This window comes from Anomalospiza imberbis, chromosome 7 (assembly GCF_031753505.1).
Source record: "Anomalospiza imberbis isolate Cuckoo-Finch-1a 21T00152 chromosome 7, ASM3175350v1, whole genome shotgun sequence".
Lineage (NCBI taxonomy): Eukaryota > Metazoa > Chordata > Aves > Passeriformes > Viduidae > Anomalospiza > Anomalospiza imberbis.
In genome coordinates, this window is record NC_089687.1 from 12,422,860 (window position 1) to 12,671,917 (window position 249,058).

A 249,058-nucleotide genomic window follows, 5' to 3' on the forward strand; every position below is an offset into this window, starting at 1 on the left:
TGACAGAACATCAGCTGTCTGTAAGAGCTGCTGGTATCTGAAATTACCTGAAAGTGTAAGTTAATGCTTCCAAATATTTGAAAAGTTCACTTTTCAAAATATTTGGAAGTATTAACTTCCAGAAAGTTGACTTTTCCAAAGTTTCATAGAATAATGACTTTCAAGTAATTTACAGATTTCAAGAATATTTACAGATACTTTCATCATCTCTTCACAAGTAACTGTCACGTGAATTCAACAGGAAAATTATAGATGGATTTGCAAAGCTACTTAAGAGTTATTTGGGCCATCCATGACCCTCACCTGGAAACAGAGAGGATTGTACACTGCCATGTGAATAAAGCCTGCTCCATTTCCTATCACTGTGTGCTCATGTTCACCTTTATGAGTCTAAAATGTGTGTTTGTATTTTTTAACTCAAGAAAGAACTTACTTTTCAGACCAAGGAATGTGATTCTGCAAGCCCCAGTAATTTCCCTGCACTTCAGCTGGCTTCGAAGGCTGCCCATCCTTTAAATTTCTCCAAGAAGAAGAATTTCCCAGTTTGAGGAGGTTTCTTTGGAAAGGACATCAATACAGTGACTGAGCTGAGCATGTACTCAGCACTGCAGTCTTAAATCAGCAGCTTGTTTTCCTTGTGCTGACTGACATGTCTGTTTTGGCTTTATCCTGAGAGCTGCCGTAACATACAGCCTTTTATCTAGGACTGACAAGGGAAGGAAATTTAACTGGAAAGGGCAACAATAAACCAGTGATTTTTCCAAGTCACGCGAAGGCCTCCTGGCAGGTAGTGGTATCCTGGGGATGTGCAAGAGCCCCAGGAAAATGCCATCCAGCCTCTGCCATTCCTTTCTTCCTGCCCCCTCAAACTCTCTTCCCTTTGGCAGCCCCATGAAGGGTTTAACATTTACTCGGAGCCAACGCAGGCGGGACACAAGCCAGCCCAAAGGCAATGGCTTGGCACGGGCAGGAAAAAGCAGCTTGGAGTGAGCCCATCTCCCCTGTTCCCTCCCCTGGGCTCTGCCCGTGTGCCAGGTCAGGTGGGGGCACCAGCACTGGCAGCACCACACCCACTCTGTCACCTAAGAGATGCCAAACCTCTTGAGCTGTCCCTAAGGGTCCCGCTGTCCCCTGCCCCTGTACAGGACACAGGAGCAGGGGCTCGGGAAAGGCCTGGCTGGAGGGATGGGGGCTCAGGGAGGCTGAGCCACAGTTGGGCCCAGCAATGCTGTGCAAGGGGAGAGAGCCCTGATCCTGAAGTGGGGCTCTGTGCTACAGCAGCTTTGCTGAAGCCACTGGAGGCTCTTTCTCCCCTTGTGGCCCATTCCCAGATCTTCAAAAAACAAAAGTGAGCTCAAGCTGGAAGGGAGGGGCGCTGGGAATTGAAGTGACTGCATCCCACAAATGCCCACAGGAGTGCCTGACACCTCAGTCCACTCTGGGCATGCACAACCCATATTTCAGGTACCCTCCAGTGTCCAGACCTAGGGACGCAATCTTTGCTTACACCACTGTGACACTTCCTGGGTCATATCCCCTTTCAAACCTTAGCCAGTGCTATCAGCTACACCAAAAGGGTTCTCAGAGCACCTTACTCCTCTTTTCCCACTGCAGGCACCTTTTCAGAGAGGGAGAAAAGAGCCTTTGTGGATGTGCTTATGATACTTCTCTGTACCTGTAGCAGTTAATAAGAATTCATCCCAGGCCCAAGCGAGTGACTAAAAGCTGCTGCCATCTGAAAGCTCGGTGGTGGCCTGCATGAAATAATGAATGGAATTACTCCAGCTAGAGGCAAATATTTAGAAACAAAACAAAACACACCAATTTTGGCTGGGACTGAAGAGGCTGCCACTGAAGTTGGCTGTTTAGAATCTCTCTGAAAAGCATGGAACCTTGCACGTATCTGATATGCTCAGAAATTCAGTCCATAGAACAAAAGCAAAAGGATGCAGCATTCTTGGCAACGTCATCTGAAACATAAGATGTGCTGTTGTATCACAAATTGTATATCAGGGAACAAACTGATCAGCACTAAACATCTGAACAAACTCATTGTTTTAACTGACATTTGGTTTCTGAACATTAAAATGTATGAATGGCAGAAATATTTTCTTCTAAAATGCAGATATTCAAAGAAGGTTTTTTCAGTTAATAATAGAAAAACCTAAATGTTTAATTGTTTTGAGTTGTAAGTGGATTTGAAGAACAATTTAGTGATTTAGCAGTGGGACCACAGTTTGACCTACACAACAAATTGTACCACAGAGAAATTATCTCCTATGAGCTTAGTCATTAGGATGGAGCAATTTGTCTTCCTTTTGATACTTTCCAGTTTTTGAGAAACTAAGATGTTCAAAGGGTTTAGTTGCCCTTTGCTGCCATCTTTAGCATTTAGTCGATGTCAGGGCTGGGGAGTAAACAGTTCCCTTTGAACAGTCATTAGTGCTGCTGCACTTGAGAACACAGCCCAGTCCCTTGCTGCACACAAGAGTGAGGGTGCTCGGTTAACTGGCCTGCACTGGAACCACACCGGGCAGCTCGGGCTCCCCTTCTGGGCACACACCTCAGGACTGGTTTTCAAAGGCACTGGACACCTGACAGTCCTCCTGGACAATCTCAGCTCTGTTGGAAAAAAGGCATTTAATTCTTTAACATCTACCTGCAAGCTTTGGTGCTGTCCTAAGTTAAGCTTTAACTGACAACAGGCTAACTTTGGAGCAGCAACCTGGCGTCCCAAGCCCGGTGACCCACCTCTGAGTGCTGTGCCGGTGTAATGCAGGGGGTTAAAGACGACTCTGCAAGACTTTTGCACTGACATGGTGTATTTCAGACAAAACTACAGTATCAACATTCCAAGACTGGGTTGAGTGGACTACAGAACTACTTGTTCCCATGTACAGTTTCAATACAGATCTCAGTGCAGTGCCTAAGACAGTTCATACGTCACCAGTGTTGTGAAACAAGCAAGAGGGTGCACTTTGTTTTATAAAAAAACCAACAAATAAATTATACATTGAGAGCTATTGCCAAGCTTTACATATAAAAAGTAAAAATACAGTAGTTAGTGCGGCTTTAACAAAACAAATCTAGCTAAAAAAATATTCTTATGTACTTTAAAAATAAGTTTGTCCAGTTATGTAGGTAGGAGTAGTGTGTGTGTTTATGGAGCAGAGTGCTCAAGCCAAGCAGTCAAAAGGAGGTGAATTCTGCAGGAGAATCGCAGTGCCTGCTGCTCAGGCCAGCAGCAACACGGAGCCACTTGTGACACCAAGCCGAGCCCTGGCTTTAAGGGGCTCTGCCCAGCACCTGCATCCCGGAGCACTGCCCGGAGCCACCGCAGCTCTGCCTCTGCCATGGCACTGTGGGGAGGGCCCTGCACTCCCGTCTGTGGTGCCAACACCTGGAGCAAACACCCCCCAATCACACCTGTGTCACTGAAAGGCCATTAGTATATACTGGTCTATCTTTTAGTTGAAAAGTTATGATTGTCCAGCTGCATTTGAAAGCTGTGACATTACAGTGTCTAACAGCTACATATATAAATGTACGTATATAGATACTACAGCTTCCTAAACTCAGAAACACTATGTGCCCAGATAGAGCTTTAAATGCTAGCTGGCTGCTAGCTACTATCACTTCACCAGTAGATTTGGGTCATACCAGAATATGTTCACAATGTGAAAAATACATCCAGTGCTGCTTGTGAAGGACACACTAATCCCAACAGTATGTCTTTGCTTCCTGAAACGAGAAGGAAGGAGCAGGGTGCAGACAAAGGGAAAGCAGGCAAGGACTGCAAACGGCTTGTACAGAGACCCACACATAGCTGCACTGCTCACCTGAGCTGCTCTAACAGGCCTGCAAATTTCCTTGCCGAAGTTGTGTCCAAAAAATTGTCCAAAATTGTCTTACATAGCTGTCTGTCTTTGACAAAGTATGAGAAAAATTTAAGTTTAAAATCAAATACGTTCAAGCTAATTCATTAACCATGACTGATTAACAGGAAAGTAGGTAATTTATGTCCTATAACTTACCTAATATTAACCTCTACTACCACTGAACTAAAGAAGAGATTCCCTTAATTCTGGTGTAAGAAAGCCTCATCTCCCCCATTTTAATCCCCATTTCCTAAGCCTGTAAATGCACACAGCACATGCAGACTCTGATGGTCTTAAATCGGTGAGACTGAAATGCATGTCTCTCAGGTTAATCAGTTTGAGATAAGGGCAGGGATGCTGTTATTATAAACGCCAAGATTTCTATAAAACCTTTTACTCCAATCACAGAATGTGACTGGAGTAAAATCACTTTTACTTTCAGATCCAATCACTTAGCATTCATTCCTGTCAACTCTTATAGCTTTTCAGTGGTTGGCAGACCTGCCAACATCCTGACACCAGATTCACACAAAAGCTTTATTTATAAATCTCTTTAAATAAATACCAAAAACTAGACTTCAAGAACATGCTTGGACCCTATAGCCAATCAATCAATAGTATAGCCGTGGTAGGACAATCCTTTTATCTCAGTAGCACACAGGCATTCAGTGATACTTTATAACACTAACTGTAGGAACTATTATCCCTATTTGTGTTTGATAAAATGCAGGTCATGAGGAATGCTGTATTACCTGTTAGGCAGTCATATTGTAATACAGTACTTGTAGCTGCAAACCAGAACAGTGATGCCAAACTGCAGGATGCTCAGATCACAAACCTGTGTCACCTTGGCCTTGCCAGGCTCCCTACATAAGCAGTGATTTGGTTAGATAAGTAAGATACATCAAGGTAAATTGAGTGAATAGCTGCTCCAAGTATCAGATTTTGCTGGGAAGAGTTGGGTTTGTAGCCCCAAATCTATAAGATATTGCAGGTTCCCAATTTACCAGTTGAAATGTTTGCATTTTTATGTGAAATTTCAAATATTAGTCCTCTGAAAATTGAGGAAAGCCTCGCCCCTTTGAAGTTTCTCTGTGTGTGCATGTGTGTAATTATATTTCCCTCCAAACACTGCTATCCTGACCACACTGAAGTAACAGTTGGTTATTTGGATCCATTTAGATTTTAGGGGACACACTCACCACACACTATTTACTTGTTATTTGCTGTGATGGCTTGGGAGGAATCTAAGGATGGTATTCAACATGCAGTGCTGGAAAACTGTAAACTTCTGTTATTCCAGTTTTGGGAGGGATTCAAGCTGACAGTTCGCAGAGCTCCTGAACCCAACGGGAAGAGCCAAATATCAAACATGCCTAAGAAAATGCTACTGCATTCTGTCTATTTACAAACCCAACACATGTAGCTGGCGAATGCCAGCTCAGCTGCTGAGCAAACAGATGAATAGCAAGTGCCAAGTTTCCACACACAGTCCTGGCTTTGTGCAGAAAGCAGACTGTTGCAGCCATTGCTTCCCTTTTCCTGCAGGAACTTTGCTGGCAACTGCATTATTAATCCAGACTAAGACATTTGATATTCAAATCAGGAATCTTCTACATTTTAATAAGCAGTAAGGCTGGGATTTAAAAGTATAAAAAAAGCCAATACTCAACTGGAAGTAGCAATGGGAGAGCCCAAGGGCTGGGAGCAGGAATCCTGTGCCTAGCTGGGGCAGTGGCTCTGCTCATCCAGCAGCACGGGAGCAGGACCTGCCTGTGTGCTGCTCTGCTGCTGGCTGGAGAGGCACCTGCAGCACCTGCCACTAATCCTGAAATCCTGGCAAATTCTTGAGGCAATGGCTGCAAATCACTGCCTGCAGAGTCACTGGTAAGTCAGTCCTACAGCTTTCTCTGGTCCCTACATTCCTCTCTTAAGGCCTCAGCGGTTTTGAGATGTGGCAGTGGGCCACATAAAATTCACGTGGCTTGTCCCTTAACATGCATTCAGCATCTTGCAAAGAAGAGCACGAGAGCAACAGCAGCACGGACACCTTGGTCTGAATGCAGCAGCCTCGCTGGGCCCAGCTTACCTGCACAACCCACAGTGGTTTGGTCCAAACCTTTGTTTACTCTAAGACACGTGCACACAGCCAATGGGAAGAAATGAAGTTGTGCATGCAGGATCCAGAACCAGTTTCCACATTTAAGTTTGTTTCAAAGACCCACATGCATGTAAGTATCTACAAACAGCAGCACTATGCAGAAAATGCCCTCCAACCCCAGTCACATGTTCAAACCTCTTCCTCAGAAAGAAAGATCACAGTTGTTTCATCTGTGCTTCCCTGTTAGATGTGGGATTAATCATCTTTGTTTCTCCTCCCTCTGACTCTGCATTACCTTTTCCACAGGTTATTATCACCAGGGTCCATGTGATGATACTTCTGGCCCAGAGCTCAAATGATCTCTGAACTGTATGCACTGTACCCCAAACTTCACCTGAGCACCCAAAAACCTTCACCTCTCTGTGCAGTGTGCGCTCTTACCTTCCTTCTACAGAGAAGTGAATTGCTTACAGGAATTTTTCATCCTTTTTTCCTATTTTCACCTAGTCTTTCTGTAATTTGTTCCACATACAACAATTAGATTACACTTGGAACAGGATTCAAAGTGGTGTTAAAAACTGATCTAGTTGTATCCTCATGCTGCAACAATATCTGGTAAGTATTGCTTAAACACAGCGTCTGGAAAAAACACCCAGAAACAGCATGAAGAGAAACAAGAAAACTGTTTTCCTTTCTAGTCCTAGAAGACAACAATACTAATCAATAAGCAGTTCCTAAATCAAGCTGCACTCACACCTTCACTGCTTTTAAAACATACAGATCTCTAGTCTAAAATGCATGTATTTGAATCATGTAGGAAATTAAATTATCGGTATAATATGTATTCTGCTGTATTCTGCTAATGCTACAAGCTGTTTGGCAGATAATTTGCATTTTCCTGGTTGCAGTGAGCAGCAGCTCAAATCCAGTCTACATAGCTGGTCACTGATGGACTAAATTTCCTTGCTTTCCAGGTACTGTCATAGGATGTGCAAGGATTATTAAGGGGGTTAAGGCCAAAAAGGAGAGTATGTGTTGGTAACACGAAGGAAAACCAGAGAGAATAATCACACAGAAGACAATGTCCTTGGCTGTACGGGAGGGACAGTGACCACCGTGGAGAGCCCTGTGCAGGGCACGGCCACGAGGTGGCCCTGCGAGTTCTCCTCATCCCTGGATGTTCATTATTCCACAGCCTCCAGGGCCCCGAGCTCACAGCCCACAGCTCTGCGGCACCTTCCAGCACCAGAGCCAGCTCAGGGTAAGGAACAATTAACTCAGCACGAGCAGAACACAACTGTTTTCTTCACCTCAGTTCAGAACTAGCTCCAGTGTGACATTTTGCTTCTCCCGCAGGAGAAGATCAAATGGATCTTTTGGTGCATGTGGTTTTATATCCCAGTTCAGGCTGCAGTTCCAGTTAGATTGTGAAAAATGTAGAAGTCTCTTCCTGGATCCTGGCAAACGAGCTGGCTGGCTGACTCCTGTTCAGCACGAGCTTGATCCCAAGCAAGTCTTTGGAAGGATCCCAGGGAGGTATGTTAGAAGATTTGAGTTTTTACAAGGTGACAGTTTCACAGACTCCTCCTTCTAGAGTTCAGTGGTGAGTAAACATTTTGTTCTTATTGTAGCATCCTCAGTAACTGGGCTAAAAGAGGAAAAAAAAAGGCTTTGTAAATACACTCCTCCAAAAAGGTCTGCCATGATGGATTACAAGAGAGAAGTATTGCTTCAAAGAGTATTCATGGCTGTTCCCCTTGTAACTTAATGAGACCAACAGACAAACTTTTCTAATGGACAACTGCAGCAAGAGCAAACGGAATGAAATTTAAACAGTATAGCAGCAGCACCACTGCCGTTCTTTAAAGATGGGCACTGCCATCATTCTGCCTCATCAGCATGGCAGAATGGAATAGCAAGGGAAAAGGCTTCTACCAGTTTGGTTTTCTGACATCCTTACAGCTTGGAAATAATTGGGGGCCATCCCTCTCTACACCCACCAATCCTCTGGCAGGTACTGAAACACTATACAGAGATTTCTCAGAAATTTTTTCTGTACTGTAACATTAGTCTAGCATTACAACATGTGAGCAGATAAGGAAAGAAACTGAAGTAAAATTATAATATACACACATCCATTTATTTGTTATACTTCAAATGCTATAAACTGAGACAGAGCTACAGTTTATTAGCACAGCAAAACAAGGCAATGTGTCTCAATGGCCTCTGTAACTATGTCAGTGGAAGCAATTAGAGTGCCCACACAGACTTGTGGAGTGAGCTGAGAAGACCTCACCTCACTTCGGGTGCCTGCTGGGATGGTGTCAATCCAGCTGAGGACATCAGGGTCTCCGTGCTGCCTTTCACTGCCTTCAAAGACAAAGCAACATTATTTCCCAACGGCCCGTTGGAAATCAGTCCAGTCTGAATGGGGAAGAACGAAACAAGAAAAACACCAGTGTTTTCATCTATCTATAACACCAGCCAGGACAAGACAAGCTAACTTTTCTATATGATTTACCTGTAAATGGCAAAAATAGGATTCATTAAACTCCAGACTGGGCTTTACCAATACAAATTCTTTAAGATATTTTATGGCATTTACCTGCAGTACAATACAGCAAAAATGAAGTTTAACTATTAACAGGATATGTTGACTGATTTACTCCAGATTAATTAGTTTGTTTTATTTTTGGTCTGGTACATTAATTTATAGACCTTCAAACTATTAAAAATTATTGCATTTTATTATTATTGAACCTGAACTCCTGTTTCTTAATCATGACAAATGCTTTCGTTTTTTTGTTTAAGAAAATGGTCAAGTAACTCACTGGCACTATCCACCTCGGTGCTACAATGGGCTGAGAAGACGCCTACAAAAAGCAAACAAAAGCTCAATTAAAAGGTGGAAAGTAGTTGAGAACGTTGTCAAAATAGCATACCTCCCAAAACAACACCTCCCCCAAAACAATCCCAGATATTTGCCCCTCGTTAGCCTTTGAATCACGATAGTGCTTAGGTGGAGATGTGGCACCCACTGAGCACTGAGCCAGACACGCACTGGGAGCAGTTTCAACTCAGTGCTCCCTTCCAAAGGAAAGAATCCATCATCTTTTAGTGCTTTGTGGACAACCTTAATCCAGAGTACACTACTGTGAAGAGTTTAAAGGTCCTCTTTCTTCCCCCTTTCTCTTGGTGCATACAATGTAACTCGTTTTTGCCAGCAGAATTTAGAAGAGATTTCTTTTTATCTATATAAAAGGCTTGATTAGCATTACAAGTTTACTATTCAAGTTTTGTGTGTGTATCTATACATACAGACATACACACATGTACATACATCTTCCCATGTAATTTCTGAACTTTGTATTACTGAACCCTTAGGTATCCCCAAAAGTGTGAGAAGCAGACTGGCACTTGCAGCTCTGCTAAAACAGTACTAGAGGTTCCTGTGGCACACATACAGGTTCACTCTTCAGGTTCCTTCATTTCCCCTGCAAAGCTGTCAAGTCTACACCCCTACACCAGCCACCCTGCAGGTGGGGGCCATGTGAGCAGTGATCCCTGTCCAGCACTTCTTTCCACTGCCGCAGATCCAAGCCTGGCAGACAGACACTAAAGCCAGAGGAGAGTCCATGAGTAAAAATCACTGTTACGTGCAAAGGAAAAAGTTTGGGTTTGAAATACATTTACCCGAGGTGTGGCTTCTGTAAAGTCAATTAGATTCTCTGTCAGTGATGTTAAGGAAACGTCCTGGTCATCTGGAGTGCTCTATGGAATAAATCAGTTTTGAATTGAATTCCCAGTACTAACCACACAGGTCTATTGAATACTCTAGTGGCTTCCTGAGTTATAGACCAGTATCTTTAACGAACATCACTTTTTATCAGGCCTATTTTTCCACATCTTTCCATTTGATCTTTTTTTATAGCCTTTTGATTTCCCTTATTCTCATTAAAGTACTGGAAACAACATTGCTGCCACTGTAAGCAAGCAGTGAAAGTGTCCCTTCCCCTCTGCAAAGGTGGGGTACGGCACCATTCGAAAGGTCGGCAAGGTCTGGAGTGGGGTGTTGGAACTCGGTGAAATTTGTGATTATTCAGTGGGATCAACTATGTAATACCGGTTTAGAGGCCCAATAGCTACAGGGCAGGGTGTTTTGGTCATCCAGAACAACCTGTCAGTCTGCTCAAGTAAAGTCAGCACAGGTCCAATGCACTGGACCCTACTTTTCTTTTAGAGAGGGACAAAAGAAAGTTTAATCCCCGAATTTGTGCTCTTCATGGAATCCAGTTAAAAAATAACCTTACGGTAACTAGAATATGATAAATGAACATCTAAATTTAAACTTTTCCTCCTGTGGTTCTTTTCACGGGAACTGCCTATGTCAGAATTTCATCCCTACCGTCTCCCTACTGCAGCATGAAATCGTTGGGATGTAAGGGGCTTTCTCTAGTGTAAGAAAAACAACCAGTTTAGAAAAATAAGAGTTACACCAAGAACTGGAAAGGACACGCAGAAATGGCCTTTGGAAAGATTTGTGCAGTGTCCTTGCCTGCTTCAGAAAGCACTCTCTGGCATTCCCCAGCGCCTGGCATTCACCGAGTTATGAGAGGCATGCAGCAACGTCTGCTGGGCTTGCCTGGAGGCATCGGGAGCTCAGAATGTGACATAGAAACCTTCCAGGCTGGCAGGTGGTGATACCTTTGAAACAGCAGCCTCCTCAGTTGGAGCCAGGTTAGCTGGAATTAGCCGGTCCTCATGGTTAGAGTCAGCATTGTCCTCATTCAACGAATTACTGAAAGGGGAAGACATCCTCATTAGCACCCTGCCTGGATAGCATGGAACAGTGCTGCTTCCCAGACAGCTCAAAACCTTGACACCAGTTCCACGGAGGCAGACAAAAGACTGGTGTTTGTATGTTAATGTAAATGCCTTCCAACTACCTCCACAGACTACTGCTCTCTCCTATACTTCCAGCTACAGCTCTGTATAGAGCCAACCGTATCAATGTCTTCTATCTCAAAGGAGTTTCTTCAGCCCTTGTGTCTAATTTGCCTGAGGCCTTTCCTGTCATCCTCTTATCTTCCTCTTTAGAGCCAGGGGCAGCAGGATGTCAGGAATCTCAGACCTCTCAGAAGATGAGAGAGATTCACTTACTGCTTGCAAGGATACTCACCCCGAGGCCTGGCCTACTGATTAACTGCTGCAACGGTAATTAAAAATGCATCCGTAAACCTGCTTTAGATGTAGCCTAAATGCTCAGCAACTGATCCTCATCTTTTCAGGCCTTTTCATCATAACCTCCACGTGGCCCCCTTACCCCAGAAACACGTTTCTCCAGAATCACTTACAGAACAAAGGTGTTTGAAGCAGGGATTGCTCTCAGCAGCTCTCTTGGATCTTGAAATACCGGACTGGTTGCTGGGGGACTGCTTTGTGATTTGCCTGACAGGATAAGGTTCCTGGCACAAACCAACAGAAAACAAAAACAGAAAACAGGTATAAGCTTCCATGGAAAGCTCTTTATGAATCATTTGTTACAACCCAGTTTTGGGACTGCTAATGTAGATTTTATTTGTATCACAGTATCACCCTCTGCTCTTTGAGGTCTGCCACACCTGCATCTTCACAAATGGTCAAGAAGTTAGATGTTGTAACCTTTTACATTTTTCAATGCCTGCAATTCCATTGGACCCTGCAATCATTCCATATTTAATAATTCTCAGGAAACTGTCACTGCAGGGGTTTGTACACAATTTTTTTTCATCCACTAGAAAACACCTACTGTGAACATATCCATCCCCTCCCCACACTGAAGACGTCCACATTTCAGAAATAATTAATGACTGAAATTGCTGCTGTAACAATGGTCATCAAGTATGACAGAATAAAAAGCATCTGTATTATCTTGTATATAATAAAACTTAGCAGTTATAATCCTGGTTTTCATCTCACACCCACTTCACACTCATGAGGGTTAAGGTACCCTATGCAAGATAAAATGCAGTGGCGACTGAGCCACTGGCAGACCAAACTAAACTGCAGATTCTCAGTTCTGTAGTGAGGTAACTACAACACATGTTTCTTACAAATCTATTCACTACCTGGCAGCAGCCTCCTGAATATTGGAATTCTTGACACCTGTCATGCTGTCATCTCTTCCAACCTGAGAGGAAGAAATTAACAGAGACATACATTTGTGATACCAGTTTCCATCTTGTGCCAGTTGTGAGATTCACAGTAGAGCTGTGTCTCTATCCTAGCACAAAAACGTGCTGTTCATCTACAGCTCAGGGACTTAGAGCATCAATTCCATAAGACAACTTCAGTGCACAAATAAAAATAATTCACCAACAAAACCAAATAAAATACTGTTATTTGCTAAGAAATTTACTACAACATGCAAAAAGCCCAGTCTTAGTGACAGAATAATTGCTTGATTAGAAGACAACCTTTGGAGATTACCTGTCTGAATGACCTCTCAAACCAGGGCTTGCACAGGGTCTTGTCCTGTTACCTGTTGAGTATCATCAAGGACAGAAATTCCTCCTGGAGCAACCGTTCCAGTACAGAACCATTATCACTGTGAGAAGCCCTCTGACTCTGCCTTGGACAAGGCTCTTGGAACACTCTTATCTGCAAGGCACCTTCTCCAACCTCAGGCAATTGAAGAGAAATAAAACATTTGAGAGCTCTGCTCAGTCGAGTATTTACCTTGTGCCCTGCTTCTGCCTGGGCCTTCAGGATATTGCTTTTGAGATCTGCTGGAAGCCACTTTGCTGCTACGACTGGGCTCTCGATTGCATTGTTAAGACATTTATCTGTCAACTTCACCACTTCATCCTAGACATGAAAACATCTTTATCAGAAGCAGTTTCCACATGGACAAGTCTGGGCAGAAGTTTATCAACATCTCTAAATAACAACAAGGCTCTGAAGCCAGAGGAAAGTCAGCAGACTTATAATGAAATGAAAAAGCAATTTTTCCCTTTATTTTAGCACTCTTCCTTTATTTTGTAATGTCAAGCAACACATAAAGGAAAAAAGCACAATGCTTGAATATGGAAATGCAAACCGCTGTGCTAAAAATACAGTGTGTAAGAAATGAAGTGCATCCTAAAACTGCAGCCTAGTTTACTGAAAGGAGATTAATACAACAGCCATTATATCATGTCAGTGTAGCCTAAGTTGGTAATTTACTCTCAAATGCAAGTTGGGAAGATTTTTAATTTAAAATTCACTTATAAGTTAGACCAAGAGTTTAATTAATGTGCTACTAACTACCTCTCCCACCACTGACTATATCAGAGCAAACTGGCAGCCAGATACACAATGAAGAGAAGAAGTAAGAACGAGATACCTTTCACTACAGTATATTTCATTCATTTCTTAATTATGAAATGTTAATTAAGCATTCAATCTACTAATTGCTATTTCATTAGTGGCAGAAGTTAATTAGCTGAGTGAAAACTAAACCCTCTGACCTTCTTTCTGAGGGTATGACTCAGCAGGGGGAGACAGAGTCCTGCTTTCCTCACCATATGCCAGGTCTAGGGCAGGCTGTTCCCAGGAGTCAAGTGCTGCAGGACTGCCCCGAGCAGGGACAATCCTGCTGCACTCCCACCTGCACCAACTGCAGCGTGCCCAGGAGGAATGAAGCCCATTGCAAAGAGAAGAGCCGAACAGACGAGTTAAAAAGAGGTGAACACCTGTCCCTCCACAGTTCTCCATCCACTCTCAGATTTCTACATTCTCTGGAGACACTGCCAAGAACTTGTAGCTATTTAGACTTTAGAGAGGGGAAAAAACATTTCTTTTCTTTTGTCTCCCTCTAAATCACTTTTTGGGATATCCAAACAGGATCTCAGGAGACTATCTAAAGGAGAATCCATTTTCAAATTTTGACCCAGTCAGCAATGAACTTCACAAAATATCCAAGGGTCACTGACAACATAAAAAGCTATGAGGACCAATAGTACTTTTGAGTACTTTTATTTTAGATAAGCTGCTGGAATTGCCAAAAGGAATAATTACAACTAAATTATCATTATTTGTACAGCTGCAGCACCCACTATGATAATTTTAAAGTCTTTACTGGACCTCACTGCAGTAGATGCCATGTGTGACACTACCTGCACAGCATTTTGAATGCATTATTCCACTAATACAGTAAATCTGATCATTTTAACTGAGCACATCAGTACACTGATGCTTGAAGTACCATTTTATTGTTTTGCTTCCTCTTAGCTTCCTCCACCTGAAAAATCAATTTAATTAGGTCACTCTAGTCTATTAATGATTAGACTCCCTTACTTTTGAAAAAGCTTAGTACTATTACAGAATGTTTTAATTCAGTAGAGCACAGATTTCATACCACTAAGGAAGTATTGCCCTCAGTATTAATAATCTATTTTTCAACCTTATTTTGCACTTGAAAAAAGCATAGGTGTCTTACAGGTTTTTTTAATGAAAAAAAAACATGTACCTAGAGGGAAAAGCATCTGGCACCTGCTAATGCCTCCAGATGTCCAATTTATAAGACATTTCAGGTGCTCACACAAAACAGTAAAGCTGCTGCGGTTTGTCATTATTCCAGCTCATTAGGAATGTTTGTTGTTTCCATGGACTGGACAAACTACACTTGTACTGTGTTCTTTAATCAAAACATGGAGCTAGGCAGTGATGCAAAAAGGCAGGGAAAGATTAAAGGCAGTAACAAGGCATGTGATCCCAACCCTTTGTGCTTTTGAGTTCTGTTCACTTTATGCAGGAAGATGGAGGCTAATGCAGGTACATTTTGAACCAACTTCCATGTATTCAGAGATCAGAACAAATTCAGAAAAAGTAAACCCTCATGTCCTTGTATTTCTGACTTGGGAGCAGACTTTGAAGACAGGCAAAGAGGGTGAACCTTTATTGTTCATTTCCCTTCAGAAGCTGATGAAAGCAGAGTGTTGGTGTGTTTAAAGCTATTTGCTCTCTTTGTCAGATCTGGTCACTGCACTAGTGAAAGCTGGGAAAGGACAAAGTTGCATTCTTCCATCCCAACAGATTTTGGCAGTGAGCAGCAGAGAAGAATGAAGCCATTCATTCCCTCGCTTCCTCTTTTTCTCTGGAAGAACAGGGGTAGCTAGATAAATATTTCCCTATCAAAGAAATAAATCAGGATTGATTGATTGCAAGTATAGAATTACATAAAGATGACTGTCCAGCTATCTCTATCTCCTGATGGAAAACAGTTAAAGATTTTTAATTAACAAAGCTGAAGTGAGTTGGCATATAACAGTGTCATGAAGTTCAGGATGCAGCTCTGCCTTCAGGAGTAGATAGATGACACTTTCTCCCAACGCATTTTACCAAACCTCTTACGTACTGTAACAGTTTCTGCATGTGCTGAAATTTCTAATCACACACGTTCAGAGAGAATGCTGCAATACTGCATTCCCTCTGAAATAATAACAAGCTCCAGGATCTAAACTTATTGCAAGCTTTTAGTGGATATATTGCAGTCCCATACAATTCTGCCAGAAAAGGATAGCACAAACACTTATTTTACTAACAGATTAAGAAGAAAAGTAAGTACAGGAGAAGAGCCCACAGGTACATTTTATAACCAACACCATAAATGAAAGCCTCTATGTTTTCTAAAGCAGCCTTCAAAGGCAGGAAACAAAGTATTTTTAACAGTGACTTTTAGGTCACTCTTTTCAGGACTGGTTTCCAACCCATTAGCCTTCCTCTCTGAAGGGTGTGCTCATTTGGTGCTACTGTAACCTACATGTCTTTGCAATCTGAAGCATTGGGAATTTCAAGTATGCAGAGAGTCTCTAATCTTTGTCTATCTTTTTTAAACAAACACTCTCAAGTGACTTCTTGGTAAGCTACATCATAGGCAGAAAAGTTTTATTCTATCTCTTCTACCCTAAAAAAACCTCCAATGATCTACTCTTACATTTTCCTCATGTAATTTGCACTTCCTTCTTGAAAGCTGAACTGTGTTTTACCCACCTATTGGCATACTGTTGATCCATAATTCTCTGTTATGCAAATGTTCTTGCTCTCTAATCAGATTACTGTCCTCCCAGCATCTATAACCTCTAAAGTTACTCAGCACCTTATGTGACAGCAGCTGGATGACTGTGACTGCTCTGTATTGGCAGCTGTTTGTTGGATTAGCTCATTGCAGGACTCTTAGCTTGCTTCTTATAAATCAGCCACAATTTAAAAACCTCTGAAACAGGTTCGGGCCATTCTCTTCAATGAACCAATTAAATGTTCTTCCCCTCTCTGTCTGAACTAAAGTGGAGCTCAACAGGCTAAAATATTCTTAAATCGACTGCGTTCATTTGCTTTAGTTTATGAAGAGGCAGTGTTTCAGCATAACAGGACCTACAGTCTACTGACTAATCTTCTTAGAAGCCTGGTAATCTTTGTAATGCACTCACCAAGCAGAGAGGTGCACCAGGCAGCCCTTAAAGGGGACAGCAGCCTGCAGCACCACCCACAGCAGCAGCCTTCTCTCACATGGAGGTGGAAAACACATGCTTAGGAGTGGGCTTAGCTCAAACACACACTGCTAAACACCTCTCCTGGCACCTGGTTCCTGTTACTATTGAGGGAGCAAGAAAAATCATAGCTGCTTCACTCAAAGTGAGATAAATCCTCGGGCCTCCCTGCAAGGGAGGGTAGTCTAAACAGAGATAACACTGCCAGGTGTTTCACTCTCTCTGCTTGCTCAAAACACAAAAATCTCCCAAAGCTTTTGCATCAAAGAAAGCAGAGTAATGGAAAAATAATTTCATTTTTAAAGCTCATTAAAAAAAGCCAGAAGAATATCCTGTCAGGGGGCAGTTGTCTGATAACCAGTGAATTTATCAAAGTTCACTGCTGTTCTAAGGGAGGATTCTGGCCTCTCCCTCCCATCTAGCAACACTACTTATTTTCACTATGGCCCTGGCATTTCTTTGACCCCTTCCCTGAACCTATTCAACTCACTATTTACCAACCTACAGAGCAAACTAAAAACCTAAAGAAACCCAGCACCTCAACAAAAAGTTCAAAACAAAGGCAGTTTGTAGATATATTTGTTCACTGAAACCTGCAATGATTCCTGGTGGTGAGAGAGGAGAGAGGGAAGCTGGGGAAGAAAGAGTGAAGAGGAAGGAGGGAGAAGAGAGCCCTCACCCGTTTCAGGGCACTCAGGCTTTTACTTTGGCTCAGCTGCTCGTGAAGTGCAGCCTGACTTGCTCAGAGAGACTTGAGAGCAGTAAATCAAACCACATTGCTCCTCTTTGTGTAAACACAGAGCACTAACACTTACATCAGAGAGCAGGTACAAACTGGCTACTTGACAGGAGGGACGGATCATCAGCAAACTTGACTCAAAACAGAACATCAGAACAACTTTCTTGGAATTGAAAACTGCCAGGAAAGCAGCTCAGCCCTTCCAAAAAGAGGGTGAACTACCCAACACCATGCAGGTAGTAACCTACAGATAAAGACAACTGAGAAACATTTCAAGCATCTATGCCTTTTACTCCCACTGATTTTGGAAAATCTCACCAGGCTGCAAGTCTGCACACATGCACCTCTGCCCCCATCTTTATCTCACTGCTTTGTTACACACAGGTTTATATATCATAAAGCAATTGTATTTCCTTTGCTATCCCCCAGTATTACTCAGAGAGCAAGGCAAGGCTTTTCAGAATGACCTGAACAAAATTCAGGACCGTAGCAGGGGAATGAAGGCCAGTTACCTGCACATTTATGTTTACGTTGGGACGCTCAGTCGGCACGGGGCTGCTGCACTCTGTCTCCAGCTGTTTCAGCTTTAGGAATGTATCTTCAAATGCTGAAAAAGACAAAATATATCATCTTTCTAATGTTACCATGGAGTTATCTGACTTGTAACTTGCATTATTCCTGAATATTAATTACATAATTTTGAAGTTGTGCAAAAATGCACAGGGATGGGGGAATCTACTTGCTCCAGCTTCAGTGCAAATTTCAAGCCTGCAGATTGTGTGCACCAAATGAGAACACTGCACTCCTGGCAGCTCACTTAGCCAGCCATCCTCACAGTGAGCGAGCAAACACAGAGTTAATTGCTTAGATGGTTGCACTTTACTGTATTTGTGGACAAAGTCACATCCAATGAAGAACTGATTTTTCACTTGTATCTCTCTCCTTGCTGTTCCAGTAATGTGAAACTGTCCTTATGTATATAATCTAAGGGAGCTTCCTAAAACAATTCTGCATTTTTCGTAAGGAAACAATCTCATATCAACCAATTATTTAATCTTGATCTCACACATCATAACATGGAAAAATCTGTCAGTTTGCTTACGATCAGAGTCTGCTTTGTCTGCAGCAGTTTCCTTTGTGCCAGGAGGAGGGCAGCTAATAGCCTCTTCTGAATCTCCTGTTGCCAAGCCAACAACCGGACGGCCCACGGCATCATCCACACAAGTTTCTGGCAACTCTGTGCTGTCTAGCAAATCAACAAGAGGTATGCTGCAAAGGCAGAAAGATGGGCAGAGAGATGCACAATTCTGTTACCACTCTTCCTGTAACAAAAAAAAGCTTTAACACATGAAATCTCTTTTTTCAAGATGTCTTCTGCTGACCAGCCACAATCTAGAAAAAATGTTTCAGGTAACTAACAGACACTGGCTTTCAGTGAGCTTAAGAAACATGAAAAAGGGAACAGTTCACATCTGTATAAGAAACTTCCTAACGTTTCCTGCAGGCACAGCACGTTGCCTGCTGTGTCATCGCATAGCAGTGGAAAAAAGTGAAGAGCGAAGAAGGGAAGTTTTTTATCCATGAAAGACACTCTTTGGAACAAACATCTGAAGTTTTTCTAACAAACTTAAGGAACCCCTTAGGATTTTTACAAGAGGAAAAGAAAAGTTAGGGGGAGGGAAGTTGGTATCACCAAAAGCTGTTAGTGCAGCACTTCACCCCACACTGGTAAGCAGAACAGAGGGCAGAAGGGTGCACTGCACAGGACTGCTCTGGCACTTATGGTCAGGCATACCTAGAACCAGTTTCAGTTCTGTTAACTTAGGCAGAGCTGTGAATGAAACCTTAGCAGTCAAAGTGTTTTAGGTGAACCACAGCATGTACTCGGTACCCTGCCAGGATCACTTGTTTCACCTCTCTTGGTTTCTGATGGAAATGTCTCAGTTTAATTTTGCCCTATGAGCTCTATTTTCAATGAACAAGGAAAAACAATTATAAAAACAAAAATGATATTATGATGTTTACGTTGAGCAAGAGTCAGGAATCTCATACATTTCTCTAAAGCTTGGGAACAGCTAAAGCTATTCTAACAGCTAACTAACAAACACAGAAACCACTGCTGCACAATGCAATGGTTAATCAGACAGCCTGTGCACACAACTGCAGCTTTACTGCTCCCCAGTTCAATCAACAATCACTCTCAAGCAACAATCACAGTTTGGCTGTAATATTGATTTAAGAAGAAAAATCTATCAATGCCTTTTGCAAGTCCTGTCCCAAATATGAGAACAGTGATATCAAGCCCATACCCACCACAACAGAACAGAACCTACCCTTAAGCACAGACAAGAGATGTTTTCTACTTGACAGTTTACACCAACTTCTCCCTTACCACTACCAGGTTAGTGCCTCATGTCCCCCTCCAGCCCCTGGAACCTGGAAGCAATGCCCTGTTGTCACTACAGAGGCTGCAGGAACAAACTCCTTCCCCTTCAGCTCAAGCACACAAAGAATTCTTTCACTGTTAAATATATACCTCTGATTCAGATTACAGGATATCACTGTTCTAGTGGTAATAATGGAAGAATCATTTTAAGTCAATTAATTGCTGTGAGGCAAACTGAGGCCACTGGCTCGATTCTCTTAAAGCAGTGGAATAAGAAGCTACTAGCAAAGCAAATAATAGGGAAAATTTTTCAACTTCCTCTGCAGCCTCTCTCTGCACCACTAATGGGAAAAGGCAATCAGCACACAGTCTTGCAGAGAGGGAATAATGGATACAGAGATTTAATTGTTAGAACTAATAGACAGGAAGAGATGCTCTTCCAGTTAAAGCAACAAGGAATGGGAGACTGAATCCCACACCTTACTTTGCTGATACATGAGTCAAAATGTTTTATAATCTTCACGTGGAGACAACAGTTTTCTTCCTATTTTCTGACAATTTTCTGTAAATAGTCTCCAAACTTTAATATGACCACTATTTTAAGAAGTTCAGATTTTACCTACAGCATGCAGTTGCTGACACCATGACAGTTTGAAGGAACTTGGCATAAGCTGCTATGAACTCCACATCAGACAGGTGATGTAGAGCACCAGTAACACTTCTTGTGCTTGAATTTCCCACTCCTTTTCTTAGTATTGTAAGAGAAAATGCATGAAAAATGAAAATTTTCTTCCTTAATTGCTAGGATAATTGCACTACACTTTTCCTCCTCATGACTACTACAGTAACATTTACTAGACAGACAAGGGAGTTGATTCAAAAACTTGCCTACTACAGACAAGGGCAGTCCTCATATCTGGCAACATACTCAAACAGCACACTCAGCGTCTAGTGTGCTCCAAAAGCTGTGCACTATCCAAAAGCTGTGTACTACTTACACTGAGATGGTCAAAGTTTGTAAAAAATCTCACTGCCATTTGTGCCCTGGGATGGAGACCTGGCTTTGATAGAACAACCACGGTGAGTCCCTGCTGCTTCACCCCACATCAGGACAGGGCCTCAGGGAAACAAAATGAATTTTAGATAAACTCAAGGAAGCCTCCTAAGTCAAGATGCAAGTAGGAACTGACCCCATCTTGCCTTCACACCCACTGAAACCCCTCCTGAGCCACCTGAAATAGGCAGTCAATAAGAGGAAAGTCATACTTGGGAGACCCTCAGCCACTGGAATTTGCAGGCATGAGTTCTCCAAAGAGCAGCACAACCTTTGAAGTCTCCCAGACTCTTCACCCTCTTCAGAGCACCAGGAGGAAGACTACCAGGCAGGCTTCATAAATGGCCCGACCACGAAAGCGAAAAGCACAAAACCTTGAATCACTGCACAGAATTTCTGACACCTCTTATAAAGTACTGAAGAACTGGCACACCAACCATAAGGGAAAGTGTCCAAGGCTTCCCAGGAAAAGTAGGGCTTCTACCACAGTCAGCTCTCACTACTCAGGAATGGAACAGGCATTACCCTTCCACATACCTGCATTTACCACATACAAAGGGCTATTTTGAACTTTGCATAGTAATAAATGCTGGGCTTTATGTCTTCAAATCAACTTCTACCATCATATTTTAAGAAATATTCTCTGGGAAATGCTGATAAAAGATACCATGAGTTCAAGCCACATAAATAATTGTGAATATAAGAAAAATGAAAGGTTGCAATGCATGTAAAGGTTTGTCAACCTGTTAAGAAGTCATTACATGCTCAGGAGCTCACAGTTAAGGGAGTAGCTAATGCATTACTGCCTTCTTTTTGCCTGGCCATATATTGATATAAATATGTACCACACAGCATTCAATGTATAACGTGACTGAGAAAGCTCTCAGTTACAAGTGGTGTGAGCAATCTTGGATTTTCTCCTTCAACAACACAGACATTATAGATATTGTAAAGCTAAACATCTTATTTTTGTTTGCATAGTCTCATGCAACTTTATAAATAAGAAAAAAACAAATGGGTTTACTTCACTTCAGAAGTTTACAACATCCACCATTCCAAACCTAAAACTAAAAAGAGCACAAGAGATTGTTCCAATCAGCTTGGTAGGTGTCACAGATCTTTAGTTTACAGCTTGCTCATACTTTTTTTTAAGCAGTGTTGTAAAATAAAGACTCATATTTCATTAGCAAACTCTTTCCCCCCATCAGATGTGGGGGTGAGGAGGCCAAAATATCTCAGGCTGTTATGTCCTGGCTGACACTTATGTCTTGGTTCTTCAGGTCTGGATATCTAAAAACAATGGTTTTTATTTCTGGGCTCTGTGGCAATTTGAAATAAAGTAAAATAATTTGAAAATCATCCAAACAACTCCTTTATCCTAAAAGCTACATATAAATTAACTTTAAAAGCCCTCTGTTACAACTTTTCCACCTTTTTTTTAAATAGGAAAAGAATATTGCAATTTAAAAGCAACGAACTTCAGAAAACACAAGAAAACACAGTGTGTTCAAGGGTAAAGGTTTGTTCTTCATGTTGTTAAAGGTCCCCAGGAATACTGATGACCCATGAAGCTGGAGTCTTAACCTCTGACTTAACAATTAACCTTGTGAATCATGTGGTAGGACTGGTGTTTGTCAGGAAATCTTTCTGTTTCTTTTCAACTGGACCAGAAAAGCAAAATAGAAAGAAAAAATTGTAAAAAGCAAAAAAATGTTTTAAAAAATACTCTTTCCCTTTTTGACAGTTCTGCTAAATTTATTTTTAAAAAATTGAAAATAATTCTACTCCATTTCCAAACAATAGTTCTCAGAAGAGGTCTTACTGAGGAAGAAAAGGTTGGTTTTCAGATCAATGACATCTCTGAGATATCTTTACATGACCATGGTTCAAAAGAAGAGCCAGTTACATCCTCTATTTCTCTCAGATTTTTGAAACCATATTATAACCCACTGGTTGCACATGTAGTTTTATAACAAATGTGACTTCCTGCATGGCTCTCAAACCCAGCTAAAAAAAAAAGAATCTTTCAGTCATTAAGAAAACCTTTAACACAATTATAAAACATATCTATCTATATGCACACACAGATAGATATATGCTGTTTTTAAAGTAAGAGTGATATGTGGCTTCTGATCTATATGTCATTTTTCTTTAAAGACTCAACACCAACAGCACGATCTGCAGAGCCTTTGTAATAAAAGCTTCTGCCCCTCTACAGTGAGCTCCGGGTCCGTTGTCCTTATCCCACAGGGAGCTCAGGAGGCGATTTCCCAGCCTGTGCCGGGAAGCAGTCCCGAGCCCCGGCAGGCCCACGGTCACAGAGCGGTCATGGTGGCTTGCAGAGCGCAGGCAGCGGCAGCGCCGCGCAGCCCCGCGTTCCTGGCGTTGCGCTCGTGGACGAACGCGGGGCACTGTCCGTCCGTGGCGCGGCTCCTCGGCGGGGCCCACGCCTCCCACGCGGCTCCACCACGCTGACAGCGGCCGGCGGCGTCGGGGGGCCTGGAGCGGTGGGGAGCGGGAGGCGCAAAATTAGTCAACGGGCACGGAGGAGGAAAAGGGTGGAAAAGTAAAGCAAAGGTGAGGACAAGAAGATTGATGCGAAAAGACAAGGAAAAGGGGCATTCTTGGAAGGTGAATACTGAAGGGAAGAGGCATGCAAGTACGTGTGCACATGATGACACTGCCAAATAAACCCCTTTCTGCACAGCATCGCGCACGTTTCTGTACAAGTCTGAATCGACAAGTTCAGCTCTCTCATGTATATGTTGCTTACACTTCCCAAATGTAAACCACTTCATATTTCAAAACACTTCACAGAACTAAGCAAGAATCATGTGCATTTTACAGATGGGAGAAAATAATGTGAATGAGGAACAGACCTCAAGCATACAGTACGTTTTATTTGCAGAAAACAAGTTTAAGTGGCAGGTCTAAATGTACACCTGAAGCAAACATCAACAGTAATACCAGTTTTCAAAGTGACTGGAAAGTGTAGATTCTAAAGTAAATTTAGAAAAAAAAGGAGAAGAAAATAGAAGCTCAGAAAAAATTAACATTATTGTGCAGGAGCAAACAGTAGGGCAAATGAATCATCCACAATTTAGGTGACTAAGGGATTAATACTATCGAAGAAGTTGCCTGCAGCTATAACTTGCATTAACATAAAAATTTAGCTGGAAAAGAACCATTTTATAAAAGGTCACAACACAAACTAAGACCTCACTTTCTAATTTTGCATATGAAAGCATAATGGTTTGTAAATTTTAAATTTAGAGCTCCTAAAATCAAACCCACAGAAATGCTGTGCACAGTTATGGCCACTCTCTGCCACAGTTGGTATGAAGTCCTCCAAAAGCCAGAAAGAGGTGCAAGGGAGAACACTCATCACTTTATTCAGTCTTTTGAAAAATATTATTATGCAGGAGCCCCTGGAAGGCTTTAGGCTGATAAAAGGTACAGTCATACATCAAAAAAGTGCTTCATAAAAAAAAGCACTTCATGAACTACTCAAGTAAGGAAATTCCTCAAATAAAGGTATTCCTTCAGTTTAATGTAAAAGATTCGATTTAATGAGCCGAATCTAAACAAAGTGGAAGGATTGTTGCTGTTCACATAGAAGGGTCAGATGGCCTTCAGCTCAAATTCCACCTTCTCATGTTCCAGAACAGCTAAGCAGACAGCTGAGTTGGAAGATCACACATATTAAAGCAGGCAAGCAGAAAAGCATGCAGGATTCACAGTGGTAAATGATTAACATTTGGGGATAGTCCTCCTTTAGAAAAGAAACAGGATTTATACGAAGATCACCCATGTGTAAATTCAGAATTTTGGTTTTTGTGAAATACACTGAGGAAGTGACCCGTGAATACTGAGGGCTCCAATCCCCAACAGTTCATTCCTTTATTTTACCATTTCTGTCATGGATGTGGTTAAGGGAAAGCCACATCCAATACCAAAAAGAAAAAAACCTACTTCCCTACTCATCCCATAATAAGGAAGTAAATATTAAATCTGTCTGCTGTCCTAACTTTGCAAAAAAAGAACTTCTTGGGGAAAGACTAAACTTAGAAAGACACTGATCATGTTTTAGGTTTTCCAGACTCACAACTAATATTCCAGACCATTTTCAAATCCTGCAGACCAGTACAGCTTTCCTGTACTGACAATTTTATAGGAATGAAGTAAAAAAAATCCCAACAAAACCAGAAACCCAGAAATAATAAAATCCTTTGTATCTGGCAAAGTGCTTTCTACAATCTGGCAAAATTGCTGTTGGCAGCTGCAGCATTAACATTTTAAATTAAAGGAAACATTGACATTAGGAAGGGATCTAAGCTGCAAGGTAGCCAATAGAGGCCTCTGCCAAGCAGAGTACAGAAATCCAGGAGGTCGGGACCTTACTTCTAAACCCCTTCAATCTAACTATCCACAAAATCCACAGTCCAGATAATTTTGGTGTTCTCAACAATTTTTGGCAAGCTCTCTCTAAAGGAAGACTATTTTTCTGACAGAAAGCAAAGATAATTCATGCAGAAACAGGCCAATTAAAGACAGTAGCAGTTGAAAGGAGATCTTGTTAGCAGTACCGAGACACCCTTGCAGGAACAATAGCCAAGTCACAGCCCCCAGCAATAAATATGTATGTTCCGGCAATTCCATTAACCTAACCCCAGTTCCCATCTAGGAAAGCAGAATGTAGCTCAATTCCTGACTCAGCTCCAAACTGTTGTCTTTTTCCTACAGCTGGATTTGCCCTGGGTACAGGCAATACTGTTTCCAGTGAATACAGCAAAAGCAGAAGACAACTACTTTCACTAACAATGTCTCAAAGAAATGTAACACAGACACAGTAGAAGCAATGCACTCTCAATTAAAATGCATCAGTTGTCAAGAAGCTTGTTTTCTTTAGGACACACTGTTTTGGGTTAGATGCAGGTGTATTTTGCATTCACTCCCATTCTTCTATACAAACACTACATCCTGCAGCAGCTGGCATGTAAGCTGAGATTCCTGGACAATGTTAAGACAGACAGGCTCAAGTTCTCAATCCTAAAAACAGGCATAACAAACCCAAAACTGAGTGGCTATAGAGCACTCTCTGCTTCAGAACCAAAGCAGCAGGATTTCAGTAAGCAGCAGCAGCCTTGCAAACATGAGCAGGGACATTAGCACAAATCAGGTACCCAAGAAGTACTGGTCTGAAGCCAAGTCAAACATTTCCACCAAAGGAAATACAGGTGACTAGCACTCATCTTGCAGTTAGGCCAAAAGAATAAAAATAAAACCATATTGAGAATGCTGAAGAATAAAGATGCCACCACCTTTCACCCACCACCATGGAAGGAATCGAGCGATCAACAGGATCCCACCATAGACAAGCACAGATTTCAGATACTAGATAAATCAAGGGCAAAAGAAAGAAAAACAGCATTTATCATCATATGTTCTGATTGAAATGTCAATAAAATGCAACTCAAAGCAGAATTACCATCCCCTTTATCATTCAAAATTGATAGTATTAAAAGTCTTTAAATGAATACAATTTACAAAATCAGATTTGTCACAGCGCTGTTAGAAACTGATACCATTTACTTGTAAGAGATATTGAAGCAAAGCAGATTCATATGCCTGACAATGGGAGAAAGATCCTTTTTCTCGAGGGTTGAAACTGCTTAGGATAAGAGCTTTGGTGTCACTCCATTCTGCCATGACTGCTCTTGATGAGTTTGGCAGAAGCCAGAATTTCCCTTCTTGAATAAGCCATAGGCACGAGAAGATATTAAAATGACCTGTGCACAAGTACTGCATTGATATATGCCAGTTTTGGTTTGAAAATAATTTTGCAATATAGAATTAGTTTAAGAAGAGATAAATGACATGTACATTTATCTATCTTCAAACAAATCCTCTTCATTTTGAGATGCATCTAATCCATAAAACAAATACTCTGATTACATGAAATCAAAGCTCTTATCTTCAGCTTGTGCCATTTTCCCCAAGCTCCCATTCTACACAAGTTCATGAGAAAAGTCAGCTTGCCTGTTTCAGAAAGTTCAAAAGACAATTCACAAGGATACCAGTTTACAAATTCTGTATTATCCTAAGGATCAAAGTTAAGTCCTTGGACCCCATGATACCAAGCAAAGGGTTACAAGCTTATAGCAAATGAGAAGGACCCAAGTCTCTCCAAAATTTGAAAATTCTACTCCTCCTTAATTCCTTTAGCCCCGAAGAAATTTTCTTTTGGTTGGCAGTGACTAAGCCTGTTGTCTTCACCTCTCAACACACAACTCATAGGAAGAAATCAGCTGCATCATTCCTAACTTGATTGTCAACTTATATTAGAGATACAAGGATGGCAGCTTATTTAAGTACAGATAAAGGAAAGGCTACTTGAATCATGCATAAGGAATCAGAATTCATTTCCCAGCAAAGCTTAACATACCACTTCTTATCTTGCTGGCTGGCTCCTGGGCTCCGTGGGAGGTTTTCTATTTCCACTAAGACTGGCGCAGAAGGAACCGCTGTTAGGACAGGTACGTTTGGCTTTGTATTCCAGCTCTTTAGAGACAGAATACAAACAAGTTATTATACACACATTAATGAACTGATGACACAGTAAAGTGAACAAAACATATCAACACTTCTTCTTAAGCACAAAGCTAAAGCAAGGCCATTTTCTTCCCTTACTTCCCTAGCACTGCATGTCTATGCCCAGTCTTTTCCAGCACTGTACACAGTTAAGAGTTAACTGTAACATTCAATTGGCCAATCACTGGATTTCAAGAACAAATAACAAAATCTTCAAATCTGTTGAGACACATGAAAATTGCCTTTAGAAAGAATGAAAGAGAGTCCTTACTTGTGATCCATTAGTTTGGCTGATAACAGCATTGTTTGCAGCACTGAAAGACAAGAAGAATTTAAAACTGAATCAGATCAACAAACTGCTTTTGCAGGCTGGTAGAACTGTAAGGACTTTCAGAAAGAAACAGAGTCTAAGATATTTACAAAGTATTAATCTCTTTTCACAAAGGCTATCAAGTTATTTTTTATTTGTTCAAGCTGTAGTTAATCAGCAACTCATCTGTTTTAACTCTTCCTTTCCTCAACCAGTTTGGTTTAAAAAGTCTTCCTGATTCAGCAGTAAGATGTGGCACTTCTAAAGCAAAAATTATATAATTTTAGTTAAAACACCCAGCAAAATGTGACATTGTCAAAAGCTCACCTACATGCTGTAGATATTATGTCTGTTCCATAACTAGAACCCTCCTGATTTGACGTTTCACATCACAAGAATTTATCAGAAAAATTAAAGAGTTTCTTCTGCATACAATCTCTAATGGACTTAAAAGCAGCTATTCAAATTTACATGCACAGCAACTCAGCACGACATTCATAATAATTTTATGTTATTAAATATTTACTATAATTGATGAATTAAATAAGACCTATATCCCTATTCTTGATGATTTCTGAACCTGCAAGAGACATTTCACATTTTTGAGAGACTGAAAAGCAGTAATTATGCATTATAGATTTCATGCAAAGCAAACTTGTCCCCCAGACTTCTAGCCTTTTAAAATGTTCCCATCTCTTACCACCTTTTAATTTTCTGATTTATGGTCTGGACAACAGCTATCCAACCTGGCAAGCTGACAATTCAAAGAGATGTCTGTATTTACTTCAGAGACTCTTTAGAATTATTTTATTTAAAACACCATGATGTCAACACTGAACAAGCTGTTCCTTGCCTGTTTCCCCCTTCACCCTTTCTCTATTGAGCGAATGTGGAGGCTACCCCAGCATTTTCAGAAATATTAAGGAATGCCTTCTGACTAGCACATTCTCCTGTGCTGGGTTAACACAAAAGAAGGGAACAACATACATCTTTCATGATGCATTTCAATTAGCAACACTGGAGTGTAGAGTTTCAGAAATGGCATAGCTTGCTGTGGAGACACAACAGTGCCACACCTAAGTGCAGATCAGGAGACTGCAGTCTTATCAGGAGGAGAAACTGCACAGGAAGTTTCTCTTCCCACTCCCAGAATGACCTAAGCAACCTGAAACTCAGAGAAGGGCATGACAACACAGAGCACTAATCCAACAGTCACATTTTGCATGCAGAGGATCTAAATGACACCCAGTTTTGCAGAGTACTTTCCCACTGTATAGAAAGAAAAAACAATACAGGAAGTCACACTGCAGCCTTGTCCCCACACTTTAAAACCTCTCCCACTCTCATGCAAGAACCAGCCCTGCTCCTACGGACAGAAAATGCTGGGCTGCATTAAGGCTGTTGTTCTGAAATGTTATTTTGGCATTCTGAGGTGCTTATCATTGTGCTTAGTATCTATGAATATCTACTTAAAAAAAATAATTTGGTTGCAACTGATCGTTGAAGTGTTCACAAGTTATTAAGGCGAAGGACAGAAACCAGAACTGAGTGACCTAAGTTTCTTCACTACCAGGCACTTCCTTTTAACCTGTTTTCCTCTCTTCCCTTAAGGAAGGGTATGAAAATTATATGATTCAGATACAGAGCATCTGTATATGAGTAATTTACATTGCAACAGCAACTATGAACCAACACATCCAGGAAAACTTTTGGTAGAGAAATAAAGAACCAAAAGGCTTCCCTTTCAATGTTGATCATGCATAAAAATAAATGTAAGTATAATACAGAATATAAAACCATCAACTTATTTCAAAAATACTCATTTTACTGTCTTTTCCCTGTCTTTGACCTTCACTGAATGAGGTATTTCAGTCACACAGCTGGAGCAGGCAGACTTCAGATGGAAGACCTCCTCACAAACTTTTACCTGATCTCTTTACATGGCAGCACATGAGCTACAGCTCATATCCAGCAAGAATCATAGCTAATAATAAACAAATTTCTTTGCTAGCTAGTAAGCAAATCTGGCAAAATTGTCTGTGCAACGTCAACACAGAAGATTTGCTCTGAACATTAACTTTTATATAAAACAAACAATCCCCACAGCAAAACCACAGTTAAGAGTCCAACACCATATCCTCCTTCTGCAGACATGCGCTCAAGTAAAGGTGCCAAACACCAAAGACAAATTCAAACACTGGAATGCATCTTACCTTGTTTCTTCCAGTTTAGCAGTGTATGCTACAAAAATATAAAGCATTAATTAAAATTTCATTTATAATTAGGTTATCAGTTAAATATTCATTATATGATTAGTAAAAATAGCCTAGGACTGCCTAACAATAGGCAACCAAAGGAGCAAAAGTTGAACCAAAAGAGCAAAAGTTGCACAGATCTCACGTATAATGAGTGATAAACAAAATCTAAATCAGAAACTGAAATAAAAAATTCTGAAGAGCAAACCAAAACCAGATTTAAGAAAGTATCTGAAAGCAAACGTGGCTGTCACACTTGACCTATGCAAGAGTGGGAGTAAGAAACAAGGTATCAGCTGCTGTTAGATCATGACAAGGAAGTGAAGCTCTTAACAACAATGAAAAAAAATCTCAATGACAAAAATTTTGAACTCAATTCATAAATTTAAAATACAGTAATTAATATATCACCGTTTCCTGGGCCCAAGTTTTCCATCTTAATACCAAGACCTACTGTGCAATTTTTATGGGCAAGCTGGTTTGGACATGCTTTGGACACAAGCTTTTCCTGATAAATACACGAGGTCTCTTAACTAAGTCAAAGAAAACCTAATTTTGAAAATTCAAGAGAAGGGCAAACAGCTACAGGAGAATTCCTACCCAGAAATTTTAAAGGAGATGATTACTTGATTCTCACATTGGATTATACTTCTCAGAATGGAAGTTCTTTTACCTTTCATTTGCAGGGTTCGTCTTGAGTATCTCTTGCTGGGCCTTCTTTCAAAAGATGCTGATCTCCTGGCTTTGTTGGTCTTTGTGGTTTGATATTCTGTTTTCCCACTAAGAATGCCATGTAAGAGTGCAAAGCAGTAGAATAAATCACTTATTTTTAATGATAGACTAGAAATAATGTTCATAAAAACATCACACTTCTATTTGAAATTCATCTCTTGTCAGTTCTAAGAAAACATCCCAAACTTCACACCTCAAAAGACCTTTCACAAAAGAGGGTAGGAGTTTTAGAACATACTCTTCTTCACCCCATTTCCCCAAGCCAAATGGCAGAAGCAACCACATTTTAAACAGTAAGTAGCTGATAAAAGCATGTGTGTCCTTTGCATACTTCTGCAATCCCACTGCACGAGTTTTGGGAGAAGCTGAAAATTCTAGAAGAGAATAAAGCTTAAGTAATATTGCCAAAAGTCACAGAGAAAGCTGATAATGGGACTAAAACCCAGCACCCAGGAAGAGCAAGGAGTGACAGGAGTTGTGTGCCAAATGACAGAGCCACTGACCTGTATCGGAAGCGAGACCCCAAGCGAATGAAGCCAGACCGACTGGAGCTTTTCTGGACAGGCCCTCGGAGCCGGAAGAAGGCGTGGTGCTCCACCGCACATTTCCACAAGTGTTTGCAGGCTTTGGGATGATCCAGTCTGAAGACAAAAGTGTGCTCCTGCTCCTTTCCCTTAAAGCACACAAAGCACACTGACAACTTACAAAGGGCTTGAATAAGTCAAAGCTAAAATTCTATGGAAGCCAAATAAAATTTGCTTTTTATGATTCCTAATATATATATTTTAAAAAGTGTTTTAGGCAGGAAAATCAACCTTTTCAGAAGCTATAATGAACAACTGCTATATCGTCTAAAGTTGGAAAAGGCTGGAGTCCATAAATTTAACAAGACAAACCTCTGAATAACTACAAATTAAAGATACTATTACAACGGGAAGGTACTTGTTGACGAGGCTAACACAGTTTCACTTCCAAATCTAATCATCTCAAATTACCAGTGCTCACTTTTTAATTGTCTCAGGGGTATGCAATTTCTTCCCCATAGAAACTAGTCTGAAATCTGCTTAAGTAATTCATTCTACTAAATGTGGTATGTGGGATTTTTTTTAAACTTTCTTGCGCAATGCACGCTGTTTCCAAAGTACCTGCTCTAGTTTCACCAGGAATTCTCTTTTTAAAAAACGGATGACAGAAAAGTTCATCTTTTACTTAAGTCCCTTCATTTCCCTCCTCCCCACCCAAGTCACAATCACAAATCTTTCAGGCATCCACATTAATTCTCAAAACCTTAATATAAGGAAAGATTAGAAGTATGTAAACTAGCACTGTATAATCAAGACTGAGATGTAACTAAACAGATATTTATCTACCTGTTCATCATCTTCAACAACAACCAGAGTGAGTTTGTTCTTCTTGAAGTCAAGCCTTGTTATCTTTGGCCTGCCAGATGAACAGAAAGTGTAGGTTACATCTAATTTTAGTACGGAGAAAGTACCTCATATTCATGGTATTCTCACAATCCAAACAATTTTTTTTTTGCTATCATAAAAGAAACAAAAGAACCAAAATAAAAACAGATTTTAGTGTACAATCAGAGAGCTTACCAGAAAAACAAACCAATCTTTGTGTCTCCTTCAAAGACAAGAACTCCTGTAGGTGTTAGTCCCAGGCTGTAATCATTGCCATCTCTTGCCTAAGTGCCACAAAATAAAAATTATACTCATTTTGGTGTTTGACCCCCTATCCAATTTACTAGAGTGATTCATGTAGTTTGTTTGCCCAGTGTTATAATTACACACATATCTGCTATCTTATACAACAAAACTCTTGTGTTTTGATGATCTTATGCAATGGATTTTTCTTGTTTGCAACCCTTCAATAAGGCTGACTTAAAGAGGAAAATTAAAGTTTCTTGATTTGTCTGTGTAATAAAGACATCCTTATGCATTTGCTGCACTTGCACCTCCACAGGAGATCTATGCTTATTTGTAATTCTTCAGCTGATAGCTGACTACACCCCAGCAAATTTGAATTACTATGATTTTTCCCAAAACTCCTAAGTCTAAATACAAACTGTAGTATATACTTCCACATCAATCGCACATTTAACATAGAGCAGAAATGCTTGGACTCAGGTTTTACCTTCTAGAAACATATACCAAAGAGTGGAATGTTGACACAAAGCCAGATCACTTACTATATAGACTGCATGAGAACAATACTCCTTTTCTTTCCCCCCTCAAAGCAGAACCAGTGTTGAAATGGAACACAAAACTGACACTATCACTTCCAAAGGTCACCATGCTGTGGTTAAACATACCTTGACTATGTGCATGTCTACACCATACATCTCCAGCCACTTAGCTTTGTTTAAGTAGTTAGTTTCAGCCTGTGCTGGTGTTTGGCCCCTGAAATAAAATTTTTGCTGTTAGGCAGATGCCTGAAAAAGCATAGAAAGAAAAAACTGGTAAATGAGGAAAAAGGAAAAGAACTTCCTGAAAGTTTGTGAAAAACGTAAACACTGGTGACATCTGTTCACTTTATTGAAGATGAAGGTCACTTTTTAAAGTTTTGATCTGAAAATGCTGCTGCAACAATCACCGTGTTTTAAGACTTTCTTCCTCATAATTTTACTCAGAACTTTGAAAAGCTTCATTTATCACATTATATTCTTTTACAAAATAGGACAGAACCATATTAAAGTTCTATTTCTGAACAAGGCCACAGAAGAACCATCAGCAGTATCTTTTTAATAGCTTCTCTTCACAGAAAACTCAGTGCAAACAGCTGGATAGCATTCACTGGAAGATCTAGTACCTGCATTCCTTCCACTTCTCAAAAATAGCTAATTCCATCTCTTCAGTCTGAGTAGGAACAAACCTGAACTCAGACACCAGCTCAGGGACATGTTCAGCAGGATCATAGTCTCCAAGTTCAGCTACAAAAGAACAACACTGTTAGGCACTGTTCTCAATAAACACTGTGGATATTTCTGCATACAGAAGAATTTCTGCACACTTTTTGAGTTAGTCTAAAACACTAAATTTCTCTTTGTGTTCCATCTCCTCCTCCAGTTCTCCCTTCACCTTTTTTGACAGGGAAATTATGGACACTGAACAAATGGTTGTGTTGTCTGCACCAAAGTTTTGTGTTAATGTTTACAAAGTATTGTTGACATATTCCTTAAAAAGCTTCCTATAAAGGGAATTTGTCACCATCGATGAAACTCACCTTTTTTCTTTCTTGCAGAGAGTTTTCAACATTTTTATCACTTGAGCATCTACTGAGATGACAGCTGACTAAAGTTACAATGGAATTTTGCCTTAAAGAATTAAAACAGTATCTCTTGAGATTTATAAAAAGCAAAATCAGTTCTGAAACTTTCCATGAAATTATCTGTCCATTCTACAAGTCAGTTTCTGGTTTTATGATTCTGTAGCGCCCTGTCCTCCCTGCTAAAATTACTCTGTGTCAGGGCACAATCATGCAGCTGTGATTTGTTGCTCTCCTTTTCATCTAAGGACATAATAAATGCCCTCCTGGGTCAGTCAAAATGAATCCACTGCTGCATGCTCAGAGGGGCAGTAAGAGATGCTATGCAGAAAACATACAGGAACATACCAGTCAAGGGGTGTGCCACATCAAAAACACAACTCCATCTCCCACAGATGCTAGCAAGTCCAGTTTTAAAGACAGATACATATCTAAAATGCTGAAACTGACAATTAAAAACCTTTACAAAAATGTACTGATTTTCAGAGTCACTAAGCACTGGCTCCTCCCACTAATTTCAAGTTGGTTTGTAACGTCCAGCTCATAGTCAAAAAAATAGGAATAATTCTGTAACTTGGACTTTGGAAGTCTGATGCAGGCAAATAATTGTTCTGTCTGAAAAATGAAACTACAGATGTTTATGTAGAGAAAAATAGAGAAATCACTGGGAAGATGTGGCAAAGTCAAATAAATGCCAGTATTCCACAGGTACAGAAATGCCACATGATATAAAACTCCACTTCTTGGATTCTGAATGCAGCAAGCATAATAACAGTCTTTTCACCCCCTCCTCTTTTCTTTTTTTTTTTAATGCTGACTGAGGAAGTCTGTAGTTCTATAATAATTTACTCCCACTAAAATGCCTGCCTCTATTCAAAGGAATGCTGTCAAAGCCAGCTTAGGTTCCAGCTGATTTAAATAAAAGTACACAGCTGTCAGACAGTAAGATTAAAGCCCTGCTACAGGCCTCATTGTGGAGAGAGGAAAGAAAAGACCATCACAAAAAGCAGTGGATATATGGCTTAATTAGATCACTTTGTTCTTCCAAAATCTTATTTACTGAACCTGTATCTTAAGGCTCTAACAATGCTAATATTTTTAACTGTGGAATGTATTCTAACTGCTTTCCTTCCACACAAAAGAGCAGGTTAAAAAGGCAAGTGTCTTCACAGATTAATCCCAACTCTTATACCTACACATGATTTAGGGGCATTAGCACTTCCTGCATGAAAAGAATAAAGTGTTTTGACAAATACTTGTAAGAGAACAAATTTCAGCGACTTAGTCCTACCTCATGCAGCGTAAGTGCAACGGATTCATAAGATGAACATTGTGTGGAGAATTTGTGTGGCTCAAACACATGGCACAGCAATTGGCTTGAATAAGGCCAAATATCCATATACCTATATCCTTCAAAAAGGACCCAAAAGCCTACTCTAGCAGGCATTTTTAAAACTTCAAGCCTCCCCTCTTTCTTTTGTGAGCTCCTCTGCTTGAAATCATAGGAAACTTCACATTTGTTAACATCACACCCTCATCCAAACAACACATTCTCATCTGGAATCAAAAGTTAAAGACAACTGATTAATAAAATTTCAGATGACTCAAACACAGTGCTGTATAGCTGAGGATAAAAGAATATGTCACATCTTGTGGCTGAAGAAGGATCTGAAATACCAACAAGTGCAGTTCAACCTGGAATGCTAAGTATGAGCATGAGACATAGGGCATTATCATCTACAAATAAGATGAAGTCAAAAGCTGGTATTTTATACACAGCGCGACCAAAACCAATTTTGTATCTGATTTGGACAACAAAGACAACACTTGACAGAACCAATATGATGAAAAAAAGTGAGCTGTGTTACTACATCAAAATGATTCAGGAAGGCTGCAGGCCTCATATCTTCTGTGAAAGTGGACAGATTTGCACATAAGCACCTGAGAAAACAACTTTAGGGCAAAGCTGTTTATGTTCAGAACCTCCTTGTTCTGTTTCCTGAGGAATTGAGTAATTTTCTGTACATACTCTCAAGCACAAGTACAATCTAAAAGATCTGCATTTCACACTGGATCACTAATGTCTGGGCAGAGTCTATTTTATGGACATAACAAGGACAGACTTTTTTAAACAGTTACTAAGAGTCTACACAAAACCGTTTGTGCAACTTTACCCTTCCCTTCTTGCACCTACTCACCTTGCATGTTATAAGCTGCCAACTGGACAGCGGTGTCAAAAGGACATTCCAATCTGCCAAGAGAGAAATGCACTGGTAAAACCTGAACTGACACCATTAGCAGACAACTTATGTAACTGACGTAAGAAACTGCAAATGTCTGGGATAAGAAAATGAAAAAGTATTGGTAGATTTTCAGAAAATTATGAGGAGATAAGCACTATGTTTCTTAAGCATTCCTCTCCTGATATTCATCCATAGAAAAGTAGTATTTTAGAGAGAAAAAAATAACATAACATTACTAAGCAAAACGTATTAATTATCCAAATATAAATGTAATAGGCTCTATGCGAAACACGCTGTAATAGTTTAAAAGGCTGCTTACTTTCCGCTAAGAATATCCAGTTTCAGCTGCAGAACAAATAAATACCTGTAGGATTAAGTAAGAAATAAGTCATTGAGTAATAGTGCTAATGTGTCACTCAGTCAATAAGAGTAAGTTAGAGCTTGTCAAATAAAAATGTTTTCTACTCTTAACATGGACTTTCAAGACAAAAGAAGCTGCACTGTGACCTTTCAAGACTTTATCAGTCAGGTTTGTGCGTTTTGCAGGCATTTCAAATGAAGCAAACCCAAAAGTACAAGTTGTCAAAAGCTGAACTACAGTGTTGCATGGAAAACTAAACAGGATATCCAAGTAAATATATTTTTTATTCTCATCTGATTCTACTTGAGCAAAGAACACATTCCTTCATTATTCCACATTTCCTTCATTATTCATACACATACCAACCTCATAAAAGAATGGTTATTTTTAAGTCTTAAAAAAAAGTTTCTACTATGGATTATTTAGTTAAAATCTAACCTGGAATGCTGACTGCTAAGTGACTAAAAATAAAGAGCAGGCTGCAGCCTTTTCAACTCGTTTACTCTTCAGAGCCAGCTTTCCTTCACTGCCTTGCATATTTTCTACTCTTTTTACTTAAAAATGGGGCAAATATGGAATATAAATCCCTTAGGTGTGCAATACCAATTCTTCTGATCCAATACCTCTGAAGAGCAGACCCCTCACTCCATTATGGTACACAGCTTTCCTTTAACAAGAGAAGAGGTCTCATCAAGTGTAAAACACTGGCATCCACCATGGTACCCAGTCTGAATTCTAGCACAGACTCCCAGATACCTTACACACAACCTCTGCATCAACATGTGCCTGTGTCTCCTCACACTTCCAAACACAGACACAAAACAGGTGCAGGTGTTTTTCCTGCAGGTTCCACAGAAGTCTACAAATACTTTGCCAAACCATTTATTAACCAAAACCTTTTGAACACTAGCTTCTGCATGGGGAATAAATTTGGTTGGTACTGACCCCAGATATGAAAATGAACACAGGCCTCCAGTATGTAGTGGGTGTGACCAGTCTGTGCTCATCAGCCACATGATACTTCCAAACTATTCAAGCACTTCCCATGCTGTGTTACATGACCACTGGCTGAGAACATGAGCAAGCTGCACCTGTGGAAGCTGAAAAGTAGCCCCAGCTGGGTGTCCTGCTGTTTTAAAGGTGGAACCCTGGGAAAGCCCCTGCCAGTGACACCTATAACCCATGGCAAAGCTCTGCTTCCCACTGCTTCTGCTACTTTTAGGTGTCACACTGTCTCAAGAGAGAAGGACAACTTGCTGCTCTCCTGTTCTGGAGGATTAGCTAAACAGACAGTGTTTAAAAGCCCTCAGGTTTCAGATCTGCCCTGCTAAAACCTGTACAGCAAGGTCTGACTACCAGAACTCAAGTCAAAATGGATGAAAAAGTTCCATAGATATAGGTCTCAATTTTGTCTACAGTTGCTGGTTTTAAAGATAGTTAAATGTTTATTTAGGAACATGAACGGGGAGGTAAAACATTCTTCCCAGATCAGCAGGAAAGCATTAAAAAAGCAGCAGTTACCACATTATGTTACCACATGTAAACATGAAGCTGCACAGGGTACATATGGCTGGAAGGGGTAATGCTACTATAATCTTCCTGGTAGCACTCCAAGGGATTTGGCTAAAGTGCAGATTGAAGAGCCACACAGACATAAACCTGAAGAACAAACAAATGCACTTCACACCCTTACAAATGGTTGAGGTATGAGATGTCTACAGCTATCATGAAAATATAACTTTGTTTACTCTCCAAAAGGGATCAGCAGCAGCGGTAACAATGCAAGGAAATGTTGCCTTTTACAACAGATTTATATTCTTAACAGGTTGTGCTCTTTTTTAGAGCACCCCTAGTAGTCTCAGCCCATTTGGAAATGCAGTTCTATGAATGGATTTGTGAAATGCTTTAATCAAGAGGAACTGCTGCTCACCTTATTCTACAAACCTACAACTACAGTAGTGTCAACTCAGCTTAACATGGCAGTAAAATACTACTTTCCCTTTCCATAAGCTCTTTGAAGACCACACATGCAATGAAATGCTAACTGAACATCCTTTTTTCAAAGAGAACCTCTAACTTGCAATTCAATGCTTTTCAGCCTGGAGACAGGATGATTGCATGCAGTTCAAACTAACAGCTTAAGAAAAATAAAGACAGATGAATGATGTCTGCTCTCCTCAGTGAAAACCTCTGTCCATCGTGTATAAGCTACCCAGACCAGTTGCCAAAATTGCCTAAGAAAAATGGTGCATTAAGTAATATATTAATATTTAGATATCTCTGTGTCACTGCACATTTATTTCTATGCACAAAACAGACACTTTACAAAAAGAAAACTACATTTAGAAAAAGACAAGTAAGCAAGCAGTTCAAAGAATCCTTCAAATTGTTTAAATAGATACCACAGAAAACATTTCCCTGGCCTTATCAGGGTCCCCCTCCCACACACAAAATCCCTCTTACCTTGTTAGCTCTTCACGTAGATTGTTGGGCTCTGATGAGTAAAACTTTACACGAAAATGCAGGCAATACGGGGGGCCAACTGCAAAGCAGAATTCATTCAAGACAGCAGTAACAGTTACTGGATGAGACAGGTTATTTATTTATTACACAGAAACACATTTCAAACCTTGACTGAAATTGGTTGGCTGTGTTCTATACAAGGTCTTAAGGCAGGAATTCCTTTATGCCAGGGAAATCCGTGAGGAACATCAGGGTGAACGGCCACTTAAATACGCGCACGGAAGAGTTTTATGTGTTACAAGTCAACCCAACGGTCCTACCGCATTAACATGATTCTTCCTGCTAAGAGCACAGGAATCCAGGTTAATCCCTATATTTAAGGGCTCTATCCATCACCAAGAAAGGTGATCATTTTGGATCTACAGTTGACTAAACCTGCAGGCACGCTGTTGGTCTCTGCAACACCTTCCCAGAGCTCTGGGAAATACCCACTGCTGACAACTCAGACCCTTCTATTCCACAGAAGTTTAGACATACTTTATGGGCATTTAAGAGACCCTTCTATGGAAAAATCATCTCTTCTGGAAACCAAAGAGTTAATTCAGCAAAAGGGTGGATTAATAGCTCTTTAAAAATGTGCATCGCTCTGCTGATTCTTGCATTTGACAGGAGGAATTTTCTCCCTCTCACTGCTTCCAAAACCTCTCTTGTATTAAAACAACACCACAAATCCCTGAAGACTTCCCACAGTGCAGAGAAAGGAAGCTGCTAAACAACATCTTACCCAAGCACACATCACTGCAACAACCAGGCTACACTGAACCCTTGTACAGCAGGTGAGGACTTGGACTGGACACAGATTCAAGCATGCAGGATTGCCCCATCAATGAATGAGGTCCAAGACAAGTTTTCCTATAGCCAGGATAATGCTCTTTAATACTAGAACATCTTCAGCTGCCTTGACTCCACTTCAACTATAATTAATGAGTCCCTAACATATTTAATTAAGAACATTAGAATAAAGTAATATGAGCTCCAGAGGGCTTTTGTCACTTGCCACCCTCACCTCCTCACAGGACACTGCCCCCCACCACTCATTTTAACTGGCTGTGCTTTCCATATGTTAAATACAATGTTCCAAGAGAAAATTGAAAGGACACTTACTTTTAACTTGCTTTTTAATGCTTTTGGTGTTGTCCAGCCAATGCTGAAAAATAAATTAATTTCACTGAATTATCAATAAAGAAATCTCCCAGAAAGAACAAAAAAGGAAGTTAGTGAAGACCATCTTGGAATAAAAAGTACTTTGTTAAAACAATCTAATTAAAATCTTTCACAATTCATAGCTTTCTGTGCTTAAGATCATTTTGCTCAAAGTTTGTAATGCAAAATGTCAGTTTTGAACAACAGAAACATCCTGTAGTACCTTATCTAAACCAAATCTTCAAGACAGCACTGTCTTCTTAAAAGAAAAAAAAAAAAAAAACCATACTATCAAACCATTTCACTGGATTTTCATCCTGTCCAGACAAACACTTAATTCACACATTAGTAGGTCAGCCAGTGACAATGGGCCAGGGAAGCATAAATCATAGCTGAAGACTCTGGCACTCAGCTGTGTGCAATGTTTACTTGGGGCAGGAAGGGGAGAGACAAAATAAATATTGCTGGCTTTCAGGCATTTTCTTTAGATGACTCAAGCGCAGTAACAGCAGAGCTGTCTGTGTCCCAACATCAGTCAGCTCTACCTAATTCTCAAAAATCTATTCACAGGTGACATTTTAGCAACTGTCACATGGGAGGACAAGTTACTGCCTCACCTACTAATGCTAATTATAAGCTATATACTGGACAAGAAGCCAAAATAATGGCTTGGCTTACACTGTGTACAACAGCATGTGATAAAAGCTATACTTGGCAGATTGAAACACCTACACATGTACACTATGGTCCCCAAAGTAACTGCACATCATCACACTGCTGAAGCGTTTATACCAGAAGTTAAAGATGGAAATCCAGCACACGTAGCGGGACAGATCCCCTTCCTAGTGCTGTGTAGGGCCAACAGCTCCCTCCTCCAAAGGAGGTGACTCACCTAAACAGGAAACACAGCACAAAACGTAATTGCATTGACTCAACAGCCAGAGCCAACTACCTGACACACCGTGTCCTGCGTGGTTCACCATGCCCAGGGAACACCAGCTCATCAGATCAATCCCAAATGTCACCTTGCAACTAATACAGATGAATTATAGACTTAGCAAGACTCCTTTAGTTAAACTGTGTGACATGAAGTTCACAGTGAGCTCCAGGGAGGACAGAAAAGCATCAAGGGTATGAAAAAGAACCAGTATTTTCAGGTTGCACTGGCAAGTGTAAACACATTCCTGCCTCCAGAACAGCCCTGCCTTCTGCAGAGAGCTGAAGTCAGCCTGTAACACAGCCAGGCTGTGACTGATTGCTGTATTAGCTGCAGATGAGAATGCTTAAACCATCTGCTGCTGCTGTGCACACAGCTGAGAACGCTCTCATTGCCTATTCAAACTAAGTAGCTACAGAGAGCTATCTGAAATGTATCTGATACATTTTTAAAATAAAGCAGGAAGCTTAAGGAGGAATGAAGCAAATATTTACATAAATTTTGCTTACACTACCAGTGAAATGGGAGGTAAGCAATTTTTTTTTCCTACAAGGAAATCATATAATCTTTTTTCCTATTCCATAAACTCGCTGTAAGAGAGAGTTTACTTACTCCTTCCTCCACCAAAAAATATAGAAACTACCCAGCTGGACGCTTACAGGTGATTTAGACACAGAAATGGCAAGCAGAGCCCTTTCTAGGCTCCAGGGCTGGCTGTGCCCCCCTGTTTCATCTCCCTCCTGTTTTCACTCATCTCCTCCACATTCCATAGGAAGGCAACAGAGAGGCAGGCCCATGACAGGCACCGATAGCATTTCACTCTGCTGGGCTCTGACTGCTGCTGCCCACAGGAGCTCTGCTCAGTGGTGATGATGTGCAAGGGAGAAGGGAAACAGAACTGATTTTAAGTGGGGGTGAGAATGAAACAAAAAAAAAAAAAAAAAAACCAGCCCCAAAACCAACACATGAATGGACAGGCACAGACGTCAAGAAACTTGAGATTTATTCCAAGTGATTATAATGGAATTCAAGTGGACCTGGAGAAGAAGTTTACTTTTTGGTGAGGGTTTGCACAGAACAGTCTACTGCTGAAAATCAGAGATAAAGTTTGCTAAACAGAAGGCAATAAAAACAACAGACTGCACAGAGTACTGGAAGTCCTTACTAAAATAGTTTGCTGCTGCAGAATTTAAAAACAAAACACATACAAAAACCCCTCAAATCCTGACCCAGCAACATTTCAAGAGTTTGGGCAAATGAGGTTTGTTAGACAAGATGTTGAGGCTAAAACTGATCTCTTCCTGAACAGCAGACAAGAGTGAACACGGAAATCACTTGAAAACAACTTTTTTTTCACTTCACTAATGGTTTCAGGAACATTTTTAAAGAAGCTATTATTTGAGTGCTAAGATCCAAAATATCAGAAGTTTCCATTATCTGAGTTTCCCCCACACCCCAGGAAATCTTTAACACCCAACTAGTGATCACTTCAGCAGCAGAAAAAAATGAAAAAAAGCAATCCTTCAGTTGTTCACAACAGATCTACTGAAAACTTATTTGTAGTTAAAACAAGTGTGGGATTTCTAAAACTTTTATATAATTACATGTTGCCAGTTTGTATCAGTAAAAGTAACTAGCAAGTGAGGCAATATTATTGGATTTAAACTGAGTAGCAGAAAGATTATATCCTTCAGAGCCAGGGGACAATTCTGCCTCCAGTAAGGGACTGGATTCTTACACTTTTTATTTAACAGGTCTCCTGAATAATCTTGGACAAGTCACTTGATTGGTCTCTGTTCTTTGTTTCCAGCTGCAGATTGGGTTTCTGCTAGAACTTGCCAGCTCCTTTTGCAGGAATGGCTGCTATTGCAACAGTTCTTCATTTCTTAAAGCAATTAATTATCTCTGGCTGTTGCATTAAGCTCTTCTGGCAAAATGCAATCTTTTCTTCCTCATTATACGCAGCTCATCATTAAGGTCCAGTTTAAACAGATTGTTACCTCTACTCTGCTGCTTTTCAGTCACATAGTTAAGAAAAGGAAGCAAAGTTTGAAATCCCCTGTACCTGGAAGATTGTGCAGTATCAAATTTTCAATCACACGCTCTCTGGACTGGCAGTAATAATTTGCCAGACAAAAGAAAGGCATGAGCCACTGCTGTCGCAGAAAAGATTAACTCTTAACAACACATTTCAAGATGAGCTAACTTTATTTGCTAGCAGATCAGGGAGAGAAAAAAAAATTATCATATAGATAATTCTACCAGTTAGAACTAACCCACTGTGACCTCTTATGAGATCTTAGAGACAGGTAAATACATTAGAAGCCACATGGCAGAAACTGAGTTAGGATACCTTAACCAGACAATATTGCTTTTCTGAAGCAAAAAGACAAATGCAATAGAGTCCTTCACTATCAATACCCAGCATCTTGGACTGCACATGCTGACCACAGCTAACATGATTTTGAGAACTATAAAACAGTATGCAATAGGCTGTTTTCTCATTTCTGTTGGTATGCATGGCTCTGAATGCCGTCCATCTGTTAGTGTAATGGTCTTTTTCTCCTTAATGTTAAATGTTTCTGTTCTGCAAGGGGGTCAAAACCACTTTCACTACTGGGAACTACAGACCAGCAGCAGCTAATCCCACTGGCCATGAAGTTTGCTTCAGATGCTGAACACCAACAATTTTCTCTGAGGAGCACGTTCTCTACAATTACATGCTAAGCATAAAATTTGATCACAATAATTTTGGAAAGAAGCCATCAGGTTATAAGTGCTCTGGGGTGGAGCAATGTCTCCAAAGCTGTTAGTTTCTTTCAAAGGTTCAAGATTATGGATTTTATTTTTGCCATTGTTCAAAGCTGCAACAAATAAGAGATAACCTTCAAACTGTTATGGACACAGACCTTCACAGAAATAACAGAATATAAGTCACTACCACCATTTTTGTATGCGGACCTTGAACAATTCAGATATTTAGTTCAACTGTCTGTGCTCCCCCTCTGCCATCCTAAGCTTGAAATAATTCTGAAGTGGCCTTGAAACACAAAAACAATTAGGTTACACATCTAACAAATAAGATTGACATATGCAGCAGGAAAACACAGATCTCATTCTACCTAGGGATGCTGGGCTAAGTGAATACAAGTTTACATTACAGGGATGCAGGACAAATAAAAAACCACTCCTTGCCTAAAGGCTCACTTAACTTGCAGCTACCCTAGGTGGCAGGATTAAATCCTTGACTATAAGTATCTATATAAAACTGCATAGCCCACGAGTGAAAGAACTGTAGTTGCTACTGACAATGCTCTGCTTCTGACTTCAAAACATGTTACATTTTTAGAAACACACAATAAAACACGAACAAACTTGGGCTTGGAAGAACCCTCAACTCAAAATGATACATATAAACACACCCATAGCCTCCTAAAAACTTAAGAGTTGCAGGTCTGAGTCACACTGATTTGAACAAATCAAAGGTACACCCCTCCTGCAACCAGCCATTAACAAGGTGACTTTTGCTGACAAGAAAGCTGAAGGCATTTGCAAAGGAAAACCTTCTCCTCTCTGTATAGCACACAACAAAAGGGCCAAGCACACACTCTAGTTTTGCTCCTTCCTCTCTGTATCATCAGCACCAAAAGTTTCTACATGACACACCAGGCTCTGGGGTCCAACTGGACCAGCCTGCCGAGTGACAACAGGAGGTGTGACAGGAACATATGGAAACAAGGAAGAGACAACAGCATGATCATGTGTTACAGTGCTGGAGGTGGAATTAAACAAGGGGACACGGAAAACCGCACACCTCACAGCTTCTGCACAAAACTTAATTCACAAAAGGCAGCTTCCTTATAGCATTTTTGTCAGGATTAGGATTTAACTTTTACACTGTTGCTTAAAAAAGAGCATAACTACTTACTGCCACCTGTGCTGAATCCATGAACCTTAATCCAAAGTAGTCGCTTTCGATAAGGTCCAGATGATACATGATTTGCTCAAACAGGAGCTGGCCTTTGGCTTTTTTCTGAAAAGACAACAAGACTTAGTACACAGCAAGTAGATTTATTGTAGCATCTTAGCATCTTCCTTTTTCTCTGCACACGTTATATTCCAATTTCAAAAATTTAGCTTCTGAAAATATAATGTGGACACCTTTTTTCACCCCCTTGTATTTTCTGATGGCTTCTTTTCTCAAAGGCAAATGTACACCCCACAAGAAACACACAGAATATCCATAAAGAACTTGCATAATCTCCTTTCTTGGAAAATGTCAACACTGACTTGCCAGCAGTGTTAAAATGTCATTTTATCATTTTTCCTTTTAGGCTTTCCTTACTCACTGACACTCAATAGAACTGGAAACACAGGCAGTACAACTGCAATAACCAATGTACTGGAAAACTTTAGGAGCCAAGTACAGCAAATTGCTTATGAATTCACTACTGTTTGGTATCTAGGCATTTCACCAGTTTAGAAGCAGGTAGCAAAACCTATTGAATTAGGAGATAGCATTCCATTAGCAAGTGCTTTTAACAACTACTAGGAAACAGTCTGGGGCAAGCAACTTGAATAAATAGCACTTAGAGATCACATGTACAAAACTAAGTTCATAAAACTAACTTCTAGGTGCAAAAAGCCAGCTCATATGCTCATACATAATTTATGAAAAAAACAGCTCTGGCCCCATGGAAACATCGCTTTTACAGTGACGATCTAAAAAATTAAACAGTTGTTTTTAAAGAGAAAGCACATAAATAGCACTGAGCAGTTTCTACACAGCATATATTCTTCACGCCACGAGCTCCATTATAACAATAAATGGAAAAAATATCTTAAGAGTTATCATATCTAAGATGCTTAAGTGTAGAAAAATACATTAATAAATTATTAGATCAGAGTAAAGGTTAAAAAAATTAAATGCAAACAAATGCAGGCATTATTTATGCTTACTCTGCCAGCAGCTAAAGGGTTTCTATTTCTGTAAAGCCACCATCTTGCAATCTTTTACCTCAATATTTACACATTCAGAACATGAGAACTGGGATAACTTTCTAAGCACATATTTAGTAAGCTAGTAATCAGCAAATCTAGTACACCTCTCAAAATTATGGGCCAGACAAATTTTTCTTCTCAGAAATAATCTAGTTTAATCAGAAAGTAATACCTAAGTAAGTAAAGTTACATGCTGTAATGCTTGTCATCTTCCTCTACCCTGATCTTCAAATATTTTATATTCAACTTTGCAATCAATATCGCTGCTTTACTTGATGTATCAGTTAAATCCAACACAACATATCATAGCCCAAAACAAAAGCTCGAAAAAAGTTTGTAAACAGAGCTTGTCAAAGCAAATTCTCACACAGTTATTTCTTTCCAGGTACTGGGGAGAATGGCAGGAACAGAAAGCATTTGGGCCAGGCAGGCAACTTCCCAAACACACAGCATCTACAAAACGTTATATAATGCAAGTACTAAATGTCAACCTCATCAAATTCATTCAGACAAAGTGTTTTCTGTTGGTCTCAGGAAAAAATTATTTCTCAGGCAATAACAGATTTATTAAACACCAGCTCAAACAGAAACCTTAAGGCAAACCATCTATAAATACAAACTCATACTTTTCTTTCATTGAGTCCATAGCCTCAGTCTTGAAAGACCAAGGCATTGAACTGTTGATATTTTTTCTCAACACGTGATATCTTCTATTTAAAGATTAATATAATAATACAGGTGAAATCAATTCAGCACCTGCAACAGCAAAACTAGAAAAACACTCTATGTGTGGAAAATCTCCCCTTATTGAGCAGAACATTTGAGATCCTTCTCAATTCCTCTGTAGGTCATCTTTAAAATCTGCAAATTAACCAGTTATCTCAGGCTAATTCCCTGCCAGTGACAGAAGCACTTTGACTCCAACATGAAACACTACACACACTACCTCAGACTACCCACAAGCAAAACTTCAATTTCTGAAGTGTCAAATTAGTTCAGAATGTGTTTGCCATTTCAGAAATCTCAGCAGAGGACTCAAAGATTAACTGGACCCTGAATGACTAATGTGGGATAAAGTCCCTGAAGAAGCAGTGGAGTGGCTCTGGAAAGATCTACAGGACTTCTGGTTGTTCTCTGACTTAAATCACCAGGGCTGTCAACATGGAATTCATTATGCTCCACTTTGCATATGACTTAAATCACCAGCAGCTGCATTTGGCGCAAGTCAGCAGAAGTGTCACACATGCTTTACTTTAGTAAAGTCTTTCCTCCTTAAACAAATAGCAACCAAAAATATTAATGCTTTGTAACCAGTCAACTTTCATGAATCAAAATTAACTTCTTTGTATTCAATAAAACTGAGTTCTCAAGAGTTTTCAAAGAGCAAAGATACACTCTTATTACATTTTCTTGTAAAAAATTGCCCTTTCTCATGGCAACATTGGTGCCAATAACATCACTGTTGTGGGTTCAATCCCCGTATAGGCCATTAAGAGTCAGACTCGACGATCCTTGTGGGCTCCTTCCAACTCAGAGTATTCTGTGATTCTGTGGAAGTCACATTTTTATCCTGCTGCTGTCCTATGCTTCCCCCCCCAACTTTCCTTCCCTGACAGCAGAGCTCAGGTTACACTCAAAGGACAAATATTTTCAAACTGTTTAATGGTTACCTACGAACTATTAACAACTCCACTCACAAGCAGTCCAGTCAGTGGCTGGTCCTCCCTTCAGGGCACAAATTAAACTTCTCATGGCTTTGCAATTCAGTAAAACCTGAATACTTGATTTACAGAGTTTGCTAGTCTCTCTAGGAAGCAACAGCAAACATCTCACAGCAGGAGAATGAACAACAGGAAAATGTAAATAAAATAAGCCATATATACAGGGCAGGACCTCTCCTGGTTTTGCCACACTGGATAAAAGCATCTTCTGATCACTTGGGAATGAATCACATGGCCCCCTCCGCCCCTTTCCCCAATGAAAGGGATGCTCCCAACTAATGACATCTCCTGCTGCTCTTAATAGCTGCAATTGCTGGCTGAGTAGGAGTTACAGAGGCTGGGCTTAGCCCGGCAGCTCAGCAGCGAGGCTGGGTGTTCCCCTCGGCCGGCTGGTTTGTCCCTTCACTGCCGCTAAGGCATCCCGAGACATTCTCCTCGGCTCAGGCACTGCCTAAAACCTGAAAGGCAGCATTTATGCCCTCTTCTCATGGTCTCAGAGTATCGGCCACTTCACGGACACGCATCCACGAGGATAAGGCAGCCAGGTGCTCCAACCCTGCCTGATGTCAAAGCCACCTCCAGTACGAGAGCAGCACAGAATCAACACCAGCTCACAGGAACTGGAGAGGAGCTTGTGCTGGGTGAGCACCAGCTGAATGGCTCACTTAAAGGCTTTAATCGCAGCAAAGTAGATCTTTTTTTCTCCAAAACGTGAAAAAAAAAAAACCCAAGAACAAAATACCCACCTAAATAAATCTACTAATTAAAATACTTATCAGAAAATAATCTTTCCTATTTATTTCTTTCTTTGTGAAGAAATGGAGGGCCCTATACAAGATGAACTTTGAAAAAAATAGATGAATAAGCATCACCTTCATGGGACTTACTATCCCCTGCATCTTTGCAGCTGTACTTTTTGTTTTGATTCCTTCAAATGATCATGTTAATATTTTTATTAACAATAACTAACAGAAGCTATTGTCTTCAATAGCTACCAAGTGGCAAAAATTTCCCTTCCTGATTTTTGTCAATTTATCAGCAGGGTTACCATTCACATGCATACATGCTTCCTTAGAAACATGCCATTTACACACACACACACACACAGAGGAGGTATGGGCCCCTATTCAGGATTTACAGCTACCCAGTTGCTAGGATGACACCTATGCATGTTTGCAGACCACAGCAGCACAGAAGCAGCAGATGAGCCTGTCCATTTTTTAAATGAAGTAAATCCTCTTCTCCAAAACCACAGGTTTCAAATAACTAAGGCATGAGAAAGCTTCAACAGTGAGCTTTAAAGGAAGATTTCATATCAATATCATGCAAAAGGTGTCTGTAGTTAACACCAATAAAGTCTGCTGCAGAACTGGAGGGTTAAAATCCCTTATTGTTACAAAGGCAGTGTTAGAAGTACACATTATTTGTATCACCCTGATCTTCTTATGGCTTTAAGTACTGACCTACAAATGGAGCTGCTCCTCTCCTCAGACACCAAGCACCACTCCTACCAATAACTTTTCCAAACTCTCCAGTCAATTTTCTCGTTCATCTGAAGATGCCACTGGCAGCAAAACACTAGTGCTTCTCTCTCTGGTTTATCCTCAGTTTTTGACAACACTGCCATATACACTTGTTAATATAAAACCCTGCAGGCTGGAAGGCTGGGGAGAATTTCTACCTCCAGATACACAGCTTGTCAATTCTTCTATTTACTCAGTGTTGCACAAGTACAGGAAGGCAAGCATTTGGGATTAAATATTTTGTTCTTTTATTCTCTGGAGAAAGAAGGCATTTCCCAAAAATCTTCATAACAAAGAAAATATTTCAATACCCATCCTAACTGTACATTCATTCGAGTGCTATGTAGAAGGATTTGAATGTACTGTGCTCAGGTTTATTGACCCTATTACATAAGAAGACAGACTCAAAACATTCATACCTGACAGTTTGTTTTGTGGAAGTCTCTGTTTCAACTTCCTGAAAGTTTTTATCTTCTAACTACCATTTTTATTTAACCAATTTTTTAATTCTAATACACAATATATCCAATGTTCAGCATTAAGGTTTACAGATTAAATGCCTCCCCCCATTATACTGTCAAACTTTTCGTTTTTATTTGGTGTTCCACCTGCAGGTTTCTCATGAGCACTCTGATTAAGAGCACCAGAGTCCCAAGGCTCTGAGCTCTTTGCAGTGGCAGTTCAGCAGGAAAGCAGGACTTCAGATAAAATTCACTGTGAGTTACGAACGTGAAACTTTCAGGCAACTAAACCAGCCTGCAGCACAAGCCCCAGAAACACTCTGGCAGCACACTGCAGGCCAAACAATTTAGTCTTCAAGCAGCACAGATTGCTGCCAGCTGCTCCCTTCCTTCCTCCCTCCTTTCCAACAGTGCCAGGGCATGGAACATTGCACCAAGGCTGAAATGCTTTTCTGCCATGGCCCCAAAGCAGCTGGGCTGCGAGCAGGACTCGTGCAGGACTCTGTGCTGCTCACAGGAGCACAGCCACTAAGCATCCCCTGCCTTAGGCTCCATCTCACCACGAATTTCAGTCTGGCAGCCCAGGAAGCACTGGCTCACCCTGCACTATGGCTGGGCCCCCTCCCACCACACAGCAGCAGCATCTCTGCTGCAGAACACACGCCTCGCCACTGATTTTGTCCACTTTCAGTCCCCTAAAGTCTTCTGGAAGTTTAAGCAAACACTCAAAAGCACGTCAATACTTTCAGACAGAAGATCACATGGGAAATAGAGTTTTAATCCAAAATTTTATAGCCTTAGTACACACAAAAAGGGGCACGTTCAAATATTTATTACTACTTTTGTCAGCTGAGCTTTATTTTGAAACTTTAGAGGTCAGCCTTGAGCACTCGGAGTACTCGTTTTATTTGATGACTGATTTTCCAGCATTTTTAGCAGTATTGGATTTTCTTGTTAATCAGCATCCATGCCAGGAACAGCATTATGTATTTCATATTTACATCCACAAATATTTAGCAAGTGGCCATAAATATTCCACAAGTTTTTAATAAACCAGAACGGATTATTAAGTAAAATCAACTATCACAATGCATCTCTGATCTTGCAGTCAGATCAACACAAATCATTTCTCTCCACAAAAAAGCCACTGGCACTCCTTAATGATTTTTGCATTCCAGATAGATTTCTTAATTTTTATTTAAAATAGGCACTACAGATACAGTCCTTTTTAAATCTTGTTTTTTACTCCAAAAGTCTAAACAGCTTAGTTCAATCCCACTATTACACACAGCCCTTGGACTGGTTTATACAAGACCTTGTTTTAATGATACTTCATTATAATAAGGACAAAACCATCTCCTTTTGCAACCTCCATATCAAATTTCATATATGTGTAAGTAAGGAATATTCCAAGATAAAAAACTACTCAGAGAGAGCATCCATTCTCGTAATTTCAGTCTTTCATCTTACACTACCAGGAAGCTTTTACCTAAACCTCTGCACGTACAGAAACTGGAATACAATTAACACTCCATTATCCATGAGAAGATTATGTAAATTGTGGGTTAGGCAGGGTCAGGTTTTTTTACTGAAACACTGCTGGCTTCCACAAAGTACAGTTCTGCTTCCATAAGACCCTACACTTACTATCTGTCTCTCTTGTAAGGCTGACCTTGCTCCCCCATAAAAAGCAATCAAAAAATTTTCTATTCCATTATTTATATTATAATTTTTCCCCCATCTACATTATCTTTTCCCTCCCCCAGTTAGTACTATGGATAGCATAGAATTGAGTAAACAAGAACTTAATTTTAAAATATTTTGATTTTTAAATCCTCTGGAGCTCTCTATTACTTAAAACAGCACTTGATTTCAAACTCTTGACAAACATTTTTGTTCCTAATTATTTAATAAGTTGTTGGTGACCCCAGATGAAAACTTTTTGTACTTCCACCTCACCAACTTGTCTTTCCTCACAAACCACGAGCACCAAGAGAGCTGGTATTCCAGCTGTTGAGGGGTTCCCTTGACAGACCAGACTGGTATGACTAAGCTGATGGAATCTTCAGGTTATAAACCAGGGCTATTCATGGCTTTTGAGCTTTGGGAATACCAGAGGTGCAGTGGGGGAAGATGTAGTTTAGTTTTGCATGGGAACAGGATGAAAAGTAAGATAAGGGATGTCAGCAAAACAGAGTTCTTGTCCTCTCACCACCCACACTACTCAGCAAACATTCCATCCAGGGATCTTAAACAATTGGAAGAAAAAGCATAACCTGACATTTGTCCAAATTTAACTCAAGTCAACAGAAAAGCAGAATGCATAACAAACAACATCCACAGCAGCATTTACAGACAACATCAATTTTACAAAAACTTGTTCAAGATCAACAAAGTAACAAGCTTCTTAGTGTTTCACTAAGCATGTAAGTCTGTAAAAATGGCCGAATGCATTTGGAGAAATCTAAAGCTTCAAAAGAGAGGTAAGAGATGAGGGAAACTACCAGGTCAAAATACAACTTTAAATTGGATATTAAGCTGTGGGGAAAAAACCTGACACCTTTCAATCTGCCCCAAAAAACCACTGATAACTCGCATTAAGTTCATGCCTCCCATTTTGAACATACCAAGGTGTCAGTAAATACTATACATGACACTGACATTCTTCAGTCATTGACATGCTACAAAAGCAGTAGATTCTTGCAAAGAATCCCGTCTATGTACTGTGTATGACTGCAGCTTTGGTGAAAAGTTCAAGTCAGGCATTTTTCTAATTAAAAACAACAGAAGACACAGAAAAGCAGAAAGATTAAGTGGCTTGACACACACCAAAGATAACATCAGTGGACAAAAAGCAGAGTTACTGCTCAAATCCTGGCTCTGTGTCCAATAAGTTAAATTTCAACTGCATCATTTACAACCTGTCCCTTCTTTCTCATTGTAAATATTCGGAAAATATCAGTCTTTGCTATTTAATAACTCTCAAATGCATTTGGCTTGCATGGCAGCGTCCCTTGTAGTTGCTTCTTGCTGCTGATTTTGCCTTTCCTTTTTTTTTTTTTTAATTAAGGAGAAATTCGGCAATCTCAGATTCAATTATATCAATGATTGTAAATGCAGAATACTCTTCTCAGTAAAAAAAATCACTGTAAGGATAGAGCTCAATGGCATTTTGAGCAAACTTAAGCCTGGTTATCACCTCTAAATACTTCTTCACCACATTTGGGGAGGCACATGGGGAACCAGATTGGAGAATCACTCCAGCTGGAAACTACATAACGAAATTATACTGATTATTTTCAGCCACAGCATTTTCTTGACTTAGCTTACTGCCTGGCTGCTAAAAAACTGTTTCTCCTGCCAAGGGGTATGAGAAAACAAGGACAAACGCAATAACGAAAGCAACATCTTTTCTTCCTGTGGCAGCAACAGCTTATGCCACTGTAAAGTATTTGTGTAGCCATGGATTTAAAAAGGTATGGCATTCATTCCTGCCTAGACAACTCTTTCTCTGGCTGTGAACTAACCTGTTTGCTAAATGATTCATTCTCAAGAAAAGCTTTGTTATTTATTTTTTTTAATAAAACAATTTCACAGCGCTTAGGTAGACAATGTGACTGTGCACAAACTGGCAGAGCAGGGGGCACATCTTTGAGAGAAAGAGTTCATTTTAAAGCAAATTTACTGCCAACAAAATAACCAGTCACTGAAAAGATCTTATCTCAAAGAGGACAAAGATTCTCAAATAAAGGTTTTGTAAAAGAAAAAAAAATACATGTGTATATTTTTAATTTAAGCTTTACATTTTAGAAAGTGATGTTGTTTTGCCAGGATTTTGTACCCCACCACTTCATCCCCTGTCTTCCCTACCCTTTTTTCTTACCTTTCAGAGTCATCTCCAAAATACGAATGATGCAAATGGAGAAATAAGAATAAACACTCTAGGAAGTTTGAAATTAATCATTTAATTTACTTTTAATTTATTGTATTTTAATCACTGAAGAAACTGGTACATGTCAGCCACTGACGATGCACTGTAATTAACACATCAAGCGATGTCAATTTGGTTACTGTTACTCAGATGTTCACAATTAAGGATCTATGTTGGCTTTTAAAGAAAAATTCCGCAGTGAAAAGTTTCTTGTAGAAGTAAATAGGTACTACTGCACCCTGGTCTGAGATTTATAGGCCAGGTGGCAGGCTGTGACACCTCTTCAGGTTCAATTTATGCTCCTCAAAGCCTTAGAAATGTTGTTGGAGCCACCAGGAATTTGCCTACAGAGCCAACTCCAGCTCCAAAGATTACTGCTCTGGTTATGCAGAGACACCAATTTAAACTTGAGTACTTTTTAAGTATTAATTCTTGCTATAAAGTGTTTGTGGGCATTCCTGGCCTCAAATCAAACATCCTAGGCACTAAGCAGTACTGGATATATTTACTACATTGCTTCAGAGTTACAAATTGATGTTACCACCCTCTATAAACGCCTATCTGTACAGTTATTTTGCAAATAAAGATGCCAAAGGGTTTCTCTAACTCTAGATTATTAGGAGTTCAGGATATCACAAGAGTTATTTCTGCTATGTCAACAACACTGCTCAATCAAGCTGACTTCCTTGCACTACCGAAACACTCCACGATTAAAAAAGAAAGGGAAGAAAGCTGTGTGGAGCAGCCAGTCTTGAAATGGCTTTTCTTTCTAGTCAGCAGTTCCAACACCAGCACAGCTGTGATTGCAGCCAAAATCCTCTGCAACTAGTCAGGTCTCGCAGGTCCACACCTTTTTAACTTCCTAATGCTCAGCTGTGTGAGCTTAAAACAAGTCACTAACAACTATAACACATGGTAATGGAAAAACAGAGCACATCACTTCTGGTGCCACTGCTCATCCTGTTGGCCAAAACCAGGTATATAATTAGGCAGGCAGAACAGGCACGTGCATATTAAGGAAGCCTTAGAAATGTAAAACAGTGGCTAACACCTCACTCTGAATAAAGCACCATGCCAGGAGACAATCCCTGCTATATAATCTGCCCTGAGGAGGGGAAGGAAGCAGATTTTTCCTCTTCCCCTCCCCTGTCAAGTTAGTGTCAAAAACTGTGTTCATCTCTGACACAAAACCAGATCAAACCCAACCCACACAGAAATTCCTGCTAGTACTTCTGCTCATCCCTCCACTTCAACAAGTTACACCAAGAGAGTCACCTTCTTTGTATAGACAGATAGCTCACCAAAAAGAAAACCCAATTCACCAAACAGGTTATCCCCTCTAAGTTATGCCTTGGCACAACAATTGCATTAAAACACCAGAAAGTGGTCAGTGTGTAAGGCATGACGACATCTAGCAAAACAATCTCGAATTTCAGTGAATGCCAAAGTTAACTATTTCTTCAAAACCTTTTTATGAGCAGCAACTTAGTGGACATCAAGGCACAGGGTCGACTGCCAACAGCAAAGAGCAATACCTCTACCTAACTCGCAAACACCAATCCACATCAAAATAACACAAACCAAGCGTATTTCAAAAACACACTTGGATCGCTCGTACCGGCAAGTCCACGCTGACATCCGTCCCGTCCAGCAGCGCCACTCGGCAGGTGATGATGGATTTGGCGTCCCCAGCTGCAGGGATGTGGGTTGCAGCCCTTTGGGCCTCTCTCAGCCTCTCCTTCTCCGCATGCTTACGCATGGACCGGCGTCCGAGCGTGCGGCGGAAAAAGCTCAGCATCTCTGCTACAAAATCCAACGGGGAAAATGAACAGGGTGAAGTTTTTCTACAGAAGAAAAACCCTAAAAACAAAACAAACAAACCAACCAATCTCAAACACCACCATGAAGAAAAAAAAAAAAAAGCCTGCAATAAAGTTCTCAGAAAATCCTACACTTTGATAAAGAAACGCCAAGAATCAAACAGATTAAACAGATTTTCACTTTTATTTAAACACCCACAGTCTTCGGCTGTGAAAGCATTTGAAAAAAAACCCAGCTTAGAACTTTGAAGACTGCTGGGTGACTTTTTGGGAATACACGAAACTACGTTTAGGGAATAAAACAGCGATCGCGCAGATCACCTACTGTTCTCTGCAATCTTTCAATAATACAAACGCCACCGCGCGCTTCGCCGAGACGGCGATCCTCCGCAGCTGGGAGGCAACTCAGCACTGCATACCACCGGCTCCTCCGCTGGCTCACACGCTCCACCTCTCCCATGGAAAACAAGCGATAAGAGACCCTTCCCGCCTGAGCCGCGCTCCCAGCTTTCCGCGCACGAATGCCTCTGGCAGGAGCGGCGAGCGCCCCTCGGGCACGGCGCTGCCCGGCACACACCCGGAGCAGTGCGGGGAGTCAGCTCCGAGCCCGAGGAGCGCCCGCAGACGAGCCCCGGCCCCGCCGGCCGCCTTGCCCGGCCGCTCCGACCCCCGCCCGCGGCGCCCCTGCCCTTACATAACGCCCCGGCCCCGCGGCCCCGCTCCGGCCCCGCTCCGGGCTCACCTGCGGGGCGGCGGGAGCGTCCCCGCGGCGGCTCCTCCAGGCCCCGGGGGCGGGCGGGGGGCGGCGAGGGAGCCCCGCGAGGGGCCGGGCCGCCGGACATGGCGGAGCGACGTGGGAGGCCCTTAAACGGGCAGCGACGCGCCGGCCATTTCCTCCTCCCGCTCGCACTCACCTGGCGGCTCCGCTGGCCGCGCTCTCCTGCTCGGTGGCGGCGCGGAGATGGAGGCGGAGGGCGGCGGGAAGGGGAGGCGGCAGCCGGACGGGAGAAGGAACGCTCTGCTGCCCGCCGCGCTGGGAGCCCATCGCCCCTTTAACGGGGCGGGGCCCGGCGGAGAAGGGGCGCCCCCCCTCCCGTGCCAGGTGGTTTCGCCCGGCGGAGGGGCCGCCGCGGGGGGTGGGGGGGCGCGGCGCCGACCACGCGCTGCCCGGGGGGGCGGCAGCGCGGAGCCTGGAGCGGCCCGAGGGGCCGCGGCGGGGAGCGGGGGCGGTGGGGCGGCCCCGGGCTTGGGGCACCCCTGCGGACTGAGCCTTCGGGACGCGTTTCAGGTTATTTCCCAAAAGTTCTGGAGTTTTTGCTAATGCGGCGTGGAGGTTTCCCCTCGGTGGTTTGGTCAGGACTGTGACCAGCGCTCGGCTGCCCAGCGGTAACCTTTAGGCAAATGTGCGCTAGAACCATAAAATTTGTAAGAAAATCTTATCTTTAAACAGTGCCTGAAAGAGCAGCGGTAGCAGTGTATGAAATCAAGCAGAGCCGTCTACAAACGAGCACTGTTAATATTTATACACTGAACTAAGGCTGCGACTACGAAATGCAGTTTGTATTTGAAGTTTCAATCCAGACGCGCAGCCTGTGCCGGTGCCCCGCGCTTCCATGGCTTTTCTCGCGTGTCACTGCAGCCCGGGGCACAAGCCCCGCTCCTCGGCAGCAGTTGCAGAGGGCTGCACTTCACTGCGCTTTTTTCATTTCATCAATATTTGTGTCCAGGTCAGTATTTGAGGAAAAGCGATATTAAACTTTCCGTGCATAATGCCAGCTCAAAGTGACAAGCTCGGAGTAAAGGAGCTCCCGGCACCTTCAAAATCCCAGGATAACTGGGAATCCAGCCTACCCAATAGCCTGGGAAAGCAGATACTTGGGCTAAAGATAACACAGCGTTTTTTATGCTCCGCTCTGAATCGCGGGCTGACACCCGCTCAGTCCCTGCCAGGCAGTGGAACTGGCAAAATGAAACCCACATTAATACCTCAGCTCCGCTCCTGGACATACATCGAGTTCCCTTGTTTACTGAAATGGGGGGAAAATGAAAAAGGCTGACAGGTAAGTGCCCATACTTGCCGATGAAGTAACAGGTTGACAACCACTCTCCTGCCGCTGGGAGGAGCAGGGCGAGCTTTGAGGAAAGGCGAGATCCACATTCATGTGCCTGTTTATTTATTCAGAAAGGTGAATTACGAAATGGGGGCAAATTTAGATATTTACTTTTTATCAGAGGAACAGGGACTATGCTTGCTCTCAGTAGCCTGTCATGAAATACCTGTGGGAGCTTGCAATAAAGTTCCCAAAGAAACTGTACAAAATCTTACTATATTTAATGTGGAAAAATAATTTACCTTGAGGGTTTGCAGATATCTGATGAATTTTCAGATCAACTAGCCAATGGCTTGCATATCAAAGATGCTTAGTTTGTAGTGGAGATCTGCTAAGTAAATGGGAGTCTCCTGACTATTAGTCTACACTAATTCACATTCTCCTATACAACAAAGAATTGTGGAGAATTCCCTGATTCTTGGACGTTGTCCCTAAATGTTCTAACCATCTTCAACTATTCCTCAAATTGAGCTTCTTTCCACTCAGTCATTCACAAGCTCCCATGTTGGCACCAAGATTATGTTCTTCCTGTAGCAACAGTGACAAAAAAGCTTAGTTGCTCATTTTTGCAATTTCTACTTCACACCACCCTCTTGCTACTCTTCCTGTAATTGCAGTCTACTCCTTCCTCGCTATTTGCTACTCAGATACAGTCCAAGTATGTACAGTACACATTCGACTGTGTAACCTGTCACTTGTCTTATATCCAGCCTTCCTATTCCAGTTTAAACAGATCTCCTATTGAAAAGCCTCTTCTTACATCTGTTTATCTCTTTAAAGTGTTTTCCCACTAGTTTATATTTTTGTACTTCAAATCCAAACACCCTGTCCTCACTTTAAAGTCCTGTATTTTTCAGTGGAATTAAGAACATATGGGGGTCTCAGACACTCATTCCTCCTGAGAATTTTGTCTTGCCTCCTAAGCCCTTTCATTATCTTTACCCACTTTTGTTTTGAACATCCCGTCACTTTTTGGCAGCAAATACTTCATCACAAGCTTCCATCTGGAATTTTTGTTCTTCAAATCAGTGTTCATCATACCCCCAGCTTTTTGATCACATTATCTCTACTGAACACCATCTCCAATACACTCACTGTATAAAAGTTAATTTAAAAGTTATTATTCCATTAGAGCAAATCTTGCAGTATTTATATATTTTCAGGCAAAAACTTGGGCTGATGCTTTAACCAAGCAACTTAATTCCTGATAATTTGCAACCTCTTCTAATGCACAATCCATAGGGGTGTATTTATGTCATACAATGGCAAGAAGGAAAATACAAGGTGAACATTATCTGGCACCAGACACATATAAATGTGGCACAGCAAAACCATGTGTACAGTAGCAAGAAAATCGGAAAAAAAAAATTAAACTTTAAATTACTAAAGCACATCTTTATTTTGCAATTAAACAATTAAGATCCACAAGTAAACTATATATATTTTTTCAAGTCTGTACCTAGACAACTATTTGTCAACTGAAATTAAATATATCCACAAAATATGCATAACAGCATTTTTTCCACATAATAGAATGAAATTTTACTTAAGACTAAAACAAGACTTGTTAAGTGTTAATTAGCATATTTATCCTGGGAACTGCTGGTTTTCGGTAGAAGTTAGTGTATAATTTTAATGGCAAGAATTTTATCAAAATGAGGACAAATACATAAGGCCCTTTAAAGCATACAGTAGCTGCAGTGACAAAAGCTGAATTTATTTTCACATTGTCCAGTGTTGACCAACTTCAAGTTTCCATCGTTTTCCATCGACCGCCCTGGCTGCTTAGCCAAGATGGTGCATTTAGGTTGTTGGTTTGTTTTTTCCCTCCCCCTCATGTGCTTTTAAACAAATTTATAGGCAGAAGTCTACTTATGGGAAGAGCCTTTGCATCCCCCCAGTATTAATAAAGATACACAAGAGTTAGTCTAAACAATGCAAGAGCTGTTCAACTCTGAGATGATTTACTCCACACTTGCAGTCCATCATTCAGCAGTATGAAACTGAGATGAAATTTGACAACTGAAATCCACAGATGGAGATGCAAATTAATTACCAGATGTAACTGGCAAAAATATTGCCACCATCTGATTGTTAATAATGATCTAAATAATACTCTTCCCTTTGTATTTACACATTGTATAGCACCTGTTACAGAAAAAAACCCAAACCTTACACAAACAGCCCTGCCAAATTGACTGGTTAGAATGGGATCACTGGTAAATGAAGCAAACCAAATGGAAAACAAATCTGGATACACTGGATAAGATAAAACCTTCACTCTCTTACCTTAATTTTGCTGTAAGATTATTATGGGTTATTACTATGGTGCCCCAATGTACTGAGATAATTGCACTGGATCATTTATAGTCCTTGTGGATATATTCTAGTTAAAGAACAAAACAGCTTAACGTAAACTGTTTAACCCTTTCACTCATGTCTCAGGCCCCTGGCCTAGGTGCAAAAGGGTGACAACTTCCTTAAACTTTGTTGTGCATTATCTTTAGTTATCAAAATTCAAATAAGTTAAAAAAAAAAAAGAATACTGTTTTCCAGGTAATTGATCTAATATTAAAAATAATGCTTAGCAGAAACATTTACAGTAAACATAGCTAATTTGCAGCTAGCTGAGAGAGATCACATAAATTTACAAGTACCCTGTAAGTTTCTATTTGAACCTTTTTTTTTTCCTTTTTTGTTCTTTTCCCAAATGCAGGCTTCATATTCATATTAAGACAGGAAAATTGAGATGATAGAGTTATCTTATTAATATCTATTTTCTGAAAATTCCTCAGAAACACATGAACAATCAACAAGAAATGGTTGGCAATAGAAAGCATTTGTACCAGGGTGTAATCCAAATCATCTCTGTACAGAAACCCATTAAGCATCTCTCTCCAAACCCAATTTATTTTGTCCAATAGTTCAGTCAGTAGTAAGCATGAGATAAAGTGCTACTATTCAAACATCAAAACACTTTGAAAAAAATGATCCTTTAAAACATGTAAGCTTGCTAAATATGAAACACCACAACCAACAAGCTGCCAGCCAGTCCGTGAACCACCGTTCTTGTTACAGCAGACTAGAATCAGATATTTTAGTTGCTTTTTAAAATGACACTACTAATCAAAATGTCTAAATTTTAAAAGTTGAATATTTCAGCTTTTTTTTTAAAAGAAAGTCGTTAATCTCCCCTTTTCACCATTGAGATCTCAATGAGCAAACATGCCAAAGCCAATAGCCAGAACTTACAGCTTATGCACCAGATCAAAACGTGTAGCAGGAGAAGCTCTATGAAAAGGGGCTTCCCACACCTGTGGGAGTAACAAGCACAGAGGTAAAATTCAGTGAAAAGGAACTGGCCTTCTTTGCAGACTTCTAAACAAACGAGTGACTAAGTGCAGTGGGTAACAGAGACTGGACAGAACAGTTACACTGAAACAAACCAACCATTTCCTCCTTCTAACAGCTTCCCAATCACCACTAATTATAAATCCCTGCATATTCATGCAAGATCCACACGTAATCAATGAGTATGTTTTTACCAGATCTTAATACTGGATCCTAGCACTAGAAGTAGCAATGGGAAAGAACTTTTTCAGTCTCAAGACAAAAGATGGGTACACTGAAATTGGCAAATACACCCAACCCAGCCAACTGGGGACCTGAGATGTGAGCTACTAAAAGAGTGCAACTGATATTAGAGGACACTATTCTTCAACTTGGTGGAAGTCCAAATATGCAACATTTTCATGTGGACCATAACCAAATCACTCCTTTTATCCTCAGGGCTGAGGGGCTTGCTGATTGCCTGCATAGTGGCTCTACAAACAAAACAACAGCATATGTACTGGACAACCTTCTTTTGCTTGGAAACTGGTGGATCCGTAGAGCTTTTCATGCTCATGCTAATTCCCTGAGCCACCAAACATCACCCACGTACCTGCACACACACTGCATAAGCATAAAAATATCACCTAATTCAGCTCCACAGCATACCTGGAGCTCCAACATCTCCATGCCAGACCTTCCCTTCGTCCCATTTCCCTGGGCAGTGCAACTGCAGCACATCTGCTGCATTTTGGCCCTTCCACAGGTACCATGAAGCTTTTTGGAAGGTCTCCACAGAAAGTTGCCAGCTACACAAGTTCCATAACAACCTCCTCATGTTCCTTTAATGTCCCAACTGCTTTCTCACCCTTTCTTTACTAGATGGTGTGCCAGACTGTAATCAGATATTCTAGAAGTGTTATTGCTTTATCTATATGGCATATAAGCTTTTGAGATTTAACAGAGAAACGTGGAAGAAATGTCAGCTAGCATTAAATTTAGTGAGAAAAACCCCCAGGTGTTCTCTTTTTCCTAACTGGGAGAGAATAGATAAAAATCAAATGCATGCAGTATTTTACTGTGTAATACCTACAAGTGACTGAAAATACCAAATGCTTCCAAATTCAGGATAAATGAAATTTTCAGCCTTCAATTACCTGGGATATCTAATGCAGTATTTCTCAAAGTGGACTGGCTGACAGTCTGTAGGTGGTTTATTAAACAATACCTGCATCTTATTTCATATTTAGCAAAAATAAAAAATGCTCCCAAAAAACACTCAAAGCCCCCACTAGAGCCCCATGTCTTCCTACTAAAAAACCCTTCCAATCAATTTTAAACAAGAGATGGTAGTGGTAGTTTTCAATCTGAACCTAAAAGTAAAAACAAAAATCTTAACATTTTACATTGGCACAAAATTGTCATAATATTGCTCTTATTTACAATGAAAACTACTTTTTTTTTTTCTTTAACTGGATTTGTATCATGGAAGTGTTAGAAACATACTCTTTCCCACACCCACCCAACATTTTTCCTAATCAAATGGTATGAAAATAATTATTCATAAAATCCAACAGTCATAACACCAATCACATATAGGTCTATAAGTCATTATGTCTGAAAGATACATTCATGTTTTGTACAGCATGAAACATACAAAAACTTCTTTAAAAAACTCTTAAGGATGATACAGATCTTCATAACCCAAAGTAAAATATTAAGCAGTTTTGCTTTTTTTGGCCATATAAAAATATTTTAAAGGCCATTTATACCACAACAGGTAGAAAAATTTAAATGACTGATTTATGGTGCAGAAAGGCTTCAGTGCTATTCTTTTTCCCAAGCAGTTTTTGGTTACCTTTATCCTGGCTTTGGAGAAGCCAAAAGCCACTGAGATGCTGATGGTCAGTTAATTAAGAATAGATACTTTGTTTCTTTTTTTTTTCCCCAATGCAGCTAGTTAATAAACTATAAGTCAGTGCAGAGAAAAATTCTGAAGAGACCTATTATTCTTGTCTGTGTTTGTAATCAAAACAGTGATGACAGATGACCAATACATATCCCACACTAAATTGTGGTATAAATGGGACTTTTGAACTCAAACTGCTATGGCAATTTTACATAAGAATATTTAAATATGTGACATGCCAATATTATATAATGCTGCTATAACTGCCATTTCTGATTTCCCTCAAAATAACAGGGCAAATGCTATTTTTGTTTACAACTTAACTATGAAGAAAATTTCTTTCAGTATAATGGATGAATTATTTTACTTTTTGGACGTTAAGTGCTGAGTTCAATATAACCGTCTAACTAGCCAGCAACTCAGCTAATAACCTGATCATGTGGAAGTTAAAGAATTATAAAAAAGAATGTTTATTTCTTGCAAATGGCTTAAAATATAACTGAGATTAAAGCTACCGTATTACTCTTTTTCAGTTCAGTTCAGATCCAAAGATTCTTGTAAAATTTATTTTTCACTGAGGGATAACACTGACTTAAGCATCAAATCTAGAAATATAAGTAACAGGGCCACAGCCCTCCTAATATTATTTTGTTTTCTAAAAATATTTAAAACTCTATCTTCCATTTGGCATTGTAGTTCTTGTTCATTACTAAGTCATAAGCCAGGATTTCATGTTTCCTGAATCCCTTTTCATTTAATAGTTCATAGCTGATCTGTTTCAAATGTCCATAGAACAAAGTATATTATACAATATAATTCTTCAATAGTTAAAAATTATTTAGCGTAGAACTTTGCATTTTAATTCTATGCTATATATATAGCTTACAACAAAATTTAATGGATAAACATTTTCAGGAAACCAATACAATAAATTAAAACTTTTAAATAGAGGGCACAAAGTTATGCTGTCACAGGGCAGTCAAATAAATGACTTTTAATGTTTTTTTCTTACAGTATATTACACTGGGTACCTTGCTTCTGACTTGGTTTCTCCTATACTAGAAAAATATTAAAAAATGGGGACACTTATGCATCTTTAGAATGAGCTCAGATACTGTATCAGACAGACATTTCTTACAAATCTTCTACCTACTTAAATAAGAAGCAACCCATACCAACTGGAACAATTTTGCACAAGCATAACAGAAGGCGACCGGGGTCATTATGAAATTAAAATTAAGTTCTGGGATAACTTCATAGTGTTCTCCTCCCTTCTCTCCTCCAAACAAATAAAAGAAAATAAAAGGCAGACCTGTACGAACATGGCTTGAAATCAACTATGAGGACTTAACAAGTTAGTTAGAAGGTAATGGAATTAAATCACATCTGATTGTAAGTTCAACTTAATTATCAGTGCTATTAAAGAGTTATGTCTAATCGAGTAAAACGGCTATTCTCAAAAAAAGGATAAAACCAGGTATCAGCTTCTAATGACCTACCAGCATTTCGTAGTAAGATGCTAGTAAGTTACTAGTTGGAAGAATGAAGGAATGTGTCAGATTTTTGATATAATTACAGCACAGCAGCATAAAATGCTCATTCATTAAGTTGGCAGAGGTGCTTTTGCTACAGAGAGTAGCACACAGGTACTTGTATAACGAAAGAGGGAATGGTATTTCCATGACCCCTTGTGGTAACGTATTCCAAGCACCAAGGGCCAGTTTAAAAATCTGAATCCATTAAGATAAATATGACAGGACAACACCACCCCCATGGAATCATGAGTGCCTTTCACTGGATGTACGCTGTAAGTCTCAAGGCACTTAAGGGGTTAAGACATAACGCATGCACTAGTTCCCATCACATAATCTGAAGTCACACAAATCAGAATACACCAGTGTATGACACACAAGCTGTGCCAAAGAAATGATGTTTATTTATATGTTGTTTTTTTTTAAATTTTATTGTTATTATTTTGTACAAGATGCTGGTAAGTGGGCATTATGCAGCTACTGCTGGGTTAACAGACACCAGCTCTCCTCTAACAACCAGCTGGTCTCTAGTAAGGGTGTAGGACAAAGTGTGCTGCATCAGTAGGCAGTGTGTATCTATCTAGTATTGGCAATATTGCTAATGTTGTAAAAAACAAAACTGTGAGAATCTGTACATAGTAAATAAACCTAGCACTGGAAAAAGACCATGGCTTAGTGTATTTTTTCATTTGTTTTTCATTTTAAGAGACATGGGTGTAAAACAGAGTGAAATAATTCCAAGCCTTGTTTGTAGCAATTCAACCAGAAGCGCAGTATATGGCACTACAATGAAATATCGTAGATTACCCTGAACACAATTAGTTCTTTCAGTTTATGGTTTGTTCGGAGCAAATCACGAAAATAAAGTCTTCAAACAGATGAAGGTTAGAAGAGTTTCAGAGACTGATTTTGTTTCAACGTAAAGTGCAACAGTGCTGAAGTTTTCAAAGTCCTTTGTCAATTCTTTGCTGTACTTCACTACCATTTCCTGCAAGCAGTATTATGGCACAAAGAATGTTGCCAGTTCATTATAGAGGACAGGATTCCTCAATTGATATCATAGGTTTTTTGCTCTTTACTTATGCAGTGATGCTTGTAAAGGTTTAATAAATCCTTCTTCATACACCTTCAAAATAGCTTCACATACAAATCTGTACTGACTCTGAAAAGGAAAGTAGATTCAGTAAATTGAAAAGAAATGTAATTGAAAAATGTCATTTGGAAACAGAAAAGGCCTCTAAGATTTCCCCACCCCATTCTCTTGACAGACCAAGAACTGTGTTTCAAAGTTAGTTTAGGAAACATAATACAAAATGAACTTTAGATGAGAGCATTTTGTTTCTCAAGAGAAGAATAGGATGAATGGCACTTTGAAATATATTCCAAAAGTCATACCCAAACCCCCAGTATTATTATTATTATTACAACATCACCTATTTAGTAATTTTCTGTTCTTCATTTCCTTGCTGAAATTTCACTGACCTCAGGTTTCCATGCCCTTGGATTTAGAAGCCATAGTTTCAATGCACTTTTTCATACTTACATTAACTTGGGCATGTTACTGGCACCTCCCTGACAGAATCTGATTTTAAAGAAATCAGAAAACCCAGACCTCCTGTTTCTTAACATTATATAATGTCTAACTGTTCAAGGCATCGAAGTCTAGCACCTGCATACAAAGAGGTGACTAACAGTTTGTTTTATTCAAATAACAGTTTAAAAACCTGACAGTAATCAAATTACAATATAATGAAAACAAACTGAAATAAATGCAAAGCTCCACAACTCACACTGCATCCTGCACAATGTGTCTATGCTGGTTAGACGTGCAGCACACCTGCACTGTCAGTGTTGTGGAACAGCCCTCTCTATGCAGCAGTTAGTGATGTCAGATCTTAAGAGATTAACACATGAACATATCTAGCACTAGAGCCATTATTTGCTGTCCTGTCCCGTGTCTATGAAATAGTTCATTTCTCTCATTGCTGTAAAATATCTAGCACTAGAGCCATTATTTGCTGTCCTGTCCCGTGTCTATGAAACAGTTCATTTCTCTCATTGCTGTAAGATCCACCTCTGTACCCAGCGCGCCCCCAGGGCAGCGGAGCTGGCCGTGCCCCCACGGGCAGCGAGCGAACCCCTCGGCACACAGCAACCCAGCTCCTTCGGCAGAGGAGGAACGGGAACGGCTGATGGTCATGAAACCTTAAAAAAACACCCAACACCCCTATTAGACCTTCTCCCTCTGATGCACTAAACACCTGCTTTGCACTGAATCTTGAAATTTTTTGTTTTCTAAGAAAAATGAGGAGACCAGATTATATTGAGCACATACTGTGAAAAAATGCAGTTAGAACCCTCACCACTGCAACTCCTACCTTTACTAATAACACTTTCTCCCCCTCTGCATATGTTAGAGAGACAGCTATCCATCCTGAAGAACTGTCACAAACAGCAAGAGCCATCCTTTGCTATTTTTCATGTATCATCACCTTTCTCATCCTTTCTGTGCTACCTGAATACAACAACTTTTTAGTGAAACATGAGTACTGGAACATGAATTCAGCAGCACTGAATGACTGATGAGCTAGAAATGGAGACCCATACTTTTTGTCAGCCTTAATACTCTCTGAAGAGCAAAAAAGTTTTATTCAAGTTTTATTAGAGGAACAGCAGCAGGGACATGAAAATTACAGCAGTAACTACCTTCAAGTAATTGTGATGAGATACTGTAGAGCCTTTTCTCTTTCAAGATGCTTTCTCTCTAAATGCTGTGTACTGTGAGTAAAACTACAGCCTTTACTCATTATTACTCTTTCAAAAAAATAAAAAAAAATGGAACTATCCAAAGTGTGGAACAACCAAAAATCCAAGTTGGTTTTTTTTTCTTTCTGAAAAACAACACAACTCAACCTTTTCACCCTTTTTAGGTACTTTCTAAAAATGTAAAAACGAACTGCGCTTTGAGATAAGGAATACCTGACTGATACAATAACAAGTTTCTAAATCTGTTCTAAAACTCGTACAAGTCTGAAATATAATACACGAATTATCTCACAAAACCCAAACATTACAGGTGCACGAAAAATTCTGGTATCTTAAGGTATATCAAATGCCAGGAAAGCCCCAAAAGAATCCTTTAGTAAGCTACTATGCTTAGACTAAGTGTACTTAAGATTGCTTTGATGCATCTCAAATGAGATTTAATTGAACTGATTTTTACAAATATTATTTCTTTGATAATTTCACTTTCAGTCATTAACAGAGCATAATTGAGGCTTGTTTCCATTACAACTAAGGCAACATAAAATCACTGAACTTCATCACTGAAGTTTTTTCTTGCACGTCTTGGTTCTTTTCTGAGTTTATCTTCTATACTACTCCCATTCTTAACATCTGGAATTAGGCTCCTGCTTTCTTGTCTGAGCGATTTTTACACTGCTGAAACTTGATCCTTTTTGTCATTATTTGCCAGATATCCCTGAAACAGCTGATGCTTTTTTTTCACGTTTTCTCTGTAGAAATGTAAATAATTGCTCCTTTCCAATATCCTTAAGAATTTATTTTTGCCTGGAGCCAAGGCTACAGCTACACTGGGTAAAGGTGATTTCCACAATATGATCAACAAGTACATTAAAAACCCATCCAATATGACTGGATCATAGGAAATTATTTTTCTGCAACCCAGAACGGCAGGGATGATACTCACAGGTGTTTGGATCATCATGGCTCTTTGATCTCTCATGGTTCTTACAATATCTAGAGGATAAACAGGCTGATTGCACTCAATGAGACACATCGCTGTCTCCATCGTGATCAGAACCCCTGTGCGTCCAATCCCAGCACTGGAACAGCAACAAAAACACAAAGTGGAAAATGAAATCAGGTGTCTGGAGTTCACACTCAAAGACCTTCCTTCTCCTGGATTCTCAGGGTTGATCATTATGGCTTCCAAACTGCTGGGGCAGGGATTGGACTGGTTGTGTCTGCCTGGAAGCAGCCTCTGTCCTGCCTGAACAGAGCAAAACCCATCAGTACAGAACTGCCACTCCTTGGAAGAGGAACTGCCCCACCTAGCCATTCCCCTGAGCAGAACTGACAGAGATGTTTGTTAAGATCCCATTGCAAACCACACTAACATCTACAGGATAACAAAACATGAGCGTATGCTGGACACATTGCGCCAGTTTGACCACTGCTGAAATGATGATTTCTGAAATGTTGGGCCAGTAAAATCATATTCATGCCCTTCAAGTGATACATCCTTTCCTATTTCCAAGTAAAAGAACAATTACTAGAAACCTCTGTAGGGTGACAGTAAGGATTGTTTTCTTGTTATTAAAAGGAATACATAGTATTCCCTTACCAATCCCTTTCAAGACAAGGAAGTACCACAACATACACATCTCAGAATGACAAAATTATCAAGAGAGCTTACAGACAAACATTTTTTCCTTAAAAGTAAAACAAAACTAAAGATTCATCTACTTTGTTTTATATACATATTTGATTTTACAGAAATAGCAAGCCTTAAAGACTGAATATTTAACCTTGAATTCAATTAACAGTTTCAAATTTTTCAGTTAATGTTGCACTTTTTAAATAGACAACAAATGTTTCCTCATACTGGAATATAGGGCCAAATACATATTTTGAGATGCCAGCATTATCCTAACTCATATAATAAATAAAAATATTTGGATCTAAAGTGATTAATATAAACATTTCAAACTTTGAAAGCTACTTGTTCTGATTTTAAAGAGTTACTTCAAATTAAGTCTGGCTAAACTACTATTTAAATCTTTGTCCAGGAGGTGGCATTAAAGCTATTCTATATTTCAGTGATGTCATAAGGATTTTAAGACAAGATGTACATGTGCTGGTTATATAAAATTATTCAGTAGTATTTATATTTCTAGAATTTATATGTATAGAACTTAAATGCAGAATGCTTTATCAAATCCAAGCAAAAACAAACAGTAACTGTCAAAGAACCTAATGACTCATTTTACAATTTCAAAAGATTCAGAGGGCAACCACAATGGAAAATGTGATAATTTCCCTATGACAAACATAAGGTAGGACAGGACTCTTCAGCTTAGCAAAAGAATTCACTGAGTGATGGAGTAGAATACTGAGACAGGGCATGAAAATGATGACGGGCAGGGACAGGATGGGTGGTTCCCATCTCACCTAGAACAAGAATTAGAAACTGTTCAACGAAACTAGTACGACCTTGTAAAGATAAAAATAACCACATGATACAACATCAGAAACTAGTGCTTTGGGCAGCTCAATATAACAAAAACCTTTCCAACTCCTTAAGGTCTTGCTTGCCTTATAATCTCTGTGGGTTTGGACCATTTAATTTTTTAATTATTATTATTGTAGAAAATAAAATAATTTTCTATTAGCTACTTGGATTCTTCACACTAAAGCTGGTGACTTAGTCCTGAAAACAAATTTTGTTGCACTAATGCCCTGTACTATTACACTGAAGAGATGTTAAAAATAGAGTGAATGCACCATATGGAGAAACACCTGGGCTCCTTCTGCTTGACTCCCTGCTGGAATTTGGTTATACTTCCCAACAGCCACCAAGTTGGGCCAATTAAGTAAATTATGTTCAACTGTGATAATCCATCTCTTTTCTTCTGTGAAACATAAATTTTTCATAAAGCTTCAATTACACATTGAAATTATCAGTTTGGAGCTGAACTGGTGCCTCCTTGAGATGAAAGAAACTGTTCCTACTCTCCAAAGTTGTTGTTCCAGTGTTTCTGCACGGTTTATCTCATAGAGGGTGTATTTGGCTGCCATTTTCACCATCTTTTCACAACCATATTAACCAAAAATATATCATTAATGGAAGCTGAGAAGCAGTATCAGTTAAGACATTGGCATTCTGGTACTAGTTTCCCTAGTCAGTAAGATTCACCCTGACCAGCATAAAACAGAACTTGAGAGCAGAACTAATGAAATACAATTTCTGATACACAAGGTGTATTTTTCTTTTTCTTTCATCTCCTTCAATAAATGTCTAGTTTATTTGTAGTCTTTAAATTTATTTTATCCCTTACACTTCTCAGCTTCTCTCTGAAAAGAATGCTACGTGCCTGACTCAGGAACACTAACTCAGAGTATTCAGAATTAAGAGGTCAAATATTATTCACAGAACTGGTCCCCAAGAATTGTGATAGCACATGTTCATTTGAAAACAACTGGTATTATTATAGTTTGCTAATCAGGTATTTTTAAATTATTAAGATCTTGAAATTCACTACAGGAATGGAGATGCTATTACAAAGTATTGCACAAGGAAAAGAAAAATCACATTTCATGTGTATGGAAAGATCTAAACAACAGTTATTTTAACTTAAGACAAAGGTAAATTGTTGAGAAAAATGTCTCATCTTAATGTAAGTATCAAAATACCACATAGCCAAAGACTGCAGACTCGAGAGAAAATGTCTTTTAATTGATCTTTTAATAAACCACCTGCATTTTCCACTATAGATCATTTACACAGCTATTCTATTTGTAGAATAGGAACCTATTCCTCATGGTTATCTTTTGCCATTTCCCTTAATTATTATGTAGATTGTTACCACAAGCATTTAAATTGCAAACAAAACAAAACATCCCAGCAAAATGCCTAAACAGAACAACACATGTTGCTATTCAAAATCTTGCTTATTGAAATGTGATTACCACATTAAATATTTATTTTAATTCAAGGTTGAGTTTTCCTGTCATCCCCAAAGCAGATAATATTAAATATTTATTTCAAGAACAAAGCACAGAACAGCTATTTGATGATGAAAATTTCACTTTGATGATTTAATAAAATTGGAAAGAAATTTCATACCTGCAGTGAACAACAACAGGTTCTTCTCTGCCAGCCCTCTTCTTTCGCACAAGACACACGAAATCGAGGAAGTCGCTGGAATCATCAGGAACCCCATGATCAGGCCATGCTATGTACTGGATTTGGGTTAGCTGGCGGCTTTCTTCTTTCTAATCAGACACATGAAATTCAATCAAGGGTAATTCAAGTCCCATTTTAAAAAAGCAACAAAAATAGTAATAAAAAAGTCAATAGTACATTCATAGCTGCTTGCACCCATAATCAAAGTGGCTTCAGGCAACTAAGCAGTGCTTTATTAGTGTTAACCATCAGTCATCCTGGATTTTACAATTACTTTTTTTTTTTTTTTTTGCTTAAAAGTAAAAAAGGGAATCCACAAATGCTTACATCTTCAACAGGTGAAAAAAAATTACAGAGCACATAACAGCAAAGCAGTTCAAGGAAACCAGCAATCTAACTGTACACTAGATGTACAAGAAGGTGGTCATAATCTTAGCAAACCAAATTTAACAGAACGAGATATCATCCTACAAGATCAAATGACAGAAGTGGGGTAGGGAGGGGAGATCAGACATAAAAGCTTTCCTTCAGACCCTTTGTGAACAGCAGCAGTGTTTTGGCTTGATCTGACCCTCCTACACCTACAAGGCACAATGACTTTTTTTCCACTCCCTCCTGGCCCTCGCTCTGGTATCACAAATATAATCAATCGGCCTCTGGTTAGGGGAGGGGACAGCCTGGGCAACCAGAGTCGAATTTCAAAAGAAGAGGAGCTACTGCACTTCAAATAGCCTTTAGGCACTGCATCATTTACAGAGATTCCACGGCTGATAGCAGATGAGCAATTGTCTCAAGAGGACACAGGGCAGGAATTTGAACTGAAACTGACTAAAAGGTAGCTCTATAAAACTGGCTTCCCAGCCGGTTAACTCAAGCAGCGAGAAATAACGGTGAACTAAATTCCAGATACTAATTTCCAAACATTTCTGACATTGAAATGCTGTCGGGGGAGGCTCTGAAAACTACACATGCCCTGAAAATCATGCAATGCATTTTCAAAAAGGTCCTTGTATACATGTAGTCACCACTCCAGATTCATCTTTCAGCATGATTTATCTTCCATCTTCTTGCACATATTGTTCAAGATGGAATTATTAAGAACTATGTGGCTCTACAAAGACGTTTCATCAGCAGCGTGATGAAACACCTCTAATGTTCCGAAAACATCAAGGGAATAACAAGTTTCTCTACTACTTTTATTACTCTTTTTCTTTGACAAGGTTATGAAAGACACCAATAAAAACTTTAGGATAAATAATATATCCTTCATGTGATCCAATTAATATGATTATGAAAAATGAATCTCTAATATTTTTGCTTATGAAAAGTTTGTTACCATTCTATAGACAGAATTTCTCCTAAGAAAGTACATGACAATGAGTAGATTTCTAGAGGGTTCTAGAAATAAACAGTGCCATTTACATGGATATGCCACCAAGTTGAAAAGAAAATCTACATATGTTATAAGTAGTTTCCAAGGATTCTGCAGATTAATACATGAAAATATATTAAGGTTTTACCTCCAGATTAGTCAATGTCATTTCTCGAAAGACATAAGCAGGATTTCCTTCTTCTGAATGGCAGGTAATCTGAAAATTCCCATATGATGAGCTTCCTGATGGCTCTGGCCAGTACTGATGGCATTTAACCTAAGGTCAACACATTTTTAAAGATGCCTGTGTTTAAATTCAGAGTATAATTTTCATTTTCTCTAGTTTTTATACCTTTATTTGTTACAGATTATTTTGATCATTTTGTAATCACTATTTAATTACTTACCAAATAGACTTTGTTACCTAATTGCTGTTTATAAAATAAGGTATCACAGAGATTTCCTGTTTCTGTTTCCAAGAGGACACATGCACCAGGCTCTTGCAGTTAGTTTAACTGAAGATGGATGCCTTTAACTTCCATTATAATTTTTTAAAGACATTATCTATAAATATTCCATTTGAACACTTGACTGACAAAGATGCTGCTTTATAAATATTTCTGACCTCCAAAAGCCTAATCTGATTTTCTCAAAGTACATTTATATGGGAAAAGAACAAACCAAAAAAGGGGAAATATGCAACAAAAAAGTTGCTAAGCAAATGCAGAAAATAGGGGGATGAAGATGGTGGACTTCAAGGACTCCCAAACAAGTCCTCAAATGTGAATGAAAACTTCAAACACTATGATTTTCTGATATATGGTTTGAATGCCTAATTACAGAGGTCATTTCAGCTCAAGTGTACTTTTGCATTTCCAACCCACCTGGCGAATCTTTAAGAGCAGCCAGATTTGCAGACTTCCTGCTCCACTGAGACATCCCGGCATGCAGTGGGATAGTGATGTCAGAAGCCTCATGATCAGCTTTAGAGCAGGGAGTCTGCCTATGGGTATAAGACAGATAAGTCCTTTTATTTCAGTATTAAGCAGCTCTCCAAAGAACTCCACAAATATCATTATTGAAGGGGTGCGGGAACCTCAGAGAACTGCTATTGCAAGTCTGTTCTTAGCAGATCTGCAAAGAAAACTTAAAGTAAAAGGGCACTTGTACTGAAATTCCCTCTAATCATGTTTATTTGGGAGCAGGCAGCATCATGCAAACATTGTGTCACTGAAAAATGGTTTCAAACCACTGCAACTTCCCTTCAATTATTTTAATTCTATTGTGAGACCTGACCTCAGAGCAAGTATATGGTTGTTAAAAAGTCAGAATATATACAGACAGCAGAACTACAGTCCAAGTTGATCAGAACAGCCACAACCCACTATAAATCCATCTTCTAAAGAAATCCTGATATGGAGGAATTCCACTACACTATTAGTGCAGACAGTAATTTCTGTCCACACACTTAAGCAGCCAGTGCTACTGTGAATGCTCCAGACTAAACCAAGTAATTCTGGAATTACACTGTGTGTATGACCACACTCGATTGTTTTGCCTATCTCCAAAGGACAGAACTGCATGAAATCCAAAGCTATTAAGGAGAAACTACAGCTTAAACCAAAACCAAACAAGCCACAAAATACACCTGAGGCCTTTTACAGCACCATGCACAATTATTTTTACTAATTTTAACTGTAATTACTCTATTACTAGTATTATATTTTAACACATTTGATATACAAATTAAAGGGCAATGATTATTTCAAGTGATTAAGCAAATCTTTGTAACAGAATAAAATTTTATGGAAAATTTTAGAGTTCAAGTTTTAAGAAAATCCTAGCCATCCAGGCATGGGATATTAACACTACAAAGCTGTGTTGGGCTGCCTTAAAAATTAATCTCACTACATATCAAAGAAGTACTCTATGAAAACTGATGCAACTTCTTGGAGTTCCTTCATTTGAAGTTTAAAGAAAAAAGTTCTATGAAGCTAAAATCTAGATGCTTTTTACTTTAAAATAAAGAATCAAACAAAGCAGACTGAAAGTATTTGAGGAAATACACAGAGTTTAGTGCATTTCAGGACTGAACAAAGTTTAACTATTAGCTGCATTAACAACACCAGAGCATTTAAAATCTACGACTCATCATTGCAAAAGAACTAGGAATGCACTGCTCTTATGAAAAACAGCTACAGCATGATAGAACAGTTCTGGTTGGAAGGGACCTTTAAAGACCATCCAGTCCAGCCCCCTGCAATGAGCAGGGACATCTCCAACTAGATAGAGTTGCTCTGAGCGCCATCCAACATGACCTTCAATGTTTCCAGAGTTGGACATTCACCACCTCTCTGGGCAACTTGTGCCAGTATTTCACAACCCACATTGTAAAAATTTCTTCCTTACATCTACTCTACCTACTTTTTTCTAGTTTAAAATCACTTCCTCCTATCCCCTTGACATATTATATGTCATCACAATATATTCCTCTAATCTTATAAAAGCTAATCACTAACAGTTCCTTAGAAGATTATGGAAGTGGTATTTAAGGAAATGTTTTACTTACTCTGCCCCGTTCTACTTGAGTTGTTAACATCACAACCATAGAAGAGCCTTGCTCCCAAGTCATCTGCCAAAAATCAGGACAAGTGTTCGGTAATGGACCTTGGCAAGCAATGTACTGGTTTATTATTGTGGAAGAAGGGATTTCCATCTAAGAGAAGACAAAGTCATTATTTCAATTCCTACAGCAAATGAAAGTCAGGCATCAGACATTTACAGTTTAGTAACCAATTTTTAAAATAGCATCCATGGCATTAATTCTATTTCTTAAAGGCTAGCAAATATGAATTGGCACAGATAAAAATTCTTTAAGTGTTTCACATGCAAAATTACTACAAGGATTCAAATACACTTTACATATGAACTGACAGTCATGTAGTTGCCATAATGAAGATTAATGGGTGAAAAAAGAAACGACAGAGCAATTGGAAAATAATTCGGGTACAAGTATTTCTTGCGTGAGTTTTTGACACCAGCTTTTAAAACACAGATCTCGGAATTTAATATCTGGGGTTTTTTTGCATTAAAGTAAGTAGCTATAATTTATTTTTTGCTACTAACAATGAAAAAAACAAGAGGCAAAAGAAACTGATGCCAAATTAAACTTTACTCTTGTTGAACACAACTGTTGGAAAAGTAATCAGAAAAGAAGAATTAATTGCTCTGGAGAGGGCTGGCTTCAGATTGCATTTTTTCACATTAAATGCAGGGCTAGACTTTAACATATATGAAAAGATGTGCCAAAAACATTAGGAAGCAAATATATCTACAGGAAATTTCAAATCACCTGAATAGAGGCTTAGTAGCCATTGTAGCCTGAACTAGATTTATACAAAAAAAGATTTTTTTAATCAATTTTTTCATTGAAAAACTGTAGAATTACTTAATGTCAGAAACACTTCTGAAAAGTACTACTCACATTTATATAATTTGCATTGATGTAATCTTCATTACTTTTTAAAATAACCCGTGTAGCATCATCTGAAAAAAAATTTAGAAAGATGTTACTTATTTAGTAACCACAGTGAAATATTTTCAGAGCACATATAGACATAGCAATACTTACAAGGCGAAATGTCTCTGTATCTATTTTTGGAAATGTTTTGAGGTAATCTGGCACAAGACATTGTCATTCCAGGCTTTTTCCTATACAATTGCTAAAAGACAAAGCTGATGGTCAGAACATAATAGATGCAATAGTCTCATTATTATATTATCTGTCTAAATAGAATTTGCTCTAAAAAGAGGGGTTTTTAGAACCTAACCTATGTAGCAACAGTAGCTTCAACAAACATGAAAATACTTTTAAAAATAAAGCACTATAAATTTAGTTATGCTCTGGAATCACTGAAAATGACCAAGATGTAGCCAAAATTTGTTTAAAGACAAAGTGAACATTAAATTTCAAGCTTCCACTAAAACATTGATCCAGAGAAAAAGTGATATTGCATAGTGGTAAGTGAATCCACTGATATTGACATCCCACTCGGTCATTTGGGGCAAGCAGATTATGTTCTGTATGGGCATCTACCTACATTGCACTTCTTTCAGTTAGAATTTTTGGTTTTTTTCCCCAGACGTCCTCTTATAGTCCAATAACTGTAGAGCAAATCCTGGTTACCTTGCACTTTTCCTGCACAAAACTGCCTTTGAGAAGTTCCTGCCCTTTCATGCCTTAGTCATGCATTGCCACAATCTTTGTGCTACAAAAAATATCAGTGAAATGATCCAGGTTCAAAAAAAGCAGTTTAAAAAACTTTTCACATTGAACCTGCTAGGGAGAATAAAACTTCCATTAAAGCAGAATTTTAAGTAACTTAGAAAAGAATCTGCTCTTTCTAAATATAAAAGGAAATTTTACCAAAGTTCTTAAAGAATAGTATAGAAAATATATTTTATAAATATATGTTGTAAAATATATGCTAGGTCTCCATTTGGTGAGGAATTCATAGAATTTGCAGTGCTATGTTTTACAAACCTACTGTTTTCTGCTTTAAGTCACTTGATCTCATTCATTTAAGATGGATATTACCAAGACACAAGTCAATGCTGAACAAAGACCATGGCTATCAGCAGCTTAATGCCCCACGTAAAATGCACTACTGTTCTGAAATATGTCAATAAAAATCAACTATTTATAAAATATACAGTTACATTAGCCTTTAACATTAGGGCAGTATTTTCCATTGGTTATTTTACCTTCCCTCATTGAGAATGCCCATAGAATGTCAACAGCTCAGTGTCATTCAGTTTCTACACCAACTTAGGTATGGAATGAAGGCCTAAGAACAGAACATGTATTTTGGTAGACATTCTTCAGCCTTCATCTTTCTGAAAGTATTTTATTAGCATGTCCCTGATAACCATAAAAAGTGTAAGCAATCAATGAACCTATTTATAAAACTAAAATGTAGGATTAGGTATTCTTAATTTGCACATACAATACAGGATTGATTTTTTTCCTTGGTTATTTTTCTTTTGAGAGTGTAAGGTAATTGTTTTGCTAAAGGATGCTGACTGTACTGAGGTTTAACTGTAATCTGCTTTGTTAAAAATAACTGCTATCCCAAGAGACTTGGAACTTGCACCCAGCTCCAGGCACTACGGTACTTACATCAAACTGAGCCAGGACAGTTCCAGTGATAAGCCCCTCTGCCAACTGAATCATGGACTCCCTCAGAGCATTATCATCTTGATGGACACCATCAAGTGGAGACTTCTCAGGGATGTACTGAAAATCAGGCTCACTCTCCAGCTTCTCTTCCACAACATCATAGACAGCTAGAACAAAAAAAGGTATGAATGCTCTGAAGATGCTGTTTGACTAAAGTTAGCATTTATTTAAAGTAGCAAAAAGTCCACATTTCTCCTGTATAAAAATCCACACTTACTTAATTTGATTGATTTTAGTCCCCATCAGCAAGGACAGGGAGCCTTTACTGATCATTATAATTCATGATAAAACTATTTTTCTCTTTGGTGTAATAGTAATTTTAAGTGAAAGCCCATCACTGACAGCTAAAATTTGATCAAAACTCACATTATACCCTGCCTTGTCTCATAGAACTCTCTAATCTCAGATTCTCACATCATGCCTCTGATATCATTACAGCTGCATTTACATTTTACTCACAATACACTTAGAAGTCATTTTAGGCTTCGGTAATTAGGGCAAGATGTGCAGACCACCTGAGAAAACTGCATTTAATACATAGCATTATAAAGCTATCAATGCTCTGTGTGTGCCTTGCCTATAAGCTCAGAAATAATATGCATCCTCTGCTACACGTAACAGACATACGCTGTTCAAAAGCCTGTTTTTAAATTACTTTACATCACTACAAAGAAGGAAACTGGCAACTCCTCACTTCTACGACTCACATGTTTTTATCCAGAATACAAAGATAATCAATATGCAAGGGGAAAGATTGTTTTAGAAAATGTGCCAACAAAGCTCATAATTTTGTCTGAAAAGAGAGTAAGCACACAAAAGCTGCAAGAGAACTTACACACAGAATGACAGCACATGTAAGTGGAGAGTGCAAATTAGTGAATAAGGGAAACATTTTTATGAGGTAGATGAAGTACCCTGCAAAAGTAATTTCAATTATTCCAATTAAGCACCAATATTTTTTGTTTTGCTTTTTCCTCTCTAACTTCACTGTAGTTAGGAGGTGCACTGGAATTAAATCCAGTGCCCATCTGCTGGCTATGGTCCAAAAGTGTATTTTGTGAATACACTGCATGAGCTTTTATTTAGACTGCATTTTAGCACTTCTACTAAGTCTCCTCAAGTGGAAATGTTACCAGTGGTTTTGGATTGTTTGAAAAATGTATGGAAGGATTTTGTATGTATTGACCTCCAATGTCACCCAAACACTGAGTATTTGGTGACAGGTTATTTGTTTGTGTTTGTTTAAATTTTCCTTAAGAGAATAATAATAACCTTATGAAATACATTCAATGTCCATATAGCTTTCTGAACATTTTTATCAATGAGCGAGAACAAAATTTAAATTAGCTCTCTGTTACAAATATTTGACGTCAGACTTTTTTATTATTTTGCAACACTTAATTATACACATTTCCTTAGATTATGGGCTCAATACACTGTGTTGTTGCAATTCCTTTTCAGGGAAGGGAGTTCTTTCTTACAGGTTAAACATTCCATTCCAGGACAAAAAATGGAGGTTAGAAAATGAGAGCAGGGTGTGGATTTTTATTTTTAATTATGATGTACAAGCCACTCACCATTGGGTCGAACTAGGAGCACAAGTTCCCCTGAGTGTCTCTCACAGCTAGCTTTAATAAACATTACAACTTGGTCGTGGGTATGCTCTGCTATGTCCCTGCCATTAATCAGGACAACCTGGTCCCCTTCATTCAAACGAGGGACACACAAATCAGCCTGCAAGGTTGAGGGAAAAAAACAAAACCAGCTATAATACAAGCCATTGCCATTTTTTTACCTTAAAATAACAACTTAAAGTAACTATACTTGGGTTCTGGAATCCTAACAGCCCTGTTGCTATGGTTGCTGCACTGTATTCAAATGATAAATCCAAGAGTTACACAATACACAGGCAGTGCCATTCCCATTTGCAGCTGGGAGATGACTGGCACTGTAACTTGTCTTTCAGCAGCTGTTACTCTACCCCTCAGCTGATGCAGAAAGCTCCTCTCTTTCAATCACCCTTTGTATAGGCAATTAAAAAGCAGGATGTTTTAACTTTGAAGGGAGAAACATGGCAAAACTGTGTCCAAATCAATTTCACAGGCTTAAATGCTTCAGGTCTGAAATACTACAATGGTAATGCAATGGTAATGGCAAAAAACAATGCACAACTCCCAGTAATCCCAGGGAGAGGAATCAGATATTAAAAACTGTCATTATAACCACAGTCTAAACATCATTGGAGAAAAGAAAACACACAAGCCATCACCAACTGTCTTCTCCCTACGGAGTGAATGTTTAAAGCCAAAACTGTTCATGCTATTAAATACTTCAGGGATAATAATTAGCAAGATACATGAAGAATTATTTCAGCAAACATTTCAAAGTTAAAAAAAAAAAAAAAAAAAAAAGGCAGCAAATAAATGGTTAACTCCACTCTAACACCTATCGACAGAGCTGACTCCAGTCAGCTGAATACCAGGTCAGTACTTCTGACAATAAATCGACAAATATTGTGCCTAGTTTGAAGACACTCTTATAGTCACTAAACATCAGTAACAACACACAATCAGACCTGATGAATGATTCATAATGTCTGGTTTTAATCTACATGTTGGCTTTACTCAGCTACATCTGTCACTGAAGTAAGACATTTGCTATTTTAGTTATTTTAAACACTCTTTCAATATGTAATTTATGTGAAATTACTGAATGTCTATATCTAAAAAAAGCAATAAAGTAAAAGTATTTTTAGGATGGCACAGCTCAAGTACCAGTGCATACTGAGCATCTATAATGCCCTGTAATTTTCAGAAATTAAACTTTGCTTCAGCAGGAAAAAAATACTTTTGAGGACTGAAGAACTTTAAAAAATATGTTAGACAGCCCCATCAAATTCTTACGGCATGTAATTTGCTTTGTTCTGATAATGTTATAGCAAAAACTAATTTTCATAAGCAGCTAGGAAATAATTTCTCATTTTCAGTACATCCTTCAAGATACACAGATATTGTTACCAAGTCTGCTTTCTTGATAACTTACAGGTGTTCCTGGAGCTACCCTGGACACTATTACCGGCATCTTCTGATCATATCCGCCCTTTAAAAACAAATTAAATTAGTAAGAAATCCCAAATGTCAGAAGATAACCTTAATAAACGTAAAAGGAATAGATGTACTGTTACCTTTACATTGAAGCCAAACCTTCCATTTTCATCAGGTTTCATTCTGATCATAACAAGATTGTCATGGGGGACACCACCATTGGGCTAATAGACAAAAGTTACATTATATTAGTATATATTTTGTTCACACATTTTGAGGATATTGCATTTAATAATTCTGCAGTTTCCTTATCAAATAACTGCTCCTGGACACTTGAGAAAATATCAAGCAAGAACACAAACATCTTGGGTTTGCAATTAAAAGGGAAAAATTACACATTTAAGAGTCTTGGAGATAACTAAGTTAAAGGCCTGCTCTGTCAAAGCAAGTTCAAAGTAAGAAAGAATATTAGAAAAGACTAACTGGCTTCAAAACTCTGATAAAAACAGCTTACCAAATGGAAATGTCTTAAATTCATTTTAATTATGACCATAATGAAGAGCTGCAATAAGAATGTAATACATTGAAAAGGAAGATAATTGAAGATGGTCTTTTGTTTCATTAACTGCAATATGCCAGTAGTAAGCAAGGAAATCCTGGTTCCCTATCCCTTACTCCATTTCCAGTCTAGTGGAGTATAAGGTGTGACATATGCTCTGCACTGTTTCAACTCTGAAAATTTTAGCTGCTTTCTTCTTGGTTTTATTTGGATGACAACAACACTCTTAAAGGAAATGCCAATGAACTGAGGAATACTAGCTACCTTTTTAATCTGAAAAAAAAAACAACTTAGTGCTGTTGAAGTGATTTTTAGCTGGTTCCCATCTATATTTATTTCACAGACTGAACATTAGCTAGTATTTCTATAGTTCCTATAATGAGAGTGCAAAGTAATAAAGAAATGTGTTTCAAGGAAGTTTTCAATGTTACCAGTTACAGCAAAGCAGAAGACTCATACTCAGAAAAATAAACAAACCTAGAAAATATTTTTATATGTTAGAAAGTTCAGAACCTGGAGTTTCACTATGCTAAAGAAGTCTGCACAACTTGGCTCATTAGCAGTTAACTCAGCTGCAGGTGTCTTCTGTTCTTGGTTAATACAAAACAAAATTTGCCAAATGCATTCAAAGTAATGAAAAAGTGAAAAACTTGGGAAAGTAAGGGCACAAGAAATGTTAATGAAAGGGAAGGGTCTTAGGAAGCCTGATCATATGCCAGTCATTTCAGCCTATGCTCACTGGTGTGGGAGATCAAACAGAATGAACATCAAACAAGTGCTCACCTGCAGCATTTGGCAGCTTTTGTGCCACTGCATTCCCCAGACAGAAAGGAAATGCTAATTTCCTGGTTTAAGATGCTATTTTGAGCAGAGGTTTATAATGCAAGCATGCAGAGAGCACTGTATGCCATCATTAATGTGTTTGAAAGGATTTTGGCCACACCTGTTTTCAAGTACTTTTAAGTACTTCTGACATTCTCAGACTGGACACTTAGGGATTGCATATGGAGTAAAAAGTTGCCATTCCCATATGTGTCCTACTACCTTTCATCACAGATCTGCCATACATGCAAAGGAAATCCAATAGCTTTATGAAGTCAAAATGGTGAGGGGTTTTCTCTAAAATATTTGAGATGGAACAGCAGAAGACTTTAGCAGTGCAGGAACCTGAATTCTGGTCAGAAAAGCAATTCTGAAACAAAACAACATTCCAAATATTTCAGTCATGCTATCTTCCTTTTTCTGCAATCCCCAAAATAAAAAGTCATCAGCAGACCAAATTAGATGTTCAATTACAACAGTGCGCTGCCTTCAGCGAGACTGCATAAATGTGTCCCACTGGAGCAGAGCAAACAATCACACTGACAATGCACAGAGAAAAAACAATCTCATTCATGCAGCTGTGTTGGTTTCGCAGAACTAAAAGGAGTTAAAAAAACAAGTGAAAGTTATTTTTGTCAATTTGGTAAAGATAACGGAATACAGGGCAGAAGAACTTGATGACTAAAGTAGTGTTATCTATCAAAACAGAGCAGTACTTTAATGTGACTCAGGTAAGCACTGCCTGAAGACAAAGCTGTTAAAAATTCTGTTTCGTTATTTAATTATAACAAAAAATTTTACAACATTCCCAAAACACTCAAAAATTCAAAACTTTCACTTTTGAGTCTTTTACTAAAACCCCAGCTATGAAATGAAACAGAGGCTTTATGGGAATCTTAACTTTGTTGTAAGGCCTAACAGAACACCATAGATTTACAGTTCAGGATAAAAAAAAAAAAAAAAAACAAACCAACAAACTAAGGCATTTCTAAATATCAGTTTGGGGAGGTGACTCAGTTTTGAATGTCCGAGGTTGACAAAACTGTTTACACAGTATTTGCTACAGCTGGATGTTTTCCTATCCCACAACACGTTTCTTGTCCTATTTACTGTTCACGTCAGTATAAAATCTAGAACCACTGGAAAGCTTCTGGAAGGACAAAAATCACAAAAGTGATCAGGGAGATCTCTCCTCAGACAATCAACTGACTATCTTACTCATCTCATACATACTTGATTATGGAAAAAGAACTTCTGTTCATATTTTTGTATTTGCTGTCACAGGCCTCTTGACAGTCTCTTTCTTGGAAATTCTGATGAGAAATGCAACCACAGACTCAAGAAGCTTCTCCTGATAAAAACTACTTTAGAAGCTGGTAGGCATTTTCAGGTTTAGCTTTTTAGCTAAAGCTAGATTAAACACCTGCAATGTCTTCTTTAAAATTGTTGGCAAATGACTTCTCAAAGAAGAGGCTAGGCAGAAGTTTCTGCATGTGCTGAAAAGCTAATGCTCAAAAGGTTTGCATAACCATCCCAATGTAGTGATGTGTAGTCAATTGACAAAGCACTACTCCAGCAGCTAGAGTAAAACCAGCAGGAGCCAGTGAAGGGATAGTAATGCTGCAGGGTAATGCACAAACACAGCAGCTCTGAAATGCTTCAGAACCAAGCTCATGTAAAATAGGACCATCATTCTGATAAAAAGCAGAATGGTTCAACTGGATCAAAAAACTTACGGTGGATTTTTCAGGTGATGCAGGAACATCAAATGTTTCATTAATATGGTTATCCAGTTCTTGCTGTGAGTGTGAATGATGAATTTGGTTCCAACTGTTCTTTTTAAATTGTTTGGGTGGTAATGCTGGAGGCTGCCCATCTATAGGAGTTTCTTGAGATCTAAATACAAAAATAGAAGTATGAAGTGGAACAATCATGAGATATTGACAGTTCTTTCAGGGTTGCAAATAAACTGAAAATGTTAGAAGAAACTCAAGAGTTTGAGATGATGATCTGTATGTATTTTTAGAACCCCAAAAAAGTAGTGCAGTGGAGTATATTGGCAGCCTATGTTTGTACCTGTTGCAGCATTTTTCTTGACAAGTAACTACACAAAACCAGCAAGTTCATCTTTTACCTATGACCTTCTTAAAAATGGTTTTAGCATGCTTAACCCACTACTTCTAATCTGCAAGCACTCCATTGTAGATTAATAAAAATGTTCGCCATGTTTTCACATAACATGGAGAAATTCCTTTTGTTAGTCCTCTTGGAATAAAAGCTTAACTGTGTAATTCATATTACATAAATATATGATTCATCTTTCATTATATGGATTTATATTTAAGAATTAAGAAGAACATTTGGAAAGGCTCAAAAGGGCAGCGAGCTCCCAGTTCCCATTAACTTGGTTTGAATGCCAGTTTCTAAATACTAGCAGGATATGTCGTCCTCCACAAGCACCCCATTAAAAGGTGCTATTAAGTCATTTAACGATTTCAGACAACAGCCCACTGATACCAGATCCATAAAGCATCAAAAATGAATTTACAGGTTATAGCCAAATCTAAAGAGAATGCTACCACCAAAATTAGGTGTGTCTGTTCTTTCACCCACATCTCTGGCTGCTTCCTTGAAGAACTAGTCCTCCTCCCTTGGCTAAGGCAGCTTACAACAAGAACCACAACCACTTTTCAGACAAGTCTGGGTCCTTTGGTTTATCTCAGGGCTGGCCATCATGCAGAGAGGGAAGGACACTCCCAGAGGCAAAAGGAGGACACTGCTCCTTTCATTATCAGCAAACTGTAGCGGTAACTCATCACATAACTCCCTCCAAAACACACAGGTAGCCACATGAGCAGCTCTACTGTATTTAGTAGTCTCGCCTCCGTGAACTGTTAGCAGAGCAAGACTCTCAGTATGAGACTGCACAAGGTTTCAGGTTGCTGCAAATCTGAAAACCTAAGGCACACATCAAACTCCATACCATAAAATTTGTCTCTATGCAATTCAAGAAAGGCATATCCCAGATACATGTTCAAAAATAAAAATCTGAGCAAAACAGAGTATACTGATTTCAAAAAAAAAAAAAAAAAAATTAACCTCTTTCAAAAAGCATGAAAACTGGGAAATAGAACACTTCACTTTGAAATGCCAAACATTTTCTGCTTCAGTTTAAAAAAATTAGTCAATATTCTTAGAAAACAAAACTGGTAACATTTTTGTCAGTGTATGAAAGAACACAGCACATTCAAAAAGATCCCGACAATATTTTTCTATATTTTTCTGCTTTATTTCAACTTTCAGAAAATATTTTTTTCATGAAGTGTTACAAGAAAAAAAAAGTACTAATTATTCAGTCTGATGTCTGAAGAACCTTATGTTCAAGCACAGTTGGGAAGAAAAATAGTATTTCTTAACACTTTTCAGTGCAAGCAACAGAAAAAGGAGCACATTTCATTTTTCAAGATAAGCAGCTTTTCTAAATTCATTTTTGTGGAGAGAAAAATATGATGATTGTCAACATTTGCAAAACAAATCTGCAAGGCAGCTATAAACTATTTAGACATCGACTTACAAAGGTCACCCAGAGATTTTTAGCTGCCTATGCATTCATTCATTCAAATCTGGCCAGCACAGATTACACATTCTTTTAAGTTATGTATTTTCCTGAAAACAATTACTCCTGAGAGTTTTAAACCAAAGAAAAAAAGGAACAGAAAACATGAATAGAAACACAAAAGAAGTTATTCTGATAAAAGCAGAAGATGGATCTGATGTTTGACTAGATGTCTATACATACATGTCAACAAACACAAGTAAATTCCTACCAAACACACAAACTTAAAGAAAAGATTTGAAAAGTTACTTAAATGAGCATTTTACAAGCAGCCATGCAAGTTCTGTGATATATTAGCATAATGAATTGTGAGAACTAACAATCAAGCCTCGGGCATAAACTTCACTGCTTTATATTTGCCCAGTCAGCTTTGAATTTCCTTATGAATGCTCAGACAATGGCAGTGAAAGCAGCCTATTTTGCAGGCAAAGCAGCTCTCTGTTACTGAATTCAGTAATTTACATAATAATAAAATAACATACAAACGCTGGCACTAGCAAGCTTTAGGTATTTTTGTTACAGATATCCGGTCTGATCTTTTTAATATATTTAGCAAAAGTTCCATACACACCCCCATAAATTTATTAAACTAAACACTTACCACGTGCTCTTGGAATTTGAGGTTATAATTAGCTAAGGGAACTACAAGCACTATCTCTCCATTTAGTGTTGAATAGGATGTGCAGATGGAGAAAAGATGTGCAATTAAAGGTTATATTAGCTAAACTATAATATCCTTCTGAACTGCATGGAAACTGTTAATTTCTTTTCCTATGTTGACTCCAAACTCAAAAAGATCACTAAACCTATTTGCCAGTCAGGTTAGCCCCTCTTTTTCACATCTATAGATTTGATTAATAAATAAGAGTGTCTGACAAATTAGCACATGGACTACTCGAATATTTTCAGCCAGAAAGGTCAAACTGATTAAGAAATAGCTTTTTGGACTGTAGAACAGTAGAGTTTAAAATTATATAGCTAATATGAACTTCATGTCTACTGTATTCCTTCATAAATGGCAAATCTTGAATCAATAACATCACCTTAAACTTTCAAAAGACCTTAAATGGGATTCATATATTTTTGAAAGTCAATGTCCTCGTTCTTAAAGGTATCTTATACTAGAAATCTATACTGGAATATTAAATTTTAGTTTTAAGCTTCCAATGAGAGGAAAAAAAAAAACAAAAATGGAACCCCTAACACTTAGTGATGGAAGAGCAATACTTTTTCTGCTTGGACATAAAAAGTGCAAAAACACAAAAAAGAACAGCCAGAGTTATACAAAACCACTTCCTCTCTTTCTAAGACTCATTTCTATGGTGACTTACTCAAGAAATCAAGTACTAAATAAACAAATCCTAAGAACACTCAGGAAGAACTTGTACAACTTCAAGTAAAGGCATATGAATCAAATAGAGTATTTAAAAATTGTGCTTTCTTCACTGTATCATCGTGTCATTCAGTAAGGGTTTCTCATAACTGACTTCAGTTGGAAATCTTAGAACAGAAGGAACCTGACCCTACGTGGCCTTTGGACAACAAATCAGTAATATGAGAAAAGATTCACAACTGTTCCGGTTCTGAGAGTCCTTTGGCATGTGAATGTTAAAAAGTCCACCAAAAAAAGGGCAATTTACATGACAAAGTCAAATTAATATTACATAACCCTGAAAGTCAGGTAACTAGCTGAGGGTCAAATTGTAACTATTGTAGCCTATTGTAAAAAGCATCATGTGCTATTCTATAAAACTTTAAAAACTGTGTATTCTATTTTCCTCCTCAAAATTACACATAGTTGTTAAAACTGAAAGTACAGTCAGTCTAAGCAAGGTTTTAAAGCTGTGCTTAAATAGTTTCCCAGAGTATTTTTCCTGAGACATACCATTTGTTTATAAACATGTAGGTAGGTATGTACTGCTTTACACTTCTCAAAACTTTTGAAACTGTTTGTACAATTTCCCTGCTAACGGAGGTTATTATACAAAACTATGAGGGCATATCTGGCATTACATGTACAGCTACACTAAGATGGTCCAGTGGCAGTGATGAAATGGTATATATTGAAATATTTTTCCCAATTAATCTGTACTCTGAACATAATTTATTGAGTATTTCAGTATCTTTGAATAACTCAGTGGGGTTTTTTGTTTGTCTTCCTTCTGAACCCAATACACAATAATAGATTTTATTTTGCCCATTGTATCCTATGGTAAGTAAGCTTACAGTATAGTCAGCATTATTTAAAAAAAAAAAAAAAAAAAAGCCCGACAGTGTCAGCTTAAAAAAAATAAACTCTGTAACAATATACCAAATACACTAGCAATGTCCAAATGCCCGGATGCCCAAAAGGTATTTTGGCTATGTAGTTTGTAAAGCTCAATTCTGTGCCTTGACAAAAAGCAACATTTCCAAACTTGTGGGAATTAAAATTTTCCTTCAATTCTATCAAAAACCCAACTTTTGGTTCCACATTCACACACTGACGGTCACATTACAGCAAACCCACAGCTTGGATTGGTGGGGATGGTATTGTAATCCTGAACCTGGAATATGTCAGAGAGAGGTCTTCAGTTCTGTATCATCTAGCTCTTCCTCACAGCAAGACCTACACCAATACTCCCTAAACAACAACCACCTTTTTATTAGATTGCCTGGATCTCCCTGACCTCACATTTAACAATAAATTCTTCAAGGCCAAGATTTCTGACTTCTCTTCAGCAGCCCTGCATGCTACAGTGACGTGGTAAGAGCAGAACTTACGGGGATGATTCCAGTATGATGCTGTTAGCCTGGGTGGAGGATGGAGATCTGTGATTTACAAACACTTCACTGGGGGAGGTGTGAACCACATGATCCACTAAATGTCCAACTGAAGAGGGTCGTAACCGGGCCCCTTCTTGAGTGAAGGCAGAGTTGCGACTAAGAGGGAAAGCAGAGCAGTGCAGTGTGACAAGAATATTATTGTTAATCTACATTTCTGATACCACCCACTAACATGGGATGCTAAACAAATTATTTCCTCTCAGTGCAAACACATGTTCATACACAAATTTTTATTAAAATTTAAAAAATCACTGAAACAATTACTGTTGTCAGATCAACGTGTATTTCATTTAAGTGTTCAAAAATTATTTTAATAAACACTAAGGGCTATTAAAAAAATTTATTTACTTTTAATTAAAGCCTGAAACCATTATGCTCCAATGAACAAGCTGACAGCCCAGTCAACAAGAAGAAAAATGGATTCCTAAGAAGACAAATCCTAAGTTCATGGCAGAACTTAACCTGAATTCATTAAGATGAACAATATATCCCCTGCATCTTCCCCTAGAAGAATCATAAGCTTTACACTGAGAATCTTATAATTTCTTGAATCCAGTATTTTCCCACTTGAAAACTAGCATGACAATATTAAAATTCTTTTAAACATGCATGATTAAGTTTGTTATGCTTTAAGCATCATTATTACACAATTTTCAGTAATTTTTAAATGCTACAGGTATTTACAACACTGATCTTGTGAATAATATGCTGTAGAATCTTAAAATCTTGTAGTTTATGTAATACAAAATTGAATAATACTGATTCTTTAGCAAGTTTCAGCACACTGAGAAAATTGGTCACCCTCCAAAAGAAATCAGGAATGTTTTTTCACTAACTTAAAACAGAAGGCTTTATCATATGAAGACTGAACATTGAAAAGAAAGGCACAAAAATTGAGAGGAATAAACCTGCAAGGATTTCCAATAAAGTAATTTCCCTCAATGTTTAAAAAAGTGGTATTAAATGAAATAAATTATTTTAAAAATATAACATAGATTTTATCATCAGGGTCTTTTTTTTTAAACCAAGTTAATAACTTAGTTTTAACTGTGCTTGAGAAAACACAAACTCTCAAATTTAGAGTAATATGATACATCCTACACTTTTTACAGGTCAAGTGAGAAGCATCTAAAACTTACCCCTAAAAACATTATTTGAATCTGAAGCTAAGTGTTACAGAGAATCATTTGGCACACATTTTTTGAAGCTATTTGTCTACATAACACATTAATCCCTTTATTACCAAGTAGGTCACTCACATTAGAGGTAGAGAGTCACTTGTAGGGAGAGAAGATTTGATGCTACTCACTGATTTGGGGTTCCAGGTGGAGACCGTGATGGGAGGCTCTGTGTTTCCAACCTATCATCAGACAGTGAGTTCCTACTCACTACTTCCCAATCCATCCCACTCATTACTTTCCGTGCCAAGGGTTTACTGGGGGATCTAGAAGAAGAAAGTAAAATGTCTAACCAAAAATTGTATGATGTAAGAACAAAATTATATAAAGCTCACCACAATGAAACTGATGTTCTATCACAGGAAACCAAATGATAAGTTAGAAAAGAAACATAATAATGGAAAGCTGTATTTACATGGGCAGTTCTGTATTTTCTCCATCTACTGTACTTCATTTAATGTACTTTGAAAAGAATGACATTGAAATACTAATAAACTACTGTTGGCTGTGAGGGAGACAGGCAAGGCAGAATCTGAACTCACTGGACTTTTAATGCCTCAAAGACAATCTGATTCAAACATCATAATCACTGAGAGATCTGAACTTAATAAATGTAGAACAAAACCAAACAAATAAACAAGTGAAAAAATCTCCTCTAAGGAACACAACTGTTTAGCCACCTCAGGAAAAATAAAGCAGTGAAAACACCAGGCTAAAAAACTCCCAGAGACTTTGAAGAACTCGAAGAACTCAAAGTGAGGTAATCAACAACATGGCAACACAGCTACAAAATTTTGTTTAGACATCAGGCATTTCCATCAAGACTACATGCTTTCTCCCAGAACGTGCTTGTCACTTGCCAGGCAGATGCAACAATATTATTTAACTATTTAAACTTCTTTGTGGGTAACGAACTTCATCTGGTTTTGTGCCTTCAGGTTAAAGGTCATTCTCAGATGTGCTTTTATACAAAAGGAATTCTGTTTTCTACTTGTCCTCTCTTGACATTAATAAAACTTATTCTTGCCATTCTCCAATCATTCCAGGATGCCTACAATCTCCTGCTGTTTCTTTCACCTCTTTCTTAAGCATAAATGAAACCATACTTGTAATCTCTCATGAAATACAACATTTCCCTATTATATTGGGAAGCAGCAAATGAATCATCTGTTGCTTTTTTCTTAGCATTGCATTGGATGGTTCAGTAATCCTGCAACTAAACATACCCAGACTTCATAGTTTGTTGTTTTCAACTGAAAATTCTTCAGCTAACAACAAAAATACTTTTAAACAATCCATACATGTCCTGTATATTTTGTGTTACTAGGTTTTTACTTTACTTCTACTGCTTTAATGGTGCTACATAGCTCAGATTTCTCCTCTATCATTAATAAACCCTCTAGTTGCAGTGATACTTCAGTCTTTTGTGACATGATAATTTCATTTCCATTTGCCTCCAAAATCTATCACTAAATTCTCCTTTGCACAACGAGGTGACAACATATTGTATGAGCAGTACAGTTCCATACACCCATATCAAAAAATAATTTCTGCCTTCACTGTCCTTGTGACACATGGCAACTGTTCTTTATCTTTGTCATTATTACTGGTTTCCTGAAAGATCGACTCCAGAAAGAAGGAACTTTGAGAAATTAAGGAACTACCTGCACACAAACTGCACACAATCCTCTGAAAACGGGAAACTTGCTAACAAATGTATTTTTGCTTCTCAGAGAACTTAAAATTCAATGCAAGTCACCACCTTGAGCAGATAATATTGTCCTCAACATTACCAAAAAAAATCTACAACAACAACCAATCAAGCATTATATTGAATAAGATTCATATACAGAAATAAGTAAGACGTCAACACTGTTTGGTACTAATGGAATGGTGGTGTTCTTGTGGAAGGTTTATTTTTATTTTTACCCCACCAAGCAGCTCTAAACATGTATCGCATTCTGCTCTACTGCTCTGAAGTTTTACTGAGTAACAGCTGACAAATTTCAGACAGTTAAGCAAGATGGGCTATTCTAAATAATACTATTTCAGGTGTTATTTCACCTGGGGGAAAAATCACTAGATTTTAGAATATTGATATTTGAAAAGAGGAAAAATAACAATTAATTCCTCAGGAGAAGCACATCCAGTTTCTTAGCGTGCTTCACTATATTTAAGGAATATTAATTTGATTGGAAAAAGAATTAACTTAGTATCAGATCAATTAAACCAAAATTCCAATTTCAGTAATTTGCTTCAAATGTGAGCAAGTCAACCACTTTCTTCACAAACATGTACATGCGAGCAGTTCTGAACAGGTAAAGTAACATGAAACTGAAATAGCAGAACTGAAATGCATGTCTGATTCTAGCCTTTTGTTATTATTTTATTGATCAGGGCTCTGATTAGCTGGGCCCTGCTGACACTCAATCATCTGTCTGCAGCCAGCAGATGAGGACCAAGAGCCAGCTCTGCCAAGAGGTGGATTCTACTACCAACCAAAGAGCAATCTGAGAGGAAAAATGCAGAAGAACGTAATATAACCAGTGCTGAATTAGGTAAATACAGGACTGCAGATACAGTATTTGCTGGCAGACATGTAAAGGCAATTACTGAAGCTCATTTACCTTCAGTGAAAAAGCAACAGACGGAATTGTAGGAAAGTTGGAGGTTGGGCTTTTCTTTATTTAACATGCAACAACAGTGTAAGTGCACCATCCTTGCCTGTGTGAAACTAGACAAATTACAAAGAGGGACATAGGAGCATATAGAGTGGGGGGGAAAAAATCCAAGTTTTTCCAAAAGTTACATTATTGACTGTTAAAAAAAAAAAAACCACTACTTTGTATCTTAAGCCAAAGTCTGTAACTATGTTTATGTAAACTTCCTCAATCAGTACAACAAAGGAACACAACTCCAAAATGAGGAAAGCATCACCCTCTTCCCAAAGAAAACATCCAATGTCAAGAAAACACTCACCTTTAATTGTGGATAGGGTCTGATCGTTCAGAAGATCAGCTTACCACCATGATAAACAGCCGCAGTGTTTATCACCAAAGCTTCGTCTCAATTATTTTATTAACAGCTCTAACCTCAGAGTCCCCACCCACTCGTGTTTGTTGCCCCAATTTCCTGTCTTTGCAGAAATTTCAAAGAAAAAATTACCACACTGCAGAACTGAACTTCTTAGTGCTGTGCTAATTTGAGTTCTCCTGTCAACACTTTTAAATCCAACAATAAGGTTTTATATTTTAATTAACATTTAAGGTTTGTTGTTAAATATACCTACAAATTTGTCCTTTATCTCTGACTTCTAACAATATGAAAATAATTTTCTCATGCCAGAGTGCAAATGAGGAGATGGGAGGAGAACTAAGATGCATAAAACTTTGAAATTTTGGAATTTTAAATTTCACCTCTGTCTCTCAGCCTGGATGCTTCTATTGCACCCAGCACAGGGCACTGATAGCTAACAGAATAAGCCATTTTCAGATTTCATTTTGGTGTACCTGCAGAAACATTCCTAAAAGTTGGAAGCAGTCTCATCTATTTGAGTAGCAAGAAAAACTGAAAACTTTACCTGCCCCCAAGTCTTATGAGCCTCAATGTTACAGCAAATACAAAAAATAAAACCAAACACCCAAAACTGAGTAGCAGGGATGAAATTATATAATGCAACTAAAAAAACCCATGTCATTATATTAGCTCAGCTACAGTACAGAACAGCCTTAAAGACAGAATTTGTTTGGCATCCACAGCTGAAGGGCTAAAATCTTGCAGAAGCTGGGAAAGAACAAAGGTGGTGTTTGGGAATACAGGTGGGAATTTAAAAAATAATTTATGTTCCAAAAAGAAACATAACCTGAAGATACAGCCTTGCTTTGTATTGTGACAAGGAGTACAGGGAACACATTTCTCAGCAAAACTGACAAATACCGCTGCAGACCAAGAGACTATATAGAAATCTGCAAGGGACATCACACAAATGACATATGCAATTTAAAGCATCTGAGAAATTATTTAATAGATCTGAATAAGTGCATAATTGAAGCAAGATTGAATTTTTGGAAACAGAGACTCCAATTTATGATAGGGAGTTTGCAGATACAAATGACTGACACCCTCTCACTCAAACTCCCTGCTCTCAGCCCCCCATGCACACCAGAACTGAGCAGCCCTAGATTATTTTGCAAGCACTCTGAGAGAAAGCAATGCCCTTTAAGAATTCTCCCAATTCACTACTTGATTGAACATTTTTACTCTTATTATCTACTTTTATTAAGTTTCTGTGAATGCTTATGGGGTTTTGTGGATTGTGAATATCCTGCAATAAATTAGGCCAAGAGAACAGCTGTAAAGAAAATGATAAAAAACCCTAAAACCAACAAAAATTCAAAACCAAACAAACAAGCTACCCACAAAAAAACTAAACAACTGCAGCAACAGTGCTCAGAATGCTGAACTTAGTGCTGCATGAAGATTAAGAAAACAGCACCTACATAATGTATGTGCTTTATTACAGAATATATCCTTCACAGTAATAATTCCATGTTTAAAGGTTAAATGTAAATGTTTCTACGATTTGGAAAAAAAATCCTTCAGCTAATTTTAAAGTAAAATCCTGAGAACAAACAGCTAAGCCTTGTTCCTGTAGGTTAAAATTGCTTGTTTTATTTAAATGGCTGTTAAAAAAATTATTTCCCTGTCTCATGCCATGGTTCACTCAGCATGTAAAGGCCAGAGCAGCTAGTCATTACTTGCGGCAATCAACATTTCCCAGCTTAGAACAAACAGATCACTCAAGTAACATCTCAGTGTAACTCCCTATGTTCATTTTCTTACCATGAAATGATTCAAAGATTTGCTTAGACAGCATTAGTTCAAATAAGGCAGTTTCTAATTAGATATTGTTAAGAAATCCAAGTGTAAATCTGGATAACTCCATTAAAAAAACACCGAAAACATTTCTTTGACTGATTTTGAAAAAATCTTCTTATGTAATAATAATAAAAGCAACTGCAATTGTTTCAACTTATAGGCCCACCTAATTCTCAAGAAAGACCTTGAAAAGCAACCAAAAGACCCCCACTGCCTGAGAGCTTAAAAAGCTGTTCAACCCCACCACGACTTTGTCTGATAAAGACACACCACAGAAGAGAAAGGCAGGTTCCAGGAATAAAACCCACACTATAGCTGGAAAATCTTAGAAAACAAAATTTATCCTCTGTATGACTACAAAAGGGTTGGCATCTACTCAGCATATCAACCTGAAATGCAAATGTTTAGAAGACAAAGAACTAATGTTCTTAAATTAAGTTTCTTGAACAATACTGTGTTCTAGAAATGTCTTCTCCTTCAAGCTTTTTCCACTCTTGAAAATATTAAAGGTCTTTAAAATTGAAAATAAATTAATTGCACACCGTCATGAGGAAGACAGAAGAAGAAGCAGCTGATTTGTTAAAAGCCTTTTGAGATGTTTTTGTTACAATACACCACTATTTCATTTCACTGATATAAACATACATGCCTCAGACATCAGTCATCAACACTTCTTAGAAACGCAAAATATGTGGATAAATGCTCTATTTCTTAATAAAAAAGCAACAGTGGAAAAAAAAATTCCTGAGGATGGAAGAGCCAAGCATTTTATTAACTAAAAAGCGCCAAGATTTATGAAAATAAGAGCAGTTCCAGCCATGGCTTTTGATTTTATCAACTTCATTGATTTTATCTAACTATATATTATAAACTACAAGAGACCCCCAGCAGCACTTGCTGGGTTTTGCTACAAAGGGAAGAGTGCCATCTACTACATAAGAGTTTCTGAAATGATAAAAATACTCCTCAAAACAAACTATCAGCTCTCCTCCACCCTCCTGACTTGTGGGGAATTGCCAAGTTCAGAGTGCAACAAGAAAAACAGTTTTTAACTGATTCACAACTGTCATTTAGTGAAGTAAAGCTCACCTGTCACAGAGCTGCATCTCCTCAGTACTAAAAAAAGTTGCTCCAAGTACAAATCTAAATTCACTCACATTCCCAAAGTAAATTAAATGGAGTAAAAAATAATTTTACGCAGAACAAAATGGTTTTGTAAAATCTACTTGTTGAAGCAGCATGTTATAGCATTTCTGCCCCCCTAACCTAGTATGGAGCTATCTATCTATGGTAGGCTGAGCTAAAACCCAAATTAGAGTCTAATGCACAGGGGGAAAGAAGGGGTGGAAACAGGGAAGGAAATCAAGGCAGAATTCACCAATGCTCTTCAAAACAGTGTCTGCAGGCACTTAGAAAGTTTGCTGGATTTACTACTAGAAGTCTGCAAGGAAAAATTTAAATCCAGAGTTCCTTAAGGGGCAAAAAGACATCTCTGATCTCTGTAGAAGTAGAAGCAGAAAAAAAAGGACAGAGCTGCCCCTTCCCTGCAAGGATTCTATTCATGATCAGAACAAATTTCTAGTGGATGCAGCAGCTGTTTTACTTTGAAAAACAGCATCATAATTTCTGAAGAAATATCTAAATTTATGTCTTGAATCTTTTATTGTAATCACTAAACTCCTCAGGAGCCTGGAATAAAATTAAGTAATATATTCCTGATTAGCCAACTACTCTGTGACCAAATACCTTCAGAAGCAGCTCACTTTTCATAGTAAAATGCCTCACAGAGACACAGTGATAAAGCTGTTCTAACAAGTAAGACTCACTGAACTTATTTCTAAAGGAAATACACATGTATAGTTGCAAGATATTATCACAGACAGGAATACCCATTACCTCAGTATTTTAATGGAGTATTTTAACAGCAGGAGGCCATTCTTTGTGATAAAAACAGCACAAAGAGAGCTAATACATGTAACAACAAACTATGTAGACTGAAGGCTATCCTGAATTTTTAAAATATATAAATGGGCAAATATTAAGGAATGTAAACTACTTACCTCGCAAATACCCTGTCTTTATTTGCTCTTTCTTTACCATACTGCACAGATTGGACCTCTGTTCTCCCACTGGAAAGCAAAACAAAATCAAACTGCTAAATCCAACATGATTAAATAACAATTTCTTGTTTAAAATTGAACCATCTCAACAAAATGCCTGAATTCTGTTTTCAGTCATGCTCAAGCAGCTGCCGCCCTAGCTTCAGTACAGCATAACCTTAGAAAGCATTTGGTAGAAATGTAGGTCTTCTTTCCAAATAATTTTAGATGTTACAAAAGCTTTCCCTTCTGTTTGCTTTTTTATCCAAAGCAATAAGAAATCTCTGCTTGGATCTTTGGGTAACACTTAACACTTAATAATAGTTCTTGTTATAGCCACTGTTATAAACTTACAGCATCCCTTCCATGCTCCTCCTAAACTATTCCCTGAATTGCTAGTAACTTAGTTGCTACTTAGTTTAGCAAAGTAACACAAAAAATTACATGACAAGTACATCAGGATTATATTCTTCTATGCAACTTGTCAAAACTAAGTTTAGATTTTGAAACTTGCTGACTTTTCATATAAGACCAGATGTCTTGTGTCAAATCAAAGATTCTTTATAATATTTCATAATTTTTCTTCTAGAAAAAAATACTATTTTTGAGTATTATTAGCACTTAAGAATTGGTGACAAGATACCAGCAACACTGGCTTTTGTAGCCACTTCTCCATTAATAACTTTAGAACAAACACAGAGTCTCCTACAGGGATACTTACACTGTGAAACCAAAGAATCAGCTATTTACACCTTCATATTACAGAACTACTGGGTGTGTGAAGACCTGAGAAACAAGTCAGCTGGAATCTCATGAAATTCAGTGAAGGAAAATGCAAAGACCTGCAGCTGAGGAGGAATAACCCCATGCACAGGCTGAGTGTCAACTGGCTAGAGAGCAGGTTTGCCCAGCACAGGTGAGAGCACATCTGGAACTTGGTGGAGTTCCAGAGCTCCACAAGTCAAGCAAAGGGCCGCAAAGACAACTGAGGGTCTGCAGCATCTGATGCATGGGGAAAGGCTGAGAGAGCTGAGACTGTTCGGTCTCAGGGAGAGAAGGCTCAGGAGGATCAAATGCCAGAAAGGGAAAGTAAAAAATACAGCCAGACACTTTTTAAGGGAGTCCAGAGACAGGACAAGAGGCAATCAGCACAAACAGAAATATCAGGGCAGGCAGCAATGACAGGGCTACAAAACAAGAGCCTCATCACCACCAAGAGAAAAGAAAGTTCTCACTTTAAGGTAGTTTAACAGTGAACCAGGTTTCTCAGAGATGGTGCAGTTTTCCTCCTTGGAGACATTCAAAACCTGGCTGGATACGCTCCTAGGCACCATGCTACAGTGGACCCTGTTAGAACAGGGCATTGGACTCAACGGTGTCCAGAGCTGCCCTCCAACCTCTGCCATGCTGCCAACCCAGGAAATTTCTCTTTCCAAACCTGCAGCCAGCTAAATTGCTGGGGTCACACATTTTAAATTCCAACAAGAAGTAAGTTGGCTGTATTTGCCTCTATTCCTTTCCAATAACTCTATAATTGTATTTGTTCTTCTATAACTGCTATTAATAACTGATTTAAGGTTGTCAGAGAATTGATGCTCCTGCTCTTTTCTCTCTCTTTTCGGGCACTGAACTTGATCTACTATTCTATTGCCTACTCACCCCTCTCTGTGAAATACCACCAACACCTTCTACTGTTGTTTTCAGATTTTACTACAAAACATGGTATCACTTCAGTGGTAACTTCCCTCTGTTGTGAAGAAGGAACCTACTTACATGCTAATGCACAGCAAAACTCTTCACATTTTTTCATGAGTATTTGGTGAGGAATACTGTAAGAACCACTTAGAAAAATCCAATGACAGTGTACAGAAGTCACCTTTGCTCACTAACAGTCTTCTAGATCCCTCTTGGTAGATTTATTTAAAAAAAACAACCTAAATATTCTTTAATATTTGATGCATAGAAGTATTTTAGACCAATGGAAACAGGTTATGTAACAATTCAATAGTTCAACAATTTAATGTCCCCAATTTCTTTCAGAAGAGAAGATAATTCTGTCTAGACCTGTCAGTTTTGTATTTTACTGACTCCTTTTGATCATACAAATGTTGGCTAGAAGTCTCTAGTCCAATCTCCTGCTAGCACTAGGTCACTTCTGAACATGGCTTTGTCTAGCTGACTTTTGAAAGCCTCCACTAACAGAGATCCCCCAGCCAGTCCAGGTGACTTGTTCTGGCAACACAGTTCTAAAAAAACCAAACATTTTGCCTCATGTCCACCCAGAATCTTCATAGTGAAATCTCACCTGCCTGTTACCAGCACCTTTGGGTCCATCAGTAGGAACATTACTCTTGAATTAGCTTTAGGATTGCTGCTGAATTCCCCCTTAGCTTCCTCTTCACCAGATTAAACAAGCCTAGTGCCCTCAACCTCTCTTTGTGGACCATGTTATTCCTGTTATTCTGCCTCTCAACAAGCTCTCAAACTACTTGCAGAAATTCCAGCCTTTTGGCTGTTCCAGCAACATTAATGACCTTCTTAGTTTTTATGCAGTTTCCCTTTTCATCTCATGTTAACTTAAGTTGAATGTCATCATCAAAGAGCTATTCTGTAATAGTAACCACAATGATTCAGATTCAAAATCCTTACAGAAATGGAAAAGCTCCCTGAAATTCTCTACAGCAACATTGAGTCAAGTCTCAAACACTGTTCAGGATCATAGAATTATTCTGTTTCTCAAATGGGTACTGTGAATGCTGGTCAAAAACAGATGCTATAAACAGTTAGCCACTGAATTACTTTCCTCTTTATACATTTATGCAATTCACAAGTGTGACAGAAATAGCCTGTTTTCTAGCTTTTCATCACGTCCCTTTGTACGTCACAGACACTACTGCCATTCTAGATGGATGATTAGTACTAGCTCTGTTATTCTCTGTTTCAGGCACGATTTAAACAACTGACATTCTGCATTACTTGCAGAAACAGTTAATTCAGTCACTGAACAGAATTTTTTTTTTAATAAAATGTACAAACCAGCAAAACTCAAAACCACCCACTCCAGCATTACAGGGATTATAGATATTGCACATTCATTCTGTGCACTTCCAAGCTTTTTGCCTATTAAGTTCATCCTTAAAGGTTATGGATTTAATTTCCTCTTCATTTTCCAAAGTTCTGGGTTTGAAACACAACATATATGTCCTTTGTTTTCACCTAATTCCTATTTGTATATGTGTAGGTAAGTGGGCTTTACTTGTACAAGCTTCTTCCCAGTGAATTGTATTTGGTATTAATTTAGGTCTGTTTTGTTGCTGTTGCTGCATGCAGTATCTGAGACTCAACTGTTTTCAAAAAGACCAGGTCAAAGACTTTGAAGTTTTGAGACAAAACTTTTAAGATAAACATAACCCAGCAGGAGAACAGGCCAAGAAATCCAGCTTGGGAGACAATCTCACAGCACTAGTGTAATAATGACCACTAATAATATAATAATTGTATTTTCAAGCTATCTTAAAAAACTAGTGACACTTGAAACTTAGGCCAACAGGGAAGGGGAACAGTTGCAGGATTCAAAACCTACTTGAATTACGTTTTAATGTAGATTCTAGATAACTCCCTGTGCTTATTGATGAGCTCACTACTCATATTTTTTTCCCATATATTTCAAATCAGCACTTACCAGTACCGGAACTTGGAACCCAAAGTGAAATAATGTGCAAAAAAGTTCTTCTGAGGCGGGAGTGGTCTGTCCAAACGGAAGAACGTGTGATACTCAACACAAGCTTTCCACAAATTCTTACATGCTCGGTAATTCACCATATTGAATCCCAGTAATGTTTCTCTAGATTCATGCTAAAAAATAAGAAAAATGTATTTCACATAAGAATAATTCAAAGTACTTTTTGAAACTAAGATAAATATTGTTGGCTTTGAGGTATTTTTTTAAATAATGCTTTTTGAAGTGGTACTCTTAATTTTCTATTAACTTTATGTACAACAAACCCTTTTGAAATACCTTTAAAATTTCTTTAAAATATTTTTTTTGTTTCCCTGAGTTTTTTTTATATTAAAAACAGCCTGCACAAAGGTTAACAATCGGTTTAGTTATATAGAAACAAGTCTAAAAGGTATGACCCAAACTACATGAAAAGAATGCCATGATTTGGGAGCTCAAAGACAATATGCCTCTCTATTCAAAACTACAGTTAAGATGAGTAATTGTCACGAACATGTGGCAGTTGGAGATTGGGAACAGGTATGGATCTCAAGAGCAACTGACAGTTCCTACTTCTAAATGATTCATTAGATTCCTGGGAAATGCAAGAAGCAAAATGGCAAAGCAAGCTAAGCTACTCTGCCTATTGAGAGAACTTGATAACAACCTCTGTAGGTCCATTTTTCTTTCTCTTCACAGTACAAAATTCTCCCCAACATTCTGCACACCTTAACTGATTTAACTTGGTAGTAAAGTCCTTTTCCAAGTTAAGCTTTTGCTGGTCTGCTCATCTTCAGATCTGCTGAGAAACCAAGGCACAGAGACCTGCAATTCTTCCCCCAGTGTTTTATTTGGGAACAAGAAAAACACTATTTTCAGCCACAGGCCAAATTTAGGACAAAATAAAATGGATTTTAAATTAACAGCAAATTCTAAGTATTTATTGATGAAATTTAAGAAATTATATTCAAGAAATTCAATCTTGATTTTTTAATTCAATTACAAAGATTACTTGTATCTGTTTTTAATTTCCATGTATTGCCAACTGTTCCCCATATTTTTTAGACATATGAACAGAACGATTTAAAAATTAGAAATCAGAAACAAGAGAACAGAAATTAAGCCCATTACCTATGTAGTTATAAAAGGCCTTATCAACAATATAAAAGTCAAACAATATAAACAAGGTAAATTACTATTCTTCAAGACAGCAAGTATGTATAATTATGGACTGCCTTCCTCTGGATCCAGTAAAGGATGAAACAGCTAAGATTTTAGATTCTAACAACAAGTAATCATGATGTAGCAAATGTTCATGTTCTGTCAACCTTTTAAACAGTCGGAAAAGAAAATTTGACAAGTTACATGGGCTGGTGATCATGCATTTTAATGTCATTCAAAGTTTTATAATTATGGGTTGGGGAAAAAAATAACCTGCTGTTTCCCCTAGTTTGTATTCCAGAAAACGAGCTGATCTGAATCTCATTCCACCATCTGATCACTAGATCAGACATGAAGCATGAAGGAGGAGCTGGTATGGCAGGATGAGAAGGAGCTGCAGCAAGAGCAACTTAATTGTAATGCGAGACAGCACTTTCACAGGAACTTGGTGTGCTAGAGCTTTAAAGTTACCTTAACAATAGTTCTATTCATAGCTTTTAAAGCCTTCATTGCAGAACTGATCCTCAAACCCTACCCTTCATCTCAATTACAGCTAGGAAACATTGTTTAAGGTAAAGAATAATATGTGCCATTGGCTCTTAAGTGCACTCCTCCCTCCCCTATTCACCCTTGAAGGTTCTATAATATTCCAATGTAACTTGGGCACTTGAAATTCGTCTTTAGCTGATGGTTCTGGGGTGCAAGATCTGGTTCTACTGCTGCATTTAGAGTAAGGCAGCCCCTGTATTCCTTGGAAACAGCAGACTTGAATCACTGTGGGCTCAGCACAGGGCTCCAAGCTGACATATCCATGGCACTTCAGCTGAAAGCACATAAAGTAACAGGGCAGTTACACTGCAGCCCTGCAGCCCACAGAATGCTTTTACAACACTAGGATCCAGCAAGATGCAGAATGCTCTACGGTCTGATAATGACATGCAGGCATTTCAGGGGGTTATGTCTGTTGAGATCAGTGCTAGACAGTGTCCGAGAGTCACAGCAGGATTCTGCTCCAGAATTATTATCTTACTAATTGTGTCTGTGGCTTTTATTAAAGAGAGGAAAACAGTCTGCTTGCCATGGAGAGGAAGAGTGAAGCAGCTGGGATGCAATACTGGTAATGAAAATCTGGGCCCCAGGACAAAGCTACAGTAAGGCGAAGAGAGGTAGGATACAGTGAAGTCCAAGTCATCTTTGCGATTCCTAATATTAAAAATGCAAACCCAACAAAAAAGCAGACTGGATATTGGTGCTCCTCTCACACAGAACAGCTCAGTACTCGAATAAGCACCTCGAGTGGGGCTTTTCATTCAAACCCACCTTTGCTTGCCTTGAAACAGTGACTCCAGAGCACTGCTCCAATCTCTTGGTGCTCAGGAAAGAAACTGGGTTGAAAAACTTACTCTCTAATGAGACCCTTTTACTTTAGCTAAACAAGGAAAAGTCCCAGAAAAAAAAAAGCAGAAATTCCCTACCCCATCTCAGAGAGACAAAAAAACTTGCGCTTTATAATGACAGATGCTCCCCACACTCAGCATCTTCCAGAAAGAGTGGGCAAAAGTTCTGTGAAAGCGTAAATGCAGTAAATATACTTCTGCCAGCAGTATTTGCTCTTCATTTAAAAAAGGCAATACACGAACTTTGATAGGATTAGGCAGCAATCAAGTAGGCATCTAATGAATGCCAGTGCTACTTAAGATCAAGAATGTATTTGGGCAGATAAGCCCATGCACCACTTTGTGATTTCAGACCAAGTTCTTTCTAAAATTCAGTCAAAAAAAATCAGACAAAATTAAAAGCACAAACTTCAGATACATAACCTGTCATAAAAAAAAAAAAAAAAAAAAAAAAAAAAAGAAAATAAACTATCTTGGCAACTCACTGAAACCAGGTTTCAGTTGTGGCCAGAAACCTATCATATTCTTTCGTTCCAGACTCAAGTAATTTTTCAATGGACATCTGCCTTCTAAAAGAGCAAAAGAAAATGTTGAACAGCTTCTTTGGCTGTCAAGGAATCAAGATCACAAAAACATGCTGCATGGCATTAAGAGCTTGATGCTGGCTATTGATATTACTACAGCCAAGGGTGCAACTAAATAGAACCAGAGAAGTTTAGGGAAACATCTAGAAAAACAAAACTAGTGCATTATTCCTAAGCAGCTTCAAAGCATGCAAGGGAAGCAGCATACAGAGCAGGCAGAACAAAGTAAAATACGAGGGAAAAAGCTACTGAAGTAATGGCTCAGGGGACTTCTAATGCTGGATGAAGAAGTCCTTCATATAACATACTTTTCCCCCATGAAATCATAAAAAAACAATGGGAAAAAAAACCTGCTCCAGTGGATATATGCTCCAGCCATATGATTGTCAGAATACTCCACCAGCTTCCACTCAAGATTGTATTATACTACCACAGGAAAATGAATGTGACATTCAACTGCTTCATCTCACTTCATTTATTTAAACACAGATATAATCTAATAAAAGTAGGCAAATAATTCTTTACTTATGTTGATGCCTTTAAGCTATGCCAAGTCAGCAAATAAATTTAATAGGCGATTACGAGATAAGGCACTTGCACTTTTGAGGACAGTTGCAATTAAAAGCTCTCAACACTAATTAGCAGTATTTGAAAAATATCTTTTTAGAATTATGTAAAAGTGTATGTATCCCAGTTGGGAAAAAATAAAACCAGTGGAAAATTCCTTTCCCAAGTCCACTAACTTAATATTCTACAGGATCTCAGCTTTGCATTCAAATAAATGCAGTTTCTCAGGCGTACAATTTGTTATATATTTACACACCAGTTTGAAACACATCATCAGCATACCATGAATGTATTTCCCCTGCCATATCGTAAATAGGTGATTTAAAATATGCACTCAAAGCACTAGACCAGAGATATTTTACATACCAAATGTGCAATCACTGAGTCACTTCACCTAGTATCTGCTGCCTAAAGAGAGTAATTTAGGCTCCCTTTATTGTTAATGGGAGCAAAAACAAAAGCAAAAGGAAGAATATACCACCAGAGAGCAAGTTAATCCATCCTAAAACATACTTCCTGTTCAGGCAAGATGTTTCAGCCTTTGTATGTGATTATTACAGAAGAAATGTAATGATGAGCTTTGGTGAGCCAAGTATCACGATTCAGAAAATATATTCTTTTAACCTAACTGAAGTTGAATATAGGTGAGATGAATCTTATCCTGTGATCCTAGACAGGGAAAGTAACTCTGAAAATAATAATTTTAATATCAGCAGTGATTAAAAAATTAGTTTAAGTATGACTTCTTTGGAAGCCAAATTTGAACTTTGATCTTAAGATATTCATGACTTGGAATAAATGAAAATTAAGTTCTTGCCACTAGTTTTCATCTGATACACAGAGTTTAAAGAAAAAACACTACAAGCCTTTTTAATTTGTTGGCTTGGATAAGATGTCTCAGAAGAGAAATTACATTAATTTTACAAACTACATTCTCATGCAAGTAACAATACGTAGAGTGTTAGAAAGCAACAGAGAAATAAGATGAGAAAGCTGTCTTAGTAGTACCTTCTATTATAAGCAGATTTCTTTTCTGCAGAAAATAGAGGAAATACTTAATTACACAGTATCCAATCCTATTTTATATCTAGGTATCTTAATCTTCAAGGTCCTCAACTCTGCTACCACAGCATTCTCTTCAAGTTCTAATTTAGGAAACAACTAATTCCATCATTTCTGAATTCCAAAAAAAACCCAAATTCTCATCTCACATGCAAATACAACTTTCCTGCAACTTTAATGGAAGTTACACACACTAGTATCATGAAAAAAATTGACCTCAGCCTGACTTTGAGAAGAAGACTGTAGCTCCAGCAAGGTTTTACAAAAATGCTGTCACCCCAATAAAACATTCTCCCTCCCCCTTTTTTGTATCACCACTTTTCTGGTCATGCTGCATGATGTCTGCTCACATTGGCAGACCTGCTCACTTCATGTTTGCTTTTAAGATACACCTGTTGTATACCTGTATGACTCCTGTTTTCAGCACTAGTACCAGCCACCAGACATTGGCCTGACCTGACAGAACAGGTGTTTCTCTTTAACCACATTGTCCCGAAACCTGGAACAGCCTTGCAGTACTCCAGATACATTTCTGCCTAGAGTCATCTTTTATATCTAGTCTGTAACGCTTCATTTCAGGTCTTCAATCAAAGATTCCTAGAACATTAAGGGTTGGAAGACACCTTAAAGATCATCTAATCCTAACCCACCTGCCATAGGCAGAGACACCTCCCACCAGACCAGGTCGTTCAACCTGGCCTTCAACACTGCCAGGGCTGGGGCATCCACAACCTGTTCCAGTGTCTCACCATCCTCACAGTAAATCCATTCATATGTAAGAATTCTTCACTAATCTGACTGGTTAATCATGTGGTCATGTTTTTAATAAATTCCTCCATCTTTCCCCAGTGCTATGTCTGTAATGGAAGCTCATCTCCCAGGGGCACAGAACAATCCATTTCTTGCTGAATTAAATGCTCAGTGATCCTGTGGTGCTTCATGGGGTAGCAAACACACACGTCAAGCCGTGAAACATGCAGCTCCAAGTAGGCATAAAAATACACCATATGTAATTTAGAACTACAAAGGAATTCTTATCTCTTCTGTTTAAATATAAGTAATAAAGTCATCATGTATTACCAAATCTGAATAATACAAATCAACATATCTATCAAACCTTAATTTACAAGCATATATACAACAGAAGCAGCATTAAGCACTACCTTTAGTTTGAGTCTGGTTTTTCATGAAATTTAAATTTAATATTGATTTACTTTCAACCTTTTCCACATTTATCTTATATAAACAAATTATATTTCCTGCATACAAATGTAAAACTAAAAGTATCTAAAATATAAGGCAAATCAAGTGAAAAAGAAAACTTATAAAGCATTGTAATGGTCTATTTGAAACATGAAACAGCCAGAATTTTGGTGATACTGGACTTTTAGTTGCAGACAAAACCAAGAATCAACATAGTATCAGTCAGTATAATGCAGACATGCAGTAGAAGAAATTTCACTGCTTTCAGATAAAATTTAAGACAGTACTCACCAGTTCTTTCCGAAGTTGAACAAAAAACTGCTTGCACTTGAAAGAAATTTTTACAATCTTCAACCTAAATGAAAAACAAAACCACAATATTAAAACATTTCATATACTGCATCATGGTTAAAGGCTTAAGTACACCTACTGAAAATATACTTTATAGAGAGAACATATTTCCTTTCCATGGACAAAAAATAAGATACCAAAGACTATATAAAATAGTTTGTGTAGTTTGAAATTTATGAGCTGTGTGTTTACGTTATCCATCAAATTCACTTGTTTACATCCCAAACCCAAGGCAGTTGCTAATTTTGATATCTTTTCCCCATTCCAAAGCCCAAAGAGCTTTTCTATCCTCAAGTCATTCCAGGCAGATATTGTCTTTTCTGAGGCTGCTTTCATTATCCCTTAAAATATGAAAAAATCCATTGAACTTCACCTGATCCCTGAAAGACATTCTTCCTCTATGTTCTTACATGTCTTTAAATATAACCAGAACTTGTTTTAGTAAAATAGTTAAGATAAGATGTAAGCACAGAGATAGGACTCACAACCTTAAAAAAAAAATCACACTATTAGGAGGAAAAAAACATTTACACTATCACATGACAGGGAAAAATCTGCCTACAGACATGTTCACCTTTCAGGGTACCTATAAATATATGAAATACTGACACTAATTCCAGACTGTTTTGGGTGGTCACTCTAAAAGCAGTTATACAAAATGGGAAAAGGCAGGCTGTATTTTCTTCACAATCTAATGATACACTTCTTCAAAGAACTATAGTACTAGGATAATCCAAATATTTTATTAAATATACAAGAGTATCACTTTGGTCAAGAAAAAAAGTGAGGTTCAAACTGTAAAAAGAAAAACATAGTAACTTTTGTTACTTGAAAAATGAACAACTGATAAAATACTGCAAACTGACTGGAATTATTACTTGCATATTTATCACTTGCTGACTAAAAAACCCTTTAGACCAGGAAGGATGAGGAGCAAAACATTAACAGACACCTAAGTTGGATATCTAAATATAGAAATTATCTTCTTAACTAAATCAAATAAAGACATTTTTCTCCAGGGGATTATTCAGAGCAGGAACCTAAGTGGGATGTCCTAATTTGTTGGGAGAGTCTTTATCTGCAGTAACATAAAGACACTTTGTGAACATTAGTGTTTAAATTATGGTTATTTGCATCTTTTCCCATTTCTTTTTTCTTTCTCAGTCTTGCCATTATTTTAACAGTTAATTAAAAAAAAAAAAAAGCAGCAGCAATAACTGTCCTATTTGTTTATTGAGTTGTTTTTTTTTTTTTTTTAATTCTTAACAAATTCTTGCCATCAGAGTTTGTTTCTCAAGGATTTGAGACTTAAAGGTGAGTTACATCTTATCTACTGAAATCAAATTATTCCCCTGGCAATGCATCAATCTTCTTAAAACCTCCTGGGACAAAAAAAATGCTTAAGGATAATTTAGGATGAGTCTTATATTTGCTGGACAGGACATACACTAGTGATTACTAACAGTATGACTGTGGGAAAAACAGAAAAAAAAATAGGCTGCAGCTAATTAACAAGTATGTTATTACTAATTTTTTTAACACCTTGGTGTACAGTGCAACTAAAAGAACATTTCAATATATACCTTTTCTAAGAATGGTGCTCCGTACACTTTGCAAGATATCAGATTTACTTAGCAATTATTCAATTTATAAAAACATTTACTATCTCTCACTCTCTGGGGTTTTCCTCTTCTGCTAAAGAAATTACTACCCTTGGTGATTTACAAACTCAAAGAGAATAAGAATACCTATGGGGTTTTAATGTCATCCCATCATTTCAGCTTACAGAGGGAGGTCAGCTGACTTTTAATCCTAAAACCATTTGGAACAGACTCAAAGCTGTAATATTAGCCAGTAAGGTGTAACTCAGCTCAAAAGAGCCACCTCTCAAGTACAAAGGAATGACTCAGCACAGCTGTTTCCCAGCTGTTTCAATAAAATACAGCAGGTAAGAGTTACTATGCACTGCTAATATCCTGCTAGGCACTGAATGAGCATATCTATACTCAGCCCAAGGAAAAGGCATCCTGTCTATACTGCCTGGTATGATTTTCCCATCTACAGTCACGTCAGACATCCTCAATAATAAAATATATCTTTTTAAATGAAGAGATATTTGAAATCCTAGTCGAAAATGCAAATTGCACTCAAACACGTGGAAGCAACCTGATGATACCAAGCACTGGCTCTCACAAGGGCTTTGCCACCCCAACCCTTGGGAGGGTGATAAGGCAGGACATAAGCAATCCAGCAAATTTCTTGAGCAAGACCTTATTGACCCAGGTTCTGGACCAGGCACCCAGGGAAGATGGTCCTGGTGGCCCAACTCACAAACAAGAAAGGATTGTCCAGATTTAGTAGCCAAAGACAAACAGGGCTCCGGCAGCTGTGAGATGGCCAAGCTAAAGATATGAAAGGAAGTGGAGGGATGCAGCAGACTAAACCACAGGTTCAGGAGAGGACACTCCAGTTTGTTCAGAGTTCTGGTGGGCAGAATCCCATAGAAGCTGCCTTTGGATCACAGGAACAGAGGACAGATAGTCAGTCTTGAAGGACAATCTTCTCAATCCAGAACAATCCCGATGTGCTAGAAAACATGCAAGAATGAGAAGAGGCCAGCCAAGATGCACTCAGAACTGCTGACTGGGCTCAAACACAAAAGGAAGTGTCCAAGATGTGTAAGCGGGACAAGATGACCAGGGAGGAACACAGTACCACCTAATCATTCAGGGATAAAACTAGGAGATCCACAGCACAACTGCAGTTGCAACTGGCACTGGATGCAAAAGGCAACAAAGCTTTCCAGAGATACATCAACCACAAACACCAGGCTAAGGAAAACACATTTCCAGCTGCTGAACTGGTGGTCTAGAAACAGAGGAAAGGCTGGTGTACTCCATGATCTTCTCCTTTGGTCTTCAGTCTCCTTGGATTTCCAGGTCTCTGTGCCTGGTAGCAAAGTTTAGGGAAAGGAAGAATTATATACAATACAGGAAGATCAAGATAGGACACATGGATAAAAGGCAGTGTCCTTTGTTTTCCCCTATTCCTCACTTGTCTTCCTCCTGTTTAATTTCTCCTTATGATCAAAAGGTTCACAATAAGCAATTAAGATATAATATCAAATTAAGAGTGAGAGGGCAAAGAAATTTTACTTGAGTCTTCTCTAAGCAATACAGTTAAATCTTTATTTCCTTCCACATACATGCATTTCTATCCTCTCACTTGTCTCAAAATTCAGGAGTACTGAAAAACAGGTATCCAAATATCTACTATACCTATAAAGCATTGGGAAGACACTACACAGCTCCAGTTGCATAGGAGCAACAATATGTGGAAGCAAAAGGAACTATCAGTACTAGTGGCACAAGAGCGGCAGCATGATTATGGGTAGAAAGAAAGGGTAATAGGTCTATTATTGAGCTATATTGTGGAAATTGGTATTTCAGATTATTACTCATAGCAAAAGAAAGCCTCTAACAGGGTGAAATGGGCAAGGGTGGTTATTTTTTTTTTTTTTTTTTGTAAAGACCAATTATATTGGAACTATAGACTTCACAGCAAGAAATTAATATCCCTGGTGTCAGCTGATATGGCTGAATATAAAGAAGAACTGTTTAGGTAATTACACATACACAAAAAAAACCACACTAAGAATTTAGATCAGCATCCCTGGCATGCAAACAATATGAAGCAGAACCCAGAGAAACCTCCAACTTCCATTAATGACGTGTAGCTTAATTGTGACTTAAATTGTACGTACTCAGTAATTTACCAGTGTGATTTACAGAACCTATTTCTACTCTTGCTGTTTCCCAAAAATAACAGCAGTAAAATCAGACTGAATAAAACTTTCCTGATTATTACCACATTCCATTTATAAAGCTGCCTTAGCCCAGAAATGGCTCCAACATCTCAAAATTCACACCACATGAAGGATATCTTTCCTGTGTCACTAGTATAAGGGCAGGTCTGACTGACTGGTACAGTAGTTTCAGGTTTATCATTGCAAGCTCCACCTTTAATTTACCCAATAACCATGAAGACCAGAAATTTAAATGCTTTGTAATGGTCTCAGACTTACATTCCTTCAAATGCATACAAGTAAAATGTTCACCACATTCAGTTGTACTGGCTGCAGATAACACTTTGATATAGCTCTGTTTTTTTTGTTTTTCTTTACAAAAATCAACTAAAATTGGACCAATGACACTGTTTCTTATCTTGGTAAATCACAAAATATGTAACTTTCCACAATGAACCTTGAGACTAAGCTTAGCACAGAAAAATAGAACATCACAGAAATTCACTGGGCTGCAGAAAAGATCAAGCACACATAAGCAGCAAATAAAATTGCAAAATCAGTAGCAAATGAACAGTTCTGATCATTTCTCTTGAACAAACAGATTTTGTGCCTGATGAACTAATGTCTGCTATGATAATCTTATATTACTGACTTCACCCATTCAGAATGCAGCTACAGCAACTCAGCAACACAAGCAATAAGGCTGTCAAAGTGGACTTTAAACCAGCAGAGGAAACCAAGGGAAGGTTGCATCTGCAGGAACTAAGAAAGGCATTTCCAGAAAGGTGACATAAACTCTATAGAGCACCACAGAGGCTATAGAGCACTTCTAAAGAATTTAGAGATGTAAAGATTTTCTGCAGTAAATGCACTTTTTTGATCATATAATGAACATAGTTATTTACAGATGAGAAGACAGTATCCTGAATGCTCCACCTCAGTTATTCACAAGTATCATAACTATATTAAATTTCAAACACACACCACAATTAATTTATAGGTCACAAAACAGGTAAGAGCAGTCAGTCTCCAGGTTAATATTTTTCAATTCACCTGTCTCTTTAAAGACTGTAAGCTAGACCATCACACTGGCCCTGGCCATATAGTAATTGAAAGTAAAATATGCTTACAAACTCCTGAAGAAAAGGAGCATTGAAATTCATTACAGTTTCATTAGAGTTTCAAAGTTGTTTAACAGCACACCATGCAGACCAGGACAAACCCTCCCCCCACAATTCCCCATGGCACATGAGATAAAAAATTTCAACATCATATGAAACAACATAAGTTTCAGTCTTTTTAAGAGTGATAAAAATATTTTGAAACAGCAAATAAAAGCATTAAACAGCTGTCCTTACCACTGAAAGGTGTTAATTCGTACTCGGTTCTTAAAAATTAGTATTCCACCTGACATCACTCCAATCATTATTTCATTGTTACTCTGATCCTTTAAAAGAAGGGAGAAAATTACTTGGAGAACAGTATCAATATCTTTTGAAACCTCATATATAGTCATCACTCTCTAAATACACAAAATAACGTGGAAGGAAATGTGTTTTAATAAGACAAATAAGAAATTAAATTATTCCCTCCTATTTAGGACAAACCTGAATATTTGCTCTGAGTTCCTTATAAGCTACCACAAAATTTTAATTTCTCAAGTTAGATCTTCTGCATTTCACCAACTTTGATGAAATAAATAGGAGAGTATTCTGGTTTATTAAGAATAGCAGCACAAATAGGCTGGCTTGGCATTTGCTACACTAAAAGCAACCAGCAACTTTAATTCCTACCTGAAAGGAAATTGCAATCTCAGAACACAGAGAGGAAAGAGTCTAAAACAAACAATGTTGTATATTTAAAGCATATTTAAATAGCACTTTTTTCTTGAATTATCTTTGCACTCTAATCAAGCACCTGCTATAGAACTCTCAATATAGCATTCAAGGCAACAAAGCTCAACCTGATTAACACACAGATAACTAAGCACAAATATGAGCAAAGAAATACCCTCTCTATAGTGAAACAGTGGATATTCAATCAGTAAATCCCAGTTAGGCACCTCAGAGGATAATATTTTTTTCTTTTATTTTCGCTTGTCAGCAAAAGCCTGGAAGGCTCACAAAAAGAAAAGCATGTTTTTCCATATAAATCTGAGAGGAATACATTTTTACATTGCAACACTAGTTCATCCAAACTTACCCTTGCATAGTGCAATTCAACTCCATAAAGTTCTAAGGTACGTGCTGTATTGAGATAATTGAACTCTGCTTCTGCAGGAGACAACCCTCTGAAAGAAAGCAACTAAATCAGAAACGTTCTAACACAACCTCCCACATCAGTGAGTGCAGACAGAAAATCTGCATTCATTTTACTACTTCTATCCCCACCCTGAAATCTGAATTTCCTTTCTCATGATAAACAGACTGTAATCCAAAACTTTTAACAGAAAAGAACCTATATTTCCAAAAGAACAGAAGTCTTGACAAGAGCCCACAATACATTTTATTTTAATGAACATTATCATTTAAATGTTTGTGGATCCCTAGAATCTGAAAATTAGTTTTACAATCCTGTATTTAGCATTGGCAATTTAGATTACCATCAATTCCCTCAAATGTCTTTAACATAGCTAAGAGAATTTTTTAAGTCTTTATCTGAAATTTAAGGGAGCATTCTGTAGTTTCGAAAGCAAACAACAAGACCTGATCAAGCAAATGTTTTATAATTATTGCTTACATTTTGTTAAATTTAACTAACAAAAGGCACTTAAGTTCTAAAATAGGAAGGAGCCATCACTGGAAAGTACCACAACTTTACATACTGAAAAAAAAAATATTTTCCATTGCTTCATTGCCTTTTCCTCTTTCTGAAAGGTCAGAGACTTGCATGCAGGAAAGAGCAGATACTGAAGAAAAGGACTTTGTTACTTCTGAAGTAACTCTTTTTCTGGTGAGAGTATCATGAAAACAAAGCCCTTATGCTCAGAACATTCCCAAAGACTGAAAAAAAATCTTAAAGAAAATATATCCGGCTAAGTTAATATCCAACATAAAATGCACAAACACTGTTTTCAGAGAACCTTTAACTTAACATGTTCATTCTTTCACTAACTTAGATACTGATATTCTGTATAGACAATAAATGGTATTTATTATATAGGTATCTAATCTACAAAAAAGAAAAATCACATTATCTTAAAAGAAACAACTGAAACCAACGAACCAACAAACCCAACAACCCACCCACCTCAAAACCTTTAAGAAAAAAAACTGTTTTGTTTTATATAGCACAGCATCAGCAGTCAGGATTTGACAAAGTCAGTATCTTCTGATGTAAATCCTTACATGTGCTGCTGATGTAATTTTGCTATTTCTTTTTCAAAGTCTTGAGGCTGGCTAGGGATGAAAGAATATTCTGAGAGGTAGCCTGGCAAGTTTTCTGAATGGTTGTAGTCTCCCAGCTCGGCTAAAATATTAAAAAGAGAGGTTATTGTTTATCACTGATGTACTTGGCATTGTGCAATGCCCCCAAATTAACATGAGTTTGCTCCCACATAATTTATGATCCACAGCAAAGAAAAACAGAGAAGACATTTGGACTCCCATTTTTCCTTTTGAATAAACGGTCACATCCTCAGTGAATATCGAGATTATTTAGAGAGGGCTTTGATTATGCACTTATGAAGGCTGTTCATAAAGTCTTTAATTTTTAACAGACAAATTAATCCATAAATGCTGTCATTACAGCTAGCACAAAGTAGGATATGTACATATATATATATATAGGATGGTATTCAATTTTCTCTTATTATTTTACTTTTGCTTGTTTTCATGTGATTACACAATTTTATTATTTAACACTACAACCACTATTTCATTATGAAGATCTGCAAAATCCAGCCACTCCTTCTGCACCAAGACACACTCAGAAGCATTAGAAAAATATTTTTTGCACATTAAATTGTATGTATGAAACAAAGTACACATACATACACCTACATTGAAACTACTCTACTTGAAACTACTAAAAAGTGTGTTTAAATTATTTGTAACACTTTCCTAAAATTATAATAAATAGATTACAATCACATTTGTCAGAAAACAACATATAAACAACATTTGCTAAAATTTTTTGAGGCTTTCTAACTACAGTAGAAAAAAAAAATCAGCTTTAAATATCTGCAATCCATGTAACAGATCAACAGTAATAGATAAGAAACATGAAAAGAAGAGTGGATAGATAACAGTAATATATCATGATATGGGATGCTGGGCCGGACTAGCAGCACTGACAAGGCAGATGAAGGCACTTATTGAGCAGGAGGATAAGGAAAGGAAAGGAAGGTAGGAAAGACCTCTGGGTCACTTGCATCATCACAAACAGATCCTACTTTAAATAATTTAAAAACTAGAAAATTGACCAGGTTTTATAACAGAATGCACTCCTTGCTGAAATCTGCTATTTACATGCATTTATAAAGAATCCAGGAAGTTTATTACTAGGCAGGTACAGGCATCATTAGATAGAGCTCTGCAAGCTGAAGAAAATAGCAGCAGGATGTCATGGATAAATATAAATGCACTGTGCATACCCACCACATCAACAATATTTTAAAAAAAAACCCATATTGCATTCTTAAAACCTTAGAATGTTATCAAACTTTCATAGTTCCTGTTATCAAATACTTTATCTCTTCTAAGACAAATCCCTATGGCATGACAGCATTTGCAGTACATTTTTCAGGCAGCTGAAGCGTGGGAGTTTTGTTTAAGAGAAACTGTTCTATTGACTGACCTACAAAAAGGTGACCACTGAGCAAAACCATGCATAAAACATGACATTAACATTACTCTATATTTTTTATGAAAGTATTAACATGGACACTGTTTCTCTGATATGTACACAAAGTACTAACGTGGATGTAAGTATCTTCAACAGTAGAAAAACACAGGAATGTGAATGAATATATTGGGATTGCTTAATTTCAGCTTATGAAGAAAAACTGAGTGAGGAAGAGAACTAAATGTCGGTTTTCAAGACTCATCTACTCACTGGATGCCTTACAATTGCCAAGATGGGTATCAAACTTTTTGGTCAGATAAGGCCAGAACTCCCTTTTTTACACTTATTTGGAGGTTCACTGCGTTGTGTGCTAAAAATGTTTTAGTGTCTTAGGAAATACTCTTTAGTATCATTCTCAAAGCAAAAGCAACAATTCTGTGTCTCAAAATACACAGGAATAAAAGAGTATTGATTTGGGGTTTTCTAACAGTGTGGCTTTAAGTACTTTTTCCATATCCAATTCAGCAAATCATGCTGGGGGAGGACAACCAATCAATTTCCTCAATCATGAGAAAATTAGCACCATGCCCACAAACACCACAGTATAATGCTATACAAAGTACATTCTTTAGAAACTAATCAATAAGACTTTTTATATATTTCAGTACTAATAAGTACACAAACACAAATTATACTTACATTGAACAGCATAGGAAGCCAGAAGAGCAGCAGTATTATAAGGACAGGGCAATCTGTTTTGTTTTTAAAATGATAAATAAATAAAATTACATATTTCATATAATATTTGGCTGTTGTGAAAACCCTAGTCTTTTATAGTCTATGAAAATATTTGACAGGTAATTATTATAAATATTTCCACTTGCATAGACAGTGATTTATTCTTAATATGTTTTATATTTTTGCAGGCAAAATCTCTCATTATGAACTTTTCCTTGCCCGGATTTGCATTTAATGCTTAACACAAGAAAAATGTCTTACCTTCCAGAAAGAATGTCCTGCTTAATTTGCAGAAAGTACTGGTACCTTATTTAGAAAAGCAAACAAAAAAACACTCTAATTAAAAATAAAAGTATTCCATCATTTTTCATCAATTTAATGTAATTCGCTTTCAGTTAGTGTAAAACTAACACTTGACATTTTGAATGCTATTTCCTAATCTATAATTGGAAAGAAATGAAACTTTGCTTCGTAAACTAATACTACAAACCTGGTAAATTAAATGACTTACAAGCTATGAAGTTATACTTTATATTTCACTGAAAGGCTACAAATTTCACATTTTTCCTGCTTTACACAGCAACCACAAGTTGAAGTTTGCATCTGTGCATGGAGGTACCCTCATAAGAATGATCTGTACTCCAGGCAGACAGAACTAATTTATTCTGAGTATTTGATACTGCTGTGTTTTCATTTATATTAATTCTTAGTATCTTGGAGTTACATTGTTATTACAAAAGTTGTGGACTCTATTATGTCAAACACCTCTCAATTAACTTCCCTTGAGCTTCTGAAGTTTTCTTTAAATTATGATGTAAAAAAAAGCTTGTTTTAGAAATTCATCTAGTTTTTTCATACCCACTCTTTCAAGTCAGGAAGGAGATTAACATAAGAAAAAGAACAGCCAAACATTTTAAAACACAAGCTACTTCCCACCAAACAGGAACACCAGAAACACCATGACTTAAAAACTCCAACAAGCTGTAAAGTACAAATTTCCCTCTAAATTACTTCCTTTGTTGCTCCAACAAAACTCAAATATTTTGTTAACGTCTCAAAATGAATCTTTTGTTCATTCAGTTTAGTTCCTTCATATTTCACTTAGAGGTTTTAGAAAATTTGACATAAAGTATAATGTTTACATTAAGTGGCAAATCACACCTGCTACAAAGCTTCACTGAACTAGAGATTGCAGTGGGGTACCAAACAAGATTTATCAAGGTGGCAGGATGCTAGCAAAAGCTTAAACTTTCAGAATAAAAATCCTTGTAACAGAGCATAAAAGCTGCAGTATAATTTGTCTCCACTGCCTTTTAAATTTTTTAATAAAAGTGTCACTGAGTGGCAAATTTAAGCATCATTCATGCTTTCTTATAAATTTAAACCCTACATTATTACTATTATAATAATCACCTGGTTTCCTTTGTGTAGTTCTGATTCAAATGCTGGGCTATACCCATTCATTACAAACACCAATATTACTTCTGAAAAGCACTAAATATGAATAATTTATTTCCCAATAAGAACTTCAACTAAGAAATTAAAGCCAAAATATATCACTTTATTACACATAACTTGACTTCTCATAACTGTGTAGTCTTCAGAAAGTGGATTATCTACCACTTAAAGTCTTACACAAACATTTACAAATACTCACAAAGAAATCCAATTATTTATAAGCTATATAGCAGTAGAAAGGTAAAACAGTCCATGTTTGTAAGAATATGAGGGAAAACATTTGTGAACTGACAACCAACGATTAGTCCATGTGCTCAACCCCTACGAAACCATCTAGAGATTCTTTAACTGGCCAGAAAGGCAAGAAGCTTAATTTAAAAGATATTAACCTCAAGAAGTTAAAACTTAGACATTAGCCAGGCTTTAGAGATCTCAAACGCTTCAAATACTTAAAATGCATACTGAAACAAAAAAAATAGATAAAGCAAATTTCTTTACTGATTAATAAATACAATAAATTACAAGTTAAATTCATATATTAAATGGATATGGTTCACATGCTTTTCTTGAGTATCTCTTCACAAATATTCAGCTGCACATCCATTTTATTTGGATTTTTTTGGTATAAAGCTTTATGAGAAATATTTCATGGAACTTAAAGGACATCTTGATTAAGGAACGCCAAGCAGAGTTCATCTTCTGTCCACTGTTTTCAGTGAACAGTGAGGTTAATGGCTTGTTAGCCAACCACCAGTTTGAACAATGAGGTTTCAAATATTATTGAGCAAAATGGGAGATCAATAGAAGCTTTAGCAAAGCAGATCTGCAAAAGCCTGAACAACAGACTCCACTAAAACAACAAAGGCAGCTCTGCATTACCATGTTTTCATCTTGCTTATATAGCTATAGCTAGAAAAGGGCAGGACAAAATTAGTGTTAATGGAGTCAACGTTAATCAGCAATTCTTCCTGCCACGAGGAGCACTAATGAAGCTTCATTCCCTCCCCAGCCAAGGTCCTGAACGAAGCTCTCCAGCACACACTGAGCTCCCGCTGACCTCTCCTGACCTGGGGCATTCAAACCTGCCTCGCTCACGGGAATGCACAGAGGGCTAACAAGACACTGAACCTTTCCCTGACATCCCTTCCTACTGCTTCATGTGTTGAGCCATTCCTCTGTTCTCATGGAATTTGTAAAGACTGAGCATTTTGTAACAGTCTCAGCTTCAGCCAGAATTGTCAGAAGTTTGCGCTTTCTTTTCTTTCCCTTTTTTGAGGTGGGAATATTGATTATGTGAAAGATCCTGTATTTGTGACATGGCATCCTAACTTCACTCCAAAGAAGCCCATGGATAATATCTCTCTCTTTATAATAATTCCAAATACAAATGAATTTTCTCAGGGGCAATTAAGCCTATTAGGAAAAAAGGCAGAGATGACCTAGATACAGAAACTACACATTATTTCTCATTTAAAAGAAAGCTGTGTTTATAGCTTTGTATTTAGAGAATAACACTTCTCCAGTTTTCTCCTTCTTTATGGTTTACTTCACACTGATCAACATTTATCCTTTTTTTCATCCCCTCAGGAATATTACATATTTTCCTTTATTTAAAAAAATATGTTTTCATTATTCATTATTTTGATAGAGTAAATTGCCAAATTTTCCTAGAGTAAATATTACAGTAAAACAAAGTCTCATGTAGAATCTCTGGGACTCATCTTAGTGAATTCTGTCTGCATAGATATGTGCAAAATTTTGTCCAAAATATGACAAATTAAAGGCAATTATAAACAAACATAGACTCAAAACGTCACAGTTTTGGTACTCAGGTTTCAAAAGCTATCGTCAATAATTTTTTTGAATGGGGCTGACCTGTTTTCAAAATGGCCGACATCCAAAAATTCTAATCTGTCAATTCGTGCCATTTATGTAGAGGGCCAGAAGTAATTAAAAATATGGAAAATTTGAGGCTTTTCTTTAGGGACTAATTGTAATTCACAAGCCTCTGGTTTTCATTCACACTGAGCATTTTCTTCAACAGATTTCAACACACTGCTATCAAAATAAGCTTACATAATTCAAACTACAACTACAACCACAGAGAGATTAATTTTATTAGTAGTAAGTAGAAAACTGGGGAGGAAAAAATGCATAATGCTCAGCAATTTTTTAGTCACAAAGGAGAGCATAGAGAAGGATAGAATTAAATTTGCACTTATTAGTAAATTCTGGAATTAAGTTTTTTCTCTTTTCTCTATTTTCCCTTTTCTGTTTCTACTTGGTAGCATTTGCTTCATGTAGTTACTTCACTCTGCATATAAATTCATAAGTTTATTCACATAGGCTTTTTGTTATATTGATTTGGTTCAACTGCATAGTTCATATCTGTAATTATTAGATAAAACTTAGAAGCTTGTACATACAACAAGAATGAGTTAAAAGAAAATTCCCATGTTATACCTTAAAGAAATTAATGACCGTTCTAGAGAAGCATTTTATTGACAAAACAACCAGACCTACCTTGTATATTCTTCTTGGAGCTTGTTTGGGTCACTTACAAAAAACTTCACTCTGAAGTTCAGACTGTGAGGAGATCCTCCTATGGTCAAGAAAAGTTATTTCTAATTAATCAGAGCACCCTGGAAAAATAGCATAATAACAATAGATGAATTGACGAAATACATACATTACTCACTTTTTAATTGTTTCCTGATAGGTTTGTTTGGATCCAACCACCTCTGGAAAGAGACAAATTGTAACACCAACTTCAGAGAAACAAAGTACAAATCGCAGCCTTATACATCAAGAAACTGGTGCTTTTCTATTACTTTTTACTTGGTCTTTTACCAAAAAGCCTCACTGGCATACACAGGCTTATTACTGATTCTAGAGACATCATCACTATCATTAACAACTGCTACTGCTCTTCCTTCCCCAAGATTAACCTATGTTGTCCAGATACCTCTTTTACAGCAGTAATTCCACTTTGAGTTGCTTCTATGATTGTCACAGAAGCCTGAGAGAGGTCAGAACCCACCTATGCTGTGTTTAACAACTGCCAGAACTACCTATGGTAGTGAAGAGCTGTAAGCAGACTCATTTACCCAGCTCAGAAGTTACTTTATTTAACTACTTCCAGTACATCTGACTCTGGATTTTGCAGCTCTGCCACAGCCAGGGAGTGATCCCACTGGCTCAAACTGCCAGCCTGAGTGTCGGCACTGCTACATCACTAACTGGATCTTGGAAGTCACAGACTCAGCACTCAGCCTCCTGGATTAAGGACTACAGAATAATTTTAAAGAACGGTTCCAAATATTGATTGTTTCTATAGGAGAACGCAGCTGTGTACAGGCAGAGCTTTATAAAAATCAATGTGGTGAATTTCAGATATAAAAGTATGGTCGCCTGGAAAGTTCTGCAAGTTGTTTAAACCACTGCCCATCAGCAACCCAGCAGTCTATGTACACACCAACATAGTCCAGGTAACTCCTAAGTCTATCTTTGGTATAAATACTGCTCAATTCCTTGTGCTGCCTTGCAAGGCAGGTCCCCAAGCATCAGGAAATTGTTATCTGGGCACAGTTCCTATGCAGTGACAGACACCTAACCCAGTACAGAGTGCAACTCCCTCACACTTATCACAGGGCGTTTGTCTGTTTTCAGGTGAGGGAGGAGGAAGCAAACACACAGGTACCTGAGCTATCTGACACACACTACGGATCTGAAGTTAGTCCTGTGTCATTTTATTCATGAGGAATAACAAATAATGATGACTAGATCCACATGCTGTATCCTTGTAGCAGTTAACTCAAGAGGAAGTAAAGAGACAGTTCTATACAGCCTCAAAAGTGCAAATATCTGAAAAAAAAAAGCCTCATACAGGATCAATTCACTTTTAAGCCTAAATGTAAAAGCTTAAAGAACAATCTAGCCAGGGATATATATGTACCTTTTATAAGAATCTTTCCAAACATGTTGACAGATACTTGATTTTTCCTTTGATATTAATATTATAAAAACCACAAAGCTCTGCAATTCATGAGATCCATGTTTAAATACAATGCTAGAGGTTTCACACTCAATTAGCAGAATCTCCTTTTCCTCATCATCTTTATCTGCTGCTGCATTAACTACATCTTAACAAAATTCTGCTGTGTTACTTCACAAGTAACTAGAATATTTGTCAACCCAATATGATTTCCTTGTCCAAATGACCCAAGTGTAAAAGTAAATGTGTATCAAAACCTGAAATTAGTCAAACCCATACATTCTTCAAGCTGGCATGACTAATATTGGTAATATTTCTTTTTAGCTCTGACACATTGTTTTCATGGCAACTAGATATGAGCTGAAGAGACAAAATGTTTAGAAACAAAAAAAAATTAAAAAATCTTTAAAGTTTGTGCTTGTACCAAATACCTGTTAAGTCATTCTTTCAGACTAACCCATAATCACCTTGTATTACAGTGTTGCGTTCATCTGCTCCCAGACAAACTAAAAGAAACAGAGCTTAGAGGCCTACTCTTTGGAAAGGTAGAAAAATTTCTGAATGTTGAGTGAAATATTGAACAATATTCAATTAAATACTTCTTTTAAAAAGCTGAAAAATAATTCAGCCTTTTCTTCTGCTTGCTTATGTTTTTTAAGCCTGAAACAAAGGTTAGAATAAAAGTATTACAGAGGCAATCCACCAGTGTCTTAACAGAGCTGTCAACAAGTGAGTGTGGCTGAATTTGATGCACGAGTTGGGAAGTAGGTTTTGACCCCATCATTGTGCTGCACATATAATAAGAATTAGGTAAAGAAATGTCTTCTAAGGAATAATACTTAGCTAAACTACACTTTGCAAAACAAGAATTGACCATTTGATACTTATAAAAGAAAATATCCAAGAAGTACCCTTTCAGGCAATTAAGATCCCAGTAGTACACTGTAACTAGTGCAGTGAATGTTACATTTCATTCTCTTGGTTTCCAGTCATGATTTACAACGTTTCAGTTGTGTAGAATTTCCTTCCAATTAAGCCAATGAACTGCTGTAAATACTCATTTCCAAGGGAGTCCCTTCTTTGTTAAGGTGATGAGATGACTGCCCTTATCAGATACTGGACTATATGAAGCACTGTTGAAAGATCACCAGGTTTCTGGGCTAGAAACAGAAACTCCATACAGTACAATCTAAAACCCCCTCATTATTCTCTAAGTCCTAATGACAAAAACAACCACAAAACAAATCTAAAACAGATTTACTATTTTTGACTACGATAATGCAATCTAGTAAACAGATACAATAAAACAAGCAATATCCTTTTAATATATTACTTCGTAAGCACAGAACTCAATATTTTACTCCAAATTTGTGACCATTAACATGCAATTTTCTCATAACTACAAGATGATAGAGACCCTCACAAATGACACAGCTGGGGAAGATGGCACAATTTTGCAATGGCTTCTATTTACCTCTCTTTACATAACACAAAGCACAGTGATGAATGTGATTATGAGTTTTAAAACTGTACTTATAAAACAGAGTTTTTAAGGGATAACTTACAGGGTTATCAGTAGATTCATCAGCCAACTGTAAACCAAAGTAATCTCTCTCAGTCAAATCGAGATGCTTGAAGACTACATCCAACAGAACTTGGCCCTGATCGTGTTTCTGCAGATAAAAAATAGAGACCTTTTCTTTAATCAGTAAATATCTACAACTGGACACACAGATTTCAGGCAGGTAGAGCACATATACATTCTTTCAGATGTGCTCTAGCAGCACTTTTTAAAATATCACAAAGTGTATCCCAGCAGCACTATTTTTAAATGAGCTTCATCTCTTTTTGAAACATATGTAAGGAAATCATTTTTCTTCTCTGTCATTTTCTGACAGTAAGAATTTCTCACTTCTCAGCTAGCTACATGATTATTTCTGAAAGCCTTTCATTAGCCAATCTTGATATTTAAAAGGAGAACAGAAAAGAAAAAAAAGAGTTCAGGAATTAATAAAGAACTCAGTGCAAACAAGAATCTTGTTTGGGTCACTGAATTGAAATGTACAGGTCTACACAAATTATCCTTCCTGATCTGAAAATTTATTCCTGACTTTAAATGAACCAGCATATTGAAAATGTTTCCAAAGTTTAATGGCAGAGACAGCTGAAAGAGCCAAATATCTAACCAAGAAGTATCATTTACATACATTCTAAGATAGCACTCCACTCTAAATTAATTTATTTAATGAAACTGAGTAACTGTAACACTTCTTTTCAGAGTCAAGTGAACAAACTTGATTTCTGCTACGGGAACAAATTTTACCCCCAAAATGATATAAAAAGAATCTGTAGTTGTTAGTACCTCGCAATTTTTTTTGCCTAACCTGGAAATACTGCCAACATAGTAATTGAAACTCTCAGTGTCATCATGACAGGACTCAATAAATACATTTGGTGAAATTTGAAGGGAGTTTCCCAAAGAAGTTAAAAGTGTCATAGTGTCTTGAAATACAAAAGACAAGCAAAATTCTGCAAGAACTGTCAAACAAGAAGAAATATGAAAGAGATGATTGATACATTTTCCACCCAGATTTTCTACTTGTCACCAAGCAGAGAAGCTTCTAACAGTTTTCTAGGTGCCAAGTATTATTGCAGCTACAATGGATTTGATACACCTTGCCTTGTTTACTGTAGGCAGTAGGAATAACTTTAGAGTTTTAGAACAAAAAAACCTGCTGTTCTGATCCCAAAGGACACTGCTTTGCATAGAGATTACATAACAGTTTACCTTTACAGTTGTTAAAATGGAAGTATGTAGCTAAAAGATCAAGATAAGTTTGCAAGAATCCCATTAATATCCATACAAGAGAAAAATCTACAAATCTACCTTCAGACATCTGTTAGTATCTAAGAACAACCTATCAAAATTAACTTTTTTTTGTTCAGATGAAATTACACTGAATTCAACTGAAGTTTAATAAACTGTCAGAGGCAGTTATTTGAACCTAAAAACTCCAAGAAGCATGATAACTTATTTCATAATAATAAAAAGTAGAGAATAATTATCCACAAATTATGTTTGAAGTTAATCCCATGAGGACGATCATACCCATAACTCTGCATATATCTTTAAGTTGAAATTACATAAGGGATCTATTTCAGGTCCCATATAAATTTGACTAAATTTAGGTGACCTAAGAATTTCTGTATTTACTTTATAAAGGACCTTCTATTTTTTTTAATGGTACAGAGAAAATATCTTATGAAATGTAGAAGCACCATTGTTAGAAGTCCACCACTGAAAAATTTACTTTACAAATTACTAAAAACAAGCAAAGAAAAAAACAGATGTTAACACAATAAATGTATAACAGCATAAATGCATAAGGCATTTTTATATACAATCCAAATATAGTCACTTAAATTTTTACTAAATTGGGAGTTTCTGTTATATTTTTAAATAAACCAATAATCAGTAGTTTTTACAGCAAATATAGCTAATTTTAAAATTACATGGCAACACTAATTGCCTCTTGGCATTTTCCCCACATAGATTTAAATAAGAACACAAACTAAGAACTTTTAACAGTAAGTACCAGAAAATGGGAGATGTCTGGAACCTAAGTTTAGTCTTGCAATTACCACAGCTGACACATTACTTCCTCTAACAGCATGCAGATACCATCTCTGTAGCTTTTTTCCAATCTAATTCTGCCAATGTATACTGTTTCTTAAAAACCTGAACAAATGTTTCCTAATGAAAAAGCTTAGAACTGGCTGATCAGTTTGAATTAAGAAATGCAGAACATCATTCCACAACCAGAAGGAAGGTATTTTTCCTGCAATTGAGCAGCAAATTTGGTAAGAGAAGACAGGTTTCAACATGAAGCATTTGTTTGGATCACAAGGTTTTACTTAGTGCAAAATAAAGATAAGCATCTAGCAAAACCAGACCTTAGCTTAACCCATCTCTGATATTTATGTAATGATGCTGCAGCTTGCCAAAGTAGGTGAAGGTCACAATTCTGCTTGTTGAAAAATATCCAAAATACTTGCAATACTATCATAACATGGAATAGCTGCTCAAAATTATAAAACAGTATGATAGCAAGTTTAAATACCTGATTTTTTTATAAAAAAGCAAACCAAATAAATGTAGATGAGCATAATAAGAAACTTGCTTTGTTGCTACAGAGTCAAGTTAAACATTATTTCCTCATAAAACAAGAAATAATGAAAACATTATGAAAAATGGGAACTACCTAAGACAAAACCACAGGAGTTAGACACAAAAATGTCCATTTTTTTCTGAATTGAAGAATTAGAGGGTTATATGCACTTACTAGTCATTGCTAGAGGCAGAATATCTCACAGATTTTGGCCTCTTAGGACAAATTTGACATAAACACTAGACATCAATACACGAACTGCATTTTATGAACTATTTATCATCTATTTCCACTAGATATTTATAGATTCACTTTTAATTGCAAAATGATTGTCACTTGTTCACAAACACCATGTGTGAAAATTTAGGCAGACCCCTGCAGGTTTACACATTACACAGGTCTGATGCCTGCTTACCAACTCCCACCCTCTTCTCAGTCCCCATTGCTGACACTCTGGTTCTGCTGCTGCCAACAGGACTGCAAACACCACGAGACATTGCTGCCCTGTCAGCCCAAAATAATTTGGACTTCTGATGCCAGAGGAAGGGGATGACAGGTTCTGGGCTCTGCTGGAGCGGGTCACAGCTCTGCTGCTCACATTTGTGGGATGCTCTGCTGGCTCCTTCACTACTGGCAGCACAGAAACCTTTCCCTAACAGCTCACCACAATGCCTGGGTTGCTGCTCCAGGAGGTGCATTCCCCAGCACTGCACAACTGTCTCCTTTCCTTCTACAACTGATGCTATTTTTTTTTTTTTTTCAAAGAAAAAAGGGCAAATATCTAAGTAATGCTGAAGATTAAATTACTAAGAATTTCTAAAATTACAGGGGGGTGGTATGGGGTTTTTTGTTTGGTTTGTTCTTTTCTTATTTGGTCTGAATTATTTTACAGTTTTTAAAATTTTGCTTCCATTAGAGTATAAATTTATTAAGTTTGTAGTTCTGGGATAGTAAAGGCTCCAAATTGAAACATTTGTCTGTGACCATTAGCCTTGCTCACAGAACAACCCACCCCATCTACCTTGACATATTGGCTTTCAGGGAATATAAGTAAGCCAGCCTGCATGAAAAAGATGTAATTTTAGGTATTTAAACAAGTAATTAAAACAAATTAAAGTAATTTGATCTCGAAGAAACAGTTTTACGGTAATGCAAATCATCCTGATCATGTTGTTAACTCATATCAGCCTTCTTTCTTCCAGCTACATGTTCTACTGAAGTCTGTTTTTCAGGATTGAAGGAGGATTTCTTCATTTGGTAAGCATTTTAGAGAAAGGGTTTGTATTCATGGAACACAGGTTAATTCCAAATGCACAGGTTAATTCCAAATGATTCATCTGCCTGGAACCAATGCAGCCTTTTCTCTGGCTGCAATCCACGGGGATTATCTGGTTTGATTTGTTACGCTGTCTACAAGGTAAGGCTTAGCACAAAGGTGCCTTTTTTTCAGATCAATGGAAAGGGCTGGTTGGATTGTGAACTTAGAACATCACATACATTATCAAGAGACATTGTCTGTGATCAGCACTTTGCTGTTGGAGAAGAAATAGCATTTAAGTACATTTTTATTAGCACACCACTGCATCCTCCAGATGATTTTTACAATCATTAGCATAAAGAATACCTATAGCAATCACCAGGAGAAAAAAAAAAAAGGTGCTAATTTATTTGATATTATCTTTGTTTTCCTTTTTTGAAAACAAGTCCATAAATATTTATGGCTAAGTATAGTGTCAACCACAATAAAGTAAACCAAAGCTATAAAACCTGAGAACCTGTATAGCATGTAGGTTACATTTGCTACGAATGAATACTTTATTACTCCCTATTTGTGAAAAAACAGATTGAGGCTAAGACATGAGATCAAGATGTTCAGCACCAAGGAACTTTTTATTCCCTAAACTCAGTTTTAATGGACAAACTTGCAGGCTGAACTGTATAAACAGTAAAGCATGATCCATGCAACTAAAATATTTAGTACACTAGGAAGGTGGTAAGAACATATTACATAATTTTTTCTTGGGAGAGACAGAACAGACATTTGAGGATTTATAGCTGGTGATCCTGCTGTTCTGAGAGGCACTAGTAACTAAAAATATACAGCTTTTGAACACCTAGATCAGAAAGAAACACATCTCCCATACCTACTGCCCAACAATTATTCCTTATTTTTCCCAGTTTTTACATCCTTCATAAGAAAAACCCGCAAGACAGATACTTTAATGGAGAACTCATGCACCTGAAAGCAAAGATGACAACATTTGCCATTTCTTATGCACTTCTAATGCTTTATATCCAACTACATTTTGCACATATTACTTTTTGGCAGGCAGTGTAGACTGGGAAACGGTTAGCAAGGATAAGAAGTTAAGAGATACAGAAAAGGGGAAAGGATGTAGCAAAAATTATCCCAGAAGGGAAAAGAGGCTTGATGTTACTAAATTAAAGTCTTTAAAAATCCATCCCTCAGCTCTATCATCCAAAATTCCCACATTTTACTACTCAGAAGTCCAGAAAAATGAAGTATTTTCTGAATGAGCTACAAAAATGCCTCAAGAGAATATCCTAAACCCTTCCATCTTGACTGACATATCTAAAACAAATAAACATCAGATCTGACTCTAAGCCTTAAGCCTCTGGATGTTGGACCCTTGCAATTTTTGCCAGATAACAGATTTAATTTCTGATCAACAGCTGCAGGCTCTAACCGCTGATTACAGAACAGAAAAATGCAATCCTTCTCACAAATCTTCCCTGAAACATTCTAATATATCAATATTGCTTGCTGAACACTGGGTGTCAGAATTCAATATAATTACTGAGCATTAGAACTTCAAATGGTCTGAATTAGATTTGTCCACATAGATTTGACAATTGCTTCACTTTCTCCCTCACTTCACATCTGAAGTCCCACAGTCTTATTTGATACTCCTACACTCCATTTGCTGAAGTTCAATTTCCTTCTGAAAAATTTTAATTATTACACCACCTGTTAACTTTCATCATCACATTATTCAAACTTTCTCTACATAAGTCATTAATTCTATAGCTTTTAAAGTAAAAGCAGAGTTCTACTACCACAGGAAAATCTACAGCTTCTTTCTTGTTGAGTTCTGGTTCTTCTCACACACAGATGACTTTAAATGCTTTAATGTTTTCTTGTGAGGTCCTTGCCTATTTGCCTATTTTTCTTTTTTTTTTCCCCTCAGGAAGCTGAAAGAAAGGGGTGCACCTGTGTAACATATACATAACATCACGAACATTTTTTATTAGAAAATGGAATAAATAATCTATTTTAAATTCCAGGTTCATGTGTAAAAGTTATTGCTTTTTTCCATTAACAGTTCTCAGTATTCAGCAACCAGTTTTCCATTTTCCTTCCTGTCATTCTCATTAGTGTAGTAGAAGGTGGTGAGCTTAAGTAAGGGAAATCACAGAACAAGAATATTATTTGAGGAAAGCAAAGAGCAGGGAGATACTCTAAGATGGCAGCTGTGACCAAGTATAACCAGACAGGTGATTGAACACAGTCAGCTACACAGCTATGGGAAGACTCCACCTTACTCATGCTCAAAACACAAAAACCAGAATGCACCAGAACAAAAGCTTCATTCAACTCAATGACAAAACTGTCCTCCATTTCCACTGGACAACTTTAATCCATTAAGAGCATTACTAGAAATAAATTATGCTTCGTACATTGGATTTTGAAATGAAGATGTGTTAGTACAACAGAGGATGCCAGAATGACTAAGTTCCCAGTAACACTGTGCACGTGTACAAGCATGCCTGCCTGAACACAACTTCCCTTTTTATTCTCTACTTAAAACCGTTTCAAAGTCAAACTCCAGCCATACAAATGCAGAAAAGGAAAGCAAGCTTAGGATATTGATCTGCAATAAGCTAGATATTGATTTTCAATAAGACCATTACTTACATTAACTCTGAAAGCTTGTACAGTGTTATCCAGGAGAAGAATGTTGCAGACCACCTCCGTATGCTGCCTGTCTCGTGCCAGCTCAGATGCTCGGACATTGTAGGTTCTGCCAGCAGGCAATCGGAAACGTGCGGTCATTACTGTCCACACAGGGTCTGCAGGCAAAACCAAGAGAAAATTTAAAAAGAGCCAAAATCGCAAAGGCAAGAATGTCTCACTTCAAAGAAAGGTGAAAACACAGCAAGTCCATTATTTAAAAACTCCATTACTGACAAAAGAAAAATGAATACTAAATTCACAATAGCCAACAACAAAGCAATGTCTTACATGTTACAACACAATCTTATACCAAAATTCTCAGTCCTTTACTTTCTGCCCATTGTCCACACCCTCCCTATTTTAAGGTTGTTTTGTGGGTTTGCTGTTTTTTTGCTGGGCTTTTTGGTTTGTTTTTAAAGATTTGCAACAACATTTTCAATTCAAAAAGCTCTGTAATTGCTGGGCATCATGGCTACCAGCTTCCTGATATTAGATGCAATTAAGTAACTAATTTCAGTGCAAAACAGCAAAAAATGCTTAGATAAAAAGCTTTATGGAGAAAAAGACAGCAAACACACAAGACTTTGAGGCATTATTCTGCAAGGCGTGTGCATTCATTGTAAAATCATAAAACATGAGAATGCACAGTGGTAACAAAAACATTACAATTGTTTCTTTTCCCCTATTTTTAAATTACATCATGAATAGTTTAATGTTTGTCAAACTACTGAATCTTCTGTCTATGTCATTTTGATTGGATTTACACATTTAGTTTGGGAGCACAAACAACTCTCATCCTCTCAGCAAGCAACCATGACCATCACAAGTGTACGCCGTGTGCTGAGAGCTGATAAATAAAATGCAAGAATTGACTTTCGCTTTTCAAATGCAAGATTCTGGTGATGACCATCCAGCCCCAGCCCAGCAAAGCCCTTATGTGCCCACCTGAAGCTGTTAACTCTATCCAATAATACCAGCTACTTTCTCAAGGGCCTCACAGGATCAGGGCCTGTGATTCACTTAATTACACACTCAGCAAACTATTTCTACATCCTTTGACAAGGGCGTAAGCAAACAGAAAGTTTCATAACTTAAGTAGAGAATATATTAAGACATAAAATTAAAATACCCTAAGAGTAGCAAAAGAACACAGGTATATTCAAAACCAAATATAAAATGACTGATTTTTCTTATCTTGTGGAAAATTATGAAGCCTTCAAACACACCTACATATTAGCGTCACATTTGTGGAGGGGGATAGGAGCATATGATTAAAAAAAAGGAAAATTTAGCAGAGGACAGCAAACATTCCAGCAGTGATTAGAGAGCTTGCATGGATCATAAGAGGTATCTATGCTCCAATATACATAAATGAAGAGGGAGGGGTAAGAAATAGTTAGTAACTTAAATACATAGGCTCTTATGGGAAAGTGGGAGACCAAGAACCAAGCTGGGACTTTGCGGTTCAATCATCTTTCCACTGCCTGCAGACAACCTCCTAAGCAACTGCTCTAAAAATCCCTGAGGTATTTTGCTTTTCTAGATCACATCTTCAGGTCTTTAAGTATGACCACACACCTGACACATATAAAAATCTGCTGGATGATCATCCATCCTTGCAAAATGCTTGTTTTGACTTACTCAGCATTTTCAGATTAACAAGTACTTGCTTCCTCACCAGACAGCTTTTTTATTTTGGCTACTCAGTCACTGGCTTCAGAACTGAAATGCTGTATTCATGTAAAACTACAGCAAGTTTATTTTTGTTTTGCTAAACCAACATGATAAATTGAATGATACAGGCACCAGATAAAGCCATCAGCTGCTAAATTTATGACTATGTCTTAATGACAAGTGTATGAAAAATTGTGTCACAAACATTAAAACTCTTAAGTAAACCCTAAAAACAAAGTCCATCTGACAACTCCTCATGGAGAGGCTGCTTCTGCTATACCTTCTACAGATCTCAAAAATAAAAAGCAGGAGAAAACCCTTAAACACCAAAGAGGAATTGAACCTCCATACCAGTGATTTGAGGCAACTGTGTAGCATTTCACAGTGTTTTGCCACATAGACACAATCTACAAGCCTTACTAGTCATAATGACATAAAGGTTGCCATTATCAGTGCAGCTACACGACTGATAACTACAGCCAAAATTTTAGGATGGTATTTGCTGCTGAGCTGAACCTAAGAAGGTTTCAGGAAAGCTCACAATTTGATTAAATTTCATTTCTCCATACCACAGAATCAGCCCCTTGGCAGGTATAATACACAAGTATTTGAAAAAGTAACAAATGAACCAAGAAACAGTGAGTGTAATCTACAGAGTGCTTTTCCACAAATACAAACAGTAGAGCACAAAGGACTGTTCAGCTTTCAAATAAGTACTGCAGTCCTCACAAATCCATTTGGTAGTGAGCTAGGAGAGTCTACCTCAACAATACACAGTTTTGCAGCAGAGGGAAAAAAAAGACTTGTTAAAAGCTAGAAACCATCATGTTTTAAGAGAAGAAAAAGGTAAGTCTCACATTTTCTCCTGTAATTTTCTCTATTTTTGTCTTATTTGCTGATGAAGACAAGACCAGCAATACTTTTCCTTCTTCATCACTGCCTTAAACTAGACAGAAAACTACATTTCAGACACAGCAACAAATCCGTAAGAGTGAGCAAAGAGAAAATCATCCCTTAGTTATTCTAAATGCAGGTGAACCCGGTGGGAAGAAATGGTGATGTCTGACTCCAGTTCAGAAGGCTGAATGATTTCTTTATTATAACTATACTACAGTACATTAATATACTATTTAAAGGAGATACTACAACTACATACCTACTTTTTCTAACTACCATATCTAACTCACTCACAATTAGTGACCCTCTCACAAGAGTCCAGACACAGGTGGATCTGACTGGCCATCAGGCTCAAACAATCCTCACCAGAATCCAATCAAGCAATCATCCCAGGTAAACAATTATCCAAACACATTCCACACGGGAAAAACAAGGAGCAGAAATAGAAATTGTTTCCTCTTTCTTTCCTCTGTGCTCCTCTATCAAAAAATCCTGAGAGAGAGAAGAATGTGCCTGCCACACCTTAGTGACCCTCAAAATCCTTTATCACCATGAAACCATTCAATCTCTCCCTTCAACAGACCCAGCCTGCAGATCTATCAAGACTCTTGCTGTAATATAGATCATCTTTGCTCCAGCCAAATGAAAAACATTGCACAGTTACATACAATGACCGGATTTTTCTCAATGTACATAAATGAAATTATCAAATTCAAGAGAGCCATAGTATCAGGAGTTTGCTATGGAAACAGGAGCAGCTATATTGGGCCAGAACAACAGTAGCTTGCAGACTGGAAGGGCAACCCCTTCTCCACTCTCTTTAAGGAAGAAACAAATAGGACACACACACTTCTCATGCTGCTCCACAGTCTGGAGTTTAGCATCTTCCCAATGTGAAGCTCATACTCCCACTGTGCTGGACATCAGTCATTCATGAATGTTTTCTTCATGCACTTAAGAAACTATGTTTTGTACTTTCAGATTACACAATGAAAAATTATATTCTATGTCCCATATAAAATACACAGTAGTTGGAACCACAATCTCATAGTAGACAAGTTTCTTGCATGAAGCCAAGAGGTTTTTGCAACTACAGAACACAGTTTTAAAAGTATAATGACCCAAATCCTGAAATGCATCTAGAAAATGGAAAAAAACCAGCCATGAAAGTAATAGAGAAGAAGGTGACAAAAGACTGTTTTCTGCAAGCCACTCTTTGCCTATACGTCAGTAAAGAAATTATGAAAGAATGTAGAGAATATGTTAAAACACCTGCACCATCACATGCACTTTCAAAAATACTCCTCCTTCTAAGACCTGCCAAGGTTATTTCATGGAACTGCTTTGCGGCCAATCATGTGCACACAACCCATATTTAAACCTCTATCAGCACATGTACCCTTAACAAAAAGGACGCAGTTGTTAAGCACAGATAGACCCTGCAATTACTGGTTTTACTGACACACTTGTTTTATAACAGGATTGGTCCCAGACTGTACCCATATCATCTTCACAATTTCTTTCTGTCAGAAATACATACACCAAGAGCACAGATAGTATTATGTCTCCCAAACACATATTGCCATTCTTGCTATATATTTTGAAAACTTACTAATAGTGAGATGGCTAGCTCTTGCTTATAAGGTTACAAATTACAGCTGATTTCCTAACAAATATTGATATATAAAATGAGAAAATCTGACAGAAATTCAGCTACACTCATTGCAGACTTCTGCAATAAAGATACTATAGCTAATGTTAGTATGGAACAGAGGACTGCTTTAAGCTCCAAAGTAAAATCTGCATCCCCAAAAGAAATAGGAGTAAAAACAAAAGCTGAGACTTAAACAAAAAATCAGTTTGAGAACAACTGGCTTAAACAACAGGTTAACTTAAGCAAGGTACTACTGTGTGTGCATATCCATGTTGTGGGCAGTGCCACGGCCACTTAATACTAAAATATTTTTATATATGCAAGTGGATTATTTAAACTGGACTTAATCTTCACATATGATGAAGGTTTTCTGCTTAGAATTTTTCAGCGTCTTCTGGTAAGCATGTAATACTTATGTGAATTAACAATCTAAAGAACATGCTGCTACAGCAACTGGAGAAGGACAGAACTTGTGCAAAGCAACTCCACTTACCTCTCAGGTCTGTGGAGGGAGTAAGTTGTACATTTCCTGCCTGAGCTCAGGTTTCAAGTGGTGAAGCAATTCCAGGGAGTGTTCCCTATCAAAGGGCAGAACATTCCTGCAATACTGGCTTGGTTAGGGCACTAAAGAGCATACAGCAGCTTCACAAGTGAATTTTCAGCATCCTTTATTCTTTTATGTAAATGTATACAGTATAACGACAATTTGCTTGGGCTTACAACAAACTAACTGATTTTAAGCAGCTTAATAAATAAGCAGTTGGTTAAGCAGGTAATTAACTGAAATTTAATTTATCCAAGAGTGCAGCCAATTTGCTGACTTGATGCGAACTTTCTTTAAAAGAAGTCTTGATGTAATGTATAGAAAAACAACCACCTTAACACATTACTGTAAGCACATGTGCATGCAAAGACATGAGAAATTTCATTTTTCATGGCTCATCTAAAGCAGCTAAAGAAGCTCACGCATTGCCAGATTTCCATTTGTTTAGGAGCTCGTACTTTAGCAGCCCAGAAGGCATGGATTTGTACTGTGGCCCACCTGCTCATTTGGGTCCAACATAGTACATGAGTTTCCTACAAGAAGTAGGAAAGTAGGTCAGACTCACAGAAGACCCACGTACTTATAACATGATGCAGCTTGAATATATTAAGTAAAATGCAGACCCCATCTTTACTAAAATTATCCAGCCAACTTAATTATATATATATATAAAAAAAAAACCACCCACCCTTTTAAAAGTATAAAGACAATTATGAAGGTTTAAACAGAATAATACAACTTATTGCAATTCAGACAAACACTGAGATACACCTAGAGCCCATCTTCACAGAGGTTTACTGAAAACACATTAGTGACACTACATTAACTGTTTCAATCCAAACTAGTTTGAAAATACTAAACATTAGTATTAAAACATTAGTATATAAACAGCTGGTCATGCACTGTTCTGAGGGAATTCCACATTAAGTCCAAAGAAAAGGTTCTTGTCTTGTTTTTTGTCTTTCAAAAATTTGTTTTGAAAGCTTTCAGCAATTCTGATGCAGTACATAGCTTCAGGAAATTGCTTATAAATGAAAGCAGAGCAGAAATGCATTTTCATTTAAGTGAATCGACTCATGCACTACAATCCTGAAATTGTTCCAACAAGAGTTGGACTTGGATACTTGTGGGTCCCTCCCAAGTCAGGATAGTCTAAGATTCTGTGATTCCTTCCTGCTTTATGCTGACCAAATAATGGAAAGTATCTATCATTCAATAAAGTTGATACGTAAACACTGACTTATTTCACTTTGCAGTCACCAGGTGCAAGGCTTCCAGCAAGACTTCTAGCCAGGCAACAGCATCATTAATGATTCCAGGCTCTATCAAACCCTTTTGTTTTATTTCTAAGCTTATTTAATATCAGTTATATATAAATTGACCACATTTATTCTACTTAAGATAATATACTCCTGAAAAGTTATCATATGGCCACTTATTAAAGTTTTCCTAAAACTTCACTGAAAAAGAGGGATATTACATCTTTACTGCTGACCAACTGGGACAATTACTCTGACCATACAATATAACTACAGCCACTGGTTCTTCAGTGCTACTACATTCCCAGAGAGTCGTGGGGAGAGCCCTGGATACAAGGAGATACTGGCTTTGGAAGCTAGGAAGCTGCAGTTCCCAAAACCTCCACAACTTCTCTCCACTGGTGGGTAACCAGACTGTGCTCTTTAGCCTGGTACCTGCATGGGGCTGGCAGATCACAGACTCCAAACTGTCCTGCTCCTGGGTCAGGGATTCCTGCATCCTTCCTTACAGCCTGGCACAGAGCAGTCTCCACACTTCCTGTGCAAAAACAGTACACAAGTTGAGCTGATCTGCAGCTGCTTCTATACATTCCTCCAAGATCTCTACTATCTGCAGACATTGAGCTACTTCAGCAAATCCCTTATGGATGCCAGAAGTACAGAACAGTAAAGGAAAATCCTACTTCAATTCTGAAAGTCACCAAGAAAAACATACTCATGTTCTCCTCAAAACATCCATTATTTCACCTGCATTTCAATCCATTAGCTACTTCTTACAGCCTCCTTTTCCACATTGTCAATCATAAGAAAAGCCAAATCTAACAAAAAAAAAAAAAAAAAAAAAAAAAAAAAAAAAAAAAGCATGAGTTCTTAACGTATATATGAGAGTTTCTGAAAATATTGGGCCAAAATTTCAACAGCTGAGAGAAAAGAAGTTGAATTTAGCCTCTCTCCCCCACCATCAGCTTCTCCTATACATGAACCAGTAGCAGAGAACTAATTTAATACTCTAGCCACTTATTCAGATAAATTTCTAAGATTGTTAATGCATCTCATGAACATGAGGGTTTCATGGGCTTGGCTGTGGATTTCAGTGCAGTCTTGATGCCTAAATTAATAAGCATTCTCAGTTAAAAATTACTCAAGGATTTTTTTCAAGCTAAGACCTCCTTGAATAATGGTTTTTATCTACTTCTCTGAAAAGGAATTTCAAATTTGAACAACTGCTGTGTGATATCAAGCAAGATTTTCACTGTTATAATCACATAATTACTGATAGAGACAAAGGTTAAAGATGAAACACCTTGCTTGGTCACTCCCAGATCTTCATACTTTCTAACATAAAAATAATTAATGAGTGTTCAGTCACTCTGCATAGGATCTGGTAGAGACAGCTGGAAGCTGTATACCCGAACACAGCAAATTAGTGAGATAGTACTGTAGCACACTACTGTTTTCTCTGAAAAATAAACTATTTGGACAATTTGACAATTCCCTCCCTTGCTCCTCCCTGCCCCCAAGAAAAAGGGCACAGCTAACAGAGAAGCCTATTATAAATGACACTTCTATCTGATTAAATGTCAATACTCATTATGCTTGAACTGCATGCACCACACTCACAAAAAGCCTCTCAAATTCAGCTGATCCCTTTCTCTGTTTTGAGCCAGAAGAAGAACAGTACAGGAAGACTGGTATCTGCTTTGCTTCACTCCTGTATGAAACATTTCAGAACACACATAACAGCAAGATAAAATTCATTAGTTTGAGATTACAACGCCTACTGGCAGTTTAGGAGCAATATCAATAAATAAAAGAGTTCTTAGAAACCATGCCATCAACACTTACAATTATTTTGAACCTAAACCCTATATGTTCTCCCTTTCTCTGCTCAGTCATGTTTCACATGCAGACAATAACCACTCCATCTTCACTATCCAGGACTCTAGATGAGATAACAGCCTGAGAAGATATTAAAATCTCTTTGGCAAGGAAAAAAAGAAGTGGGAAAAAAAAAAAGCAAATAGACTTATAAATTCCAAACAGCTCAATATGGTTCCTTTAAAACCCATTTATTTTTAAGCTTCAAATTTAGGCATAGTGAACACCTGTCCAAACACATTACAGCTTTGGATTGCCAGAAAGGCTGAAGAAACTCAACCAATAGACTAAAAGTCTGCAACCAAAAAAGAGCTAGAATTAAAACAGTCAGACCCTTTCCCCCATCCCATCCTACTTCATCAGGGTCCCCATCTCTCTTTTCACGGCATCAGTCCTACAGGTCAGAGAATGAACAAATGCAAAGACAACAGAAAGCCTCCTGCCAGCTATTCCTGCCAGCTCATGGCCCAGCACTCACTGACCTGATGAAAACAATACTGCAGAAGAGACAAGACCTTTCCATCACTTTCGCATGATCCAAGGAAAACATCCAGAGTGTACATGCCTTTAGGCATAGCTTCACAGTGAGCACCTATGGTTATTAACAACCAACATAAACCCACCTGTCCTGCAGGTGACACACTGAAGCCACAATCAGAGTGGAAACATTATATGAATTTGTGCAGCTGTTTTGTGTTTTCTTTCTGACCTGGAGACTTTTCATTTCCAGGTGCTATTCAGGGGTTAGGGAGGTTTCAGGGAAGAAGTCACACATACATGTGAACAAGATGTGTGAAGAACCTCACATGAGGTTTCAGAGATTACTTTGAGCAAAACCATAGAAAATTTCTCTATAATATGCAATACACCCCTACACACCTTAAGGACCAGAAAAAAGAGCACAGCTATCCCCCTATAAAGCAATGGAGTAGAGTTGATCTTCAGGAATCACCTGATCACAGTGTGACTGCTTTATAGAATGGTTTAGGGAAGCCATACCTTGGTGTGAAGAAACAATTCACAAGGAGAGAAGGCAGCTGAGGTAGAAATGTCTTTATGTAACAATATTGGTACCATGTAAGGCCTGTTATATGAAAACTCAAGTTATGGCAAGCACCAGCTAGAGCAGTGCCAGCTTGTGAGGCAGTAAGGCCACAGAGAGGGAAGAGGCCCCAGGGGCACAGCTGCGGCCACTTCAGGCAGGCAGGCAGCAAACATGCACAGGCACCGTGGCAGCAGCAGCAGCCCACACTTCTGCAACGAGCCACTGAGGATGGAAATGGCAAAGCTAGCAGGGAAAAATATTAAATCTAACTTTATTTTTAAAAAAGCCAACCAATCCCTGTGGAAGGGCAGATAGCTGAAGCAGTCAGTAAAGGATATGTCTGCCAGGAAAAACAAGAACAGGAAGAGGAGCACTGTGTAAATATCACTAAATGGTGATTTAAACTATCCTCCTATATTTAAAAAATATTATAAATTAAACAAATATGCAAATGCATTTATAAGACATAAAACCTCCTTGTTTCCTAGTATGCAGCTGTCAGTTCATGATATTTTGAGGTGTTTATCATGTGTAAAGATTACTAAGAATAAATAGAAAAGTTTTCCAAGTGAGTTCTACCTCCATTATTTTAAACTTGATTCTATCCATAACTTGCCCTTGTTTGAAAATATCATTAAAGATGGTAATCCATGACCTTCACACAGATGATTACTACATCTATCTCTTTCCATTCCTGGAGCTGGATCTCTTATTCTTGCTTTTATGACTCAAAGCTATAATAAGATGTAGTAAATGAAGACTATAACAAAACATTACTAAAATATCTTGATAGAGACTTCTCAAAATACATCCCCAGTACTTTTTAAAATGTGTTCTTAAACTAGGTTAAATAGATTTAAATAGATCTTTCATTAAAGGGAAATCTGGCTCTGATACAACTCTAAGATAAGGAAACCTAAATATTACCTATCAAAAATAAAAAGGGCTGAAATCAGAGCAAGTTCAGACAAAGTACAGAAGTACTAGGTGGTAACAACTTAGTATTTAAAATCTTGCTTGTGGTTGGGGGATAATATACACCCCCCACATCCAAATTTCTTCCTACAGTTTTCTTCAAAGGTTTCAAAGCATAATTGATTCCCCTTTGCAATATGACTTTAAGAAAATTCTTCACCTATTAAAGACTTTACAGTTCTCCACAGACTTAGTAGAAAAGAAAAGCTTGTCAGTACATAAAATTTTTTAAATTTTTGAGCTTTTAATGACAATGCACAACTGCCTGTAGCTAGAATAATCAAGTACACTCCTTTCATGACACTAATTATTAACAGCTCTAAACTTGAGCAACAGCCCAACTACACATGCTGAATCAAGGAAATAAATATAGCAAGAGAAAATTAGGTTCAGATTTCAGCTTTTCCATCAACAAATAGGAGGGGTTTTTAAACATAATTTAATAAATCAAAAAGAGAAAAGTTACATGCAAATCACAACTAATAGTCCTTAACAGTTGAACACAATTAAGCAGATAAAACATGTAAAACACCAAATGATGCAGAGTTACACATTCAAATTTGGTGTGGCTGTAAATGAACACAAGTCCCACATCCTGTATGTTGTACAAGCCTCGACCACAATTATCTGAAAACAATAGTGACAGAAAATATATGATGGAGAAAATCTGTGGGCTTGCCGTCAGCCACTTGAGCACCCACGGATCAATACTGCTGCACGCTGAAGGACCCGCAAGTCCAGAGCAGCCACTGGAACTGGCAGCTGGAGTTCCAGCCGTGGCACCTGTGTTGTGGAGCCTTTGAAGTTAAAGGCAGTCTGAACTGAAAACAAACTGGCAAAATTCAGAAAAAGCTTTTATTCTACTCATAGCCAACATCAAGTTGAATTTTGGCTGGCACTAAAACTGAGGTATTAGACAGGGGGAGGAAAAGTTGTCTGTGTATATTTTGTTCAGAGTTGCTAAACCTAAGCCAAATGATCTTCAATAGATTTAAACACAGCAGATGCTAATTCTATGGCTTAGTGTAACCAATTGGACCCGTTCCATCAAAATTAGTTTTTATCAGAAACACCATTTCCATAAAACAGAAATTTTCACGTGGAAAATTTCAGTTTTGCCAAAACCCACCGATTTTCCAGGGGAAACACTGAAATAATGCCTATCTGGCTACCTGCCTGGAAACCGCTTGTCAACTCCGCTTCTTCCTCCAGCAGAAAACAAACCAAGGGATGTCTTCTGGCCCTGCTGCCCAGAAAAGTGACCTCAGTCCATCCGTGGCCCTGGCTTTCAGCCACACTGCCTTGCACTACGGGCACTCGGCCTCTCCACAGCGCTGTGGCCGTGGGCTGTGAAAGGCAGCAGGTCACGTTTTGGTTGGTCATGGGATGAGCACTCGAGAGACCCCAAAGCACACCAGGGAACTGGAACAAGGAGCTCTCTACATGAGGTAAGATCAGTTTTGTTGGTGCACCTGCCCAGTTGCAAAAGAACGATCCTATTTTACATCATCCCAAATTTTAAGGCCTCATTTTATCTATTTCTTTATTTACTATATTTCACAACTTCACCTCAGCCTAAGTTAAGCATTCTTCTGACTTCTGCCTCCTCTCAAGGACTTTCTTAATAGGAAACAATTTCCAATTTCAAGACAGTTCAAGATTAGAAATTCAAAATTATCTGAGTGAATCTGACAATGAAAATATCATGCATGTTCAAGCAATCAAATCTTATAATCATTCATGTGAAACAGAATTTTAAATGGGAAATATAAAATCACAGTTTCGTGGGTTTAGTTTCTTTAGCAAAGTATCTTAAAGATGCCTATATGCCACAGATTTGTAAATTGTACAAACCCACTTTGTAACAATTGCATCTGTACTTTTTACAAAGTGAAACTCTGAGCCAAATCAAAAGTTTTCCAAAACTGTGGCATACTGATCCCAACAATCACACCCTGTCAGGGGTTATGACACACACATTAAGGGCAGACTGCAGGCCCCCTGCACTCATCTTCATGTATTCAGAGTTTTGAAAATTGTTAAACTACACTCAAGTTTGGACATAAGTAAGAAGATAAATGATCTTCATGCATGTTTCTAAGAGTCTCTAAAAATACTTTTCCTTTTGGGACGTATTTCCTTCTCTTGAAAATAAATTCACAAATTTACAGAAGTATCTGTAAAAAAAAAACCTGTGAAGAAAACATAATGCAAGAGGAAAGACAAGATCAAAAATTACATAAAAGTTTGTAATTCTTACCAGGGTTCATTAAACCAAACTTCAAAAAACCCATTAAAGTTTTTTTTTTGTTTCTGAATATGACTGTTTTCTTCCTTTTAGCTTTTGTTCTTTATAGAATTACATAGCAATACTTGACAGTTTCCACAAAATTAACTTAACAAAAATAGCAGACACTATTAATGGTGTGAAAAGCAACACAACACTGTCACGGCTAACTATGAATATACCATGGGGGGAGGTGGGGAGCAGAAATCCCTACATTCCTAAATCCAAAAGTAAAGGCACAAAGTTGGAGGTATACAACTGGAAAAGGTGGAAGAGCTAAAAACACAGAGTTTATAATGCACTACAGCTCCAGAATGAAGACACCATGATACCCAAGTGAAACTAAAACTCACTGACAAACTGTATTTCTGTATTATACATCTTATCTATTCAACCTCAAACCTTTTATTAGAAGTTAGATTTCTTTTACTAACATATTAGCAAATACTTTCCAGGCATAGAGTATACATTTTCTGTAAAGAAAAAGCCATCTAGTGTATTTGTATTTTATTAAATACCAACTGAGAAAAATTACCTGACCATTTTGCTTGGAGCTGGGAACTTCTACAATCAGTTGCCATTCAGAACCAGCAAGAAACTTTCAATTTGGTTGGTCTGAGATTAATTGAAGTGAATTATTCTATTATTTACCGAGTTCATTTTTAGAAGGAAAACAACTTTTACTATCTCCTCTAATGCATTCATGTTCAGGAAGACACAGAGGCTTTAATGCTTGTTTATCATATTGACTCAGTTCAGTATCAAGTTTCACATCCGCTGAAAAAACAGACACATAAACCATGGTACAAACCAGTTATTCAACTAAAAATAAAGCAATAAAAGAAACAACACAACTCCAGTGGAATAAAATGTTACCAAGAAGGGCAAATTAACCCACACATGCAGTGTTTGTGTGTGCTGAAGTTAAAGAGCAAAAGGCTATTAAAAGGAGAAAGTACTACAAAATTATAAAAGGCTATTTATAGTCTTCATGTCATGCTACTATTTAATCACACTGCTATTTATGCTTTCTCTCATGCATTTACCAGCTCTAAGCAAGAATTAAACCTTGAATGTAGTTTAATCACCTGCATGTCACAGAGCCTTGAATTGTATTAACTTCTCTGATGCTTCCAAGAACTGACTTTCATCTGGCCGAACTGATTCCCTGCTAGGACACAAGCACACACCTCCTGCCACAAACCAATGTGGGAAGTGCCAGTAATCAGATTACCTCCTCTTCTTCCCTGGAAGACAACCAGAGGTCTGGAGGGACCCTGTAAAAATATGTTTTCTGTCACTAAAACTGCAGTATGGTTCAAATCCTCACCTTGAGCTGTTTCACTGTGCTGCAGCTGAGAGCACACAGTTACGTCTCAGCCAAGAGGCTGGGGGCAAATTCAGGTTTTGATTTTTTCCCCTAGCACAACTCTAAATGCCAACTTGATTGTAACCACAGCCCAATACAGAAGTCCGTGTCACGACTTCAAATTTTCTCCAAGTTGTAGTATGAAAGACTGGACCAATTTTTTTTTCTTCTCAATAAAGCCTAATCCTAAGAAAAAACCATGTTGTCAGTGATGATTACATATCTAGTCACTAAACTCTGAGTAAGTGTAAAACAAATGAACTTTTATACTATATTGCCTATAACTGACATCTATTTCTTCATAATAAAATAATCCAAGCACAATAGTTGCTCTCAGAAGAAGTCTTGATCCAGTGATTAATTTAGCTTTCTATGCCAGAGAATCATAATACTGGCACAGAAAATAACTGTTAAAAATAAACTTTACTGTTCAACTGTATACAGGAGAGATTGCCAGGTTCTAATCTTCAACCATCTTTTCCCACTATAATAAAGCTAAGGACATAGCACTCTTTTCCTCTTTGAAATCAAAGGACTAAAGCTGTAGACTTGAATTAGAAGCCTTGTATGCAAACTAATTCACCTTTCAGCACACAGCCGCTTTACAAAATGCTTAGCTAAAAATCCATTTGGATAGTCTCATCCACTATATTGCAGGTAAGGGAGATTATTGTAAGAGAATAGAAGCAGTTACAGCCGGCAGGCTGTTAGAAACCAGAAGTTTGCAGGGCTGCCCCATTTTGCCTGCAGTGAGTTCTCTGCTGCCCCAGGCAAGTGCTCAACTCCCAGCCCCACCCCTGGCTGAGCCAGGGGCTATGCAAGGCAGCAGGTTTGAATGACAGGTTTGAACCAATTCCCTCAGTGCTCTCTGTTCTCCTTTCATTCTACTGAAAAAGTACATAATAATGTGTGATTACGTTGGATGTCTCTCTGTTTTAAATTCACAACAAACACTGGAAGTATGTGGTAGCCTATGAAAACCTGACAGCAGAGACCCAAAGCAAGGCTTAGTGACCTTGTCTGCAGCAAAGTGGGCACACTATAAATACCAGAAAGTAATTTCATAGTCAAAATAAAAAGGTAATGCAAATCTGCCAGAAAACACAAACATCTCAGGATTTCCAAAAGCACGCAAGGAACACACACTTCAAGTAGCCGATTTACTGTTGGCAATGACAGCACAAGAAACTGTCACAGTGTAAAACTCACCCTGTATAACCCATATTTGTTATTTTTATACAAGGGGCAACATCCTGACTCCAAAGCTACTTGAGAAGCATCTCAGTTACACAAGTCAATGTACTTTGATGATAGTAGACCTTCAACATTCGGTACTTCATACAAGCTTTATGTAGACATGCTGACGTTAAACCACTATGAAAGACGACAATAACTCCTTGGTCAGAACTAAGCACAGAAACTGTGCTGCAGTCCTTAAATCTAGGACACAACTACATCCTCAGGTGCAAATATGGCTCAAGCCAAAGACAGCAGTGGACTTATATCAGCAGACAAGTTTCTGCCCAGCACTTTTGTTCTCAAGGATCTCTATAACCCATACTTGCAGTGTGAACTGCTCTGTGGAAATGCAAATCTCTGACAAATGAACTCTGAAATTCCTCCAAGCCTGTAGAGCCAAAAAACTTCAAAACTCTTTATAGAAATTATAATTGTAAGTGTCCCTACAGAGAAAAAAATTTGCAGAATGCACCCAAGTTTCCCAGTTTCTTATCCTTTTGGTAAAGGTGAGAATAAAGATTTTTAGCTGTTGTCTATAAAAGCAGTGGAAGGGAAGCTGCCAGCAAGTACAATCACCACTTCCTTAATACCTTCCTTTAAATCCACCATTAGATGCTGGCTTTTTTTCACTCAACTGCCAAGCAGTCAACATTCTGGGACAGATTCATTTCTCTTTTCTAAAAGGGAACAGAAGCTACTGTGGTAGAAAAAGGAAATGATGCCTTCACCTCTCAAAGTACAGAGCACAAATGACTATCTGTGCAGTGGTGCCCTCTGAATAATGCCAGTGCAGAGGTTGTTGATGGTCAAAGGAAGGAACATCTTGAATTCAACCCAGGGTCACCCTGGGCCAGCCCCAGATTACCAGCAATCCTCAGAAGAAATGTCACCACTAGATCAGGTGTAATTATTCATTGCTAGTGCGACCTTGAAAAAATGAGAAATCTTACCTGCAAGAACAATTCAGTAAGCAAACCTCAAAAATAATGAATGAAGCAAGTTCTGAGAAAATTCTGGGTTAGTTTTCCAAAAGCTCTAAAAGAGCTTTCTCAAGACATTTATGTTTTATATAAAGGAAAATGCAGTTCTAAAATTTCCCACTACAATTCTTGCTTACATTCAGAGTTCGATAAGTCACAATAAAAAGCTCAAAGGTATCAACACAGACTTGCACAGAAATGAAAATGAGTTACAATAATTAATATTTGAGTTATTTTTATGAACACCATTAGGGTCAAAACCCAGCCCATTAAGTTGATAATATAAAAAATACAATTTTTTTCCAATATATTTTCTTGTTTTATAACGACACATGGTGTCCCTTGGGAGAATTATTCTTCCATAAATATTTGACATGAAAATCAAGATTTTTTTTGTCTTATCAAGTATGTTGTGATTCCTGACAGAAATAACAGGTAACAATGGACAGTGAAGATAGCACACTATTAAGTTGAACATAAAATAGAAACTGTTAAGTTTATATTTTTGTACATTTCAATGGGGTCCTCCTTTAAAAGTCATTTGGCATTATTAGGCAATTCAGCTAATTTATTAAATCTTAAAATAGCCTGGCTCTTGCTCCTGTTGTTTTCCCTGGATAGGAAGGTACAAACGTGGGTCACATTCACAGGTTGATGGTTACTGATTCACAGGTTGATGAGATAGCCATGCTGAAACTACAGAGGTAATAATTCATCACTTAAACCATCAGTTCTCTGCCATTCACTTCCTGCAAATACTTCAGATCTCTTCCATGTATGTTCTTTCCTCCTCAAGGCTCTTACAGTCCCCCTTCTAACTGGTCAGTCTCCTATTTCTCTAATCACATTTCAACTTTCCTCTGGCTTACTTGATGCGGGCACAGAAGATGGAACAGCAACAGAAATCACAAGAATGCCCCCAAAATGCACAGAAAATCGAACAGGCTCTGCCTGAAGGCAATAAGAAAAACTGTAGCCAAGAGACAATAACCATGCCCAAGTCTGCTCCCAAGGTTAATACAGACCTGCCAGGTACATCCACAGTCAGAGTAACAGCACAGATGTCTGATGCATTCTCCTGAGATATTTTCCATGTGGTTATGAATGGAAGGGATGGATGGCAACCTAATCACCTATGCAGCATTACCAAAAATCATTAAAAGGCTTTTAAATTTCACACATTTTAACATGCGGTACAGAAAGATTTCCAAACCATTACAAAAATCCATTAAGAACCTACAGAATCAAGTTATTTCACCCTAACAGTCTCCTACATACATACATTGACTTTCATAACAGAAGACCCAGAAGGAAAACTGATTAAGTACAAGTTTATTCTCAACATGTACAAACATGCTGACAGTGACATAAGTCCAGTTGCTAAGTTTTCTGCTACTTAAAAAGAGCAGAAAGCTTTTTAACTATCAAGCTGGATTAGATATCTAACTTTTGGACTTGATGAACTTTAGAGATCTTTCCAACCTAAACAATTCTAAGTGTGAAGAGACACTCAGATGATAAAAGACAGCACTCATCTTTTCTTTACAGTGAAAATATTGTACAAAGTTCACTGAGAAGGAACAGTCTACCAATATACAAATGAAGATGGCATTAAAAGGCAACAAGCTGAGTCAGCACATCTGCACTGCTCCTCTTGGGCACTGTGTTTAAAAACTCTGTCATTCATGTGCCCCTGCAGTCAGGCCAAAATGGCTTTCTTACACCTGCTCCTTTAGGCACTCTTTTGTAATTAAACTCAGCTTCCCCAAACTCTTAACATACAACTCTTTACTCTATAGCATCCCAGAATTAAAAGGCTACAGAAGAGGGACATATGGCAGGATATAGAATGTGCACGTTAACAAAGGAAACCAAGCAACTGGTTTCTCTATTTTCCAAGTCTATTCACATGCACTTTTCCCTGCTGGCAACTCTACAGCACAGCCCGGGTCCCCTAGAAGCAGCTGCAAGGAGCCACAGGTGGAAGCAGAAGGAATGTTGATCTGCAGCGAAGGTCTCTCTGAAGAGTGGCACTATGCTTATCTGAGGACACAAAGCTCTTCCCCATGCTCCCAGAAATGCTCAGAAATTTTCTGAAAATGAAGACACTACTATCACACAAGCAATAGCCACCATACTCACCAATGAGACACAGTCACTTTCTCTCTAAACAGCAATTCACTTATCAGAGTATCACAGATCAGACTCAGTTCTTCTGGGGACTCGGGTCTTTCACTGCAATAAGTACTTTAAATTGGGACCTTAGGAAATTCAGTACTTTCAAAACAGAATTGGTAAACTCAGTTTGCAACAAGCTTCCTCTTAACAAAGATGTACAGGACAGCCCAGAATAGCAAGGCTCACCAAGTGCAGAGCACCAAAACAAAACCACTGGTTTCTTAGTTCAGCTTTCCCAGTTATGTCTTCTTAGAAACAATCAGTGGATCAGTGACAGAGATGAACAAGCTTGCCATATTATGAAAAAGCAAAAACTTCAACCCACAAAAAGGAAAGTATTCTTTTCTCATTGCAGGCTAAACCTGGGAACAGCCATAGAAGCTACATTCTTTAACAGAATAAAAAATGAGATCTGAAGCTATCACATTTGCACTATGATTATGCAGAGCACTCTGTCTGACAAAGTCCAGATTGAATTGATCCTTCTGAACTCCAGCCACCACACCAGCAGCATTAGCAATACTGACTTCAGAACAAGTACACTTGAGCAAGTGTCTGTTGCCATGGATAAACACATATGGAGTAGTCACCTAGGTACAACCATGCAGTTGTTGAAATGGGATGACAACAAGAGAATTCAAGATTCTCAGAATTGTCAGCACACTAACACCAATGATAATGTACCATGAAATTGTAAATACCTTCTGTGGAAAGATGTGACAACACACAATTTGTTCCCAAGATCACAGGAATCAGATCCTGGTGACCCATGACTGGAAATGTTTCAGTAGCTCCAGGAAGTTGCAAAGAGAGTAAAAAACCAGATCAATGAGCCCCTTTACCGTCCACTAAAGGTTCGCCAAGTTTTGGCTCTGCCCACTGCTGTAAGAGGTCCTCTCCCCAGAAGTCAGTCTTAGTGGGTCCAAAGCTGGAGCCTGTGAAACCAAGGAAAAAGTGATGCAGCTCCAGATGGATCACACAACCACTGAACTGAGGCTGCCAGGAATATGCACTGCCCATGGAACAGTGGGTGGCCAATGCCATGTACCATGACTCCTTCAGCATTAGTCGATGGCAGGGTGTCTCACGCTGAGGAGTATCTGAAGGGTTCTTCAGTTCTGACTATTCAGAGGAGAGAAATGTATCAAGGCTTGTCCTTCCCAGATGCAGAAACTGGTGTCAGGATGCTCTGGCAACTTCTTAAGAATGATGAGCATGATGTTATGTACATCACAAAGAGAGGCAATGGTAAAGAGTTTAATACCACCACCACATTATCCTTATGAAAAGTAGTTCCCATTCTCCAAGAACCAGCACAGCATGCTTATTTACCAGGTCACCCAAAAATATCTGAGGGAGCTTCTCAGCAGCTAAGAGTATGAAGAATCTACAATGCCCATCTGAGAATTTTCTGTTCTCAAATTCTGAAAGCTAGAGCCAGAGAGCAGAAATCCCTGTTATTTAACACAGAATCAGCAAGAAGCTTGTGTCTGCTACTGACAGGCAGGCAGACTGCTATGAGCTATTCTGATTCCTCATGAAGGATGTAACATAAGCATTATTAAATAACAGACGTGTCCATCTGTCCTCTAGAAGTATATAAAGAGAAACACAAATTAGAATTTCTTCACAGTCTTAGATCATCCGCCTTTCTGTAAGAAAATCTGCTGAAAAAAACAGAGAGAAATGAAAAGGTGCCAACTAGACTGAACAAGTGCTGACAGAGCTCATGAAAGTGCAGAAAAATCTCATCTAGCTCTCAAGAAAACCAAAATAAGTAGCTCAAGAACACATACACCCAAACCTACAGTTTATGCATACTTTGTTGTAGGCTTTGTTTTTTAACAGATATAGAGGCTACACTAGCTGGACATCTCTGTCATATGGTGGGCACTATGGCAAAATAACTCAACAACTCTATGACCAGCCATTAATATTTTTGCCACTATATATTCTATTAAGTCACTTTGTAAGATTACTGTAATACTCCTCTGAAACATGATATGGGAAGATGTTGGTAGCTGGAGTAGGAGCAGCCATGCCACCATTACATAGCAAGTTTTAATACCACTACAAATCTGGTTCTTACATCTCATCTTGCAGTTCCATGGACTGATGAATTTTTAGTCTCAACCACAAGGGATGAGAAAAGTGTTAAAATTGTAGGTGTCTGAACATTTATCTAAAATTCACTGTTGTAGTTAGCTTGTTTTCCTGTTTCATTGGCTTCACTAAGAAGTTTCTTTAAATTTTCTATTGAATAAGATTGAGAGTTTAAGTGAATAAAAAATTGCTTTCCAGAGTAACTATATCGGAGTTAAAGATGATTAGAGAGCTATTACTTAAATGCCTGTTTTCAGAACATTTACAGATAAAAATGCAACATCTATGGAAAGTATATGAAATCTAGGCAATGCAACAGGAGACAAATAGCTGAAAATTTGTCAGTAATGTTAAAGTAAAGAGAACACAACCATTGTCTCCACTGGCAGCAGATCCAGGAAAGTATTACCTGAAAAATCTGAGAGCAACTCCTGAATGAAGATCATGCCATCCTTTCAGCTGGGAAAAAAGAACAGTGTTCAAGGGCTTATGGAAAAGAGTAGGCAGGAAGATCCATGTTATCAGCAGGCAGCAGCAATACAGAACTGATACAGGCTTAAAAGACATTACACAACTACTGAAAACAGGAGGAAGGTCATGGAAATAGCTCCGAGAGGAGTGCTGCCAGCCTGATGATATGGGCATTAGATCCCCAAGTGTACACATAATAAGGCCACAGGATATTTTGGGAGAAGATCTAGAGAGGAACCCACAAAACGTCCTATTTATTTACACCTTATGTGCCACAGACAGTTTGCTTTCTATTTCCAATTTGGGATTATACTTCAAGACATTGGAATTTGGCAGTTCACTTTCATCAGGGCAGTGCATCCATTCCTTGTATTAAACTCTGGAAAATGACCCATTTACTGAAAAAACCCAATACTGAATGGTCATGTGCAGCCTGAGTGAGCTCATGTCTGTTTCAGTGCATTAAACTCAGATTCTTGTTTTATCTCATAGCTCAATCTTTGAAAGAACCAAACATTGATTCATTGGTATAGAAACAAAAGGAAATTTACAAAGTCAATAATTGGGATTATGATAGCCAGAAAGAAGCCATGGACAAGACAATGAACTGTAGCTCATATGACCGACCAGAGATTAACTTATTTAACTCCTTTCTAAAAGGTTGTACACACCAAGGTGCAGAAATTGTCTCCATGGTGTTCATCACACTGTTAAACAACGCCATTTTTTCCTGTTATTTTTTTCCAAATAAGTACAGAAATAGAGGGAACATAATATACATGAATTTTTAAGAACAACAAAAAGATACTTTCATATTAGCTGAGATGTTTTGAGACCTCAACACATGTAGACACACCATTACTTACAGGCTTGGAACAAGTCTATTTACATGGGAGCATGCAGAATTGGATTTAGAGGAGAATTAATATTTTTTTCTGTGCACTTTAACCTAAGTTCAGGAAAATTATTGTATTTGCAGGTAACTTAAATTCAGATGCACATTTTACCATCTCAATAACAGTTTAATATCTGTAGAGTAAAACTAACATCCCCCAAGAAACACAGAAACAAGAAAAAAACCACCAAACACTTTTATGCTACTTACTAATCATTTCACAAAGTAATGAAGTGCATCTCTGCAGATTTAGGAAAAGGAAGGGATTATTTAGTGCATTTGTTTGCCTAGAGCATTTTGTGATTGATTTTGGGGATATGAAATACTTTGTTGTCAAGATATCCAGTCACTGCTGGAAAGACACTATGAAAGCATAGGTTAGGTTGCATTACATTTTTTTGGTTACCAATGATTCTAACAAAATGGCTAAAGTTTTTAAAATTTCACAATAAGCAGGAACCATACTGTACTAATTTGGACAACTATTGATTTAAATCATTTTTTTTAGGCTTATACATATCTAACCTAAACAGCATATCAGTCTAAACCTCTCTGTAATTATTTTATGGATATGTACCATAAATGGTATAGTATGTACATACAAAAAAACAGACGGTACAGATTTAACTAATGATATCTACACAAAATAATTTTAATAGGAAGTTTTCAACCTATCCTGAGGGCACCAGGCTCCACTTCCTGTGCACACTAAGAAATGGAGGCTTTCTGTTGATGCTGTGATTGATCACTTATTCTAAGAAAGAGATAAACAAGGAGCTTTGCAAAATGTAAGGGGGAGAGGTAGAAAGGTTAAAGAAAAAAGCAGCAGAGATCAGGATTTCTAGAAGTAGGATGTGACAATATCACAGACAACTAGACTTGACTCTAACAAACTCTGTTTATTTTGACATAACCTGGCAGTGTTAGCTAACACAGCATCCCTGACCCACTCCTGAGTCTGGCCTCTTGCTTCCAGCCTTGCATCATCCTTTCCCTACTGCTGACATAGCCATTTGTATAGCCATATGGTAAACCAGAGTGGGGAAATAAGAAGCAACACAATTTTGGCAAAATTATTCTTCAGTCAGACCAATTCCCCAATATGACTCACTGTGCAGCGGCAAAAGCACTAGAGCAGCACAAGGAGGGCAGCAGGTGGCCATAAAGAGAGGAAGGCTTCCTTCGTGGTCAAAACAAGGAAAACAGTAAAGGTATTAGCATCCAGCCAAATAAATATCATTCACTCATCCATTTTGTTAAAAGCCATTTCAAGAAAAGAACAAAAGGGGGGGAAGTGGTGAAAAGGTGAGGAAAATGTGAAGATAATTTCAAAACTGAAGTTTTCAACTGTGTATTTCCTAAATCTGGGGCAGAATACAACCAGATAAAATGAGGTGATAATGAGAATCATCAATGGGTTTTTTTTTTTTTTTAAATTATGAAGCTAAAGCAAGCATTTCATGTGATGAAAAAATCTAAGAAAGCGAGCAAATTAAAAAGGAATTAAGAATGATGACAAATGGAATGGAAGGAGATGAAGGTGGAAAAACAGAGGAGCAATTACAAAAAAATACAGCAGTACATTCTTCCTTGAAGCACTGAAGACCATAAATTTCATGTATTCCCCACCATTTCCATAGCTACTTATGGACACAATGAAAGTACAACTTTATTTAAAAAAACAAAGCACACATCAAACCTGTCAATTTCCATGTCAGTACTCAAATAATGCCTTTCTTTTATGTTTATCCAAATCACCTTAATATATATACACCTGAAATTGTTGCATTATTTCCCTACTTATCTGCTACAGACCTCCCTTAAAATTTCCTGCATTATTTAGGTCCCTTTCACCACCGAACACACAAGGACTTGCATACAATACGGCAAACAATGACAATGAAGAATCATTGGGAAGAAACAAGTGGCACGTGATTTGTTTTGTGGTGTCTGAATTACTAATTTGTATCTTGTTTCAGGAGGTGCCAGAGGAAAGATTAAGACTATAGAGTTAACGCAGACAATTCTGAAAAGGTCAAGTTCCCCAAAATATTATGAAAATTTAGTGATAAAATGCAGCCAAAGACATAATATGACAGAGGTGATGGAGATTGACAGTAAACTACTCTAAAGGGCTCCCTGTACTGTTTCACCTGAAGGCGGTGCAACGTCTGGCGTATCAAACAAAATGGAATGGTAGTTACCAATGCAGACACCAGAGGAAGTTTTATTGAAGCTGTACTTAACTACAAAAAGAAACTGAACCCTGAAGTGCTAAATCTGACCTAAACCCCTATTTTTGTTTGCGCACTAAGAGGTCTTCAAAAGTACAATGTGGCTTAATACAATCCATAATGAACAGCAAGACTCACCCTACTGTGTCTGTACTGGTAAAAGACTTGCACAGAACCTAGTATTTGCTGCACTTTCTATCTTCAAATTTATATACTCAGTAGGCGTTCAAAAGAAATATCTCCTTTTATCCAATGATCTCAGAATTTCAGTGGGAAACTATTTCTCATTTATAAAGGAACAGAACAAGATGCAGAAAACCAAGTAATTTGCCTGTCATTACACAGTGAGTCAGTGGCAGCAGCCCACACTGGTCATACATCTCTTGCTGTTCTTACCAGGTACTGGCATTAGAATAAGGTCTTTTATAATAGTTACATCCATATGTATCAACAACATGATCCTCATAATTTCAAATTTATGCTCATTCTTTCTTTTGCTCTGAAAATGAACACTAAGCTTATACAATGCACTCTATTTAAAAGATAACACATTAATGCCTCCTTTTTTCAGCCCAGTATTTCTTGACTGAAAGATACCAGAAATGCTTTTGTGTTTGGGTTTACCATGAACATTTAACAATAGTTAAATATTCTACAGAATAAAAGTTATAGCTATAAGTAGCTACATGTTAAAACCCCACAAACCTAGGAATGGATTTACAATCAGTTGTATGTGGCTACATCAAGGAAGGCTTTCTGTATACAGGACACGGAGTCTGATAGACTCCATGTTGTTCATCACTGTCAGGATTACTGAGTTCCGGATCTTTTATTTGATCCAAGAGTGCACTCCCATTCTTATCTGCAGCACGTGCTGTGCCAGCCCTTTTGATGCAAAATTTTTCTCCCTGTGGTATGAAAAGTGACTAGTGCAGGAGGGGTGGGGGGAGAATGACAATGACAGTACAAATGAACAAGAAACAGTAACACATAAACAAAAGATGAATTGTTAGAAAAAAGGTTAATTTATGCAACTCAAAGAAAAAAATCTCCTCTAGTTAACAAGCAATTCTTAAAACCCACAGAACTTGGCATCAATTCTGTGATCCCTTTAGCATATCATCTTTGGCACGCAACCACAGGAAAGGTTGGATTTTATCTTCACCAATGACTTTGGCAAACCTTTCCAAAAAGGAAGACTGCTGTAATTGGTGCTAATATGTTTTCCTACAACTAGTCTCTGCAGCAGAACTTCCACTAAAGTTTCTTACTGTGCAGTCAGTTTTACCATTTGCCAGAATACTGATGGAGTCTAGACTTCTAATTCACAATTTTTCTTATCCTCCACACGTCCAAGTCCAAATAGATAAACTGATATTGGAAATAATGATTGCCACTTTTGCCAATGAAAAACAAATGCTATTCTGATGTATGGAAATACAGAGGTTGTGCTATGAAGAGCTTCATGCCAGTGCATCCAACATAACTGGCTTACAGCTTTCAGCTCAGGCAGCAGGGGGTGGGTAGTCAAGGCCAAGTTGATTATGTAGCTGTTGATACATCTTTTCCCACCTGAAAATGCCATGTAACTGTACAGGGACAGACTCCAAAGACCTATTGTGGGTAAAGCAGAAAACCACCAGCAGCTGAAGGAAGAGAGAAAGCAGGATCTGCTCCTTCCTTTCCAAACATCTGTCATTATTGGCTCTTTCAAACAGATATTTAAATGTAGCATCCTGGATCTTGAGCTCCTGCATGATTGTTTCTGCTGCACCATGTCAATCAAAAACCTATCAATCCACACCAGCAATGAGCACACACCCCCATCACACTCTGGTGACAGAAGATCATGACATATACTGAGATGGTGGCACTGGACTTACAAAGGCAAAGGCAGGTAGATGAAACAACCTCCCTCCAGGAACGCTGCAGGCTCCCACAGGAGTGGGGAACAGCCCCACCTGTACACTTGCTCTTAAACTTCTGATGTACGAATACAACTCTTAAGTTGCCAGTGAATGTATAGATTCCCTTAAAAAACCAAAGTATGCATAACATTTAGAATAATTCTATTTTTTAAATGCATGTTGGAATCTGCATAGCCATAGATAACCTTGTTTCACAAGATGTGCAGTGCTCAAAGGATGTATTACTGTCAATAATACAATAGCAGGCAATACAGCAGTGAGCAGAGCCAAGGGGACATGGGCTTAACTATGCATGGCTAAGCTAACATCTTCTGGAAAGTGACTACCTGGCATCAGTGTAGGTCTTGGAACTGTAATTGCTACAGAAGAAAAATATTTATACACAGTAGCCAATGTTTAATTGGCCAGAGGGAAAGGAGAAGGAATAGCTCTATATATTTTTAGGTGTACTTGTCTATTAGACAGCTTAGTTAGCTATAGGTAACAAATTGAAAGATGATTTTCACAGAGCAATGTTTTCTTTCTAAAATGGAAAGTGACACTGAAATAATATTTTAAATTTACCTTCCATAACATAAGTTGTAAGTGCTTGGAGTCCAAGTCAAGGAGTAGAAGTTTTTAACTGTCACATGACAGGAATTCATTTCTTACTTGTTCAAATATTATGTTCCATACATACTGATATTTTCTGCTTCCCTCTATTTTTATACATGAGATGTTTAAGATGCATAAAAAGACTCCACAAAATCTTTTTCCTCAAAAAATAAAAAATCCTCCTCCAAAAGATCAAGGCAAGTGGTTTCAGATGTTCAGCTTTCAATCCAGAATAATAAAAGAAAACTATTTTCTGAAAACATAAATTTCCTTCATAAGTTTATATAGTTTCTTTACTCTGTCAAGCAGGCACAATTCACTACAAAAATACCAAAATTGCATACAAGGTGGTTATATACCAATTCTGCTGAAAAGGACCTTAGAAGGTAAGTGGGAAGGAAAGAGAATATTTTTAGTAGGTCATAAGATACAAACATAAACCAACTATATCATACTGTTGTAGAGAGGGAATTCCTCAGATGAGGATAAGGAGTCAGGCGCACAGCCCACGGGACAGATGAACGTCCTCTCTCATGATTCTCAGTATTGCAAAACCTCAAATGGATTTGGTTTTAAACTTCCTAAACCAGATGCAGGTCAAGTAAGAGCAGTCAAGAGACTGTTCCAATACCAAGCACTACCAAAATGAAACACCTGAAAAGGCACAATAATAAACCAGAAAGAATTCAGGTTACTTGACACAATACTGCAGAAATTGAATGTATTACACCTTTCAAGCACTTTGAAACACAATTTTTATCCATATATAGCTGATAGAATGCTTACTAAGACATTCAATGTTACATCAATTAGATATTAGATTCAGTTCTTTTATTATGGTAAGGAGTGCAAAACACTCACAGACCTTGCCCTGGCAGAAGGCACTTCTGGAAAAGGGATGACAAGTACCAAACACAGTAAAGTGTAAAAAACACAGTAAAGGGAAGGCTTTAGTTCAAATTTAGGACCATATTTTTGTCCCTGAGATAAATTTTTAACTACCTATTCCACAAACAAGGTGTATACTTGTATATACTTTGAAACAATATTCAATAAAAGGGATTAACTGACAGTGAGGAACTATGAAACACACTATGTTGTATCAAATAATAACTTCTATTCTTGTTCCATACCAATACTATATTTTATTATATCCATGTTTCAGGTTTTCTGGCACATACTTGCATGAGCTGGATAGATTGCTGCTTTCCAAGTCTTCTCCATCTCCTATCACTTCTGGTATTTCTGGTTTTTCCACTTCTATTTCTTCTTCTTGCATTCAAAACAAATGACAAACATTTGATGCAAAAGGTATCAAAATGTTTCTGATATATTTGAGGTTGGCTGTCTAAGAACAGCAATGCCAAAGAAGATTGGTAATACCCACAAATATTTGACTCCTGTCAAATAAAACATGAGGTACTGGGTTTGTCTTGCTTACTGTCATGAACAGTTTTTCATAAAGAAGCAGAAGACAGATAAATCTAAAAACACCAAGTGACGTTCATTTTTAGACAGATCTAAAATAATTTTTTGCCCTTTAGCAGAACTAAGTTTCCCTAACTAAACTATTTTTAAATGCCATTATTTCTTCCAGCTTATAAATTTGTTATGTTCAAAGCACCTACAAGAACAGAGGAAGGGCAAATATGTATTTTAGGAAAAAAGAAAAAGCATGTTTAATAAACTTTAAAACATTAGCCTTACAAATTGTGCCAGCAACGTTCCATTATCTTGTTTCGATAAATGCTGAACAGCCTGGGAAATTAAAAGAAGCTTCATGTTGCAGTGACAAAATTAAGATAGGTTTTGGTGCACCTATCAGTCAGTTGAAATGCAGACATTAACATACTAACTTTGTGGATCCTTGAATGACATAAGTGTCAAGATGAAAGCAGCTGACTCAAATGCAATCTGAATTAGAAGTGGAAAAGGAAATGGGGAAGAACTTTAAGGAACCAACAGAAGATCTAATTTCACTTTTTTTTTTTTTTGCAAGGTAACACCATGACAGGATTTAAATCCTAAATGCATGTAATTCCAAATGACAGCACTGAACACCAATGGCTCTGCATTGTCTGTGTTACCAATCTTGCTCTTCACAATACTCTTATCTTGCCTCTCTTTCCCCTCATCACCAGCAAAACACTTCTCAGGGTGCAGTGTAAGTTTCATCTGAGGAGTCTTTCCACTCCAAGTGTTAGGACAGAGAAGGACTAGAGACAGGCCATGTTTCCCTACATCTCCACCAAGCTGAAATGTTTCTCAAGTGCCAAAATGTGCACCTGCTCATGCAGCAAGGTAGGTGAGGAGGGGACTGTGGGTCTGCATCTCAAGTGACTGGACTGGTGGCAGCAAGTCTCAGCATCAGTTGGTTCTCAAGATGAAATTCCACAAAGAAGCTCTTAACACCTCCTTCTCACACAGAACCAGACTGTCTGGTGAGTAGGAATTAAAAGATTGGGAGGGTGGGGAAAGGCAACTGCCATCTAAAAGGTACCTGCTGGTACCTTGACTTGGTTTTCTGAACTATCAGCAACAGTGAAAAGTAAAATGAGAACACAGAAAAATCCATTAATCTGAATACCCTGCTGAAAACCAGAACAAAACTCTTCCCCGCGTGGTAACACTGTACCATTACCTGATGGGAACTACAGGAGCTGCCCAAAAGCAACACCACTCAAAGGGCTCATTTACAAGGCAGTAAAGCATTACTGAACACAGAGTACTGCACTTCACATCACATAATCTTTGGACAAACATCACTTTTCTAAAGCTTCTGGTGTGCTCAAACCACCTCCCTGAAGATAATCTCACTTCATAGAACCCACCTAAAAACTTCAGGATCAAAGGAACTGCTCCAGATGGCATGGCCTGAGGTGTAATATGAACACTAAAGGCTGGAAGTAGTTCCAGCATAACCCTGCACGACCACAGGTTGGTCACTTCTGTGATTGTTAGCATCAGAAAATTGAGCAGTTTGGAGGACAGGATATGCTTTACACTGCATGAGTTGAACAGATGAAAATTAACCAAACAACTCCATTCTTTGAAGATTATTTTTACATTTTCATCACAATGAAAGAATAGGAGATTATGCCTAACATTTAATTGATCTCTGAGGAAAAATCCAGCAGTGAATATTTTACTAACAACCTTAGCACAGAGTGCAAGATGCAAAATAACATGAATAGAGCTTGAGAGAAAAGTTAAAAATTACACTGTTTTGGAATGCTGAATGTAAATACATCATTTTCAAATGAAACTGTCAAACATCTTGTTGTGGTGGTAAAAACCAAATCACTATGCAAAATGATAATATAAGAAAAGTCAATTGTATGTTTCTAATAATAAATGCTCTTGTGGCTTTTGAAGTCACAAAAAAACTCTTGGCTGAATTGAAGCATTGATTTCTGTAGTTATTTATGTGCAGTTCCTATTAGAATTCTATTGAATTCCTTGAATGGTGAATGGAAGTGCTTTTGAAAACACACACAAAAAACTGTTAAACAAGGGACAAAATAAATGGAGAGTGTTGCATTGCCAAGAGGTTTCAAAAAGTCAACAGAACATTTCAACATTTTTTGAAGTGCAAGCATGTATGACATGGTTTGACAGAAAATAAGTCTAATACAAAAACAATATTCAAAATACATTTCCCCATCACTCCTGAAGAGGAAGCATAAACACTGGTACTCGCTTCTCAGACGTTATTTCTAAATAACTTGCAATACTCTTGAAATATAATCTATAGTAAAATATTGTTTTATTTTACAGAATTTTAAAATGCTATCACTCCATCTTTTTGTCCATTATACACCCAATATGATGACCTTTTATTTACTATGCTTACAGATATATCCAAAGTGTATATTATGTTAATTTTGCTAAGAAAATAAGGATATTTCTACACTGCCAAAAGAAAAGGTTTCACTGTGGGTTTTTCTGAGTACTAACAAGAGACATTTAAGTCTGGAGAGCAGATTTTTAGAATGTAGCTTTCTGTTTACAGCAGAAAAATAATAACATTAGTAAGTTTATCTTCAGAACTTCTGTATCAGCCTATTTTTATTTTAATAGAAACCACATTTGTTTTCTCATTGAAAGTAATGAGTACTTCTAAATTAATCTTACCACAGAGTGCTCTTCAACAATTTAAGTAGTATCTTATTTTGAAGCAATTTAAAATTATTATTATTACAGCATTACTCAATACATATATTAATTCTTTTATCTATTTTTCCTAATTAGTCATGGCACACTCATTCTGCTGAACTATGGCAACTTCTTTGAATCTGCAGTTCCACATCTGTGTCCCTAACACGATGACATAATTTGCTATCACGCACCACTATCCGATGAGGGATGGATCTCTGGTCATATAACACATCCCAGCTTATTGTACACAACTGCTGGAGCACACACAGTTATCATGGCACACCACAACACAAAATATATTCAAATGAATATGAAAGACTCCAGTGAAAAAAGGCTTTTGCAGATACCAGAGCAGCTACAATCATTTGCCACAACAGTTAGAATGAATCTGTTTGTCTGGCAAACAAAGGAAAAAAAATACTGTAAAGAGGTGGATTGGAAAATGCTTACATCAATGTAACTTAGAAATAGAAAACAGAGATTTGACAAAGTAGCTTTACTGGCAACATAAGTTCTATTCAAAGGTGGCTGAACATGAGCTGAAGTTTCAGATGTTAATCAGGTTTCTCTTTCAAGCTATTCTCTCACATACATTTCATTAGTATAATTTCTACAAAGCACTTTTATTTCTGTTTTCTCAGGGCTGTGTATGTGCTTCCAATGCCAAAGAAGTTATTATCTACATCACCCTTATTCAGAGAAGGATGCTTTTTATGAAAATCCTGCAGAAAGCATCCAGCATTAATGAGCTCCCATATAGCTTTCCTGTAAAAGGAGGGAGAACATATGTAACTGGGGAGGGGACAGCACCACGATCATTAAAAGGAGGCAATGCTTCTGCTACTAACTACAACCGAGTCTTTTAATTGCTCACTTCAGTTTTATTAAATAGCTTACAGCTATCTAGAGAATTTCTAATCTTGCATTTAATTAATCTCAAGAATGAAGTTCTCCTGCAGGAATTTCCTCTTGGAGGACTTTCTGTCAGATGTTCATTTTCAATCTATTTTCTAGTCCTCTACTGAGGAATTCTGTTCTAAGTGTAACTGTATGTATACGTCCTTAGTGGTTACTCACACCTCATTTTCTTACTGTACATCTCTCAATCTTTCAAGTGGCATGTTTTTGAAAGCAGCAATATTTTAATTAATATTTATGATGTCTGTTATACAATTCTATACAATTTACTTAACTATTGCAAAGCTTGAACATAATCCAGAGTTTCTGCAAGCAGGGGGATTGTGGAAAGTCAAAAACAGCTTTGCCAAAAGAACCCAGGGAAGATCCACCACACTGCATCCCTCCCTAGGCACACACTCACATGGTCAGTTCCCCAAACAGATCCAGGAACTGCAGAACAAAATACTCAAATCTATACCATGAGAAAAGGGAAGAGACTGTATCACCAATACTGTAAGTCTCTTAAGTAATAGCAAACCTATTAAGTGAAGGTGCCAAAAAAGTTGTAAACCACATTACACCACCCGGGAAAGCAAAGCAAAGATCATGTTTTCCCAATAACAAACTCCAAAATTATTTCCTTACTCCAAATTTGAATATCTAAGGCCACTTCCAGCCTAAGTAGTTTACAAATCTGACTTACATGGTATGTTTTAATGTATCATACAATGAAAGGAGAAGCAAAATATTAATTAGGGAAGGGTTAAGAAAGGTAAGAAACTTTTGCCACCATTAATGTTCTGTCCCTCCTCACCTAGCTGCATGTATAGCAAACCTGAGAAGAGATGACAGAACCACAACTAGCAGCAACTGCACCAGCCCTTAGTACTGAAGAATCTAAATCAGTAGTCTCACTTAAGCCCACAAGAAACAAATAAGCCAAAAAACAAAAAAAAAATCAAATCATTTGGAGTTAAGACCCCATAATATAACTGGTGTGTTTGTGCCATTGTAATACAACTTCTGCATTTCAGTTTCTCCCTCCTGTGGTGGTGTGTGCTACAGTTATTTCAGTACAAACTTCACATCAGGTCATGACATTTGTGGACAATTAAAAAAAAGGATTTACCTCTCCTTTTTCATTATGTTTACCAAACCCCTACACACTTTAACATTGTTGTAGGGCAGCTGTCCTTCTCCTCTTTCCCCTCTTTTCTATCCCGACTTAGACAAAGATGATACACCCCTTCAGTTTTAGAGGCAAACAAATTTCAGTCTTTCAAAACCTTCTTTTCATAAATATTACATCCTTCCAAATATTGAAGAGATCTGCTCCATGGAAAGCAGGTGCACTTGGATGAGCTAACAGGATGCACTGTCTCCTTACAGAATCAACACACAAGCCTAAAACATAGTAAGTGGGGAATTACTTGAAGACTAGGATTCCCATCCATAGCCTCATTTGCACTCAAGTACTAAAAACAGACTGTGGCATCAATCCTAACTGCAGCCTGCCTCCCAAAAAAAAGGCAAGAGCCTCTTCCAAGGGAAGTCTTAATAGCAGCCCACAGTTTGGAGGTTACAGGCCACAGATTTAAAACTCAAATGCCAAGTTCCATAAAATTTTATTTTTAAGTCAAACAAATTGGTACACGTCTCTTCTCCAAAAGCAAAGCTTTTCTAAATAGGGGGACTCTATAAACTCAAAAAAAAATTAAGAGCAGTACTGAGGCTCTATGCAGTTTAGAGACAATGCAAAACTGGCATATGCAGTGCACACACACAATTTGTAAGGGAAAAAACAACTTACAATGCAACACATCACTGGACATCAGCATTGGTCATCTTTAACCCTATTTACACATCAAAAGACAAAAATATGTCTCAGTTTTCAGATGACACTAAAAGCTTGTTGCACATATCAAGAAAGACAAATGCAAAGTGACATATGTTAATTTTAACTCTCTCCAAAGCAAATTTTTCATGGGAAGACTGCAGGGTTTTTCCCCAAAAACATCTCTGAATTCACTAACAAGGCTAATAGAAACAAAACAAACCCGGTTTTATTATGTGATCTTCCTCCTAAATTGTCATTTTTTAAAAGCAAAAGCATTTAATCATAGATGTGCAATCTGAGAAGCATTTTGTTTCAGTATCAAGAGAAATATATTACATTTTGGATTATTTTTTGTTTAAATCAGTTATAAGAGCTTAATTACAATTAACATGTTTTGCAACTTCATGACTTAGGAAAATATAAGGGAAAGCACCATCAAGAAATTATCTCTTGGTCCGATAAAAAACTGTGCTAAGTTGGAATTTCAGAGAGCATTAACAGTTCTCCACTGACTGGTGTATTTTCCAGGTGCTCTTACTGACCATGTGATAATTTCTCTACCTGAAGGACAGGAATTAACAACAATTCCAGTTTATTCAAGCCTGAACTAAGTATGAAGTTACTTCAGCACTGTATCTCTGTTGGCACATACGAGTGAGCACAAGTCCTGGTGTGTCACACTTGAATTTCTCCTTTGAAAAAAACAGCTTTGCAGTGTTATCAAATCCATTTGCTGGACTCTTTTGCAAATACCACCTTCCACTGTGACCAGAAAACACAGAAATCTCGCTTGTTAACCTCCTCCAAGACAAAGTATGCCAGCACATCCCTGAGACAAAGGAGTCACAGCAGGCTCTTTTACCAGCTGCTGCATGGACAGCAATCTGCTGCAGATACAGTTTCAATTTCTGGTTTTAAATCTGATATAAAAAAGCAAATGACTTAACCAAGTATCATTTTCTCATCTAAGAACACACCACTTATGTAACTTTCATTGCACTCAATAATTGACACAAGTTTCAGAGCAATACTGATACAATTTGTTTCTCTTTTCTGTCTTTTGCAGCAGACACAAAGCATTCTTTGGAGGTTTGGTTGGTTGGGTGGGTTTTTGGGAGGGTGGGTGATCTGCAGGTCAGAGAGATGTTGGTACACTAATGCAAAAAAGTAGCCAAAGGACTCAGGAAAAGCTAAAATACACTCAACTGTCTTATAAATTAAAAACTTTTTGGAGACAAAATAGGATCATTTGCTTAATCCAAGCACAGTTAACAGCACAAAATCAAATCAACTAAAATTGTTACTCCTAGCAAACAACAGAAAAGAGCTTACATTTTTTTTTCAATTAGCTTATTAACACTATCAAACAAAATAGCAAAATCACATAGAACTCAAGACCTTCAGACTTAAACTGATGTTTCCCAAGAAAAAGCACCAGTCAGAACAAGGTTTTGACTAGCAGATTTTTAGCAATTTTTAATTTAAAATCCAAAACCCAGGCTAATAAGTGAACTGAATACATTCTCCTTAAATCTAATCTACACCATTCTAATTTTAAAAAATTTAAAATTCCAAGTATGAAAATGTTACTCTAGCAGCACTACATTTGATTGTCATTTGAAGATCTGGGCTTTTGGTCATGCAGAATAATTCAGTCATTACTCTCTAATCTAGTTACCCTGAAAAAGATAAGAAATACCCAGAAAGGCAATGTGAGAATGCACATGCCATAAGAAGTGGGTTCTCTATTTCTTCCTCATCGATCTTGGGGTCAGACTGAAAACTGTGAAGTGGCAATGAAGAGCTCACTTCACACTCCAATCAGTGAAAATATTTCCCAGAGCATTCTCCATTACAGATCATAAATACTCATAATCAAAAGACCGTTTATTTTTAAAGGGATATTAGCCATTTCCCCCTTCCTCATGTAACTGTAGAGATGGCAGTGTCTCATAAACCACACAAATTGTATTTATCATCCAATAGTCACAGTAAACTTGTCCAAGAGTAATTGCAGTGTGAGACAAAGTAGGGTGCCAAGAGAGGCCTAATTGCATCACCCTACCAAGTCTTTGTTTGAAGGTGCATAAGCTGAGAAAGGAGAAACTGGTTCAATTCTCACATTTCAAAGAGAAATTCATCAAGTTATGTTTGTCTGATCTACTGAGAATCTCTGTGACCAGCAGCTGTAACATTCTGTGGCATGCACTGGGACACTGCATACAACCAGCACAGATTTTAGTGTGCTGTTAACCAGATTCTTTTAACCTACACATCTGGACATTGGATTCTGGTATGTCAGCACATCAATAAAACTTCTGTGAACACTAACTGCCATAAACTTGAAGTAATTTATTTTGTAAGTGGCAAACAGCAATAGTTTTCTAATTCTGAAATTCTCCAAAATAAAGAAGGAATTTTTGAATATGAACCTGCATATATAATACTATGATAATTATAGATGTGTGTGTATATATATACATATATATATATAGACTTAAAAGGAACTCCAAAATTTTAGAAATTAAAGGTTTTCAAAAGCCTAGAGAAAATTGGTTTTGTGCTACTTCAGTGGATTACAAGTCCTGAAGGAAAAACAGCCACTGTTCCCAAACAAGCATATATGAACAGCTGGTCCAGACAGCAAAGACCTGCTGTTGTATCACCAACCCACTGCTGAGCTCCTTGGGTTTTGTCTCCTGCTCGGGCCATTCCCCCCTCCTTTGCTCTTCTACCTTCACATTTCCTTCTTTCCCCCATGAACAATTCCATATTATACACATACATGAACCACTTTTACAGTTATTTAGGTTGGAGGACATTAATACCCATGAGAATTTTGTCTGGCCATTTAATTAAAAGTGACAGCACCAGAGAGAAAGTGTTGTATTTAAAAAAAAAAAAAAAAAAAAAAAAAAAAAAAAAAAAAAAAAGCACAGTCAACCATCTGCTGAAAGATTCTCTTGTTTGACCATTTTTTAATTGGTGAGAATGGAAGTGAGGTGACATGGAAACAGGATGTGAAGGCATGGGATTCATATGATCTTGCACCAAATTTAAACCAAACTGGGGGAGGGGAAGAGCTAGGCACAATCATGATGAATCAGAAGATCAAACTATTGGTATTAAGAAGACAAACCACAGAAATGTACTATTTATCAGTTTGAGGAAAATAGTCTAACATTGATTCCAAGACCAAAAAAAAGCCATGCACGTGTCTACTGCTTGTTTTAATTAAAGTTTTGACCAGCTGAAAAGTTAAAACAGAATATTCAAACCACTGTAATTTTAAGAAGACATTTACCCAACTCATTGACTACGTCCAAAGCCTAAACTGCCCCGAGCAAGCTGTTCTTTTTCCCACATACAGGTGAGCTGAGGGCTGACCCATCCTGGCTACCTTCCCCTCCAGTGGAACCTCCCCTCAGTTCTCAGTGTGCATCCCACTTTCTATATGTGCACACAAACCAATGCACTAAACTCCCATGTACACTCAACAAAATCCTTATAAAGTAACAGCCATAAATAATGGCCCAGTGAATTGGAGCCCCAGATGCTGCTCAGAACCTTTCAGCAGTGCTGTTACAATAGGAAAGCAACCTTTTAGAAGTCCCTTTATCCCCAGCAATCATGTCACACACCATTGTATGAGGCTGCCAGCCCCGGAGCTCTGCATGCCCAGAAGCCCCTATGACATCACACAAACACAACCAAACACTGACACACAGCAAATGCCCACGACAAACACAGGCCTGATGCCTACTGAACCAATGCTGGAGCTCAAGTTCCTGCAGCAACCTCTGTGCAGGTGGATCCATCTGCCCAAAGAGGGGCCGCTGCAGGATCTGAGCCAAAATGATGTACCCTGAGTATTAACTTAGCATAGATTTCAAATATGCTAATGGCAGTGACATGTAAATACTACTGCATGAACCCTGCTCATTAACAGAGAGCTCATCCACTCCACAGAGCCATTAGCATTACTTCTAAGATTACAGGATTTTGGTTTTTAGTCACACTTTAAAAATATAGCTGCTGCTAATTAATTAATTCTAGTCATGGAAAAACAGTATTGGCTGAACTTTCCTGCTACTATGGTGTAAGTGTACCCAACCCTGAAACTATTTTTAGCAAGGGTGTTCATCAATACTATTATGTACAACCTAAATTAGACATTAACAGGACATGAGAATTGTAAAGCGTGGCAACAAACAATACATTCCACGGACAATTTTGCTGAACAAGAAGTAACCATCAAAGTGAACTCTAAACAGGTAAATCTGATTCCAAACAAATTTAACTGCAAACATAAGGAAAACATACTGAAAGGTAAAATTATTTAATATATTTCTGCTTGTGAGGAATATGCATTTGTATTTCAATGTTTAATCGACTTTGAAAAACTAAAATTAAAAACATACACATCATCTAAAAATACAAAGAAACAGTAATGACAACAAAATTATAGCAAAAAAAAATTGGACCAACAGTACATTTCTGAGTTTATAAAGTAAAAACGTGCCTGGGAAACATATTGACACACGTGTACATATCTGTAAGCTTATCACCCAGAATCATATTTTATCAACATGGTGCAAGCCAGAGTCATGCCAATATGTAAAAACAACTTTTTAGGTCAGTGAAGCAAGAAATCCATTGTCAAGAAAATGGCATCCATAAGATTACAATACTGAATATATTATGTTCAAGCAATGAACTGGAAAACTTTCCTACAATATACATATAAAATAAAAAATGGGTTTACCAATTCTAATGTAACTCATTCCTGTGTTCCTGCAACGCACATTTACAGAGTGGCGAGCACACAATGTCTGCATGCGTGTGAACACGTCGGTGGCTCCCAACATTACAGAGCACTTATTTGCCAAAACAAGCAGGCAAACGTGCACTCACAAAACCCCCTTACCACTGAAAGCTGAGTTTAGCTCAGGGCAAGAGAAATGCCCCGTGGGTGAGCAAATGTATGTGCACACTGCAGTCTAACAATTATTCTTCAGCAGGGATCCATTAGCACTTCTGTAATACACAAGTCACACGCATATTTTCTATCTCACGGTTCAAAAAATTTTAACAGTTTGGCCACACTGAAGTCCTGGATGGGTGTAAATAACAGCATAAAGTTCATTCACGTGTATTTTACATCTGAACGATGTATATCCTTCGAACAGACCAGAGGTGGGAACATCGCACGTACACTGGCAGCTATCTAGTTTTAGCTACTAGCTCTTGGAGATTTTTGAAAGGAAAAAGACGTTATGCCTCTTCCAGCCGGTGCTGCAACAGCATGCACGAGTTAACCCATCACCAGGTACACGGAAAGCCTCTGTCGCATACAGACACAGCGATTATACAAGCCTTCTGCTCGAGGGAGACACTAAAAATGTACCAGAGGAATGCAACGACAGCACTCAAACCTATTTCCCTGCCCATAACCAGGGCAACGCGCACATGTGCCTAGAAAGCACAGGATCGCAAAGTTTTTTATTAAACAAGCTAAAATAAAAATCCGTTTCAGGCGTTCGGCGGAGTTCACTGCATTTTAGAGACCCCGACCTGCCCCCGCAGCTCGTTCCCCTCGAGGCTATTTACGGCCCCCCCCCTCCAGCTCCACACAGCCCCCACACCCCCTTCGCCACAGGGGAGCCGGCTCTCCTGCTTTTTCGGAGGGGGGAACCGGAGGGAGAGCACACACACAGCCCCCCCACCCAAAAGGGCTCAGGGCAGAGTCGCTCTTCCCCCGCGGCGACCTGAGCGCGAAGTTGCGGGAGGGGGAGCGGGGGGGGGGGTTACAGCACAGAGACGCGGCTCGCAGCACCCCTGGTCCCCCCAGCCCGGAGCCCCGAGCGCGCCGGCGGCCGCCTTTACCTTCATGTAACATCCACGTCCAGGTTCCAGATGGAGCGGGGAGCGCGGAGGGAAGAGGCGCGGGGGCTGCGCGCTCGCGCCGCTGCCGCCCCGCGCGACCCCCAACCCGCCTCCGCGGGCGCGCGCACGGGCACGCGCGCCGCAGACGCTCGGGCACGCGCAGCGCCCGCACCCCCCGCGGGGTCGGGATCGAGACCGGGAGCGGAGGCGCCGCTCGCCGCCCCCCACTCAGTGTTCCCGCAGCGCCCGCCCGAGCCGCAGCCTCGGGAGCAGCGACAGCAGCCGCCCCGCGCCCCGCCGCAGCGGCGAGCGCCGCATCGTACTGCAGCGACTGGGCCGAGGGAGCGGAGGGAGGAGAGGGGAAAAGAGCTGGGAGAGAAGAGGACGGAGGAGCCCCGGGGGGAAGGCGGAGGACACCCCCAGCCTCCGGCCTCTCCTTCCCCCCTCTCCTCACAGCGACCGGTCGGAGGGGCCGCACGGGCCGGGGCTCTGCCTCACGGGGCGCGGCACTGCCTCGCACGGACCGGCGGCTGCCCCGCGCGCAGCCCCGGCCGGGAGGCAAAGGGGACCGGGGCGAGGTGAAGCGCCGGGGCGCTGCGGAGGCGCCTTCCCTGCCGGCGAGCGAGCGAGCGCCCGTGGGGGAGGAGGGGGGAGGACCTGCAGCCTCCTCCCCTCATCGCCGCCCTCCTGCCCGCCTCACGCGGGCAGCATAGCAACCAACATGGCGGCTGCGCAGCCACCCGGCGGCGGGCGGGAGGCGGCCCCCGAGAGCTCGCGAGAGCCGACGGAGGACGGGCGCTGGGCTCTCCTTTCTATTGGTCCGCCATGTGGCCGTAAAAGGGAGGGGGCAGGACCAGGAGTGCACCTGGCGGTCTGATTGGCTGGGTGTACCATGGCTGAAGGCGGCGATGAGCACTGATTGGTCGGCTGAGCCGTCACTCACGCCTGCAGCGGTGCGCTGAGGCCGGCGGCCCTCGGCGGCGCTCGCTGCCCGTGCTCGCTCCCCGCTGCTGTCCCGCCGCCTTCACCTCGCCCGTGGGTCCGGCTGAGGGGGCTGTGCCCGCGGGAACCGCAGGCTGCCCTTTTGACCCGCTCCGTCCGGAGGGAAAAATGAGCCCCAGTGGAGCAGTGGGGTTGTCTTAATGTCGTAAGCCTCCGTCTTGGTCACATGGCCACCCAGCCTCACCCTGGAAATGTCCCGGAGGGTCGTTACTGCCTCCAGGTCCGTGCCGGAGCTTTCCGGATTATGAGGTGTATTGTGCCTCCCGGCCACATAAAGGTTTTCACATGTGGCCCATGGGAAGGTTTGCGTTCAAAGACGTGGTTTAACATAATCCGGCCCTTTGATGTACTTATATTGTGTATGAAAGTGTTTGGTTAAAAATGTCTTTAATGGGCCCTTAGTAAAACACAACCTCTCACAACAAGCTCTTCACCTAGTAACAGACACATGGAATATATAGAATCATTTAGGTTGGGAAAGACCCTTAAGATTACTGAGTCCAATGTTTGGGAATGAGTTCTTGGATTTCACAATTAAATTCCTAACCATAGCAAGATGTGGACTAATACTGAAGGAGTTTGCAAGTTCTCTTCTAATTAGGAAGCTTTCTAAAATCTCATTTGTTTGATGTTTGCAAACCTTATATACATTTCCAGCCTAAATTGTTCTTGTGCCAGTTCTGTTCTTTTGCTTAAATAGTCCTTCCCTCTTAGCAATGTTTTCCCTCAATTTTAATAAAGCAGTCATACCCCCTCCATGTTAATGGGCTAAATAATCCAAGGACTTGTAAGCTCTCCCATTTCCTTAGTGAGTATTAGGACATAGAGGATACTCCACATGACTTCTTCCAGGAACAAGTTGAATCAGGGGTGAGAAGACTGAATTTGGGGAAAGCAGTCAAGCAGAAATTTCAGATCACAATTTCTGGAGCACTTTTAAATAATAGACTTCTTAATGATAATGAATAGAAAACAGTTATAAATTGAAAAATTACATTTTATTAACAAAAGTCTAAAAGATGACAAAGCTTGAAATGTGAATGATTCCCCTGGATTGAACAATTGCTAGACTGATGATTTCATAAAGCCCCAAAATAACACACACAGCACCAGTAATGCCATCCCGTGTTGCATTCCTGTTTCCCCAGCTCTTCCTGAACGTCTCTGTAGTTACACTGACAGACTGATTGTGGTGCAAGTGTGGATCCAGCAACTGTATCCTCCCTTTGTGAGCTGCTGCCAGCCTCTCTAGCAGGGCATATGTTCTTCTGTGCATTAAAGGCATCCTTGGCTGCAGAGTTGTCTCGGTTTCCTGATAATTCTCTTTCAGTTGATCTTGAATTGCACACGTACATTTCAATCCATTTGCACTTAAGATTCCAATTCTGTCTCTCACATTTTCATGTAATTTTCTTGTACATGGTTTGTGTCAAACATACAGTTATGTTCAGTCTGAGAAGAGCAATAATTAATACATTGCTTTCAACAGAGTGTGTGATGGAAGAGCAACCCAAACCACTCAATGTGGTGACTGTAGAACTACACATCGTTTTGGCAAATGCAACCTTGCAGTGTTACAAAGGGATTTGTTTTGCTGGTCTAACACAAAATTGGTGACATATACAGATGTTATATATACATTGCAAAGTTAATTCCTTGCAATACATTGTCTTTTCTGCATTTTGTTGCCTACAGAAGGGTTGATTCAAAGCCCTAAATCAAGGCAGTGGAAGATTCCCACCGTGTGCAGAGTACTTCAGGTCAGGCCGACATTGCAAGAGCACTAAACAGATATTGAGACAAAGTTCTCCAGCTCATGCTCTTACCATAGCAATGGAGCAAAACTGCACTGGAGAATGTTTGAGTGCTGGTATTGCTCAGACAAATTCAGCAAAAAACTTACTTTGCAGAATTCTAAGTTACATGTTATATACCCTGAGCAATCACTTTCCAAAATCATGAATGAAAGACAGAAAGCAAACTGAAATGTCACTTTGTCATTATTTACTTGAAAGAGCACATTTTCTCATGTAAAAAGTGCATTCACCTCAATTCTATTTCAAGAGCATGGCTCTTTCATATAACAAGTTTCTGGCTATTGTCTGCCTGTGTACATAAGCAATGGAAGCTGCATTTTGTGAAAATATTTTGCATAGCAAGAGTTTAATTTTCAAACCAGTGTGTGGGGATTTATCTGTAGTCTGTTGACCATTCTGGGGAGGATATGTTATCTCATAGCTTGTCATGTCCTGCTAGCAGAACACCAGTATCTTAAACCGTTTCATACAAGGTAAACCTCTTGTGTAAATACAGAAGCAAACAAAAGCTTCTCCTTTACCTAACAGATCCGTGGTATGTGTTTGTGCCAACAACCTTATTACTCATGCAAGACCTGCCAACCAAGCTGTGATTAACTTATGTGAGAAAACTGCATATTAAAAATGTGAATGGGATTTTAAGCCTCTCACTGAAATACATGCAGACTGCTTTGTGGCCAAGAAGACATACTTAACACTGCATTAAAGCAATTCAAGATAAATTACTCTCACCACAGGTGGAGTTTAGACGTGAAAAGAGGAGACAAGGATCTTAATGCTAAGCTTGATCAAGCATAACGTATGTTTATTAACAGATACATTTTCTGTAAAGTAGGGTCCTAATTCAGCAAAGCCCTTAGAACATACACATTTTACTCAGGGAACACCCTTAAAGTTGGCCAAATCCCATGTGGGAAGTGCCACTGCTCAGCATAAATGGCAGAGAAGTTTGCGCTGGAGCATGGCTTTGGGATCACTGTTAATATATCCATAGTGCATTGTATAGACATAAATACTGATCATGAGTATTCAGCAGTGTCCTAAGCTACAAGGACAGAAGAATTTTGCTGCTTGGGACAGGGACTCACCTTCTCTTTAAGTTTGTGCAATACTTGGTGCCATAGGGGTCCACAGTACTTATTGTTAGAATACTGTGAAACAGTAATTTGTGGTAATAAGCTTGTTTCAGCTATCATCCAGTCTGGAGGCTGGCTGTATTTCTTTTATTAATATATGTAATATATAATGCTCAGAAATGCACTGAAACTGAAAGATAATGGAAACATCAGTACTTACAATTTCTGGACCATGTTTCACCAAATCCTTTTTTTCCTCCAGCCAGCCTTTGACAAACTTCTTTGCCTTTAATGCACATCAAAGTACCACAAGGTTGAACTTCTAGATACCCACTGGAAACAGCTGAGTGATTTTGTGAAGTCCACTTGTGCATTCACTTGTGGAATACTGTTATTTTCTGCTTCTGTCCAAAAGGAGAAGCATAAACTCTGGCAAGTAGCATAAACTGGCAAAGCAAAACCATAATAAACCAGGTAAAAAATATTTTGTAGCATAATTTTTTTTCCCCCAAACATATCAGTAACAGATCTGCCAGAGAATGCGAGGAACAAGCAGGCAACAGAGATGTAACAGAAGCATTCAGGGAAAACAGAAGAAAAGTAAGTACTTTTTTTCCATCACTGTTCTTTTTTGGCAGATTTTGACGTGATTGCTACAACAAAACCTTTCTTAGGGGCATGGTCAGAAAAAACATATTTGCAAAACTGAGTGTCTGTGGTTTTGGAGCCATTCAGTAAACTGTAGAGTACCTGACTGCCAGGACAGTGTATTTTTCACCCCAGGGTTCAAAAGGAACTTGGATCTGAAATCGCCAAACTATTAACTATGCTTTGTAATTTATGGTTTGGAGTGAACCCAGTTCTGGAAGAATAAAAATTTTTAGACAAGACTTCAGAGAAAGCAGAAATGACAACCCAGTCAGTCTAACACATGGCTCACCACCATGTAATGAGAAGAAGCAGAAACTGCAAACCTGGTAGTGCTTTAAAAATGTCAGCAAAGTCAGCAAATATTTATAAAGAGGAGCGGCTTATGTAGACTTTGTATAAACACTGGGACACTGGAGTCTTCAGTCTTAATCAACTCCCTGTTGGAAGAAGACCAAGTTTGTACCAGCTTCTGCTATCTTCTTCCTCCTCTCCTCCTCCCAGCTTGCTTTTACTCCCAGTCTAATTGCCACAGAAGGGAAATCCAAATGTGTGGCACTCAGGGAGGCAGAGCATGTTTGGGCTATCTTCCCAGTCTGACCCATAAAGGAGCTATGGACATGATGTGAAGAACATCTAATATGCAGCCTGGCTGAAGCAATCACATACAAAGATTTCCCCAAACAGCTTTACAAAGCTGAGGAAGCGAGCTCTCTTTGTGGTTGGTAACTACTTCAAAGGGAAGATGGATGGGTAAATGATCACAAAGGGAGTAACCAGTGAGATTCCAAATGCACCTGAGCTTTACAACATGTTCACAAGTGGTAAGTGAAACAGGATTGGACAGTGTTTTCTAGGGATTCACAATTGTTCAGGAAAATCAAAACCAAAACTGCTGACACAAAGTAGCCAAAAGAAAAAAACCATCATGATAAAGATGGAGTAGGTGATAAAATAGCAGCTAAAATGCAATGATCAGATGTCAATTAAAGGAAGACAAAAAATATCTACTTGTGCGACATAGTAGATAGGCTCTAATTAGTTCATATCAGTCAGCAAAGATATTTTGAAGTCCCTATGGATAGTTTTCTGAAATTGTTATCTCAATGCTCAGAGAGGCAGTTTGGACTGATAAGGACAGAAGAGAATGAAAAAGCAACAATAAAATAAAATGCTACTGTATAAATCTTCAGGAATCACGTTCTTTCCTTTAATACAAGACAAAAGTCTGCTTATAGCATCTTGACACATGGTAGCATCTTAAGCATTGGAGAACCATGAAAAAACAGGAAAAAGAGTGACCAGATTTATCACAAAGACCAAATACCTTCTAAAATAGATCAATTACTCTGAAACTACTTAGAAAATAGATGAGAAATGGGAGATGTAATAAAGGTATCAAAAATCAAGTCTGACATGGGAAAGGTGAACGGGGAACAATTACTCATTTCTTATGAGAACAACAATGAATCTAATAATATTTTTTCAAATGGAAGTGTAAAATAAGCAAAAGGAAGTACTATTTAAACAACATCTGCTTAATTTGAATAATTCATCATCACGAGATCTTTTAGATGCCAAAAATACTTAGGGTTGCAAGAAGTTCCTAGACAAATTTACAGAAAAAAGGCTGCTTTGCAGAGAAATGGAGAGAGCCTCCAATTCTATCCTTAGATAATCAGAGATTGAACTAGTAAATAGGAGGAGAAATTAAGCTGTAACTGCTCTCTCCTTATATTTCCACTGTAGGGAACTGCAGGGCACCAGGTTACCTGGACTTTTGGTGTGACTCGGGTCAGCCTTTCTTATGTTACAGCTGCAGCAGAAAGATATCCCCACCTCAGACCTCTTGCTTCCTGTCATATCCTGTGGGGACTGAACCTGAGAAATCCCAATAAAACACTTAAATCAATGAAACATCTAATGAACATTTTAGAACTTTAAAAGGGATTTAATCCACATTTTTGAGCTGAGATCCAGTGACCTTAATTTAGCAAACCAGTTGCATAGATACAAAGCCAAAAATGACCATTTTGTTAGAACTTCATTTTGACTTAACCCAAAGAACCTCACCCAGTAATTTCTGCAACAGGCCTATAACTTTGGTTTGAGCTGTGTTGCATGTTTTAAAAGAGTGTTTTTTTCTTTTTCTAAGTCCATCATTAAGCGACCCAGCACTAACAACTGCCACTAAAGCCTTCTGGATTTGGAACTTTTCAGATAATTTCTGGAGTATGTAGGACCAGAGAAAGATACATGCAAAATTAGTTCAATTCTACTATTGATTTCTTTCTACAGTGATAAAAAAACCTGAAGTAATATTTGAAATGAGCAGCTTACATGTACAGGTTTCACTTCCATAGGCTTTATTTTATTTTTCCCTAACTTTACGTTGACCTTTATTGGACTGAATTGTAGGTAACTATCCAGAAAGCAGACAGTTTTCTTTCAAAGATGAAAGATAGCACTGGTTCTAATAAGAATGATGTAAGTGCACAGGTTGCTGTGTTTTGTACTCAATGCTATTTACATTTCTGTTGCTAAGATCCCTGAGTGAAGGCCACAGCACTTTATTCTCTTAAGGTGACAGCAAGTTGTGTAGATAAGCAGTGCACACTGTACATCAGTAAAGAAGTTGCTTCAGTTGGTTTTTCTTCCTTGATCTACAAGACAAACTGGAATAAGCTCACACTTTCAGATGGGCAGTTTCATATTTCAGCCCTGTTTCCAGTAGAACATCAGGAAACCTTTTGAAAAATACCAGTACATATAGAAGAAGAGAAGAGAAGAGAAAATGGCCTCTCTGGCATCCATTCCCTTTTTTTTTTCCTGCGGATTTAAAAAAAATCCTGTAGCGCTTCAGCCTTTCCCAGGCTTCTTTATAAAAGTTTGCACAGAACTCCTCACTCATGTGAGACCCAGCGGAGACCGCGTGTCACCTCTCGCTGCGCCGCAGTTTCACAGTTGTGGTTTTGAGGTCGGCATTGTCTGCCAACAGGCAGCAGCAGTGCAGGGCTTTTCCCCCGCTGGCAAAACATAGCCAGAAATGCAACCCCAGTCATGAAAATGTATTTCTCCATTGCAGTATAACATGACATGTTTCCAGAGTAAGTGTTCTTTACAAGTATTTCTGAAGAGAAAAATAAAAGAGCATTTATTGACTGTTGTGGTTTGCTCTGACCTTGAATTAGAGTGCGGTACAGAAAACTGCCAAATTTGGCCTGTCCTAAGAAAAAGACAAAGATAGCACAGCAGCAACTCGGCTAAACAAAACATGTGTGCAAAATACTTCCTGGTACACCCACATTCTGGCCTCCTGCAAAAAAGAATTGCCAAGACAGATTTTTTGACCAGTTAAGTTCTTCCAGGAACTGTACAACCTGTTCTGCATTTTTGATTCATAGAATGTTCACTTTCTGGCTTCCTGAAGTTGTTCCAATGTTCATGCCATAAGTAGAAAAAATTTTAGAAAGCTGGGCTGATCATGTAGAAATTAGCCAGACTAATTATAATAAAAGGCATCAACATTTACAGAAAATTTGGCTCACTGCATTTTCTAGTCAGGCAGAAAAATATTTTCAGATCAAGAATGCAAAATGTTGTATGTGTTCCTTTTTGTTTAAAAATATTTGTATCCTAAAATAGTATGGATAGAGTGTACCAGATGACATCTGAAACTTTCAGCAAAGACAAGAGGACCAGAGAGCCAGTGGGAGTTTTCAAACTATTTGCCATTTGGTGAATAGAACCCTGGAAAGATGCTTTCACAGACACAAAAGTGGCTTCTGGGTTACCAGGGAATAGAAGAAGAGAGATGCCAATAAAGGGTGAGTTCAGCCCTATGGACTGACAACATTGAAAGCAGCAAAGCACAGTATTGCTCTTACACCATTACTCTATCTGCACCTTTCTTACTCAACCCCAAGGGACCACACACGGAGGACAGGATCTCTCAGTGCTTCATGGCTCTGGTGACACCACCACCAAGGCTAGCATTTATTTGCACATTGAATGTGGCTTTTATCTGATCTATAGGAGGTCTGCAATGTTACCCACAGCTCATAAAATTTGCTTGCTATCTAAGAATCTTAGCTTTCATGTACTAGTGTTACCAACAGCCATGGGTACTGATGATTGATAATGACGATATTTCTAGTCATAATAGTTGTGGGGACTTGGAAACGTGAAAGTTAAAAAAGTCAGGAAAAAAACCATACAACAACAGAATGAAAATTAAAATGCACCTATATTATTTCACAATCTTGGAAACAAACTCTTTTTTGAATGCTTGCTTTTACCAGTAATGTTGTTACTCATACTCCCAAGTCATTTTTAAGACAGCAGAAAGTGTGCTTGTATTCCTCTCTACATAAAAAGGTAAAAATCTGGAGGTCTTTCTCTCCAGTTCGAGGCTCAGCAGTCACTGGACTGCAGTGAGAGGGATATTTTGGTGATGCCTGCTGCCATTTCTTATGTACTCAGAAACCAGGATAGTTACCCTCATTGCAGTGAACTTGTTCTGGGATCACGGGACAGGAGTCTCAGCAGATCAGAGGAGTAGGAAAACATCAAGTAATGAGGGCCTGGACTGAGATTAGGACAGAGCTGAAAGGCACTTTAGGAGATGACCTGGGAGGCATTTTGGAAGACAGCTGGGTAGTCCCACTGCTTGCAAGCAGCACTATCAGCTCTACTCTTTGCACCAAGGTAGGAAAACAGGAATCCCCCCTACTTTACACCTTCCAATGTGCTAATGGGGATGAATGAGTGAGCAGATCCAACCTATCTTGCTTCCAAGATTTACTAAATACAAATACAGAATGGAGAACCCTTGAGTCTGCTGCCTATTGGTTAGTGCCATAAGGCTAATGCAGATTCTTCTGTAATTGCTTGCTACACATATGTAGCAACATACAGAGGCCTCATGAATTGCAAAGAAATTGTATTGCAAAGAAATTGTATCTCAGATAATTTTGGATTAATCACAGTTTTCTCTAGAGGTACTGTTAATGAGGGACATACTCACTACTTTGTATTCCTGCCCAAGGCAGCACATTTCCATGCCATATAATGAGGGACTGGCTCTACAAACCCATCATTAATTTCATAGCTGTCTCCCCCCTCTAACAGTGGAGGACTCTCCACTATGAACTGTGCCTAGAGGCAGACTCTGGTGTATGGATTTGTGCTTCTTTGTTCACCTCCCCATAAAATACTAAAGACGTTATGCACTTGAAAAGTCACAATAAAGTTTAAAGAAAATAATTATAAAACAAGCCTTCTATTCTTTATTCAGTAAACCTCACAGTTATTGAAAATTAAGCTTTCTTCTCTTTTACCATGGATATGCTACTCTAATTTGTTTATAAACAGGATACAACAATGACATTCAGAAAAAATTATATTAAAAATGTTACACTGAGCTTTTTTTGTTGCTGTTAAGTAATTACACAGAAGAGCCCATTTTTCAAGACCTGCTGAGATTTAGTATGTCTTGAAAGCTAAGCCCTTGAATCCCAGATTAAATATGCAAAGGCAGCAGGAACAATTCCTGCTTTGCTTGTGTATTCACAACTTCCCTGAACTCTGCAAGGTCTGGCTGCACCTCGGGTCCTGGACCAGTCCTGAGCCAAATCCCCTGTGAGCCAGATCTGGCTGTGGTGTTTCCAGTGTGACCAGCTGCTGCAGCAACACTGACATCGTTTGGGTCGTGCAAGGGCTAAGTCAGGACAAAATATGGGGAACAGCAGCTCTGGCTCTGTAGTTTAACTGGAGACAGTATTAGCATGAACTCAAAAAACACAAAACTGACTAAGCCAGGACAGAAACATTATTGATGCAGCAAAAGGAAATTTAAACTAAGTAAGGAAGTTTCTAAAGGACAATTTGCCTTCACAGCAATTGTGTTCCTCAGACAGAGAGACTCTCCTGAGCTGAATTCAGGCCAGTGATACCATCCTGCTCTGCCTGGATTAGAAGCCTTGCACTGTACCCAGTTAATTGCAGACACTTTGCAGAAACCCTCGAAGTGTTCCACTGAATGATTTGAGGGAGTATTCCCAGTATTCCCTCTCCCCAACAGGGCACACTTCCATCCCCACTGTGCACCAGGGTTAATGGCACTGTTCTGCTTTGCATTTTTTCTGTTATTTACCCTTTCTCCACTAGATGCTACACTGAGACCATCAAACATTTATTGAGTCAAATAACATAAATTTGAAGACTTAGCACAGAATAGTGTGTTTAAAACAAAACAGTGACAGCATTGTTCTGTGTGGTGTGAGGGTGAGACTTGTGCATTTCACATTGGAATAACTACTCTGACTCAGAGCGTCTTACTTGGCACTGCGTGAAAGAGGGATAAAGCAAGTTTGTGTTTCCTGGCATTATTATTCATATGCAATTGTATCAAGAAATTAACTAAATGTGTGAAATGGTTTACTGAGAGTGCCACAAAATCTAAAATTAACCAAATAATATATGTCAATACAATGAGCTAGTCCTTTTTTCTATTTATATCTTAGAAATTCAAAATCACATGCTGAGCTGGAAAATTACACTAGATTATATTTTTTTATGAAGCTTCTTCAAATAATATCACAGATACACATTACTTTTCTTGATGTTATGCAAGCCTTTGACCCAGGCAGCTGGGGAAGTGCTATGCAGTGTGGCTCCCACAGAGCCTGCCAGCCTGGTTTTAACTTGTGCATTGTGCAACACCTTCTGGTAAACAACCTGAGATCCTCTTACCTCTCAGTGCAGGCAGGCCCAACCAAGCACTGCTGCACGGCCTTTCTCGTGTGACAAGTTTATGGGATAAATGTGTTCCAGCCTGTCTTGGAGGCTCTACTTGGACAAAGCGAAGCGAAGGTCAGAGACTGTTTCAGCTAATTAAGGTCTTCAAAGCTGTGTCTCTATCAGGTCTTTGGTTACCCCCCATTCCTAAAGGTCTGCTTATTATGGACCACAGTATTCAGAAATGTGCTGTGTGTTATAGCCCGATTAGCAGCACCTTTATTGTTTTAAGAAAGGGGTAAATATAATTTGGGAAAATTGCAATATGACCTGGTTAAGGTATAGCATCAGTGATATGCTTCCTTTCCAGCAAAAATCAAAACACAGCTTCAAAACCCTGCTATGTTGGCCTGTCTTGTTGTGACATGCTTTAATTTGCTTAACTGGTCTTAATCTGGAAAAAGAACTAGAATAGAAAAGAATGGTTTGTTGAAGCTCAATAGGGCCTCATAGCAGCCAATATTTACTGTTCAGGAACACAATCTGCTGCTGGTGTGATGAGATTCAAAATATAAATTATATACATCAGCTGAGGCCAGATGCTCAGCAAACTGGGCCCTGGCCTCCTTATTGACCATTCACAAGCTCATCTTCAGATTAGTACAGAGAAAGGTGGATTACGAGTGTGGGGAGGGGGAATCTCCTTTTTTGTTTTTCCTTTCTTCCTGTAGACATGGTTAGGCTTAGATCAGTTTAGCCAGTGGCAAGATGCAGCATTATTTATTCTAAGCTATGGACTCTTTACAGTGTTTCAGGCCAGAGGTTTCATTTTGGCAGAATTTCATGTAGTACTCTGCAGTGAGGAGTAAAAGTCAAGGTTAGGAGTAAAAGCCACAGATTTACAAAGAAGGGCCCTAAATATTTTTACATTGCACTGGTTACACTGAGAAGCTATTAAAAATATTTAAAATAAATTATTAAAAGTATTAAAAATAAATGCTTGTCCTCTGGTAATTAACTTACTGTTTACTCCATCTGAAGAGTTAAAAACAAGCACAAAGCCCAGCCTCAAAGTAGGTCATAATTCTCTGAAAAATCAGACATAAGGTCATGACCTAAATGAAATAGAGTTTGCTTCATAATGATCCTGGGAAAGAAGGGATCGGCCAGTGGTAGGGAATCAGCATGTCAAAGGGAATTGTAAATGGGAGCTTTGCAGAGCTTTCATCTCTTCCAGATGGGTTCATCTCCAGCTCAGGTCAGTATTGACTGAAGACTGTTACTCTGCACAGTCTGTTCAGTGCACAGTGACTCTGGGAAATGAATCATGTTCCCAGCAGACAAGCAGTTGCATCGCGTAAAACCACCGCTAGACCTGAAATTAATTTCTAATTTTGCTGGCAGCCTTCCAACAGAGAGGTCAGGCTGAGGAGCAGCCGTAAGGATGAGAATTCGTCCTGGCAAAGTTGGAGGCATATGGGGGGCACAGATCACAGGGAAGGGCGGATGTGGCAGGGCAGCAGCAGATTTGCACGTCTGCCGTTCAGGCAGGACTTCAGTCTTCTGAGTCTTGCTGGTGGAGCAGCAAGTTCATGGCAAGAGAACAGGCTGGAGAGAGACCATCATAGCCAGACATGAGAGCCAGCAAGGCCGGGCAGCCTCTCCCACCGTCCTGCCGAGCGCCTCCGTGGAGCTGCTGGTAACTCCAGGCGGGACCACACAGGTGACTCCATGGAGTCAGACCAACAGAGGCAGTGTCACAAGGGGTGACTTAAAGAAATAATTTTGTGGCATGTTATTTCCAGTGAGGGAGGTAGGAGGAAAACAAATTTGATAGGGTACAACAAAGGTTTAAGTTATCTCATGTGTGCAGATAAATATTGCTCTTTATCTGCCTGTGCTAGGAAAGAAAGCAAAAATATCCCTGTGTTTCTTTTCCACTTCTGCTGGCTTCTGTGTTTGGACAGCATCAGATAATTTTTGGGTGGAGAAATTTTGCTTGCTAAGGAATACCAGGGAGGAAGCATTTAGTTTTCAAAGTCCCTGGGTTGGAGCTTATTCTTGCCATTTGTAAGGAGAAACCCAAACATTATGTGGACCATTTTGCTCCATTTAACCATACAAGAAACAGCAACAAAGCCAGGAAGTGTTGCAGTTTGCAGTATTGGAAAGCTTGCTTAAAAAGGAATAGTAATAGGAATTACTGAAAGCAAGGAAGTAATTTTTGGGGCTGAATTTCTTCAACACATTTATATTCCTATAAGATTAGTTAATATTCTTGCCTTGCATGTGATGAATCACACTGCCCTAAGCCATGTAGAATGATGCACTGCTGATGCTAAATAAATTTAACTTATCTTCAAATCCCAGTTGTTGAGTGTCTGACTGTCATTTTATGGTAGAACTAATCCCAGGAAAATCTGGATGAGTGATAACCACTTTCAGGTATCAAGCATAGGAAAAAGCATGCACACATAAATTGACCCTATGATACAAAATCTCAGCAGACTACCACTTTTCTATTTAGCACATTCAAGAAATACTGCACTGCTTCTGCACTGTGCTGGTCTGAGCTGGGGTAGAGCTCAGTTTCTTCACAGTAGCTGCTTTTGGGGCTGTGGTTTGGATTTGTGCTGCAAGCAGTGCTCATAATTCACGGTGCTTTCATTATTGCTGAGCGGCGCATACACGGTCAAGGCCTTTTCTGCACCACCCACCAGTAAGCAGGCAAGAGGTGCACAAGGAGCTGGGAGGGGACAGAGTCAGGACAGCTGACCCCAGGTGACCCCAGGGATATCCCATCCCATATGGCATCACGCTCAGCATACGGAGCTGGGGGAAGGTCGGTGAGGGGCCACTGGGGGCCCCCCCCCTCCAGGAACAGGCTGAGCATTGGTCTGTTGGTGGTAAGCAGTTGGGGTTTTTTGCATCACCTGTCTTTCTGGGGTTCGATTTCTCTCTCTTTCATAATTTTCTTTTCATTACAAATTCTTATTAATATTATCTTATTTTTGTTATTTAACTGTACTTATCCCAACCCAAGAGTTTTCTCACCCTTCCAATTCTCTTCCCCCATCCCACCAGGGGCAGTGAGCAAGCAACTGTGTGGGGTTGAGTTGTTGGTCGAGGTTAAACCACAATGTACAACAACTTATTCCCTTTCATTATCCTCTCTCACTCTCCCAATCCGGCCTGCTTCTCTCCCAGTTCCACTCTATCTTTTGCTAACTATCTTCTTGCCTGTAACCTCTTGAACTTGAGCAAGTTTTTCCAGACTGATCATAAGCTGGGCTGGTACGAGACCATTATTTCTGGATTCATCCAAATGCTGCATAGATCCTGATGCACTCCCCCACCTCTTCTTACCAGCCCTCCAATCACAGCATCTGACAGCACATCCCTGACTCTTCTTAGACTTTGTTCCTTCCAAAATCTTCCACCTTTGGAAGGTGGGGAGTCCAATGTGCCATTGACTCCTTTTGCTGTCCTTTTTTGTGGATCTGAGGATCCTAGTGAGACACCTCACACATATTTTAGGGAAAGTAAAGAACCTCTGAAGGTGGAGCAGAGAGGAAATTAAAACTTTGTGCAGGATGGCTAAGCCACATGAAGCAACCATTTACCAAGTGTTTTTCAAAACCAAATTTTCTGGCAGGTGGACCAAGTGGCTAAAACAGAAGTTATATTTAGGGATTTAGAAAATGTCCTTAGATAGAAATAGGAACTATGAGAATGCTGTTTTTTCATGCATGCCTTGGACCAGTGCTTTCATATGAGGATGAGACAAAGGGCTTCACCCAAGCCCAGCACAGCAGGTTGTGCCTGACATGCAGAGCCAGGGTACATTGGCACTGGCAGCTCCCCATCTCAGGGGATAAATTACTCATTTAATTCCTGCCCACTTTACAACCCCCTGACTCCATTGCCTGCACCATTCAGGGTGCTGTGGTAGGTGCAATCTTGCACATGGGATGTGCTGCCACGTCCCCTCTCTCTGTCTGGTTTCCATGTGTCAAAGTGATCATTTCTCACACCACTGCAATACCCCCTGGTGGGGCACAGCACAGGTTTTGAGGCTGTTAGAGGGCAGGCACTGAGGCAGCTGTAAAAAGTGACAGATTTTTATATCCACCCACTGAAGCACTGTTAATGCATCATACACAAAGTTTAATGGAAAAAGTCAACGCTAGGATCACACTTCCACCACAAGTGACATGGCTTGTTGTGCACATCAGTAATTACACTTCTTGGCATTTTACCCAAGGCTCACAGTATTTTTTGGGGAGGTTTTTGTCACTGCATATTAGTGATTTTGCCAAAGCTGAGCCACAAATAAATAGGAAAATAGAGTGCTCAATTGAAAGCAGCCCAGGTGCAGTAATACGATTTGTATGAGGCAAGTTTACCAACTGCAGTGGGGGTAGCTCTCTGATGGATGGTCAGACTGGCTGGTCCCTGTAGCCTCACCTGGCCCCAAATGTTGGAACTAACCCTGGAATAAGGTCCATATAGGGAGGTGCTCTGAGCCCACCTGAAGGCTCATCACTTGTGATTTCTACCTTCACACACCACCTTAGGAGGAGAATACAGCTCCATGTTATCAGCTTCCACCTGCCAGCAGTACTGCCAAGGGGCTGCATATCTCACAGTAGCCTGGGGCCTGCCCTGCCAAACTAAGTGTAGAAGTTTGGCCAAATGTGCCTCAAATCTATTAATTTCACAACTGAAGGTCAATTTTGCTAACACTTATAACACACCATGCTATCTATATCTTGTGAGAGTAATCAGGTCTTGGCTAATGCATCATTTAATGCTGTTAAAATTTTGCTGAAACTGCCAGGCTGGTTTTCTTTTTTTTTTTTTTTTTTTTTTTTTTTTTTTTTGTTGTTGTTGTTGTTGTTGTTTGTTTTTAGCAGCATGAACATCTTGGGTTTGCTTGACTGAAATAAAGAATTAGATCCAGCTTGAATAAAATTCAAACATAGTTTCTGAAGCTGAAAAACAGCATTAAAGTAGGTCTTTTCAGTACAAACCAATTCAGGTTATTATTGCATGAATAGCCTCTCAAGAGAAAATATAAATGGAAAATATATATTTAAGACACAACTGCTCAGATACATTTTTGCTTTTACATCACACAGCCTGTTAGAGCTGAGGTGACTAAAACACCCTGCAGAACCGTGACTTGGACTGCATAACCTCTGTCAGAGCCTGCTCAGATCCGCAGTGTGAGCTACCCTGGAGCTTGGTCTGGAGGCACTCTGTCCTGTCTCAGCATGGAGGCTGCAGCTATTTAGTCCTCAGGTTGCCAATAGTACCTCATTTTCTCCTAAAGGGGTCTTCAGAGGAAGGCAGGTACTTACCAAGCAAAGCTTTCCAGATTGAAGGCTGCTGAGGGAGGCAGCGTGAGCAGCCAGAATACATTAGCCAGAGGCCAGATACCAAGGATATAAAGGAAAAGTGGAGAGGATTTTGCCTGTTTGAAACACGTCCTTAATGAACATGCTAAGATTTGATACAGCATAGATCAATGACTTCCTAAAAACACAGACCACTTGTGTAGATAACATCAGGTATAACACAGGGGGAAAAACCCCAAACACCTGAGAAGGCATCTCTCAGAGAGTGTTTAAGGGTAACCCTCTCATTTAGAATAGCATGTACCACTAGTTCTCAAAAAGAAAAAGTAAAGAAAAAGCTGGTCAAATCTGGAAAAGTGGTAAGAAGGTCTCAAAATGAAAGCACAATGCGTCTAGCAGTGAGGTGTCAATAACAGCTGAAGTGTGAAGTTGTGCTGTTTCTGCAGGTTAAAACTTCTGTCTCAAGGGAGGGGGAAAGCAGATTTGCCTTAACAAAGTGTCCTGTGTGATCCCAAGGGAGGCAGGCTGCCCATTACCCACGGCTGACATGCACTGTCAACTTCTGGTGGATCAGAATCCTGCTCGCATTATTTCCTAGTCAAATCCTTTACTATTACTTGCAGAAAAAGGCGGTCCTGGAGTTGTAACACCAGCTCTGTACCAAATGTCTGCGCTAAGGAATCATTTCACAGATAGTGTTTTTTCAGAACTGTCTGCAGATAAAAAAGTGGACTCAAAATGAATCCTTACAGGATATCCACTAAGTGGATTCATGGCTGATCATTCACATTTACTGCTGTCTCCTGAGGGGATGCTGCTTAACAAGCTCACCGGATGGCACGGCTAATTAGTAAGTCAGTGTTTCAGCTTTGTCACTTACAACATGCAGCATCTTTTTATGCAGCAATTTACATACTCAACATCATCAAGCTGCTCAGGTGTGACCATGCTATAAAACCTACATGATTCTAGTACAGCTTTGTGTAGATATTATTTATTTATTTGCTATAGCAGCCTACATCAGCACAAAATAAAAGCAGGCAGAAAAGGCACATGAATTTTCTTTAGCTTAAAAATCAGTCACAAGAATCTTGTTCCTACAAAGACCATATAGGCTGTAAACCCATATTTTATGTCTAAACATATCTGCTTCTTGCAGTCTTTTCCAGTGATTTACAATGCCAATTGTGCTAGGATTGGACATATGGAATGGCATCATCAGGGATGATGAAGGTCTGCAAGCTTTGTATAAAGCAAAGGTGTTTTAAGCAACACAGCGGTTAGATGTTTGTTTTCCAAGAGAAACCAAAATGTATAGCTTTCTGCACCCAAATTAAACCAAAGGCTCAAACCAAACAAAAGCAATACATTGCAAGAGCAAATACACTGACGAAATAATTTTACATATGCATCCATAGAGGATATCAGAGTGATCAGTTTGCATAGCCAATTCTGAAATAAGATTCCTGTGTGATTAGTTGGCTTTATTGCAATCTTTTGTTCCATCTACAGGAGCCTCCACCTGTGCTGCCAGCCAGCTGCAATAGGCTGTTACACAACTCAACACATGTCCCCAGTTAGGCCCTAAAACTGGTTTCACCCAGTTCTCAAGATTTCATTTCTCTTGAGAAAAGTAATTTACTAATTGTGATGTGTACTTAAGGCTTCTGGTAATGTCCTGTGCCTTCAAGGCCCTGCTGACATTGTGTTCCTGTGCTTTTGGTGGCCTGCACTGTATTGTCCTGCTTTTTTTCAGTGAACTTCAAGGCCTGGCTTCCTGATAAAATAACTCATGTTTCAGTAGCACAATGTGTACATCCCCACTCTAAGGTCACTGGAAAGTTCAATGTACAGAAATAATGGTCTGATGGGATGTGCATAAAGATAAGCAGAGATATAAATAGATACAATGCTTTCTTACTGTTCTATTATTAATATATCTTCATTATGGCAGTATGACTGCTGTGTTATCAAAACTGCTTTACAACAGATGCAAACTTTTAACCAGACATAGGGGTTGATACAGTCTAGAGAGCTCTTTGAAGTCAGAGGGTGAATAATCGAACCAGCTTAACTTTAAATCCTCTCAAAAAGCACACAGTTTTTGTAATCAAGCAATTGCAGTTTGCTTTAGAATGACAAGCTTTTAATAAAGCTAAATCTAAAGGAAATGTTATTACTGTTTCACAATATATTTTTCTTTTTTTTTCCTCTTACACATACCTCATATACATCTCTGTGGCTTGGAACATGGGTTTGTTCACTGCCTGTCCAGGGCTTAACAACAGGATGCCAGATTCACAGCTATTTACAATGCTTGACACCCACTGCCTGCCTAAATGTCAATTATAATGAAACAGAAGAAGAAACATGGTGGGGAGATCTTTTTGAGTGAGCTTTCTAGATTATTGTGTCTTGTTTTTCACAAGGGTTTGTCATCTTACATCACAGTGTCCAGTAATCAGTCTTATCCATCTTTTGGTATTTCTCATCAGCAATCTGTTCAGATTCTAATCAGCTTTTAAACACTAAATTATATCCATTTTAAACATGCCTTTTGTATTGATAAGAAAAGGACGTTTAGAGTGAAACGAACACACACAGAGCCCTACGGAACATATCCCTGGTTTGGGCTGCTGCATTGTTCCTCTATGCAAGTCCCAAACAGCCTCCCTTGTGACTAACATTGCCATGGCCTGATTTACACACAGATTTAGTATCTGCAACTCATTATCATATTTAAACTTCTGGGTGGTTCAAATCCTTTGAGAAATTGGACCTAACAGCATTCTACACAGAAAAAGATATAAGTACCTATTAACCTGTAGCAATTTACCATAGCATTTATAAAGATTTGAATAACGTGCAGAGTCATGCACATCTTACTAATGCAGACTGATTTATTCATTGCAAAGCTGGGCAATATTTTTATCAAATACTTATTATGGAGAGATATTTTCCTTATTCAGTACCTTGATGTATGTTTGAATAACACCTTGCAAATAATTCTTCATGCAAATGTTGCACTGAAATATTAGCTCTTTCTTCCTTTGAATAGTTATTTCCAAATCAATTTCCTTTGTGTTATTTATTCATTACAAATGAATAAATGGTATTCATGGAGCTTGTTTCTCTCTAGGCTAATAAACAGACTTGGTGTTAGCCCCCAAGTACTTGTACTCTCAGCTTCAAATGTGCAAACTCTTCCACACAGTGGATCTCTATGCTATCACAAAATTTCTGGCATCAACATGGAGATAAAAAAACAACAGGAAACCAAGGAAAAATGACTCAAAAGTTCAAAATATGAAGTCAATGCATATGTATCGGTTATATGTCCTTATTCCATTGACTGTCATTCTTTATGCTGGTTTTGATCTTTCTGCCCTTTTCTTCCTTTAAAGCCAGAATACACTCAATCTCATATTTTCTTGTCTATTTGTTTGAGATTTACCAGTTTATATTTGCTTCCAATTAGTCCTCAATTTCTGATCAAATGCTGCTCTTGCAGGACTGTAAATACAAAAACTCTATAAATAATTCTCCAGCCATGCAAATATTCTCCAAGACTTAACCCCAAGGCAAGCAGGTGCTACTTCTGTCTCTTTTCCTTTAATTTTCAAATATAAACACACCAACACCAAGAACAAAATTCACGTTTGTCATCGGTGGCCAAAACAGGACAGCCCTGGCATTTAGTGGTGCAAAACCTTGTGCATAGCCTGTACTTCCGAAGTTTCAAGGAAAGTATTTCTTCTTATAAATTATAGACAAAATGTGTATACCGTGAGATAAAATGTGGCCAGTGATTCCCAGCTCCTGGAGGCACAGGCTGGCTTGTGTCCATAACGATGAAGGCTCCCTCCCTCTTAGAAAGGTCATGCACACATTACAGGATGGCCCTTCTTATTGTTAGACATCATCATTACTGTCATTATTGCTGTTATTACTGCTACTATGGTAATGCCAACAACAGGGAGCTGGCTTTTTTCAAATGCACCGTGTGAAATAACATTGCCTGTGCTGCAGCCCTCTGGAGCAAGGCTTTTACAGGTCATGCTGTTGGCCTGGCATGGGGTATGCAGGAACGTGGGGGCTCTGGGTGACACTGGATAACCACTCAAGGTGATGGGGGAGTCACACCTGGCAGAGTTAGGAGAGACATTTCAAAATCATGCTCCTGAACCAAACTGAAATGCTGGTGCGGGTGCACCCTACAGTGTGTGCACAGATGTTTCTCTCCTGCAGCAGGTCAAGCTCCCTTCTGCTAGAATGAAATGCTACTTTAAAAATGCTTCTAGCTGCAAACTGGCATTACTGCTTCTTCCCAGTAATGAGGCTCTGGCAAACCATTTACTAGCATTACAATTTACCTGTACTCAGCTTTGCACTTGCATTTGCTGATCACTCCAGCTGAAGCAAAAGAAAATAAACACATTGAACACAGGCACACATTACTTAAATATAATGTTCATTACTACTATTTTCTCCTCAAAATAAATAAGAAAAACAGAAAGCAAATTCACAGAATAGGGTCTCTGTCTACTCTGCCAGCTACTTAAAAGTTTCTTGTGATCTCTGATCAGCCAGATCAGAGTCAGATATTAATGACTTTTTAATTTTTGAACATAGAAAAATATAAGTCATAGCTACTTTTAAAAGAAAACCATGGTGTGTTGAGAAAGAAAAGATAATAGCAGCACAGTTTCTGGCCAGATATAAATCCCAGGTGATGGAGAGAGAGAGGGGATTAGGATAGGATCCTGTGGTCCAGTGACAGCCAAACTAAATAGTGATTATCCAGTTCTAGTTTAGGCATTTTTCCATTCACCTATGTCATGTCTTTTAGAACAATAACCATAGGGATTATTTAACATCTTTATTTACTGCCATTCTTCTGCTTACAGATGAAGGCTGCAGCAGTTACCATCATGAAACAGGACCATATGGCTTCAAGATCAGAAACAAATTTGCTAAACCCTGTCTGTATTATTTTAATTCCTATCTTGATAATGAAACACCAAATGAGAACAGAACTCAGCCTAAAATATGAGGTGTCAGAATAATTTTTTATCTTGTCACTAGGTAATGACTGTAATGGTATCTCTTACTTAGGTACCTTCATTAGCAACTTGAGAGCAAGTTTTAGTGATTGTGAACATATGGAATACTCCATGTTCTGGGGCAAAAGATTAGTTTAATGAGGAGAGAGCCAATTTCCTGAAGAAGTGCCTTATATAGTTCTTGCTTTTAAAAGAAGAACAGTAACATGGACAATTTATCATTACAAGATATAAAAACACTTAACTTCATGGTTTGGTGCATTTATAGCACTCCTGCAGAGGGGAGAGGAGATTAACAGATTTTTCTCACGTGGTAAAATAGGTGGAAGTCTGTTCTTCCATTCCTTTTGCTCAGTAGAGAAACATTTATTACCAGGAGACTGTGTTCAAAGAGCAAACTATCACTTAGGCTCTCAGTCACTTCATGTTTCTCTACATGTTTATTATGTTTTTAGGCACACCTTTGAAAATGTGGCCCACAGTCATCCAAACCCTGTGAACAGAGCTTTGATAAATGCTCATATCTTTCAAATACAATGTACTTTATTTTGTTACAAGCAAGTAGCTTCAACTTCAGTGGTCAAGAAACAATAGCAATAACAAAACCTCAAAACAACAACACTGCAATCTTTAGCAGAAGTAAAGAAGCTGCAGCAAGGAACAACCATGAACATTATGTCATCTAGTCCATCTTGCCAACAAACGATGTTTCTCTACAGCCTTGGCAAGCAAACCTTGTAATTAGCCTTGCCAAAATAAAAACTGGCAAAAGCCTGGATACCTGATGTGCAAAGAAAAGAAATTAGTACAAACCTAGTATTTACTGTGTCTGCATCTTTTCCAGAATTGAAGCAGAAAGGCTTCAGTGTCCTTGAATATTTATCTCCAGGAAAAAGCTGATTTAAATTTGCTGTCTTGGTACTTCACAGTTCATGTCATCTTGCATTTTCCCAGTAAGTTTAAGAAGAAAAAATTATACAGGGAAAGTTTAATTTTCTTTTCCTATTTGCTAAATATAAGATTATTTACCAGCCTACATCTGCAAGTTATGACAAGCTTACCGTAATGCAAAAAGACTGTGACTTTAGGGAACTGAGATTTAGCACATTAAAAGATTATAGTTTTAAACAGTCTCAAGCTCTCTTACTGTTCTGCAGCAAAACCCTTCTGTCTCTGAGCTGTCAGGCTAGCAACCCTTTTCCAGTGCAACCATTCTATTTCTTGTTGACTCCAAACAACATACTTGCATAAAGAAAGTGGATTCTGTCTATCTAGAAAACTACATCATGTTAGTGGTCCTCTGTTACACAAGAAAGATGAAATAAGCTGGACAGACATCAGACAAACATCTCCAAACAGAAGATATCCTCATCCTCACACAGGAGTGAGGAGAGATACTTGGAAATTTGGATGGCAGCAACCAGTTTGGTGATGATGAATACTTAACTGGACAAAATGCTTTTCCTTATAATATTAATTTCTGTTAACACCAGATACCAAACAAACCAGACCAAATAGGGGATCTTTAGGCTGATGCTGCACAAAACCCATTCTGCTTTGGGGTCAGGGGGACTGGAATGGTGGCTGCCACTCTCCCCAGCCCAGGCTGGGCTGGCACACACAGCACTCTGAAAATCCAGGTAAGAGCCATGGCCAGGATGTGGCAACTGCTCCCCTGCTGTCTTGGCGAGACAGCTGGTGCTGTGCTGCTTTGAGAAGACAAAGGGCATCCCTGGAAGGGCTCCTGTATTGAATATAAACCTGACAGGCATCTTATGACCAAATCCAAGGAATAGGAGATGTATAAAATATGCATTATTTGATCCTTGTCAACTAGTAGAGCTTTCTGTCTAGATAAGCTTAGCTTTCAGGACAGTCACACTGACTATTTGGGGCTCTATTTAAAACAGACTGTTCAGAACTTATGGTTCAGAATTCATGTAACTGCTGATTTCACAGGAGCTGTTGCAATTTAGATTAATTGAATTTCTAGTTCATAATTAAAAACTGTGACTTGCTTCTAACATACAGACACGTGGAAATGTTGTAATTTCAGTATTTTAGTGGAAAATAAATGTTACAAGTGATTTACATCCTACAGACACACAATAAATGTGTGAAAAATTAATTGACATTGCATTATTTTCAATTAAAACTTCTTTTTTATAATACCTAAGTTTACACGAGCTGTGGCACTACATATTCTGACTTCTCTTCACTCCTACCTTGTCACTTTTGGTTATGAAATATCAGAGTTCTCAAATATCAAATAATTAATTGATTGTGGGAAATCCGAACAGGAAAAAAATATTTTCCCAGTATGAAGCTGCTGTTCTCAGAGAATCAATAAGAAACAGAAAATGTTAAATATATGTCCACAAAAGAAAACTGCCTGAAAAAAAAGCATACATTCAATTTTACCATGCACCAGAACCACTTGTCCCCTCTGATGCCCCTGCTTCACTTCTTAGCTAACTCCTACCCATTTATGGTGACTGCCAATAGAGATTCTCACACATCAGCATTATTCCACCACAAATAGTACAATCATGCTAATTTTAATCACCTAAAGATTTCAAAAACCTAGTGCTTGTGTCTGTTATACAGTAAGGCTTTTCTACAAAAAGTGATGCTTTGCTGTGATTTCTTGAATTAGTAAACAAAACAATGATCAGAAAATTAATATTAATCACTTTAATGGAAATTTATATTCTCCAGCAAAAAGCTGCTTTTGAGGAGTAAGTGATCAAGGGATGCCAATCAATGGTAAGCTGGTTCAGAGACAGAAAACAAAAAATAGAAATATTTGGTAATTTTTCTACATCACATAAGCTTGATTGCAAAATATGCCTATGAACCATAATAAAATCAATCTGTTTTGCTAAATTTATTAATGAATGAATATGAGAGAGTAGAGAAAATAATCACTTCATAGGCAGGAAAAAGAGGAAAAAAAAACCCTCAGTAGAATTTGACAAAACTAGGAAGTGGCTCTGTTGATGAAAATCCCCATAAAGATGTATATAACAACACTCTGAAAGGGGGTATTCACCCACAATATAGGTTTAAAAATCCTGCAGGACTGCATTCGTATCTGATCAGGGAAGCCAGCAGGCTCTGCTCTCCAGAGGCTGCAGATATACCCACCACAGTCTGGATGAAGGCATTGGGTCAACCTAAGCATTACCATATTGGTCAAGATGTCAGATGGCTCAAATTCTCTTCGCTTTCTTATGTACTTCTCACCAAATACATAAACCACTGAGATCTCCTGTGTTATAGGCAAGTTCTGTAGCAAGTGGTTAAAACCCTATTTTTTTTAATGATACAGAGTAAGCACAAACTGAGAGCTGCCTGAAAATAATATACACATCAAGCCTATGGTACCATTTGCTTGGTCAACAGATACCACAGAGTAATAGCAATGCTGTGCTGATCATTTTTTTCCATTATTGGCCAAACAGAAATTTTTAGGGACAGAACATAGTAGGCATCTTGGAACTACCCTATTTTTTGAGTGGCAAACTTGGCACAAATAAAAGTCTTGCCTCTTAGAGAAGGGTCACTCAGTTCTTTCTGAGGGACCAACATCTGGGCTGCTAAAGGGCTACAGCTCCGAGGGAAAAAGAAAATGGCTCAGTTGGCAAGACAAGACACCTACTGCATATGCCTTACACCAGGCTTTAAGCAAAGCCAGTGTCTGGCCAAACCTTCTTGACTCAAATGGCATCCTGTCCATCTCTGGTAACTAAATAATTCAGAGTTGCTGTGGTGTGGACACTTCATTTTGGTCTTTATTAATAAATGACAGCAACCTTGGGCCAGTCTCCCTTTCCCTTGGTTTGACTCATTAATCAAGCCCTTGAGTGAGATATTAGTTTTCCTACCAGCATGGCCTTGGCACTTAAAATCCCAGGATTATACAAGGCAGATGTAACATTAGGTGAACCAAAGAATCTCAGCCTGCAACTCCATTGAGCCTATTAATTCCAGGAAAAGCAGTCATGTCCTCAAAGTCTTTGTGCTTTGCTGAATTCCTGAAAAAAGTTCTCTTTCAGAGAGAATGTCAAGTGTTATCCCCAGTGGGCAGGAGTTACTCAAGCACACATGCTCATTACTTACTTGCTGCCAGTGCACGTGTGACTGCCTGCCTGCCAAGAGGGACACACAGTTCACATCTGACACACAGAAGGTTGCCCTGGATGTTCTCTGCTGGGCAAACCACTGCTCTTTGGCCCACAATATTATTCATTATCATCAGAAACAGGGCTGGGGAAAACTTCAGAATTTGTGATTTTCCTTAAATTATTTATAGGGACATTGAGCAGAACAGAGTAATTTTTAAGCTAGGGAATCACTGTTTTATAGCTGACAGCCCATGAACCCATCCACCAACTGCAGGGTGGAAAACTTTTAACAGCTGAGTTACAAAATGCACAATGAGTTTATGATGGCTTGATGGATGCACACATTAAACACCAAGAAAATAAAACAGTTACAACATGATCTGTATTTTACACATTGCTTTTCATGGAACCTGTTCATGCAGTAAGAAATTTATATTGCATGCTCTTTGATAGCCTGGATAGAAACTAACCCAAAGGAAATTACAAAGTACTAGAAAGTACTGTAAAAATGGAAAATTGTAAAAGACACATGAGGTGATTATGTTTCTGTGCTGAAGTCTATAGAAAGGAGCTTTTTTGATCATAATGAAAAAATTTAGCAGTCTTTTTGCTCTCCATAACCTATTTAGTAGCAATGATAGAGTTGGTTTGATTTTTTCTTTTCTAGGAAGCCAACATAAAAAGAAAACCCAAGGTAAAATAAGACTTGAGAAGGAGGCAGAGGGGACACTGTTCCACACTGCTGAAAATAATCCGTCCAAGGAAAACCTGATTAGTGCTTTGTGGTGAGGTCAGTCACTTTGTGGGATTACTTGGTTTCAGTCCCTTATTTCCCAAGGAGTTACACACTTTCCACATTAGCTACAATGAGTATGATGCAAATGTTCCTTGGATTGCCTGACACAAGTATCCCAGTCCCCATTCTGTTTAACCTACCATAACATTCCCTCTGTCTCTTCCTATTCCAAAGCTACAATTCCTAAATTTCCTCCTGCACTGTGACACAGGAATCCCCTTCATCCATTCGTGCCTGCAACTCCCTCTTTCATATAATCTCCAGGAGATTATGGTTTAAATTTACAAATCATAAGCCTGAAGAGACGATTTAGCACAGATCTATATTCTCAACTTGCACGCTAGCATGTGACACAACACAGTGGGCACAAAGTCACCTCCTGCAGCCACGTGTTAAAAGGACATCCCAGATCCCAGTGGTAATGGGTTGGATCCTAGCAGTGAAGCTTTGGGTGGCTCAGAGCACAGACCAGTCTGATCCCCTCCACAGATCCAGCAGCAGTGACCCAGTGGCTGAGCAGGAATCCTCACTGGTTGGCAGCAGCACGACCGGGTCACTTCCAGACCCTGGCTGCATTCTGCCTGCCAGACAAGCAGAGCTCCTGCTGGGGTGATGCACCTTCCATAGCTTCCCATGTGTATCACAACATCAGCCATGCCTCCTGCTGGTTTGAGGCAAGCGCCTCTGCTGGATTTGGCCATCAATATTGGCTCTCTCTATACCATTCAAAGCAAAATTCAGTAGAAAATCTTTAAGATTAAAACCAGAGTGACACCATGAAAGAAAACTAGTGCATAGTAGGTCTGTTCTTTTTCCAGAAGCTTTCATAGTTTAGGCTGAAGCCAACATGCACCCAACACCCATAAAAAACAGCTAAGGAACAATTATTTCACACCAGACATCAGATTAGAAAGTCCAAGGTGACAATGTTCAGTAAAAGGAGAAAATATTTGACATATCTGATCCCAGAATATGCACACACACATTTTTGCAGAGTTCAAAGCTGCATCAAATCTTCTTCCAGCCTCAGAATAAAACAAACTTCAAAGAGAGCCATGGTAAAATTTGGGAAATCTGTGCTACAGGTAAACTTCCCTTTAGTTAACACTTCTCCAATGCAAGCAAATTTTTTATCTGGATCAAGAAAATAATAAATGTGTGTGCCATCTGAACTGCTTGTTCAGAACACAGCACCATGCTTGGCTACTGCAATTTTTCTGCATAAGCAGGAAAAAAGATCTAGTCACCACGTGACTTTAGAAGAAAATGTACCTTTTTTGATTCATCTATTGTGAGGTTTCAGCAGAGATTTTTTTCTTTAATACTAACTGAAAGAAATCCCTAATATGTAGAAAATCCCAATTACTCTTCTTCTCATTCAGCTCTCAGATTATTTCCATGGCTTTACATATCCAGTTCTGCTGCTGGAAAGCAAGAAAAAAGGGAAAGAAAAGTTTTTGTAGTTCAATTTGCAATTACTAAAGCATGACTTCAATTTCTAATACATAAATTATGTTCTGGCCAGAAAATCAAGAAAAAACCTTTGCCTTTTCACCTGCTTCACAGGTGTAAAGCCGTCATACACAGGCCAAGTTTTCACCCAGCCACCTGCAACTGTGCCACAGCTGTCTCATATATGATATAAGCAAACATGATTAGGATCTCTAAATTGTGTTTGCAAAAGAACTACCTGAATTTATAACTTAATAATCCATAAAATTATGGATTTAGCATTTCCTTTTATAAAGTGCTACCATGCTTAATGAAAACTTCAATAAAAAGTTAGTCTGGTTTCTGATTTGACTTTTTCAATATTCAGTATGATATCTTTAGTTTAAGATGAAGAATGTGGATATCAAAGGGAAATAACTGTTAGGGGATGAAAGCAATTTTCCAAATTGCTTAAAAGAATATATATAAATAATAATCTTTAGGATCACTGGCTTTTATTTTCCTATAGCAACTTCTAACCATCACAGGCATATAATGAATGTCTGAACATTAAGAATTTATGTGTGCTGCCTTAGATGAGCATAATTCTCAACTATTATTAATGAGGAACTATAAAACACACTTCAAGATTTATGCCTAAAGTACATGAAGTTTCCAAAACCCATAAATACATCTGTCTATGAGTATCTACAGAGAATTATATAACACGCTTTTGAAACATGGTCACTGAGGCAGTGAAACTCATCCCAAATGAGAAAATATCTTACAAGGAAAACTTTCTACAGAGTAATTCTTACCCTGCTCTGTTGTCTGAAATATTTATATAGATGCCTCCAGTCCAGTCAGAAAATGAAGAATAAAAAAATGGGGGGGAAAAGAATTTTTTTTTTTCAAAACCAGGTTTGTTATTTACAACATGGCTTGATCTTAATTTTACCTCACCTAGCCATAAGTATATGAAATACCCTGCAATTTCCAGGAACTGGAACCAAAGTTTCTAAGGGCTTGAAGGGAATAGCAGCTTAAAAGTGACATAGGCAAATTAAGATCAAAAGTGAACTGGGTGTTATAGACAGCAAATAAGAAATACATCTTTTAAAAAGTAATGCTAAGTGGAAATTTCAAAAGTAACATTAAATTCTTTTCTTATGGCAAAACAGGAAAGGTTTTATCTAAAATGCCTATTTTTCATGTAGTCAAAAGCATTTTTCCTGAAAAAACATGTAGACTAAATGTAGTAAAACACAGGAGAATGGAAGTTGCTGTGATCTTTGGCAGGTAAGTACTGCAGGAAAAATAGGAGGTGCCAATGAAAGTGCAAGCAGCAAGTGAGCACTTAAAAGTTCACAAATCTTGCTTGAGCAAGCTAAAGCATCTTGTAAGATGAGTCAGCAGGCAGAAGAGGCAATTAGAGTAGCAGAGCAATGGGAAATGAAACAGAGAATGAAGAAACAACAACATTCCCACTGGAAAATGTCCAGCATGTGATAGAAACAAAGCTTCCAGAGGTCAGCAGGTCTGCACTAAACCACTAAACAGTTACTGGATAAAAGTTGTTTGGATACTGCATTTCCTTTCTTCATGTTCACTCCAAAAGAACTGCTGGAACTGTGAACCTGGGACCAGGCTCACAATGTCTTGTGTTTTCTAAATACTCTTAGTCACCCTAATGAGATCTGGTGTTTTGCAAGACTTCTACAGAAGTAGTTTTGCTATACACAAAGGAGGACACAGCTTCAGCTTCACCTGCTACTCATTTATATTGAAAGAATCACCTTGACTACATTAACACGGTAATGCTCCTGCAGACCAAAGTAGAAAGCGATTCTGAGAAACCAGGTCGGGACTGGAAAGTGGACCAACCTTTTGATGGAAGTTCAACCATGAGAGGAAAAAAAAAAACTAAACAGGAAAAAGTTCTCCAGTAAGTATGACTTGGGGGACAATTATTTTTTCAAAACAAGCATAGAGCACCACAAATTCTTCTGGCAGTATGTTCTTCCTACAGAAAAACTAAGGTAGGAGTCAAAAAAAAGGTACACCTGGGTTGGTTGTGTTTATCAAAGTGCATTTTTGGACACAAAACTGAGTTTTTAAGAACACTCTTTCTCAAAATTGGAGACCTGGTAGATTTCAGCAAACTTAGTCTTACTGAGAAGAGTAAAAATTTCCAGCTGCAGAGATATTTCAGTGTTCATTTCTGGCTATGAAGCTTAAGAGTTTGGCTTGTACTTCTCCAGATGGTTTCTGGCCAAATTTTAGTAATTTTCTCCACTGTATGGATTTGGCAGTTTGAGCAGCCTGAATATACTCACTTCAGCTTAACAAACCAATATATTGTCAGTGAAAAAGATGCCCAGCAAAACATCCATAAGCCATTTTTCAGTGCCTTCAGTTTAATTTGTCCAACATACATTCCTGGGGAATAATAACTTTTTTTTTTTTTTTTTCTGTTCTTAAGTCTGGTTTTGACAACAACCAAATTTCTCTCTTTCTGAAGGTGTCCTGCTTATTCCAAGATCTTAAGTATGTCTTCCTACACCAGCATTCTTCTGCCTTTCAATAATATACACTTCCAGCTGAGATGAGTGAAATCAAGGAGGGACTGGATGCATAGATAGCAGATTGTCTGCAACTTACTGATTTTTATATGAATGTAATCACACCGGCTACATGGAGCTTCTAGTGAATGGGAGCAGATAACAGTTGCAGGATGGGGCCCACATACTGCACATAGCAGTACTCACTCCTTGATGGATCCTCTGTGTTTGTTCCTCTGGTGAAAGCCACCTGTGTTTCAGTCATGGTGATTTGATTCATATATTCAGATTCACACCCCACCCATGCAAGCCACACTTTGGCACTGTGGTTTTTTCACAACTGCTACAGCCAAGGGCAAAACAGTAGTAGGCTCTTCCCAGCATCACCCCCTCCCAACAACACCAGCTTTCCCTGCAGGACAAGAAGCTCCACAGATCTGCAGTCTGCTATCTCACTGTCTTATCTGTCAAATTCTGGAAACCATTTTAATGAGAAAAGGGGTGATAGCAGTGCTGTACTGTAAGAAAAAAGGCTGTTTCCTAAAGGACCACTATACTTCAACGGAACCTCTCTGGGCAAGTCCACATACTTTACTCAGTGCCACCTGGGTGGAGATTTCCCTCTCTCTGAAGCTCCTGCTTCTGTAAACTGCTAGAGAAGCCAGATACCCATAGCAGCTGATTCAGGAATGGCTGTAATCAGATGACTTCCACAGCTTGTCTTCAAGACAACTGTCTAGCTCTCAATATTGCTCTTTTCTAACAACTTTATGCTTTTGACCATTAAACAAGGTGAACGTATCTCCACAACAAGAAACTGCAATTTTTATGATAAAGAAATATGTGAGTCAGGTCCTGGAGTACATTTCTTACCCTTCGTTGGGAATTCTGAGCAAAGCACTTTGGTGACCCTCATCTCTTGCAGCATTACCCACTAAAGCTTTATGTAGCAGTAAGAATTACATTTATATATAAAAAAGAAGTTACAAGGATCATTTTCTTTTCAGTTATGTAGAACACTCAGGATAATAACACAAATAAACCAGTCAAGCAAATCCCTCTTTAAACTAGATTTTATCTAAATTTAAACTAGCAACTCATTTTGGTCATTTTCCACTCATAATTCTTCATCCTTTAATCACTTTACCAGACAGAGAGCTTCATATCTGTAGTATCCATTTTTATGAGAGCTTATTACACTGACATCTCTGCTTTTACAGTTTCTAGACTTAGACTTCTTTTATCTACATCTCCTAGTAATTCCTTTTAGCTTAACATTTTTTGTTGCTTTTCTACACAAAAATTTGTACAAAATCTGCCTTGTCTGAGCAGCAAAAACAAGCCAGTTAATACTAAAACAAGTTCTTCAAATTCCTCAGATTTTCATCTTCAGAGCTGGGGGAGGCTATTCACTGACACGACTTACAAACTGATTTGTTTGGCCTTTTCTGGGCCACTGAATGAACTTGCTTTTCCACAACAAACCATTCTTAGTATGGAACATTTCCACCTTTAATTCTGGGATGCTTGCTTCTAGTGAACCTCTCAAAACCAGACCATTTTTATCACCAGTATGTGGAGTTCATGTGTGATTTCAGTGATAGTTCTACCTACAGAAAAACATCTGCAGTATAATAAAAGACTTTTCATGAGTACTGTCAGGGCCATGCATTTGAGTTGTGCTATTCTTACTTGCCGAATAGCATGGGTGATCTTGCAAACAGCAATTACCTGGCAAAACACACACACAAAAATCTTTTCCAGGACAACCTGCACATTACCAAAATTCAGGGAAATCTTACTTAGCAGGTGTAATTGCAATTCCTGCTTTCCCTATATTGACACTATGACACTGTGCTCAACTGTATAGAGATAGAGATGTGTAAGCCCTTGGCAAGAATCTGTCTTTGGAAAGAAGGGTCATTCATCTTGATGCTAGCCAGCCCTTCTTTACCAACATCAGTATGCCACAGCAAGTTCAAAGAAGGTAAAATGGGACACAGCATTTATAGATACGTGGAGCTCCTTGGAGAATCCCACTGCAAGAGTCAAGTGAAGTGCACAGCTGCAAAACCCATTAGCATCACTGGGCCTTTACACCTAACAATGTTAAATAACCATACTAGTTGCAGGCATCATGATGAAAAGCAACAGTAAGGAGTGATAAAAATCAAGTAGATGACTTTAATTTTATTTTGTTTAAACTGTTACTTGTAAATCTCCAAGAAGGCCTTGATTTCCTTTCTGCACTCTTTATGTAGCAGCAGCTCTGCAGCTCCTTCAGCCACTCAAACCAAATGGGCCAAGTTTTCTCTGAGAATATTTCACGGATTTAGACATGTCTGAAGGAGTAACAGGAGGATAAACTGAACTCACAGGCTATAAAAACCAGGAATTATATTCCAGTCTTGAGTCACTATGTCACTCTACCAAAAAACCTCTGTGATGTCTTATATTGGATTTATCTGGAAGACAAGTTAAAAAAAAAATAGCTCAAAACTTTTAAAGACCCCTACCTAAAAGTAAAGTCTCTTCTTATTCCACAGACTGGTGAATTTTATCAGACTCTTTCAGAAAGGACACAAAAACAATAGCTTGATGCCTTACAGTCAGAAAAGTACCAGAGAGGCATCTCATGACCTCATGAGATGAGGACAAGTGCAATCGATAGGTGATGTTTCAGAAGCACATGGCACAGATTACTTCAGCAGAAACTCAAACATCTCACAAGCATGGCTTCAGCAATGGAAAGCAACAGCAGCGCTTCAGCAGCCAGAATATCAATTTTATGTCACCATGTGATTCAAAAGGAAAACAGAATTCAGTAATGCTTTGAGCAAACACAGGTTGACATTGTAGCAGATGAAGAAAGGACAAAGCCAAGGCAGAGGACACTCAGCACATCTCTGACTGAGAAGACACAAAATAATAGAAGTTGCTGGTGAGAATGACGACAAAGATGAGAACTACTCTGACATCACCAGGGAGAGCTACTGGAACAGCAATAGAAACATAGGAAAGAGGGAACCACAAAGTTTGAAAACTATCACCTTGAAAAATCAAGGGGAGGCTATAGTGCAAAGTTTACTAAAGACTTCTCCAGAAGATTAGTAATCCTGGGCAAAGCTTGGCCTGCCAGACAGTTGGCTACAGGAGAATAATTTCCTTTGGCAATGCTTCAAAGACCTCACCAGTTTCTACACCAAATGCCAGACTTATGCCTCATACCTTGCCTTCACTGACATAACATGTGACATACATCTACACATATTTTCAAATGAAACAAAAAACTATACCAAAGCAAGCAGAAAAACCTTTTCTCAACATGCTTATCCCACTTGTGAGAAAACAACCAATGCAGGACAGTCCTGTTATATACTACCACTCCTGGGAAACATTCACGGTGACACTGCAGTCACCATGTACTAGAGAGGGCAGAACTAGGCTTAAGCAAATGATGCAGGTGCTGGTAATAATCTGTCTGTACTGGTAGGAATTGCAGCATAACTAATGCCTCCTACTGAAGAATGGTGACTGCAGCATAAGAATATACATAGCACAAGAACTTACACAGAACAGAAACACTGTGGCTTGATATTTATGTAACCACACACTACAGAGTGCCCATTTTTTAAATTATCTGAGTTGTTCCATAGGAGAAATGGCAAACACCCCAGTTTAAATAATAATGATCCCAAAACTCTCTGCTGGATTTGCCCCTCCCAGTTTGCCAGACTGAAATGGCAGGAAGGCAAAGCAGCACAGCAGAACTTCCAGATCAGTGTCTGAAAAGTTTCTCTTCTCAGCAGTCTTGTGATTTGAGATGCACACAGAACTGAGCACTTTGGAAGCAAGTCTTTAATATTTTAAGAGAGAATTCTTTATTCAAGAAACGTGCAATAACTCTTCCTGAACTATATGCAAAAATAAACCCCAAAATTCTATTGAAGATACAGAAGGAAAAAAAGAAAAAAGCAGCACAGCGGTGTTCCACAATACATAATTCACAAGTTTAAAATTCAAGCACTCCCATCAGATGCCTGTAGCTCTCTTAAAATATTAAGAATCAAAGTTCTCCGGTAAGTGTATGGGGTATACTTTATTCTGAACCAGTGCCTTGGGAAAAGGTTACCACTCGGGGCATACACTTTCATCCCTTGTTTGCCCATCAGACCACGAAAAATCCTGTTGCGGGACAAGATTTTATCATAAAATTCAAGGCCACCTCTGGCATAGTCCTCGGAAAGCCTGGCTGCTTTCGTGTCGGCCCCACAGTCCAGGTGATAGGTGATGGCATCAGAAGAGACATAGTAGCAGAGCAGTCCTCCCATGGCAGTGACAAGGTTACAGAGGCCACGGAGGATCACGGGGCCGGTGGATAACCCCAGCAGCAGCTTTAGAGCTTTCCCACAGACAAAAGTCCCAGCCAAGCAAGTCGGAGCCACAACTGCACTTGCTAAAGGGCTGCCATTCTGCAAGTACACAACTTCTCTGGCAATGGCAAACTTCTGAGCTTTAAGGGAAAATGTGAGAGCTTCCGTCAAAGCCACGCCTTCTCTGCTCTCCCAGTCTACTTCCTTGCCATTTATTACAACCATATGGTTAACTATTCCTTTTTTATCCTTGGCTGTGCTATCAAAGTTAGGCGGGATGCCCACCAAACAGCCTGCAGGCAGCCAGGGAATGCCAGCGCTCACAGGTTGGAAGCCAGAAGCTGCAAAGGCTCTGTAGGAGCCAGTGGACTTCACATCAGTATCTTGAAGGACATCCTGAAACACACCACAGAGCTTCTCTGAAAGCTCAGCTGGCTGCCCCTCTGACCAGCACTCGTGCAGCAGTTTGAATGTCTGCTCAGGAAACACATGATAGGAAAGGTTAGTGCCAAGCAGTCCCATGCAAGAAACGGCCAACACAGTGATCCTGTGCTTCTTTAACCACACAGATGCCTTCCGCAGGAACCGCACTGCCATAGTCAAATCCTAACCTGTTCGTAACACAAAATCAGGAATTAAAGTGTGCATAGATAGGTTTGTCATCTCCCTAGCACTAAAAAACCCCAAACAATCAGAGCAGAAAACATTACAAGAAGCAGAGCACAATAACCAAATAAACAATTTTTTACATTACCAAAACACAAAGCATCTTTACAGAGGAAGAGATACGCAACAGTTTTTGGGCCTTGTAACATAGGATGATTGATATGAAGAATTAACTTCTCTCTTTCCTCCAGTAAATCAATTTACCACAATAAAGACAATACTAAAGCCACCACACTTAATCCTCCCCCAGCAATCAATACAGACCCTGTTTTTACCCAACATACTTGTCTAATCCTTGCTAGCACAATCCCACTCCTGCCTTCCACTGAACAGTCTATAGGTATTGAGGTCAGAAAGAGCCAATAATTAGATCAGCCTAGGCCAACCTCCTCTAGAATACAGCTGCAAAAATTTAAATCAGTAACCTGAATACTATATTCAATAAGCTGAGTTTGACTACAACTTTCAAAACAGGATCACATTTAGATTTGAAAAATTTCAGGAGACAGAATTTTCCTTTAGTAGTTTGTTCTGATGGATAGTCAAGCTCAGTATTAAAAAAGAACCCCAAACAACAAAAAAACCAACCAACCAAAAAACAACAAGAAACAGTATGTGGTTTTTATACATTGGTTTTTTTTTCTCTTCTTTCAGATTTCAACTTCCAGGCAGTGGTTCTAGCTTACTCAGCAAAAACCTATTTTCAGAAAGCAGCATGCTTTCAGCAGCTACTTTTAAAAATTTGACTCTGAACTAATTTCTTTGACAAATACTATGTTCAATCTAGAGCAGAAACTGGAACATAAATTGTTTCAGGGCCTACGACTATGTTATGACTCTTTAAATAAGCAAATAAACTTAAACTTTCAAATCTGCCAACTCATTCAGTTCAAGAGTCGTGCTTCCCTTGGGAAGCATCAGTTCTTTTTATGATCCAAGCCATATTACATGCTCTGCCCAAGAATGCTCCAATTTCTTAAAAGAATTCTATTGGGTACAAAATTCCCACCTAGAATGATGCTACTATGAAGGTATAAAAGTGAATTAGGCACCTAAATCCAGCAGAAATCAGTGAAAACTGGACGTCACTCTTTCCATTTGCAGAGTCTCTTCTCTCGGAGCTTTAACACAGGAGCTTCATAGAATCTTGCTGCAGCTGTTAAAGACATGAATGTTTCCAGCTGTCCTCACAGGAAGCCGAGGTGCAGAAGGGAATTGCGCTCTGATACAACAACCAAAGTCTTAGCGTGGAGTACCATCAAAGGTGGGTCTCAGCTAGGCTGCTGGGCTCTGTATGGCAGCAGCTGAAGCAGGGACATATGCTCTCCTTCCACGTGTGCTGAACAAGAACTTCTCACAGAGTGTTAGAGTGGATAACTGGGGTCTGTAACATCATCAAACCGCACTACAGGACATGCCAGGACACACCAGTCATGATCAACAGCAAATGAGTGTTAACCACAGGGAAACAAAAAGAGATTAATTTAAAGGTGCTGTTTTAATAATGTTATTACTACTCCTTCCTATGAAGATCTTTCAGACTCTAAACTCACCAGGGGAAGAATAATCTTGTTTAATATTTATGCTGCACTGAACACACACTGAGTGCTTAATAAAAACAATGATGTATGTAATCATACAGTAATTTAATATGTATTTCTTCATGTAATAACTACTAGTATTCTTACATTCTGCTGAAGACAGAGGTGGTGAGTTTTTTGACAATATTATTTAAGAAAAGCACACTAAAGAGCCAAGACCTTGGATGAAACCAAATTTCAGGAGAAAATCTCCTTGATAATAGAACTAAAAACCAGAAAATGGTAATACTTAAAATCAAATGACCATTTTGAAGTTTATGACCTCCCAGCAAATCTGCTAGTCTAGATCTGATTGAAAAGGTCACGTCATTTATAGTGCAGGAGGAAGCACTTCCAAGGGGATGGTTGTAGGGAGCCTATCACTTGATCCTCCGGTGAAGCTGAGGCAGGGACTTCACAGGTTTCTCCTGTCAGAGAATGCCCTCTCACTGAAGCTGGCTAACACAGTTTTAAGATTAGAAACGCTGCAAGGAAAAAAGTCCCTCTTCAGCTTACATCCACACCCGTGTGGGGAAGGACAGACCACACTGAAAACTCACTCTCCTTTCTTGCATTACCTAATGAAAACTCCTTCCTTGCATGATCAAATGTGATTGTGCACATCGAATGCAAAAGCAAGCAGGAAATGCCACAGAGCATTTGTTTTCTCCTAATAGTCAGTACTCAGGAAAATAAAAGGAAAACTGCCCACAATACATTTTAGCATTCATGTTTTCAAACCTTCCCCCGGGGTCAGTGCAGATGCTCAGCTCCTGCAGATATCCCACTGCAACCCTAACGGTGCGTGGCATCTTTATTTTTATTAATAAACTTTGTGCGATTTATGTATGAGGAAAGCAGCCGGAAACTGCAAGGCAATTTGTATGGCCCATAGCCTGCAAATTTAATCGTTTAGCAACCATAAAGCCACCACCACACTTACACGGCGGCCTCCCCACACGCTGAAATATCTCTGTGGTGTCATAGGCACTTAATTCTCACTGAACTCCGAGATCTGTAACAGCTGAAGTTCAGATGGGGGATATCTGGACAGGTTTGGCCATAACACGCGTGTATTACTGAATTTATTGCTTTAAAATCGCACGTAGTCGAAGGGAAAGCCCAGCTTAAAGCACGATCAATCAGGAAACGGGGCGCGGGCCAGACCCGCCTCCAGGGCTCCGGCTGTCACGAAAATTAAAAACATAGAAGAGGAGGGCGGCAGAAATCCACAACCCCGGGGCCCCCTGCGGGAACCGCCCGGCCCTCCCGAGCCGCGGCCGCCCAGCACCTACCGCGGGTCCCGGGCCGAGGCGGGGCTGCGGGCGGAAGGGGCGGCGCGGGGGCGGGCGGAGGAGCCATGGCGGGCGGGGCTCGGCTCCCCTCAACGCTGCCCGAGTGTGGCTGCAGTGACACAGGCTGGAGCCGGCCTGGGGCGAACGGACCCAGGGGAAGATCCGACCCGCTGAACCCGGCCTGGGGCGAACGGACCGAGGGGCAGATCCGACCCGCTGCCCCTGTAGGCGAAGAGCAAGAGACAGCCACCCCTAGCCCTCAAAGGGCAGCCGCAGCGTGAGGCGGCGACTGCCGCTCTCTGCCCGCGTCATGACTTAATTGTGTGCGCTGGTGTTCTGAGCTCTAACTCCCAGCGTTCTTCCTGCAAAATACTGTGCGTCTGCATTATTAATTCAGCTCTCTCCACTGCAGGGCAGGAATGCTTGCCGCGAAGGCAGCAAGTGGCAGAGCTGGCATCCGTCGTGTAGGATTTGATTTTTCTCTGTCATTCCTAGTGGGAAAATAACATACGCAGGGATTTTTTAACTTGCTTGACAGTTTGCTGAAAGCACATGGCCAGTGTGGTTTCTCAGTAAGGCCCTGTGGATCTGATCTACAGGCTGGGCACTCCGAAGGCCCTGGAAAGACGTGGAATGCAGAGGAGGAGGGTGGCAGAGCAGCACCCTGTGGCAGCCCTGGCATCCGAGGGCAGAGCTCTGGGAAGTCCAGCCCTGCCCGTGGGATGTGCAGTCCTTGCAAAGCAAGAATACAGAAGAGCTTTTGGCCAGATTAGGATTTTATTTGCGTAGGGGATAGTAAAAGGTTGGGTTTGTCTCACTTATAGGAAGTTTGCACTGATGCTGGATGATTATTTTAAATGTCCCTTCACACCAGGCAGTCATAAGGCAATAATTTTTCACTATCCAAATGGAAATTATGCTGGGTAGTGGATTGAGAGGCAACAGAATAGAAATGAAAGCAAGCTGTTCTTACTTTTTGCTTATGATTAATTTTGACAGATCTTGCTTTCTTTGCAGCAGCCCTTGATTGAAGTATTTCTTACCAGTAAAGGTTTAGTTCCCAGACATTTTAGCATGACACTTGAGTTCACATGAAAGGATTAAGATCGTAAACTGACTACTGAGGAGTTCTCTTTAAAATTCATGGGGATTTTTAGGACTTTCATTAAAGTATCCTAATGAAGAAATGTATCCTATATTTTTCCTACTAGATGATCTGATTTTTAGAAATGCTAGTGCTAAACAGGCCTGGGTAGGCATAGCCTGTTGTGACACAGAAGCTGGTAATGACAACCTTGGTTTTAACTTCCAATAAACAGATTGCTAACTGCTAAGAAAACACTCCTTCATGTCAGGGCACAGTTCTACCCTTAGGTTATGGTTTTATGCAGTATGGCAAGGCAGATGAGTAGTTTGCTGCCACCCAAAGGGAGAAGTCAGAGGAAGAATCCCACCTTTTTCACCTGGCCCTCTCTGAGCCGCTTTTTGCCAGCTCTGTCACTCATCAGGCCCTCTTAAGCATCACATTTATGTCACTATTAGCAGAAAACATAGCAACAGACAAAAAGGCATCATTTTCTGCTAGGTTATTAAGCAGAATGGGAGCACTGAAAACTCTGAGAAGTGCCAAGGCTCTAACAAGGTATGAGGCAGCCAGAAAAAAAAAAAAAAAAAACAAAAAAAACACAAAAAAACCCAAAGAAAAAACCCAAAAAAACTTAATCTCCCTCTTTATATCAGCAGAGAGCTGTTAGAGTTTTTGTTCTGCAGCCTCAGCATGGAGCTTCATCATCTGCTGAAACTTAAAATTTGTAGGTTGGCATTGGTATTCATACTTCATGCAGATGTACAAAGAAAACGTGTATGTAGGTGATGATGGACAACAGACTCACACTAACTGAAACACACAGACTCTCAGGCTTTTAAAATCTCTCATCACACTAAGATTTAGTTATCCTGCTGGTGAATATGGAGAGAAGGTTGGGTGGGTTTGTGAAATCTGACTTGGAAAGGTGCTTCTGCACCAGGTGAAGAGATCCAGAAAACCAGCTTTTCTTACACTAAACCTCAAAAATCTGGCATTGCATTCTTACTATTGTTTCTCTTAAGAGATTTAGAATTAATACGACTGGGAAATACAGACACCTCAGCTTTACTAATCACCACACTGGCACGGTTCTGGTTTCAAGAAGCAGTTCTTACACCAAGGAAGGTGAAACATGACCGAAGTGCACCCTGGTTTTGATGCACATACTCACTGTTGTAGTCATGGATCCAGGGATATGGACCACTTCTAAATTAGCCTGCTAGGTGGTGCTGTTGGACACGCTCTGCCTTTACTCATTCAAGAATATGATCCAGTTCTCTCACATATTTTACCATAAGACAGAGGTACCTAACATCAGCAGCCTCTCTAACTTGCAATCTGTATGTACGAAGCCTTGTTGCTACATTAGGAAAAAGACTGACATTTAAATACAGAACTGAAAGTCATTCATTTTGCTTAATGATTTATGTGGTCTTGCAGTCTGTTTTGCTCATGTGATTTCCAAAGTGGAAAGGTGAATGTGGTCAGTCAGTGAGTGTCCACCAGCCTAAGATATAGACATGTCTTCCCTCAACATCTTCTGCCTTTATGGAGTCTATTTATCTGATTTATCTGCCCTTTTATGCAAGTTTTTCTGTAATCCATCTTCTAGATATGAACATTAATGGAGGGTAATAAGAACATTATAATTTTGGCACAAATTTATGCAACATTGCATGTCCCAGGTGTCAGATGAAAGAGACGTTGCAGGAGTGAGATTTCAAAGTCTGCAGGGTACAGATCATCCACCAGTTACCTATGGATGCAATCATGAAAACCAGGGAACTGGAGTGTGGACACTGGGGGGTTTTACAAGACGTGAGGACAAAGTCTGATAAATAACAGAGGAAATGTTAGAGGGTGAAAAGGTCCTGGAGTGAGATGTGTTGGCTGATCTAGAAAAGATCTTACTGTGAAGAAAGGGTATGAGTTGTGAGCCTTCTTTTAAGTGCAGCTCCCTGGCCCACTTTCCAATATTGCTGAGTGTAGTGCTTCAGTAATGAACACGCAGAAGCAGCGCAATGCTCTGAAGCAGAACATATGCCTAGAAAGTACCTGTACTAAGGTGACTTACAATGCCCTGTGCTGGAACTACTTCCAACTCAGCAGAAAATGCATTGAAAATTGCTGTATTAAGTGACCTTTAATGTTCTTGACAGGTGCCAAAAGGTTGAGCCTGTTCGTACTTGAGCAGTCATCTTACTGCACTGAAGAGGAAGAAGAGCTTGTGGCAAGATGGGCTTTCCAGCTGTCATTCTGAGCAAGTTGCCCATCTCCAAATTGCAGCAAATAGCACAGTGACAGTGGAATTGAAGCATACATGGCATTGAGCAAAAGCATGAAGGTGCAGCTCTTCAGATCTCAGCAGTTTCTGTTGCTGGAAAGGGGAGATAGCAGCCAATATTGACAATATATCCTGGCATGTCCCATTCCCACTGCGCTTCTTATAGTCACATGTGTTCCACCCCTGGAACATTCATACTCACCAGCTGATGGGGAATACAGCTGCAAATTTTGCCTGTATGCCAGGATTTTGCTTTTGACTCAGTTAGTGCAGATTAGAAACCACATTTTCCTTTCTATCAGGTTTACGGACAAGGTTTGGCTGAAATGGCATTCTTATGCTTATAATCAAAGCCATATATAAGAAGTAGTAGGAAAAAAAAGTTCCCATTTCCTTGTTAGACTCTTCTGTTGAAAAAGATGAACTATTCACAGCTATTTTCTTATTCCTGGAGTTTGTGCATGTTAAAGATAGATACCTTGTGTTTCCTCTCAAGATGTGTAATGTAGACAAGCATAATAAAGGATAAACATTCAGAAACACAGGCATGGGAAGTGGAAATTCTATTTCTGGTCTCAAATCAAACCTTCAAACAGTGGTATTTATAGATATAAATACATAGATTTAAGAAGGATTAAAAAGATGACTAATTTTGTTGTTAGTATTGGCAGGTATATAGATCACAGTAAAGCAGAAAGTCTTTAAAGGAGCTGGGAAGATATTTTATTCCCTAATGTATCACAGCTTGGAAGTGATCAGGGATGAAAAACTAGTGTTTTAGAAGCCATAAAGAGGCTGCAAGTCATTTGGATGCCTACACAGCTCTGGGACTGACTTTTTGTTCCAAAGTCTTTGAAGTATTGATCTGCTGATCCAGACCTGCATAAACCTCAGACAGGCTCTCTGTGGCAGCAGACACAGAAGAGTGAAAATATGCAGGTTTTTATCTCTTTGCTACTGCGTTTTCAGATCTGGGGGCTAATTGTACAAACTCCCTGACTTCTATCTGGATATACCAGAAGCTGATAAAGAGTGAGCACCCTGTAAAGTAAGATAGAAAATCCTTCCCTCAAGCAGTACTCATTTGAGTATAATCATCAAAAAAATCCTTGATCTGAATGTGCTTTGCGATCTCTGCTGAGGCTAATAGACGCACACATCCACTTTGTTTAGGGGTGACTATGGTGGTGCTACATTGATGGTTGGACTAGATGATCTTGAAGATCTGTTCCAACCTTGATGATTCTGTGATATCCAAGGGAACATGGATGCTAGTGGAAAATCTGGATACCTGCAGCAGAGAGCTGAGAAGCAAAACCACTTGCAGAGTCTGGTGAAATCAATTCATGCTGAAGTCCATGGTTCTGCAGGTAGTCTACTGCTATTTAAAACTGCTTCAGGTGTATCCATACTGTGCAGACAGACCCTATACCACATTGCATGAGTTGTATTACAGACACCATTGTGATGTCATTTGGTGAAATCAAATGAAAGCTGACAAACATAAGTTCATTGTCTAGCCTGGGATTTCTTGGCAGTGCACATGAGCCAAGCTGTTAACCAGGACGATTGTTCACTGTCTATAACTAATACAGTTATTTTTAAGAGCTCTGGTCCTGCAATTAGCTAGCTCTCCTAAAAGGAAGGTACTATAGTGAATTAAGATGTCATATCTTCATAATACAGCTAATTAGCACTATTTCCCTTCAGAACTGGAAGAAGTGTGCCTTGGGAAGGAAAGGAAGCCAATTCTTTGATGCAATGCTATAATATTTAACAGATTGAATCATACTGCCTAACCTTGGGAATATTTGAAGTTACTGCAAAGATAACGATATTTGAAAGCAAGTAGAAATTGGGGCTGTTTCACTGAGTCAATCAACCTAGGTGGTCACTGAGCACTACACCATGGTTAGAGTACTTCACAAATGCTGTGACCTTCCAAGGAGGTCCTTATCACTGCAGATAAGGGTAATTTTTCCTCTCTCATTAAAACCTGTGGAAGCTACAAACAGAATACCAGCTAGTCTAAAAACCAGTATATTCTACTGTAGCAGCAGACCAGAGATTCCCCTCTGCCTCAAGTCAGTTGAAAAGACATCCCAGTTCTAGGGAAGAGCTATCACTAGAAATAACAGAATTAAATTATGAGAAAATGCAAGATGAATGTTAAAGTGAGATCTGTTTGGAACATTGGATTCCTATTAATTCAATCTAAGACTTGCCTTATTTAGTGTTATTACCAAAGCTCAGATCCACATCTTTACTGTCTAGGAAAAGGAGACTCATGCTGATAATAGTAACAAAAAACACATTCTGTTAATGTATAAATCACTTTCTTTGGCACTGGAAGTCCGGCATTTTCTTTATGTTACCCTACAGATTGCCCCATGCTTTGTTGGGGAGCTGGAGACTCAGGCCCAACCCGTTGTGTTTCTAATTCAAAGATACCTGCCTACAGTTTTTTTTACCCACTCTCAAAGTGGCATCTAGTTTTTTTTCTTCAGTCAGAGGTCTTACTTTGAAATACTTAAGAAAAGGTCATAATGAGAAGATGGGATCACATATAGCTGTAACACACAGCTTTTTTCTTGGACAGCATGTGTAACAGGAAAAAAAATAACAGCTTCTGAGTGGGAGCTAATCAAGTCTTACACAGAGCGTGTGAAGCAGAGAGCAGCTACAGTAAACCAAAGCTGTTCTCCATAAACCAACCGCCCTGCAAACCAGGTGAAATCTGTCTGCTTTGGCACTGTGGTATGTCAGTGTGTAGGAGGGAAGGGGTCTGATCCCACTCTCTTCTTGGGAAAACGTGTTCGGCCACTGAACAGTCCGTGTTTCTACTGCATCAGTCATTTAAGGATCTTCCAGTACTTTTAGAAACTTTTTGAGCTGTATTTCAGACTACACAGATTCTGAGACTTGCAGCTTTATATATGACTGGATCAACTCATGTGTACTTGCAAATGAATTAAGTTTTGAAGAGATCCTCTCAGCTAAAAGGTCTAAAGAAAGCAGTATCACCCAGAGAGACTCATTCCTGTTTAAGCAGTAAATTTGTTTTGAAAGAGACAGGTTTGTTTACATGGTTTATGAACATCTCTTTAATCAAATACTAGCTTTCCGGGTCAATAACTTTTTCAGGATAGTTGCTAAAGTGAAATCTGGACACCATAATGTCAAGTTCATTTATACATCTACTGCCAACTCCAATTATATATTGCTGGTGATGCCTAATGAAGTTTGGGCTACACACAATTTCCTATAGCTGGCTTGCAGCATAAGCATCCCAATCTGTGAGGGTAAACTCTAAAGAAAGATGTTGTGAGTACCTTTTAAAATAATCATTGAAGACCTACACAGCTGATGTAATTGTCACCTACAGTCATACCACAACACATTTTTATATTGTCTTCCAAGAGTTAGCCAAAACTAAAATCATCCAGATCTCAGTACTGAAAAGTGAAGGACCACAGGTTCAGTGTCATTTAAAGTGGTAATGTATGTTCATAGGTATAAAACAATAACCACTCTGTATTTTTTCACATCCTACAAATAACTCTGCATGAGGAGAAATAACCATGAAAACCCAGAGACAAACTTCAACCCAGCCAGCATCCTACGAAAGGGAATCTACATTGGTTTGCAGAAACTAGTTTTGTTTCAGAGTCTGTTTGTTATCAGTGGTGTTACATCCTCTTCAATCCTCCTAATGACTTATTAATAAAACCCAAAGTAGAAACCATTGTTTTCCACCAACTGAAGGTATTCTTCACCTTAAAATATAACAAGGGAGTGAGAAAGTGGACTATAGTGAGGATAAAGTGCTAGGTACAGGTAAACAAGTATGAACCTCTATGACAAAGAATATGCAAGGCAGGAACCTGTGATTGTTGGACCCCACCTACAAGAGGCTATCAGCACTGAAGTTTACATTTGTATGTCACAAGGGAAGACACATGGATAACCGATAATCCACATTCTGAAACACAAGTTGGTAAATGCCAAGAATACTTCTGATGAATGCAAACCAATCTCCCTGCTAATCTGGAGCTGATAACAGTGACTGATTGCACAATTCCATCTGGAGAATCACATGGGACCCGACAAACTGGAGAGTCAATCAAAAAGATGGAAGCTGCATTTGAAGGAGCAGTCCACATTACCCATAAAAACAAAGGAAAAGTTAACACATAATATGATAACTACTTACTAAATAGCTTGTCATAGATAATTTAGTGCTAAAAACAAAGTCAGGAGCATCCATATCAAGTGCTGCAGATAGCCAAAGTAGTTTACAGAGAGCAACTTCACAGATGAGGGACAACATCTAAGAATCGGGTAAGAAGGAGTACTGGTGTCCACAGCTTGAAAACAGAAAAAAAAAATCTATTTCTGTCACATGATTTCCTCATTCAAACATTCAAGAGATTTAAGCTTAGGAGAACTTGCAAAACAGCACTCTATCCAGCAAGAGCTGACTATAGCTTACAGATGCCTCTGATACCATGATTTTCTGCACACAGATGTCAACATTCCATCCAGTTACAGGACAGGAAGACCGTTCCTGAGTACTCTCAGAGACCATTCAGGTTCTTGTTTTTGCTCCATGCAAAGGAAGAGCTGGAATGAACAATTTACATGGAAACACATACACAGACAAAAACCATAGTGCAGACAAAAAAAAAAAAATTAAAAATGAAAAACAATTAACAAACCTGTTTGTCATCCAAGCCTATCCTCAGCAATGCAGTGAGTCAGGAGCAGTGTGAAAAGCTTCATTTACAGAACAACCAGCAACACAGAGAGAAAAAAACATCTAATATAAAAACCAAAAAAACACACCCTTTCTTCCAAAACAGACTTAATTCAATAGCAACTTCTCTCTCCCCCTTAAATGTACCCTAGGTTAATTGATTCATCTCATGATCAGGGCCACCTGAGTCTTGTTTCCTTTCTAACCTGCAAATTTACAAACATTAAGGACCATTTCTAAAGGTGTGAACAGTACTAATTAGCCATTTTACACAAAAATCAAGATCTCGATTGTGTGTATACTGTTAGTATCGGGGAAAGTCTAATAAAAACTCTAAACCTAAAAACCCTATTCTAATAATGACCAGAAGGACAATGTAGTCCTGGCAGACCTTCTAGCCAAAAAACCCCTGTGCCTGAAAGGTTCAACCTGCTCCTTTCATCTTTTATTTGGCCACTATATATCTTGCTTTACTCTGTAAAGCTGTTTATAGTACAAAATGTAGGCTATGTGCAATCTGAAATAAAGCTGCTTATTGCACAGAGGATGCCAAAATTATTAGTTCTGAATTTTAATGAGGAGATGCTTGATTTCTATACCACTGGGATTTCAGGAAGTAAATAATACGCATGAAAACAGGGCAGGGGGAAATAAATAGAGTAACCATTTTTGTCTGTATTAGAGTTAATCCATTTAAATGGCTGTAACAAAACCTGCCTGCAGGTTTCTGTTTTTCAGAGACTACATGTTTAAGCTCTAGCAATCTGCATTCCCAAGTTACTCTAGGTCCAGACAAAAAATAACAGAATCAGGGTTTGTTAGGGGGAAGTTTGCTGCATTCAGGTCATTGAAGAATCATTCTGTCTGGCCAAATTGTACCAGATGGACAGCACAACATTTGAGCACTCATGGTACTACTCTTTATCCTGCCAAAGTACCTCGGGAGTGACCTAAGGAGCCTTTTTCTCCAGCGTGAAAGTCCATGCTGAGCCCCTGCTGTCCACAAACACTGTTTAACATCTCATTGTAAGATTTGTTTTGATTCCATATGCTAGCAGTCAGTATGTGACTAAATGATTATTGGCAAAGATATTGAACTAAAACCTAAAGAAATGGAAACTTTCATTTGGACTCCGGTGGGCTTTGGATCAAGCATAAAAAGAATAAGAGCTCTAAAGCAAATAAAGCTAAATTTCAGGTTTCCCACCCTGTCTAGTCTCTTGTAATCAGAGGTGCCAATCAGGTTTGTTCAGCTGCTAGATGCTATCAAATGCTATCTCAAACCAAGGTAATTATAAGAGATTTTCAGAAAAGCAGTGGAAAAGAGTAAGTGCGTTTCTGTTGACATAATCACTTCTGGATAAACAACACACAGGCTGAGTCTCAATTCACAATCTTTCCCAGGAGGTCACTAGGGCTGCATGTCTTCTTCAGTGGTTTAACCTGGGATTTACTCTCTTTTTCTAATCAGAAGAATGATCTGCTTAGACTTGACCAAGAGTTTTTTTATTTTGAAAAACAGACTGTCTTCAGTTCTTCCTTATGCTGGTCTTGAATTAATACTAGTTTAAAGTAGCTGAGGACTTCATGCAACAACCAATGTGTTCAGAGCTCTAAACACTGTGTAGATAATGTTGGACACAAGGCTCCAAAAAGTCAGTGTGCCAAGTAAGATCACCATGAGGGGAAGCACAAGTAATAGGATTATTGGTTACTGTTGCATTATTATAGATAAGAATGGTATCAAAACTCATCCCAAAGTCCATCTTCATTTCCTCTGCTTGAGGAACTTCTGTTCAAGGGGAAATGCCTTACGATGATTTAAAAAGTTCTCCCACTTGACTCACCCTTAATGCACACATGGCCACCTCACTCTTCCAACTGGCCCCTGGCATTTTACCTGTCCCCTGCACCAGTGACCCCTTCCCTGCAGCACCTTCTGCTGGGCTTTGTACCACTCATGCCCATTTTCATCAGCTACCAGCCAGCCCTGGGCACCACTGATCTAAAAACAGGCAGCAGTTGCAAGAGGTCATTCTTAGCTTCCACCTCTTGGAGGGTTTCACATGGCACTGCTGGAAAAAGCAGCAGCAGATCAGGTAATCCTTGGCACATTTCCCAGTGCTTTATGGTCCAGACAACAGGAAAAGATGTCCCTGCACTTCCCAGCTAGTGAGTGAGAGGCATTTGTCTGCTTTGGCATGGGCATTGACTGGTGCATGGGACGAGAGAGCAGAGTGGATCACAAGCTGCCAGCAAACAGCATGGGCTTAGCCCTGTCATTTCTCCAGGGATGGTTTCATCTTGTCACTCCCAGTGGCAGCACCTTATGCACTGAGGTATTTGGAGAATTTAGGTATTTGGAGGAGCCCATAGGGTTTTCTATCTCATAATTATTCTTAGGAGAAAGGCTTAAGCTTGGTACCAGAGAATCCTCCGATGGCAGGAAGGGAGAAAGGGCAGCTCACAGAATGCCCATCTCTTGCTATTTTTCATCCACCAAAGCTGAATCTGATCCAGTTCCCTGTGAAGGGCTGTTGGACAGGCAGTCTTTACTAATTTTCACTCACCTCTTCCCAAGTGACCGTCTCCTTCCAAAGATGATGAGGAACTCATCTGTCTCAGCTGCACTCTCTGGGAAATATTATCTTTTACAAACTTTAATTTATCTTCATTGAAAAGAATTGTTTTCATTTGAATTTAGCTTCAAACTTGGCTGTGTGACTGGGAAGAGATTCACTGCAGTGCACAATAAACATTGTATCCTGTGCCTCTTCCATCTTTTAATATCTGCACAATAGCAAGAACCTGGAAAGCAGAAACACTGAATCATCTTGGTCCAGGAGTGTCACTTGCTTCTCTAAGAGCAGCCTGCGGCGTCACACATATCATGTAAGAAGTGAGCCCATTCTTGAAGGCACAGATCACACAACATGGCTCATTTAACTTGCAAGCTCAATGCTTCATAAATGATACTTTCCTCCAGGGGCTGTTGCAGGAAGACATCAGAGCAGAGAGCTGTGTTTCAGGCCTCTGTTTTCTAAAGCTTTGTGCTAACCCAGAAAGTCTCCTCTCCTCCCAAGTATGAACAATAGCTCCCTATAAATCTGTTCTTTACAGTTTTGTACCCCTTTAGATTTTATGGGAAATACCTCTGTTTGACAGATGATGGCAAATGGTTTGTAGAGAATCCTTCTGATTTTGCACAGTACTCTGGGAGTCATTATCTTTACTCTGGGATAATGACTGGTAGCCAAAAGAATGCACAGGTTTAGATTAGATATAAGGAAGAAATTCTTCACTGTGAGGGTAGTGAGGCACTGGAACAGGTTGCCCAGAGAAGCTGTGGATGCCCGATCTCTAGAAGTATTCAAGGCCAGGTTGGATGGGGGCTCCGAGCAGCCTGATATAGTAGAAGGTGGAGGGGCTGGAAACAGGTGATCTTTAAGGTCTCTTTCAACCCAAACCATTCAATGATTCTGTGATCAAAGAGTTCATTCAAGGACAAGTATTGAAAGCATTGGAATAGCGTATTAGAAATCCTAAAAATGCCCTCTGGGTTTAAGAGAGCAAAACATCAACACATTCTGTCTAAACACAATTATACAAATCATTTAAATTAGCTGTATGGATCATGAATAAGTCAAAAATTAAAACCCCCTCCTCCTTATGCCATCCTGCTGCTCCATGTTACAGTTCCTTGCTTGCACAGTATGCCTGCATAGCTGAGAGCAAGTAACATTATCCACTTTGAAGGACATTCAGTAAATATGCGTAGGAGCAGAGTTAAACAGAGGCATGAAGGCCCATTTCTCTTTGTTTGAAGGCACTGTACATTTTAAGGACAAATTCTGAAGCAGAGAGTGCCATGTTCTCTCACAGAAGTCATAACATCATGCTTTTGTATGTACTTTCCTGGAAAGTCTAATTGTTATTTGGAGAAAGTCCTGGGTACAGGAGGTCCTTCTACAAATTGCCACACTGGGAGTTGCTTGTGAAACACCACAGTGCTTCTGACCTCTAGTGTCCATCCCCCTAGTTCCTCCAGCCTGCTGCCCTCCAAGGGAAGTACTGACACAAAAATGTGTTTTTGAGGAACATACTTGGAAGTGCACACCGTGCGCATCCCACTCTGATTGCCACCATCCCAAAAGATTCTTGATCCTGTAAAATTTGCATGGCTATAACCTGAATAGTGCACACAGGATGATGTGCTGTGTCTCTAGTATGGAGGACTGGGACATTCTTCTGTCTTCTTGGCCCTAAATTCGGATCCTTCTGGGCTTCTTTTAGTACCTTTTGGGTGTTACTTGATAAATAACTGAACTGGACTTAGCTCTCATGAAAAAATTTGAGAAATTGCATAACTCCTTAAGTGTATCTCTCTCAGATTAAAAAATTCCCAGGTTCATCAAGAGTCTAAGATAAGAGTACAGATAATTTTTAATAGAGAAGGATTCTGCAATTCTGATAAAATAACAGGTAAATATTGCGAAGAGAGAACAAAGTGACCTCCCTTCTGTTTTTTCTTGCAGCTTAGAGAGTAACGTATCTCATTCCACTTGATGCTGAGAACATCCCTCATGGACTAGCCACTTGATCACACCACATCCCACATGCATGAAATCTTCTCACAGCACTGACAGAGGAGGAGGAGGAGAAACACACCCAGCATTTCTTTACCAGCCTATTTCCAATCCCAGATTAATCCTGCCTGGACATCTCAACGACTAATCAGTTTTTCTGACTCAGCTTTAACAAAACCTCAAGTGGATGAGTGTCCGCTTCATTAATGCTCTGCTTGATCTCCCAGTGCACAGTCCTTATGAGCAAGAAGGGGCAGACACACTTTGAAGGCATTAAGCTACAAGCCGTTTGCAAACAGATTTTCTCTCTTCCCCTAAACAGACAAGTGCTGAATGCTGCTCAGCATCCAAATTCAGGATAATTATAGTGACCTCCCAGCTGTCACCAACAGAAGTGCGGGAAGGCGGATTATGCACACGAAGTCCTCTGCAGCTAAAGCTACCATATGTGCAGGTTTCACTGGGCATGTTTCACAAAGCCAACTTTCTCCAGGCTGAAAAAAGACTTTGGCCATTTGTCCTGAACTCGTTTGTGGCTGGAACCCCTCCCAGGCTGGCTGACACTTGGACTGTAGCCATGAAGCACACTCAAATCCCCTGCATATGCTGGCTTCAGACATGCTGGAATCACCATGTTTGTGCTGCCTGTCTGCTGGAGCAGAGCCTGAGGGGCCTTGAAAAGTCAAAGAGAAAGGGAGCTTAAACCTTAGTAATGACAATTTTCATAAAGAGAGGGAAGTGAGAGCTCTCTCCTGCCTGCAGATCCTGCAGGCAGCTCCCAGCACAGGCAGGAGTGATTTGGGGCAAGAGGTAGAGCCTGAGCTCTTTGACAGGAGGCTGTTTCTCCAGACAGGAACTATGTCCTGCATCACTGCTGTGAGGAGTGCTTGTGGCATGCTGTGCCTGCACAGCCTCTCTGCACAGATGCTGCTGTCCTGAATGCCCCATGAGAGGCCTTGGCAGCCACAAAGATCTTGTGAACCAGAGTTTATTACAGCATCAGCTATGTCTCGACTAGAAAACGCCTTCTGCAATACACTGCCTATAGCTCAGCTACAGATTCGAGAAGGTTTTTGACTGTAACTCTTGGGGTTTAAAAGGCCAACTGTATTCTTTCACTTCCAGAGATTCATAGATGTCCTGCAGACATCTTACCATAAAATGAAATCACCTCCCCTCGTCATGTCTGCATTGAAAGGTTCAGGTTGGTGAGTCTCAACTGGTTTAATTCACCAGGAACTTTTTGAATGCTGAGTCTGAAGAAATGTTTGCTTAAGCTTTTATTAAAAAAAAATAAACCTATGCCAAAGAAACTGAGAAGAAAACAAACAATTAGAACACGCAGAGCTTAACTTTTTCCCTCCAGTGAAACAACACAGACATTTTAATAATTAAGCAGTTTCATAATGTTTGTAGAGGGAAGCAAAAGTTTATTGCTTTTGCTATTTCTATAAACCCACATGGCAAAGTGTAGGGGCTTGTGGAGGAGAATACTTAGGGAAGGAAAAAAAGTGGTGGTGCTATAAGGGTGAAAAAACAAATCTCTAAATCCCTAGGTAATATTTAGAGTACTGCAGTGGGAATTCAGTTAAGGAACATGTGAGTCAGGGTTTGGGGCCTCATTTGGTAAACCAGTATTTTTGCACATGAAGAACTTGAGTGAGTATGTGGTTTAAAGGAGATTCTTTAGGCCTAGCCCAATGTAAATTGCGTTGTGCAATTCTGATTCATATTTTAGGATCTCTCATGCTCTAATTTAAACCAATGGGAATTTTTTTATTGACTTGAATGAGAACAAGATTATGCTTTTACTCCCTTGTGATTCCTTCAGAGAATGTGGGACTAAGGTAAAATTAGCTGATGGTCACTAGAAGTATCAAAATCAAGTTATTGCATCTTCCCCCTTCCTCAGAAAATGTATGATTTGGGAGAAACACATTTATTTAATTTCTTTAGACAGATGCGTCCTTGAATTAAACTCCCTTAAAGTTAGGAAGATTATTCTGCCTTTGTATCTATGCAAGAGAAAGGCAGAATTGATTCAAGTCGTACAAATCTAAGAGATTTAAACTCTGCCAGTTCCTACCTAGTGCTGAAATTGATACAGTATGTCTGGAATTGATTTTTCCTTGGATGCTTGCAGACAGATCTCAGAGATATGTTGGTGCCTGCTCTGTAAGTGAAGGAACGGCTGTTAGTTTACAAATACCTATTTTGTACTTGCAGCATTTGTGAACAAAGAGAGGGAATTAAATCCAAAGCATAAGCAGCAGGTAATATGAAAAGCAGCAAAAAACACAGAACGGCAACTGACAATTATAAAGCAAATGTAAGAGCCTGCTCCTACCCTTTAGTGGGAAACCCACACTGCTCAACAATCAAATTGACTGAAATAATACATAGCATGGTTTGGGAAGATGAAGGAAATAAAATCAGCTAGATTCCAAGAGAGAGACTGGTAATGGTGGATATTTAAAATCTTTACAGCTTTGTTTTTCTGATATAATTTCAAGGTTTTGGTTTTTGTTAGGTTTTTTAATATATATATATATATACAGTATGACAGAGCAGCTATTACTGAAATAATTATTTCATTTCCAACAAAAGAGATGACAGATCTCAACAAATCACATTTCAGATACAGAACTGCTTTACCTGTGCCCTCATTCCTGGACTGACTTTCTTGTACCTCTCTGAAGGATTTGTCTTGTTTGGAGACATTGACTACAGAGCTCCTGGGGCAGGGTCAGGTGTGGAAGTGCTGATGGACAACTGTCTTGTGACTTAGTGCCGCTGAATACAGTTATGAATGGGCACAGTGGGAAAAGTTGACCTGAGTCCTTAGATCCTCTCATATCCCTCTGATTCATTCTGTGTTTGGCAAAGTAAGTTCCTATGTGCTCATTCTGGTCTGGAAATAAATATACTTTATTGTAGAGTAGGAAGCATGGGAATACACCTTAATTTAGTAGCAACATAGGAGTAAACCCTAATTTAATAGAAGTTTGATCAGCCTTACTTCCATCCAAAACATACAAAATGACATTAAATTACCCTTTTTTTAAATTTTTTTTAAGTCCAGGCTTCCCTGTGTGTGCATTAGTATTTTATAGCATAGTGTAAGAGGAACTCTTACTTGCTTGGCAAGAGTAGTTGAATCTCTGTGACATGCTACATTACAGTTTCCCAGAAGCAAATTCACTTTAAAAAAATTTGAGAGCATAACCACAGGAAAAGGTTAAGTTAACACACCTGAATGGGGTGAAGCATCTGTAGGTGGGGGCTTGAACTCAGACAAACTTCTTGGACAGGCTTTGCTGCCAGAGCAATCCTAATAGGAAACCATTCCCTCAGTAGCAGAAGAGCCTTGTCAAGGGGGCAGCAATGAACTTGCTGCTGTGAAACATGATGAGGTGACAAAGCTGCAGGGAAACACAGATGTGCTTGCCTTGCAGCCTCCATAAGTGAGATCCTGCTTTGACTGTAGTGCCAGATGTCAAAGCAATGGGAATTACCAACCCAAGCTAACTAATGGCAGGGGGTGGGGGAGGAAGTGTGAAGTGCTGACGTGTAAGCATCATATAAAATGCACTTGCTCTGTAAAGGATAGGTCCCCAAAGGCCCATAGCAAATGCATGTACCTGCTTGGGCAACATGCTCTGTGCAAGGATGCACACGCTTGTTCAGATACTTTATCTCGGAGGAGGGGACCTGCAGTGAAAGAGTGTTTGGAGTACTTCTGTTGTAAGCATAGAAATACCTTTGGGATTGGAGTGAACAGAGGTGGTAAATGAGGGTTGCTCACAATCTTCATGGTGTTTATGCTTCTCTGGGGTAGGAAAAGGAGGAAAGAGTTGCTACTGCTGACAGGGGAGGAAAGTGGAGGAACAGAAACGCAGATGAACACATTCGTTCATGGTCCCATCAGTGATCTGTGGAAATAATAGATATTAGAGCCCACCTTAGGAGGATGCCTTCTCAACTAAAATGTTAAATGGGGTGGGAAGAAAGCCATGCACAGAGACATCAAAGCCTGAGCAATGAAACCACAGACATGCTGTTCCCATGGGTTCATGTACGGGCAGAGCTCCAGCATGGACCCTCCTAGATCTAGGAAGGGTCGTCTCCATCCCAGCCTTCCCTTCACCCTGCGCAGCAAGCTGAGGTCCTTAATAGCATTTGTCTTCTTCCCTTATTTAATGAAATACGTGAGCACTTCATAACATTTCAAATTCTATTTTCCTCCCCTGTCAGTTGGTTTAAATTTGGGTAATACAGCTGACAGTGATAGGACTGGGAGAACAAGGATGTGGGTGACAATGTTGTTGCATAAGACTGTTTTCAAATGGTAACATAGCTAAAAACTGAGCAGACTGGTGTTTTGTATTGTCAGTTATAAAAGGCACCATCAAATCTCTGCCAGTGAGGAGCACTACAGGGTGTAGAAATTGACCATGTTTTTATCACCACAAATATCAGTGTAACAAAGTAGCCACTCTAAGAGTGACTTTTGGTTGTTTAATTTAGATATCAGCATAGTTTTTACATAAGGGAGGGTTGAGTTAATTATTAAAGCAGGTTCCCTTGCTGCATGTTTACCTTTGCAGAGAAACTTTTGCAAAAATATTGGAGAAAAATTTTCTAGCCTGATGACCACCCTATTTTTCATGCCCTAATTATCTGGTTAAAAATCCTACTTTCCACTGAGTCAGTCTTTGCTGAGATTAGTGGAGATGCTTTTGGTTTACAGTGAGATACGAATTATCCAGAATGTGCCCCGAGGAAAGAGAGTGAATGCTATTTAATATCATTAAAAAATAAGAAAGAAGCTCAAATAGCTTTTGTCAGTGGCATAATACTGTTCCCAAAGAGTTGTGACATCTCTGTATTTCCCAGGGCTAGAAAGGCACAATGCTTTGATATTTTGTCCTTCAACTCCCCTTCCCCACTAACAACCTTTTTTCTGGGCTGTAATAGCTCCATATCCACTTCAAATTAGTTGAGACCTACTGGAAGGCAAAGCACTCAGCAGGGACATGGAGTCTTTAAAGCTCCTCCTTCATCAGCAATCTAGGGATCCTGGCAGTGCAGGGGTTAACCTGAGGCCAGGGAAAGTGCTGGGAAGAGACTAACTGGGGAAGTCTTGAATACGTGGAAAAGCCACAGCACAGAGAAGAGGAAAGCAGCAGCAGTTGGACAGGGTAAGGGTGCCTCACCACAAAGCAGCAGAACCAGCCCTAAGTGAGAGCAGCTCTGACAGACCCCCTGGGCATCCAGCAGTGTTACCAGCCTTCTGCAAGAAACAGTGAGGAATTCAAGCACAGACACAAGGCCTTCCCATTTCAGTGCCAGTTGCTGGAACATGCTTGCTTCTTTCAACCAAATGGCAAATGAAGAAATAAGAAATCTGAATGCCATGGCTAAAAGAGAAACACTGATTCCTAGAAAAGTTCCCAAGATTTTTCTGATTATCATTTGCTTGGGTCTGCTCCGCTCATAAATTGGGCAACAGCTGAGCAATTGGGGAAGAGAATGGAAACTTAGATTACACAAAAATTCGCCTTGAGGACTCTGATTTGAGATCTACTTTAACCTAACCCTTCCCCTTACTTCATTTGCTTTCCCTGACTCGATTAAGCATGCTGCCTTACCATGCAGCCAGAACAAGGGACTTGCAGTGGGTTGAGAGGCTCCTGTTTTTTCCCTCTTTTGGAAATATCTCAGAGAAACCATCTGTCAGTTCCCACCAGCCTAGAGAGCTGTTCTGAGAGCAGATACACACAGCATCTCCCTGTTCAGCACTGGCACTGTGAGAGGAGGGGATGAGGGAAGGGTGGTGCAGGGTTTGGGAGCAGAGCTGAGGGTTGCAGCTGGTGTGAGAGCTTTTTGCTGAAGTGAAAACCCACCAAATGGCTTTTCTCTTCCAAATGCACCTGAAAGGGCTTGTCTGCTACAGTCAATAAGTAGATATTTCATTTACTGCTTTCTGTGATGAAGGGGAGGGTGGTATAGCTGTCTGACAGCCACCTGTGCAGATTTGGTGAGATCCCAGGGTTAGTTGGAAAGCCTCTCAAGTGAGCAGCATGCTGTAGGAAAGGGGCTGGTGGTGGCTGCCTCAGTGGTGAACTGACAAGAGATGAGAATCACAGGTTAATGATTTCTTGCATCTTAATGGGTTTTAGGTGAGAGTTTGCCAGAAAAATGGATAAATAACATAATAGCAAAAAGCCAATAAGCACCAAATCATGATGAATTTCTGCTGTGTTTATGAAGCACATGAACAGTGAATCTGCTGCCACTGCTGCACATGAAATGTCAGAAATCAAATCCTTTAGCCATTTATGCAAGTATTTGTTCTAGAGGAGTTGTTGTAGTTATTCACTCAGGAAATGGAAATCTATCTTGCATTTTCTCTCTACCCCATAAAACTGCTTTTGAAGAGTTTGTAGCAATATGCTAATGGAACACAATACTTCCAAAATTTTACTTACCAATAATATATACCAACAGCTTTACCTAATGCCAACAACAAAAAACCCTCATGTTTTATATTTCAGAGGTTCCCCCCTAAAGTTTTAGCCAAACTCTAGACTCCAATGATTACACTGAGCCTTTATGCATTTTCCCTCCTGCCTGGAAGGTGATACCCATTTCCCTCCTTGGCTTCACATTCCCTGCTCCAACTGCTGTGTGAACAAATACAGACTACAGCCACTCCTTTAACACATTCCAAGTCCTGCATCCAGACTAACAAAATTATCCTGAATATCTTTGAGTCTAGGCTGCAAACAGTCAGCTGGTACTGCCTACCAGTTGCTGGTGCTTTTGGTCTAGGGCTCACACAGGTAGAGTCAGAGTAGATATTGCTGTGCCCAGGTGCTATAGATGCCACAACTGAAGCCCAGATAGATTTTTTCCCAGTAGGAGCTGAGAATACACATGCATTTTATGTGGCAATATGGCTCCATATGGTCAGAGGCTCTAGGTTAATGCAATTTTTAAATCACTTTCTTTTTAATGAAACTTTAATGCTGTGGAAATCCATGGAGGGAATAGAGGAAAAAGATCATACTAGATACAAGAAAAGCTCACTCATGTTTGATCTGTCTCTTGTACCCTTTGGAAGCAGATATATTTATTTGCAGCACAATCTCAGCTCCACTGAAGTCAGCAGGAAGTCTGCCACCATCTTCACAGGCAGCAGGCTGGTGCCTCGCAGGGCTGCTGGGCTGAGCACGCTCTCCTCCTCTGCTGCAGAACGAGCCACTAATGCCTGCCCTCGGCTGCTTGCTGTGCTAAACCCATTTATCTGAACCATGGCAGCAGAAGAAGCAGTTTTAGTGATTAACCCCCTTTTACTGCTATAAAACTAATCAAGCTGCTTCTTTTTATTTACTAGTGGACTCAGTTTTAAATTCCCAGATGCTCAGTTGTAGCGGGGGAAGGGAAGTTTTGCAAGTTTAAAATGGAGTATTGTATTCATTTAGGGAACAGGAGGGGAAGGGAACAGCAAGTGATCTTTTCCCTGCCTGAAGACTGACAGCATGGCAGCCCCCAAAACAGAAAAGCCTTTGTTTGCTCCTTCATGGCCACAGTGCCCACAGCTGTCAGGTCCAGTGCTCCCAGACTGGCCAGCTCCTAATATTAGGAAGAACTACTGTATCCAAACCGTCAGGGACAAGCTGAGCAGATCCATTAAAGCAAAGTACAGAGACAAGCTAACAGGTCAGGCTGTTGAAATCAGGCAGCTGACTTCTTGAGATGGGAGACCCTGAAAATCCAGGAGGGTTAAGATGCTTACCACATCTATAAGGCTGTGGAGCAAATCTTCAGGGGAAATAACAGTTTAAGAAAGCTTTCAGATGTTATGGAGGAGGATAGTTGGAAGGTACTGCTTCTCTTTGAAGTGGGTTAGCAGCATTAAATGTGCACTTTAAAGGTCTGTTAATATCTGAAACTGTAACAGAACTCACTTCCAACTGTCCTTTGCTGTCTGGGGGACATGAGCAGCTGCTCCCTCCAGCAAACTGTGTGTGGATGAAAGGAGAGGTTGGGAGGTGAGGAAGTCCTAAACCATGTGCTTACTGTTCGTGTGAAAAAGTTCCAAGAGGTGCCAAGCTGAGTTATTCCTGCTGCACTGACAAAAAAGAAGCACTGCTCTTCAAGTTTCAATAATAAGAGGCCCTTAAAGCACAACACATCCTATCCTCTGGATTTCTAGCAAGAGCTGTTCAGATGAGCACCCATGGGATTTAACAGCTCCCTTAGGGCCACAGAGCCCACCTTCCCCCTGCTTTATAGCCCAGAAGAGCACTGGTGATTCCTCTTGGCTGTAGGTGGTGGCCTGCTGGAGGGGTTAAAGCTCTTTCCTCAGCTCTGGTCCAAGCAGACCTTGAGCCAACATCTAAACAAAAGAGCTTTGCCTACAGCTTCCTCAGCCAGCTTCAAACTGCAGCTTACACAAACAGTCCCTGGCAGCGAGTCGGAGCAGCGCCGCTCCCGGGCACGCAACCAGGACCTGCCCTGTGCCTTGCCAGCTGCCAGCTCAGTTAGTTATGGAGTCCCCCCTTCTTGCTCCTCATGTTTTCTAAAACACAGGGCACTTCTACTGCCTCCTTTACCCCCTAGGAACCATGACAAACATCTACTAGAAATATCAGTGAGATTTAACTCGTCAGAGCCACCCCATGGCACTTGCTGCCGCACAGGCATTCACCACAGCATTTGTACCAGCCCTGCTGCTCCTGTATTCCAGCTGGGGAGCCATGTGCAAAACCAGTCTATCAAATACTGTCTTGAAGGCATTAAAGTTATTTCCAAGATTGGGACCTTTCAGAGTCACTGCAGCAAGCAAGCTGAGTGCAAAGATTTGCCTTGCAGGGGGCCAATTTGGCAAGAGCTCAGGCAGTAAGGTGAGCCCTGACCACAACTGCTGGCCTAGAGCGAGCCATTTGGAGTGCTTGCTAATAAAATAAAATATAATTAAATAGAACAAAATAAAGTGAAATAAAATAAAATAATCATTGAAGTGGCACAAAGGGGTAGTTAATAGCCCTCCTGTATTTTAAACTCTGGAAATATGGAAGACAACTGATTTAGACCCGCTGTTGTTCTGTCCTCATTAGCTGCAAATGTCAGCTAAACTGTTGAAGATGGCAATGGGAAAGCAGCTTTGTGTGTAACAGTAATTGGTTCTGAATTGCTTGACAATTCTAATAGCTTTCAGCTGACTTGGACAAAGGGCCAAGTTATGGACACTACAGCAACACCAAAGTGCGATAAGGCAGTATGAAAAGGTGACAAATATATTATAAACCTTCTGAATGAAAAAAACTCTACCATTTTCACAGCCTTTTTCAGATGTCAAGCAGGTGCCCACAGCAGAGGAGAAGGGTCTGAGAAGCCCTGGTAGCACTCAGGAATTCCTTCCAGGAGCCACAGACAGGGTTTCAGAAAAATTTTGGTGGGAGTCACATTGCTTGCTTTTGGGCTTTGAGGCCAGGTAGAGGCTAATAAGGCAATGGAAATGGTGGTCTGCCACCACTGAAATAAGTCTTCCACAAGAAGCAAACCCATTGAGAGTTTGTGGTCCATGCTCCTGCACTGCCCCCTGCAATGGTCCATCTCTTTGTTGCTGCTCCTTGGGACATCCCAAAGAGCACGGCCTGCTCCTCACACCTCTATCTCTGTGATATTTTTCCCATGTTTTTCTCTCCCTTTTGTTCTTGTCTTTCACTCCATGATACATCTTCTAAGCCAACTTCCCAGCTGCCTCCTTGCCCTCCGTCATGTATTTTTCCTCTTGCCATGTCAAAAGGGATTATGGGATTTGGCTGATCTGAAGCTACACAGGGCTAGCTGGCAATCAGCCATCAGCAAGCAGAGGGATGGCTCTCAATTTTCACTCAGTAGAGGCATTAATAATTTTATGCTCTCTCCAGCCACAGATTTCAACATTAAGCTTATGGAAACTTCTCTTGGAAGCCTCCATTTGTCTGCCTAATGTGTTTATATGGACAAGAAATTCAGATTACCACAGGCAGACAGAGAAACAGGCAGAAAGACTGCATGGATACAGTTGTCTTAGGAAGCTATGTTAAAAATCTAGAATGTAATATTTATGTATGACTGAAAAAAAAAAAGAAGTCTGTAATAAAATAAAGCAGTCTTTATTAGCTTCAAAAGAAAGATTTCTGGGGAGCTGACGGGTAGCAAATAGCTTTATATGCATTATCTGATGTCTAGCAGGTGTCCCTGGAGAAACAAAGTCCATATTTCTACATGCTCTGTTCACTCTTTGGGAGACACCTCTTCCTCAGACTGATATTTTGGTTACATTCATTCCCTGAGGCATTTTACAAGAAAACACAGGAACGTATTTGATTGTTCAGGAGGTGCTGAACTTTACATAGATGAAATTTGGAAACACAGAGAGCTCACGCCTGGGAGCTCCAACTGCTCTGAAAGAAGCAACACTGCTGGGCTCAATTATTTAGAAATGTAAATTTGGGATGGCAGTAATACCAAAACAGGGAAAGGAGTTAGCACTGCTGGATCGCACTAACCTCGGCCGCAGAGCATACTGGAATTTCACAGTAAAGTGCTAAAAATGAAGGTTAGAGAAGACTTTTGTGGCAAAAGCTTGTATGAGGAAGGCCACACCTTTCTTTGGGTGTATGAAACCAAACCCTGAGAGTGCCATTGGGAAAACATCCTAATGAATGTGAAATGCAAATGTTATAGAAACCCATGGCATTTCCAAGGTCCCAGTCTCAACAATGAAAATTAAATAATCAGTCATGCATTTTGGATCATGCCTTGGTTTAACTGGCTGAGCTGAAGCAGAGTGTGAGGGAAGCACAGGCACAGATACTTTACCCCTTGTTAGCCAGCCCCTGCAGAGGCATCGGTGTGAAGGAGAGGGGATCCAAATAACAACATTTCACAGGTGAGAAAATGTGCCCAGTCAGCCTCTACCCCGTGCTCAGCACTGTCAAGCCACAGAAGAGCACCAGGCAAATAATATCTTGTGCTGCCAACAGAAAAGACAAGAACATGCCCTGCAAAATGCAGTCACAGGAGAGCTACAGCAACACAAGGAGCTGGGCAAGCCAGAAACCCAAACGTGCCATCCTGGGAGCAGCCCTGGAGATGTTTCATGTGGTGGGTGCAATGGCAAGTGGCCCCAAGGAGGCTCAGATCTACCAGTAAGAGGCAGCTCTGTGGTCAGAGGAAGGTGGAGGTTCTAGGGGAGATGCACCCTCCAGCGCCCAGAGGAGAAGGAACAGCTGGATAAGTTGGCCAGCTTTGTCCAGAAGATGGGCCATGACCCAGGAAAGGTGCTGGATCATCATCACCCTGCACTTGCTTAAATGATCACTTGGGTTTCACCTGCTTCAGGAAAAGCTGCAACCTGAAAAAAGGCACAGGCTCCTGGCCAGCATGAAAGGTTTTACTTGAGCCCAGTTTGTTCCAGTGACCAGCAAATGTTGAGCCTTTGGCCCCATCACCTGTCAGACCTGGAGAGAATGGGAAGGCATAACACAGTACCATGAATTTACAGAAACTGGGTACAGAGGAGGGAGTCTCAAATGTAAAGTCAAGAAATGGCAAGGCTGTGTAAAATACACATTTCTTATTTGCACACACACACACATCCACATGGTCTCTCTCATTGCATCTTCCAATATATTCTCCTCTCCAGTAGAATCTCACCTCCCTTCTCCCCAGCCAGAGAGTGCAAATGGGTTTGTGAACCTTAGTACATCATTTACAGCTGCTGTAACTCTGGAACAATGTACACTATCAGATGTGCGGGTTTCATTTATAAAGCAGGATTTATGGTTTCACCCCTTAGATCTGCAGATGGGTTTTATTGTGATTTATGCCTGCGTCATGAAGGACCATATATAAGAATTACCTGATATTATCAAGGGACCTATTCTTTTTGGCCCTTATCTTTCTTCTGAAAGCAGAGACTACTTAATCACTGTTAGCTATATACTGAGTACAGTGTCCTTTGTGAATTATCCATATCCCTGTTTCCAGTATTATTAGCTTGTGATGTTAGGACTAACCCAATGAAATAGTCACAACAGATGCTGAATTACAGCTACATATACAATTTATAAATGGCTCTTTGGTGACTGTGTCGGTAAATTTAATTACAGTCTTTTTAAAAAAGACATTACATCAACATTAACTGAATGCTAGCCTCAAACTGAGGTATGAAAAAGACTCTTTGAGTCCTCTGAGTAAAATATTTAGTTTTCTACTGTTATTGTCAGAGGCTACACCTCAATAGCATAAATCATAGGGAAATTTTCCCATTTCTGAGAAAGGTGGAGGCCAGATTTCTGAAAGCATTCAGCCATCTAACCACCACTGATTTTTAAGGGCACTGTAACACTCCAGGGGATCTTGCCTGCAGAAGGAGACTGACACCTAATAGAGTTTCACAATATCCCATTTATTAGGCTCCCATGGTTTTTACCAGGCCTGGAGACCCACAGGTATCTTGTCCAAATGCCACTTAGGTTTCCTCACGTGTCTTCCAGTGCTAGCACACCTCCAGAAATCAAACTGGTTTTCTTTGAAAGCTATTAAGTCAGAGGAAATATTTTGGTGTCTTGCACTCACTAGAATCACCTTTGATGGCCTGGGTCTAACAGCATACAAAGGATAACCTATGCCCCTTAGATAGGCTTAAAACATCTGCAGCAATTGCCAGGAGATGCTGCAGTAGTTCAACAGATCTGTTTACTCTCAGTTATGCTAACAGCCAGGTGAAGGCTCAAAACATGAAGCTCCAGCATTGTCCTATTCTGTAAGTGTTCCTTGGCCATATGGGCCTGACAATCCTTTTCTCTGCTTTTGATCCAGGAGAAATGGGAAATTTCTCCACTCAAAAACTCCTGTAAGCCTGGAGCAAAGCACTGACTTGATGCAAGGTCTTTGCGTCTCCTTTGAATCCTGCTTCTTGCTGATCTCAGCATTAGGAAACTACACAAAATGTGGCTTTGCTGTTGCCTTTCTAGCAACTGCACCTATGTGTTGTAAGAGAAGGGCCCAGGCGTGTCTGTGGCCCCAGCTGCACAAAGAGCTCTTGACAGGGATTGGGCTTGAGCCCAGTCTTGGTCTCAAGCACCACAGGCCCACCATAATGGCCAACCTCACATCTAATCACATGTTCATCTAGATGAGACGATAATTGGAGCAACAGCCCTCTTCCTCCTTCCATTTCTACCTCAGCAGTAAGAAGTGCTCCCTGGGAAGAGGCTGGGGCAGTCAAAGGAGCAATCCCTCAGAAAGCCCCAGGCTGTGAGGTGCATCTGATGAAACTCCTCCCATGTGCTCTCTGTTGGCCCTGACTGGTGAGAGCAGCAGCTCTTTGCAGTGCTGCCCCATTTCAGGGAAGGCATTAAAGTAATCTCAAGGAGCATTTTCCTCCCTTTGTCCCCCAGGATGTTTGTGAGAGCAGTAAGATAAGAATTGTAGGGAGCACCTTCTTATCCCAGGCTCCCTAAAGCTTTTTGCCTTGCCAGAAAAGGACTTACCAGGCATTCATCCCTGCTCTTGCCTTGCCTGCCATGATGGTAGCTTCTTCCTCACCCATGCAGGAAAAGCCCCAGACTTCTGGAAACAAAGTTGGGAATTTGGATCAATCTAAGAGATTGTAGAGAGGATGTCAGTGTCTGATGGAATGGTTCATTTAAATGAATTCAGCTTCAGGAAATGACTCTCATGATTTGAGTCCTGAGGGCTTTTTAACATTCACATGAAAGTATGCGACGTGCCAAGACTTTGATCTCAAGAGCTGGCACAGAACCCACAGATGGTGAAACATCAGACACTGGGCTTCACTTGCTGTGGTCCATATGTGTGGATGCAACCTCTAGAAAGTCCTTGTAGGAGCTCAAGAGTGGCCTAAGCTGCTGGGAGAGGTACAGCCCCTTTGCCCGAGCTATTCTTAGTGCATGCCTACCAGGCTGATCCTTTGCAAGGAACTGGGGAAAGAAATGCCAAATTTCTGGATCCCAAAGAGCTGTAGACTCACATGACATTCCCGAGCAGCTCAGCCTGGATGGGGTGGGAGCACTTTTGAGACCCAGAGATCAAAATGACTGTAAACATCTGGGGAGCTTTAAACAGGGAGGTGCCTTTGGAGGTCATACACACAGAAAGTCTGGCAAAGGCTGCATTCAGCATCAAATTTTAGATTAGGTACCCACATCCCCACTTCAACTTTAAATCCTTAAGTAGCTCTAGTTCATAACACTCAAATTTCCTTCAAAAATGTTCTTATTCTGTGTGCAACTTCCCACTGATTGTTCCATTTGCTTTCAGGTTGACAGCCTAAAGCACTCCAGTTTAGATACTTAGCTGCTAAGTAATATATATTTTTCATCAAAGCAAGTAGAAAATTTAAATGAGATATATAAATTCTTACCAAAAATTCAGCTTCCAGCAGTTACTGTTACACCCATTAAAAAAAAAAGTGTAGGTAAAAGTTTTTTAAAAGTGCAGAAGTTAATTTCTTCTTCAGATTCAAACAGCAATTTTAGAACTACATGACCCATTTTTTGTGCTTTCTATTACATCTCCCTACTTTTTCTCACACACAAAAATTAAAAAACTAAAGTCTCAGCCCCAGAGGAGCATTCCACATAGCACAAGCACATGAAAATAAGAGACCGTGATGCTCGGTGTTTTGTAGCTTTCTAAATGGGCCTAGAAACATTTACAGCCTAAGCTAATCACATTACATTTGCTTAATTAATGGGAAGAGCCTATGCTCTCAAGCTGACAGGCTTTGATAGATGAATACAGCTGGCCTGGCTTTCAGCAGCATGTGTGACTGCTTAATGGGAAGAGGGTGGGGGACAGCAGGGGGGGCAAAGCAATGAAATAAATGTTCTGCTTGCATACTATTTGTGCTTACCCTGCACCTGACATGCAGAGCTAGCTCCAATCCCTGTTTGGGTTAGCTGTACCTGAGACCCGCCATCCCTGCCTGAGGAGGTAGCCCATTCCCTGGCACAGCCCAGACCCATCATCATGTCCTGGTCACCAGTCCCTGAGGGTGCTCCCACCCAATCTGCATTGTTTTAGGCAGCTTGGGACAGCCTTACTGTGAGAAAGAGATTTCTGTAAATGAGAGCTAGAGGATGGGGAGAACATCAGTGGTTTCCTAAGCAGAGAAAGAGAAATCCTGCTCTAGGTGGCACAGGAAATCACCTGCCTTTTTCAGAACTTCTCCTGTACTTAAATCAGAAAAACAGCATTGTCTCCTGAATTACCAACTCCATTCTGTCCAAATGACTCCTCGTGTGCTTGCGTTGCAGTACACGAGTCTGAAACACATGATATAAGCAGCTGCCAGGCCAACTGCTCAGATGATAATTGAGCCAGTTGTACACACTTTTGTACATCATACCCCTTGCATCCAACTCTTACTCACCCTGTTGCCAACTGCTTCTTGTCTATTTCCTCCAGGAAACAGACTTTATCTGTGTAATTTGCAGGAAACCCTCCCAGTCCCAGCTGGAAAATCACACTCTCTCCCACCTCCCTTCCACCACTTTCTTCAGGGCTCTAAGTTGCTTTAGCAGGGCTAATTAGGAATTCAAACCAGGTAGAAAGTGAATATGGAGTAGTGATAAGAGTCAGTGGCATGATTGATGATGCTTATACATATGCTTCTGGCTTGAAAAGCAGTGTCTGGGTTGATTCCAGGAGTTGGGTCTAATTTCAAAAGGATTTTCTAACAGAAAAAAAAAAAAAGGGTTAGCAGCACATGCTACAGAAAGCAACTTCCACAGATTATTCCATCCCTAAAATATCAACCAAGAGCAAAGTGTGAGAGAACTAACAAGAGCTTTTACTCATACTGATCCTCCTGCACATTTACTGAAATAGGGCTGAAAATGTTTTTTCCTATGGGTTTCCCAACATTCAGAGCTGAAGTGGTCTAAGGTTTTAAATTTACTTTGTTACATATGTTCGGAATAAAGGCTTAAAATTTTGAAAACCTGAATAGCTGTTAATCACAATGAAAAAGCAAACAGTGAATTTCCCGCTGGATTCAAATGAATTTGTGCAATCTTTGGAGACAACGAGAGATTTTTGTACATCAGCCTCTGATTTTTACTGACATTTGCTTGCAATGCCTGTGGGTCTGTGTTTGTGCACAGCTTTGACAAAGTTAAACCAAAAACCCTCATTCCCTGCCTGTCCTTCCTCATCAGTCAATGGCTCTTCAGTTCTGTCCTGGCACGTCCCCTTCTGCCAGCCATGGCAGGAAGGGAACAGAAATGCTATGGAAAGATGTTGACCCAGATTTGCCCTGGAAGCTGCCAAGCCCAGGAGCAACAGAAAATGAATGCGGGGCGAACGTCGAGGAAGTGTGTGGACCTGCCAGTCCCACAGTGGCACAGGCAGTGAGCTAGTGGATATCTGGATATCTGCCAGGCAGGCTCTGGACATCCAGAAATCCTGGGAAGGGCAGAGGGACACTGTTCCATTCTCAACAAGCCCTATGCATTGGGATGAATCTGCCTCCTTCTGTATGTGCAGAGGCTATTCAGAGCAATGTAGTTTGGGACGCTATGAAACATGCTTCTGGACCCAAAGGAGTGGTTGGAGTTTTACAGGCTGTGGAAGACTGGGAGAGTCCCAGAGAGCCAGTGCACAGGCATTGGACAAACAAGGGCATTGGTTAAACAAACAAGGGAGCTGGAGGTCTCCACTAGAACCTGGTGCTGTGAGTGTGCACAGCCAAGCTGAGGCATTTACAGGAGGTGTCTGATTTTGGACTGTGGTCTCCAGAGCCCCTGTACATTCCTTGGAGCGTGGTAGACCTTCCTGCAGCATGATCTGCAGCAGAGCCTGCGTTACATGGGAGAGGAGCTCATCTCACCCACCAACTGCAGAGGGAGCCATGGTAGTTTGGACTCTTCCCTTGCACCCCTAAGCCAAATGCAGAATTAAATGCTGTAACCAGCATATCTGTCCAAGAGGGAAAAGCCATAGTGTTGATGTGTTTAAGCAGATATCTGGATGGGACAGGACATCCTTTGTCCTGGATGTAAGACCTGTATCCCTCACTGGACTGTATTCTCGTGCTCCAACAAGAACCACTTTCCTCTGGGTCACACCAGCAAGACTGCTGCTCCTGGCCTTGTTCTAGCTCTTGCCAGAAGTGCAAAACATGGTTTTCATATAGCCAGGTGTCTGAATCATCCTGGGATCTGACTGGCACTCATACCCTCAGTCTGTGTGTGGTGCAACTGGTCCATGGCTCAGATGTGGGAGTGTCATCCTGCTGAGAAATGTTAACCACCATAAGACATCCCACCTCTCTAAAGGTGTTTGCTCCTTTGGTGACCTCTACTTCTTTACCTTTAAAATGGGACTATCCTTAGCATCAGTAAAGCTCTTCAAGTTGGTTTAGTTTTCAGGGTGCTGCCTGTTCTTTTATTTTGTAATCACTGAGCCACAGTCAGATGGATAATCACCAATGCTTCGTTTAAGGCATTGTTGCATGTGGCAATTCATTAAAAAGCCCCAGGGAACAAGAATGAGGTTTTTATTTTAAAAGCTATAATCTCTGGGACATGCACAATGTTCTCTCCCAACCCAGATTTGTCACAGCTGGCTGCTATGAAGTGCCATTCTCTGCTGCAAGCCATCTTCAATGCATTGTCATTATAATTCACTACAGATTTTTTTCTTCGAGTGACACTCAAGGAGGATTGGAGGATGACAGCACATGGCAGAGTAAATATAGTTAGGGAAACATAGGAAGAGCCGACTTTTCCCAGAGAGCTTGTGGCTGTCAGGCAGGAGTTTCTTTTTTGTGTCTGAAATGGGATTAAACCAAAAGGCTCATGGGTTTACTGCCATTTGTGCTCTGGTTCTTTGTAAAAACAAGTTAAACTCTGTCTATTTTCAATACACTAGATTAAGATCTGAGTTCACATTTTGCAGGGTTTGGGCATCGGAGCAAGTCCCTGGCAGGGCCTGGTGTGCACCAAGGGGTTTGAAAAACTGGGGGGAGCTGCCCATGCTGCTGCCCTGGGTTTTCTGGTGTGGTTATCAATAACCACTTTGGCCCTTTCCAGGCTGATGCATTGTATGAAGACGGGGGCCTCCAAATTTGTTTTTGGTGTTTAAACAATCTCCCTCCGCCACTTACATTTCAGGCAAGAATTATTAAGTTCTTCTGTGTAATTACTGCCTGGCCTCCACGTGAAAGGCCCTTCTAACTGATCCAGCTGAGACCCCTCCTGCCTTCAGAAAAAGCCCCTGCTCTGGTGCCACCTTACAGGTGCCACCTTGCAGTCCTGAGCAGCACGACTGCAGTTAAGACACTACATTCAAAAGGCTTCAGCAAAGAAAAAACATTAAATGCCAGTAAGTCTTAAACAAATGGAGAATCAGTGGCAAAAACTACAAGAATACTCCAAAGTACTCCAGAAATGTGATGCAATGAAGAAAGGCTCTTATACCCACCATGATGGATAATATGGATAGAAGATGGAAAGGTAACAGCCGGAGGAGTAAAAGCAACAGCTAAGAGAAAGGCAGATAAGAAGGAGGAAAGTATGAAAGGAAAATTATCTGAGTGCTGATTTGTGGAGGCTCTTCTCTGCTTGAAAGTACCCTGCAGCAGCAATGCCAAGCATTTTTTGTGTAATGCATGCATTGGTGAGCACTCTGGATTATGTTGTAATGGCCTGCCCTAAGTCTCTTAAAGGTAGCTATTTAACTGTAAAGGTTTTATGCAGGTAGCAGGTTGGGTGGACTTCAGCCCCTCTGCAAACCAAGCTTCTTACTGTACTCAGCAGATACTACTTGTCCTGACATTGCTGTGGACTTAAGAGATAAAATACATCTCTTTTCAGTTTTGGATGGCACAAATGCAGAAAACTCTTGTTGTAGGCTACCTCTGCATGTCACTGTCATATGTATGTGGTCTGTTATTGCTGACCCAGTGAAGACAGGCTCCGTGAGTGAGCAGGGAACTGTGCAAAGCAAACAGAAAGGTGATTCTTGAAGCACAGGAAATAACAAGATTCAGAGTACAGGCAAATAACAATAGTAAACCCCTCTTCTGTTTAAGAAAACTCACACCCATAAATAGACAAGTGATAAATTTACCTGCATAAGTGTCTGTCTGGTTTTCAGGAAGATGTTACCAGATGAAGACAGGAATAAATCTTGTAGCAGAATTAAATGTTTTATGGAGAGGTAATTTCTTAATTGAAATTGTCCAGAAAGAATGGCTATGAGTTAAGGTGCAATTGCAGGGCCACATGCCTTTTTTATGAATAAAGAAGCTGGTCACAGCTTTTCTGTCAAAATGATTACTGACTTGAAAATTATTGGTGAAGTTGGCATTTTTTGTGGAGTGTGTCTCCTTATACATAAGCATTCTCCATTTGTGTTGCTAGAAGCCTAAACCAGTGCAAGGTCTTAGACACTTCTGATGTCTAACTGAATCATATCTGATTTATATTTTGTCTTGCTTGTTGAAAAGTCAATATTTTTTCTGCATTTCTCTCCATTGCTCTTGCCTGCCCACTGCTTATGAAGGGAGAAGCTGAGAAATAGAGGAGCTACAGAATGGAGCCTCCCAGTACCTCTGAATGGACAATGTGCTTTAGCAGTGACTGAGGGCTCCTTTGAAATCAACAATAAAAGCATCTTTTCTGTCGAGGAGTACAAGGCTCACAGAGGCAAGAGACTTTAATGACACCATTATCTTTCAGGCAATTAGGACTCACTGGCACAACCCAGCACTGGTAGAAGCACTGTTCTGATTGCACTGCAATGGCTCAGTGAAGTGTAGACTGCTGAGACTTAGCATCACCATAAATCGCTTTTAATCTCAAACCACCATGGATCAAAATGTACTAAGACAGGCATAATCAGAATTCACAGGCATATTTTCTCTTTTAAAAACATATGCCTGGGAACAGAGGCCTCCCCTGCTCCCGTCAGCTCCCCCCACACACGGGCAGTGTGATGCTGATCCTGACGCGCTCGCTGCAGAGACGCCTCGCTGCAGAGACGCCTCTGGGCCTGCCAGCTGTGGGCATGTTTGTTGTCCGTTGTGGATTATATTTTAATGACATACCCTAAGCCTCTTAAACTTGAACAAATGTGCATTTAACTGTCTGTGCATTTGTGCCAGTTTATAAAGTAGAGGGTCAGCCAGCTTATCCCCCAGCTTCTCTGTGAGGGCACTGTCCAAGAATTTTAATGGAGCTTTCAAAAGCCTCCCGGTAGGAAAGGTGCCTTAATGGAGAGTCCTCCTGCCTCTGAAAGTTCCCTCTTGTTGCTAGACACAATGAAAGGCAAGCCATAATCTCTGTGGAGAGTGCCCAGATTTTTTCCTGTCGCAGTGTGTAGCTGGGATGCAAAGCACAGCTTGCTCCGCTCCCCTGCCACAACCAGGGGGATTCATTTCATTAGTTTGGAAAGCGATTTTAGAGCAAAGGGAGGTTATGTAGGTCATCAATTCATCCCTGCTGCCTTGAAAAGAGAATTCATTATGAAATTTCACTTTAATTAATGCAATGCACCAGCTTGTAATAGTGTTTCATCAGGACATCTGGTAAAAGCACATTAGCTACAGTTTAATGTTAAGACATAATTGAACAGAACTCCTGTTGGAGCTTGGCTTTTGCAATATGTTTTACTTCTGCTTCTCCTGCAAGCTGCCAAATAAAGAAATTGTGGGACTCCCTCATCAGAGGGTGATGGATCCTGACCCAAAGCCCGTTTGACATAACAGAAAGGCTGCAGTTAACATTCACAGGCTCTGAAGTGCATCCCTGAGGAACAGACCCAGCATCCATCCTCTATTTACATACCAGGTACTACTGGTACCTCCACTGATCTATAATCCCAAATATAAAGTAACAGGCTTGGTGTTTTTTTCCAGTTCTGTTTGAAAGGCCGTGATCAAATGGTCTTTATAAACCATTTTCTATTGGCTTAACTTAAAACCTTTTCCTGTTCTAATTATATGTCTGCATATTTGTTTGTTTTAATACTTATTTGATTATCTTCTCAAATTAGTGTCAGTGCAGCAGCTTTCCAAATGATGTATTAAGTATTCACATCCAAATGGGATTTCTTTCTGCCCTTTGTTTTGCAGTGATCTGGACTATAAATGTGAACTCTCAAAAGATTTTAGTTATTTAGTAAGTACTAGGTCATGATTATTTAAATCTAACTAACAGGCTAAAGAGTGTTTGGAAGATTAATATGTTTTGAAAAAGTTCGTGAAGTGTTTGAAATCTGTTTGATTTGAGGCTGCTGTCTCCACTTCTCCTTTTCTTTTTTTGGGTAAGTGTTTGAATAGCCAATAACAGTAATAAAAAACATCCACCAGCAGCACAAGTGCACGTTGTAGTTTCTCTGTTACACTCTCCCCCTTCAGCATTTTTTTAACCATTGTGTCTGGGATAGTTTTACTCCCAGCCCTCACTGAGAAGGGACACAAAGACTAAGATGCTAGGGAAGCTTTCTTTGTCTGCTGTTTAGTTGTTCTTTGGTTTATTTTCTGCACCAATGGGCAAGAGAGGGGGAGCAGGACTGACTGGAAAAGCATAATGTGCCCTTACTAAAGACTCCAGTGCATTCCCAGTGGTGCTGAGCAGTCCTGCTGCCAGCACCTGCACTGCATACACATGAAGGGGTCCTGGGCTGTATTGACTTCCCTGCTCATGCCAGATGCCACCCACCCCATGTGTGTGTTTGCTGCTGGACATTTTTGCAAGGGGCAGGTGACTGACAGAGACTGGGCTGGGACAAGGCCAGTCCACATGGCAGGTAAGGTCATCTCTCATCACAGATGCTCTCCTGAGGTTTAATCTATATATAAACCACTTAATTCTGATACCACCTAAAAACATAGACAAATTGTTCCTGCCCTCAGCTGGTCAATGCAGATAATTCATTTCTTCTAAACAGCCAAATTACCCCAAAGAGATGCTAAGATTCCCTTAATGATAAAGGCATGCAGCAGCCACAAGCCCAGGCCCACACAATCAAATTCAAGGCACTTACGTCTCTCCAGGGAGCAGCAGCAGCTCTGTCCCACCTTTACAGAGCCTGTGGTAAAAGGCTGTTGCAGACAAGAGGCAGCTGGGCAGTAACAAAATGTTGTGCTGTGCCTAGACTGACTTTCCACTGATTTTTCAGTGCTACAAGTCCCATACTAGTCACAGTAAGAGGAAATCCCATACTAGTCACAGTAAGAGGAAATCCAACTTGGACTGTTGGTAGACCTGACTAAGCCTGCAGTTTGGCATTAGCTGGCAATGAAACATAAACAAACAGGCAGCAGCCTGGAGCACTGGCCAGGCTGGTGCTAACTCCTGTCCCAAGAAGCAGAGGTAGTTTTTTCCACGAGACATCAGTACCATTATTTACATGGCCAGATCTGGTGGCCCTTTGGTTGCTGGGAGGAACAGTCACTGCCATTAGACAATGCCATTTTTTGCTGTTGTCTTAGGACAGCATTTCCAGAGGACCTCTCATTTTAAAATTAAGCATTAGCCTCCGACCCTTGGAAATGGAAAACAGCAGCTTATCTGTGGGCTCACACAGCTTCCACGTGGTGCTCGCAGGTTTGATTTCCTCAGGCAGCCCATCCCTGATCCAGTCACTGGTATTGAGGGCTCCATGGGACAAGCAGGAGTCAAGCTTTTTTCTCTAAGAAAAACAAAAGCTGTCATGTAAATAAGTCTAAAGGCATTTTACAAAGGGTAATTTTTTTTCCCCTAAATAAAGTAGAACTTATGACCTTTTCCATTTTTAGTTTGTCTCTATGATGTGATAAGATGAATGCTAAATTAGGAAGGAGATAGATTGCTTAGGGGGAAAAATAATTTGAAAATACTGAGAAAATGCCACTTATGAAAGCAGCCTATATCTAGTAGGCATTTACAGATTTTATCAGGGGCTGAAGCTCTTGAGATAGTTGGCCTTAGACCTCTTATTTTTGCATTTAATATTTATTTTCAGCTTAATCTATGTTAATTATAATTTCACAGCTTGAAGCAAACTGGTCACAAGTCCCAGCAGTGTTTGATTTTTGGGCATCTCACTAGCCCCTGTTATTTTTCTACATTTCAGATGTCTGTGCTCTTGTTTCTTCAGCCTATGGAACAGGATCTTCTGCTTCTAAGAGTCCTGACTGCGAGAGGTTGGATTGTTTCTTGAATGCTTTAAGATCCTGAAGTGAAAAATCATTAGTTCTCTAATTCTTTCATGAGTTCTAGTTCTCTATTCTCTATTCTTTTATGGTAGCAGGTGTCACATGAATTTTCCCAGAACAATTTTTTATGTGCCAAAGTAAAACCAACAAAAACCTGAGTGCCACCTTTGCCTTTAAGTGTTTTATGCTGATGGTGTGACTGCTTTGCTTTCCCTGTCTCCTGCTGAACATCCTCTTCCCCACAAAGCCCCTTCTGCCAAAGGCAGCCCAGACACCCCCATCACCACTCGAACCCTGGTGCCCAAAGGGTGCTGGGGGAGACAAAGAGACTTCACTGAGCCAAGCAAAAAAACCATGGGAACGAATCTTTGTGACCTGCTCTGTGGGAAACCTCAATGCCAGAAAGCAGCACAAGCTTTTATGAAAGTTTGGAGACTGGGATGAGACAAGGCAAGGCAGGAAGCTCCCAGGGGAGAGTGAGTAGCACCCTGTCCCCAGCTCACATCATTGTGCTTTGTTCGACCTCAACAATTGTGTGAGCAAAGCCCGGAGCATCAGCCTTAACTTCGAATTTCCTGCTTTCTGTCGGCTCCATCCCAGGGACTGTTGTTTGAAATGCAGCTCTTATTATGGAGTTGCAGAAAAGAACTCCCTGTTTTATAGGGACATGAGCTATTGAGCTGCAAAGAGGCAGGCCCAGTATCTGGGCTGGTTGGGCTGGACTACAGTAGTGAGAGGGGCCACTGTCACAGAAGCCACATGATAACCACCTCTGTGTGTGGCAGCCCAAGGAGCAGCTCGTGTCTTGTTCAGCTGGGCTGACTTCTCAGCAGAGATTGTCTTAATCACAAGCTGTACAATGTCTCTTGCCCAGATTTGCAGAGGATTTGGGTTTATAGAACAGGGTCCTGATTCACAAAGCGCCTTCCTTCGCCTCTTACTCCTGCTCTCTTATTGGCCAAATCCAGGACGTTGCCGAGTCCCTCTCTTTGGCTCCTGGATCTGACCACATGCCCAGTCTGAGCTCTCAGACAATGTTGTACATGTCCTGGTCTGCATGAGAGAGACCTGGGAGGAGGGATGGAAACCAGAGGAGTAGTAATGCTTGTGGCAAGTCAGACTGCTGTGTTTGGCTTGGCACGATGTTGCTGGTCCCCCAGGATTTGGCAAAGGGATCCCTGAATTCAAAAGAATTAAAAAAGCTGTCCCGGAACTGCCAGGATTAGGGGATTTTGGCTGTCTCTCTGCACTCAGCATTGCTGAACATCCCCCTCCTGTCATTAGCAGTAACCCCTTGCACTCACCCACCTGGCAGGTGCCACTGCTGGGTGTGAGCCTTCCTTCCCTGGCCCCTCCCTTTGGCACAGCAGGGACACAGTGCCCGCACGTTTCTCCTGCCTCAGGAAGTCTTGACCTGCCTGACCTGCTGGCCACTCATGAGTGACTTCTTGGAGCTGGAGAGAAGCAGCAGTGATTTAATGCAGTGGTGGGAAACCCCCTCAGACCAGAGCCTACCTCTGTGCTGTAACTCCTTGTGCCTCCCCATCATGGGATCCAGCACATGCAGGCATCTCTCTCCCTGCTCTCTTCTGCTGCAAGCAAGTCCTGTGTCATCCAAGAAACCATCTGTGAGATCACCTATGAAATATTTATTTCCCTTGCACGCAAGAGAAAAGGAAGCAAAAGGCCTGCATAATATTGATGGAATCCCTGATTGCCAAATATTGAATTATTTACAGCCTAATTGTGCAACTGACACTCATGAGATCGCCTAGGTTGCAAAATGCAATTAATACATTTCACAAAATTGGTGACTTCTACTTCAGACTTTGTCTAGATGCATCAATGAGTCCCTAAAACACAGGTGACATCACTTTGCATGAGAAGAACGAGGGTATCCACAGACACTTGAAATATCCACTTCCCTCGGAAGTGGACTTCCCTCGGAGCACTGCTGTGAAATAGAAAAGGGTTCTCAGAGCACCTACTGGCTGCCCCAAGGTACACATTGGAGCCATTTCAGGTGCTTAGGTGAATCCTTGCCTGGCTGGTGGCTGCTGCTCCAGAAGGGCCCAGATTTCCCATAGGTGCCGTGTTACAGCTGAAACTCACAGGTAAATGCCCTGGATACCTCCAGGCAACTTCAGGTGGCATTAAATACATAAATGCAAGACACTCAATTTAGCCTGTGTGACCGCTGGAGACCTCCCAGCACAGGGAGCAGTGACCAAGAACAGCAACACTTCCCATGGCTCAGCATCCTTCCTCTCCTTTTCACTGCCATGTTTGCTGTGCACTGTAATGCAGTCCTTAATAAATGCACTAAAGCTCCTCCTTCCTGCCCAGCCTACAGTAGACAGAATAGGTTGGCCGCTGAACCCAGCTCACAGAAAGCAGATTTCCAGACACAGAGCTCTTCTGTCCATTCCAAGGTATGCAGGTTGATGTGGCAGTTGTCACAGGGCCTTGGCTATTTCCCTAATGCCAAACTTCTCTCAAGCCCTCTTTCTCCCTCATTAATAAATAACTGAACTCTGACATCTGGAGTAGACCATAATTGTGTCTCTTAAACTATCTGCTGTATTCCCCATTATATTCTACTCTTAGCAGAGTTTGAGGGGGAATCGCCTTCTTCCCAAGCACTTTGGCAGCATTTAGGGACCATCCCTTGAAATCACTGGAGCTGAATAAGCCTCTGGGCAGTCCATTTTGGCCTGAGGATGGTAACAAGCGAAAACAACAAACCTGACCCAGCATTACAATGCTGTCCTCTCTGTGCCCAACAATGCTCATTTCCTCTCCAGACAAGACACACCATGTATGTCTAAACCCCTCAGCCTGTCCTAATTTGCAAATTCTAGTACAGCTGTAGGTTAAAAGAGCCAGCCAAAATTAATTATTGCAGATTAAGGAACTGAGCAACAAACGGCAATGGCCTCTTGTTAAACTGAAACATCTGATCCAACCAAGCAATTTCAGCCCCTTGTTAAATACTTGCTTCTCTTATTCACTGTCTCCTGTGTTTTGCTGCTGAGCACCACCATCTGAACATGGTTTATTTATATGTACCCAGGCTATCACAGAGCAGCTTTGCCAGTGACAGCACTGGCCTTGGCTGAAGCAGCCAAGAAAGCAGGTTTGTAGGTGGCCACCACCTGCAGGCCTCCTCAGCTGTGGGGTGGTGTTGTTTGGTTTTGCTGTTATCAGGCTTTTGTGCCATTTAGAATTGGCAGGCAGAGAGGGAAAATTAAACTCGGCTCATGCCAAGGGAAAGTGTATTTATTTCAACCTTCTTTTCTTCCTTCCCACCCCCCTTTTGAGAGACATGAGGTCAACAGACAAAGAGGTGACTTGGCTTGTACAATAAATGTCATGCACCTCAGAAGTTGGTAAGAAAACAAAGCCAGTGGCTGCCTTATAGGCAGGACCAGAGAGAGGAAACAGGAACGTGATTTACCTGATGGCAGTGGTACAGATGCTATGGGATCCCAGGTCCGGGAGGTGATGACACTTTTGCAAAGCAACAACTTAGGTGGCTTAATACTTTTGGTTTGTGGTTCTACAAATATTATTCAGTGTCTAAAATAGAAAAAGGAGGTTATTTGGCTATTAAATGCCAATAAATCTGTAAGGTTTTACCCCTCTTTTTATTTTGTTTGAAACTGTGTGTTGAAAGCAAGGTCAGCTCTAACATCAGATGATGTTAGGTCACTTGGACCATCAGCTCTTTGGCAATGAGCCCCACGTGTACCCTTACAGGATCCTTCTCCAGACTGCCCCTGACCACAAAAAAAATGTCCCTATCCACTGGATGCTCCATAGAAAAATATAAGCATCCACAGCACAGCTGTTGCTCTCTGCAGTATGTCACCAACTGGTGTCTCCCTGCGAGGTCTGTAGGTGCTGTGCATGGCAGGCAAGGTGCTCTCCATTTCCCCACAGCCCTGAATATGACAGGGTGGGTTAGGTGGCAGAAGGCTTTGTATACCTTGCTATTTTCAGCACCCTAGGATTGTCAGAGATGCAATCCTTACTGGAAAACACTTCTTGCTATAAACAAGTTGATGAATGTAGAAGAAAATAGCCATGCTTTCCCCACTGGCCACTACTCCATATTCTGTTGTTAATCTGCTCCTTTCCCCTCCTCCTCCCCTCAATTATTCTGCAATAGCTGTTAGTTGCTAGAGGAACTGAAGAAACAATTAAGAAGCTTTAGAAAAAGCAGATAATTCCTCACATGCAGTGCTGAGTACGCAGCAGATGTGACTCAAGAGACACACGTGCTGTTTTCAGGCAAGCATTCCCAAGGGTTTAGATAAAAATAATAAGGATGAGGTGTTTCAGCAGAAATCAAGTTATTTTTAAGTGGAAGGACTCTAGGGGGCATTAGAAGAGCTCCCTGAAAATGCCACCATCATCTTCCATGTGGGATCCTATAGCATTAGTAGTGTATAATTAAAACTATTAAGCCAGCAGTCAGGCTAGTCAGGGATTCTGGTAGGGAAGTGGTTAAAGGAGTGATGGTGAAATGGGGCGGTTGCAAAGATCAGACAATTTCTGATTTACTAGAGGTTTTTGAAGCAGAACAAATGAAATGCCTACAGGGAGATCTTCCTCCAGAAGGCAGAGGCAAGTCTCAAGGACCAGAATTTGAAGTGGATGGCTTCAGTTGCTGCAGTTCTGTTCAGCCAGCACTGGGAGAAATGCTGTGATGGTCGGGAGCCACATCTCAGCTGACACAGCACGTTGCTACTTCACTGAAGTGTATGGCCCATATCCTACCTAAGGGTCCGTGAGAGACACTTCTTTCCAATATCCCCCTGCTTAATCCATCCCCAGCATCTGTCACCACACCAAAGGGGACAGAGGCAGCAGAGCCAGCATTACCCGGAGCAGCTTGCTGAGCCAGCCGCAGGCTTTTGCCATCTTCTGGCTGTGATGAAGACTGGACAAATTAAGAACATGTTTCCATTAGCCTCATTCACCTGAAAAATAATCAGCGGCCAACTCACTTCTAAAAAGTGGCCTGGAAAAGGGTCAAGAAATGAAATCTGGTGGCAAATTGACAAGTATGGACAACTAAGTTTGTGATGATCCATCATCTTGGATGGATCCTCAGTATCCAATACCAGGATTTTCTGTGCTCAGACACATAAATCTCAGGCATTCATTCTCTGCCAATATTTTAAGTCATGCCCACAAAGCATATTTGAATAGGATTCAAGCTGATGAAAAGCAAGTTGCTACTTTTAAACAGATTTGGTGACCATGTGAATGGAACCAATGGATTCGATCCAGCAGATGACATACCATTAAAGACAAATTTGCTACTGCAGTTCTTACTGCCAGGAAAGGTGTGAAAGAACACGTGGCCCCTCCAGGATGTGCATAGCCATATTTCTGGTGCTACAGATGGCAGTTTGAATGCTTGCAGGTTTTTGCCTTGTCTTTTCATAAGGCATATTTAGTCCTTGCTGTTTTCAGGGAGACATTTTAGATACAGTCAGCTTATGAAGAGACCCATCCCACTTGAATAATTTTAAAAACACCTCTTCCTTACAAGTCACCAACTTGGCGAAGGAGGGAGAAGAAGAAACATTGAGCCAAGCTCCATAAACAGATTTTGTTTCCTGTGTGTGTGAGATGAGCCTGGGAAAAGCAAAACAATTAATCTACCCACGAGTGGCTTTGC

At 39.4% G+C, this 249,058-nt stretch overlaps 3 protein-coding genes and 6 long non-coding RNA genes across 19 annotated transcripts; all 9 read right to left on the minus strand.

Annotated features, from left to right (window-relative positions):
* Positions 1–7,187: 7,187 nt before the first annotated feature.
* Positions 7,188–56,590, minus strand: EPB41L5 (erythrocyte membrane protein band 4.1 like 5). Of its 5 annotated transcripts, none has more exons than XM_068195432.1 (26): positions 56,406–56,590; positions 55,290–55,474; positions 44,963–45,067; positions 40,059–40,101; positions 38,895–38,973; positions 36,390–36,434; positions 36,026–36,078; positions 33,372–33,492; positions 32,875–32,962; positions 32,159–32,247; positions 31,925–31,994; positions 31,058–31,254; positions 30,496–30,602; positions 29,781–29,808; positions 27,529–27,571; positions 27,112–27,227; positions 18,329–18,495; positions 17,739–17,833; positions 12,697–12,825; positions 12,087–12,148; positions 11,334–11,444; positions 10,684–10,777; positions 9,673–9,750; positions 8,811–8,852; positions 8,276–8,403; positions 7,188–7,627 (listed from the first exon to the last, which is right to left on the minus strand). In XM_068195432.1, exons 2-26 carry the CDS (start codon positions 55,467–55,469, stop codon positions 7,570–7,572), a joined length of 2,328 nt encoding a protein of 775 aa, XP_068051533.1. In that variant the 5' UTR covers positions 55,470–55,474; positions 56,406–56,590; the 3' UTR covers positions 7,188–7,569. The 5 variants fall into 5 exon arrangements, with proteins under 5 accessions (XP_068051533.1, XP_068051530.1, XP_068051531.1 ...); XM_068195429.1 differs by lacking the exon at positions 56,406–56,590 and adding an exon at positions 56,234–56,381; XM_068195430.1 differs by lacking the exon at positions 56,406–56,590 and adding an exon at positions 56,234–56,380 and having other exon boundaries at positions 31,058–31,227.
* A 2,386-nt stretch (positions 56,591–58,976) lies between these two features.
* PTPN4 (protein tyrosine phosphatase non-receptor type 4) lies at positions 58,977–169,624 on the minus strand. Of its 5 annotated transcripts, XM_068195435.1 has the most exons (29): positions 134,621–134,677; positions 134,179–134,205; positions 134,086–134,144; positions 129,864–130,018; positions 123,323–123,430; positions 120,462–120,504; positions 120,287–120,365; positions 116,567–116,611; positions 116,267–116,319; positions 114,130–114,250; positions 112,985–113,072; positions 112,141–112,229; positions 106,918–106,981; positions 100,617–100,789; positions 96,896–96,964; positions 90,089–90,223; positions 88,717–88,875; positions 84,074–84,233; positions 81,097–81,180; positions 80,955–81,011; positions 79,490–79,646; positions 77,853–78,019; positions 76,305–76,395; positions 76,158–76,219; positions 75,243–75,389; positions 72,822–72,950; positions 71,242–71,390; positions 68,083–68,218; positions 58,977–65,535 (listed from the first exon to the last, which is right to left on the minus strand). In XM_068195435.1, exons 4-29 carry the CDS (start codon positions 129,999–130,001, stop codon positions 65,449–65,451), a joined length of 2,790 nt encoding a protein of 929 aa, XP_068051536.1. In that variant the 5' UTR covers positions 130,002–130,018; positions 134,086–134,144; positions 134,179–134,205; positions 134,621–134,677; the 3' UTR covers positions 58,977–65,448. The 5 variants fall into 5 exon arrangements, 4 of the variants coding, with proteins under 4 accessions (XP_068051536.1, XP_068051535.1, XP_068051539.1 ...); XM_068195434.1 differs by lacking the exons at positions 134,086–134,144; positions 134,179–134,205; positions 134,621–134,677 and adding an exon at positions 168,888–169,624; XM_068195438.1 differs by lacking the exons at positions 129,864–130,018; positions 134,086–134,144; positions 134,179–134,205; positions 134,621–134,677 and adding an exon at positions 168,888–169,106.
* Positions 130,588–134,079, minus strand: LOC137476959 (uncharacterized). The gene is made up of 2 exons (XR_011000749.1): positions 132,996–134,079; positions 130,588–132,589 (listed from the first exon to the last, which is right to left on the minus strand). It is a non-coding gene; the product is annotated as an uncharacterized lncRNA (long non-coding RNA).
* On the minus strand, positions 134,779–136,470 carry LOC137476960 (uncharacterized). Its single transcript, XR_011000750.1, has 2 exons — positions 136,366–136,470; positions 134,779–135,204 (listed from the first exon to the last, which is right to left on the minus strand). It is a non-coding gene; the product is annotated as an uncharacterized lncRNA (long non-coding RNA).
* Positions 137,017–148,554, minus strand: LOC137476957 (uncharacterized). Its single transcript, XR_011000747.1, has 2 exons — positions 137,097–148,554; positions 137,017–137,055 (listed from the first exon to the last, which is right to left on the minus strand). It is a non-coding gene; the product is annotated as an uncharacterized lncRNA (long non-coding RNA).
* A 3,422-nt stretch (positions 169,625–173,046) lies between the features above and the next one.
* LOC137476954 (uncharacterized) lies at positions 173,047–174,360 on the minus strand. Its single transcript, XR_011000744.1, has 2 exons — positions 173,533–174,360; positions 173,047–173,228 (listed from the first exon to the last, which is right to left on the minus strand). It is a non-coding gene; the product is annotated as an uncharacterized lncRNA (long non-coding RNA).
* Positions 174,361–203,363: 29,003 nt separating this feature from the next.
* On the minus strand, positions 203,364–215,696 carry TMEM177 (transmembrane protein 177). 3 transcript variants are annotated; one of them, XM_068195448.1, is made up of 2 exons: positions 215,510–215,696; positions 203,364–204,490 (listed from the first exon to the last, which is right to left on the minus strand). In XM_068195448.1, exon 2 carries the CDS (start codon positions 204,474–204,476, stop codon positions 203,526–203,528), a length of 951 nt encoding a protein of 316 aa, XP_068051549.1. In that variant the 5' UTR covers positions 204,477–204,490; positions 215,510–215,696; the 3' UTR covers positions 203,364–203,525. The 3 variants fall into 3 exon arrangements, with proteins under 3 accessions (XP_068051549.1, XP_068051550.1, XP_068051548.1); XM_068195449.1 differs by lacking the exon at positions 215,510–215,696 and adding an exon at positions 207,421–207,508; XM_068195447.1 differs by lacking the exon at positions 215,510–215,696 and adding an exon at positions 205,598–206,316.
* A 4,598-nt stretch (positions 215,697–220,294) lies between these two features.
* LOC137476962 (uncharacterized) lies at positions 220,295–225,392 on the minus strand. The gene is made up of 4 exons (XR_011000752.1): positions 223,939–225,392; positions 223,386–223,844; positions 222,789–223,044; positions 220,295–220,806 (listed from the first exon to the last, which is right to left on the minus strand). It is a non-coding gene; the product is annotated as an uncharacterized lncRNA (long non-coding RNA).
* A 1,507-nt stretch (positions 225,393–226,899) lies between these two features.
* Positions 226,900–234,902, minus strand: LOC137476961 (uncharacterized). The gene is made up of 3 exons (XR_011000751.1): positions 234,583–234,902; positions 233,690–233,768; positions 226,900–227,904 (listed from the first exon to the last, which is right to left on the minus strand). It is a non-coding gene; the product is annotated as an uncharacterized lncRNA (long non-coding RNA).
* Positions 234,903–249,058: the final 14,156 nt, after the last annotated feature.

What these genes read in the sequence shown, in the direction of transcription:
- PTPN4 (XM_068195434.1), bottom strand. An exon ending in TCAATGCAAATTATATAAAT is followed by an intron (nt 75,390 to 76,157) that starts GTGAGTAGTACT and finishes GTCTTCTCTTAG; the next exon opens with ATGGAAATCCCTTCTTCCAC. An exon ending in TGACATTGACTAATCTGGAG is followed by an intron (nt 71,391 to 72,821) that starts GTAAAACCTTAA and finishes GTGTCTGATTAG; the next exon opens with AAAGAAGAAAGCCGCCAGCT.
- EPB41L5 (XM_068195429.1), bottom strand. Translation starts at nt 56,333, where the DNA reads ATGTCCGGCGGCCCGGCCCCTCGCGGGGCTCCCTCGCCGCCCCCCGCC. An exon ending in CTGGATATTCTTAGCGGAAA is followed by an intron (nt 36,079 to 36,389) that starts GTAAGCAGCCTT and finishes CTCTCTTGGCAG; the next exon opens with ATTGGAATGTCCTTTTGACA. An exon ending in GCCAAACTAATGGATCACAA is followed by an intron (nt 27,228 to 27,528) that starts GTAAGGACTCTC and finishes CTGTCTCTAAAG; the next exon opens with AGCTGGAATACAAAGCCAAA.
- TMEM177 (XM_068195448.1), bottom strand. Translation starts at nt 204,476, where the DNA reads ATGGCAGTGCGGTTCCTGCGGAAGGCATCTGTGTGGTTAAAGAAGCAC.